General features: G+C 41.7%; 3 protein-coding genes across 9 annotated transcripts in view; 2 read left to right on the forward strand and 1 right to left on the reverse strand.

The window, feature by feature from the left end:
* LOC135517305 (rho GTPase-activating protein 18-like) overlaps positions 1 to 43,115 on the reverse strand; it is a 52,362-nt gene extending 9,247 nt beyond the window's left edge. Inside the window, exons 1-7 of one of the 3 annotated variants that reach the window (XM_064941486.1) lie at positions 42,855 to 43,115; positions 4,578 to 4,771; positions 4,230 to 4,450; positions 1,536 to 1,611; positions 1,075 to 1,262; positions 624 to 789; positions 304 to 395 (exon numbers count right to left, since the gene is read on the reverse strand). In XM_064941486.1, the coding sequence (XP_064797558.1) occupies positions 304 to 395; positions 624 to 789; positions 1,075 to 1,262; positions 1,536 to 1,611; positions 4,230 to 4,450; positions 4,578 to 4,771; positions 42,855 to 42,997 (1,080 nt within the window). In that variant the 5' untranslated portion in view covers positions 42,998 to 43,115. Of the gene's footprint in view, positions 1 to 303; positions 396 to 623; positions 790 to 1,074; positions 1,263 to 1,535; positions 1,612 to 4,229; positions 4,451 to 4,577; positions 4,772 to 9,761; positions 9,952 to 18,301; positions 18,616 to 42,854 lie in introns of those variants that run through there. The other 2 variants (XM_064941487.1, XM_064941488.1) reach the window with 2 other exon arrangements.
* Positions 43,116 to 67,853: 24,738 nt separating this feature from the next.
* Positions 67,854 to 212,493, forward strand: LOC135517307 (lethal(3)malignant brain tumor-like protein 4). Of its 5 annotated transcripts, XR_010452023.1 has the most exons (21): positions 67,854 to 67,943; positions 76,025 to 76,132; positions 92,673 to 92,758; positions 92,880 to 92,934; positions 93,209 to 93,297; positions 99,246 to 99,350; positions 99,866 to 100,001; positions 100,591 to 100,682; positions 107,647 to 107,798; positions 110,326 to 110,402; positions 117,580 to 117,665; positions 118,314 to 118,424; positions 121,104 to 121,218; positions 125,907 to 126,018; positions 139,936 to 140,115; positions 141,790 to 141,936; positions 150,892 to 150,965; positions 190,903 to 191,072; positions 206,486 to 206,548; positions 208,548 to 208,895; positions 209,095 to 212,493. XR_010452023.1 is itself a non-coding variant. In XM_064941489.1 (20 exons), exons 3-20 carry the CDS (start codon positions 92,690 to 92,692, stop codon positions 208,701 to 208,703), a joined length of 1,989 nt encoding a protein of 662 aa, XP_064797561.1. In that variant the 5' UTR covers positions 67,854 to 67,943; positions 76,025 to 76,132; positions 92,673 to 92,689; the 3' UTR covers positions 208,704 to 212,493. The 5 variants fall into 5 exon arrangements, 4 of the variants coding, with proteins under 4 accessions (XP_064797561.1, XP_064797563.1, XP_064797565.1 ...); XM_064941489.1 differs by having other exon boundaries at positions 208,548 to 212,493; XM_064941491.1 differs by having other exon boundaries at positions 93,212 to 93,297; positions 208,548 to 212,493.
* Positions 212,494 to 222,938: 10,445 nt separating this feature from the next.
* LOC135518540 (transmembrane protein 200C-like) lies at positions 222,939 to 233,582 on the forward strand. Its single transcript, XM_064943711.1, has 2 exons — positions 222,939 to 223,463; positions 230,907 to 233,582. Exon 2 carries the CDS (start codon positions 230,951 to 230,953, stop codon positions 232,577 to 232,579), a length of 1,629 nt encoding a protein of 542 aa, XP_064799783.1. The 5' UTR covers positions 222,939 to 223,463; positions 230,907 to 230,950; the 3' UTR covers positions 232,580 to 233,582.
* The last annotated feature ends 54,776 nt before the right edge of the window (positions 233,583 to 288,358 follow it).

A 288,358-nucleotide genomic window follows, 5' to 3' on the forward strand; every position in this document is an offset into this window, starting at 1 on the left:
AAGGTGTGAGTAGCACTGAGAGAAGGAGTTGGGGAGGAGAGAGACAGGGGTTGGGGGAAAAGAGAGAAAGGAAATGAGGGAGAGAGAGATTTAGGGAGAGTTTAACTGACCCATAGAAGTATAAGAGACCTGGCAACGCACAATAACCCCATATAATTTTCCATTGGGGAATAAGCAGGGATTTCCCCCCAGTATAATTTGTATAACTATATTCCTATAACCAGAGGGGAGAAACACTTGTGGTTTCAAAGTAGAAGTAAGGGGGGCTTTACCAATACAAATAGAACCAATCAGGTACATCACCTTTCTGAAGACGAGAGGAACCTTGGACCCGGGGAATTTCTTCTGGTCGTTCTCCAGTAGAGTGGTCAGGGGAACTCCAAATATACCACTTTCTGTGGAGGGGAGGGAAAAAAGAGAGAGTTCAAAACCCCAATGACGTGTCTATGTAAAAATAGGATGTGAAACACCAAGGTTGTGTTCATTAGGGCACGCAACTGAAAATGTCTTAAAACATCTTGCAACATAAAACAAAATGTTTTATATTCCAGGTAGTCCCGCCCTGTTTATGTGGGGTTTCTTTCGTTTGTTGTCTCATGAACATGACCCAGTTAAACACCCACCTCGGGCCTTGCTGCGTGCTGCTCGGTTGCGTTTGAGCTCAATGCCCAGGCAGTCGTAGAACGTGGTCAGTTCAATCAGAGAGATGTAGCCGATCTTCTTCATATCCGCACAAGACAGATCTTGGATATGGGTGAGGCCTAGTTTAGGCCTAGGCAGCTGAAATGTCTATACAAGACAGAAGACAAGACCATGGTCATTCATAAGAAACAGTCTCAATCATCAACACATTTGATATATTCAAACAGGTTGCCAGAGGTCGGCCATTGGTTAACATGGATGCCTCCAGACCAGTCAACACACAGCCACCTACAGCTGGGGTTCAAATCCCCGCTCTGCCACTTTTTGTCCTGTACAATCCCTTCCATATGTCTGTCGCTCTCTCATTTTCTACTGCATTAATTTGTTTTTAAACGCCTTTTGGAGTTCCAAAAGGTCAGAGGTGAGACTCACTGGCAGGTCGGGGTCATCTCTGCGGATGCGTTGGCAGTCCTGGCAGTCCCCCTGGCGGCCCCTGCGGTGGGCAGTGACGCCCTCGGAGTAAGGCACTTCGAAAGACAGGGTGTCCGAGGTATCCTGAGAGGGAGGGCACTCTGAAACACGTCTCTCCACCGGGGAGAAGCTGGGAAAAGCAGGCCGCACTGGAACATACACACAGTCAGAATGATGGGCACATCACCAGTATAGTCCCTTTTGCAAAGACATCAGTCCAACCAACCAGGTGGAAATTATCTATGTTGACAACTTGGTCACAGTCCAATGTGTTTTCCAATCACGTTGACAGAATTAGGTTGAAATAGCATGGAAACAACATTGATTCAACCCACACAGTCGGTTGCGTCAGCCAACCAAATCTAACCAAACTAATAGGGGACATTAAATGGTGGTAACATATTGAGAGACTATAAACTCACCTCTTGAAGACGTCCGGTGGATGCATCTGGAATCCATGTGTCCATTGGGTGACACAGGCGGTATGGGATCAACCAACTAAAAGGATAGGGGACATACATGATCATCATTTATGCTCATTTCGGTGTGTGTGGAGTTTGTTTCACAAAGTAAATATTATCAACAACTAAACATTAGCTTTTGAAGTGGGACGCATGAAAATATGAATCCTGCTTTTGACTATGGTGAAATGAGTAAAAAATGTTCTAAACGATACCAGGCGTTGCAGTGAACTGAATTAACACTATCATTGTGTTCAGCTGACCATCTCATCAGTCACAGTATCAGATGTGTGAACAGCATTGAGGGATATGGCTGTTTCGTTCCAATGCACTTACTACCATATGGCTCTGTAGTACATTTGCGGACATTGGGGAGAGAGGAGAGTGGGTATCAATGGAACGCTCAACAGAGACAGCTGTTTTGTTGTACACCTCCGAGTCAGCGAAAATAGCATGGACCAAACCCCAGTCAGCAGCACTAGGATATAGAAATGTTGCCTATATACTGTTTCATGTACATACAATTGCATTTCACAGGTCTGAGAAAGAGCTTGAGTTCATAGTCACCAAAATACTAACATTTGCCTAAATACATTACGTATGAATTCAAATGGTAAGCAATTAAAATAACTACATTAGCTGTAATATTACACTCCACCAACCAAACACAAAAAGAGACGCCACCATCTTCCACTATCAGATTTCGACAAAACTGGCCACGGTCTTTAATCCATCCTCATTTAGACTGAATGGCCTGTTAATGGATCCAGACTCCATGTCCTTGGGGCCTAAATCCATTTCCTTAATCATACAAAACAAAAAAATCAACTGTGGTCTGTGAAGCCTGCCAGTAAGACAGTATTCTAGCTGGAGTAGGGTGAAGGCTTTCTCTGTGCCCTGGAATCAGCTGTCATCCTAGCTGGACCTGAGGGGTGTGTATGACTCAGAATCCTGTGCCCCCTGCCAGATCTGTGACTCATCCTTGAGACTACTGCCACCGCCACACAGCAGTGCTGACAGGGGCACTTGTGGCACTCTTCGGCGTGGGCGCTTTACTAGTTACACCCCTCCCCATTCATTCATGCTGTACATATATTTTCATCTCGATCAAGACTTTATAGCCACACAACAGCCTTTAATAGCCATAGCAGCTAGCTACTCAGGGTGGAGTCTGGATATTTGTTCCAAGCCAACTCTGTGGGCTTGCTACCTGGTATACCACCAACCCTTCTACAGAACATATTACAATGCTGCTATGCTATTTGATGTCCTTGGATCTAAAGCAGTGCGTGCGGTACGCTGCTATCTGAAAACAGTATGGGACTTCCCCGTCACTCTTCTCTTGCCTGTTGCTCATCCAGATTGCAGCTAACAGTCAGTCAGGAGTCCAGTTCTATTTCCGAGAAAGAGGCAGCTATCTGCCGAGAGCTGCTTTATAGGGTTGGGCAAGCATGAGAACATTGTGTTTCCACTGTCCACCCCCTCTCATCTGATAATGGTTCTGGCCCATACCAACTGGGTTGGTGTTTAAATACGGGTTGGTAACACACCTGAGTGTCTGAAGCACGTCTACTGAAGCACGTCTACTGAAGCACGTCTTCTTACTCTAGCCAACTGGGTAACTGGTGGCCCCTTTTGAAGGGCCTTGGATCCATCCCCCCCAAATAAAATGATATACAGTACCAGTCAAAAGTTTGGACACACCTACTCATTCAGGGCTTTTTCTTTATTTTTACTATTTTCTACATTGTAGAATAATAGTGAAGACATAATAGTGAAGACATCAAAACTATGAAAAAACATATGGAATCAGTAACCAAAAAAGTATTTACAGTAGCCAGCCTTCGCCTTGACAGCTTTTCACAATCTTGGTATTCTCTCAACCAGCTTCACCTGGAATGCTTTTCCAACAGTCTTGAAGGAGTTCCCACATATGCTGAGCACTTGTTATCTGCTTTTTCTTCACTCTGCAGTCCAAATCATCCCAAACCATCTCAATTGGGTTAAGGTTGGGTGAATGTGGAGGCCAGTCAAGTTCTTCCACAATGACCTCGACAAACCATTTCAGTTTATGCTGTAGCGTTAAGATTTCCCTTCACTGGAACTAAGGGGCCTAGCCCAAACCATGAAGAACCGCCCCAGACCATTATTCCTCATCCAGTAAACTTTAAAGTTGGCACTATGCATTCGGGCAGGTAGCGTTCTCCTGGCATCCGCCAAACCCAGATTCGTCTGTCGGACTGCCAGATGGTGAAGTGTAATTCATCAAGCTCCCGACGAACAGTTATTGTGCTGACGTTGCTTCCAGAGACCGTTTGGAACTCGGTAGTGATTGTTGCAACCGAGGACAGGCGTTTTTTTACACGCTACGCGCTTCAGCACTTGGCGGTCCCGTTCTGTGAGCTTGTGTGGCCTAGCACTTCACGGCTGAGCTGATGTTGCTCTTAGTTTCCACTTCACAATAACAGATGGATACCTAGCTACTGATAGTCAATTAACCAAGTCAGCTAAAAAAAATTAGCCAGACATAAGACAGACGTCATGTCAACATGTTTCCTGTTAGGATTTCAAATCGGAAATATAGAGACCAACTCCATAAACACAACTACTGAGTGCTTAACTCAAAGCACCCTTGCCGTAACCCAAAGCACCCACCAATGTATCTGGCGTGGAGAAGACGTCTTGGACATGTCTGGCCGGTTGCTTGTTCCTCTTCCTCATGGTCAGGGTGTAGTTGTCCACACGCTTCTTCACCATGGCTGCCTGCGAGCGCGTCAGCGTGGAGAGCAGCGCCTCTGCAGGCCCCTCCCCCAACTCCCCCGACACCAATGTGGACAGACCCGCCTCCTGCAGCCACGCCTCCTCAAGCTCGGCCTCTGGAATGTGGAGGAAGAATAATTTAGACAAATCAGTATATAGTATCGATCAAAATCTACATTTGTAACCACCTCTATGGTTTTTCTGTTGCATGCCTGAATGAATACAACCCTGGTTGGTACAGACCATCCATGCTGCCCCTCTCCAGCAGGTCCTCGTGGCCCTGCTCGCCATCCTCCTCGATGTTCTTGACCTCGCTCCAGTAGTCCTCCATGGAGTCCTGTGACGCCGGGCGCTCCAGCGAGCTGGGGGGAGAAGAGGGCCTGGCACCCCTGGAACTCATCCTGCCCAGTAGGCCTATCTCCTGGTACTGCACCTTCCTGGGGTGGGGAGGGAGATGAGGGGGAGGTCAGTTAGTCAATAGGCTGGTATTGGTGACCCATTTATACGGAACAAAGATATAAAATGCAACAATTTCAACGATTTTACTCAGTTATAGTTCATATAAGGAAATCAGTCAATTAAAATAAATTCATTAGGCCCTAATCTATGGATTTCACATGACTGAGCAGGGGCGCAGCCATGGGTGGGCCTGGGAGGGCATAGGCCCACCCACTTAGGAGCCAGGCACACCCACTGGGGAGCCAGACACACCCACTCGGGAGCCTAGCCCGCCAATCAGAATTAGTTTTCCCCCACAAAAGGGCTTTATTACAGACAGAAATACTCCTCAGTTTCATCAGCTGTACGGGTGGCTGGTCTCAGATTATACCGCAGGTGAAGAACCTGGATGTGGAGGTTCTGGGCTGGCATGGTTACACGTGGTCTGCGGATGTGAGGCCGGTTGGACGTATTGCCAAATTTTCTGAAAGGATGGCTTATGGTAGAGAAATTAACATTCAATACCCTGGCAACAGCTCTGGTGGACATTCCTGCAGTCACCATGCCAATTGGACGCTCCCTCAAAACTTGAGACATCTGTGGCATTATGTGACAAAACTGCACATTTTAGAGTTGCCTTTTATTGCCCCCATCCTTGCCTTGTACAGCTGCTGCCTTGGCTAATGGGGATCCATAATAAATACAAATACAAACACAAGGTGCACCTGTGTAATGATCATGGTGTTTAAATCAGCTTCTTGATATGCCATACCTGCCAGGTGGATGGATTATCTTGGCAAAGGAGAAATGCTCACTAGAACGAATGTAAACAAATTAATAATTTTTTTTTTTATCCAGCGGTTTTTCACAGTTAAGCCAACTCTAAATAAAGGATGAATATGAATATGAACAAATAAATGTATGATTATGTCACACAGTTATGACATGTATGAATGCTTTATGAAGCCTTCCTAAGATGCACTTCAAACAAAGCGGTACCTACACCATCTAACAAGCACACTTGTCACAATGATCAATTATTATATACGTTTTTAATTGAACCTTTATTTAACTTGGAAAGTCAGTTAAGAACAAATTCTTTTTTACAATAACGACCGAGGAACAGTTGGTTAACTGCCTTGTTCAGGGGCAGAACGACAGATTTTTTAACATGTCAGCTCGGGGATTCGATCCACCAACCTTTCAGTTACTGGCCCAATGCTCTAACCACTAGGCTACCTGCCGTACAAGTCACTATAATGAATATCAAAATCAAAAGGAGAAATGCAAGTTGCGGATGCCGTTCCTATAGCCTGTGTATGAACACAAAAGAGGGTGCCTGCATGTACGAGCATGCAGACTGTGTGTGCACACGTGTGATCACTCCTTGACATAAACATCATATGGAATCCATTCACAGGTCTGTCTGCTTCTAGTCACAGTCTGGTTCTCATTACAACCCCCTAATTATAGTGGGGCATGGTCACATCACAGACCCTTTCATTTCAGAGGCAGAGTTATGAGTGGTCAGGAGAGCAGCACCTTGATGTGGCCTGTCGGCCCTGTTACCCGGAATAGCTGGCCCCCTGTCTGGTGGGGTCTGATCTGATGGGCCAGGACAATGCTGGGATAGGGGGTTCCTGGTCCAAAGAATAATAGGATGGGAAACGACTGTAGAAGAGTACTGAGGGCAGTGTCACATAGACATCCAGTCAAACACACACACACACACCCTTATCTCCACCTCCACAACTGGAGGAGGGACATGGAGGCGAGGAGGAGGTTCAAGGGGTCTTCCCCAGGGCTCTCAGTTGTTTCCTACTATCTAGTCAGCATATAAACCTTCCCAATTTCATTAAAATATGTAAATTGTATTTGTTACTTTGCTGCACAATGGACAACGTTGTTTGCAAGAACATAAGGGGCCACCAATACATCAGTGTTCAGGGAAAACTAGCCATGCTTGTTTTGTACTCAAATATTGCGCGTGTGCATGTGTTTGCGTGCGCCAGAAAGCTGGCCCTGGCCTCACTTAGGAAGATATTATTGATTAGAGTGGTGCATGCTGGGGGTCCGGATGGAGCTTTCAGAGAGGAACTTTGTTTTAATGGGCTTTTGTTCCCCTGGGTGCCCCTTTACCTAACACTCATGATGTTATCACATGAGATTTCAAGGAATAGCAAACACTGCTCGTTGAACATCTCATACTAAAATCATGGGCATTAATATGGAGTTGGTCCCCCCTTTGCTGTTATAACAGCCTCCCCTCTTCTGGGAAGGCTTTCCACTAGATGTTGGAATATTGCTTCGGGGACTTGCTTCCATTCAGCCACAACAGCTTTAGTGAAGTCGGGCCCTGATCTTGGACGATTAGGTTTGGCTCGTAGTCGGCGTTCCAATTCATTCCGAAAGTGTTCGATGGGGTTGAGGTCAAGGCTCTGTGCAGGCCAGTCAAGTTCTTCCACACTGATCTCGACAAACCATTTCTGTATGGACCTTCCTTTGTGCATGAGGGAATTGTCAAGCTGAAACAGGAAAAGGGTCTTCCCCAAACTGTTGCCACGAAGTTGGAAGCACGGAATCGTCTAGAACGTCATTGTATGCTGGAGCATTTAGACCAAACTATGAAAAACAGCCTCAGACCATTATTCGACCTCCATCAAACTTCACAGTTGGCACTATGCATTGGGACAGGTAGTATTTTCCTGGCATCTGCCAAATCCAGATTCGTCTGTCAGACTGCCAGTTGTTGAAGTATGATACATCACTCCAGCGAACGCATTGCCACTCTGCTCCAGAGTCCAATTGCGGCGAGCTTTACACCACTTCAGCTGACGCTTGACTTTGTGCACGGTGAACTTAGGCTTGTGTGCGGCTGCTCAGCCATGGAAACCCATTTCATGAAGCTCCCGATGAACAATTCTTGTGCTGACGTTGCGTCAAGAGGCAGTGAGTGTTTCAACCAAGGAAAGCACTCGGCGGTCCCGTTCTGTGAGCTTGTGTGGCCTACAACTTCGTAGCTGTACAAGCAGGGCAGAAATTTGACGGACTGACTTGATGGAAAGGTGGCATCCTATGACGTTGCCACGTTGAAAGTCACTGAACTCTTCAGTGGGCCATTCTACTGGCAATGTTTGTCTATGGAGATTGCATGGCTGTGTGCTCGATTTTATACGGCTGAAATAGCCGAATCCACTAATTTGAAGGGGTGTCCACATACACTGCATGGCCAAAAGTATAGGACTATGCTCTCCATTACAGGAAGAGTACTTAGTATGATGGTTGTAGAGCACACCAAGGCAAAGTATTAGCTAAGCAGCTAGAACACTGAGCCTCTAACTATCACTACTGATATATTGTAGGCCTAATGACAGAGGTGTCCTCACGCAGATATCATACACATTTTAATGAACACACACACAAACCATTTTGCTAGGATTCCATGTGAGCAGAATGAAATAAAAATGCATTGGGAGTGTCAGCTGGTCTATTGACATGTAGAAATATGCTGTAGAAATATGTAGAAATATGCTGTACTTGTTGAAGAGCAGGTTCAGATGCTATACCTCATCTGCACACTTTCACCCCAATCAATGGGACATGTGTGTCTGTGTGTGTGTGTATACATATATGTGTGACTGAGTGTTCCTTGTTCATTCCTCATTTCAAAACAAGATCTATTCTTGATAAGCATCTGACTTTATGGGGCACAGCTATACAGGCTGAAGGAAGGATTCAGATCTGTGATTGGCATCAACACAAGGCCTCTGTTCACCCTCCAATGCCTTCTGATGCGAGCCATTTACACCCATCAGTGGACGGCAGCACAACAGATCTTCACCCTACACTGCCTGTGAACAACAGGGTATTTTATCTAGCTAGATCACCTGCTATGATGCTGGCAAGTAAGGTAATATAAAAAGGTCAGGACCTGTATTTACACTGTCTCAGAGTAGCCGTGCTGATCTAGGATAAGGGCATCTGACTCTTCTCTGTCCATTAATCTTATGAGCTTAAAGATAAAATAAAATAAAAAACCTGATTCTAGATCAGCACTCATACTCTGAGACACCTTGTGAATATAGGGCCATGTTATTTTTCTAGAACAGAATGATTATTTGAGTACTCCATTTTCAACACTTATGCCTTGAGGGGGAAAATCCAAAGTCAATAGTAGACACACTACAAAGTCACATTGGTTGATCCACAGAGTGGTTCATCTCCAGTCTTCAAAACATCGATAAACACATCTGGTTAAAGCCCATAATTAAAGAAGCCTTATAATGCACAAATAGAGAAGTGTGAGATCAGTAAAGGTATGTATGACAGAGACACACAGTTCTTGGCAGCCATTTCCCTTTAGGTCATGTGAAGGAGGTTTTGTAAAGAAATTCAAGTTCAAGTAACCTAAAGAAATTCAAGTTCATGAGTAAGAGTTTTGGACAGAGATATTCCTAACTAAGGTGCAAGTAATGTACTGTAGGGAGAGGATGACTGGGTGGTAGCCTAGTAATTAAGAGATTGGGCCAGTAACCTAAAGGTTGCTGGTTTGAATCCCTGAGCTGACTAAGTGAAATATGTCCATGTGCCCTTGATTGAGCAAGGCACTTTACTCTAATTGCTCTGGATAAGAGCATCTGCTAAAATGACTGAACAATGTGGCTACAGTTCCACTACTGTCAACATTGAATTTAGTGCAACCCCTTCAGGAGGTAAGATATAATAAACTTATAAAAATTGCTCTGAAATATCTCTGCCTCCGATAAAAATCAAACATTCATACAAATACCAAAACGCAAGATAAGAAGGTGTAATCTAAGACCACTGGTTATAAACCAAAGTAACGAATGTTCAATGGAAATACCTTAGTGAATACAATAAGTAACCATTAACACCTCATACAGTCCATGTTAATGTTCCACTTCACGACAATTAATGGGAACACACACACACTACGAGTGTATTTCAGAGGAGGAAAGGGCAGATTACCTTTCAGTTCTTCATCCAGCTGAAGAGAAGATCGAGTGAACTCTAGAGATGTGAGAGAGTGGTGCCTGCATCTTGTATATAAACAAAGCTGTTTGAAGCCAGTCAGGGAGAGAGAGAGACACACACACAACTCAATCTCAGAATATCCTCCAATGGACTGAGAGTCTTTGCGGAACACAAGCTCATCTTTCACCCCCCCTCTCTTTCTCTCCCTCCAGCCGTCACACTCACCCTCTGCGGGAGGCACAAGTTTTCAGTGTCCAGCTTTCTCCCCCCCTCCTCCAGTCTCTTTCTCCCCTCCTCCTCCAGTCTCTTTCTCCCCTCCTCCTCCAGTCTCTTTCTCCCCTCCTCCTCCTCCAGTCTCTTTCTCCCCTCCTCCTCCAGTCTCTTTCTCCCCTCCTCCTCCAGTCTCTTTCTCCCCTCCTCCTCCTCCAGTCTCTTTCTCCCCTCCTCCTCCTCCAGTCTCTTTCTCCCCTCCTCCTCCTCTTGTTCACCCTTTCCCCTTCTCCCTTCCCCCCGTACTGCTCCCTCTCACACATTCACTGGCTACCATTCCTCTTCTCTGCTTTCATCTTTATAGGTCATTACATGTCCCCCGTGTTAACACCTCTCCCTCTCTTTTTGATGAGAGAGAGCGTGAGAGAAAATGGCAGTTGTGCTACATTTAAGAAAACCTAACCCAAAATGAGTCTAATTAGGAATAGCACTCACAATACTACTGTAATTTATTTATAAGATCCCTGTAAATACACTAATTAGTTTGTACAGTTGACTACTCATACTACAAATGCAGAGCACACTTAAATGAGAAAATCAGGGAATAGCAAAAACTTCAATTACATTAACATTGTTAGACTCAGATGTCTTTTCATAAGTAAATAGCTTGCAAAAAGCTCTGCTCTAAACAATAATTTCATTTAAATATCTTCAACATTTTTTGAAAAACATGGGATGAGTTTCTGTAGAGAAATGTGGCTCAGAAATACTGACGCTACAAAGTCATTCAAATCAGAGAGAAAATATCATATTTCTTTAACGACCAAAGCGGAAATTTCAGCTCCAGGAAATCAAATTGGAGCATATGCCCCCCAACATTATATGTAGGTCAACGGTGACGAAAAGACTAAACTGGAAACATGTGGAGCTGGTCTGGGCTTGACGGAGAGAAAGCAGAGAGTAGAGAGCAGACAGAAAGAGAGAGAGAGAGGGCACAAAGGTCTGTAATCGGAGTAGAAAGCTCAGGGACCCTCCAATCATCACCTAATTCCTCAAAGAATGTTAACACCAGGGCCAAAGAGCCAAGTCTGCAATCCAACAACAATACCCCCAAAAAGCAAAACCATTTACATGTGTTTGGCCTCACTCACTGCAGATTTAAACATGTCAGACCAACAACACTGCTCTCCTGTCTAGCCAATGTCCTTGTCCCACTGCTGAAAGGTGAAGTATTGGACGTGTGCCATCAAAATTTGCCAGAGCTACTTTGGAGTCTCCCTCTCTCTTCTTCCTAAGTTTATAATCAGCTAAAACCTTTTTCCATCTCTCTTATTGATTAAATTGTCCATACACTTTTAGGATAGATGAAATCAAAATCACGTGCATGCCAAATTGCTGACGTTAGGACATGTGTCTAAAATGTAGACTGATTGTTTATTTCCTCTTAACTTTAAAGCTGTGCATATAACATCAACACGTGTTGGTCTTAAATCAGTTTAGAGGTTGAAACTAAAAGCCTACTTTTCCTTAATTAGTCCTCTGGCTGCTAGGGGCTAAAACATCTGGCTTTCCAGAAATAAACTCAGAGGTCTGGTACATATGGTCCAACTCAGCTTATTCTACATCTACCAGTTTTGTAGGATAATGCTTAAACCCAACCAACAACAACTGCTATCAATAATTTACGCAACCAGCTATAGGCCTTCTCTGTCTATTTCTTCAACGTCCCTTTGGTGACAAAGACACAGGGACTGTCCATTTCCAACACACCTGGTCAGAGTGGGGCGCCCCCACCACAGCAGCAGATGCACACAAGAGGCCCTTGTTACTGGCTAGTGAAGAGCAAGAGCCTTAGGGCCAATTCTTCTACTGCCGGACACACAGCAAGTCTAGTCTAGCGCCGCAGGCCAGGAGCCACTCTATTTAGTCTGCAGACCCTCTCGAACCTCTCTCAGATCCCACAGATCTGCCTATGGACATTATGGTTGTAATGGCCTTAAAATAAGCAAGACACACACACACACACACACACACACACACACACACACACACACACACACACACACACACACACACACACACACACACACACACACACACACACACACACACACAAACAAACAAAAGATGGGCTGTGTCAGCACATAGAGCGCTCGTCTTCAGTAAAGGGCTGGTTTAAAAGCAGGGGCATTAACAGCATGCTACATCCTCAAACAACAGATCAATAGGAACAAGGCTGTAATGGCTGCTTCTCACTGATTAATACACTTGATTGGGAATGTATAGGCTCCTTGAGTGGTGTGTGTGTGTGTGTGTGGGCGGGCGGGGGCGGGTGGGAGTTTGTATGTGTGAGGAGCGGAAGATAACCAGTCACATCAGTAATGTTTTAGAAGTTATAGAGGAATGTTTTGGGTCTCTAATGGTCATTAGTTAGATAATGGATCTGAACTCAGGACCTGGTCAGTGCTCAAATGCTGGTCATGACATAAGCGATCGTCATCATAAGTCAGGCTGACTAACAGTGGCTGCCCATGACTAATGTCTACTCTATGGCTCTTCTTAATGGTAATTCATCATCTTGTGTTGTGTCCTCTTTTGTCCAAATCGTGTCGGGAAACGCACAGCCAAATATACTCATGTATTGCGGGATGAATTCACGTCCTCCTCCACCAACACAATCTCTATTGTTGAAGTCTAGCGCTACGTCACTGTCAAGTTTGTTTAAATTGAAAATGGTCGTTAATAATATTGTAAAATGGAGGCTCATCCTTCTTCATCAAAGTAGCAACGGTCGACTGAAATTGTTAAAAGGTTTAAAAAACAAGGGCCTCCCAGGTGGTGCAGTGGTTAAGGGCGCTGTACCAGAGACTCTGTCGTAACCAGCCGCGACCGGGAGGTCCGTGGGGCGATGCACAATTGGCCTAGCGTCGTCCGTGTTAGGGAGGGTTTGGCCGGTAGGGAAATCCTTGTCTCATCGCGCACCAGCGACTCCTGTGGCGGGCCGAGCACAGTGCGCGCTAACCAAGGTTGCCAGGTGCATGGTGTTTCCTCCGACACATTGGTGCGGCTGGCTTCCGGGTTGGATGGCGCTGTGTTAAGAAGCAGTAGGCCAGGAGCCTACTCTATTTAGTCTGCAGACCCTCTCAAACCTCTCTCAGATCTGCCTATGGTTATTACGGGAGTTGTAGCGATGAGACAAGATAGTAGCTACTAAAAAACAATTTGATACCACAAAATTGGGGAGAAAAAGGGGTAAAATTTAAAATAAATTTTAAAAAAGGTTTTAAAAAACAATTCTTTAATACTTTACTTGACACCCAGTGTCATAACAGCTGACAACCTGTCATAATATGGTTATAACCCATATATTTCCACCTGTTGTGACATTACATTGCGTTATTTTATATCTGGTTATGACACCTACACATTTATTCAAATTAAGTTGAAGGTTTGTTTCTGAAATTGTTGATGTAATGAATTCTTTACAGTCATTTTCTTTCATCATATATTTCAAATCAATTGTATAAAATACACTTTATGACACTCATGAAACATTATTATAATCCTGTGTCACTTCACTTGCACTAAGAAAAATACACTTTATGACACTGTCAAGAAGTATTATGACCATCGTGATCATATAAGCCACTTAGGCCTGTCACATACATGCCCTTATGTCAGTCATCAGTCACAAAGAGGGTGTCTTGTCCTGCTCCTGAAATATGCTCCTGCATTTATCCACAACAGAGTATTGGGTGGGTGCCCATGTCTGACATCAATTTGTGTGTAATTACACTGATAATTTGACATCGTCAATTTTTTTTAAAGAAATAATATTTAAAAAACACACACACATTACCTCAACTAACATGTACCCCCGCTCATTGACTTGATACCGGTACACCCTGTATATAGCCTCGTCATTTTATTGTGTTACTTTTCATTTTATTTTTTACTTTAGTTTATTAAGTAAATGTTTTTCTTAACTCTAATACTTGAAATGCATTGTTGGTTATGGGCTTGTAAGTAAGCATTTCACTGTCAGGTCTACACCTGTTGCATGTGACAAATACAATTTGATTTGATTTAAAAAGGGCTTCAACCACCAAAGACCTGCTCTGTCTCGAGGCCTACCTACGCTGTCACGTTCTCTTGAATAATTCAACAAGTGTGTCAAGAGAAGGACAACCATCCGACTAAAACATCAAAACGCTTGGCTCTAAATTAAACCTTAACAGTCAGACTTTATACTGTTTGTGAGATCAGACATAATATCACTATAATCAGAGTGTTCATTTTCGGTAGTTGCCTTCATTACAGCACATATAATTTATAAACATTTTAAATGTATTAAATCAAAATTGCACAAATATTAACACCCTTAAAAATAAAGTTCCTGGATCTTTCTTCTCTTTTTTTGTGATGTAACTGTCGAGATGGTGTGTTAAATCCCAGACGAAGCTTTAGGGTTCTTATAGATGCAACGGAAAGCCAATGTATTCCATTGAGTCCATTTCAGCCATTACCAGAGTGTGATTGACAAGTTCCGCGATCGTTACATTAACGGGAAAAAAACAAAAAACAAACAAGAATGGGAAAGAGCAAAATGAAAGCAATGAATCCATCGAGATTTAAGTAACAAGTGGATTTTGCTCCGGTCAAAACAGGAAATAGATGGCTGAAAAGGAGAGATCCTCAGGTGGGTGGGGAATGTGCGTTGCTAATCAAATGATCTTTTCCTCTATTGGCAAAGCTGCTAGTTACATTACAAACACAGCCGGTAACATCTCAAGATGAATTAATTTAATTGGAAGGGAAAGCAGCAAATTCTGTGTGTGTTATTATTCATGGAATTGAGGTCCATTGTGAGAAACAGGCTACTCTTGATAATGTTTCAGCAGCAGATACATCCTGTTTGGCCTGTAAAGCCGTAGTATGGTATGTGTAATCATTACCAAATGGTCTAAGTGTTACCTAATACCGCTTGTAGAAAACATATCTATCTAGACTAGAGATTTAGTGGTATTGGACTGTAAACTCCTGCCCTGTTGACAAAACCAAACAAAAATGGTGAATGAAAATAAAAAGGGAAGTCTATGAGAAACCACTGAAATGTGCCCATAATACAATGAATCATAGACTAAAAAACAAAGTAAACAACAACCTTAAGAGAACATTTCCCTAATGAAAATGTGACATTGTTAATGGGTTGAGAAGTAAAAATTCACTTCCCAGTTTCAAGCCAGGAGTGGCTGTGGACCATATTGAGTAAATTTGTTTCAATCAAGTTAGGCTACAGGAGCTATGTTAACCTAACCAAGTGCATTCAGTAGAACAAAACAGACTTTAGAGAGTTTAGAAATTGTGATAACATTTGAATCTAACACAATTTACATAATCAAGCCAACAGGTTAAATATACAGTGCCTTCAGAAAGTATTTATACCCATGACTTATCATATTCTGTTGTGTTACAGCCTGAATTCAAAATGTATCAAATATAATTGTTTGCCCCTCACCCATCTACACACCATACCCCGTTGGTTGTTGATCACTGCTAGACAGACATTTTTAAGTCTTGCCATAGTTTTATTTTTTTTAATAGTCTTGAAAATCTAACACGGTATACCATTCCATTCTTGTGGGCCAGCAAAGGAGTATTGGTGTCTCTGAGGGGTCTTTGGTCTGGTTTGCTAACTACCTGAAATAGTGCAGTGTATAAAGTCAGAAAATCTGCTGTCTCAGCCACTGCCAGTAACCAAGGGAGTACCCCAAGGCTCAACCCTAGGACCCACGCTCTTAATTTACATCAACAACATAGCTCAGGCAGTAGGAAGCTCTCTCATCCATGTACTGTATATGCAGATGATACAGTCTTATACTCAGCTGGCCCCTCCACGGATTTTGTGTTAAATGCTCTACAACAAAGCATTGTCCAACAAGCTTTCTCTACCCTTAACCTTGTTCTGAACACCTACAAAACAAAGGTCATGTGGTTTGGTAAGAATAATGCCCCTCTCCCCACAGGTGTGATTACTACCTCTGAGGGTTTAGAGCTTGAGGTAGTCACCTCATACAAGTATTTGGGAGTATGGCTAGACGGCCCACTGTCCTCCTCTCAGCGCATATAAAAGCTGCAGGCTAAAGTTAAATCTAGACTTGGTTTCCTCTATCGTAATCGCTCCTCTCTCACCCCAGCTGCCAAACTAACCCTGATTCAGATGACCATCCTATCCATGCTAGATTACGGAGACAGTATTTACAGATCGGCAGGTAAGTGTGCTCTTGAGCGGCTAGATGTTCTTTGCCATTCGGTCATCAGATTTGCCACCAATACTCCTTATAGGACACATCACTGCACTCTATACTCCTCTGTAAACTGGTCATCTCTGTATACCTGTCGCAAGACCCACTGGTTGATGCTTATTTATAAAACTCTTAGACCTCACACCCCCTTATCGAAGATATCTACTGCAGCCCACATCCTCCATATTCAACACCCGTTCTGCCAGTCACATTCTGTTAAAGGTCCCGAAAGCACACACCTCCCTGGGTCACTCCTCTTTTCAGTTCGCTGCAGCTAGCGACTGGAATGAGCTGCAACAAACACTCAAAACTGGACAGTTTTATCTCAATCTCTTCATTCAAAGACTCTTACTGACAGCTGTGGCTGCTTTGCTTGATGTATTGTTGTCTCTACTTTCTTGCCCTTTGTGCTGTTGTCTGAGCCTAATAATGTTTGTACCGTGTTTTGAGCTGCTAACATGTTGTGTTGCTGCCATTCTATGTTGTTGTCTTAGGTCTCTTTTTATGTAGTGTTGCGTTGTCTCTCTTGTCATGATGTCTGTTTTGTCACAAAAGGCCTCCTGTCCCCGCAGGAGACCTTTTGGTAGGACGTCATTTTAAAATACAATTTGTTCTTATCTGAATTTCCAAGTTAAAAGGTTAAATAAATAAATAAATAAATAAATGTATGTGTGGGGTACAGAGATGAGTTAGTCATAAAAAATGTTTCAACACTTCTATTGCACACAGAGTGAGTCCATGCAACTTATTAAGCACATGTTTTACTCCTGAACGTATTTAAGGTTTCCCCCAAAAAAAGGTGTTGAATACTTATTGACTCAAGACATTTAAGCTTTTCATTTCTAATTAATAAAAAAATAGAAAGTTAAAACATTACCACATAATGTCAAAGTGGAATTTTGTGTGCAGGCCAATGACACAAAATCTCAATTGAACCATTTCAAATTCAAGCTCGAACACAACAAAATTTGGAAAAAGTCAAGGGGTGTGAATACTTTCTGAAGGCACTGTAAGGGGTTAAATAACACCTGGAATGACATTGCACTCCAGTATTTTATGGTGATGCTTCTCGATTGTTACAACATTCCTAGTTTTAAGAAGATTCAGCTGTTTGCTGGGTGTCACAGGTGACAATCTGTAACCCAAAACAGATTCAGAACATCAAATTAGGCTTGAGAGGCACTTTTGTAGTCTCTTTAACATAAATACACTTTCACCATGAGAGCTGTCTGCTGTTTTGGTCAGCCTTGCATGTCCATCCCGATCTCTTACAGAGTGTACTGCACGACATAATGCTGACTAAATCTAGGCAACATGCAGTAACAGATTACAGTGTGTGTGTGTGAGAGAGAGTCTGCTATCATCAACTGCATAGTGATTATTTCCCTTCCAAATTCACACCTCCTGCCGTATAATGCAAAGCAGTTCTTGTGGGAAGAGGCAGTGCAACAAGGGCGAAACTGTCACACACACACACACACACACACACACACACACACACACACACACACACACACACACACACACACACACACACACACACACACACACACACACACACACACACACACACACACACACAGCAGTATCCTTTCCTACTTTAGAGAAATAATCAAATCAAGCGATATGATCCAAAGGACTCTTGTGATTGAAAGATCGTCTCCACATTGAGACTGTAGAGAAATCGTATGACTTCAGGGGCTGTTTACAGCCAAACAGGTCAGAGCTACAGTAAAAACACACAACTCTCCATTTAGAAATGAGTCTAGGTACAAAGTATCCTTTAATCTCAAAATCACAGTTGACTTATTCTCCTTTTTTAACATGTATAACAGCCATTCCTGTCATACTGTAACATAAGTCTTTTAACTCATCCTTTTAAAAACAAAATTTTTTCTGAATACAGACATGGGAGGAAGGATTGCGTAGTCTGTCATTTACGTGCTGCATATAAATTGTTAAACAATAAATCCACCTTAGCAAATAAACAATTCTCCACCGGATAAATCAACCACTCACCCTCAACTGTTTACAACAGAGTCGCTGTTAAGTGTCCAACTTCTTCCCCTTATCATAGACACTGTTGATATCATACAGTAGCCGTGTACGTTACAGGGGAACATGAGTGTGTGTTTACATGTTCAAAGTCCCTCTGGTGTAGAAATAAAGCAATTGAGAGGATCAGAATCTTTCTACAATCCAGTCTAAGACTGCTCAGGTACAGAAATAGTCTAAAGTCAGCTGTTACGATCTGGATAGCTCAGTCCACATGCTCCGGAAGCTGATGACTGCCTGAAACTCGGCCAGAACGCACAGGTATACTCTGTATATCGCTCAGTCCTACCTGAGAATAGACTAGTGGAATGTGGACAGGCAACATTGGCAAAAGTGCAACGGAGGAAGTCACTCTTCCTGTCAGTTGTCTTAGTCATTTCACTTTGGTGAAGTAATCGTTGTCCTATTTCATGTGTATTAAGGCTGCTATTTCGGTCCGACGTCTTCACCGTAGGTAGGTAGTTTCAATTCCACTATGTCAACACTGAGTGAGTCAGTTTGAGAAGTACTTGAATAGTGTACTTTGTTTCGGTCATCATAAGGGGTATAGTTCAGATACGCCAGGTTCAGTGTCCACACACAATTCAGTTCATTCACGCGTACCCACATTCTTGTTTCCGATAATCCCTTTGTGCACATGTTGAACTATAGACCCTTTTTTCCATGATTGTTTTCTTGAAACCCGTCATTGAAGGCTACATCCTGCAAGTTATGAGTGCCTTGAGGGGATGTGTTCACTCACTAGGTAATAAAGCACTGAGCGGAATGATGTCAGAAACAATGCGCCACGCTTGACTTTGCTATTCACAGACTTTAACCAGTCAAAGTGCATGTGCCTTTACCATGTATTTTTTTCATTTCTACAAAGCATGCACTTCTAATTCACTTCAATCACGGGGGCATGTGAGAAATTATGAAATGTGCAGATAGTAATAGCAATTGATAGAAACTCTCATTGGGTTTTGCTGATCCACTTAGTCAGGCAGAAGAACAACTTCCTCCGGCACCGACAGAGATGGCCGCCTCGCTTCGCATTCCTAGGCTTATCACTGTAGTTCCACGTCACGTTGCCTGAATTAAAAACACGCCGTAAAACACAACAGGTCATTTCCATGTTAAATGATCTATGAGCACCAACATGAAGTTTATAGGAGCATATCGAATGTCAAATGAAAACGAAGAGTCTATATTTTTGGGAAATGAAGGAACTCAGTATAGAATAAGAAGGCCCACATACTGCAGTGAATTGGGAGCTTTAACAGTGTGCAAGCCTTCTTTATTAGTCCAGCATCTATGTTTTTAAGGATGGGCGTATGACCAACCTTTTCTAGAAACGAAGGAACTCAACCATCCTAAAATGGGGCTAAGCAAAGGCTTAGATTTCTGGTCACATACATGGAAAAGGGGGCTTAAACATCTACTAGAAAAAATCTTATGGTATTAAAAATATTTGAAGACAATTATGTTGAAGGCACTTGACAAATAATATCAACATGTACAGTGCCTTGCGAAAGTATTCGGCCCCCTTGAACTTTGCGACCTTTTGCCACATTTCAGGCTTCAAACATAAAGATATAAAACTGTATTTTTTTGTGAAGAATCAACAACAAGTGGGACACAATCATGAAGTGGAATGACATTCATTGGATATTTCAAACTTTTTTAACAAATCAAAAACTGAAAAATTGGGCGTGCAAAATTATTCAGCCCCTTTACTTTCAGTGCAGCAAACTCTCTCCAGAAGTTCAGTGAGGATCTCTGAATGATCCAATGTTGACCAAAATGACTGTGATAGTCTCAGAGGTCCGTTAAAAGCGCAGAGAGCATCATGAAGAACAAGGAACACACCAGGCAGGTCCGAGATACTGTTGTGAAGAAGTTTAAAGCCGGATTTGGATACAAAAAGATTTCCCAAGCTTTAAACATCCCAAGGAGCACTGTGCAAGCGATAATATTGAAATGGAAGGAGTATCAGACCACTGCAAATCTACCAAGACCTGGCCGTCCCTCTAAACTTTCAGCTCATACAAGGAGAAGACTGATCAGAGATGCAGCCAAGAGGCCCATGATCACTCTGGATGAACTGCAGAGATCTACAGCTGAGGTGGGAGACTCTGTCCATAGGACAACAATCAGTCGTATATTGCACAAATCTGGCCTTTATGGAAGAGTGGCAAGAAGAAAGCCATTTCTTAAAGATATCCATAAAAAGTGTTGTTTAAAGTTTGCCACAAGCCACCTGGGAGACACACCAAACATGTGGAAGAAGGTGCTCTGGTCAGATGAAACCAAAATTTAACTTTTTGGCAACAATGCAACACATTATGTTTGGCGTAAAAGCAACACAGCTCATCACCCTGAACACACCATACCCACTGTCAAACATGGTGGTGGCAGTATCATGGTTTGGGCCTGCTTTTCTTCAGCAGGGACAGGGAAGATGGTTAAAATTGATGGGAAGATGGATGGAGCCAAATACAGGACCATTCTGGAAGAAAACCTGATGGAGTCTGCAAAAGACGTGAGACTGGGACGGAGATTTGTCTTCCAACAAGACAATGATCCAAAACATAAAGCAAAATCTACAATGGAATGGTTCAAAAATAAACATATCCAGGTGTTAGAATGGCCAAGTCAAAGTCCAGACCTGAATCCAATCGAGAATCTGGGGAAAAAACTGAAAACTGCTGTTCACAAATGCTCTCCATCCAACCTCACTGAGCTCGAGCTGTTTTGCAAGGAGGAATGGGAAAAAAATTCAGTCTCTCGATGTGCAAAACTGATAGAGACATACCCCAAGCGACTTACAGCTGTAATCGCAGCAAAAGGTGGCGCTACAAAGTATTAACTTAAGGGGGCTGAATAATTTTGCACGCACAATTTTTCAGTTTTGATTTGTTAAAAAAGTTTGAAATATCCAATAAATGTGGTTCCACTTCATGATTGTGTCCCACTTGTTGTTGATTCTTCACAAAAAAATACAGTTTTATATCTTTATGTTTGAAGCCTGAAATGTGGCAAAAGGTCGCAAAGTTCAAGAGGGCCGAATACTTTCACAAGGCACTGTATATTTAGTTTTGCAGAAATGATGTGCCTTCTGTAAGAAGTCTCGTCTTGTTATTCTACTACCAAAAACCCACATTTTTTAAAATATATTTTTTAAATTTCTCTCCCTAATGAGGGTCAGATTATGAAAGTTCACGTAATTAACAAGTAAATGTAAACCTACCAATTAGTTACTAGTTACTGATAACAATTTTGTTTATGTTGGCTTGGGAAAGAGGGAAGTAAGAATTTATATACTATGTAGTTTTATACATTGTTATGACTTGCAAACCTGCTGTAAAATGAATAAGAGTTCTGGCCAAATTAGGAGAGGAGGAGGTCATAATTATTTATTTTTTGCCAGTATATATGGGGATGATTTCTGTACTTTGAAAGTTACATATCTTAAAAACTTGGATTGTTGACAAGCAAAACATTTTCGGACCATGTCAACAATGGACTAATGAAATAAATACAAAAATATATAATTTTTGGGAGGAGTTTTCCTTTAAGATCTAATGGTGGTTATTGGAGATGGACTCTGAGGGATTGGGACAGGGGAGCTGGGAGGGCATCAGACAATTCCCTGAAGTACACTACATGACTGCTCGTCAAACAAAGCATGAGCTGGCGAACACCCAGAGAAAATTATTTAGTGTAGAGGTTCTGACTAACAGTGAATAAACTGTAAGCTATGAAAATACAGAGTCACACACCTGCTCGTCGAACACCTCATTCCAAAATCACGGGCATTATTATGCAGTTGGTCCCCCCTTTGCTGCTATAACAGCCTCCACTCTTCTGGGAAGGCTTTCCACTAGATGTTTGAACATTGATGCGGGTACTTGCTTCCATTCAGCCACAAGAGCATTGGTGAGGTCTGGACGCTGATGTTGTGCGATTTGGCCTGGCTTGTGGTCAGCGTTTCAATTCATCCTAAAGGTGAAACGGGTTGAGGCCAGGGCTATGTGCAGGCCAGTCAAGTTCTTCCACACCGACCACGACAAACCATTTCTGTATGAACCTTGCTTTGTGCATGGGGCATTGTCATGCAAGACAATCTGGGCTAGACATTCTGGACCCTCGCTTTCTAAAATTATCAGCCGAAATTGTTGCAACCCCTATTACTAGCCTGTTCAACGAGAGCATACACGTCGCTGTGGTGGGTGGTATATGGGGCTTTGGTGACAAAACGGATGGCACTGTGATAGACTGCATCCAATTTTCTGAGTAGAGTGTTGGAGGTAATTTTGTAAATGACATCGCCGAAGTTAAGGATCGGTAGGAAGTCAGTTGTACGAGGGTATGTTTGGCAGTGTGAGTGCAGGAGGCTTAGTTGCGAAAAAGGAAGCTTATTCCAGATTTAATTTTGGATTGGAGATGTTCAATGAGTCTGGTAGGAGAGTCCACAGTCTAGCCAGACACCTAGGTATTTGTAGTTGTCCACACATTCGAAGTCAGAATCGTCCAGAGCCACGATCGGTTGAAAAGCATGCATTAAGATTTACTAGTGTTTAAGAGCAGTTGGAGGCCACGGAAGGAGTGTTGTATGGCATTGAATCTCGTTTAGAGGTTTGTTAACACAGTGTCCAAAGAAGGACCAGATGCATACAGAATGGTGTTGTCTGCGTAGAGGTGGATCAGGGAATCACCCGCAGCAAGAGCGACTTTGTTGATATATACAGAGAAAAGAGTCGGCCCGAGAATTGAACCCTGTGTCACCCCCATAGCGACTGCCAGAGCTCCAGACAACAGGCCTTCCGATTTGACACACTGAACTCTGTCTGAGAAGTAGTTGGTGAACCAGGCGAGGCAGTCACCCGAGAAACCAAGGCTGTTGAGTGATCTGGTCAGTGATCTGTTTGTTAACTTGGCTTTCGAAGACCTTTCAAAAGGCAGGGCAGGATGGATATAGGTCTGTAACAGTTTGGGTCTAGAGTGTCACCCCCTTTGAAGAGGGGGATGACCGTGGCAGCTTTCCAATCTTTAGGGATCTCGGACGATACGAAAGAGAGGTTGAACAGACTGGTAATAGGGGTTGCAACAATTTCGGCGGATCATTTTAGAAAGAGAGGGTCCAGATTGTCTAGCCCAGCTGATTTGTATGGGTCCAGGGTTGGGGTAGCCAGGAGGAAAGCATGGCCAGCAGTAGAGAAATACTTTTTGAAACTCCCGATTATTGTGGATTTATTGGTGGTGACAGTGTTTCCTCGCCTCAGTGCAGTGGGCAGCTGGAAGGAGGTGCTCTTGTTCTCCGTGGACTTTAGTGTCCCAAATCGTTTTGGAATTAGTGCTACAGGATGCACATTTCTGTTTGAAAAAGCTAGCCTTTGCTTTCCTAACTGCCTGTGTATTTCTGTTCATATCTTCCCTGAAAAGTTGCATATTGCAGGGACAATTCGATGCTAGTGCAGTCCGCCACAGGATGTTTTTGTGCTGGTCAAGGGCAGTCAGGTCTGGAGTGGTCTGGACACTTCTTAGTTCTACGTTTTTTGAATAGGTCATCATTATTTAACCTCTCTAGAATATTCGGGACGGTAGCGTCCCACCCCGGCAACAGCCAGTGAAAGTGCAGGGCAACAAATACATTTAAAAACATTTTTTCTTAGAATTAAAATTCCTCAAGCATACAATTATTTTACACCATTTTAAAGATACAATTCTCATTAATCCAGCAACAGTGTCTGATTTCAAAAAGGCTTTACAGCAAAAGCACCACAAATGATTAAGTTAGGTCACCACCAAGTCACAGAAAAACCCAGCCATTTTTCCAGTCAAAGAGAGGAGTCACAAAAAGCAGAAATATAGATAAAATGAATCACTAACCTTTGATGATCTTCATCAGATGACACTCACAGGATTTCATGTTACATAATACATGTATGTTCGAAAAAGTGCATGTTTAAAACCAAAAATCTCATTGTACATTGGCGTGTTATTTTCAGTAGTTCCAAAACATGCGGTGATTTTGAAGAGCCACATCAATTTATAGAAATACTCATAATAAACATTGATAAAAGATACAACTATTATACATGGAACTTTAGAAAAACATCTATTTAATGCAACCGCTGTGTCAGATTTAAAAAAAACTTTATGGAAAAAGCATACCATGCAATAATCTGAGTACGGCGCTCAGAGACCAAACAAGCCAAAAAGATACCCGCCATATTGTCAGAAGTCAGAAATGAAATTATAAATATTCACTTACCTTTGATGATCTTCATCAGAATGCACTCCTAGGAATCCCAGTTTGACAATAATTGTTTGATTTGTTGGATAAAGTTCATAATTTATGTCCAAATACAGTGCCTTGCGAAAGTATTCGGCCCCCTTGAACTTTGCGACCTTTTGCCACATTTCAGGCTTCAAACATAAAGATATAAAACTGTATTTTTTTGTGAAGAATCAACAACAAGTGGGACACAATCATGAAGTGGAACGACATTTATTGGATATTTCAAACTTTTTTAACAAATCAAAAACTGAAAAATTGGGCGTGCAAAATTATTCAGCCCCCTTAAGTTAATAATTTGTAGCGCCACCTTTTGCTGCGATTACAGCTGTAAGTCGCTTGGGGTATGTCTATCAGTTCAAATATTCAATAATGTTCCAACCGGAGAATTCCATTGTCTGTAGAAAAGCAATGGAACGCAAGCTAACTTTCAGATGACGGCGCGTCACGAGCTCGTGGCAATCTGCCAGACAACCGGGCTCAAACAGCCCTTATGAGCCCCCACTTCACAGTAGAAGCATCAAACAAGGTTCTAAAGACTGTTGAGATCTAATGGAAGCCTTAGGAAGTGCAACATGACCAATATCCCACTGTATCTTCGATAGGCTAGGAGTTGAAAAATGCCTGCCATATGAGTTCTGTTATACTCACAGACATCATTCAAACAGTTGTAGAACTTCAGAGTGTTTTCTATCCAAATATACTAATTATATGCATATTCTAGCTTTTATGGCTGAGTAGCAGGCAGTTACTCTGGGCACCTTATTCATCCAAGCTACTCAATACTTCCCCCCCAGTCACCAAGAAGTTAACCTCCACATCACCCGAGGAACAGAGGAGGAGTAGGATGAGGGTACAGCTAGTGGCTATCAAAACTGGCAGTCTAGTGCGTTGGGGACAGAGAATAAATGGAGCAGGTATCTGGACGTGGTAGGATAGATTCAGGGGATAAATGTACAGAGAGGGGTATGGTAGGGTGTGGGTAAAGTGGAGGTAAACCTAGGTATTGAGTGACGATAAGAGATGTTGCAACTTTGGACACACTAGTTATTCTGGGTGAGGTCACCGCATGTGTGGGAGGTGGGACAAAAGAGGTATCTGAGGCATGTTGAGTGGCACTAGGGGCTCTGCAGTGAACTAAAACAATGATAACTATCCTAAACAACAGTATACAAGGCATATTGACATTAGAGAGAGACATAAATAAAGTGAGGCATAAAGCAATAACAGTTGTTGATTGGGAGAGCTAGCTAAGACAACAAGACAACAAAGGGTAAGACAACAACAGCTAATCAGACAACAACAACAGGTCTAATGGCGATGAATGGGCAGAGAGGGTCAGTTAACTACACACAGGGCCTGAGCTTGAGGCTGGGGCCGACAGATAAACAAAATAAACAAAATGGAATACCGTGATTAATTTACAGTCCAGCAGGCATCAGCTATGTAACCAAGTGATCATATGGTCCAATGAACAGGATGCTAGGTAGTTGTTACTATGCTTGCAAGCGGGAGACAAGGCATCAAAAAAAGTGAGCAGGCCGGGGCTAATAGAAGTGTCTGCTCCGACGTCCGGCAAAGGCCGGTTGAGGGCACAATGGATGGAATTGCATCGGCAGACCAGTCCTGATGGAATGGCGGGGCTCCGCGTCAAAGTGGCCAGGCCAGTTTGCAAAAGAGGTATTGTAGTTGGAGTAATTCCGTTTGCTAGCCGGTAGACGCGCCTGGCTCACGGCTAACTGGTGCTAGCTTCGGGACAGGAGCGTTAGCCACTATAGCCACTCAGTAGCAGCTAGCTAGCAGCAATGATCCGATGCAAATGTCCAGAGCTTACGGCAAGAATCCGGTGGTGTAGTGGATTCTGGTCATGTTAGTGAAGAGTCCGGGAGGCATGAGCTGTATAGCCGAGTGATCATAGGGTCCACTGAACAGGCCAGGAGATGGGCCTGGCTAAAGGTTAGCTTCAGGGCTGGGCCGCTAGCGGTGGCTAACAATGACTAAATAGTTAGTAGCTAATTAACTGGTTAGCTTCTGATGGAGGTTCTGGCTATAAGGTCTAAAAATAGCAGATCCGTATCACATTGAGTGAGGCGGGTTGCCGGTAGATTTATTGTAAAAATTGAAAAAGAGCTTGAAAATATATTGAAATGTATACAAAAAAGACGAAAAATACAAAATGTACACAGGAGAATGACCAACAACGTCTGCACTACTACGCCATCTTGGTGAGTCATATTAATGACCAATGGCTCGTATGTGTGTTTATTATATTATAATTCAGTCTATGATTTGACTGAGCGGTGGTAGGTGGCAGCAGGCTCGTAAGCATTCATTCAAACTTTACTGCATTTGCCAACAGATCTTAGCAATGCTTGCTTCACAGCGCTGTTTATGACTTCAAGCCTATCAACTCCTAAGATTAGGCTGGCAATACTATAGTGCCTAGTCGACGCGTCATAATTCCTATAATAACTACAACCTAAAACTTATTAACTGGGAATATTGAACAACCAGCTTTCATATGTTCTCTTGTTCTGAGCAAGGAACTTAAAGGTTAACTTTTTTACATGGCACATATTAAACTTACTTTCTTTCTTACTTTCTTCTCCAACACTATGTTTTTGCATTATTTAAACCAAATTGAGCATGTTTCATTATTTATTTCAGACTAAATAGATGTTATTTATGTATTAAATTAAGTTTTAAAAAAAGGGTTCATTGTTCATTCAGTATTATTGTAATTGTCATTATTACAAATATATCTAAAAAAAATAACTTGGCAGATTAATCGGTATCGGCTTTTTTGGTCCTCCAATAATCAGGATTTGTGTTAAATTCATCTAGTTGTCACCTACTCTTACCACCTGGAGGCGGCCCATCAGGAAGTCCAGGATCCAGTTGGAGAGGGATGCGTTTAGTCCCAGGGTCCTTAGCTTATTGATGAACTTTGAGGGCACTATGGTGTTAAATACTTGTATACAGATCAGCATTCAAGTGGCAGTCTTCCTCCAATGTATTTACAATGACATAATCCACAGATTCTTGGTACAGGAGGTTAAAAGCCCTAAAAAGGCATAATGCCTCAAAGTACAAAGAAGTACTTGCTTTATGTTATTTGTGTGTTTTCTGTTAAATGTTTGCTCAGGCTACATGTTCACACATTTTAAATACGTAATGTATACAACAACTAAGTATTTATACTATTTCTCTTCCATATCCATGGGGTGTCCGCCGCCCTCATATGGTATGTCTGCTAAAAAATAAATAAATGCAGATGGAACAGACAAGGTTAATTTTAACTGTATAGAATTGAAGGCCAACAAAATGTAACTTATTATATGGAATGTGCACGGGCTTCATGATGGAAAAAATAAGCATAAGGTTCTTGAACATTTCAAGATATTGTCAGCAGACGTTTTTTTCTGCAAGAGCTACATTTAAAACAATTAGAAATATTTAAAGAGGAGCTGGGTTGGAAGGCCTAAGCTGCAACTTGCTGTACAACAGCAGATGTGTAAGCATCCTGATAAATAAGAATACACCCTTTTCACTTATTCCCAGCATATGGACCAAGGAGGATGTTTTCTCATTTTGAATTGTACCTTACTCATTGATTTGGTGTTTTAAATTGAATTATATTCCATCAAACCCAGACAGGAACTATTATTATTATTATTCCTGGTAAAACTCAAATAAAGCATACTAATTAATGGCAAATAAACCTGGTAAACACCTCACAGCCCTCAGAAAACGAATACATGCCAACCAGTTATAATTTTAAAAAGATAGGGATATAAATGCTTTAACTAGAAACAACACTATTAATAACACATTTCAAAGCTTCTACAGAAATCTATATAAATCACAATTAAATAACAGTTGGACTGGTCCAGCAGCCTTCTTAGACTCAATAACACAAACAACTATCAGCAGATGAAAAATAAATCACAAAAAATGGAAATCGCCCAAAAAGAATAGACACTGTTAAAACATCCACATGGAGAAAAGCACCAGGGATGGACAGCTTTCCCATAGAATTTTATTTCATATTCTGGGACAACGTAGCACCCCTATTTACTCAAATGACAACACATCACTCAATTCAGTGCTTCAGAGTTCCATGTATCAAACAGTTATTTCAGTTATATTAAAATCAGGGAAAAATTCCACTGCAGATTACAGACCCATAAATGTAATAAATTGTGACAATAAAATAATAACAAAACTCATAAGCAACAGAATGGCAAAAGTACTTGATACATATTAATCAAAAGGTTTATTAAAAATAGGCACTTACAAACAAATACAAGAACATGTTTTGGTATAATATAACATGCTAAAAAACAATGTTGATTTATCAATAATGGCTGTTGATGCCAAAAAGGCATTTTCTATTCAAAACTTTGGAAGCATTCAACTTTACAGCTGAAATAATAAAAATGTCATAAAAATATTATTTAAAATATCCTAAAGCAAAAATATATCTGATTAATTTTCTTTAGAAAAGGACACGAGACAGGGATGTCCTCTCTCCCCACCTCCTGTTAGCACTGGCAATTGAACAGCTTGCAGAAACAATTAGACTGGACCCAAGCGTAACATGTATCAGTAAAGACGAATATAAACTAAACTTATTTTCAGACGATCTCCTGATATACCTGACCAATATTGAAAACTCAATGTCCCCTTTACTAAAAATATTTTCAGAATATTCAAAAATCTCAGGATATAAAGTTAACATTGAAAAAAAACAGAAATAATGGCAATAGGAAAACAAAAAATAATAATTAATGATCTACAGCAATCACTGCTGTTGAGACTATTTCGTTTTTTATATTACTACAAAGCTGCATTCTATAAAAGTGACAACAAACAACAAAAACATAAAGCAGTGGAGGCTGCTGAAGGGAGGACAGCTCACAATAATGGCTTGAACGGCGCAAATGGAAAAGCATCAAACACATAGAAACCATCCATTCCACTAATTCCGCTCCAGCCATTACCACAAGCCTGTCCTCCCCAATTAAGGTGCCACCAACCTCCTGTGATATAAAGATAACTTTATCCCATTAGTCAACATGAAAGCATTTCTAATTAAATGGAATAATCTTCCCATAAATCTTACAGGTAGAATAAACTTCTATAGAATGCTTGGCTCCCAAAGTTTTATATTTAATTTCGGTAATACAAATTACCCCACCGATTCCTTAGAAAAAGTATACTCGGCCATAACAGACTTCATCTGAGCAAATAAACTCATAAAATAAATAGTAAAGTGTCACAAAATGAGGGGGTTTTAACCTTCCAGATTTGGAATTGTGTCAACTTGCTACCCAAGGATTTTACTTGCGACATATTGTTAAACGCACTAAAGAGGAACAATGGGTACATATTGAAGATGTGCATGCTCATCCCCAGAATCTTAACGTATTTGATTTCAAAAGGATGGCGCTAAGAACATTAATATCTCATAGTTAAGAACACTAACATGGAAGAAAATTAAACAGATTTTATAAGAACAAATATCACTCCCTAAAAACACACCCCTATGGATCAATCCTTGGATAGCTTTTCAGAATTCACCAAATATTTCCATGAAAGAATTAAAAAGCAATTTTGGACGACCAATGTATACATTTTCAAATCTATGCAACTTAAATGGTTTATATCACAAAATGTCAACTTGAAAACCTTTGGATATCAGAGCAATGTTGAGGGAATTGAGTCAGAAAAAGATAGGTTAGATATACAAAGTCTTGCAGAGAGCTTGTCCAACTGACAAACTCTTAGAAAAAAATAAACTATTGGAACCAAGAGTAAAAATAACTGATATTGGCGCAACATGGAGGTAGTGTTGGAACATAACGAACAAAATTACAGTTAACAAAAATGTACGCTTAATCCAGTATAATGTATAGAATGTATTCTACAAGAGAAAAAAAATCACAAATTCTACAGGAGAGTCATGTCTTACAGTGGTTCCTCCTTTAAACGTTGCGTCATTCTGCAGCACACCTTAAGTGCGGCCGCAGCATTCTGTGGCACGTCATTTAATTCTCAGCCATTTTTTCTGTTACCTCAAGTTATTGCTAGTTTGACCACCAGAGGGCATCTTTGAAAAGCATTTAATAGTAGTCCGTATTGGAATTACCAGAGAAGTTAACCTCTAATGACTCCCCATCCCGCATGAGGGAGCGTAATCATCGACTGACACTAATTAGCATAACGAACGGACATAAATATTCCTAGAAAATATTCCTATTCATGAAAATCACAAGTGAAATATATTGAGACACAGCTTAGCCTTTTGTTAATCACCCTATCGTCTCAGATTTTCTAAATATGCTTTACAGCCAAAGCTAGACAAGCATTTGTGTAAGTTTATCAATAGCCTAGCATAGCATTTTGTCCAGCTAGCAGCAGGTAACTTGGTCACGGAAATCAGAAAAGCAAATCAAATTAAGTTCAAACACCCGAGCTGACAAGGTACAAATCTGTCGTTCTGCCCCTGAACAGGCAGTTAACCCACTGTTCCTAGGCCATCATTGAAAATAATAATTTGTTCTTAACTGACTTGCCTGGTTAAATAAAAGGTAAAATAAAATAAATAAAATCGTTTACCTTTGATGAGCTTCGGATGTTTTCACTCACGAGACTCCCAGTTAGATAGCCAATGTTCCTTTTTTCCCAAAATATTATTTTTGTTTGCGAAATAGCTCTGTTTGTTCTTCACGTTTGGCTGAGAAAACGCCCGGAATTTGCAGTCACGAAAATGCCAAAAAATATTCCAAATTAGCTCCATAATAACCGACAGAAACATGGCAAACGTTGTTTATAAGCAATCCTCAAGGTGTTTTTCAAATATCTATTCGATAATATATTCACCGGAACAACTGGTTTTTCAGTAGGACCAATTGGAATAATGGCTACCTCTGTATTTTACGCGAGAATCACTCTGGGAGCCATCAGGTGACCAGTTGCGCAATGTAGCCGCTTACGGGTATTCTTCAACATAAATGCGTAAGACTACGTCACAAAGCTCTAGACACCTTGGGGAATACGGAGAAAAAGTAATCTGGTTGATAGCCCATTCACTGCTCAATAGGGACGCATTGGAACGCAGCGCTTTCAAAACACGGCATTTCCGGATTGGATTTCTCTCTGGCCTTTGCCTGCAATATCAGTTCTGTTATACTCACAGACAATATTTTTACAGTTTTGGAAACTGTAGAGTGTTTTCTATCCTAAGCTGTCAATTATATGCATATTCTAGCATCTTGTCCTGACAAAATATCCTGTTTACTACGGGAACGTTATTTTTCCAAAAATGAAAATACTGCACCCTTGTCACAAAAGGTTCAAACCTTTTTTGTAATAACATAGTATTTGGGATTGACTTTAAAGAAATATATTAATTTGATTAATATTATGGTGTTTCTATTCAGAGAAAAACATTAGGATGGAATGGAAAATATGGCGATGTACAACATGACGGTTGGGAGTAGGCTACAGGACTAGAGGATTCTAAATTGTTGGCCTTCATTAGACAACTTTGTTCCAATATTTCTTTAAAATTTGTGATATTTATTTCCATAGAAATTCATTATGGATCCATAACAATCAACATCTGCATTTTGAAAGAGTCCCATGTTAACTACAGGATGTATTGTAGACTGCACGGTAGCCTAATAAACAAATAAACACATTTCGTTAATAAAATAATGATTAAAAAAAGTCTAATTCCTTACATAAGGGACAACTTTATTCCAATATTTATGTAAATCAGTGATATTTATTCCCATAGTAATTCGTTATAGATCCATAAGTAAATCAACATCTGCATTTTGAAAGAGTATTTTCTATCATTATTTTATTAGCGAAATGTGTTTATTAGGCTACTGTGCAGTCTACAATACATAATGTAGTTAACATGGGAAAGTGCCTAATTCCTTACATAAGGGAGAGCAGGCCATGTCTGTACTACAGAATGCGGGGCACAAGGGAGACCGTGGTTCAAATCCCCATTGGGGAGGAAGGAGTAGGCTGTAAATAGTAGGCTGTAAATAGGAATTTGTTGAACTGATTCCATATGTGTTATTTCATAGAGGTGAGGTCTTCACTATTAGAAAATAGTAATAAACAATTAATAATCCTCGAATGAGTAGGTGTGTCCAAACTTTTGACTGGTACTTGCTGGAACAGAAAATATCGGTCGGCAGTACAGTACTGGGCTATTTACGAGGAAGGAGTAGGCTGTCCTTGTAAATAAGAATTTGTTCATAACTGACTTGCCTAGTTAAATAACGGTTACACTAAGAGCATACATTTCTGCACCCTAATTTTCTTATTCTTGTCTAACCAATACCCAAATGGAGATTAAATGAAATTTAAACATCCACATTTGAATGTCCTTTTTCTTGTTATTTTATTAACGAAAGCATAAACATGTTGATGAATAATTACTGTACTGCTGTTTTGAGTTAGAAATGTAACACTTTAGAGTACTTTAGCATCGAATACATCACAAGTTGAGGAATTTTCACAACTGTAGCCTGGTTATAAAAAGCCTATTGTCCAGCTAATAGGAAACATTTGCATGATGGGCTACACCTGCTACAGTTGTAATGTCTCACTATTATTCTACAATGTAGAAAACAGTAAAAATATAGAAATATACTTGAATGAGTAGGTATGTCCAAACTTTTGACTGGTACTTGCTTAATTCATTTGATTAATATTATGGTGTACCTATTCCATGAAAAATGAAAAACCCTCTGGGTTTCTGTTAGGATGGAAAGGAAAATATGGCGCTGTACAACGTGATATCCGGCAGTACAGTACTGGGCTAATTAGCTAAAGAATCCCTGTGTCATAATAGTCTCAGAGCAGCATGAAACATTGCTAAAATAGTTGTAGGCTTTTGCTTTTAACTTCAGTATGCTCTTTAAATAAATAAGACCTACACCATTTTTAAATGATGTGACTCTCCGCCAATAATTACATTTAGAAGATTGGATGACTCTATATTAATATCTAAGGGGCATTTTCCATTGGGATCTGTGAGAATATCTAAGGGGCTTTTAGATAATTAATAATAAAATATATATAATTATAATAAATAACTTTGTTTAAAAGTAAGGATATTTTGGAGATTTAGTTTTCATTTAACCTAGAGTGAGCGACAAAAAGGCAATTTTTGAACATGGAGTGAGATATTCTCACTAATTTGTAAATAAAGCCAGTTATTAGAATAATTTATTTCTGGAGAAATCTAACTTGATTATTTAGCAGACATCACTTGCTTATATTCAGTCAACACATATCTTAAGAATATCATGGAATATTTGAACATGTATTCTGTGCCCACTCGTGGTATCTCTCTTCGGTTACACATCCTTGGAATAGCAAAACAGCATAACGGTCTGGGCGGCCCTTGCTGTGCCCTATGGGCGGCCCTTGCTGTGCCCACCACATACTATATGTTAACTCTGCTTGTCGGAGGTGGAGTTCCAGAGCTCAAAGGTGTGCCTGGCATGGATTGTGACGCCATCTCTTTACTTTTCAACGCGCGAGTGAGTCAATGACTATTCAAGCCATTGACTCACTGATGAATGAAGATGTCTAAAAGTCTATTGTCCTGCTCATAGGAATCATTTGCATGATGGGCTACGTTCATATTGTAACCACAATGTCATACATCATTTGTATCTACCTTTCCAATTACTTTTAGAGTTTGGGAATTACAAATGTGCGCTTTCTTTTTAATTACATTGTTTTAGTTCGAATGTGCAGACTTTTTTTCTTTAAATTATTGTTTTATGTAGGATGCTACATTTTTGACCAGTTGCAATTATAAGTAGGCCTAATAAAAAAAATCCTCCTTCTATTAGGCTGATAAGACTCATAACTGGCTGAGGTAGGCTATGTTATTTAAAAATAGGTCTAGGCTCCAAAGAAAGACTCCAATTAAGCCCTCGTTGTTTGCCAAATTCAAAGTCAAATTCAAAAGTCAAAAAGCACTCGCACATCTGAGCTATCTTTTTTGCAGGTGCATGGCAACAGCCGGATAAGATGAGGAAAAATAGGAAAAATAGGAAGGAACACTGCTCTTGATCGTATCACTGATCTTTAATAAGCTTTACGTATCGTCCTCACGGCCTTCGTCAGTGCCTTTGACAAACATCAGAGTAATCTGAAATAAGGGCATAATTCATTTTCAAATTTACAACATATTGAAAAACATTCTGTCTGTTTTTCTTTTATGGCTGGCAGTTGGCATGGACCAATTTATCTTGTAAATAAAAAATAATATCTTGTAAATAAAAAATGCCAGTATAAATAGTCTACTGTTCAGCTCATAGCCCAACTTGATATGCTTGTGAAAAACTAATAATATACATTTTTCCCCTTTCCACGTTAAAGATTCCAGCTTCATGAAATAGTACCCGCAAAACACCCGTCTCAATGTCAACAGTGAAGAGGCGACTCCGGGATGCTGACCTTGAAGGTAGAGTTGCAAAGAAAAAGCCATATCTCAGACTGGTCAATAAAAAGAAAGGATTAAGATGGGAAAAAGTACACAGACACAGGACAGATGAACCCTGTCTCGAAGTCCAGCATCCCGGAGTCACCTCTTCACTGTTGACGTTGAGACTGGTGTTTTGAAGGTATATTTAATGAAGCTGCCAGTTGAGGACTTGTGAGGCGTCTGTTTCTCAAACTAGACACTAATGTACTTGTCCTCTTGCTCAGTTGTGCACCGAGGACTCCCACTCCTTCTATTCTGGTTAGAGCCAGTTTGTGCTGTTCTGTTCACTTTCTCACATGGAATAGCCTTCATTTCGCAGAACAAGAGTAGATCAATGAGTCTCAGAAGAAAGTGCTTCGTTTCTGGACATTTTGAGCCTGAACCCACAAATGCTGATGCTCCAGATACTCAACTAGTCTAAAGCAGGCCAGTTTTATTGCTTCTTTAAATCAGCACAACAGTTTTCAGCTGTGCTAACATGATTGCAAAAGGGTTTTCTAATGATCAATTAGCCTTTTAAAATGTTAAACTGGATTAGCTAACACAATGTGCCATTGGAACACAGGAGTGATGGTTGCTGATAAATGGGCCTTTGTACGCCTTGTAGATATTCCATAAAAAATCTGCCGTTTCCAGCTACAATTGTTCATGTTGTAAATGACTTTGTCTACACTGTATTTCTGATCAATTTGATGTAATTTATATGGACAAAACATACTTCACTTACTGTATTAAGTAAAGAGAGATATAAGAGAGATATTTTTCATATCATAGCTGACACCACAATCTTTCGTCGAATCTTAATTCAGAATAGATATTTAACATTATTTTTGAAAACATGGTCACAAACTAAGGGAGATTTGACTGTCATTCTGTTACTAAACAGCATCTGCACTGTTCCTCAAGTGTGTTTTAGTCAAATTATGTAGCAATTGTTAAAAGTAGACTTCTGCATATGGATGTATGGTTTGTTAAACTTCAAAGATTTTGTTTGGCATACATTTTAAAGTGAGACAAGTTCATCTCAACATCACTCTGTCACTGTGGAATTTCCCTACATTGAAATGGGAAGTGTTTTACAGAAAAGCTACCATTGACAACTGACACGTTTGTTGAAGTATAGGACATACAGTTGAAGTTGGAAGTTTACATAAACTGAGTTTAAATGTATTTGGCTAAGGTGTTTCACAATTCCTGACATTTAATACTAGTAAAAAGTCCCTGTCTTAGGTCAGTTAGGATCACCACTTTATTTTAAGAATGTGAAAGGTCAGAATAATAGTAGAGAGCATGATTTGTTTCAGCTTTTATTTCTTTCATCACATTCCCAGTGGGTCAGAAGTTTACATATACTCAATTAGTATTTGGTAGCATTGCCTTTAAATTGTTTAACTTGGGTCAAACATTTTGGGTAGCCTTCCACAAGCTTCCCACAATAAATTGGGTTAATTTTGGCCCATTCCTCCTGACAGAGCTGGTGTAACTGAGGCAGGTTTGTAGGCCTCCTTGCTCGCACATGCTTTTTCAGTTCTGCCCACAAATGTTCAATAGGATTGAGGTCAGGGCGTTGTGATGGCCACTCCAATACCTTGACTCTGTTGTCCTTAAGCCATTTTGCCACAACTTTGGAAGTATGCTTGGGGTCATTATCCATTTGGAAGACCCATTTGCGACTAAGCTTTAACTTCCTGACTGATGTCTTGAGATGTTGCTTTAATATATCCACATAATTTTCCAGCCTCATGATAACATCTATTTTGTGAAGTGCACCAGTCCATCCTACAGCAAAGCACACCCACAACATGATGCTGCCACCCCCGTGCTTCACGGTTGGGATGGTGTTCTTCGGCAAGCATCCCCTTTTTTCCTCCAAACATAACGATGGTCATTATGGCCAAACAGTTCTATTTTTGTTTCATCAGACCAGAGGACATTGCTCCAAAAAGTACGATCTTTGTCCCCATGTGCAGTTGCAAATCGTAGTCTGGCTATTTTATGGCGGTTTTGGAGCAGTGGCTTCTTCTTTGCTGAGCTGGATATAGATACTTTTGTACCTGTTTCCTCTAGCATCTTCACAAGGTCCTTTGCTGTTGTTCTTGGATTGATTTGCACTTTTCGCACCAAAGTACGTTCATCTCTAAGAGACAGAATGCGTCTCCTTCTTGAGCGGTATGACGGCTGCGTGATCCCATGGTGTTTATACTTCTGTACTGTTGTTTGTACAGATGAAAGTGGTACCTTCAGGCGTTTGGAAATTGCTCCCATGGGGGTCTACAATTGTTTTCGGAGGTCTTGGCTGATTTCCCCATTTTGTCAAGCAAAGAGGCACTGAGTTTGAAGGTAGGCCTTGAAATACATCCACACCTCCAATTGACTCAAATGATGTCAATTAGCCTATCAGAAGCTTCTAAAGCCATGACACCATGTTCTGAAATTTTCCACGCTGTTTAAAGGCACAGTCAACTTAGTGTATGCAAACTTCTGACCCACAGGAATTTTGATACAGTGAATTAAGTGAAATAATCTGTCTGTAAACAATTGTTGGAAAAATTACTTGTGTCTTGCACAAAGTAGATGTCCTAACTGACTTGCCAAAACTATAGTTGGTTAACAAGAAATGTGTGGAGTGGTTGAAAAATAAGTTTTAATGAGTCCAACTTAAGTGTATGTAAACTTCCGACTTAAACTGTAAATAGATTGGCGCCAGGATGGCTTTTCGATTAAAGAGTTTATTGACAAAGTCAGTCATTGAATGTGCATAACCCAAAAATAGAAAAGTCATCCAAAAAGCTAAATACGGTCATCTAAATGTTATCCAAACCTAAACTAGTCATCCAAATACAGTCATCTAAAACCAGAACAAAGTCGTTCAAAAGGCCAAAACAGTCACCCCCCCCCCCCAAAGTAATCAAAAAACCAAAAATAGCCACCCAATATGGATGTCCACAGATGTCAGTAGTGTGTGTGTGTGTCTGTGTGAGAGAGAGAAAACAGCTCTGAAGTCCCAACAGCACACCCTGCAGCCATCAATACCACTAATTATCACAAAGGCGGTTGAGAGCGGAGAGCTTGTCTTTCACCGGCTACAATAGGCACATTCATAGGGAGACACCAGAGTACCAGAGGTTACCATTGTGTGTCACACACAACTCTATGGGAATAAGCTTTGAAAGTAATCCTGCCGGTGACCCAAATGCCCCTACCCACGTGCCGGTGCTGAAACGAACGTCAGCACACACATCAAAAAGGTACACAGACCCACACACACAAACATCTCCAGCCTTTAACATGTGGGAATTATGTTACCTGGAAGTGAGACACACACAATCTCAGTGTATAGCAACACACTCCTCTGTTTTATCTGATCCAATGAGTAAAAAAATTGTGCCACTTTAATATTTTATCACATCATCAGTCGTGGTGGTATGACCAGCTGTGTCCTTTACAATAAATAGCATTTGATTTACGTGGCCAACAGTCGTTACCTTCTGTGCCACTTCAGACAATGTTAGATAGGGAGATTAATTTGAGACTATAAATGAAATGGCTCATGAAGTGGGCTAATAAAGCAGTCAAGAGTGAAAGCTTAGCTCTCCTAAAAATAGACTAACCCCCTCCCAAAAGCACTGGCTTCAGTGGCCTGGATGAAATACAACTATAACAGCTAAAGCAGTGAGTGTCAATGATGTTTTGATGAATTGTCCTGGTGTAATATGGCAAACTTGATTCCAGACAGACTTCTGTTCTTAGACAGACTTTCCTTGCTTAAAAGTTATTTCTCAAATCTTGAGATGATAAGTAATCCAATTTTAATGGCATGACTATAATGGCATGATGGTAATGGCATAGGAGTGGTTGCATACAAAACCAGGACAATTATTTTTTATTATTCACTACATTTTATCCATAGAATGGTCCTTTGAAGGTTTATTGACATTTGCATCTAAAAGCCTAATTGAGAAATACTGAATCAAAGTTGGCATATTTATGACATTTTGGCCTTTCCCAGGCCTTTTTAAGACTCCACAATGTTTCATTTGTAGGTGCTACATCTCTAGCTCTCTCAGAAGTATGTGGACACCTGCTGGTCGAAAATCTCATACCAAGATCATTAATATGGAGTTGGTCCCCACTTTGCTGCTATAACAGCCTCCCCTCTTCTGCGAAGGCTTTCCACTAGATGTTGGAACATTGCTGCGGGGACTTGCTTCCAATCAGCCAAAAGATCATTAGTGAGGTTGGGCACAGATGTTGTGCGATTTGGACTGGCTCGCAGTCAGCGTTCCAATTAATCCCAAAGGTGTTCGATGGGGTTGAGGTCAGGGCTCTGTGCACACCAGTCAAGTTCTTCCACAAAGATCGACAAACCATTTCTGTATGGACCTCGCTTTGTGCACGGGGGTATTGTCATGCTGAAACAGGAAAGGGCCTTCCCTAAAATGTTGCCACAAAGTTGGAAGCACAGAATCGTCTAGAATGTGATTGTATGCTGGAACTAAGGGGCCGAGCCCGAACCATGAAAAACAGCCACACACCATTATTCCTCCTCCACCAAACTTTACAGTTGACACTTTGCATTAATTCTTGAAAAAAAAATTATATATATATTTTTTTTTAAAGAATTAATGAAAAAATATTTGATTAAAATTGTATGTATATATATATATATCATAATATACATAACATAATATACTCTACAGCCATGTAAAAGTTCCAGAGTGGGATATTATTATTATTATATTTGCTAGTTTTAAAAAGATGACCCATTTTATACAGAGAAATTGGCACAATAGGCTATGTCACCCATCACAGCCCACTTTTTACTTGTATCATGCCACATTTAGCAAATCACCAACAGAGGGTGAACATTTTGAATCCATTTTCCCATTCACTCTGTTGGTAATGTGTACAAATTGGATCAAAACTTTAAAAAGTAGCAGAGATACTTATTTTTTTTGTCCTGGTTTCTTGCGGAATCACTCATAATGACTAATGGTTGTCGTAAAAAATAATTCCTCTGATAGTTGCTTCAGTACATACAGTAGATACATACAAAATGAACATAAGAGATTGCCTACTGTCTGTTCTGATACAGTTGTATAAATAGCAGAGAGACAGAGAACCACCATGCCCTTAATATTTATCTAACCTTGTACTGGTAGCCAAAGCATAGTTCCATGTGAAAACAGGTAGCAGTTTTTGTCTTATCAACACACAACCGCCATCAGATATGGTCACCCCAAAATATTTTGACAATTTCCGCCATAATAGTCACAGAAAAACAGATCATCTTTTCACCAAAAAAGCATAAATTAATTCAAGAGCAAGACCGATTTGACATATCTAAGGACCTCAAAATATCTAAGGGTAAACACCAAATGTGTCTCGGATAATGTAAATATTTTCAGACCTAATGGATGTGGGTGCACCAACTTTTTGGCATGCCACACAAGATGAGGCTGGCTCCTTTATCGGTGCCTGACCCTGGGAAGCTCGGGGCTGACATCACTATCATCACCCCCCGATGACACACAGGCACACATGCGCACGCACACTGGGGACAAGGGGCCAAACAAAGCAAGCATCTGGGCAAACTGGCCATGCTGGGAGATTAGATGTTCTTGAATTGTTCAGGTGGGGCAGCAAATGGAACATACTGTCAGCACAGACATCATGTATTGTACCCACCACCGTACAAGTCAACAGCTCTCACACAGATCCTTGGAAATAGAGTGAATTCTAAAGAAAGTGTTCAAATAACAGAACATCTAGTCAATGATGTGCGCAAGTTCATTTTCCTGGCTCATGGTCTGATTTAGGTTCAATAAAATGTATATAAGTACAAGTAATATTTAATCTTCCGGTCTAATATTCACACACACACACACACACACACACACACACACACACACACACACACACACAATGTAATTAATTCATAGTTAGAATGGGGAAAGAGCCAGAGAGACCATGAAAGTTGTCTTAAGACTACATTTACAGTACAGTGGATACTTTCCAACTCCAAACACCATAACAGACACAGAGCAGTCCATCAATAAATATTCCAGTTCAATGCCAAAAGAATGTAGCTCTGCCAATTACATAAAATACAGCCAACTTTAACATACACACAGCTAGGTTCAGTCAGTTTGCAGTCCAAACAATCCACGGTCGTATTCATTAGGCAACAAACAGAAGAAAATGGATTGAAACAGGGAGGGACTCCTGAACTCGTTCATAAGAAACGCTGATTTGAGGGTTTTTTGCTACGGTGTGTCCTAATTAATAAGCTGCTCCACAGCAATCATAAAATATTGGCGTGTTAAATCCACCACTGAAACCTGAACAATTTGCTATTCCTTTTCTTTATGTGTGTCTATGAAAATGGCTAGTTGTAATGATTTAATACACATAATTACAGTTGTTATGTTCAATGGTCGTACTCAGACATAATGGTTTTTAAATGCCACCTTGTGCTCTGTGGGGCGACTGCCAAGTGACTGTCTGCAAAGTGAGTGTCTTGTTGGACTGACCTGAAAGTGAGGTATACTTCCCCTCCTTCCATCTAAACAATGTTGTCAGTCTCCTTTGATGAAATATTCAGGATACATAATTATACAGGGTTTTTAATGGTATGTTGTACAGCCTTCCTTTTTTGTAAAGTTATTGAATTGCAGACTATGTAGATGGAAGTTTCAACAATTAGTCAAGTCTCTAAATACCCCCAAGGCACCAAATCAAGGGAAGGACGGAACAGTTTGAGATATCCTGCTGTTCAAATTGTTGATTTGAGGTCAGGTAACCATACCCAAATCCTGGCCTATACCCTGCGATCAAGTAACATCATCCTGCATGTGTCCAATAGCGTGTCTTCTTATTGCATCCAATAGCGTGTCTTCTTATTGCATCCAATAGCGTGTCTTCTTATTGCATCCAATAGCGTGTCTTCTTATTGCATCCAATAGCGTGTCTTCTTATTGCATCCAATAGCGTGTCTTCTTATTGCATCCAATAGCGTGTCTTCTTATTGCATCCAATAGAGTGTATTCTTATTGCATCCAATAGTGTGTCTTCTTATTGCATCCAATAGTGTGTCTTCTTATTGCATCCAATAGTGTGTCTTCTTATTGCATCCAATAGTGTGTCTTCTTATTGCATCCAATAGTGTGTCTTCTTATTGCATCCAATAGTGTGTCTTCTTATTGCATCCAATAGTGTGTCTTCTTATTGCATCCAATAGTGTGTCTTCTTATTGCATCCAAGTGTGTCTTCTTATTGCATCCAATAGCGTGTCTTCTTATTAGCACATGGTTGTTTGATACGCTTGAAAAGCACTTCAGGGTGTCAGAACTATGCCCGAGATGTTACAATCCCATATATATGGTGGTTGTATACAGAAACCATCAAGACATTTCAGTAGAAACCAATGCAACAATTCCATAAATGCATTAACATCTTTAAAGATTTTTGGATAGATCTAGGCTAGGCTACTCATCATCACTGCAAGTAGAGAGGCAGTAAACTGACTGCAGAGACCCAATTTTTTTTTCCCACGCTCACAGAGCACCTTACCCAGTCCTATTTGTTTAAAAGAATCAAAGAATATGCATACTAACACCATGGTAGTTGTTAAACAGTTCATATACATCTTGTTAATTTCTCCTGTATTTTTTTTTTCAACAACAAAGATTAGTTGGCGTGTCAGTTACCTGCAAGGAGAGTGTCTTGGAGACAGCGGAGTCGCACAGCCCTCATCCACCAAATGTATCTTGGACGGTGCGTATGAATGGTAAGCTGTTAAAATCACACTGCCCGTGTCTATGATTTCCATCGCTGACCGCCAAAGTATCATACCAAAGTAGGCGCCTGGCTATTGTAACCGGCGGGGTTTAGTGTACTTCGCATTGGGCAGTCGCTACTCTTTACAGAAAATAAATAAAGCGATCCACCGCTGCCACTCTCTCGCCTGCTCACGGTGAAATCCGACACCACTGGGTCGAGCGTAAGGCGCTATCATGCCGCACGTCCAATCAGCTTATTTGCATAAAACGTTTCGCTTCCATATGTAAATGAGATAAGCCTATGGGCAAATGTCAACATTAGTACACGTGTTTATTTTAGCTCGTGCTTCAACCTCTTGTGTATTGTTCTAGATACTTTCCATATAGCTGAATAAATATATAATTCATTAAGTGACAGGATTTGAAAGGTCAGTGGAGATTTTGTATGCCCCCAGGTATCTTTCTGACCCCTTTTAATAAATGTTTTACATGTGCAGTTGCTTTGTTGACATTCAGTCAGTTGAGAGATTATAGAACCACCACCTCATCTGTCAATGTGCTGCTATGGTCTCCCCTGAGTTCACATAGTGGGAAAGGTATGTACCATCCCATACAAGTTGAATAATAAATGGTGTGATGACAGAAGAGAGGTCCAGGTGGGGTGTTTCCCCTTTATTCAGCAAGCTCTCACACAAGTTACCTGATAGGCAGTGACTCTCCTTATGCCAATGGTATTGAACCAATAGCCTAACAAATGAACAACTATTGAAGAAAAAAAATACAAAGAGTTTTGATTGGCTTTATTAAGACATCCTCTATATCAAATTTTAGCCAGATCGACCAGCCTGCCCAAGCCGCCTGCACTCTAGACCCCCACCAGACTAGTCAATAACTCAACTCTCTCCCAACACAATTTCCTTCGCAGTTCACACCTTTGATTTTGAAAATAAAATAAATTACAAAATACAAAAAAATAACCACATACATCTTAAATATACATTTACACACAGAAACAGCAAATCCTCCATATAATTAATCTCATAGGACTAATAGTACTTTAGAGCTATTTTTACTTGCACACGAAAGAGCTGTGCCGCCCCATCCTGTCCCTATGGGTCCACCACACTGCAGCGCCCCAAACCAACACACCGCACTCAGCTTTAGAATCCTATTGGTGTCGGGTGTGTTAGGTCAAGGCGAGAGAGACTCCCCACAGGACAGCAGACCCCCAGGGCCAGGACTGAGCAGCTCAGCAGCTAGTGATTGCCTAAATGGGTATCTCCCCTAACTTGGGCATGTTTTCAATACATACTCCTTTATTCGGACTGTATTCCATATTGTATAGCCTTAATCTTGTAATAAATCAAATCTAGTGATACATAACTTGACATCGGGGGAGGATAACAAAGCTTCAAATTAATGGTAATGCATTTATTAGCCGCCATGTATGCTTGGTTACACAGTTTCTTCAGATAACAGTCTCCAGTATCAACATTTCTAAGCAAACAAAAACAGAGAGAAGGGAGAATCTGTAGACATGCTGTGATAAAAGAACAAAATAACTCTTTGTCAGAATTCAGACAGCTTTCACAAGACCATAACATATGCAAATATGTCCCCTTTTGTGTTTTACACCTCCAGTGTAAACGATGTAAAATGGCTAGCTAGTTAGCGGTGGTGCACACTAATAGCATTTCAATCGGTGACGTCACTTGCTCTGAGACCTTGAAGTAGTGGTTCCCCTTGCTCTGCAGGGGCCATGGCTTTTGTGGAGCGATGGGTAACGATGCTTCGTGGGTGTCAGTTGTTGATGTGTGCAGAGAGTACCTGGTTCAAGCCCAGGTAGGGGCGGGGGAGGGACGGAAGCTATACTGTTACACCAGCAGAGGAAGGACATTTCTGAGTGCATGTAATTCAGTTTCACTGGCATATAGTAAGTTTTATGGATGGTCTTAAACTGCAGTAATTTATGTCTGAGATGATACGAACATGACTGGGCATTCAAACACATCTAAATCCATTCATTATCATCAATAGCTTCAACAGGTCTTCCTCACATTTTTGTTTTACATTTTTTGTGTCATCGGGGAAAGACTCTATCAACCCTTGATGCAGTTTGGAAATTAACTTTGGAGGTTTGTCAGACTGCAGTAAAATAGCATCTGGCTTGTCCAGTGTTTGCTAGACAGAGAGGATAAAGTGTTGTATCTGCAAGAATTCACATCACCTCCTCAAAGACTGGTCTTCTCTGGCTGCCTGACCCTGCTGAGACCCCTGTCACCATCTGATCCTCCTAAAATGAGGAATAATTACCTTGGTGTAATAATAATAGAATCATTGGTTCAATAAGTGTAATTACTGTTAGTCCATGAACCCAGATTGTAGCTTTAAGATTAAACTGCTGTCCTGTAGCTACTGAAGGTCTAGCCATCAATTCAAGATGGAACGTTTTGTATAATTCACTGATATTGTTAATATACGGCAGAATTCACCTGAGCTTCATAGACTGGTCATTCCTGGCTGTCTGACCCTGCTGGGACCCCTGTCACCTTCTGATCCTGCTAAGACCTGATGAGCATAAGATCCTGCTAAGATCCTGATGATCTGATGAGCATAGTGTTTTGTACTGACTGCACTAGAGGGCTGCATTCCTGCAGGATGCCTAAGGAGATCAGTGTGGTTGGAGGGAGTTGCCGGTCAGACAGATGACTTTGGGATGAATTTTTTTGTTTTGTTCCACAGATTATTTGGAAACATTCCTCTTTCTGCTTTGTATGCGTTAGCCTACCTATTATATTAAAATCACATATTTTTCACATTATTCACACACTCAGAATTCACTGCTAGTTCGGCGTGAGAGTTAATTCAGCCTGAAATAGAGTAGGCTGCCTACATGGGTGGAGAATCACGTGGCAGTTAACTTGAGCATGAAGTTAACTTAAGCATGATTAGACCGTAGTTTACTACAGTGTCTGTAAATAAATATTGATAATGGAAAGAAGTGGAGGGCGCTCAACCAACGTGAGTCGAAGTGCAAAAAAAAAGGTAATCAATGCTAATTGAAAAGGAAAAGGCACAACGTCTTTTCATTTTCAATGAGTTTTGAATACCCATTTATTTGTCTCTGCCTGCAAATAATCCTCCTTAAAAGTAGGCTATATCCTATAGGCCTATGCAAAATGTAGCAAGTGTCTCTGTCATCATTCTTTCTGCTTCCAGTTCAGTATCCTTACCTGCGAGATCAGGTGTGATTGTGGTCTCCATTAAATAGAGTAGGCTAATAGCCTATGCATGGGTAGAGAGGCATAGGGTAGTTATCTTTCCGGGGAATATACTTCCTAAATAAGTCTTTGATAAGGCTATAGTTTACTACATAGCCTAAATATTGATCACCCTTATTTCTCCGTCTGAAAATCTTCCTACTCCTAAAAGGTAGGCTATAAAATAGCTCAAGAGAAAGTGCAAGTCTCTCCAACTCTGCTCTCTTCAAACTACATCTAGCATATTGGCTGATATAGCCCTGTAATACAATGTAAGGGCCATGTGGGAATCTGTGTTAATTTAACCTATTTCTTGAGTTATTTTTGTGCATTTGTTATTGCCTATAGGGTGCAACATTGCTAACACCATGGCTGGCAAGTGAGCTGCATCACATACGCCTAAAATAACATTGCGTGACTGCCGGTGAGAGTTGCTGGGGGGGATCGGTCCCCCTAGACCTCTACTGTACACCATGACAGTGAAGCCTGTAATGTTAGAGATGCTTATTATTTTGTCAGTGTGAAAAGTAGGGAATTCGCTAGGGAAACAGACAGATCGCTAATGTTACATTGCCATCCTGTCACGTCTACTCCCGCTCATCCCCTCCGGTGTTTGACGTCACCGGTATACTAACCACCGGTCCTGGGATCTATCATTTCCGCACACCTGGCATCAATCATTACGCGCACCTGCACGTCATCATGAGGCACACTTGGATCCATTACCTCACTTATTACCTCCCCTATATCTAGCACTCCCTTAGGTTCTTTCCCCAGTCAGTATTGTTCCTGTGTTTATGCGTAGACGTTACTGTTAAGTTGTCTCGTTCCATGTTTGTTGTTTTATTAAACGTTGCACCTGCTTCTCAAATCTCAGCATATTCGTTACACATACTGACTAATGAACTCACATTGCACTGAAAATTTTTTCCAAATAAAATCAAAGTGTATTTGTCACGTGCGCCAAATACAACAGGTACAGTGAAATGCTTACTTACAGGCTCTAACCAATAGTGCGAAAAAGGTGTGTGTGTGTGTGTGTGTGTGTGCAGGTAAGTAAAGAAATAAAACAACAGTAAAAATACATTTTAAAATAAGAGTAGCAAGGCTATATACAGACACCGGTTAGTCAGACTTATTGAGGTTGTATGTACATGTAGGTATGGTTAAAGTGACTATGCATACATGATGAACAGAGAGTAGCAGCTGTGTAAAAGAGGGGTTGAGGGGGAGGCACACAATGCAAATAGTCCGGGTAACTATTGGTTACCTGTTCAGAAGTCTTATGGCTTGGGAGTAAAAACTGTTGAGAAGCCTTTTTTGTCCTAGACTTGGCACTCCGGTACCACTTGCCATGCGGTAGTAGAGAGAACAGTCTGTGGCTCGTGTACATTTTTAGGGCCTTCCTCTGACACTGCCTGGTGTAGAGGTCCTGGATGGCAGGCAGCTTTGCCCCAGTGATGTATTGAGCCGTACGCACTACCCTCTGAAGTGCCTTGCGGTCAGAGGCCGAGCAATTGCCGTACCAGGCAGTGATGCAACCGGTCAGGATGCTCTCGATGTTGCAGCTGTAGAACCTTTTGAGGATCTCAGGACCCATGCCAAATCTTTTTAGTTTTCTGAGGGGGAATAGGCTTTGTCGTGCCCTCTTCACGACTGTCTGGGTGTGTTTGGACCATTCTAGTTTGTTGTTGATGTGGACACCAAGGAATTTGAAGCTCTCAACCTGCTCCACTACAGCCCCGTCGATGAGAATGGGGACGTGCTCGGTGCTCGTTTTCCTGTAGTCCACAATCATCTCCTTAGTCTTAGTTATGTTGAGGGATAGGTAGTTATTCTGGCACCACCCGGCCAGGCCTCTGACCTCCTCTCTATAGGCTGCCTCATCGTTGTCGGTGATCAGGCCTACCACTGTTGTGTCATCTGCAAACTTAATGATGGTGTTGGACTTGTGCCTGTCCATGCAGTCGTTGGTAAACAGGGAGTACAGGAGGGGACTGAGCACGCACCCCTGGGGAGCTCTAGTGTTGAGGATCAGTGTGGCAGATGTGTTGCTACCTACCCTCACCACCTGGGGGCGACCCGTCGGGAAGTCCAGGATCCAGTTGCAGAGGGAGGTGTTTAGTCCCAGGTTCCTTAGCTTAGTGATGAGCTTTGAGGGTACTATGTTGTTGAACGCTGAGCTGTAGTCAATGAATAGCATTCTAACATAGGTGTTCCTTTTGTCCAAGGGGGGAAAGGACAGTGTGGAGTGCAATAGAGATTGCATCATCTGTGGATCTGTTTGGGCGGTATGCAAATTGGAGTGGGTCTAGGGTTTCTAGGATAATGGTGTTGATGTGAGCCATTACCAGCCTTTTGTCTGTAGTCATTTAAAATAAAATAAAAGTTTAGTTCTGACAATGCAGTAATAACCAACGAGTAATATAACCTGACAATTTCACAACAACTACCTTATACACACAAGTGTAAAGGGATGAAGAATATGTACATAAAGATATATGAATGAGTGATGGTACAGAACGGCATAGGCAAGATGCAGTAGATGGTATATACATGAGTACAGTATATACATATGAGATGAGTAATGTAGGGTATGTAAACATATAAAAGTGTCATTGTTTAATGTGGCTAGTGATACATGTATTACATAAAGATGGCAAGATGCAGTAGATGGTATAGAGTACAGTATATACATATGAGATGAGTAATGTAGGGTATGTAAACATATAAAAGTGTCATTGTTTAATGTGGCTAGTGATACATGTATTACATAAAGATGGCAAGATGCAGTAGATGGTATAGAGTACAGTATATACATATGAGATGAGGAATGTAGGGTATGTAAACATTATATTAAGTGGCATTGTTTCAAGTGGAGTGATACATTTTATACAGGATGCCTTTGTGTTCTTGGGCACAGGGGCTATGGTGGTCTGCTTGAAACATGTTGGTATTACAGACTCAATCAGGGACATTTTGAAAATGTCAGTGAAGACACCTGCCAGTTGGTCAGCACATGCACGGAGCACACGTCCTGATAATCCGTCTGGCCCCGCAGCCTTGTGTATGTTGACCTGTTTAAACGTCTTACTCATGTCGGCTACGGAGAGCGTGATCACAGTCATCCGGAACAGCTGATGCTCTCATGCATGCCTCAGTGTTGCTCTCCTCGAAGCGAGCATAGAAGTGATTTAGCTTGTCTGGTAGGCTTGTGCCACTGGGCAGCTCGCGGCTGTGCTTCCCTTTGTAGTCTGTAATAGTTTGCAAGCACTGCCACATCCGACGAGCATCGGAGCCGGTGTAGCATGATTCAATCTTAGGCCTGTATTGACGCTTTGCCTGTTTGATGGTTCGTCGAAGGGCATAGCAGGATTTCTTGTAAGCTTCCGGGTTAGAGTCCCACTTTTCTTTATTTTTTACTTTTTTCAACATTGTAGAATAATAGTAAAGACATCAACAGTATGAAATAACTCATACGGAATCATGTAGTAACCCAAAAAGTGTTAATCAAAATATATTTTAGATTCTTATAAGTAGCCACCCTTTGACCTTGACAGCTTTGCACACTCTTGGGATTCTCTCAATAAGCTTTATGAGGAATGCTTTTCCAACAGCCTTGAAAGAGTTCCCACATATGCTGAGCACTGGTTGGATGCTTTTCCTCAAATTTGGACTCATCAGACCAAAGGACAGATTTCCACCGGTCTAATGTCAATTGCTTCTGTTTCTTGGCCTAAGCAAGTCTCTTCTTCTTATTGGTGTCCTTTAGTAGTGTTTTTTGTTGTTGCAGCAATTCGACCATGAAGGCCTGATTCACGCAGTCTCCTCTGAAGTTGACGTTGAGATGTGTCTGTTACTTGAACTCTGAAGCATTTGGGCTGCAATTTCTGAGGCTGCTAACTCTAATGAACTTATCCTCTGCATCAGAGGTAACTCTGGGTCTTCCATTCCTGTGGTGGTCCTTATGAGAGCCAGTTTCATCATAGCAGTTGATGGTTTTTGCGACTGCACTTGAAGAAACTTTCAAGGTTCTTGAAATTTTCCGCATTGACTGACCTTCATGTCTTAAAGTAATGATGGACTGTCGTTTCTCTTTGCTTATTTGAGCTGTTCTTTCCATTATTTGGACTTGGTCTTTTACCAAATAGGGCTATATTCTGTATACCACCCCAATCTTGTCATAACACAACTCAAAAGCATTAAGAAGGAAAGAAATTCCACAAATTAACTTTTAACAAGGCACACCTGCTAATTTAAATGCATTCCAGGTGACTTCCTCATGAAACTGGTTGAGAGAATGCCAAGAGTGTGCAAAGCTGTCATCAAGGCAAAGAGTGGCTACTTTGAAGAGTCTGAAATATAAAATATATTTTGATTTGTTTAACACTTTTTGCGTTACTACATGATTCCATATGTGTTATTTCATAGTGTTGATGACTTCACTATTATTCTACAGTGTAGAAAATAGTAAAAAATAAATGAAAACCCTGGAATGAGTAGGTGTGTCCAAACGTTTGACTTGTACTATATGTTCATCCCAACTGAGTAATGCTGGAGCTTTGCCATGTTTTAAATACTCCACGTTCACTACAGTACATTCAACTCCCAATTAGGCCAGATCTTCTTCATTACCTAACAAGCAGTACAGCCAGGGGTTTGACTAACAAACACAAATCCTGTAGCCCGGTGACCTACATAACTAAGGCACTACACTCAGAGGAATTCTTGGAACTGGGAGTAATGTCCCACGAGGCACAGCTCGTAGGTACAGTTATTTATTCACCTAAATGCCCTCATCGTTGCTTTCTCTTTGTGAGGAAGACATTCACTGTAGTATATGAATGAATGTGCTATTTGCAGGCCTACGCAACTGGATATTGTTTTTCAGTCATTGGACTGCATGCCAATAACAAATGGAAGTTATAGTGTCTCGAGGGTCCATCATGTACAAAGGAATGCTGCTCCAAACGGCAATACCTTAAATGGATCAATAATGTTTTCTCTGACACTGTCGATTGAGATGCGTTGTAACTGTCAGCCACACTGACCTCCACAACAAACTATTGGAATCCCTGTTGAAATCTTAATGTAAACCCATTTAGGTGGAAAGAGTCCTTCTATCCGAGCACTTGGCAGGACTCCCAGTTGATGTAACTGGAAAATAAGTAGCCTTGGTGTTTGTTTCCCAGATCCCCTCATATTTCCTAAGACATTGTTCTCGTCTTCCTGTTGAAGTCATAGGTCGTGGGCATTAACCACTGCTGTCTATCTTGTTGACTTATTGGGGATAGTGATAAGATCAAGTGTAATATAATTTCAATGTTTCTCAGTGTATGTATGGCAGGGAGAGAGTCCTTTATATTCCAGGTATTTAATCGCTGCTATCCCATGAGTAACAGGATAGGACAACATTTGAAGGCACTGAAAGCCATACGACGACGCGGAACAGTCAGAAAATACATTTTCTGCAGAGTAAAGATGCTATCTGCCGTTTTGTGGTAAGTAACCGGTTCTAGTCTCAAGGTGTAACCTTAGCTTCCGGACCATTTTGTTTTCCTCAAATCCTCCAACTTTTTATCCCAGCAGGTGAAGAGGAGCCTCACTGATCTCCCCTTCATTAAATCAAAACATTTCCTTTCGGTGCTAAGAAACGCCTCACTAAAAACACCTCCATTGATGTGCGACCCGTCCGCCGCCCTGCTCTGTATGAGGCAGTGGTTTGTGGGTAATGATAGGGTGGCGCAAGTCGAGGACAGCTGGAGACAAACAATCTGCTAACTGTGTGAGAGGTACTTGTGTGTGTGTGTGTGGGGGGGGGTCTTCTGAAAACAGTACCACAGAGAAGGGGGTCATCTTTTACACAGCAGACCTTTGTCTGTCCTTAACAATTAGCCTCTTCAGTGTGCTGAAATGTCCAACGTGTGTGTGCGTAGATGTGTGTGTGTGTTTGTATGTGTGGAAGGGTGTGTGTATGGAAGGGTGTTGAGAGAACCAGGAGTATAGAAAAGCTAACATAAGCCCCAGACATGATAAATCGTTGAGACAGTAGTCCTTGGTCAGACTACTGTCTTCCGTCATAGACAAATAGGACCCCAGGGTAAAGTACCAACAAGTGACTTTTCAAATAAAGAGGGAGAAAACGTTACTTTACGACACATGAGGAAATGTACAACCCAAGTTATGTTTTTAAGCCAGCTTCATTCATTCCTTAGGTCTTGAGATTTATTCAATCAGGCAACTTAAAATGTGAAATGTTTAGAGTGGAGAGAATATTCATGTCTTTGTTGACAGGTAAAGCCAGCAGTGCCCGGCAAATAAATTATTCAGATGAATGGTTTTGATTGCAATTAATCCCCAGCCCATCTGACATACTCCGGCGGTGAGTCATCTAAATTTGTCCTTGTCAATAGGGTCCAGAGAGAACTCTGTTTTTTTCTTCACGAAAATGTATGTGTGATGAATGTAATGGGAAATACAGTTTGTCAAAATATTTAGTGTCCCAAAGCTGAGGGCGTATCCTGTTCTAAGTAGCATCTGTCTGCAAATTACACACATGCACGCGTGTGCACACACACACACACACAAACAGACACACACACACACACACACACACACACACTTGCCATCTTGTCAGCCCCACCCCGATCCATCTTTCATGTCCAACCTTGCCCCTTGCTAACTCAAAAATAGAAAAAGATTCCCGGTGTTATCATTCCATAGACATCCCCTCACACAGCACTGGTGTGTTGTATATACTGTATCTGTATCACACAACACCAGTGTGGTGTGTATATATCTGTATCACACAACACCTGTGTGGTGTATATATCTGTATCACACAACACCAGTATCTAATACATTCTATTAGAAGGAGCCATGGGTGAAACATGTAGCCATCTGCAGCAGCCACATCTAAGCAGACATCCCCTTCCATGCATATTACAAGTGAAAAATGGTTACGCTGGCTCATTAGTTGGTTTGGGACAATCCACTATCAGGGGGTGCAGTGGCATGATGACACAGCCATGAGATAGCACCGCATACCTTGTAACTCGTCGCTGGAAACTAGGCGAATGAAATGAGCTGGAAACTAGGCGAATGAAAGGAGCTGGAAACTCGAGCTGACCGTGCAAACCGGGCCGACCCAGAAGGTTTTCTGCTTAGCAGGGCAACCTTACAGGCACTGAGGCACTCAATCCAGTGTATCCACGGTCGACCATGGCAGGATCGCTATGCCTGCTTCCTTTATAGGTCGAGGGAACCAGACCTTTACTTTCCTTTCTGACAATCCTTCCACTCAGAAAACACAGTAGTGGCATAGCTAGACCACATAAACACGGAACAACTCAGAGTTGAAAGCTTGTTTCGATGGAAAGTTTGGGGTTCATTGGCCCTAAACAGAGCATGAATATAATGGGTTAGTTAACATATTCTTGTCCAGAGATGTTGATTATTATAATGAACTGATATGCTGTTTCTTGATTCTTGATTTTTAAGTGGGAAAACAGTCAAATGTCGAGACAAAAAAAATTTCAAGGCAATATTTTGTGTACATAAAAGGCAGTTCAGATGTTATCCTTTTCTAAATATTTAGAGTATGTCTTGCGTACGGTATCTATGAAAACAAAATAATTTCACAAAGATGCAGTGAATTTGATGGCCACATACAGTATGCAGTATAGATGTGAATTAATGTGTGGCTGTGCTGGCTGTGCTGTCTCTTGTCCCTAGTGACACACAGTGGCCGTTGTTGAAGAGGGGACAGCAGCTGGTGGCACAGTGGGATGGGGGAGGGGGTGTTAACGGGGGGAGGGAGGGGGTGGAGACTCCTTGATGTGAGACTCCCTTTTGTCCACTTGAATGTTCAGACTTTCCAACGCTCTCTATATGGACCACGGAGGTAAAATAAGAACCAATGAGGTAAAATAAGAACCAATGAAGTATAATAAGAACCAATGAGGTATAATAAGAACCAATGAGGTATAATAAGAAGCAATGAGGTATAATAAGAAGCAATGAGGTATAATAAGAAGCAATGAGGTATAATAAGAAGCAATGAGGTATAATAAGAAGCAATGAGGTATAATAAGAAGCAATGAGGTATAATAAGAACCAATGAGGTATAATAAGAAGCAATGAGGTATAATAAGAACCAATGAGGTATAATAAGAAGCAATGAGGTATAATAAGAACCACTGACGTATAGCTCTGGACTCTGACCCCTCATTCAATGGACAGACACTCCCAGATGAGGAGTTCCTTTTGTTTGCTAAAAAACTCTCAAGCTGGGCATAAACTGGTTGAATCAATGTTGTTTGAACATTATTTCAGACAAATTCAATCAATTCAATATGATGACGTTGAATCACCATGGAAACTGATTGGATTGAAGTCATCAATGTAAAGGAATGTAGTTTTTCTTTTCACAATTTTTTTCTCACCTAAATCCAATAACATCAACTCAATCAAATGAAAATCAAAACTAGACGCTGCAATGACGTCTGTGTCGAGTGGGTATGTTTGACAACATTTCTGAACTATATGCAAAAAAAGTGAATTCATTGAAAATGGTAACAACAGGGTTTGAAGACTTTTCAACACTATACAGAAGAAGCCTACTTGTACACTGACAAAACAATTAGCAATTACAGTACAATGTTTATTTAAAAGCAAAAAAATATGTAAATTGCAAACTAGCCGTTACTCTTCTCTCACCTTCACATTGTTTTATCTGAAGTACTTTTTTTTATAAACAAATGAAATTGGAGCCATATCTCAGGGCTGTTTGCTTGGACTTTCATCAGCTCCCTGTCAAGCCTCTGCATTGTGAACTACTGTTATTCTAACTGATTGATCTCTTGTTGGAGGGACCCTATCTTGTGATTTGTTAGGGTCCTAGTGAGTTCAAAGTTTCACCTGTCCTTACAAATCCCCAGACTTTAACCTCCAAGCTCAGGGATAGGAAAGTTACTCCTTGGTCCTTATGACTTTAATGTACTTGCCACCCACCAATCGCAGAGTTCCCGTTTCTAACAGACCAATGTAAACAAGCCAAGCAGGATTTCCATTGTCATAGGATGACATCTCTGATTGCACAGTGCTTTAAAAGAGTCTAGATTTCAGGGCTTGTTTTTCTTTTTAATGCTTTACTAGCTATACAATGCTCTACATGGTAACAACAAACACTGCAAGCAGAATCAGGTTTTACCTCACACATTTGTAGCCTACATTTTCCTGTCAAAGTTCATTCTGTCATCCAATGATTGACCAGCATGAGGTTCAATGAAAGAAAATATGTCAGGATTCAGGACCACAAAACCTGTACTTGGAATTTGGAATTTCTTATAATAAGCATGGTGTATTTTTTTAAATGCATTCTGCTATGTTTAATTTCCTGTTTGATTAACGAAACAGTTTGTTTGAGCGCGCTCAGTATCATATTTGCTTACGATCTGTCTTGTGTGTCTAAAGTGGAATTATTCACTGTTTCGGTAAACACGGTCATGCATTTATCAGAAATCTTCCACACACAAAATCAATAGCCAGAAGGTCAATGGAATATTTCTGTTTACAGCTATACTTAAGTACTCAACAACAATGTGACACATGTACAATTTCTTCCAATACTCTCATATGGTGGCCAATGCTGGCCATGTCTTTCAGATAATCAGTATCGGAAAATGCTATGTTTTTTCACTGACAGAAATATGTCCACATCGCAGAGTGATTTGCTTTCCCTAACCTGAGCAGTGGCAGCTCAGCTCATGTCTCAACAACCTACTATTTTCAGAGACGATGGCAGCTCTATTTATCACTGTCTACCTCTATCACTTCAGGCATGGTTCTCCTTGTTATGAAAGAAAACTCCTCTAATACGAATGCTGAGTGTTTACTTTGATGGGAGAGGGATTTTCCATGTCTGTGCTGTGGTCACAGTTGCGTCATCCGGGTTTGTGTTTGGATATTATTCTTATTCATCTGCCATTCTGTAATAGTTTCATCCCCATCCAACTTTTTTCTCAGTTTCTCAGAGTAGAAGTGATTATGAGCCACATTGTCAAGTACATCCTAAATTGGATGTGTCTGTTAAATAGGCTTATGTTTCTGTTTCTTGTCTAGCGAACACTGTCTTGTCTGAGCATGTCTTATCATGACCAGAGACACTCATTGCATGGATTATCTAAGATAATAAAAACAGGATTGTGTGATAGATCTTTTATTTCAAGAACTGACTACAAGGACAAATAAAATGTGTTAGCTCAGTTGGCTCAGTGCTGACACACATCCTGTGATCTGTCTGATGAACAATATATGATGGCGCTCTCTCTCCTGGTAACACTTCACTAGCCAGAAAGTATAACGCTTGTATGAGCCTATATAACATGTTATGATAAGGCCTCAAATAATGTTATGTATCTCTATAGCACATTTCAAATAATTCAAAATGGCTAGTCATTATGAGATGATAAGGGGATCATAAATGCTTATGGCATGGCATTATGGCATTATAATGTATTATAAGCACATCATAATACATAATATCTGGACAGATTTGAGTAAAGTGTTACAAAATATTATTTTTTTCAATTCTTTCTCTCAGATGAGTGAAAATGATTTACAGTGAAAAAAGTCACTTGACTTCTGGAGAGTTTCTGACAGCAACCAGGTCTCCTGTAACATTACTGTCAATCCACCCGACACATATCATCCTTACACCTACAATTACGGCTATACGCTAGGTAATACTAGGGCAGAAGTGGTACTGTGCCACAGTCTACAAGGTGGTGTATGAAAGAGCGAAACCCTTGAGTTTTTTTTTTACATGACACCCCTGTTATTGTGTGTGGGCTGAATCAGGGTCCTGTTCAATTAGGGAGAAAACGGTTTGAAAGGGTAAGACACTACCTGAACCTGACCAATAAGAACACCGTTTTTTGTTTTGTTGTAACATCTTTTGCCACAGCGTGACTTACTGAACACATGTGGGGGTGTAGATGATGTAGAGGTGTAGATTAGGGGGGAGTCATTTCCACCTTTTCTACCATGACTCATGCTGTGGTATCAAGAGATAGGGCAGTGTCCTCACATGTTAGGAAAGGAGCAGCTCCTTATAGTGTGGCATAGTCTGTTAAATGTTGTACATTGTGCTGAAAGACCATTATTTTACATTCCAAGATGGTTAGATTAAGATTGAAGAAGCTGAAGATTTCACTTGTTTACAGTGCAGTGGTCTTACAATTGGCAAAGCCTCCTGGAGAGGATTGTTTGGTATGCAGAGTTGCTTTTGGCATGGAAAGTGAGGAGCAACATCCTCTGTGGAGAGACAAGGATACTCTCCACAGTCCAACCAGCACAGAGAGGACCTTTAAACAATTATTTTCCACTGGTCTGCTTGCTCTTTGAACGATTTGAAGACAAGACAAAACAAATGAATTCTAAAAGTTAAACAAGCGCAGAGTATTTTGTTTAATTTGAAACAGCATTGTGAAAGTATAGTGTAGTTATGATCATGATATTCATCAAGTTTATTTTAATGTTAATTTATAGGCTTGTTCAATAAGTTAGTTGAGTGCTATTATCACGTCTATCCCCCAGTTCACCTCTGTAGAATACATTAGTAATTTAACATGGGCAGATATCTGATCAAGCTCTTAATTGGATAGACTGAGATCACTGGAACGGGTTTGAAAGGAGCACTGACACTAAAATGAGATTCACAATGTTTTTGTCCTGTAAAACGACAGAGAAAGGCCCCCATTGGTTTTGTTAGTCACACTCAGATATCATATTAACATGGCATAAGTAATGGCAAAATGTGTAGAATTACAGGAAATTATCTTTAAAACAGCAAAACTGTCTCTCTACTCCATGGAAAAATGGATATAACTGCAGGAAATTAGCATTAAAACTGCTCAAATATTCTCCATGCCCTGTGGCAAATTGCATTAAATTTGTTTAAAAAATGTAATTTTCTGTCCACCTTTTGGCAAAATCTGTAGAATTTTAAACTTTTACATTTTGTCTTAAAATTGAAACCCGTTTTAAAAGCGGAAGTGAAAATTCGAGAGTTCGGGACTATGAGGTTATTTTTTGTCAAAATGTAGTTGACATAGCCTTGTTTTCTTCAATGTTCTCTACCTATATGGTACTCTAAATACCCCAATTCATGTTGTTAAGTTTAAAAGAATACAAGATTAAAATTGATGTCACCATTCAAACCAATGAAGGTTCGGAAATTTAAAGCTAAATATCTCACAATCATCTTTTTGCAGATAGGACTATAAGGTTCTGTCACGATCGTCGTAGTGAGGAGACCAAAGCGCAGCATGGTGTGAATACATACTTTTAATGAATGACTAAAAAACACGAAGTACACTAAACAAACAAAACTAACGTGACCGCTATCAACACTGAGTGCAAACATGCAACATCACATAGACAATAACCCACCAACCACAATACAAAACAGGCTACCTAAATATGGTTCCCAATCAGAGACAACGACAAACACCTAAACCTATAGGGGAGGGTCTGGGTGGGCATCTGGCCGCGGTGGCGACTATAGCGCGGGACGTGGACCCCACCATAGTCATTTCCCTCTTCAAGGGCCACTTTAGAGTGGTGACCCTCGCCGCCGACCTTGGGTCTAAGACCCTAATTAAAGGCCCCACTGGACTGAGGGGTGGCTCCGGGCTGAGGGGCGGCTCCTGGCTGAGGGGCGGTTCCGGGGCGGCTGAGGGGCGGCTCCGGGCGGCTGAGGGGCGGCTCTGGGGCGGCTGAGGGGCGGCTGAGGGGCGGCTCTGGGGCGGCTGAGGGGCGGCTCCGGACTGAGGGGCGGCTCAGGACAGACGGGAGACTCTTGCGGAGACTCTTGCGGACCAGGACAGACGGGAGCACCTGTAGGGATGAGACGGAGAGACAGCCTGGTGCGGGGGGATGCCATCGGAGGGCTGGTGCGTGGAGGTGGCACCGGATAGACCGGACCGTGAAGGCGCACTGGAAATCTTGAGCACCGAGCCTGCCCAACCTTACCTGGTTGAATGCTCCCGGTCGCCCTGCCAGTGCCGTGAGGTGGAATAGCCCACACTGGGCTGTGTTGGCAAACCGGGGACACCATGCGTAAGGCTGGTGCCATGTATGCCGGCCCGAGGAGACGCACTGGAGACCAGATGCGTAGAGCCGGCTTCATCGCACCTGGCTCGATGCCCACTCTAGCCCGGCCGATACGAGGAGCTGGAATGTACCACACCGGGCTATGCACACGCACCGGGGACACAGTGCGCTCCACCGCATAACACGCTGCCTGCCCGGTTCCTCTCTCTCTCCGGTAAGCACAGGAAGTTGCCGCAGGTCTCCTACCTGGCTTCGCTACACTCCCTGTGTCCCTCCCCCCTCCCCCAAATACATTTTTGGGGCTGCCTCTTGGGCTTCCAGCCACACTGCCGTGCTGCCTCCTCATACCGGCGCCTCTCTGCTCTCGCTGCCTCCAGCTCTGCTTTGGGGCGGCGATATTCCCCTGGCTGTGCCCAGGGTCCTTCGCAGTCCAGAATCTCCTCCCAAGTCCACGAGTCCTGCGTTCTTTGCCGCTGCTGCTGGCCGTTACCACGCTGCTTGGTCCATTGTTGGTGGGTTATTCTGTCACGATTGTCGTAGTGAGGAGACCAAAGCGCAGTGTGGTGTGAATACATACTTTTAATGAATGACGAAAAAACACAACGTACACTAAACAAACAAAATAACAAAATGAACATGACCGCTATCAACACTGAGTCCAAACATGCAACATCACATAGACAATAACCCACAAACCACAATACAAAACAGGCTACCTAAATATGGTTCCCAATCAGAGACAACGACAAACTCCTGCCACTGGTTGAGAACCATATCAGGCCAAAACACATAGAAACAGACTAACTAGACATGCAACATAGAATGCCCACTCATATCACACCCTGACCAAACAACACATAGAAACAAACAACGCAAATAATGGTCAGAGTGTGACAAGTCCCAAGCTCTCAAACTGATACCTAGTCAGTTGTACAACTGAATGGATTCAACTGAAATGTGTCTTCCACATTTAACCCAACACCTCTGAATCAGAGAGGTGCGGGGGTCTGCCTTAATCGACTTCCACGTCATCGGCGCCCAGGGATCAGTTGGTTAACTGACTTGCTCAGGGGCAGAACGATAGATTTTTACCTTGTCAGATCTGGGATTCGATCCAGCAACCTTTCAGTTACTGGCCCAACGCTCTTACCAGCCAGAAATGGATTGTGTCAGTCAGAGGCTATTAAAGCTATGGCAGCATTGGCAGATGCCCAACAGCATAACTAGTCTGACCTACTTTTGTCACCTAGAAAATGTAAGGCAATTCTTGTCTCAAAGCAATAGCACGGTCATAAAGGCACCAGAAACACTCATGGACCATTTAACATCCTCACAGGCTAGGTTGTTTTTGCTGGCCCACTAAATCTTAGCGGCAAGGTAATATTTGGCTGTCAGTCTAATGTTTCAGGTTGAATGAATATGTTTCTGGGGAAATTGTTTTGAATGTTTGAGGAACAGTAGTTTTTGAGGAAAGAATTCCTGACAATCATATGAACAGCAAACAATGCATTGTTTTCTGTATTGTATTTTCTATCAATACTCAAATAAATAATTTATAGTTTACCTCATGATTTGATGGATAGATGTTTATAAACCCATGTTTTTCAAGGAAAAAGGCACCGACTTCATTCTCCACATATACTGTACAATCTGAAGAATTAATTTGTTAACGCATTTAAAAGTAATTTTAACAAGCACATACAAAGGAAAACAATTCCCTTTTTATTGAAATGCCATTTCAAATTGAGTCAATAACTCAACATATGGTGTAAAATGTCATTGTTCAGTGTTTATTTTTATTGTTTTGTGTTTGTCTCGTGTCTTCACGTTTGGTGTTTGCTTGGTTGATCACCAAAGACCCTTCATCTCTGATTGGACAGCCACACCAGTGGAGGCTGGTAGAGGGGAAATTAGGAGGATGGGATCATTTTAATGGGCCGATTGGAATAAAATGGAATTAAACAAACACATGCAAATAAAAGTTAATAAATTATCGTTGTGCTGCCTGTAACAATAAGGGCCTGTATTTGAATTGACGCAAACCACCTTCAGACGAGTATCATGGTGAATATTACCAGTGTACCAAGTGCCATCTGCTGGTGATCAGTCATCCTTAGTAGGCTTTCTAACACTGGGTTGTCCATCATTGGTTATCCATGATCTTGTCATAGTGAAATAGGTGTTACAGGTTTTGTGAAATAAAGGTTTTGTTTTTGCTTATTATATACAGTATTCATTATTTGACACTTTATTTTTCAGATTGTATATGAAGTAATCTTGTTGTCATGATCAGATCCTCTAATTATGCATCATCTGATGCAAAATTATTTGTTTAAATCCCAATATTCCATTGATATTAATTATTAAAACGAATTAATGACTTCCTGTGTTGTCATTTGCTTGCATTCATCAACCTTTTGTTGTCGAGTGGCACAGCGGTCTAAGGCACTGCATCTCAGTGCTAGAGGCGTCACTACAGACCCTCATTCAATTCCAGGCTGTATCACAACCAGCCGTGATTGGAAGTCCCATAGGGCGGCGCACAATTGGCTCAGCGTCGGGTTAGGGTTCAGCCGGGGTAGGCCGTCATTGTAAATAAGAATTTGTTCTTAAATGACTTGCTGAGTTAAATAAAGGTTAAATAAATAAATACTGTAAGCACATGATCTTTCTTCCGTCTGAGCAAGCTATCACCCAGAGCAGAGACATGCATCTTCATACAGCATAATTATTCTGCTAAGAGCGTTATTGGCGCACCAACAAGTGGTCAAAAGGGGTTCCAGCAGTGCTAGTCACTCACCAGGCCTCTAGGCCCTCCTGTATGTCATTTTACAAGATTCCCAGAGGACATATTTCACTTGATTTTTTTATAATCCCTAGACACAGGTCGGCTCGAGACATGTGCAGAAGGTCAAATGCATTTTGTCACTGTTGCTTTAGTATTGTTGGCTTTTCTGTTTGAAAAGAGTTGAAGTCATCGTGCTTGGAAGGACAGGGAAGGTGATCTCTGTAGCATAAGACCAGGAAGTATGTTTTGTGAGTATTAAGGATGCCAGACATACATTTCATAGGGGGTAATCATGCTGTTGGCGACATGCCTCGCCTTTTACTCAAGGTCAAGGAAAACATATTTGTCGAGGTACAGTCCCAGTCAACAGTTTGGACACAACCACTCATTCACATTTTTTCAGTATTTGACTATTTTCTGCATTGTAGAATAATAGTGAAGACATCAAAACTATGAAATAACACATATGGAATCATGTAGTCCAAAAACACGTCCAAAAACGTGTTAAACAATTTCTTCAAAGTAGCCACCCTTTGCCTTAATGACAGCTTGGCACACTCTTGAATGAGTAGGTGTATCCAAACTTTTGACTGGTGCTGTATATTACAAAAATATTTTTTACAATAACATTAATAAATGTTTACCCCATATACACATACATTATTTTCACGTGTTTTCCTATCTGCCATGATCACATACTTATATTTAAACCAAGGATCATTATTGCTAACTGCTGTGTATTGCTGAAGTGGCTTCACTATTTAGTACAATGTGTCCCTGTCACTATCACAGTTGTTTTGGTTGGTGTTTATATGTCTGTAGCCTACATGGAGCACAGTAGTGAATGCAACAGAATTAGCATGACAGATGAGTGAAGAAAAAACAAGTAGGTTTATTGTCACATCTCTATCTTTCTCTCTCTTTCTCGCGCTCTTTCTCTCTCTTTTTCTCTCTCTCTTTTCACACACACACACACACACACACACACACACACACACACACACACACACACACACACACACACACACACACACACACACACACACACACACACACACACACAATAAACACACACTCCATCTATTGTATATTGTCACCTAGTACAGAGAAGGCAAAATCACGTTTGACAGACCAAAGGGCGTCAATCTGCAATCTCTTGGCGGAGAACAAACAGTGTGTGTTTTGAGAACAAACAGAGTGTGTTTTGAGCTGACAGACAGTGACAGAGAACCCAACACTCTACCTTCATTGCATTGACACTTTAACAAAGGGACCCAGGTGTATAGTTGGCGGAGGCTTGTGCTTGAGGTAATTAAATTCAATGACCAAAAAGAAATTAGAGACACGACAGGTGATGAAAATACACTCCTATTTGACTGGTAAGGATCCACAGCAGGGGATGAAAGTACTGTTGTTACTATGCAATACAATACTATACAATACAATAACATACAGAGCCCTATGACAACATGTTACTCCAGGCAGTTCGCCTGAAAATGAGACATCTGAACAGGTAAAAAAAACATCTGAAAACTTCAGTAGGCCTACATGTTCTGTGTTTGTCTCCCCAGTCAAAAGCAATATCAGAAGTATGATGAAATCAATGCTGTTTATTTCAAACTAAATCAATCAGACAGGAATGGTGGCATTTTCAGTACCTTATCATAACATTAAAAAAACATACTTGTCACATTTAACTTACAATGTAGAACGTCCCAATAGCTTCCGTAACTAGTCACATTTGTTTATAAAGAATAATTTCAGGAACATTCATATTCACATTGCCTCTAGTAGCATAGGCCTACAGATATATTCAATAATTAATTTATGTAAATGGTTCAAATTTGAGTGGGCATTGGCACAAGGGCAGATGTTGTCGCTCAACTCTCCCCAATGACACGTCTTCATTGCTCTATTACAGGCGGCTGATGAACCATCAAAAGGACTTGAGGAACAGACGGCACCGATTCTAAGTGGGTGCGGGATATGTCATAGCCCGTCATTGATTGTGATGGATGAGGCCGGAGCATCATAATGTTATGTAACCGATATCTCTTGTTGCTCATTTAGATCTAAACGCCTGGTGCGGAGCCAGAGAGCATACAATCAAATTTTTCTAAAACATTTGAGAATGTTTCATGTGAAGTACATCACAGTCCACAGTCCATCGACCGAAAGAGAATCTGAAGGCTCAATTCAATCAGTTCATCATTGCAGTACATGAAAACATTTTTCTGTTTACTCTCTTCACAGACAGATACTTCCCTGTTTTCAATTTGTAAACATAAACATAATGCACAACCATTGCTATTGCAGGTACTAATGAATTCCATCCTTAGTCTCCGTGCAGTGTCTATGAAGTCATGGAAACAGGTAGACATCGCTGTAGCCAAGCATCCAACAGTCTTTCCCCTGAGAGGTTGGAGGTAGAAGAGCCTGGTGACAACTTAAGCCCTTCATAAGGGATATTGTGTACACGCTCTATGCCACCTGTCTATGGGATTGGGATGTTTGCCAGCACAGGGAAGTGCAGGTCCTGTATCCACAAAGCGTCTCAGAGGATCGCTGATCAAGCATCATTTTTCCTTTTAGATCATAATGAATAAGGCTGTATGGACAGATCCTAGATCAGCAGTCCTACTCTTAGATGCTTTGTGGATACAGGCCTAGGGCTCAGACCTAGAGTTCCAAGTAAATGTAACTGCACCAAACACAAAACCCTTCCTCAAATAAGCTAGGCCTAAGGCTGCCATAACCAAGCCAGTCTCTCCCTACGGACTGGACACTTCCTCTAACCGCCATCTGTCTCCTTCAAGCCTCCCTGAACATCTTTTAAGTTTCCATTTTGTTGCAGCCTGTCTGGGGGGAATCCTCGACATGTATCTATTCCTTTTATCCATTACTAGTGTGAACTGTACTGAGTTGGGCTGTGTCAAAACCCTTGGGAAAACAACATCCTTATGGAATGCTTGGTTCTTTGAGAGGAGTGGATCAAATGTTTGTTGTATGTAGATACTGCAATCGATGTGTATCGTTTAGGTCAGTCGTCCGATATTCTGACCTATACAAGATAAGAAGACTTGTTGATCTCCAAGCCTAATGTTGCTTGGCAGTAGTTGTTTGGTCTAGGGTTGAACACCACTATGTGTCTGTTCAATGATAAGCAAGGCCAAGTGGGCTGAGTGGGCTGCTTTTCTCCATAAACCCCAGAGGGAGCATGGCCTTACTCACCCCTGACATTGGAGACGATTTGCGATGAGTATGGTGCAAAATGTATGTTTAGTGGATTTCACTGGGCTTTGTACTCATCCCTCAAGTGAGCTCAAGAGAGGACAAACTGCCTTAAATCTATCCAACGGTGTTGACTAGGGAACTCCTATATATGATCTGGATTTCTCTCATTTGAAATATTCCTGGAACTATGGTTGAAGATGAGGCAATGATGTGATCAGCAGGGGGGTATGAAAGAGATGACAACATAAAACATATAATGAGCCTACGAGAATGGACATTGCTGTATCCTGTGGGTCTCTTCTAGTAATAATATTTGTATGGTTATATCAACCCCACTGGAAGGAAAGGAAAAGGCCTTACATAAGAGCTCCAGTGGCCTAAGATTGGACTTAATTGGAACAGTCAATCATTTGATAGATAATGATGATGTGTGTGTTGTTCAGATTGGCAGTGACGATGCAGAACCAGAAGCTGCAATAGAGAATTAAATAAGACACATGTCCAATTTCATTATTTATCTGATTTACTTGAATGTGATATTTTATTCAGGCTTCTACATTGCTGCAGCCAATATCATCAGGACAACACTTTCTTTAGGAACAGAACAACAATGAGACCGATATTAATTTCTTATACTACCTGGCAGAAATACATCAGGGAGGTTGTTTGGGTATTTGTAAAGGGCTAGAAAAAGCACACAAATATGATTCATACTGACTGCATTAGTCTTAGTATGCAGGTGAAAGATCTTATAATATATTTAGTTGACATTATGTTACATACTGTAACAGGGATCTGTCTACGCACAGGTCATCATGTGGAAATGTGTTGTTTTAACATGGAAATAAGGTTGATTCAATTCATTCCTTCACTTAGAAAAAAGTGGGGCTACCTAGTTCTTCGGCTGTCCCTTAGGGTTCTTTGAGGGTTTTTCATTTTATGAAAAAGTGGAACAATCAAAAATGTTTTACCTGGAAACATCAACAAAAAATGTTTCTGGGTATGAGCTCATTCTTTCTACATGTCTTCCTGTCTCCTTATATCTTAGTTTCCAGGAATAGATTCCATCTTCTAAATTTCAATTGGGAAAAAAAGAGGAAGCAAAAGAGAAAGCTGGATTTAAATTTGAGTCATATGAATTCCTCACCATTTTACTGGAAACATAGGGGAATTGAGTTCATTATAATTAACTTAATTCCCCTATGTTTCCAGTAAAATTGTGAAGAATTTCTATGACTCAAATTTAAATCCAGCTTTCTCTTTAGCTTCCTCTTTTTTTCCAATTCTAATTTGGAAGATGGAATGGGGCTGTCTGAAGAGGGTGTGAACAATGCTGAGTGGGTGTAGACAAAGGAGAGCTCTCCAGTAGGTACCAAAACATTCAAAGGCCCTTTTCTCAAAAGTGAGTTTACAAGTTTTTTAACTTTCAAAGCACAATTACTTTCCATTGTTCCTCGAAAATGCAGTGTATGATATATCATTTTGTAGCTCTGAGTGTCTACTTTTATCCAATGTAAAAAAAACAACTAAAAATGTTGCTGCATTAAAACCGATTTGAGTCATATATTCTAACTCTGGTGTCTAGTCTATTCTAACTCTAGTGTCTATTCTAACTCTGGTGTCTATTCTATTCTAACTCTGCTGTTTATTATATTCTAACTCTGGTGTCTATTCTAACTCTGGTGTCTATTCTATTATAACTCTGGTGTCTATTCTATTCTAACTCTGCTGTTTATTATATTCTAACTCTGGTGTCTATTCTAACTCTGCTATCTATTCTATTTGAACTCTGGTGTCTATTCTATTCTAACTCTGGTGTCTATTCTATTCTAACTCTGCTGTTTATTCTATTCTAACTCTAGTGTCTATTCTAACTCTGGTGTCTATTCTATTCTAACTCTGGTGTCTATTATATTTGAACCCTGGTGTCTATTATATTTGAACCCTGGTGTCTATTCTATTTTAACTCTGGTGTCTATTCTATTGTAACTCTGGTGTAAAGTGGGATATAGGCCACTCTAGTTATAGAGATGTGTGCCAAAATGTGTTAAATTTCTTGATTGCATGTAATTCAATTAGATTACATTGTCAATTGAATTGACCCCATAACACCGTTTTCATAGATTAGCACATACAGTATGCATCATATTGGCTATACAATCATATTATATGACATAGGCTACATTTCACTTAACTTTATATCAATAAAACTGTTATAAAATCAAACACAGCTGCATTAGATTATTTTAATAACAGCACAGTAAGTAGCCTACACAAACTTGAAAATAGGTCATTTGATGAAGGTGACTTGATAAGGAAAGGTCAACAGCTTAGTATTTTAATATTTTCTTGGATAATTATATTTACAGTAAGAAAGTATGTACATTTTATACAATCCCCTTTACTCTTTTTTTGCCTTGTACCTTTTAAAAATATATCCATATATCGTGTTCCCTGCTACGATATTTCACACCTGTTCGATCACAATCTAATATTTCGTTTTGACTCTTCCAGTAGAGGGCTGTTCGAGAGCATGCGCACAACCGCAGCAAGAGAACATTATTCCTCCTGTCACCAGTGCCTGTCACAACATTGAGGGGCAAAACGACAGCGGTGTGGGTAAGGACTTCAACATTTCATACAACTGCACTTTGTTTTTAAAAGATGATCAAGCACACACTATAGGGGTGCTCCAATATGTGGGACGAAAACAATTCGAATGGCGTGTCGGGTTTTGCCATCGTGTTCAGATGCGTTGATGACAATCCTTGCTCTAATCTCATGTTTTCTCCTGTTAAACTAGCGAACATATAAGATGCCCCTTCCCTCAACTACTGACCCACTAAATGAAGTAAAATAACTGTCTATGTATTCGTCAATTTGTTGCTGTAACGTTTTCCAAACATGTGACACGATAGTGTAGGCTAAACAATGCGCAGCAAGGCAGTCAAGCTAAGTGAAACTATAATTTTTCTCGGAAATGTTTCGTCTTAACCTTGCACGTTAGGATTTTTGGTAGGTAACAATGTGTCATCGTGAAGAGTTACAACTGTCTGTGTGCGAGGAGACTAGTTACAATTGTAACAAGTTATTAATGAAGCTTTGCTACGTTGTTTTTATGTCATTGACTTCAGGGCTATCTTCTCATCCAGGTTGTTTTCTAGTTGGGTGGAGTGTCAGTTTTATTTAGTTGTTTGGCCCTGATATTTAAATTACCTCTACATTTTGTTGAACAACATCTACATTTTCTGCTTATTTGAACCAACCAGGTTTAAGGTTTGTCATGTTTTGTTTGTAAAACCTTGGGCCTAAATGTCAACTTGTCAAGTGGTTTTTTTTTTTCAATTACACTGTGACATCAACCCATTGTTTGTTTAATTCCTGCCATTTATCCAGAAAGTGCATATAAAATAATAGCTCATTCCCGAGATTAAGGTTAGTTTCCTTATTCTAACAATAATGATTTTCATTCAACCCAACTAATAATTGTCAACCCCTTATCCTATTCAAATGAAATGTTTTGATGCACTCTTACAATTTTACCTGAAGAAAACTGAAGAAAAAATAGGTACATTAGGAATGATATACACCGGTTGAGTTAAGAATGATGTAAGCGCTTGTTTTTTTAAATGTTATGCATAAAAATGTTACCACAGGCAAGCAAACAGTCACTAGAGTATCAAAATGAGAATAGATAGGCCTAAAACATAGCAGTAGACACCCCGATTTATGTTTTGTTGCTTTTTCAAATATTGTTTTAACTTTAGCTCTCTAGTCATTCAATTATTATTACTCACTAAAACACTACTCATTAGTGTTTTAAGGAATAACCTCTGTTTGCTGTAATTTCTGAGAGAATAAACCCTTCCCACTGGGAACAGAAGTCAACTTCATTTCAATGAAATGACGTAGAAACAACTTTGATTCAACCAGTGTGTGCCCAGTGGGTTATGTCAAGTTTATACTATAACATCACAACGTCATTCCCATTCAATATTTCATCATTTACATTCACTTTGAAGGAGAGTGATTTTGTGTCTTGCTGAGTGATTTTCAGAAAGACACATCAAAGGATATATCGTTGTGGTGTTTATTTCGATGTCAGTGTCGGGAAGTTGTTCATAAGCTTCCTGCTTTCCACACTGCTCTATTGCTGCCACACAACACTTCCTGTTATAGCACACACAGATTAAACATGAATAAATAGTTTTGGCTTGAGAATCAACGATTCAGTTTATGTGTATCCATGGAAGAACTATTCAACAATAACAAATCACATAAACTGTGATTTTTGTCTCTGGTGTGTTAGTAATTGTAAATCTTATCTGACAACGTGTGGAACCGTATCCTAACTTACGTTGTGACTTCAAGATCTCTAGAGAATGTTGCACAGGCTTTGTGAAGTCATCCCTTAGTTTTTGCATTTTTCTTCTGCTGTCAAGCTAAGATGGTATGTCATATTACATTATTGATTATATTTATGTTGTAGAACTGAAATGAACTGAAAAATGATATTTTTCTAATCTGAACTTTCATGTGCACTTCATGTGATTTGAGTGAAGGGAACCTTTCTCCTTTCTGATGGACATGCTTCTTGCTGATGGATCAAGGGCTTTTTTGGAGGCTGAGAGTACATTCTATTTACTTACATGGACACTATATCATAAATCAAGTATTTTCCTCTTTAAAGTCGTCTTGCAGGTTGTGTAGCCTACTGCCTGGTTAAGAGACATTTCATACTGACTGTAAAGCATATAAAACAATGCTATAACACATTGTAAGACTTGTAATGCAAGCCTAGGTTTTTTTTTAGTCATCTAATGTTTCAGCTTGAATAATCTGTTAAGGAGCATCCAGCCATGTTTTTCTGCATTATTTGCTCTCATGGCACTGTACAGTACACACAGTTAAGTATTACAGAGGTTTCTGTCACGTAGACTATCCTGTTAACTTAAATACTTCAGTATTGCAGTATTGGCTTGGCTCTCTCCCTTCACAGAACGTGTCAGTGACCGCCTCTGTTTAGGTTTATTAGTTGTAGTTGTATTGTGTTTGTTAAAGACGATGTTGAATGGATGTAATTCTTTGTGTATGTCCATTTTTTGGGACATGGCACTAGTTGGCCAGTGTTTTAGATTTCAATAGGAGGAAAGCCAATCACAGATCTGGGGCACATAGCCATTTTTGAGCAACATGCTGGCAACCTCAATAGGGGAAAACACTGTTGATTTCAATTGTGCGTTTAGCCTCAATTATAGTACCCAGTCATTACTAGTAATGTGACTGAAGTGTATAATTTCAGTCAAATCCCTGCATTAAATATGTGATTATTTAATCTAATGCAACAGGTTGAGCAATATATGCTGTATGTCTCTGGAAATGTTATTCACAACTGAAATAGAGAAGGCATTGCCCTAAAATAGAAAAGGTCTCTCTAGTTTTGGATTACACTGTCTTATCTTTCTTTGACAGGATTACTGAAAGAGAATGCACTGACTTTCCAAAGCAGTTGTAAATGGGCTTTCTGGTTATCTACCACTATACAAAACAACAATAGATGTTGTTAAGTAATTTCAATTGATCAAGAACAGTTTTTCAACTTAATCTCACAACAGACATGCTGTAGACATGAAGTTTCTACTTTGCCATCCCATTCATCTCTTGCCTCAGGTCATGAAATCTTGATGATCGGAATTGTCATTAAAATCTGGTGATAAAATTATATGATGCATAGCTATTTAACGGATTCTTCATTCATGGATACTATGTGTATCAGATACTGGACCTATTCATTTTGATTTGAGATTGAATTGAGTAGCTTAGTCAGTGCCAAGGCTGGTCTGACATTCAACTAAGTAAATTATGTGGCCTTCATGTACAGAACAAAAGGGTGTCAGCATAATTATTTTGAACATACTTACGTATGTCACTGAGAGAGACAAATGTGTGTCTTGAGTGTAGTTCTGCATCTATAATATTTATTCTCCTCATATATGCACTCTGATGTAGTCTATATGATAACATGGTGACATTTGTTGCCATTGCGTGCCAAGGACATTTAAGCCTAACTGCTCAATTTCATACGGTGCTTAGTGTGCTATAAGCTTATATCTTCATGGCATTGACAAAGCAGATTGCCTTGAAACAGCAGGTTTCCCGTTTCAATAGAATGTAAATGTGTGCAAGTTACATTTTTCTCACCAGCCTCAGAGACCGACTATTGATCAAGCCTACGTTGACTTTGAATCAGGAGCCATTTTACTACACTTGAGGAGTATATTGAGAGTGCCACCAGCATGCAGTCTGGAGGCATTGTTTAGATTAAGAACAAATACATTTTTTCCCTTTGCAACAGAATAAAACAGGACGTACCCTGTAGTCATTTGTGTTGGAAATCCAATCATTGTGTTTGGCACGTTTTGTCACAACTTGTCGGTGTGCTATTCATCACTCGCCAGGCATTTTCCATAGGCATTTCCCAATCAAATCAAATCAAATTTGATCCCAGCTTGCTTGGTTTACTTGAGCCAGTTACTATGAAAAATGAAAACCCAGGGCACAATAACACTCCGTTGACCCGGTTTGTCTATGGCCTCCAGGCTCTCTCCTTTTGTTGTGTTGAAGCAAATGAGACCAGGAAAATGTGCGAATTTGTGTAGCCTCATGCTGTGTAGACTCAGGGGGGAGTGGGTGGTCCCTATTCCCTGAGCATACCGCATACTAAAGCTCCAAAAACCCTTAGCCAAAGTGCCCTCATGCATTAGTGTTTGTACACTGTTGTTGACAAAAACAACTGTGTTTACTGATAATCCTCAAAAAGAAACTAAGGATGAAGTGATTGGTGCCATAGGATAAATGTGTTTTAAGCCTATAAAGCTAGTCTTTAAATGTATCTTTTGGCCTTCTTCCACAGCTTTAGACATTTTCTCCTTGCATAGGATAAATCAGACTTTGCAAGTGTTAAAATCTCGGTGTTAAGGTTAAAAGTGCTGTGAGTGTTATATCTGAGTGTTGATTCTAGTGGGATTGAAATTGACCCCACTTCTGATGAATAAATGAAGTGTTATTTGAATCACAGTGGAATAAACACTGTGTGGTGTTGTTACTCCACTGTGTTTAGTTCATTTTCTTTAATTCTCTGAGTGAAAAAGTCCTAGAAGGGGCCTCTATCCTTTTTCCCAGAATGCTTTGTTGCAGGTAGATTTTTAGAATAGTTTGTTTTTATATCTATGTTTCTGCATGCATGTTGTTTGTTTAATTGATTTTATACAATTTCGAAACTGGACCTACTGCACCCGTTACTGAGATGGTGGTTCCAGTTTATATGGTTTAGGTAGTCTTGTTTGTCAAGTCCATCACCTTAGCAGTCATTCTGAATGCAGGTTGTGGGTGATATAATATTCCAATTATTTGCTGGATTCTGATAGGAATTACTAATCACTTCACAAACCAGTTTATTGTGATTTGCAGGTCTGATGTGGCCCATGAGCCAGGATTTTCAGACCACAATGTTGCTCAATTAAAGACCTTACCAAATTTGCAATATATGGTCATAAAGGGTTCACTTTAAATTGAAACATATTCTCTTTGGCAGTCACTTGGACAGCTTCAGGATAAAGAGTTATTGAATGCAACAGGCATGTCTCTGTCACTAACAAACACAGTCATGGGTTGGTATCTCTCAAATTTTAATTTTAATTTTTTAATTTTACCTTTATTTAACCAGGCAAGTCAGTTAAGAACAAATTCTTATTATTATTCTTATTCTTAATAATATTCAAATAAGGCTTTACAACCTGTGATGTTACAATACCCCACCAAAATACTGTAACACTAAATAAAATAAAATCTAAGTTTATTGGTCACTACACATTTTATGTTTTGCCTGTTCAATACAATCTGAATTTAAGTCTGAATTTGCCACGCCCATGGTGTTAAGGCCCAACACTCTAAGGGTGTTAGTTTGTGAACACTTTGAAACGTGTTAGTTTAAATCTGTTTCGGTGGGTGACATATCATTTCTAAGAAAGCGCTACATTTAACACTGTTTGCTAAAATTCTGATCTCAAATTTGTTGTGTAGTAATTGCATTTTCGAAAGGGAAAAGATGATTCCCCATCAGTAAATGTATGAAAAAGGGGATGACGCCTCCACATTCATTACATTTACATTACATTTAAGTCATTTGGCAGACGCTCTTATCCAGAGCGACTTACAAATTGGTGAATTCACCTTATGACATCCAGTGGAACAGCCACTTTACAATAGTGCATCTAAATCATTTAAGGGGGGGGGGTGAGAAGGATTACTTTATCCTATCCTAGGTATTCCTTAAAGAGGTGGGGTTTCAGGTGTCTCCGGAAGGTGGTGATTGACTCCGCTGTCATTGTGTCTAGTAGGATGATATGAATTCCCCTTTTTCTTTTCTATTTTCCAGAAAGTATGCATTTACCAGGCTATATTTGACACTTAACAGCATTGCTTAATAATACCTGTACATTTAATGCAGCCTGCATTCAAATGTGCCAGTGAACCGAGAATAAGCATTCCATAAGTGTCCTATAAGCGTTCTGTGAATCCCCAACTATCGGACGCAGGGTGTATTCTCAGATGACACAGGAGATAATTGGGGATCCACTTCCAGCAGGAGTCGCAACCCAAATAATTTAGGGAGACCAATTATAGATGTCTCAGAGATATTTCATCTGTATGGCAGCCTACGGCAGGGCCTCTGCCATCAATCAGATTAGGACAGATTACAATTTGTCTTTCTTTTGTCCCACGGGCAGTTGAATAGTGATTTTGTTTTGCTCCTCATTGTCAGCGCACATAGAGAGAGACTGAGCTAAGCTGCTCAACAGAAAAAAGGGAGAGTTTAACTCTAGGTTGAAAGGCTTGTACTGACTACAAACACCAAGCCTTAAAACTTTGAGAAAGGACCGATTCACTTCCCTCCTTTTGCCATGAATGTACTGAAAACATCAGATAACCATTAACATATTTTCCTCAATGTCCCTGCTGGTATCTTTCTCTTTTCCCTTTTCCATCCATTGAACACTTTTGTCGAGTCCCCATTATAATGTGAATGCTGTTTTTGTGCAGTGTTTATTGGATGCTCTTAGCGAGCTCTGTTAAAGTGAACAAAAATAGACCAGCCTCTGTGTGTCAGATATTTCGGTTTCTTGTTATTCAGAAGTGACATAAAGGAGCCGTGTTTATGATGGATCTGTCTTGGACTGATTCATTGTGGATGCATGAAAATGGCCACCACTTTCAGTTAGATTTGTCAATGTAACACGTAATGGGTCCCTTTACTGTAAATGCAGTGGGCAGAAAATACACCTATACATATCCTGCTGAGGTCTCTTTTTTCCTCACTCTTTAAAAAAAATCCCGCTCCCTCTTTTTTTTCTTTCTTTTTTCGCTCTATCTATATCTCTCTATTTTTCTCTCACACCTCTCTTTCTGTCTGGAGAATGATGTATGCTTGTAATGGCCGCTGGGCTGCCATTATCTTTATTCGACTTATGCATGTTTGTGTAACAGAGCTCATTTCTGACCAATGAACAATACCCAGGAGTAGTGCATCACACCATCAAGGTAAATGGAATCTATTTTAGGTAACCCCCCCCCCCGCTAGCATCAGGTCAAGGTGGCAACATCCATCCTATTATCTCTATGGAATTGGAGCCTGTTGATAACTTTATTAATTCCTGTCAGGTACACAGTTCATGCTGCATTACAAAGGCCTGTTGCTGTAGATGGTCTCCTGGGGCTGGGGTGTAATTGTCTCTTTGGATAACAGCAGTGGAGTTGGCTGGAAAATATAAATTGTGCTTAGCTTTTAGTGTTGTGGTGGGCTTAATAAGGCTATGTTGTTTACACGGTTGGTCTGTCGCCAACCACTTTACTGAAGGTCAAAGGACATGCTGTGGGCTGAAACCTCTGCTAAATGACTAAAATGTAAACTATGTGCAATGCAATATTTACATGAAGAGCTAGCCCTACTGTACTTAACATGCACACATGCAGTTTAGGATTCAGTTCTCTACTCCCACAAACCTGGTCTTCTCCGCTCTCTTCTGTACTGCACACACACATCATACACCTCCTGGTGGCTTTTTCACTGTCAACTGAAACAATTAGATCAACGTAGTCCCGCAAGGGAGGGTTACGCCACGCAGCGGCACCCCATGCCCAGAGCCTTGGCAGCCACCCTCTCCCAGTTAATCAGAGAGGCTGTAGTCAGATCATCCACACTCACCTTCAGGCCTCCTCAAGCACTAGCTCCCTTCCCCCTCTCTCTGTCACACCTCCTGGAGACCTTCCCATCACTCCACAAATTAATAATAGGCCCTCCCTATCTTATATGGAAGGTTCTATTGACTGCCTGGGAATGCAGTGGCATTTAGAGGGAGAATATGGGAGCCATTCAATCAAATCCTCATTGCAGTATTATTTAAGCTGTAGTTTATAAACAAACCTTATTGATAACAAAAAAAAAATGAAATCTCTAGGTCGTTTTGGGGACACTTAACGCTAGATAGCAGAGGACTTTGCCTCACAAGTAGTTGTTTCTACTTTTTAGAATATGATACGTTTACATGAATTGGAGTGTAAACAAAGTAAAATGCATTGCATTAATTGACTATTGCATGTTTGCCTATCATTCTGAACCAATGTGTTTTTGTTGTTTTCAGTCTCTGGCTTCTAATAGATCTGTGAAGACATAGAATGTGATTGGAATGGAAGCTCGGAGAAGGAGTCCCTGATTGGCCGAAAGACTGGGCGGGTGCACATACCAAACGGTGAGTCACTTTGGAGGTTCACAGAACCGCTAGAGAGTTCACTTAACATAAAGTGGTTACCAGTGGTCAATGGTCAGAATGATGATTTGAGTCCCTTTCAGGGTCATACACGATTATCTTGTGGTTACAGTGCCTTCAGAAAGTATTCATACCCCTTGACTTATTCCACATGTTGTGTTACAGCCTGAATTCAAAATTGATGAAATATTTAAAAAAATCTCACCCACTTACCTTACCGGAAAGTATTCAGACCCATTGACTTTTTCCACATTTTGTTACGTTACAGCCTTATTCTAAAATTAAGTTGTTTTTTTCCTCATCAAACTACACACAATACCCCATAATGACAAAGTGAAAACATGTATTTTTTTTAAATATTAAAACATTTATTGAAAATGAAATGCAGAAATAACAAATTTACGTAAGTATTCACATTCTTGAGTATTGGCTCAAGGGTGTGAATACTTATGTAAATTTGATATTTGTGAGCCTTTCTTGGTGAAAGGCTCTGCATGGTCGTTCCAATGCAGAAATCATGGCATTAATACTTCTTCGCTGAGCAGAGCTGTTATGAAGGAAGTTGTCAAGGAAATGAGGTTGTGTTTATACTGGCCCTACCGTCAACCAATCATGTCAATGCAGTGCTATACGACGCTCTCCGATGGAGGCTCCGCAATTGCGTCACACCCTCCATACGGCGCTTCTGACCACATTTTCGTCTCAAGCATAAATGGGCTTTTAGTCTCTAAGTGCTTTGCACACCTGGACTGTACAATGTGCACATTTATTCTTAAAAAAATTCAAGGAAGGTCAAGTTGGTTGTTGATCATTGGTAGACAGCCATTTTAAATTTTCCCTTATATTTTCAAGACGATTTGGGTCAAAACTGTAATTATGCCATTCGGGACCATTAAAAGTCATCTTGGTAAGCAACTCCAGTGTAGATTTGACCTTGTGTTTTATGTTATTATTCTGCTCAAAGGTGAATTTATCTCCCAGTGTCTTTGGGAAAGAAGACTGAACAACGTTTTCCTCTAGGATTTTGCCTGTGCTTAGGTCTATTCCATTTTGTTTTTATCCTAAAATACTCCCTAGTCCTTAGATTCAAGATGGCACCGATAAAGATGGCAGCTTCGCTTCAAGTTCTTAGGAAACTGTGCAGTTTTCTATTTTTTTATGTATTATTTATTAAATTGTTAGCCCAGAAAACCTTAAGTGTTATTGCATACAGCCAGGAAGAACTGTTGGATATCAGAGAGATATCAACTTACCAGCACAACCAGCACTACGACCAGGAATACGACTGTCCCAAAGCGAACCCTTTGCCTGCAACTCCCAGAGCATTTGAACTGATTCCAGAGGCAGACCACAAAACAATGCCGTCGGAGGAGAGGGTGCTGGCGCGGTCTTCTAGTGCAGCTTCGGATGCACGCACACCACCCACCGCTTCCGAGTATTTTACACGCTAATGTTCAATCCCTAGTTAACCTGTCTGGGAACGGGGTTCCGCTAGCCAACAGCCAATGAAATTGCAGGGCGCCAAATACAAATCAAGGAAAATCTCATAAATCTAATTTCTCAAACATACAAGTATTAGGCACCATTTTAAAGATACAATTCTCGTTAATCCAGCAACAGTGTCTGATTTCAAAAATGCTTTACAGCGAAAGCTCCACAAACGATTGTTAGGTCACCACCAAGTCACAGAAAAACCCAGCCATTTTTCTAGCCAAAGAGAGGAGTCACAAAAAGAGATAAAATGAATCACTAACCTTTGATGATCTACATCTGATGACAATCATAGGACTACATGTTACACAATACATGTATGTTTTGTTCGATAAAGTGCATATTTATATCCAAAAATCTCATTTTACATTGGCGTGTTATGTTTAGTAGTTCCAAAACATGCAGTGATTTTTCAGAGAGCCACATGAATTTACAGATATACTCATTATAAATGTTGATGAAAATAAATTTGTTATACATGGAAATATAGATAAATTTCTCCTTAATGCAACCGCTGTGTCAGATTTCAAAAAAACTTTACGGAAAAAGCATAATCTGTGTATGGCGCTCAGAGCCCAAAACAGCCAAAAGAAGTATCCGCCATGTTGTGCAGTCAACATTGGTCAGAAAGAGCATTATAAATATTCACTTACCTTTGATGATCTTCATCAGAATTCACTACCAGGAATCCCAGTTCGACAATAAATGTTTGATTTGTTCCATAAAGTCCATTAATTATGTCCAAATAGCTTCTTTTGTTTGGGCATTTGGTAAACCAATCGAAACACGCGTTCAGGTCCAACCGAACGTCGGACGAAAAGTTCAAAAAGTTATATTACAGGTCGTAGAAACTTGTCAAACTAAGTATAGAATCAATCTTTAGGATGTTTTATCATAAATGTTCTATAATGTTCCAATCTGAGAATTCCATTGTCTGTAGAAAAGCAATGTAACGAGAGCTACCTCTCATGTGAAATGCGCTTGACTGAGAATGAGGCTGCTGCCAGACCTCTTAGTCAAACAGCTCTCATCCGGCCCCCCTTCACAGTAGAAGCCTGAAACCACGTTCTAAAGACGGTTGACATCTAGTGGAAGCCTTAGGAAGTGCAAAATTACCCATATCCCACTGTGTATTCGATAGGAGCTGAGTTCAAAAACTACAAACCTCAGATTTTCCACTTCCTGTTTGGATTTTTTCTCAGGTTTTTGCCTGCCATATGAGTTCTGTTATACTCACAGACATCATTCAAACAGTTTTAGAAGCTTCAGTGTTTTCTATCCAATACTAATAATAATATGCATATATTAGCATCTGGGACTGAGTAGGAGGCAGTTATTCATTTAAACGTGAAAATGCTGCCACCTATCCCAAAGAAGTTAACAAAGTTGACGAAATTAGGGAAAGAGTTGCTTTCTTTACAAAGAGATATCCGGGATTGTAAAATACTCTGTTTCACGGAGACATGGCTAGCTGGGGACATGCTGTTGGAGTCTGTACAGCCAATGGGATTTTCAGTCCATCGCGCCGACAGGAACAAACATCTCTCTGGTAAGAAGAACGGCGGGAGTGTATGTTTCATGATTAACAACTCATGGTGTAATTGTAACAACATGCATGAACTCAAGTCCTTTTGTTCACCTGACCTAGAATTCCTCACAATCAAATGCCAACCGTATTATATCCCGCCTCGGTTATCGTCACAGCCGTGTATAGTCCCCCCGCAAGATGCCATCATGGAACTTCATTGGACTTTATGCAAACTGGGAACCATATATCCCGAGGCTGCATTTATTGTAGCTGGTAATTTTAACAATGCTAATCTGAGAACAAGGCTACCTAAATTCTGTCAGCATATCGATTGCAGTACATGAGCGATTAGCACACTCGACTACTCTAACTTCCGCGATGCATACAAGGCCCTCCCCCGCCCTCCTTTTGGCAAATCTGACCATGACTCCATCTTGTTGCTCCCCCCCTATAGGAAGAAACTAAAACAGGAAGCACCCATGCTTAGGTCTACCCAATGCTGGTCTGACCAATCGGATTCCACTCTTCAAGATTGCTTCGATCACGTGGACTGGCATATGTTTTGAAGATATAAGCCACCTGCATTTGTTTATTAGGCTACTGTGCAGTCTGATAAGTAAACATAGCCTAGAGTACATACTGTAGTAAACATGGGAAAGTGCCAAATTCCTTACATATGGGAGAGCAGGCCATGTCCAGACTTTCTCGTGACATCAAGTACTCATTAACTCTTTTTCGGGTTGCATCAGTCATGGACAGGAACTTCTGAGACATAGTGTTAATGATGAACACCCGGAGGTTTACTGGTAAGCCACATTTGCCTCGGGATCTATCCCAATTGGTATTCTGTGCCCACTTGTGGTATTTCTCTTCGGTTACACATCCTTGGAATAACGGAGCAGCATAACTGTCTGGACGGCCCTTGCTGTGCCTCGTGAGCAGTTGGTCAAGTTATTTTTGTCAGAAAAGGGAGGAATGGAAATATCAGGATGAACTGACAACCTGACGAACCCGGCAGGTATGTTGACTCTGCCTGTCGGAGGTGGAGTTCCAGAGCTCATAGGTGTGCCTGGTATGGATTGTGACTCCATCTCATTCCTCGCCCTCTTCAACGCGTCATTCTCCGCCTGACTCTTGTTGGGGAATAATCAGAATTAGTTGGTAACAGGTAAGATGTTTTATATTCATCATATGTTTGTAAGTTACTTCTCATCAGAATGTTGTTTTTGTATAATACTGTGGCGGGGTTGCAGTATCTGTTCTATGTCAAGACTAAGTTGCTTGGGCCAGAGAGAGGGGAGAGGTCAAGCGTGTATCTCTTGGCTCCACAATGTCTGTGTGCCAGTCAGTGTGTCTCTGTGATCTTGTCAAGATAGGATGGATTTGATATATGCCTGTTGATATGGATGGATTTGTTTATGGTTCTGAGTTTGAGAAGTGAGCGATAAATTATGCCTATGCTGTCTCATCATGTGTGTCTTTTGCTATTAAAGGATCTCAGTTGCAATGTAGAAGGAACTCTCAGAGAATTCATTGATAGACATTGAATTCATCTGAGAATCACAGGGTTGTGATAGAGCTCATATAATTAAAGATGGACTTTGATAACTAACTCTGACTTGTGTGTGGTTTGCTCTCATGATTTGGTAAATAGAGGAAAGTTCCACGACACTCTCCACCAATGCCGCCTGGCTCTGGACCAATGCATCAGCTGTCGCCCGTGTCTCTGCCTGGTTGCCAAGAAAGCTGTTTGTTTCTAGTTATTTTATTAACGAAGCATAAAGATGTTGAGGAAGAAATACTGTACTGCTGTTTTTAGTTAGAAATGTAAAACTTCAGAGTACTTAAGCATCGAATACATTGCAGGTAGGGGGATGTTCACACCTACAGTAGCTGGGCTATAAAGAGTCGTTTGTCCTGCTAATCGGGCGACAAGTGTTTGAAAACCTGCTTTCAAAATTCCACCAGCTGTCCATCACTACTGTAAATAAAAACACAGCATCTTGTTTACATTCTTTATTGTAACCACAATGTCACAAATCATTTGTATCTACCTTTCCAATTACTTTTAGAGTTTGAGATTAATTTAATTAATATTATGGTGTTTCTATTCTAAGAAAAAGTAAAAACCCTCTGGGTTTCCGTAAGGATGGAATGGAAAATATGGTGCTGTACAACGTGACAGTCAGGAGTACAGTACTGGACTATTTAGCTAATGAATCCCTGTTTCGTGCCGGCCGCAGGAGACTGGGGCTAAATTCCCCGACATGGAGGAAGGAATAGGCTGTCCTTGCAAATAAGCATTTGTTCTTACTTGACTTGCCTAGTTAAATAAAGGTTACACTAACTTCAATATGATCTTTAAGTAAGACCTAAACCACTTTTAACAGTACATTACTCAACACTAGTCAGACTCAGGTCGCCTACGGTAAGCCTACAGTATATTGGAAAATATGACGTGACTCTCCGCCAATAATTACATATACAGGATTGGAGGATATAATGTAATTTAGTAATATTTATTCCCATAGTAATTTGTTATGGATCCATACCTAAATAAATATGGGCATTTTGAAAGAGTATTTTGATCATTCATTTATTAACTTCTTATGTTGCTGGTGGGAGGCTACCGTCCCACCTGGCCAACATCCGGTGAAATTGCAGACCGCGAAATTCAAAAATACCAAATTCAAATATTAAACATTCTTGAAAATACATGTGTTATGCATCAAAATAAAGCTTAACTTCTTGTTAATCCAGCCGCTGTGTCAGATTTAAAAAAGGCTTTACGGCGAAAGCAAACCATGCGATTATCTGAAGACTGCGCCCTGCATACAAATACATGAAAATCATATTTCAACCAGGCAGGTGCGCCACAAAAGTCAGAAATAGTGATATAATTAATGCCTTACCTTTTGAAGATCTTCTTCTGTTGGCACTCCAAAATGTCCCAGAAACATCACAAATGGTCCTTTTGTTCGATAATGTCCTTTTATGTTCCAAAAATGTCAATTTATTTGGTGCGTTTGATTCAGAAATACACTGGTTTAAACTCGCCCAACATGCCTACAAAGTATCTAATAAGTTACCTGTAAACTTGGTCCAAACATTTCAAACAATGTTCCTAATCCAACCTCAGGTACCCTAAAACATAAATAATCGATCAAATTTAAAACGGAATAAACTGTTTCTAATTCCTGATTAAAAACAACATGAAGCGCGCTCCAGTTCACGCTCACCAAAACATTAGAGTCTACCTGGAGTGACATTTACAATGAATAGGACTACTTCTTCATTTCTCAAAATAAAAACATTGAATAACCTCTAAAGACTGTTGACATCTAGTGGAAGCCATAGGAACTGCGACCAGGTTCCTAATTATAAGGGTATCCCATAGAAAACAATTGGGAAATCCTATGACCTCAATTTCCCCCCCCCCCTGGATGGTTTGTCCTCGGGGTTTCGCCTGCCATATCAGTTCTGTTATACTCACAGACATTTTTTTAACAGTTTTAGAAACTTTAGAGTGTTTGCTATCCAAATCTACAAATCTAATTTTATGCATATCCTAACTTCTGGAGGTGAAAATACTGCCTTCTACCCAAGAGAGGTTAACGAAAGCATAAAGATGCCATTATTAGTTACATTGTTTTAGTTTGAATCTGCAGACTAGCACAAAGAACAGAACAAGCGGGAACCTAATCCCTAATCAGCGCCATTTATTAGTGCATTGCCCCTTAAAGTGTTGCCAGTGCAGCGAGGTGGGGGGTCCACCCCCCCCTTCCCTTCCCTTCCCCATGGGCTAGGTCGGTCTTCTGTGTGCGGCTCTGCGGCCCATCCTGTGTCCTCGTGCATTGAACCTTGTGCACTTTCAGTGAATACAGCTGGAGAACTGCAAGGCAATCCCATTGTGCGCCACTCAGGAGCCATGAACAATTTGACCAATATATATTGTCCTGCTAATAACAGGGTTAATAATATATCTGTGAGAATATGCAACGGGCTTTTATATAATTTTTAATTAATAATAACAATTGCTTTGTTTAAAAAAATAACAATACTTTGGATATTTTGTTTTCAAAGAATATAAAATGAGAGAGGAAAAAGGCCATTCTTGAACATGGGGTGAGACATTGTTACTAATTTGTAAATAAAGCCAGTTTGTTATTTAGAATGATTTATTTCTGTTTTTAGGGAGAAAAACCAAAAACCTACAATCATCCCATGGGTCTCCCCGTTGAGGGCGGCAGGTTATTGAACTTTTATTTTATTTTTAATTATTTTATTTTTTTGCTTTGCTATTATGGAGTATTGTGTGTAGATTGATGACGGGGGAAAAAACAATTTAATCTATTTTAGAATAAATCTGTAACTTAACAAAATGTGGAAAAAGTTGAGGGGTCTGATTATTTTCCGTATGCACTGTATGTACTGTACATATAGGTAGGGGTAAAATGACTAGCAGCAGTGCATGTGGTGAGTGTGAAGGTATGTGTGTCTGTTGGGTTGTCAGTGTAATGTAAGTGTAACCTGTTCTGTACCGGTACCTTTCTGCATTGTGTTCTGGTAAGGTGTAGATGGAAGATTAGGCTCTGGACACAATTCTGCCGGTTGTCTCTCTTTTAAGGACTGCATGGAATGTGTACAAATACAAGGCAAAAGTTAATGCTGCCGTCTGGGCTCCCATACAAGTATATTCTCCTTTCCTCATCACGCTCTGAGCACACCCAGGAGTAAAAGCATCAACAAGAAAATGCACATTTCAGTTTATAAATGTTGTACACTAATAATATGCTAATAAGTGCTCAATATTTCTTAGAGAGTATACTATTGTACCATTATACCTGAGGCATACTAATGAAGCAACAACGCCATTTTTGAAATGACCGGACAGGTAACAAAATGAACGAAAGGTAACTAGGCACATTAAACATGAAATACAAAATCGTCACATTTCACAACATACCTGCCTGGAATGGGAACAAATACAAGGCAAAAGTTAATGCTGCCGTCTGGACTCCCATACAAGTATATTTTATTTATTTATTTCACCTTTATTTAACCAGGTAGGCTAGTTGAGAACAAGTTCTCATTTGCAACTGCGACCTGGCCAAGATAAAGCATAGCAGTGTGAACAGACGACAACACAGAGTTACACAGGGAATAAACAATAAACAAAACAATAAACAAAAAAACAAGTCAATAACATAGAAAAAAATTATCTATATACATTGTGTGCAAAAGGTATGAGGAGGTAGGCAATAAATAGGCCATAGGAGTGAATAATTACAATTTAGCAGACTAACACTGGAGTGATAAATGATCAGATGGTCATGTGCAGGTAGAGATGCTGGTGTGCAAAAGAGCAGAAAAGTAAATAAATAAAAACAGTATGGAGATGAGGTAGGTGAATTGGGTGGGCTATACACCGATGGACTATGTACAGCTGCAGCGATCTGTTAGCTGCTCAGATAGCAGATGTTTAAAGTTGGTGAGGGAAATAAAAGTCTCCAATTTCAGCAATTTTTGCAATTTGTTCCAGTCGCAGGCAGCAGAGAACTGGAAGGAGAGGTGGCCAAATGAGGTTTTGGCCTTAGGGATGATCAGTGAGATACACCTGCTGAAGCGCGTGCCATGGGTGGGTGTTGCCATTGTGACCAGTGAACTAAGGCGGAGCTTTACCTAGCATAGACTTGTAGATGACCTGGAGCCAGTGGGTCTGGCGACGAACATGTAGCGAGGGCCAGCCGACAAGAGCATACAGGTCGCCGTGGTGGGTGGTATAAGGTGCTTTAGTAACAAAACGGATGGCACTGTGATAAACTGCATCCAGTTTTCTGAGTAGAGTATTGGAAGCTATTTTGTAGATGACATCGCCGAAGTCGAGGATCGGTAGGATAGTCAGTTTTGCGGCGTGAGTGAAGGAGGCTTTGTTGCGAAATAGAGAGCCGACTCTAGATTTGATTTTGGATTGGAGATGTTTGATATCTGGAAGGAGAGTTTGCAGTCTAGCCAGACACCTAGGTACTTATAGATGTCCACATATTCTAGGTCGGAACCATCCAGGGTGGTGATGCTAGTCGGCGTGCAGGTTCAGGCAGCGAACAGTTGAAAAGCACGCATTTGGTTTTACTAGCGTTTAAGAGCAGTTGGAGGCCACGGAAGGAGTGTTGTATGGCATTGAAGCTCGTTTGGAGGTTAGATAGCACAGTGTCCAAGGAAGGACCAGAAGTATACAGAATGGTGTCGTCTGCGTAGAGGTGGATCAGGGAATCGCCCGCAGCAAGAGCAACATCATTGATATATACAGAGAAAAGAGTCGACCCGAGAATTGAACCCTGTGGTACCCCCATAGAGACTGCCAGAGGACTGGACAACGCCCTCCGATTTGACACTGAACTCTGTCTGCAAAGTAGTTGGTGAACCAGGCAAGGCAGTCATTAGAAAAACCGAGGCTACTGAGTCTGCCGATAAGAATATGGTGATTGACAGAGTCGAATACCCTGGCATGGTCAACGAAGACGGCTGCACAGTACTGTCTTTTATCGATGGTGGTTATGATATCGTTTAGTACCTTGAGCGTGGCTGATGTGCACCCGTGACCGGCTCGGAAACCAGATTGCACAGCTGAGAAGGTACGGTGGGATTCGAGATGGTCAGTGATCTGTTTGTTGACTTGGCTTTCGAAAACCTTAGATAGGCAGGGCAGGATGGATATAGGTCTGTAACAGTTTGGGTCTAGGGTGCCTCCCACTTTGAAGAGGGGGATGACCGCGGCAGCTTTCCAATCCTTGGGGATCTCAGATGATACGAAGGAGAGGTTGAACAGGCTGGTAATAGGGGTTGCGACAATGACGGAAGACAGTTTCAGAAATAGAGGGTCCAGATTGTCAAGCCAGCTGATTTGTATGGGTCCAGGTTTTGCAGCTCTTTCAGAACATCTGCTATCTGGATTTGGGTAAAGGAGAAGCTGGGGAGGAGTGGGCGAGTCGCTGCGGGGGGAGCATCTGTTGGCCGAGGTTGGGATAGCCAGGAGGAAGGCATGGCCAGCCGTTGAGAAATGCTTGTTGAAGTTTTCGATTATCATGGATTTATCGGTGGTGACCGTGTTACCTTGCCTCAGTGCAGTGGGCAGCTGGGAGGAGGTGCTCTTGTTCTCCATGGACTTTACAGTGTCCCAGAACGTTTTGGAGTTAGAGCTACAGGATGCAAATTTCTGCTTGAAAAAGCTGGCCTTTGCTTTCCTGACTGACTGCGTGTATTGGTTCCTGACTTCCCTGAAGAGTTGCATATCGCGGGGACAATTCGATTCTATTGCAGTCCGCCACAGGATATTTTTGTGCTGGTCGAGGGCAGTCTGGTCTGGAGTGAACCCATCTGTTCTAAGTTCTGCATTTTTTTGAACGGAGCATGCTTGTCTAAGCTGGTGAGGAAGTTACTTTTAAAGAATGACCAGGCATCCTCAACTGACGGGATGAGGTCAATATCCTTCCAGGATACCCGGGCCAGGTCGATTAGAAAGGCCTGCTCGCAGAAGTGTTTTAGGGAGCGTTTGACAGTGATGAGGGGTGGTCGTTTGACCGCGGACCCGTAGCGGATACAGGCAATGAGGCAGTGATCGCTGAGATCCTGATTGAAAACAGCAGAGGTGTATTTGGAGAGCAAGTTGGTCAGGATAATGTCAATTAGGGTGCCCATGTTTATGGATTTAGGGTTGTACCTGGTGGGTTCCTTGATGATTTGTGTGAGATTGAGGGCATCTAGCTTAGATTGTAGGACTGCCGGGGTGTTAAGCATATCCCAGTTTAGGTCACCTAACAGAACAAACTCTGAAGCTAGATGGGGGGCGATCAATTCACAAATGGTGTCCAGGGCACACCTGGGAGCTGAGGGGGGTCGGTAGCAAGCGGCAACAGTGAGAGACTTATTTCTGGAGAGATTCATTTTTAAAATTAGAAGTTCGAAATGTTTGGGCATAGACCTGGAAAGTATGACAGAACTTTGCAGGCTATCTCTGCAGTAGATTGCAACTCCTCCCCCTTTGGCAGTTCTATCTTGATGGAAAGTGTTAATGTTGGGTATGGAAATCTCAGAATTTTTGGTGGCCTTCCTAAGCCAGGATTCAGACACGGCAAAGACATCAGGGTTGTCAGAGTGTGCTAAAGCAGTGAGTAAAACAAACTTAGGGAGGAGGCTTCTGATGTTGACATGCATGAAACCAAGGCTTTTTCAATCACAGAAGTCAACAAATGAGGGAGCCTGGGGACATGCAGGGCCTTGGTTTACCTCCACATCACCCGAGGAACAGAGGAGGAGTAGGATGAGGGTGCGGCTTAAGGATATCAAAACTGGTCGCCTAGAGCGTTGGGGACAAGGAATAAAAGGAGCAGATTTCTGGGCATGGTAGAATATATTCAGGGCATAATGTGCAGACAGGGGTATGGTGGGGTGTGGAGGAGGTAAGCCCAGGCACTGGGTGATGATAAGAGAGGTTGTATCTCTGGACTTGCTGGTTATAATGGGTGAGGTCACCACATGTGTGGGAGGTGGGACAAAGGAGGTATCAGAGGTGTGAGGAGTGGAACTAGGGGCTCCATTGTAAACTAAAACAACGATAACTAACCTGAACAACAGTATTCAAGGCATATTGGTATTTGAGAGAGACATACAGCAAGGCATAAAGTAATCGCAGGTCTTGATTGGGAGAGCTTGCTATAACAACAGGTGAGACAACAGCAGCTAGTCAGCTAACACAACAACAGCAGGTAAAATGGCGATGACTAGGCAGAGAGGGTCCGATTAACTACACACAGAGCCTGAGTTCGTGGTTGGGGCCGACAGATAAAACATAAATAAACATAATGGAGTATCGTGATTAATGGACTGTCCAGCAGGCATCAGCTATGTAGCCAAATGATCATAGTGTCCAGTGGGCAGCAGTAGATGGAACAGGGAAGCTGCCACTGCTAGCACACGGGCGACACAGCGTTTCAAATTAGTAGCCCAAATTAGTAGCCCGGGGGTTGGTAGGGGGGGGTCTGCTCAGACGGAGCAGACAGCAAGGATCCGGTGGAGTATTGGGCTCTAGCCGTGTATGAGTGGGGTTCGGGTGAACAGTTGAGTAGGCCGGGACGTGGGCCTCAGGGATAGCTTCGGTACTGGGTGCAAGCTAGCTGTGAAGATCAGAAGTAGTGGTGCAGGAATCCGGCGTTGTTGTGGAGAGACAGTTCGATACTGGTAGACTGGAGAGTATTATCCAGGCTAAAAAGAGGGCTGGCTGTGCAGAAGGTAAAAGCCGCTAGCAGTGGCTAACAATGACTTAACAGCTTGTAGCTAATTAGCTGGTTAGCTTCTGGAGGTTCTTGAATGTATTCTAAAATTAAAAATAATAGCGATTCCGTATCACGTTGGGGGAGGCAGGTTACCGGAAGGTATAATCAAATTAAAAATCGAAAATTGATTGAAAATAAATATGGGTCCAGTGAGTGGTTGGGCTGGCTGGGGACACGGCGATTCAGACAGTTAGCAGGCCTGTGCTAACAAGCTAACAGTTAGCAGGCCGGGGCAGGCTAGCAGTTAGCAAGCAAGCAGATAGCAGGGGCTAGAAAGTTAGCCTTTGGGGGACGTCACGATGGGGTTAAGTCTGTTTTTGGCTCTTCATGCGGTGACGTCGATAGACCGGTCGTAGGGTTCCAAGTGGCTCTAGGTAGCTAGCAGGCCTAGCTGGTTAGCAAAATAGGCCTTCAGCGGGCGTCACGCCTGAGGGGCCTGTTGGAGTCCTCGGGCAGATTGTCGGTATTCCAGTCGTAGGGGATCTGCGGGGTTCCATGCCCCGTACCGGCTGTAGAAGGGGTCCGGATATTGTAGCCCAGGATTATTCTTCGGTGGTAGCACAGGAGCTCTGGCCACGCTAGCTTCAAGCTAAGTGGATGGAAACGATACCAAGGAGTAGTCATCCGGGGTTGCGGTTCGCTAGTTGTGAAGATCCAGATGAAAATGTTCAGTTTGTGGTGGGAATCCGGGGATAAAAATAATAGGTCCGTTATGCTCTGGTTAGAGTCACGTTGTTCGAACTGGTGAGAGCTATTCGAGCTGAAGGTTAGCTGATGACCGCTGGCAATGGTTTGCTGACTGATAGCTGGTAGTTAGCTGGCTAGCTTCAGTTGAGGGATTCCAGATCCGAAGTAAATATAGATACTTTAGAAGAAAAAAAAGCAGATCCACGCTACATTGAGAGAGGCAGGTTGCAGCAGAGTATTTAGATATTGAGGTTGAGCAAAATATTTTAAAAGATATGCGAAGAAAAATATGTAAAAAAGATATATATAAGGGACACGACAGGACAAAGACATCTGACTGCTACGCCATCTTGGAGTCAAAAAGACAAACGATAGTGCAGAATACCCGTTAGAAAATCATCAGAGAACCCATGCTGTCTGCACCTGAAAGAGACCCTCCCCCACAACAAAGCTAACAGTAGCTGGGCTAGCCTTGCAAAGTTGCACTCCAACATTATTCCCATTCACCTTTAATATATTTTCCTATAAACAGTAATGCAACACTAAATCAGTGACGATATAACTTTTGCTTGTCATTTCTTGTGCATTTGTGAACATTTGCGAACATGTACATACCTCTCCTGTTCACGTTCTGAGCAAACTGAGGAGAAAAAGCATGGCTCCTGTTGATGACATCACAGCATTAACACAATTTAGAATAAATACAATCAAATAATTCACTCTTGAAAGTAGTGTAATCCATCTCAAAATAACTTTGAAAATAAAAAAAAAAATAAATGAGGGATTATCGGTGAAATACATAAAGTATATTTTACACCTGTTACATAAGTGTGTGGGTACAGTCCAGTGTGTGTGCATAGTCCGTGCGCATAGTCCGTGCAAGAGGGTTAGTGAAACAAAGAGTCTATGCGGGTAGTCCGGGTAGCCATTTGATTAGCTATTTAGCAGTCTTGTGGCTTGGGGGTAAAAGCTGCGTTTCTAATCAAATTCTAATAAAAAATGAAACAATGACTTGTTTTTAAATATGCTGTCTACAGTTACAGGCACCATAATTGCTTCCCATGGGCGTATATTACAGAAAAGGTAACTTAGTCTATGGATGGTTTTACGCACATCCAAACCTTTCACAGGAGCTTGATAAAGATCCAATATAAAGACAAAGGGGAATTCCAACTCACCCTTATACTGCTCAGAAATGTAATGCTCTATAAACATCATGGAACCATCTTATAAGATCATACTGGCACTTCTCCAGAAACAACAGACGAAATTCCATTGCATTCAGCCATGCACTTTCTCAGCATAAACCAATGGATGGTGAATCTTTCTAATAAGTTTGGTTTTTAATCAAATCAAATCAAAACCAACAACAATATTTCTAAATAGGATTGGATCAGAAGCATGTTATCATACATCTCTTCTCTAATTACATGGCACTGTGTGCACAGGCCTAAAATGCCTTTACACATAACATTCACACGTCTATACAAACTACTAGGCTCTTGTCAATTGTATCGTTGCCTGTGCGAAGCAGATTCATAAAAACAATTGCGGTTAATATAGCATTATAGAAGAACTGCGTAGTTTGGTGGAGCGTGTTTTTGGTAATCGGACGAGGGGTGCTCCTTGAAAATGGGTACGCATAGCCTACTTGCACAAGCAAAATGCAGGTATGTGAATAGTGAAAAAGTGTGAGGGCAAAACCTAAAATATTACAAAGCACTCACCGTAGATAATTTAAAACCCCTTTATTTAAGGCTTCTTTTGGCTAATGGCCAGGAAAAAAAGACACCTATGTAATGTTGCTAAACCAGCCTTGATTAATGTGGTGGGTAGGTTATGCTTGATTATTAATTCAATTAAATGGGGGGAACCCCCCCCCCCCCAAAAAAAATGATGTTTCTTAATACGAGATTTACCAGCAGAAAATGTATTTCTCTCCCCATTGTCACTGTCTGTCATGGCTGAATAGGCTGTGCTTCCGCTCTCAAAATTCATTCGATTATAAACTGCGTTACCTTTTAAGACCTGCTTTTTGTTGGTGTTAAACTGTCTCATGCTCTCTAATGTTAGACAGGTAAATTGCAGAACCTGGTGTAAGGGCTGGAAAATGCCCTAACAATTTTAACGAAATTGAAAACGAACATGTGTCTGGCATTTGCGCCTCCTTAGCGCCAGACGAAAATGGACACCCATGACACATTGCAAAAAGGCCAGAAAGCAACAATTATTTTGTCAGAGCAACTGCAAACCATATACACTGAGTGCACAAAACATTAACAGCACTTTCCTAATATTGAGTTGACCCCCTTTTGCTCTCAGAACAGCCTCAATTCGTCAGGATATGAACTCTACTAGGTGTCGAAAGCGTTTCACAGGGATGCTGACCCATGTTGACTCCAATGCTTCCCACAGTTGTGTCAAGTTGGCTGGATGTCCTTTAGGTGGTGGACCATTCTTGATACACATGGGAAACTGTTGAGCGTGAAAAACCCAGCAGTGTTGCAGTTCTTGACACAGTTAAACTGGTGCACCTGGTAGCTAATACCATACCGTGTTCAAAGGCACTTAAATCCTGTGTCTTGCCCATTCCCCCTCTGAATGGCACACATATACAAACCATGTCTCAAGTGTCTCAAGACTAAAAAAAAATCCTTCTTTTACCTGTCTCCTCCCCTTCATCTACACTGATTTGAAGTGGATTTAACAAGTGATATCAATTAGGGATCATATCTTTCACCGGGATTTAACTGGTCAGTCTGTCATGGAAAGAGCAGGTGTCCTTAATGTTTCTACACTCACTGTAAATCCATTCAAAACCCTATTTGAGAGTGTACTATTGTATACAGTAATTAATATACAGGAGTCGGAGTGCAGTGAATCCATTTTTGTTTCCGGCCAGCTACAGTACAATCGATTAATCTGCATTGGAAGGCAAACAGTTGCTGCTTCCCACTGCCTTCTGGGAAATCCGGGCCCCTCCAGCTGCGGCCGCCCCCCCCGCCACAGACCCAACTCTTACTTAATTTGACTTTCATGGGAAGCAGTCCTTATCTCTTACCAGGAACTCAATTCAATTTACATCATATACTGCAGAAAGAGATGAGAGATGCATTAATTTCCTCTTTATACAGTAATCATGGGGTTGTTACTGTACTAGGACTTGAGAAAAAACATGTCACTTGTCTCTTACAACAGGCAATAAGACAGCCAAGCTGCGTATGCGCTCAGTGAACAATTCAAGTAAAATGTAATTTGCTTTGCATTATATGGGTAAACTTCAGAGGACTTTTATGTTTTTATAAAAGGAATGGTGGTGGCTTTCATTGAGTCTGTTCAGAGTGAAAATAGAAAGCAAGAGATGTTCTTACAAATAGGAGTAAATTGCGATGTCTCAACTTAAAGCGACTCACACCGTGGAACTTAAATAGTAATTGATTTGTTTTTGCATTCAAATGGCCTGTGTTTGTATATCATGTTGTAGAATCGATCCTGTCTCAAATGATGCAGGCAGAGGATAGGAAGAAAAGGAGTTTCAGCAAGGGCGTGGCGGAGGAATATTGTCTAAGAGTGAGTAGGCCTGGACCTGACCACACCTGAGCTCATTATCATGACAACATTATACCTGTTGGCTGAAAAGTTAAGTGTTGCCCAAGTTTCTGTCAGCAAACTAACAACTGTGTCATTTCAGGAGCGACCAAACGAGGACACCGTAAAAATGAAGAACAAAGTGACAAGCACACAAGGTAAACTCTTGAAATTTAAACACCACTAACAAAACAATTAGAGCATTACTTAATGCTACAGTATTAGTGCTTATTGATATGAATGCACAGACCATTTTGTCAAATTCATATAAAATTATTTATCGCTGTCAAATGCTATTTAGAATGCATACATGAATTTACACACAGGAATTCTCCATTGAGAATGCTTTTTAGACTAGGACTAGACCTAATCTGGGTCCTGGAACCATGATGTTATAAGGAAAGGTGTAATTCAGATCAATGTGGTGTGCAGCAGTGAGGGGTAAGAAGAAGGCATGGTCGTGGGATCAATACCTGGGAGAGAAGAAGGTCATAGCAGCTCCCCTAAGACTCTTCACTGAGGTAAGCATCACCTTCATCAACCAGTAGGTATATAGTGCATTCAGAAAGTATTCAGACCCCTTGACTTTTTCCACATTTTGTTATGTTACAAGTCTTATTCTAAAATTGATTCAATTGTTGTTTTTTTCCCATCAATCTACACACAATACCTCATAATGACAAAGCAAAAATCTAGTAAAAATAAATAAATATCACATTTTACATAAGAATTCAGATCCTTTGCTCAGTACTTTGTTGAAGCACCTTTGGCAACTTGAGGCTGTTATCATTTTCTTGGGTATCAAGCTATAAGCTTGGCACACTTGTATTTGGGGAGTTTCTACCATTCTTCTCTGCAGATCCTCTCAAGCTCTGTCAGGTTGGATGGGGAGTGTCGCTGCACTGCTATTTTCAGGTCTTTCCAGATATGTTTGATCGGGTTCCAGTCCGGGCTCTGGCTTGGTCACTCAAAGACATTCAGAGACTTGCCCCGAAGCCACTCCCGCATTGTCTTGACTGTGTGCTTCAGGTCGTTGTCCTGTTGGAAGGTCCGGAGCGCTCTGAAGCAGGTTTTCATCAATGATCTCTCTGTACATTCCTCTGTTCATCTTTCCCTCGATCCTGACTAGTCTCCCAGTCCCTGCCGCTGAAAAACATCCCCACAGCATGATGCTGCCACCACCATGCCTCACCGTAGGGATTGTGTCAGGTTTCCTCCAGACGTGACACTTGGCATTCAGGCTAAAGTGTTCAATCTTGGTTTCATCAGACCAGAGAATCTTGTTTCTCATGATCCGAGAGACGTTTAAGTGCCTTTTGGCAATCCCCAAGCGGGCTGTCATGTGCCTTTTACTGAGGAGTTTATTTATTTATTTTTTATTTTATTTCACCTGTATTTAACCAGGTAGGCTAGTTGAGAACAGGTTCTCATTTACAACTGCAACCTGGCCAAGATAAAGCATAGCAGTGTGAACAAACAACAACACAGAGTTACACATGGAGTAAACAATAAACAAGTCAATAACAGAGTAGGAAAAAAATTGTCTATATACATTGTGTGCAAAAGGCATGAGGAGGTAGGCAATAAATAAGCCATAGGAGCGAATAATTAGAATTTAGCAGATTAACACTGGAGTGATAAATGATCAGATGGTCATGTGCAAGTAGAGATACTGGTGTGCAAAAGAGCAGAAAGTAAATCAATAAAAACAGTATGGGGATGAGGTAGGTAAATTGAGTGGGCTATTTACAGATGGACTATGTACAGCTGCAGCGATCGGTTAGCTGCTCAGATAGCAGATGTTTAAAGTTGGTGAGGGAAATAAAAGTCTCCAACTTAAGCAATTTTTGCAATTCGTTCCAGTCACAGGCAGCAGATAACTGGAAGGAAAGGTGGCCAAAAGAGGTGTTGGCTTTAGGGATGATCAGTGAGATACACCTGCTGGAGCGCGGGGTGTGGGTGTTGCCATCGTGACCAGTGAACTGAGATAAGGCGGAGCTTTACCTAGCATGGACTTGTAGATGATCTGGAGCCAGTGGGTCTGGCGACGAATATGTAGCGAGGGCCAGCCGACAAGAGCATACAGGTCGTAATGGTGGGTGGTATAAGGTGCTTTAGTAACAAAACAAATGGCACTGTGATAAACTGCATCTAGTTTGCTGAGTAGAGTATTGGAAGCTATTTTGTAGATGACATCGTCGAAGATCGGTAGGATAGTCGGTTTTACTAGGGTAAGTTTGGCAGCGTGAGTGAAGGAGGCTTTGTTGCGAAATAGAAAGCCAACTCTAGATTTGATTTTGGATTGGAGATGTTTGATATGAGTCTGGAAGGAGAGTTTACAGTCTAGCTAGACACCTAGGTACTTATAGATGTCCACATATTCTAGGTCGGAACCATCCAGGGTGGTGATGGTAGTCGGGCGTGCGGGTGCAGGCAGCGAACGGTTGAAAAGCATGCATTTGGTATTACTAGCGTTTAAGAGCAGTTGGAGGCCACGGAAGGAGTGTTGTATGGCAATGAAGCTCGTTTGGAGGTTGGATGGCACAGTGTCCAAGGAAGGGCCAGAAGTATACAGAATGGTGTCGTCTGCGTAGAGGTGGATCAGGGAATCGGCCGCAGCAAGAGCAACATCATTGTTGGCCGAGGTTGGGGTAGCCAGGAGGAAGGCATGGCCAGCCGTCGAGAAATGCTTGTTGAAGTTTTCGATTATCATGGATTTATCGGTGGTGACCGGGTTACCTAGCCTCAGTGCAGTGGGCAGCTGGGAGGAGGTGCCCTTGTTCTCCATGGACTTTACAGTGTCCCAGAACTTTTTAGAGTTTGAAATTCTGCTTGAAAAAGCTAGCCTTTGCTTTCCTGACTGACTGTGTGTATTGATTCCTGACTTCCCTGAACAGTTGCATATCGCGGGGACTATCCAGTCCGCCACAGGATGTTTTTGTGCTGGTCAAGGGCAGTCAGGTCTGGAGTGAACCAAGGGCTATATCTGTTCTTAGTTCTGCATTTTTTGAACGGAGCATGCTTATCTAAGATGGTGAGGAAGTTACTTTTAAAGAATGACTGGGCATCCTCAACTGACGGGATTAGGTCAATATCCTTCCAGTATACCCGTACCAGGTCGATTAGAAAGGCCTGCTCAGGACTCCCGGGTGGCTCAGTGGTTAAGGGCGCTTTACTGCAGTGCCAGCTGTGTCACCAGAGACTCTGGGTTCGCGCCCAGGCTCTGTCGTAACCGGCCGCGACCGGGAGGTCCGTGGGGCGATGCACAATTGGCATAGCGTCGTCCGGGTTAGGGAGGGTTGGGCATATAGGGATATCCTTGTCTCATCGCGCACCAGCGACTCCTGTGGCGGGCCGGGCGCTGTGCACTCTAACCCAGGTTGCCAGGTGCACGGTGTTTCCTCCGACACATTGGCGTGGCTGGCTTCCTGGTTGGATGCGCGCTGTGTTAAGAAGCAGTGCGGCTTGGTTGGGTTGTGTATCGGAGGACGCATGACTTTCAACCTTCGTCTCTCCCGAGACCGTACGGGAGTTGTAGCGATGAGACAAGATAGTAGCTACTAACAATTGGATACCACGAAATTGGGGAGAAAAAGGGGGTAAAATAAAATAAATACAAAAAGAAAAGTGTTTTAGGGAGCGTTTGACAGTGATGAGGGGTGACCGCGGACCCGTAGCAGATACAGGCAATGAGGCAGTGATCGCTGAGATCCTGATTGAAGACAGCAGAGGTGTATTTGGAGGGCAAGTTGGCCAGGATAATGTCTATGAGGGTGCCCCTGTTTACAGATTTAGGGTTGTACCTGGTGGGTTCCTTGATGATTTGTGTGAGATTGAGGGCATCTAGCTTAGATTGTAGGACTGCCGGGGTGTTAAGCATATCCCAGTTTAGTTCACCTAACAGAACAAACTATGAAGCAAGATGGGGGGCGATGTGCAGACAGGGGTATGGTGGGGTGCGGAGGTAAGCCAAGGCACTAGGTGATGATAAGAGAGGTTGTATCTCTGAACATGCTGGTTATAATGGGTGAGGTCACCGCATATGTGGGAGGTGGGACAAAGGAGGTATCAGAGGTATGAAGAGTGGAACTAGGGGCTCCATTCTAAACTAAAACAATGATAACTAACCTGAACAACAGTATACAAGGCCTATTGACATTTGAGAGAGGAGTGGTTTCCGTCCGGCCACTCTACCATAAAGGCCTGATTGGTGGAGTACTGCAGAGATGGTTGTCCTTCTGGAAGGTTCTCCCATCTCCTCCACAGAGGAACCCTGGAGCTCCGTTAGTGAACATCAGGTTCTTGGCCACAAGGCTCTTCTCCCCCAATTGCTCAGTTCGCCTGGGCGGTCAGCTCTTGGAAGAGTCTTGGTGGTTCCAAACTTCTTCCATTTAAGAATGATGGAGGCCACTGTTTTCTTGGGGACCTTCAATGCTGTAGAACGGTTTAGGTACTGACACAATCTTGTCTTTGAGCTCTACGGGTAATTCCTTCGACCTCAAGGCTTGGATTTTGCTCTGACATGCACGGTCAGCTGTGGGATCTTATATAGATAGGTGTGTGCCTTTCCAAATCATGTCCATTGAATTGAATTCACCACAGGTGGACTCCAATCAAGTTGATCACTCATTTCTATGGCAACCGTGCTGTTGAGACACTTGAGTGTGGCGGTCCAACCGCCATGACTTATATGTATGGCTTTTCTGGAGAGGATATTTCATTCATCAATATTTGGTTTATTCTCCTGCTTTCCTGTAATTTATTTTTGTGGTCTCCTTTTTTGCTTTCTCTGCTCTTTCCTTCCCTCTCTGTCTTTTGTTGTCTGTGTGCCTTTCCAAATCATGTCCATTGAATTGAATTCACCACAGGTGGAGTCCAATCAAGTTGATCATCACAAGGATGATCAATGGAAACAGAATGCACCTGAGCTCAATTTCAAGTCTCATAGCAAAGGGTCTGAATACTTATGTAAATAAGGTATTTCTTTTTTTTGTAATAAATGTGCAAACATTTCTAAAAACCTGTTTTTGTTTTGTCATTACGTGACATTGTGTGTAGATTGATGAAGATTTGTAATTTTATTTAATCCATTTTACAATAAGGCTGTAACATAACAAAATGTGGAAAAAGGGAAGGGGTCTGAATACTTTCCGAATGCACTGTATCTACTTCTATAGCCTGACTCCAGTCCACATCGTAGCAAGTTCAAGTAGTCCCTCTGTTTTCAGTCCGATATGTCATTTACTGAACTATACAGGCAATAAAGTTATGATTTGCATTTTAAGGCCATAAGCCAGCTGCATGATGTTAAAAACATGGTCTGTTGATTTAAAAAGAAGGATGTTGGGGACCTTAAACTGCAGGACAGTACATGGTTTACTTTAAACTGCAATGCAATCTTCTCCACGTGATTAATGTCAATGTATCTGTTTTGTTTTGAGCAAAACAAATCTAATTGCAAGCCGTTGTCCTTCATTAAAGACTTTCCCTATCTCAGTAGCTGGAGTTGTAGGCCACGCAGGCATATTTCAGATGAGAGAGGGAGGAGAATGTGCTAAAACTGCAGAAAAATCCCACACCCAGCCTCGCCTTTCCTGCTGCATTTCTACAGCACTTATTTCTAATGGGCTGACAGGGGCCTGTAAAATAGAAGAAAATCCCAGTATGTGTGTGTGTGTGTGGTGGATACCAGGGTGTCTATTGTTTCTAATAACTGCCTTTGAGGACAGTCAGACTTCTTTGTCGCAGCACACCTATCAGACCGCAGGGAAGATTAAGCAAGGATTTGACAATTGGCACTAAAATAGTTAAAGTATCAAGGTGTGCCACTGCCCCAGAGCCTGTATAGTCTGAAGGGGAGAAGCTTCACCTGCCAGGCTTCAAGCTTCTCCTAGAGAACAAGGATACAGAGGGAATGCAAGGATATGTGATCTGGCTATGCAAGACTTGTAGGGCAGTTTTTCCTATGCCATTGTAGGACTTATCCAGCCTTTGGACCAGCACTGCGTTTGTTGTGTGTTCCTTACAGGAGAGTTGCTGCCTGGTGCAATGCTCCACTGTTTATCAGCCCCCCCCCTCTCTCCCTGACAATGAATCATGCTGAACTAATTCCTCCGCTACAAACACGCGGTGTGGTGGAAGAAATTTTCTATGAAGGGATTTGACGGGACATCTGTTCCGTCGGAGGCACAAACACTCATTTCTATGGCAACCGTGCTGTTGAGACACTTGAGTGTGGCGGTCCAACCGCCATGACTTATATGTATGGCTTTTCTGGAGAGGATATTTTATTCATCAATATTTGGTTTATTCTCCTGCTTTCCTGTAATTTATTTTTGTCATCTCCTTTTTCGCTTTCTCTGCTCTTTTCTTCCCTCTCTGTCCTTTGTTGTCTCCATCACATTCGCTCTCTTTTCTCCTCTCCCACACTCTCTCACTTTGTCTTCATCCCTTTCTCCCTCCATCCCAGGCCCAGTCGTTCCCCCTTAGCAGAAATGGTTTCAAGGCGGGGATGAGGCTGGAGGGGATCGACCCTCTGCACCCCTCTATGTTCTGCATCCTGTCCGTGGCAGAGGTGAGCTGCAGCCGTCAGCGAGCTGGCCCAGCTCCAGACCAAGGCCTCAACCAAGGGTTCTCCCAGCACACTGGGCAGGTCACACTGTAATTGGATCTGTGATTGCAGTCCAGGCGCCACTGTATTGGGTGGAGGAAATGATCGCCCTTAACTGTCACTAACAAAGCCCTTGGTAGTTTTGTTTTGTCGATCTGTTTTTGATGTCATCCCTTTTGTGTTTAAATGTACAAGACGTTAGCACCTGGCAATTACGTATGACATCGACCACTTTACAAATGTACAAGATTGACATTAGCTGTTTGTTGTTGTATTTCCATTAGCAGACATTATTTTGCGTCATTGTCTCATAAAATTTGCAGTGGGAAAAATGATTGCTGTTAAGGGCAAGGCCCTTCAAGTAGCCTGCTCTATTGGTCATGGGAATACAAAGCAGAATTACATCATGCCATGGATTGATGTTTGGGATAGTGACTGAATGTCCATCCATACATAATACTGTGTTTTGTTTTTCAAAGGTGATTGGTTACCGACTACGTCTCCACATCGACAGCTACTCAGAATGCTATGACTTCTGGGTAAACGCAGACTCTCCGGATATCAGGCCAGCCGGATGGTGCGAGTCGACAGGACACCAGCTCCACCCACCAAAAGGTGAGCTACAGCAGATCAGCACACTGTTACCCTTTTGTCTTTACCCATTTCACTGTGACTCGTGACTATCGTGCTGACCCAAACCAAGCTGTGCTGGCTCTGATATATTATTTTCACATGGTCCTTGTTGTCTGAGACCAGCCACCGGGACAGCTGATAAAACTGAGGAATATTTATATTTGTCCTTTGTGGGGAAAAACTCATTCTGATTGGCTGGGCCTGGTTCCCCAGTGGATCAGGCCCTCCCATGGTTGTGGCCCTGCCCAGTAATGTGAAATCCATAGATTAGGGCCAAATTCATTCATTTATTTCAATTTTCTGATTTCCTTATATGAACTGAAACTCAGTAAAAATATTAGAAATCAGTATTTTTAAAAATATATAAAAATGAATATACAATAAATACAAGTAAATAATGATATTTCCTGGAGTGGTGAATTACCAGCGGCGGGGCGCCTGACACAACAATATTTGTCACCACCCTAATCCCCATTTATTTTTTTTGTTCTCTTTCTCCACCCTTCTCTCTCTCCATTTTTTTTCTCCCCGTCTTTTTCTCACCCTCTCTCTCTGCACCATTTATTTTCAGGCTACAATGAAAGCGAGTTTAACTGGGAGAAATACCAAGAGGCTTGCAATGCTGAAGCTGCACCAAAGAATCTGTTTAAATCCCAAAATGGTGTAAGTGCTTGGTTGGGGTGCGAGAGTCAATGGAGACTTAGTTCTACTTTCACCTGTAAAGACAGCTGGGCCCAAATGCTGACTTTCATTCACACAGCAGAACAGAACAATATGTCCCAGTGGCTGTTGTAAAGCTCCCTCCACACTGCGGCAGAGATGCACCACTTTACTTCCTGTAGTTTTTTTACAGTTACAAAAGCTGAAATTTATATTGACTTGTCATAGTAGTAGATGATTTTCAAATCATGCCACAATATTTCCACTATATTGTCATATATACGTATGTACAAAGTAGTATTACCCTGAGGGTTGAAGACATGTGAGATACTGCTTGATTTTAATGAAAGGAAATTGATGAAGGGAAATTATATGGGCATACCTCGTGTTAAAACTCAACGTTTGTGCATTCAAGCCTTTCCCTTATGGAAATGAAATCTCACATCTGGAATCATGTGAAAATGTGTTTTTGGAACACTTTACATGTAACATTTAACTTCAAGTGTGACATTTCACATTTCACTTCACATGTGAAAATGTGTTTTTGTAAAAATGTGTCATTATGATACACACATGACTTTTAACAGTGTTTTCAAATTACATATTTGACACACTTTGACATACATGACTACATTGTGTATGTTTTATTGATACAGTAATTATTATTCAAAGTGGGATTTAAACACACAACCTCTTGTAAATGACTGATTTCACCTGTATTCCCGACACTTTAGATTTCAAAGTAAATCTCAGCTTCCTTAAAAATACACTCAAGAAAAACTGTTATATATATCATAAGGATTCAGAAGTAACATTGAAACAGAATACTATGCCCCACCAACATTAGACAACTATACAGAAAACCTTCATATTGCTGAAATAAGTACATCAATGATGAGAGAGACAATAGTGAGATTAACTGGCACTAAGTGCAGAGCTGTATAATAGTTAATGAATGTGTAGGGGAATGTTAGACACTGTGGTGCAGCAGAAAGATCAGTGCACCTCAAATCCATAGATTCTGAGTTCAAGTCCCAGGTGGGGTCATATTTTATCTGAACAGCATACCACTTACTTTAAAACCCCTATACCATTACTTTACTTATGATTGTTTGGGACATCTGGGACCATCGCGTGACATTCTGACGACTGGTAAAATAAATGTTTTGAGAACATCCTCACCCTTAAGGAAAAAACACATGAATTTCATGTGATGATGTGATCTTATGTAAAGCAACGTGATAAGATGAAATGAAACGTGACAATTTGATGAAATGAAACGTGACAACGTGAGCATATGTTCAAATAAATGTGACATGGGTATACACATTTTCTCATGTGATAACATGAAATTACACGTGACAACATGTAAAAACATATTCTCATGTGAAGTTTTCCAAAAAGCACATGATTTCACATGTGACATTTCACATGAATTGTTCCAGAAACACAATTCCACATGTGAATCATGTGATTTTTCACATAAGGGGATGCCAGCAACCTGAATTTTTTGCTATGTCACCAGAACATTGTATGGCTCTTTTGTGTTATTTGCATAGACTAGAGAACTGACAATGTACAAGCTTAGTGTTTATGAACAGAATACAACAGCACACATTAACTGGGATGACATTCCCTCTCATGGGAGACCAGAAAGTACTAGCGGAAAGACACACCTCCAATAAACCACGCCTGCAATATTCTGATAGGCTGCCACTGCGACACTATGCTGCCAATCAGCAATTGATGTTGCATGTTGCAACAGAAGAGTCAGTGAAGGTAAAGTAGGTCGCCTGTAGGTTACTGGCAACATTTTGAAAGTAAGTTATTGTAAATTATACATCAACTTACTGACAAATGGTTTCCAGTTCAACTAGTTTCCATTAAGTTGCTGGAAAAAGCACAATAACCTATTTACAGTGCTGTTCATAAGAGACAACTGCTCTTGCAAAAGTTGCAGAACAGACAATGTCAAAGAAGGTGCTCAAATTTGCATCGGCATAAGCATCAAACACATACACTGCCGGTTGACACACATACATACATTGCCTGCCTGTCACAACACCTACTCAATCAAGGGTTTTTCTTTATCTTTACTATTTTCTACATAATAGTGTAGAATAATAGTGAAGACATCAAAACTATGAAATAACACATATGGAATCATGTAGTAACCAAAAAAGTGTTCAAAAAAATCTCAAATACAAAATATATTTTGATTTGTTTAAGTAGCCAGCCTTTGCCTTGATGACAGCTTTGCACACTCTTGGCATTCTCTCAACCAGCTTCATGAGGTAGTCATCAAGGCAAAGGCTGGCTACTATAAACACTTTTTTGGTTACTACATGATTCCATATGTGTTATTTCACAGTTTTGATGTCTTCACTATTATTCTACAATGTAGAAAATAGTTCAAATAAAGAAAAACCCTTAAATGAGTAGGTGTGTCCAAACTTTTGACTGGTATTGGTATGTATTTGACCATGCCACAAAATATGCTAATGAGCCCCACCAGTACATTGCCCTCACTTATCAAAGCGCAGTGATGATCGTACCTTTTTACATTAGAAATATTGGGTAGAAAAATGTCACATTATACATATAAGGTACCGAACTATACCAATTGAGTTCATATGTGTGCCTGTGAAGTGTACCTTAGACTTTTTTGTACCCCAGAGAACAACACTGTAACCCAATCATAACCTTATAGTGTGTTAATACATGTTCCAAGCAATAACTATGAACATGGTGGCACTGCAGAAACATTGATGCACTGAAACAAGAGGTTGCAAGTTCAAGTTACCAAAGCATCCATGTATACTCTGTCAAGTGTCCTTGAGCACTGCTAGTTTTACGTTGATGTTACATTTGTGGTGATAAATGGACAATTATTTATTTGATTCTGGGAAGTTTTTAGCAAAGGGCATGAATGTATTATTGCCAATATGTCTGTGGCCAGATCTCTTTTATGTTCACAGACCTGGTGTCATAGCAGGACGTACTGTAGTGGGACATTTCAGGTTATTTCCGACCATTAAAATCCCAGTTAAAGGAATACTTCGGGATTTTGGCACTTTATTTACTTCCCCAGAGTCAGATGAACTCGTGGTTACAATTTTATGGCTCTGTGTGCAGTTTGAAGGAAGTTACTAACTAGCGTTAGCACAATTGTTGACTTGCATTAACACAATGACTGGAATTCTATGGTTATATGCTAGCATGCTAGCAGATAACCATAGACTTCCAGTCATTACACTAACGCTAGCTAGCATTGGATCGTGATACTACCTCTAACTTCCTTGGTACTGGACACCGAGCCATAAAATTGCAATCATTGCCAAAATCCCGAAGTGTGGTCCGAGTGTGGTCACAGTACAAAATTATCCTATATGTTTTACACTATTTGAAATCAGAATACAGCAGCACACTGTCATAGTAATGAAATAACACCTTCAAGTTGTTGTATATAATTTAAGCAAAGTGCAAAATGTATTCTTACAACTAGTGCCCTATTCATATCTAGTGCCGTATTCAACTAGTGCCGTATTCATATCCCTTGACTTATTCCATGTTTTGTTGTTACAGCCTGAATTTAAAATTGATTAAATGTTTTTTTTCTCACCCATCTACACGCTATACCCCATAATGACAAAGTGAAAACATGTTTTTAGAAATATTTGCAAAATTATTGAAAATTAAATACGGAAATATCTCATTTAGATGTGAGTCAATAGTTTGTAGAAGGACCTTTGGCGGCGATAACAGCTTGTACAAGCAGACTGAACCAGGTTTTCCTCTTGAATTTTGCTTAGCTCCATTCAGTTTATTTTTTTTCATCCTGAAAAACTCCCCAGGCCTTAAAGATTACAAGCATAACCATAACATGATGCTGCCACCACCATGCTTATATGAAGAGTGGTACTCAGTGATGTGTTGTGTTGGATTTGCCCTAAACATAACGCTTTGTATTCAGGACAGAAAGTTCATTTCTTAGAATTTTTTGTTTAGTGTTAATGAAGTGCCTTGTTGCAAACAGGATGCATGTTTTGGAATATTTTTATTCTGTACATCCTTCTTTTCACTCTGTCAGTTAGGTTAGTTTTGTGGGGTAACTACAATGTTGTTGATCCATCCTCAGTTTTCTCCTATCACAGCCATTAAACTCTAACTGTTTTAAAGTCACCATTGGCTTCATGGTGAAATCCCTGAGCGGTTCCTTCCTCTCTGGCAACTGAGTTAGGAAGGATGCCTTTATCCAAAGCCAAATTAATAACTTCTCCATGCTCAAAGGCATATTTTTAACATTGTTTTTTTTTTGTCCATCTACCAATTTGTGCCATTCTTTGTGAGGCATTGAAAAACGTCCATGGTCTTTGTGGTTGAATCTGTGCTTGAAATGCACTACTCGATTGAGGGTCCTTACAGATAGTTGTATGTGTGGGGTACAGAGATGGGGTAGTTATTAAAAAATCATTTTAATCACTATTATTGGACAAGAAATGATCCATTCAACTTATATGATTTGTCAAGCACATTTTTAAACTTATTTAAGCTTGCTGTAACAAAGTGGTTGAGTACTTATTGACTGAAGACATTTCAACTTTACATTATTTATTAATTTCAAAAATGTTCTACAAACAAAATTCCACTTTGACATTATGGGGTTTTGGGTGTAGATCACTTACAGTTGAAGTCGGAAGTTTACATATGCTCAGGTTGGAGTCATTAAAACAAATTTTCCAACCACTCTACAGATTTCTTGTTAACAGACTATAGTTTTGACAAGTCGTTTAGGAAATCTACTTTGTGCATGACACAAGTAATATTTCCAACAATTGTTTACAGACATATTATTTCATTTATTATTCACTGTATCACAAATCCAGTGGGTCAGAGGTTTACATAAACTAAGTTGACTGTGCCTTTAAACAGCTTGGAAAGTGATGTCATTGCTTTAGAAGCTCCTGGCAGGCTAATTGACATCATATGAGTCAATTGGAGATGTACCTGTGGATGTATTTCAAGGCCTACCTTCAAACTCAGTGCCTCTTCTCTTGACATCATGGGAAAATCAAAAGAAATCAGCCAAGACCTCAGAAAAAAATTGTAGATCTCCACAAGTCTGGTTCATCCTTGGAAGCAATTTCCAAATGCCTGAAGGTACCACGTTCATCTGTACAAACAATAGTACGCAAGTATAAACACCATGGGACCACGCAGCCGTCATACCGCTCAGGATGGAGACGTGTTCTGTCTCCTAGAGATGAACATACTTTGGTGCGAATAGTGCAAATCAATCCCAGAACAACAGCAAAGGACCTTGGGAAGATGCTGGATGAAACAGGAACAAAAGTATCTATATCCACAGTAAAACGAGTCCTATATCGACATAACCTGAAAGGCTGCTCAGCAAAGAAGAAGCCACTACTCCAAAACCGCCATAAAAAAGCCAGACTACAGTCTGAAACTGACAAATATCGTAGTTTTTGGAGAAATGTCCTTTGGTCGGATGAAACAAAAACAGAACTGTTTGGCCATAATGACCATCGTTATGTTTGAAGGTAAAGGGGGAGGCTTGCAAGCCGAAGAACACCATCCCAACCGTGAAGCAAGGTGGTGGCAGCATCATGTTGTGGGGGTTCTTTGCTACAGGAGGGACTGGTGCACTTCACAAAATAGATGGCTTCATGAGGAAGGAAAATTGTAGATCTATTCAAGCAACATCTCAAGACATCAGTCAGGAAGTTAAAGCTTGGTCGCAAATGTCTTCCAAATGGACAATGACGCCAAGCATACTTCCAAAGTTGTGGCAAAATGGCCTAAGTACAACAAAGTCAAGGTATTGCAGCAGCCATCACAATGCCCCAACCTCAATCCTATAGAAAATGTGCGGGCAGAACTGAAAAAGCATGAGCGAGCAAGGAGGCCTTCAAACCTGACTCAGTTACACCAGCTCTGTCACGAGGAATGGGCCAAAATTCACCCAACTTGTTGTGGGGAGCTTGTGGAAGGCTATCCAAAACGTTTGACCCAAGTTTAACAATTTAAAGGCAATGCTACCAAATACTAATTGAGTGTATGTTAACCTCTGACCCACTGGGAATGTGATGAAAGAAATAAGCTGAAATAAATAATTCTCTCTACTATTATTATGACATTTCACATTCTTAAAATAAAGTGGTGATCCTAACTGACCTAAAACAGGGAATTATTACTTGGATTTATTGTCAGTAATTGTGAAAAACTGAGTTTAAATGTATTTGGCTAAGGTGTATGTAAACTTCTGACTTCAACTGTACAGAAAATCAAATTTGTATAAATATTCAATTCAAGCTGTAACACAACAAAATGTGGAAAAATTAAAGGGGTGTGAATTCTTTCTGAGGGAATTGTATAGACAATCCATTATACCCTTTAGACGTGGTGGCACATCAGGAACTTGAGGAAGCTACAGTAGCAACCAAGACGTTGTGAGTTCAAATCCCAAGTGAGGTTTTACTCTCTTACTGTCCTTTTAACAATAACACCTTAATTTAGCTGTACAAATACAGTAACTTATTGTAGATTTGCTGTATTTTCACTAACTACACAAAAACCTACAGGGGAGCATGACACAGTGTTCTAAGAATGTTTCTGTAAAAACCGGGAACTATACAAACCTACAGTTAAAGTGAAATATTCTCAATTACATTTGACACCTGGATTTTCACGTGCTTACATTTTTTTCATGTTAAGTGCTCAAATATTGTCACGTGTAGTTTAAAGTTATCAAATGTTGCTTTAAATTAAACCATGTTATCACGTGTGAAATTCATGTGTTTTTTCTTAAGGGTTAAGGGTAGAATCTGTGTATGGTATGTCAATATTTACTTAAATCCTCCATTGACATGAATGCATGATTTCTTCTTTTAAGTTTAAAGTCAGAAAGTATGAAGCCCTTTTGTGATTTGTCTCTCTGTGTCAACAGACTACGAGCACCTCTAAGTTTCAGGTGGGCATGAAACTGGAGGCAGTGGACAGAAAGAATCCATGCCTGGTGTGTGTGGCCTCGGTGGCCGACATCGTGGACAATCACTTCCTGGTTCACTTTGACAACTGGGACGACACCTACGACTACTGGTGAGACACCTACAATTTAGTTAACCCTTTACACTTGTGGGAATTGGCCTATAAGGATAGGGCTACATTTAAATGTTTCTTACAGAATAAATAATAAATGCATATGCATAAACATGGTAGCATTTAAAAGGGAACAGTTTGGAGATTAGGGGGACACAACAGTTCTCCTGACACAAGACTGAATCCAAACATGACACTGTTGATTTTATGTTCATTTGACATTTTCTGTACAATTTGCCGCATTTGTTGATAACGAAATCTGAAAATACTCTGGATACATTCAGTAACATAAGAATATTCCTGGAAAATGTTGGGGTAGGTGCAACATAAGACTTAAAAATGACAAAGGTTTGAGTGAGAAGACTAACTGGTATCTTCAAGTGGCCACACACCTCTCCAGTGTGTGCAGTTCCTAAGTTATTTCAAGGAATTTCTTATGACTCAAAAAAAAGTATTCAACTATAAGGACCTAAAAATGTTTATAACCTCTACTACAGTAGAAGTACTAGAGTTGAACACAACCCTCCGTCCCTGCCATCACCCAATTACTATTGTTTACGCAATCCAAAAACGGCCCATTTTAAAAGCTTGTTCTGTTACCTACATCACTAACAAAATTATAAAATAGGATCTTACAGTGCTAGGCTTTCACAAGGCAATTCAGAGTAATGGATCGTAATTTTGGTGCGCATAGAAAGGAGTCATGGTTGCATTTTCCGCAGTTCATCTTCTTCACAATAGACAAACAGGCTCATTCTGTTCAGAACAACCCAGGGTATGTGGCCATCATAAACTTTGCCGCTGTATATGACGTGAGTTTTATGATATGGAAATGTGAAGGGCACATTTGGCTTGCTTGTATGACATCAAAGCAGCATTTACTAAAATCCTCCACGTCTCAGCTTTCATAATTAATCGAGTCCTCTTAGTTTATAGCATTTCCCAGAGCTTTGACGTCATTGGTAGCATGTTACTGTTCAGTCACTGTGTCCCAATTTAGGCGCTTATTAAATGCCCAAATCTGCCATTTTCAACACGTGCACGAGTGTAAAGGGTTAAAACAGTTTTTATTCAGCTTTTTGTGAGTTAGAAGTTGATGAGAATATGGAAAAGTGTGCGTGTGTGTGTGTGAAATTGGTCATCATTTCAGTTTAACTTCTCAGACTATGTTATGATATAATATTTTTGATATAACTGAAGTAAACTTCAGCGGAACTGGTTCTGTCTTCTCAAAGTTTAAAAGGAAGTGTCTGTCTAGCGTTACATTTTGGGTGTCTTGTTGCTACTTTGAATGTTAAATGAAGGAATTTGTCAAAATCAGACCAGAGGTTAAGGTGTTCGAGCCAGAGGAGATGTGATCAACATTTGTTTACTGATGTTTGCTGTCAGTAACTGATAGGTTACACTTTAATGTTGTTTTGTAGCTGTAGTGCATGTGTCATTCAACTTTATATTACATTGTGTATAATTAGCTTTGTTACCTTATAGAGTGTGTGGGTGTGGGTGGCTGGGTGCGCACGTATGTGCACCTGTGTGTACATAATCTTTGTGTGTGTACATGTATCATCTTCAATGTAAGATCTCTCTGAAGTTCTGTCATCAGTGAATCAGTGACAGTTTACCAGCTAATTGCTAAGAGGAGATTGATTGATTACATAGCATGTGACATGGCCCAATTCATCTGATGTGGGAGAAAAATAGAAGCTGTGTAATTAGATATAATGTAATGGTTGAAGAGGAGAACTGACAGTTGTCTCTGGGAAAAGACAAATGTTTGTTCTCGAGTTGCCTGGCTGAGATATTTTCAGGGTATTTTATTTTTCATTTTTTCCTGTATTTTTCCTCTTTCCCTGTGTCATACCGAGACATTCCAGTAGGAGAAGCTCCTAGCTTCCTAGCCTCCTAACTGCCTACAAAGACATGCAGAAATCATGGTTCCCCGCAGCTCATTACATTCACACACACATTCACACACACATGCACACACTCAACATGTACACCCACACTCACAGTGTCTCTTACACACAGGCTCAAACACACTTGCATGCTCACACGTTCACAAACTCACGCACATCTTGCACACAATTGCATTCTCTCAGATACTCCACTGGCTCACCAAGGAGCATGTGTGGAATTGTTGGTCATATACCATGGCCGTCGGGACATGGCAAGCCCCATGATTGGCTATTCTGCAAAATTACACAGCTGCTCTGTCATTTCAAAGCACACAGAAGATGAATGGAATTCCTATTGTATTGTCTGATTGATTGTGTTTGTAGGTACATGTTAATCTAGCCAGCCTGTACAATAAGTGAAATTGCAATATTCTCCCGGTCACACACCGGGTATTGTACATGTAAATTGCATTTAGAGGTTGTTGTAATATCTTACCTCAGGACGATTGAAATCAAATTGTACGTGTGCGTGTAGATGAAGAAGTGGGTGTGTAGATGAGGAAGTGTATGTGTGTAGGAAGATAATGTAAAGTATGCTATGGTAAAGTGTAGCGTGGGTCTGTATGTTTTAGGTGTGACGCCAGCAGCCCTCACATCCACCCAGTGGGCTGGTGCCAGGACCACGGAAGACCTCTCACTGCACCTCAGGGTGGGTAGCTAGTCTAGCACACGCAGTATACTGTCATTGAGGATGCTGTTTGAATAGTGTCTGCTAAAATGACCTTGGCTCCTCCCCACTTCAGCCATGTTTTGCTATTCTTCACTTTAGTCCCCATATTAGTACAAAGATATGAACCTTTATCTTAAATCCCACTTCATCTTCCATGTAAAATCATGAGTTATTCATTTAATTTCCCCTCTAACTTGCTGGTAAATTGCCCCCTTCCACCACACACTTTTTAAAGACCTTGAAAGAACTCATATTGTATGGAGATAGGACATCAAAAACCTTGAAAGAATCATAACTCATATTGTATGGAGATAGGACATCAGTAGGACATTCATTTCTATGTACAATATGACACGTGCATCATCCTGAATGAGACTTCATCACAGCTGTTCTTTAGTAATGCATGCCCTTCAATGCATAACAAAAATCTAAACATTAACTATTTACTTGACAATTGTTTTTGTTTATATACAGTTGAAGTTGGAAGTTTACATACACCTTAGTCAAATACATTTTAACTCAGTTTTTCACAATTCCTGACATTTCATCCTCGTAAAAATTCCCCGTCTTGGGGTCAGTTAGGATCACCACTTTATTTTAAGAATGTGAAATGTCAGAATAATAGAAGAGAGTGATTTATTTCAGCTTTTATTTCTTTCATCACATTCCCATTGGGTCAGAAGTTTACATACTCTCAATTAGTATTTGGTAGCATTGCTTTTAAATTGTTTAACTTGGGTTAATCATTTCGGGTAGCTTTCCGCAAGCTTCCCATAATAAGTTGGGTGAATTTGGCCCATTCCTCCTGACAGAGCTGGTTTAACTGCGTCAGGTTTGTAGGCGTCCTTGCTCGCACATGCTTTTTCAGGTCTGCCCACACATCTTCTATAGGATTGAGGTCAGGGCGTTGTGATGGCCACTCCAATATCTTGACTTTGTTGTCCTTTAGCCACAACTTTGGAAGTATGCTTGGGGTCATTGTCCATTTGGAAGACCCATTTGCGACTAAGCTTTAACTTCCTGACTGATGTCTTGAGATGTTGCTTCAATATAGCCACATCATTTCCTTTTGTATCGATATAGGACTCGTTTTACGGTGCATATAGATACTTTTGTACCCGTTTCCTCCAGCATCTTCACAAGGTCCTTTGCTGTTGTTCTGGGATTGATTTGCACTTTTTGCACCAAAGTACTTTCATCTCTCGGAGACAGAATGCGTCTCCTTCATGAGCAGTATGACGGCTGCGTGGTCCCATGGTGTTTATACTTGCATACATTTGGAAATTGCTCCCAAAGATGTACCAGACTTGTGAGGATCCACCATTTTTTTTCTGAGGTCTTGGCTGATTTCTTTTGATTTTCCTATGATGTCAAGCAAAAGACACTGAGTTTGAAGGTAGTCCTTGAAATACATCCACAGGTATACCTCCAATTGACTCAAATGATGTCAATCAGCCTAACAGAAGCTTCTAAAGCCATGACATAATTTTCTGGAATTTTCCAAGCTGTTTAAAGGCACAGTCAACTTAGTGTATATAAATGTCTGACTCACTGGAATTGTGATTAAGTGAAATAATCTGTCTGTAAACAATTGTTGGAAAACTTACTTGTGTCATGCACAAAGTAGATGTCCTAACCGACTTGCTAAAACTATAGATTGTTAACAAGGAATTTGTGGAGTGATTGAAAAACAAGTTTTAATTACTCCAATGTATGTAAACTTCCGACTTCAACTGTACCATGACATCGCAGAAGAAAGTGGTAATAAGATGGTACATATCAGATCATGTAAAATGTTATCACAATGACTTAGTTGCCAATAGCATTTCCATTCAAAGTGTAGCTTGTGTTTTAATCCAAACATCAGCAAATGTAATGTTTACCACACTTGTCAGCATTCACCTCCACCTCCTCCTCCGCAGTAGATGTTACTGTAGGCTACATCATGCCCCATAGCTCTGCTTTAATATCATCATATGGAACGGTTGATCCTTTGACAGCCCAGCTCTAAGATTTCTCTCGTCACTTACATAAAACCAAGGATCTCATATCAGCACCCCATCAGTCCTGATTCTGTCAATCATTTAAAAGTCTCTGATCTGCAGTCAGTAGCTACGATGATAAAGTAAAGTTGGTGGGTTTGTTGGTGTAACGTTCAATGGGACTAGGCAACAGGAGGTGTCTAGAATTTCACCTTGTGTTTCCGACAAACATTACATACAGTGGGGCAAAAAAGTATTTAGTCAGCCACCAATTGTGCAAGTTCTCCCACTTAAAAAGATGAGAGAGGCCTGTAATTTTAATCATAGGTACACTTCAACTATGACAGACAAAATGAGAGAAAAAAATAAGTATTTGGTCAATAACCAAAGTTTATCTCAATACTTTGTTATATACCCTTTGTTGGCAATGACAGCGGTCAAACGTTTTCTGTAAGTCTTCACAAGGTTTGCACACACTGTTTCTGTTATTTTGGCCAATTCCTCCATGCAGATCTCCTCTAGAGCAGTGATGTTTTGGGGCTGTTGCTGGGCAACACGGACTTTCAACTCCCTCCAAAGATTTTCTATGGGGTTGAGATCTGGAGACTGGCTAGGCCACTCCAGGACCTTGAAATGCTTCTTACGAAGCCACCCCTTCGTTGCCCGGGCGGTGTGTTTGGGATCATTGTCATGCTGAAAGACCCAGCCACGTTTCATCTTCAATGCCCTTGCTGATGGAAGGAGGTTTTCACTCACAATCTCACGATACATGGCCCCATTCATTCTTTCCTTTACATGGATCAGTCGTCCTGGTCTCTTTGCAGAAAAACAGCCCCAAAGCATGATGTTTCCACCCCCATGCTTCACAGTAGGTATGGTGTTCTTTGGATGCAACTCATCATTCTTTGTCCTCCAAAAACGCAGAGTTGAGTTTTTACCAAAAAGTTATACTTTGGTTTCATCATATGACATTCTCCCAATCTTCTTCTGGATCATCCAAATGCTCTCTAGCAAACTTCAGACGGGCCTGGACATGTACTGGCTTAAGCAGGGGGACACGTCTGGCACTGCAGGATTTGAGTCCCTGGCGGCGTAGTGTGTTACTGATTGTAGGCTTTGTTACTTTGGTCCCAGCTCTCTGCAGTTCATTCCCTAGGTCCCCCCGTGTGGTTCTGGAATTTTTAGTCACCGTTCTTTTGATCATTTTGACAACACGTGGTGAGATCTTGCGTGGAGCCCCAGATCGAGGGAGATTATCAGTGTTCTTGTATGTCTTCCATTTCCTAATAATTGCTCTCACAGTTGATTTCTTCAAACCAAGCTGCTTACCTATTGCAGTTTCTGTCTTCCCAGCCTGGTGCAGGTCTACAATTTTGTTTCTGGTGTCCTTTGACAGCTCTTTGGTCTTGGCCATAGTGGAGTTTGGAGTGTGACTGTTTGAGGTTGTGGACAGGTGTCTTTTATACTGATAACAAGTTCAAACAGGTGCCATTAATACAGGTAACGAGTGGAGGACAGAAGAGCCTCTTACAGAAGAAGTTACAGGTCTGTGAGAGCCAGAAATCTTGCTTGTTTGTAGATTACCAAATACTTATTTTCCACCATAATTTGCAAATAAATTCATTAAAAATCCTACAATGTGATTTTCTGGATTTTTTTCTTCTCATTTTGCCTGTCATAGTTGAAGTGTACCCACCCTCTCATCTTTTTAAGTGGGAGAACTTACACAATTGGTGGTTGACTAAATACTTTCTTGCCCCACTGTATATATTATTGCCGTAGTGGGCCACTCCTGAGCCCCTCCACCCAGTCGTAATTGTGTTGTCTGACAACATTAAGTACGGCTCAGGTCATGGTAATGGGGTAGGAATTACATACAGGGAGCTGTATATTGAAACTCGCCCAATGGTGAGGAATCCAGGTCAGAAGCTTTTGAGAATTTCAAAACCCTCTAGGCTCTCTCCCGGTCCCTCGCTCATTCTCCTGTTCTCCAATCAGAGACTTTGAAAACATTTTAAACTGCAAAACCCTTACGCACCACTGCACTTTGTATACCAGAGTTGGCTGATCTTCTCTAGTCACTCGTAGGCTCAGTCACTGGTATACTTTTATTTACAAAGCCATTTTGGGTTTACTACCTTTTAATTTGTGTATTTTTATTGTTCAGAAATGTGTTGGGTACTCTCTTCATTCGCTGGACTTTATCCCGCTAACTGTTCCAAATGTCCGAACTGAAATTGGTAAAAGGGCTTTTATGTACTCTGCGCCATCGTCATGGAACACCTTACAAAATACCTTTTAAACTGGAAGAACTTGTCCTGATTGGTGTTTTTAAATCACTCATGAAGGATTTTGAGGCTGATTCCCTGACCTGTCAATGTTTTTAATTTGCTGTTTTATACTCTTTTGAATTCAATGGTTTTTACTAGATTACTTGTAGTTTTTCATGTTGTCTGTCTGTCTAATTTTTTTGTAATGACTTGGTGCTGCCTATCTTGGCCAGTGCACTCTTGAAAAAGAGATTTTAATCTCAATGAGCCCATCCTGGTTAAATAAAGGTTAAATAAATAATTAAAATATGCAAAGGTGCTCAGTTGTGCAATTTGGCTAACGTTCTCCCCGTGAACTGTATGTCATAAAACTGAAATGTTCATCATTTTTGTGCTTTAAAGCGAGTGTGACGCAGAGCTGTTAACTTCTTGACGCTACCAATCCCTGTAGCGGGATAATTTAGGTCTGCAACCGCTAAATAGCATAGCGCAACAGTCAAATAATATTACTAGAAAATATTCATGAAAAGTGCAATATTTTGAAACACAGCTTAGCATTTTGTTAATCACCCTGTCGTCTCAGATTTTGAAATTATGCTTTACAGCGAAAGCAATCCAAGCATTTGTGTAAGTTTATCGATAGCCTAACATAGCATTATGTACACTTAACATCAGGAAGCTTGGTCACGAAAATCAGAAAAGCAATCAAATTAATCGTTTACCTTTGATGGTCTTTGGATGTTTTCACTCACAAGACTCCCAGTTACACAGCAAATGTTCCGTTTGTTCCATAAAGATTATTTTCACCCCCCAAAATACCGACGTTTGTTTGTCGCGTTATGTTCAGAAATCCACAGGAAAGAGCGGTCACGACAATGCAAACGGAAATTCCAAATAGTCTTCATAATGTCCACAGAAACATGTCAAACGTTTTTTATTATCATTCCTCCGGTAGTTTTTAAAATATATATTCGATAATGTATCAACCGAGTGTGTAGCCCCCACCTCTCCACTTACGCAATGTGATCCTTCACGCTCATTTTTCAAAATAAAAGCCTGAAACTATGTCTAAAGACTGTTGACACCTTAGGGAAGCCAGAGAAAAAGGAATCTGGTTGATATCCCTTTAAATGGAGGACAGGCACGCATAGGAACACATAGGTTTCAAAATAAGAGGCTCTTCCTGATTGGATTTTGCCTGCAATATCAGTTCTGTTATACCCACAGACAATATTTTTACAGTTTTGGAAACTTTAGAATGTTTTCTATCTTAACCTGTTATATGCATATTCTAGCATCTGGTCATGAGAGAGAGAGAGAGCATTTAATTGACCATTTGGAATAGGTTTACACTCTCGCTGTCTCTCTCTCGCCAGACTCCTATCAGACCAGATAGACCTTAGCTCAACTAAAGCCGTTACAGTGGTGCTGGCTTTAGTGAACACCAACATGATGGTATCTGTCTGTTTGGACCGAATGTTTTTTTTCTTGTAAAATATATGTTGTACATAAACTGATTGCATCAAACATCAATATGAAGTGAATGTGTTGAAACCACATCCCTTGCTTTAACTTAATATGGACTCATCATTTCTGCCATGTGCAGTATGATGTCACATCCTTTTCCTCAAGTAATTTGAGATCAAGTGAACAACTGCTGCTCTGGTGTACTTATATTATGTTATACACTGAGTATACCAAACATTAGGAACACCTTCCAAATATTGAGTTGTACGCCCTTTTGCCCTCAGAACAGACGCAATTCGTCGAGGCATGGACTCTACAAGGTGTCGAAAGCGTTCCACAGGGATGCTGACCCATGTTGAGACCCACAGTTGTGTCAAGATGGCTGGATGTCCTTTGGGTGGTGGACCATTCTTGATACACACAGGAAACTGTTGAGTGTGAAAAACCCAGCAGCATTGCATTCTTGACACAGACCGATGCGCTTGACACCTACTACCATGGCCCTTTCAAAGGCATTTTCATCTTTTGTCTTGCCCATTCACCGACAATGGCACACATACACAATCCATGTCTCAATCATCTAGAGGCTTAAAAATCCTTCTTTAACCTGTCTCCTCCCCTTCATCTACACTGATTTTGAAGTGGTTTTAACAATAAGGGATCATAGCTTTCACCTAGCTTTGTTTCCCTGAGAATCTGGGAAGGTGAAAGTTCTCATTACTTTGAAATAGATGCATCTATAGGCACTTTACCAACATATTTACTACCACTACTTCCAGCTGCCTCTATGCACAGAACATATTTTGTCTAACATGCATTTAATGTTTTATACATTTCTTGTGGCTGAAGCATTTCCCAAATTGTGAGAAGGAGAAACTTTAGCCTATTGAGATGCACAAATGTGTTTTCTCTTGGATGTTTTACTGGAATGAAATCGAGTTTCAAAGTTGAGTTTCAGACACAATATATGAACAGTTCCCAAGTAGCCATTCAAGTTTATTATTGAACCATTTGCGATTGGCTCAAATGCCCAAGGCCTCTAACTTCCTGTTACTCCTCTCTGGCTTGGGACTGGAGTGCGTTATTTCTGTACAGTCATTTTCCTCTCTGCTATATTAGTTCAACAAAAACTACTGAGGCAGTGTCCTGTAGAGCCAATCACTTACTAATTGGAGCCTCCACAACTCAATCTCCAATAGCTAACCATAATTATCTCCACAACCAGGCGATATGTGTACATTTGGTTCCCCTACATATGTTGCACCCATCTGTGTGTGTGTCGCATTCAAGTTTTCAAGCACATTTTTCTTTTGATGAAATTGTCACAGCCGTTAACAGTCACAGTTTGAAGTTGTTGCATGTGTTTGTGTGTGCATGTGCGTGCGCGAGCTTGCAAGTGTGTGATTAATTTGATTTGTGTTTTGGATTGTGTTCAAGGACACCCCAATCCAGAACATTTCCTGTGGGAGGAGTACTTACAAGACAACGGTTCCACGGCGGTTCCAAGCCAGGCTTTCTGTATGGTAAGCAATAGGCATGGAACAGCAGGCTAGCCTAGTATCAGCCAACTGTGTGTGTGTTGCACAGCACCATTGTTATTCCCAGCCTCTGCTGCAATCTAACGGCTGATTTAGTGTTTCATAATGATTCCTTTTATTGTCTAAAAATAACTACGAACAATTGTAATTGAAGGCAGTTTAGTAACTGTTGTGGTTCAGTTCCTTTTCACAATAATGACACAAGTCATGTTCGACATTAGTTTGTCTCTTTCCCAGACCTGTCTTTCTCATTCAGAAACTTCTGTTTCAAAATGTTTTTTTCTCATAAAGAATTCCACTGTCAGCCTCCTCTCCCCCTGTGACATCTGCACAGCACAATTTCACACCCTCAAATCCTTACCTCTGGCTGACGGGGCCTGTCCTCTCCTCTCCTCTCCTCCACTCTGCATGTTCTGCTCTTCTCTGTCAGAGATGTGTACAGTGTCCTGTCTTCTGCCTCCTCCCTTCCTCTTTCTCTCTCTCTTTTTCGCATGTCCTCTCCTGTCTTCTTCCTCTCTCCCTCTCTTTTGGCTGGGAAGTGCATGGGCCTTTTTGGGAGTCTCGATAGGCTTGACTGCCATCTCTAACGCCCTTTCTCTCCGCCCCCTCTCTTCCTCCTCTCTCTCGTCACAGAGAGCGCCTCACAGTTTCCAGGTGAACATGAAGCTGGAGGCGGTGGACAGGAGGAACCCCATGCTGGTCCGCGTGGCCACCGTCTCAGACACTGAGGACTACAGGATCAAGGTGAGTGGAAAGGAAAGGGAGATACCTAGTCAGTTGTACAACTGAATTCATTCAATTGAAATGTGTCTTCCACATTTAACCCAACCCCTCTGAATCAGAGAAGTGTGGGGGAATGCCTTAATTGACTTCCACGTCATCGGTGCCCGGGGAACAGTGGGTTAACTGCCTTACTCAGGTGCAGCATGACAGATTTGACCTTGTCAGCACAGGATTCGATCCAGCAACCTTTCGGTGACTGACCCAACGCTCCAAGCCGGTGAAGGGTTGGGATTAGAGAGAGAACAATGGAGTGAGAGAGCGAGAGAAGTGAGGAAATGAGTAATAGATGAAATGAGAGGAAGAGCTTTTTAGAGTGAAAAAAGTAAAGAGTGTGGCAGGGGATGCGAGGAGGTTGTGCATGTGGGAAGAAGTGAGGGGGGTGGTAGTCAGGGTGAGGAGGCCTGCTGGAGTGACATGGCAGATGGAGGTTTTGGGGTTTGGTACGTCTCTGTGAAATGAGCAGGCTGGCAGTCTGCAGAAACCACTTGGTGGTGCTGCTCTTGTTAAACCACTAACAAGCTTAGCAAGCCTTGTACTGAGACTTGATAGGTTGTAGTGTGTGTGTGTGTACTGCATGCCTATATGTTTGCGCATGCATGATGTGTATATGCATGTGTGCATGCAGGTCATAATTGACAGAGCAGAGTGCCTTGTATCTCACCATTTTTGTCCTATGACATCACACTGCTCAATCAGTAGAGGAGGAATCCACTGATTAATTCATGATTACGTGATCAGGCAGGCGCCATTAACCAACCATGGCTTTAGCATGGGTCAAAGCAAGTTATACAGTGGCTTCAGAAAGTATTCACACCCCTTGACCTTTTCCACATTTTGTTGTGTTACAAACTGGGATTCAAATGTATTTAATTGTTATTTTTGTCAACGATCTACACCTAATACTCTAACATTTGTAAGTAAATAATTAATGAAAAACAACACTAATATATCTTGATTAGATAAGTATTCAACCCCCGAAGTCGATACATGTTAGAATCACCTTTGGCAGTGATTACAGCTGTGGGTCTTTCAGGATAAGTCTCTAAGAGCTTTCCACACCTGGATTGTACAACATTTGGCCATTTATTCTTTAATTAAGCACTGTCAAATTTGGATGTTGGTCATTGAAAGACAACCATTTTCACGTATTGCCATAGATTTTCCAGCAGATTTAAGTCAAAACTTAACTAGGCCACTCAGGAACATTCACTGTCTTCTTGGTAAGCAGTGTAGATTTGGCTTTGGGTTTTAGGTTATTGTCCGGCTGAAAGGTGAATTCATTTCCCAGTGTCTGGTGTAAATTAGACTGAACCAGGTTTCCTCTGGGAACTTGCCTGTGCTTAGCTCCATTCCGTTTCTTTTTTATCCTGAAAAACTCCCCAGTCCTTAACGATTACAAACATAACTATAACATGATGCAGCCACCATTATGCTTGACAAAATGGAGTCATACTCAGCAATGTGTTGTATTGGATTTGCCCCAAACATAACTTTTTCTATTCAGGACAAAAAGTGAATTGCTTTGCCACATTTTTTGCAGTATTACTTTAGTGCCTTGTTGCAAACAGGATGTATGTTTTTGGAATATTTTTTATTCTGAACAGGCTTCCTTCTTTTGACTCTGTCAATTAAGTTAATATTGTGGAGTAACTATAATGTTGTTGGTCCACCCTCAGATTTTCTCATACCACAGCCATTTAACTCTGTAAATGTTTTAAAGTCATCATTGGCCTCATTATGAACTCCATGAGCGGTTTCCTTCCTCTCCTGCAACTGAAGCTGGAGACCCATATGTCCCTCTCTAACTTTTAGCGTCAGCTGTCAGAGCAGCTTACCGATCACTGCAGCTGTACACAGCCCATCTGTTAATAGCCCATCCAACCAACTACTTACCTCATCCCCTTATTTGTTTTTGTTTTTCTGCTCTTTTGCACACCAGTATTTCTACTTGCACATCCTCATCTGCACATCTATCACTCCATTGCTAATAGGCCACTATTGGCCTATTTATTGCCTTACATCCTTACTTTATTTGCACACACTGTATACAGATTTTTCTGTTGTGTTATTGACTGTATGTTTGTTTATCCCATGTGTAACTCTGTGTTGTTGTTTTTGTCGCACTGCTTTGCTTTATCTTGACCAGGTCGCAGTTGTAAATGAGAACTTGTTCTCAACTGGCCTTCCTGGTTAAATAAAGGTGAAATAAATCAAAAATAATAAAGTTTCAAACAGTGCTCAACTAGGAGCAGAAACAACTGTGGATTTAGAACTAAGTCTATTATCGTTAATCCTGGTGTCTCAAAACTTTATTTTTTGTTACTGTCTCTTTATATGATTGAAAGAGCATTTTAAACATGATTTCAGCGCTCTGTCTTTAGGAAGGCTTTCTGTTGATAGCTGAGCTCTTTGGTGTCCTTGTCTCCTGTAGCGTCAGCTGTGTTCTTTGTGTATGTTGGCCTGTTTAATTGTCCAATATAATACATGTTTTCTATTTGGTTTAAATGTTTTATTTTCTGTACAGTACTTTGAGATTATTCTGTATAGTGAAAAGCCCTTTATGAATGTCAGATATTATTTTTAGTACTAATGTTGCTGTCTCTCCCTTTTGCTCTCTCTCGCTCTCTCTGTATTACTCAGATCCATTTTGACGGCTGGCATGAGAAGTTTGACTTCTGGGTGGACTCTGACCTGCCGGACCTTCACCCTGTGGGCTGGTGTGCCCGGACAGGTCATCCCCTGGAACCCCCCCTCTGTGAGTTCACCACCCCTGTGTGTGTGTGTGTGTGCTTTTCACTAACCATTCCAACTCAACGCTCACATGTACACACAAATCAATGCACTCGTCCATGCTTCTCAAGGACCTCTCCATCCATTAAATCCCCACTATTGATTTTGTCCCTTTCAGAGGTGAATCTCACTGACATTAGAGCACAGCTATCTGATGTATGGGTGCAAAGTATTTTCTATGGCACAAGGCTTTGAACTGCGCTCTAAATCCTAACCACAACTCCACAGCCAATAGCACAGTATCCCTGCCCTAAAAACAACTTTAAAGTAACTGTCCAGTGGAAATCTCACTTTTAAATGTTCATATTCTGTTACCACTTATCCAAATAATGTAGTGGACTCGTCTTATAGTCATATTTCTGGCCAAAGCATAAATTGGAGATAAAAACACACCTCAAAACGTTTATCTCAAAACATTATAAAGAAAAACACTTGAAATTTGCTTGGATAATGACATCATTATCTTTGGTGGAGACAGGCCTGTGTGTCACTAATCCAGTAACCTTTTCATTTTTTTCAAATTCTCCGGTGGGGAGAAGGATCTTTCTCGAGACTAGGTGAGACATGTGCTCACTGCACACAGGCAAGGTAGTTAGCTAGCAAGCAGGCCAAGAAATCCACAGCTGGTCTTGGCAGAAAGGACAAAGCCTATGCAACAACTATCTCGACAGTCACTTTTATTTCAAGTTATGTGGTTTGTAAAAGTTGGCCTGCTGGCAGTTATCTAAGGTTAGCATGCTAATGGTAGCAATAATTAGCTAAGAAAGCAAGTCAAAGCAGATCTTTCACATAACAACCATCTTGCCATTCCATTTTATTTTAAATCCTGTGGTTTGTAGCTAAAAGTGTTATGTCAAGAGAACTTCGCTGTTGTGTTAGCTGTTGTTGACTGATATAGATAGCAGTAGTAGCTAGCTAGCTTCATGACTAACGTGGGGAAGCAAAACTAATGCGAGTGTGGGAAAATTTCTTTTTTTCACTCAATCTGTCCAACTTATCACCCTATCGCCTCTAAAATGTAAATAAAACACTATAAATAGTTTATATAATGTGTCATTAGATACCTATTTGAAGGTTTGTGTCGAATTTGAATCAGGTTTTTATGGCGGTGCTAAAATGATCTAAGAAGTAAACAGCGGCTTTGAGAATGATGATCGCATGCAATGATGACGCAAAAAATGACTAGGTATCACCCCTTACCCCATCCACTGTCCATTTCTTGTTTTTAAAGGATGAGAGAAGTGCTACACCTGGTGGAGAGAGATAGTAAGACAGAAATAGTTGCTTTATATGCGTGCTGTACTTTACGACATGACACGTCTAGATGTAATGGAGGGTCCGTTTTTTAAATTTTTCTCCAATACTATAGAGCCGTTACCATGTCAATCAATGCTTGAATAGAAACCTAGTTCACACACCCGATTTTGAAGTCAACACAGTCACTACAGTCCCATTTAGTTTTCTTTGTAGCCTCGTTTGAATGTTGCGGTTGGGGTGAGTTTACGTTAGTTACTTAGCTAACAACAAAAATATCAGCAATATAGTGACAGTGAAGTAAAGAACAGAAATGACTCACACTTGTGAAATAATCAGCCTGCATTTATTGCTGTTATAGTGACGTGCCCTAGTAGTTCCATTGTGCATTTCCATATTCTGAATCCATCCATACTATTTGACTTGGTGCAGACAGGTGCCCCCATGTGGGAGCTAATGTGAATATCAAAGTGTATACATGTCTCATTGGCTGAGCAGTCAAATCAGTAAAAAAATAAATGTACCAGTATACACCCAAACCACTCAGGGCACAGGGAAATATACTTTTTATAACACCCAAAATGATAATTTTTTGGAAGGACATCTATTTAATTCATATTGTATTTCATTTTAAAATCTGGAACACTGGACAGATACTTAAATTTATAGCAAAGTAGTCATTGTGATTGACAAGTTTGCACAGTGCGATAAATCAACAAAAGTATTTTTGTCTGCATAGACTAATCACTTGACCTTTGAAGAATGCCTTTAATTTTTCTTCATTTTCGATGATGGCTGTGATTGTTTTTCTTGATGTATTACCATTGACAGTTCCATAGTGATTTAGGGATACAATATAAATGGCTGCAACAGAAATCATATTAGAAATAAAAAACACAACTCTAATCTTATTCCAAGTGGAGGACTTGTCTCCTTCAGAGACTAGTGGAATAAATCTTTTCAATTTCCCCTTTTGGTAAACACATTTGGGGCGGTGTGTGTGTGTGTGTGTGTGTGTGTGTGAGTGAGTTTTGTCTTGGCACCGGCAATACAGGCCATAAACCTGACTTGAATTCTATGTCTTATTTGATTCAGAAGCTTGGTGCTTGATATATTATGGCAAGAGAGATGTTTGATGTTGCTCAAGATGTCTTAATCTAACACATAAGCAGAACCATGAGGGCTATTTGTCTACCCTGACACTCAATAGACTTATTGGTCTACCCCAGCTAATCCTCTGTAAGGTCTCATTCATTGTAACTTCATTTCAAATGGATACTCATAACGCATGGGTTTGCACAGTTGGATAACTAAAACCCATGTTATAGGCGATGATGATATATAGGCTAAAACATGGGTTTAAGTTATCCAACAGTGAAAACCATTGCATGATGAGTATCCATCTGAAATTAAGTTACAATGAATGACAATTTAGGGAATTCAAGTTAAGTTTATGGCCTGCACAGTGCCTTCGGAAAGTATTCAGACCCTTTGACTTGTTCCACATTTTGTAACATTACAACCTTATTATAAAATAGATTAAATAATCAGCCATCTACACACACTAACCCATAATGACAAAGTGAAAACAGGTGCATCCTGTTTCCATTGATCATCCTTTAAATGTTTCTACAACTTGATTTGTGTCCACCTGTGGTAAATTCAATTGATTGGACATGATTTGAAAAAGCACACACCTGTCTATATAAGGTCCCACAGTTGACAGTGCATGTCAGAGCAAAAACCAAGCCATGAGGTCGAAGGAATTGTCCGTAGAGCTCAGAGACAGAATTGTTTCGAGGCACAGAACTGGGGACGAGTAACAAAACATTTCTTCTGCAGCATTAAAGGTCCCCAAGAACACATTGGCCTTCATCATTCTTAAATGGGAGAAGTTTGGAACCACCAAGACTCTTCCAAGAGCTGGCCGCCCAGCGAAACTGAGCACTCGGAGGAAAAGGGCCTTGGTTCTTGGTCAAACTTCCAGAAGGACAACCATCTCTGCAGCACTCCACCAATTAGGCCTTTATGGTAGATTGGCCAGACGGAAGCCACTCTTCAGTAAAAGGCACATGACGGCCAGCTTGGAGTTTGCCAAAAGGCTACTTAAGACTGTCAGACCATGAGAAACAAGATTCTCTGGTCTGATGAAACCAATAACTCTTTGGCCTGAATGCCAAGTGTCACATCTGGAGGAAACCAGATGTATGGTGGTGGCAGCATCATGCTGTCGGGATGTTTTTCAGCAGCAGGGGCTGGGAGATTAGCCAGGATCGAGTCAAAGATGAACTGTCACCAAGAAGTTAAACGTCTCTCAGATCATGAGAAACAAGATTCGCTGGTCTGATGAAATCTAGATTGAACTCTTTGGCCTGAATGCCAAGCGTCACGTCTGGAGGAAACCTGGCACCATCCCTACTGTGAAGAAAGGTGGTGGCAGCATTATGCTGTGGGGATGTTTTTCAGTACCAGGGACTGGGAGATTAGCCAGGATCGAGGCAAAGATGAACGGAGAAAAGTACAGTGAGATCCCTGATGAAAACCTGTTCCAGACCGCTCAGGACCTCAGACTGGGGCGAAGGTTCACCTTCCAACAGGACAATGACCCGAAGCACACAGCCAAGACAATGCAGGAGTGGCTTCGGGACAGGTCTCTGAATGTCCTTGAGTGGCTCAGCAAGAGCCCGGACTTGAACCCGATCGAACATCTCTGGAGAGACCTAGACCTGAAAATAGCTGTGCAGCAACACCCCCTCTAGGTTAGATTACTCGTTGGATATTACTGCATTGTCGGAACTAGAAGCACAAGCATTTCGCTACACTCGCATTAACATCTGCTAACCATGTGTATGTGACAAATACATTTGATTTGACTCCCCATCCAACCTGACAGAGCTTGAGAGGATCTGCAGAGAAGAATGGGAGAAACTCCCTAAATACAGGTGTGCCAAGCTTGTAGCATCATACCCAATAAGACTCGATACTGCAATCGCTGCCAAAGGTGCTACAACAAAGTACTTAGTAAAAGGTCTGGATACTTGTGTAAACGTGATATATCAACAGAAAAAATATATTAATTTGCTAACACTTCTAAAAACTTGTTTTTGCTTTGTCAGTATGGGGTATTGTGTGTAGACTGATGAGGAGAAAAAATACTATTTCATTCATTTTAGAATAAGGCTGTAACATAACAGAATTTTGAATAAGTTAAGTGGTCTGAATACTTTCCAAAGGCACTGAATGTAGTTAATATACCACTGAATACATATGCTGTCCCAATTTTAACTACTTGCCCGTTAACTCTTGCTATTCATTGATTGATTTAGTCATCTTCAAACTCTTTCTTGCCAGCCTCAAGCAAGCCTTGTGATTGGTTTGTTGGTTGTCATCCCCATCCAGCACACGCAGGACCTTCTGACCTTAAGAGCTCCGTGACCCAGGGAGTGTGCCCCACTCCGGGCTGCAGGGGTGTGGGCCACATCAAAGGAGCCAAATACACAGGACACCACAGGTAAGACACCTGTTGATGACTACATTGTCTGACAATATCTGCCGGTCCAGAAAAATTGCCAAGCCCCTAAACCCTGTAGATCTGAAGGGATTAGAAAGGTATCATCAATATGATAGTAGTTCCACCTTGCTCTCTGATAGGCTTGGTAGCATGTTCACCATGTTGCTTATACCCATCAAATCAAACACGTCCTTTCCAATCCCTACAAGTGCATAGAGGGTAACGGCTAAAAATAGTTTCTGGGCCATACCTATCCCCAGGTTGGCTTTTCTGATTGCATGTCACCATTGTTTAGAGGCATATTTTGTTGCTCAATTTGCTTCTTGTGTGCCCATTGACACCCAGATCAGGAAGGACTGTCACGATTGTCGTAATGAGCGGACCAAGGCTCAGCATGATTGAAGTTCCACATCTTTATTACGGTGAAACTTTAAACAAAAACAATAAACCAACAACGAAACGTGAAAGTAGTGGTGCACAAACACAAAACAATATCCCACAAACACAGGTGGGAAAAATGGCTACCTAAATATGATCTCCAATTAGAGGCAACGAATACCAGCTGCCTCTAATTGGGAACCAGACAAAACACCCACATAGAAATATTGAGCTAGAACACCCCCTAGTCACGCCCTGACCTACTACACCATAGAGAATCAAGGGCTCTATATGGTCAGGGCGTGACAAGGACTAATAACACAAATTAAGGTATTATCCACCAACAGCTGGCTTTGGAAAGGTGAGATGTGGATGCCATTGTCTGTGGGTAATATATATGCTGCTGTAACTGCAGCATTGCATGGCCTGTTGGTTGGCTCCATGCAACAATAGTGAGAGTATGTTGCTAGAATTAACATCCATTGATAGCTCGTTGGAGCACAAATCCTTGCTGGATTTAGCATCTAGCTGACCTGGGCTTCTCTGTGGGGGAGATAGGGCTGCAGTCAGCCGGGTTCTAAGGTTTTTACCTAGGGGAGCCAGAGGTGCCTCCACAAAGGAGAGGAGAAAAAGGGATGATGGAAGAGAGGCACTCCTGGATCATTTTCACTCACGGAGCTCACATACAAGTAGCCTAGAGAAGTTAACCCTGCAGCTTGCAGGCCTGCTCCATGCTCTTCTCCCTGCCAAGACTCTGCCTGACTAACTGCCAGAGCAGCAGCGCACAGTCTATCACCGGCTGTCATACCACTGAGGTTATGGCCCTCTCTAACCCATTTGTTTTACAAAACACACCGCTTTGCAGAGTGCTTGGTGGAAATTCTTAGTTTTTGATTATGGAAGAGGATGTGTCTTTGAATATATGGCACTTTAGGTGAGAAAATTTGGAATCTTTCTGACTAATATTAATTTTAGTTGCGGTATATTTTGACAATGCCAGGTGTCAAAGTTGACTTAAACAAACTGTAGATCTCTCTCTGTTTTTATAATGTAGTTATCAATACTATATGACAATGATAGTTGTAGTCCTTACATTCACCCCTCTGCTCCTCCCTCTCTCCGTCTGTCTGAGCGTCTGTCTGAGGATTCAACTCGCCCTCTGCTATTTTTGTGCCTCACCTTTTCCAAGGATATAATCAACTCTGAATGGAATGAGGGTGGAGTGTGCATATTCCCCCCCCCCAGCACACCCCTCTCCACAGCCCACTGGTGGATCCTTCTGATCAAGAAACAGAAAGACATTCAGTGACAAGAGTCCTCCACAACCACAGTACCATTCTTTAAGCCCTGTTACTGCAGCAAAATAAAAACTCTCTAGAAACGTGGCTCTAACCCAACTTCATTAGCAACTAATTTGAATTTCATTTGCATCAATAATCATAAACTCAGAACTTCAGTTTTATGTGGATATAACATATGTGACCGACTAGCTCGATTCAGTCTTATGTAGCAAAATTTCAAATTGTGTATTTTACATTGGATAAAAGTAGAGACTCCGAGCTAGAAAATGTTGATAAACTTGTAACGTCACTTTTTGAGAAAATGGACCTTGAATATTTTGGTATACCTACTGGAGAGCTCTTTTTTGTCTACACCCATCCAGCATAATTCACACCCTCTTAAGCCTTAGCCCCACCCATCTCTTCAAGGATTCACAAGTGAGGCCATGTACAAAACAACCAAAGATTTCAAGACTAAAGACTGGTTTATACTACGGGTGTGTTCGTAAATTCAATCTGAAGTGCCAGAGTGCCCAATCTGAAGTGCCCAGGTCAAATATTAAGGCACATGAAAGTTTACATATTCCAGAAGGCATTTCTGCCCCCCAAAAAACATCTTTATAAAAACAAGTTTCAGTTCAAATGGCTCTTCTATGAAGTAGTGATGCGCGACATACGCATAGTTTCCTGAAACGAGTCACATATCATCACTTCTTTTATGTTATTGTGGCATGTTTTCATTCTTTAATGGCCCCCGTCATCTGAGTAAACGGTTGTGACTGCTCAGAGGCTGTTGGGAGCAGAGACACTGAGGCTCACATTATTACGACTCACACACAAACACACAGGAACACAAATACACACAGCTGTATTCAGTCATCTGTGCAGTGCACGGTAATAAAAATATCATTCGACATCCATATTAAAATAACTAATAAGGAAGCTGAGAGCTATTTCATACCCCCACACGACATTATGCTCCGGCACCCTCAATGATTTTGATGAATGTATTATTTTTAATTCCAGAGGCGTTATTGGCGAAGAGGTAATATTATCCAAGTTTGAATTTTGGCATTAGCCTGAAGGTTTGGGAGTGTGGGAGCTCATCTACTGCTCGAGTCGCGCGTTATGCAATCTCATTATAATAATCTCATTAATATTTATAAAACGGTGACTTACTTTACTTTGAAGAAAAATAAATGTACATTTGTATGTGTTGAGGGACCTTCAGGGTGTTATACAATTCACCTTTCAATGATTATGGGTTTAACTTTTGACCTCAAAGGGTCAACTCATTTACAGAATACGACGCCGCACAAAGACAGAGCATGTTCATTTCCATTGAGATAACATTTGAATGGAAAGTGCCCACTTTAGCGCCCTGCCTGGGCGATAGAAGAGCGCAGCACGGCTCTTTCCTGCAGTACAAATTGATCTTATCTCTCTAAACCATCTGCAGTGGAGGAAAGGGCACAGAGTGAGGCGACCAACCCCTCTCTGAACAGCGTAATTTTAGTTTCTCAACACTCAGACTACTGCTGCAATCTATTTTTGAGCTACTAAAACCCTCCCGCTTCAGTCGCCTGTAGTTCCATCATGCAGCATTTTGTTTTAATGAACGCAAGCATGGTCGATTTCCACAGCTGGCGTCAACATAAATTGTCTCATCCCGACTTAAAGTCTCCGGTCTGCTGAGAGCGCAGTTTCATCCCCTTATCAAAATGCACAGATGTATGTGTTTTTCCTTGGCCTGTGCTACGGTTTAGTTGGTTCCAAGGTAGAAGTGTGTCTGTGTCTGTATGTGTGTCGGCTCAATTTATGGCAACAGATGCAGGCCTACAGTGCATTCGGAAAGTATTCAGACCCCTTGACATTTTACACATTTTGTTATGCTACAGCCTTATTCTAAAATGTATTACATTTTTTCTCATCAATCTACACACAAAACCACATAATGACAAAGCAAAAACAGGTTTTTAGACATATTTGCAATTTTATAAAGAAAGTATTCATACCCTTTACTCAGTACTTTGTTGAAGCACCTTTGGCAGCGAATACAGCCTCAAGTCTTCTTGGATATGATGCTACAAGCTTGTAGCCCTGTATTTGAGAGGTTTCTCCCATTCTTCTCTGCAGATCCTCTCAAGCTCTGTCAGGTTGGATGGGGAGTGTTGATGCACAGCTATTTTCAGGTCTCTCCTGAGACGCTCGATCGATCGGGTTCAAGTCCGGGCTCTTACTGAGCCACTCAAGGACATTCAGAGACTTGTCCTGAAGCCACTCCTGCGTTGTCTTGGCTGTGTGCTTAGGGTCGTTGTCCTGTTGGAAGGAGAACCTTCGCCCTAGTCTGAGGTCCTGAGCGGTCTGGAACAGGTTTTCATCAGGGATCTCACTGTACTTTTCTCCGTTCATCTTTGCCTCGATCCTGGCTAATCTCCCAGCCCCTGCCACTGAAAAACATCCCCACAGCATGATGCTGCCACCACCACACTTCACCTTAGGGATGGTGCCAGGTTTCCTCCAGACGTGACGCTTGGCATTCAGGCCAAAGTGTTCAATCTAGATTTCATCAGACCAGCGAATCTTGTTTCTCATGATCTGAGAGACGTTTAACTTCTTGGTGACAGGGAGGCAGTATTGAGTAGCTTGGATGAATAAGGTGCCCAGAATAAACTGCCTGCTATTCTGTCACAGATGCTAATATATGCATATTATTAGTACTATTGGATAGAAAACACCCTGAAGTTTCTAAAACTGTTTGAATGATGTCTGTGAGTATAAAAGTACTCATATGGCAGGCGAAAACCTGAGACAAATCCAACCAGGAAGTGGGAAATCTGAGGTTTGTAGTTTCATTTAAGTGATTCACTATCCAATATGCTGTGTCTATGTTGCCAGATTGTACTTCCCAAGGCTTCCTGCAGATGTTAACAGTCTTTAGAAAGTTGTTTGAGGCTTCTATTGTGGAAGGGTGTCGAATAAGAGCTGTTTCATCAAGTGGACTAGGCTGAGGCCAATCAGTTGTTTACTGCGCGGTGACACGGGCGTGCCATTCCTTATTTTTTTCTCTGTGATGAATATGCTATTGTCTGGTTGGAATATTATTGAAGATTTATTATGAAAAGACCCTAAGGATTGATTGTAAATATCATTTGACATGTTTCTACAAACTGTAATGGAACTCTTTTGACTTTTCGTCTGGATTTTGCCCTCGCGCATTGGGCCTTTGGAAGAGTGAACTAAAAGCGCAAACAAATCGGTAACAAATCGTTAAAGAGGTATTTGGACATAAATATGGACGTAATTGAACAAAACAAACATTTCTTGTGGAAGTGCGAGTCCTGGTAGTGCATTCCGATGAAGATCAGCAAAGGTAAGTGAAGATTTATAATGCTATTTATGACTTTTGTTGACTCTGCAACTTGCCGGGTAACTGTATTACTTACGTTTGTGGCATCAGATTATTGAATATTGTGCTTTTGCTGTAAAGCTTTTTAAAAATCTGACACAGTGGTTGCATTAAGAACAAGTTTATCTTTAACTCTATGTAAAACATGTATCTTTCATCAAAGTTTATGATGAGTATTTCTGTTATTTGATGTGGCTCTCTGCAATTTCTCCGGATGTTTTGGAGGGATTTCTGAACATGGCGCCAATGTAAACTGAGGTTTTTGGATATAAATATGAACTTGATCGAGCAAAACATACATGTATTGTGTAACATTGAGTCCTGGGAGTGTCATCTGATGAAGATCGTCAAAGGTTAGTGATTAATTTGATCTATATTTCTGCTTTTTGTGACACCTCTCTTTGGTTAGAAAATGGCTGAATGCTTTCTGTGACTAGTTGCTAACCTAACATAATGATATGTTCTGCTTTTGCCGAAAAGCCTTTTTAAAATCACTGTGGTTGGATTAAAGAGAAGTGTATCTTTAAAAAGATGTAAAATACTTGTATGGTTGAGGAATTTTAATTATGAGATTTCCGTTGTTTTGAATTTGGCGCCCTGCAATTTCACTGGCTGTTGGCGAGGTGGGACGCTAGCGTCCCGAACGATCCCAGAAAGGTTAAGTGCCTTTTGGCAAACTCCAAGCGGGCTGTCATGCTACTCTTCAGTAAAAGGCACTTCTGCCTGGCCAATCTACCATAAAGGCCTTATTGGTGGAGTGCTGCAGAGATGGTTGTAATTCTGGAGGTTTGACCAAGAACCATTGGGTTCTTGGTCAACTCCCTGACCAAGGCCCTTCTCCTTCGAGTGTTCAGTTGGGCCGGGCGGCCAGTCTAAGAAGAGTCTTGGTGGTTCCAAACTAATTTTATTTAAGAATGCTGCAGAAATACTTTGGAACGCTTCCACAGATCTGTTCCTCAACACAATCCTGTCTCGGAGCTCTACGGACAATTCCTTTGACCTTATGGCTTGGTTTTGCTCTGTCATGCACTCTTAACTGTGGGACCTTAAATAGATAGGTGTGTGCCTTTCAAAATCATGTCCAATCAATTGTCTCCTTATCTATGCCTGTTGATACTGTTTCCAGTGGACATTTTGTCTTAGTCAAATTCATTGCCGGACTTGAGATGCATCAAGCTTATGGACTGTAATGGAGCGTGAAGAAGTGGGCTTTTGTGATGTGTCAGAGGAACCTTTTCTTGTTCTCTGATCTCCCACTCCAAACCAGCTGTAAGTTCCAGTGTTTCCTTTTAGCATTGTATAGGCGGATGTGGCCCCCAGCTAAGAGCGTTTGGCCTCTTGGTTGACAGTTGTCGTGTCAGAGCATGGATGTTGCTTTGGGGGACTTGAAAGGTGCCCAGCCTTGAAAGTAATCTTGGTGGGGGAAACATGTACAACAAATGAGACTAGTTGGCCCTCACCACCCCAGTGACTTTCTTGCTGTTACACTTATAGTGACCCCTCATTTACTCGTTGCTGTATATTTCTTTGCAGCCAAAAGAATGTAAGAGTTGTCAACTATTGTTGCCTATCAACAATGACAAGCCACCAGGTTCTGACAACTTGGATGTCAGAAATCATTCACTAAACCCTAAACCTCAACTAAAACTTATATTACATAATGTGGAAATTGAGCAAGTTGAGGTGACTAAACTGCTTGAAGTAACCCTGGATTGTAAACTGTCATGGTCAAAACATGTTGATACAACAGTAGCTAAGATGGGGAGAAGTCTGTCCATAATAAAGCGCTACTCTGGCTCCTTAACTTCTCTAGGGTAGGGTGCACTATTTTCACCTCCGGATGAAAAGCGTGCCCAAAGTACACTGCATGCTACTCAGGCCCAGAAGCTAGGATATGCATGTAATTGGTAGATTTGGATAGAAAACACTTACAAAACTGTTAAAATAATGTCTGAGTATAACAGAACTGATTTGGTAGGCGAAAACCTGAGAAAAATCCATCCAGGAAGTAGGATTTTGTTTATTTTTGTAGTTTTCTATTCAATGCCATCACAGTATGCATTGACTTAGGACTCAAATTGCATTTCCTATGCATTCCACTAGATGTCAACAGTTTTTAGAAATTGTTTCAGGCTTGTATTCTGAAAAATTAGGAAGTAAGACCAGTCTGAATGACTGGATCCTAAAGTGTCAGAGTTTTTTTCATGCGCAATCCTGAGAGTGCGCCTTTCTGGTTTACCTTTTGTATTGACAACGTTATTGTCCGGATGAAATATGATTGATTATTTAGGCTAAAAACAACCTGAGGATTGGATATAAACATCGTTTGACATGTTTCTTTGAACTTTACGGATACAATTAGGATTTTTTTTGTCTGCCTGTTGTGACTGCATTTGAGCCTGTCAATTACTGAAGAAAACACACAAACAAAACAGGTTTTTTGGATATAAAGAGACTTTATTGAAGAAAACAAACATTTATTGAGTAAATTAATGTCTTCTGAGTGCAACCATATAAAGATCATTAAAGGTAAGTGATTCATTTGATCTCTGTTTCTGACTTGTGTAACTCTTCTACTTGGCTGGTTACTGTTTGTAATGATTTGTCTGCATGGCGATGTTCTCAAATAATCGCATGATATGCTTTCGCTGTAAAGCCATTTTGAAATCTGACACCGTGGTTGGATTCACAAGAGTTAATCTTTAAACCTATGTGTAACACTTACTTGAAGGGCCTCCCGGGTGGCGCAGTGGTTAAGGGCTGTGCCACCAGAGACTCTGGGTTCGTGCCCAGGCTCTGTCGTAACCGGCCGCGACCGGGAGGTCCGTGGGGCGATGCACAATTGGCATAGCGTCGTCCGGGTTAGGGAGGGATTGGCCGGTAGGGATATCCTTGTCTCATCACGCACCAGCAACTCCTGTGGAGGGCCGGGCGCAGTGCACGCTAACGAAGGTTGCCAGGTGCACGGTGTTTCCTCAGACACATTGGTGCGGCAGGCTTCCGGTTTCGATGCGCGCTGTGTTAAGAAGCCGTGCGGCTTGGTTGAGTTGTGTATCGGAGGACGCATGACTTTCAACCTTTGTCTCTCCCGAGCCCGTAAGGGAGTTGTAGCGATGAGACAAGATAGTAGCTGCTAACAATTGGATACCACGAAATTGGGGAGAAAAAAGGGGGTAAAATAAAATAAAAAACACAAAAAAACCACTTACTTGTATGTTTTCTGAATTTTTATAATCAGTATTTCTGTTTTTGAATTTGGCGCTCTGCAATGTGACTGGATGTAGGTCAAGTGGGACGCTACCATCCCACGTACCCTAGGGAGGTTTTAACAAGGCAGGTCCTACAGGCTCTAGTTTTGTTGCACCTGGACTACTGTTCAGTCGTGTGGTCAGGTGCCACAAAGAGGGACCTCTGAAAATTACAGGGCTGCACTTCTGGCCCTTAAATGGACACAGAGAGCTAATATGCATGTATATTTCTCATGGCTCAAAGTGGAGGAGAGACTGACTTCATCACTACTTGTTTCTGTAAGAAGTTTTGAAATGCTCCTACAGGCTCTAGTTTTGTTGCACCTGGACTACTGTTCAGTCGTGTGGTCAGGTGCCACAAAGAGGGACCTCTGAAAATTACAGGGCTGCACTGCTGGCCCTTAAATGGACACAGCGAGCTAATATGCATGTATATTTCTCATGGCTCAAAGTGGAGGAGAGACTGACTTCATCACTACTTGTTTCTGTAAGAAGTTTTGAAATGCTGAATGCACCCAGGTGTCTGTTTAAATTACTAGCACACAGCTCGGACACACATGCATACCCCACAATACATGCCACCAAAGGTCTCTTCACAATCCCCAAGTCAAGATCAGACAATGGGAGGCGCACAGTACTACATAGAGCCATGACTACATGGAGCATTCTTCCACATCAGGTAACTGATGCAAGCAGTAGAATCAGATTTTAAAAAACAGATAAAGATACACCTTATGGAACAGCAAGGACTGTGAAGAGACACACACACATAGGCACAGACACACATACACATGATTAGACACACACTCTACACACATACACATGGATTTTGTATTGTAGATAAGTGGTGGTAGTAGAGTGATGGCCTGAGCGAACACACAATGTTTTGTGAAAAATGTTATTTTAAATTGTATATAACTACCTTAATGTTGCTGGCTACCAGGAAGAGTAGCTCCTGCCTTGGCAGCAGCTAATGGGGATCCTTAATAAATACAAAACTGTATCTGTAAATATATACACTTACTCTGTTAGCCAAGGCCGTAAAAGATAACTATAGCCTCAAGAAATAGAGCCAGCTAATTCTGCAGATTAGAGTCCATTTATCAAAGGAAATTGAAGGACTAACAGAACAGACAGATAGCAATAAAAACTGTACCATAAAGGCTCAGAGTAAGTTGGGGAAAAATGAAACGAAATGGAGGAACTTATACAAGAAAGATCCAGTGTAATATATTATAAAAAAAAATAAAGCAAACTGGATGGAATATGGGGAAAATGCACCAAATTCTTTTTCAATTTTCAACATAGAAATGCTACCAATTATTTTATTTTTTTACTAAAACTTGTTACAAATGATGGAGTCACTCATGATTCACTGAACGATATTTTGAAAGAGGAGGTAAAGTACTTTAAGAATATGTTTTCATTTCAGTCTCCTCCATCTCCACTAACCTCAGCTAATTGTATGGACTTTTACCCTATTAATAATGTAAAATTAACATCTGTACAGATATACTCATATAAAGGCCAAATTACAGAGGAGGAACTTCTTGATGGAATTAAAGCCTTTAAGTATGGGAAATCACCAGGGCTGGATGGCATACCAGTGGAAGTATACCAGTGGAAGTATACCAGAGGACCATTATAAGCATGTTTTAGCCACTCTTATATAAATGCTAGATTATCGGACACGCAACAAGGTCTGATTTCATTATTACTGAAACAAGATCCAAGTAGTGTATATATAAAGATCCAGTCCATTGAAAAAATGAGAGGCCTCTTACACTTCAGTGTTGTGATGCAAAAATTCTAGCTAAATGCTTGGTGCATAGAATTAAAACGTTATTATTCATCCTAATCAGACAGTTTTCTTTTTACATGGACGATACATTGGAGATAATATAAGACAAGTACTGGAAACAATAGAATACTATGAAATATCGGGGAAACCAGGCCTGGTTTTCATAGCTGACTTTGAAAAGACTTTTGATAAAGTACGACTGGAGTTTATATATAAATGCCTGGAATATTTCAATTTTGGAGAATCTCTTATAAAATGGGTTAAAGTTATGTATAGTAACCCTAGGTGTAAAATATTAAATAATGGCTACATCTCAAAGTTTTAAACTGTCAACAACGTTTCTATTTATTATTGCCATCGGAATGTTAGCTGTTAAAATTAGATCCAAAAATAATATTCAAAGTCCATGGATTAAAAACTAAGGTGTCATTGTACGCTGATGATTCATGTTTTCTTTTAAAGAAATGTTAATTATTATACAAAATTCTTTCTACCAATAGATTGTTATATGTGGGGATACAATCTTCCCAGCTCTGCAGATTTTGCTGCGAGGAGGCAGAGTCAATAGATCATTTATTTTGTTACTGTCCATATGTAGCTTGTTTTTGGTTAGAGGTTCAGGAATGGCTGAAGAATTGCAACATTTACCTAGAACTAACGCTGCAGATAGCACTACTGAGTGATTTGAAAAGTCATAGTCAATCGATCAATAATATAATAATTATTTTAGCAAACATGTTTATCTTTAATTTACAATCTTTAGAAACTATGAGAATAGATAGATTCAGTACTTTTGTGAAGCATCACAGCGCAGTTGAAAAATATATGGGGAATAGAAATCCAAAATGGATGGTGTTAAGAGATAGATGGGAGGGGTTTAATGGAGCTGAAAGGTGGGACTAATAACAACAAGGTAACAAATGTAAAACATACGAGGTCTGTGAAATGTATATAGGTTCAGAACTTTTGTGAAATAGCACAGTTACAAATAGAAATCAGATGGACATCAGAAATAGAGGAAGGACAGGACTAAAAATAAACAAAATATAACTATTGTAAAATAGATTGTCTGTAAAATGTGTATAGTTTGTATAAACTGAAGGTAGAAGCCTAAGTGTTATTGTTTATTAGTTTACTCCAATTGGGGGAGGGGTGGTAGGGTTTACAGGGAATAATAAAGGTATATTTAAAAAAAAAAAGAAGAAAAAGAATTGTGTGTACAGTTGAAGTTGGAAGTTTACATTCCAACCTAATTGTGTCATTAACTCATTTTTTATCCACTCCACAAATGTCTTGTTAACAAACTAAAGTTTTGGCAAGTCTGTTAGGATATCTACTTTGTGCATGACACAAGTCATTTTTCCAACAATTGTTTGCAGACAGATTATTTCAGACTGTATCACAATTCCAGTGGGTCAGAAGTTTACATACACTAAGTTGACTGTGCCTTTAAACAGCTTGGAAAATTCCAGAAAATGATGTCATGGCTTTAGAAGCTTCTGATAGGCTAATTGACATAATTTGAGTCAATTGGAGGTGTTTCTGTGGATGTATTTCAAGGCCAACCTTCAAACTCAGTGCCTCTTTGCTTGACATCATGAGAAAATCAAAAGAAATCGGTCAAGACTGAAGCTCAGGAAGGAGACGCGTTCTGTCTCCTAGAGATTAATGTATTTTGGGTGCGAAAGGTGCAAATCAATCCCAGAACAACAGCAAAGGACCTTGTGAAGGTGCTGGAGGAAACGGGTACAAAAGTATCAATATCCACAGTAAAACGAGTCCTATATCGACATAACCTGAAAGGTTGCTCAGCAAGAAAGAAGCCACTGCTCCAAAACCGCCATAAAAAAGCTTGACTATGGTTTGCAACTGTTCATGGGGACAAAGATCGTACTTTTTGGAGAAATGTCCTCTCGTCTGATGAAACAAAAATAGAACTGTTTGGCCAAAATGACCATTGTTATGTTTGGAGGAAAAAGGTGGAGGCTTGCAAGCCGAAGAACACCATCCCAACCGTGAAGCACAGGGGTGGCAGCATCATGTTGTGGTTGTGCTTTGCTGCAGGAGGGACTGGTGCATTTCACAAAATAGATGGCATCATGAGGCAGGAACATTATGTGGATATATACAGAAGCAACATCTCAAGGCATCAGTCAGGAAGTTAAAGCTTGGTCACAAATGGGTCTTCCAAATGGACAATGACCCCAAGCATACTTCCAAAGTTGTGGCAAAATGGCTTAAGGACAAAGTCAAGGTATTGGAGTGGCCGTCACAAAGCCCTGACCTCAATCCTATAGAAAATGTATGGGCAGAACTGAAAATGCGTGTGCGAGCAAGGAGACCTACAAACCTGACTCAGATGCACCAGATCTGTCAGGAGGAATGGGCCAAATTTCACGCAACTTATTGTGGGAAGCTTGTGGAAGGCTAATCGAAACGTTTGACCCAAGTCAAACAATTTAATTGCAATACTACCAAATAAAATTGAGTGTATGTGAACATCTGACCCACTGGGAATGTGATGAAATAAATAAAAGCTGAAATATATTATTCTCTCTACTATTATTCTGACATTTCACATTCTGAAAATAAAGTGGTGATCCTAACTGACTTGCAACAGAGAATTTTTACTAGGATTAAATGTCAGGAATTGTGAAAAACAGAGTTTAAATGTATTTGGCTAAGGTGTATGTAAACTTCTGACTTCAAATGTATTTTTATGTATTTATGTATTTATGTTTATGTGGGTTTGTATGTGTGTGTAGATATATACCCCAAAAATATATGGGGGATTGGAAATTATGCAGATAATTACGTTGATGGAAGCAACAATCAATCCACAATATTAAAGCTGATCCAACCCTTAAAAAATAAAAAAAATAAAATTCTGCGGATGGGGGTGCGTGTCCCCTCAGGCCTGTGTGGATAGGTAACAGTGTCCTGCATGCCTCTGTGTTTATAAGGGCAGTATTTTTGAGGTATTACTCATGCAATCTATCATCTGTGTGTTTTTGTGTGTGAGACAAGAAAAGCACCACCAAGCATTTCTCTCTTGCTCTCTCTTTTTCTCTTTCACTCCATTTCACACTTCATTTGCCTAATCTTCTCATTCCTTCATGTTTTTTTTGGGCCTCTTCATTGAAGTTTGTAATGAATATTTCTTGTTTATTTCAAGGTTTGTCACATTGTTTTGTGGAATATTGTTGTCGTCTCATCCGTGTGAGTCATGATCCAAAGTAGAATTCGCTGAACTGAACCAAAATAAGCATGAGAAGAGATAGAGAGAGGGGGGGAGGGGGAGTGAGACAATAGAGAAAGGGAGAGAGAATTTCTAAAACAGTGGTTTGCTGCAGGAAAAGTGCTCTGGCTCAGCAAAGCCTAGAGATGTATATAATTAATTGCTTTGAGCACAATAGCAATGTGTCTCTACTCTTTACTGTTTCTGGTTGACCGGACCTCAGCACCACATTGTGGCCAGATTCACACTGTGACTTTCTCCACATGGTAATTTTGAAGGGATGGTTTGACTGATGCGCTGTGACATGCCGGGCCAAATGAACTCTCACACACACAAACATGTCCTGCTGCTGCTGCATGGACTGGCCGGATGAGAAGTGCATGTTTTAACAGCCAGGTCTAACACCATTTATTTTCTCTGTCTTTCTCTTTCTTTCTCAATCATGCTTTTTCTTCTCTTACTGGCTCAATCTTTCAATCTGTCTACTTCTTTCTTTGGTCTGTCTATCTATCTATCTATCTATCAATCATCTCAGCCCCTCCTTTTCTTTCATTTCTCCACAGTGCCTTCGGCTGTCCCTACTCCGACATCAACACGAAGAAGGAGGCCGTGCTGCCTGACCGGCTGGGCGGCGAAAAGCAGATCACTTTTGTCCCTGTGCACTTTGTCCAGAAGACCAAGAGGCTGTGCACTGCCGACGAACAGAAGGAAGCCACGCCCCAGGACACTCCCATGGAAACCAGGTGGGGGGAAGTGATGTCATTGTGATGATGTGTCAAGATGGCCAGCTGGCTCTGTTTCCATCCTCACTGATCTAAAATGATTGGATAGGTAAGAGCAAAGGTTCAACTTCATAGCTTTTACCCATCCAGACATGTCAGATCAGGGAGTGAAGAAAGGAATAATGCAATTTCCAATTATTTAAACATTGACAGTGTCGCCACCCAACAGATATTTCTAATTGGACCTGCAGCCTTGGATGGAGAGGAGGCTTGGCTAAATGCAATCCCAATGTCATTGAACCTCTGTTTCACTTTCAGCTGAGAGGCCCTGACACTGTTCCAAACTAGAACAATTACAGCTGTCATAACAGAGGACTGCACACTACTCTCTGCAAATTTCAATTTTTCCAAGGTTACAGTGTTGGAGTCTGAGACGAGGCGGATGACGTGCCGTTGGCTCCTCGGCAGAGAAGTTTAAGGGTGGCGAATTGTATTTTTTCACAATGTTCACAGCAGAAGCGTTGGGTTAAACGCCGACTCAGCACTGCCGATCGGCTTAACTTACGCACTGCTCAGAAGGATTTTCTACTATTGCAGTGGGCTTGCTCTATTTGTCTAGGCCTGGCTGGGCTGTGGATGGCTGGCTGCCAGAGTTTACAGTCGGAAGCTTGTCAAGTGTAATAGCGGAGCGGGAGCTGAGCTGTGATGAACGGTTTTAATATAAAACTAACTTGATTATCAACTTTTTAAATTCCCGCCAGAGGAGTCTTTAATGTGTCGGATGTAATCGTACATTGTTCTATTAATACATCTTTGCCGTGCCATTGCCGAAGGTTGATTTCAGAAGCCTGCCAAGAAGTCTGCTAGAGTAGGCCCTACTCTACTCATAAATAAATACTGAAAAGGTTTTGTTCGAGGTCAGCATTTGTGTAAGGGACTATTGATCACTTACAGTACATGAAAATGTTTCTTTCAAGATATATCTTTGGTCTGGGCAGGTAGTAACAAAGCACACGCAAATGCATGTATTACAATGGACTATGGCCGTCATTGTAAATAATAATTTGTTCTTAACTGACTTGCCTAGTTAAATAAAGGTTAAATAAAATAAAAAATTACCTTCTACCTGTCAGGGGTGTCTAGATAGTTTTCTTACAGCATCTAAAACAGTATTTTTTTGGACTGTACTGCTGATAAAGTATGTTTACCACCGTACATCCCACTACTGGCTTGCCATTGAAGCTAAGCAGTGTCGGTCCTGGTCGGTCCCTGGATGGGTGACCACATGTTGCTGGAATTGATGTTGGAGGGCGAGTAGGAGGCACTCTTTCCCCTGATGAAGAAAAACATCTCAATTTCCCAGGGCAGTGATTGGGGACTTTGCCCTGTGTAGGATACCCTCTTTTGGATGGGATATTAAATGGGTGTCCTGATTCTCTGTGGTAACCATCTCTGTTCAATGCCTTTTCTCTCTCACTCTTAACCTCTCCCTTTTATCCTCTCTCCCCTGCCCCTCACCCTATCTTTCTCTCTGTTTCTACCTTTTGCTCTCTCTATATTTCTTTCTCTCTAATTTTTATCCTCCCTCACTCACTCTCTCCCTTTACTCAATCTCTCCTTCCCCTCTTTCTCGGACTCCCTCCCCTCGCTCCCTCTCTTTCTCTCCCTCCCTCTCTCTCTCCCCGTCGCTCTCAGGGCTATGTTGTCAGGGTATGAGGAGGCTGGTCGTCTGAGAGGTCGACCCCCAGCCAACCCCCTGGTGAAGAGAGAGCCAAGGGAGGAACCAGCCACAGCTCAGGGACAGAAGCTCCTCACTCTGGGGAAAAGAGGCCTACCCAGCAGGTAAGATAAGATGACTTTATTTGTAAATTGTACACAAGGTCCAACCGAAATGTGACTTCCACTTTTAACCCAACCCCTCTGAAAGACAGACACACACTACCGGTCCAAAGTTTTAGAACGCCTACTCATTCAAGAGTTTTTCTTTACTTTTACTATTTTCAACATTGTAGAATAATAGTGAAGCCATAAACTCTGAAATAACACATATGGAATCATGTAGTAACCAAAAAAGTGTTAAACAAATCTAAATATATTTGAGATTTTTCAAAGTAGCCAGCCTTTGCCTTGATGACAGCTTTTGCACACTCTTGGCATTCTCTCAACCAGCTGCATCTGGAATGCTTTTCCAACAGACTTGAAGGAGTTTCCACATATGCTGAGCTTGTTGGCTGCTTTTACTTCACTCTGCGGTTGGAGTCATCCCAAACCATCTTAATTTGGTTGAGGTCAGGTGTTATCGAGGCCAGGTCATTTGATGCAGCACTCCATCACTCTCCTTCTTGGTAAAATAGCCCTTACACAGCCTGGAGGTGTGTTGGGTCATTGTCCTGTTGAAAAACAAATGATAGTCCCACTAAGCCCAAAACAGATGGGATTGCATATTTCTGCAGAATGCTGTGGTAGCCATGCTGGTTAAGTGTGCCTTGAATTCTAAAGAAATCACTGACCGTGTCACCAGCAAAGTACTCCCACACCATAACACCACCACCTCCATGCTTTACGGTGGAAAAATACGCATGCAGAGATCATCCGTTCACCCACACCGCGTTTCATAAAGACATGTGGTTGGAACCAAAAATCTCCAGACCAAAGGACAAATTTCCACCTGTCTAATGTCCATTGCTCGTGTTTTTTGGCCCAAGCAAGTCTCTTATTGGTGTCATTTAGGGAAAGGGGGATACCTAGTCAGTTGCACAACTGAATGCATTCAACTGAAATGTGTCTTCCGCATTTAACCCAAACCCTCTGAATCAGAGAGGTGCGGGAGGCTGCCGTAATCGACATCCACGTCTTCAGTAGTGGTTTCTTTGCAACAATTCAACCATGAAGGCCTGATTCACACAGTCTCCTCTGAACAGTTGATGTTGAGATGTGTCTGTTACTTGAACTCTGAAGCGTTTATTTGGGCTGCAATTTCTGAAGCTGGTAACTCTAATGATCTTATCCTCTGCAGCATAGGTAACTCTGGGTCTTCCATTTCTGTGGCGGTCCTCATGACAGCCAGTTTCATCATAGCGCTTGATGGTTTTTGCGACTGCTACCTTCAAAGTTCTTGACATGTCTTAAAGTAATGATGGACTGTCGTTTCTCTTTGATTATTTGAGCTGTTCATGCCGTAATATGGACTTGGTCTTTTACCAAATAGGGCTATCTTCTGTATACCACCCCTACCTTGTCACAACACTGATTGGCTCAAACGCATTAAGAAGGAAAGAAATGTAACTTTTAACAAGGCATACCTGTTAGTTGAAATGAATTCCAGGTGACTACCTCATGAAGCTGGTTGAGAGAATGCCAAGAGTGTGCAAAGCTGTCATCAAGGCAAAGGGTGGCTATTTGAAGAATCTCAAATAAAAAATATATTTTGATTTGTTTAACACTTTTTTGGTTACTACATGATTGCATATGTGATTTCATAGTTGTGATGTCTTCACTATTATACTACAATGTAGAAAATAGTAAAAATAAAGAAAAATCCTTGATTGAGTAGGTGTTGTGACTGGTAGTGTTCATATACAGGTTTTGGGGAGGTGCAAGGGCTGCCACACTGGGTGCCCTAAGAGCTCGTGTTGTGGGGGGGGTTAAGTGCCTTGCTAAAGGGCACAATGGCATCTCATATTTGATACCAACAACCCTCTGGTTGCCAGTTCACGTCCTGGTAACTCCGGTGGCTGGCATGCCCCTCTAACTGCTAGGCTACCTGCCGCCCCAGTACATTATACACTATATACCTCCGGCCATAAGGACTTCTTAATCGTTTTACACTACTGATCCGTCCGAGCTGTACTGAGCTGACCTGGTAAGGCATTCACCATAGTTGCTGAAACCATTCTGCAAAGGACAATGTGAAAGGAATATTACAAGTCAGCACTCTTTGGTTCGGGCCAACAAAATAAGTGAAAATGTTTTTACTTTATTGCCATACTCAAAGCATGTCATGGCTGTGAGGCCTTCCTATCTCCCTACTTACTATCACCACCATGCTGGGAGAATAGAAAAAATATGTTTTATTGTCCCTTACACCGGATAGGTGCAGTGAAAAGTGTTGTTTTACAGGGTCAGCCATAGTAGTACAGTGCTCCTGGAGCAAATTAGGGATAAATACCTTGCTCAAAGGCACATCAATACATTTTTCACCTTGTCGGCTTGTGCATTCGAACCAGCGATCTTTCGGTTACTGGCCGAACACTCTAAGTACTAGCTACCTGCTGCCATAATATGACCTGTAATTGTGTGGATGTGGGTAACGCAAATCTTTGGTTAGTGTTTCACCACTCTGCATCTTCAGATTAAACCGGTTTCTCTGGTGAACCATACAATAGCATTTGTTGACCATGCTGTTAGGATACGTGTGGCAGGTGATGTGTTTTTGAGTGAGAGAAGCTCATTGCTGATCTCAATTTCTTTAAATGAAATCAGCATGCTTTCTTTTTGTTTTAAAATAGTTAGCAGTAGTTCAGAAGGTCAGGGCCTGGTTTCCCAGAAGCATCTTAAGGCTCAATGGTTTTAAAAATAAACTTTAACCTTTAGATGTTTTTGGGAAACCAGGTCCTGGTCATTTGTACTGTACATCTTCCAAACGGCAGCCATCTTGTCATAGAAATTTCTGAGAGAGAGATTTCCGAATCTTACTTTTTGTGAATTGGTTTCACCTCCAAATCCAATTTCCTGTTCTGTCAATAATTTATAAAAGTGTTAGTCATCTCTTCATATAGCACCACCTGCATTTCCTCTCTCAGCGTCTCAGAGCTCTGTGTCACCGTCACAACTCTCTGTACTCTCTAACAGGGCGTTTTGAGACAGGCGCTTGCTCTGCCACCCGGCTCTTAGCGAGGCCCCCCTGGGGTTCCTCTCGGTCGGGTTGACATGGTGTTAATGCAAGGGCACTGATCCAGAACCGTCCATGGGCCACGCTCGCTCTGTCTGTCTCTGTGGTTACTGTGTTTAGAGCACTGAGATGCAGTGCAGATCACAGAGACACGAGGCAGGAGTTTACACACACACACACTCTCACCCATAACGCTGGATTGTTTCAATTGAACCCCCAATCTCCCTACGCCCACAAAACCTATTTAAAAAAGAACAGATCTCTACTGTATCGATTCAAGTCAAACCAAATACTGCCACAAAATATTTATAGCCACAGTCTGATTTATCACTACTTCAGCCATAAAATGGCTACAGATCCCTTCAAATTGTGTTTTAACCCATATCATAACTCAGCCACTGTGATTTTACTTCCCTGTCACCATACTGATGTCAACGACCCACACACCCACCCGTCCAAAGCTCATGGAAATACAAATGCTCTGTCATTAAAGAGCCATACTGTCGCAGATGGCTCCTGAGAAAGAGAGGGAGAGGAAGAGACGGTTGAGAGGGGAAGAGACGGTTGAGAGGGGAAGAGACGGTTGAGAGGGGAAGAGACGGTTGAGAGGGGAAGAGACGGTTGAGAGGGGAAGAGACGGTTGAGAGGGGAAGAGACGGTTGAGAGGGGAAGAGACGGTTGAGAGGGGAAGAGACGGTTGAGAGGGGAAGAGACGGTTGAGAGGGGAAGAGACGGTTGAGAGGGGAAGAGACGGTTGAGAGGGGAAGAGACGGTTGAGAGGGGAAGAGACGGTTGAGAGAGAAGGAGACGGTTGAGAGGGGAAGAGACGGTTGAGAGGGGAAGAGACGGTTGAGAGGGGAAGAGACGGTTGAGAGGGGAAGAGACGGTTGAGAGGGGAAGAGGCGGTTGAGAGAGAAGGAGACGGTTGAGAGAGAAGGAGAGATGGGGAGAGAGAGACGGAGAGAGAGACAGTGTGTGTGTGTACAGTAATGCGTATAGAGCGAGCAGATTAGAAAACCCTACATCCCAGTGTGATTGAATTTGTTTTCCCTCATACGGCCCGCTCTAGCCAGGTTCTCCTGTGTGTACGTTTACGACGAGGAGCTGATTATTAAACCCTGTGAAAGATTTACCGCATGCCTTGAACATTATGTAAGGCTGCTGTTATATAACAAAATGAAAATAAAAAGTGTCACACAAGCCTAAAATTAGGAACAGTTACCTGACATAACTATCGTGGTTGATCCGGCTATATTTTACCGAAATACATTGGAGCTTGTTATATAAGATATTTGTATCAATATTTCCTGATCTGGCATGCCTCCCTCGATGCAGTGAAAATAAAACCCAGTATTGCGTTATTCTCTAGTCCATTGTTTGAGTGCAGCAATGCAGCAGAGATGTACACTACCTTTCAAAAGTTTGGGGTCACTTAAAAATTTCCTTGTTTTTGAAAGAAAAGCAACAAAAAAAGTCCATTATAATAAAATCAAATTGGTCAGAAATACAGTGTGGACATTGTTATCATTGTAAATGACTATTGTTGCTGGAAATTATTTTTTTATGGAATATCTACATAAGTGTACAGAGGCCCATTATCAGCAACCATCACTCCTGTGTTCCAGTGTTAGCTAATCCAAGTGTATAATTTTAAAAGGCTAATTGATCATAAGAAAACCCTTTTGCAATTATGTTAGCACAGCTGAAAACTGTTGTGCTGATTTAAAGAAGCAATAAAACTGGCCTTCTTTAGACTAGTTGAGTATGTGGAGCATCAGCATTTGTGGGTTCAGGCTCAAAATGTCCAGAAACAAAGCACTTTCTTCTGAGACTCGTCAATCTACTCTTGTTCTGCGAAATGAAGGCTATTCCATGTGAGAAATTGAACAGAACAGCGCAAACGGGCTCTAACCAGAATAGAATGAGTGGGAGTCCTCGGTGCACAACTGAGCAAGAGGACAAGTACATTAGTGTCTAGTTTGAGAAACAGGCACCTCACAAGTCCTCAACTGGCAGCTTCATTATATATACCTGCAAAACACCAGTCTCAACGTCAACAGTGAAGAGGCGACTCCGGGATGCTGGCCTTCTAGGCAGAGTTCATCTGTCCAGTGTCTGTGTTCTTTTGTCCATCTTAATCTTTTCTTTTTATTGGCCATTCTAAGATATGGCTTTTTCTTTGCAACTCTGCCTAGAAGGCCAGCATCCCGGAGTCGCCTCTTCACTGTTGACGTTGAGAAGTTGAGACTCATTAATCATTCAATGTTTGTCGGCTCGACTTTCAACCGGGGAGACAAGACCCCTTGAGAAGTTTTGAAATAATGAACTTGATACTCTGAGCTGGATTGTGTATTATGAAACATCAACAACGTAGTCCTCTGAGAGCTTTGGCTTCAACTTGGCTGATCCTCAAGGTTATTTCTGTCTGTGGCCAGTCTTGGAAATACTGTCAGGACTTTTCCATGGGAACTTCCTTTAGTGCCTCAATTTATTTATCTCCTATTCACTGTCACAATCAATTCAAAAGCATGGCTTTCACTTTACACAATGTATGTAGTGTCATGGTCTGAAGTAGACCTGTACTGTAGCTGTAGACTCTAAAAGACTATTATAACATAATAAATATGGCCTTTTGTTTTTTTTCATTTTCACTATATCACTGGATTATTGAAGCTGTAAATCCCGTACTTCCCATTGACAATGATAGAAGAGTTAGCTATAGCTAATGCAGGATGGGAAGTTACTGTAGTCTGAATTAAAAGTGTATATTTTCACTGGTTCTTAATAGTTTGTGCTGGAAATGTTTGACTGGACATTTTTTTATTTAAATTTTTATGTTTTTATTGATATAATTTATTTAAGCGTCATACACCTACCGGTGCCCAGTCCACATGGGCTTACAAGACACTAGTAAACACAGTTCCGTTTTCCTTGTACTCAACAAAATAACATTTAACAAATGATATCCAGTTGAAGTAGGAAGTTTACATACACTTAGGTTGGAGTTGTTAACTTGTTTTTCAACCACTCCATAAATGTCTTCTAAACAAACTATAGTTTTGGCAAGTCGGATAGGACATCTACTTTGTGCTTGACACAAGTCATTTTTCCAACAATTGTTTACAGACAGACTTTTTCACTTATAATTCACTGTATCACAATTCCAGTGGGTCAGAAGTTTACATACACTAAGTTGACTGTGCCTTTAAACATCTTGGAAAATTCCAGAACATGATGTCATGGCTTTAGATAGGCTGATAGGCTAATTGATATCATTTGAGTCAATTGGAGGTGTACCTGTGGATGCATTTCAAGGCCTGCCTTCAAACTCAGGGCTTCTTTGCTTGACATCATGGGAAAATTAAAAAAATCAGAAAAATTGTAGACCTCCACAAGTCTGGTTCATCCTTGGGAGCAATTTCCAAATGCCTGAAGGTAACATGTTCATCTGTACAAACAATAGTACGCAAGTATAAACACCATGGAACCATGTAGCCGTCATACCTCTCATTAAGGAGACGCGTTCTGTCTCCTAGAGATGAATGTACTTTGGTGCGAAAAGTGCAAATCAATCCCAGAACAACAGCAAAGAACCTTGTGAAGATGCTGGAGTAAACGGGTACAAAAGTATAGCACTGGTCACCATAGCAGCACCACACGTAGCACACACTCTAACAGGTATATTTCACTGGTCACCTCCAAAGCCAATTCCTGCTTTGGCCGCCTTTCCTTCCAGATGTCTGCTGCCAATGACTGGAACAAACTCCAAAAATCTCTGAAGCTGGAGACTCATATCTCCCTCACTAACTTTAATCACCAGCTGTCAGACCAGCTCACAGATCATTGCACATGTACATAGCCCATCTGTAAATAGCCCATCCAACTACACCATCCCCATACTGTTATTTATTTATTTTGCTCCTTTGCACCCCAGTATCTCTACTTGCACATTCATCTTCTGCACATCTATCACTCCAGTGTTTTAATTGCTATATTGTAATTATTTCATCACTATGGCCTATTTATTGCCTTACCTCCCTTATCCTACCTCATTTGCAAACACTGTATATAGACTTTTTATATTGTATTATTGACTGTATGTTTGTTTATTCCACGTGTATCTCCGTGTTGCACTGCTTTGCTTTATCTTGGCCAGGTCGCAGTTGTAAATGAGAACTTCTCAACTAGCCTACCTGGTTAAATAAAATCTATATCCACAGTAAAATGAGTCCTATATCGACCTGAAATAACCTGAAAGGCCGCTCAGCAATAAAGAAGCCACTGCTCCAAACCTGCCATAAAAAAGCCAGACTACGGTTTGGAACTGTAAATGGGGACAAAGATTGTGCCTTTTGGAGAAATGTCCTCTTGTCTGATGAAACAAAAATAGAACGGTTTGGCCAAAATGACCATCGTTATGTTTGGAGGAAAAAGGGGGAGGCTTGCAAGCTGAAGAACACCATCCTAACTGTGAAGCACAGGGGTGGCAGCATCATGTTGTTGGGGTACTTTGCTGCAGGGGGGACTGGTGCACTTCACAAAATAGATGGCATCATGAGGCAGGAACATTATGTGGATATATATGTATATTGAAGCAACATCTCATGACATCAATCAGGAAGTTAAAACTGGGTCACAAATGGGTCTTCCAAATGGACAATGACCCCAAGCATACTTCCAAAGTTGTGGCAAAATGGCTTAAGGACAACAGAGTCAAGGTATTGGAGTGGCCATCACAAAGCCCTGACCTCAATCCTATTGAACATACATTCCCATTTAAGTCAATTTTAATTTATGTATATAGCCATGTCCCTCCAGTTATGCTACTCTAATGCGCCCTCCTGAGCTCAATTGTTCCCCCAGGCATATTCGGGACATGCATTCATTTCATTGCCTCTTAAGCACGTACTAGAAGATGTCTCGCAGTTATTACAAGAAAAATTCTGTAGCCATCCATATTACCATAGCCATAACTTTTTCAAATCTGCATTGCCAAAGTATTGTGCACTGCTGTAGTTTGTCCCCATAGACACCTGGTCCAGGCCATTTAGAGTATGTTTTGGGGTTTTATATTTCTCACCGTTTTATTATCTTATTTGTTAAGCACTTTGAAATGCATCCCCTGTCAGAGATGTTGCTCTACAAATAATGTTTGATTGATTGATTTCTCATAGAGATCACAGTCCCACTTTAAATGAGGTGCAACTTATAAAGGCTTCATAAGCCCTACATAAATGCTTCACAAATCATCTATAATCGTATGTCATACGAATGGTGTACAAGAATACATAGTATTTTATGTCACGTTTGGCAAATCACCCTACAGTGGTAATGGATGCCATCCTTTATATACCATTTAGAAAGTATTGGATACACTTATAGATGGTTTATGAAGCCTTTATGTAGTGTTTATGAAGCCTTTAGTGCTTAGGGAGTGTTTTATGTATGCTATATAAAGCCTTTATAAGTTGTCAAATCTGTTGTTTTACCTTCATAGGAAAGACCTGCATCAGGTGTGGCTCTATGGTGTTTCTCCTACAGTTTCTTTACTGTCAAGAGAGACTGCCCTGCCAAACTGCATCACAGTCCCCATAGAGCTATCATTACTGTATCCTCAGCACTGGTGTTTTTCGCTGCCAAGAGCACATCGATGTACAGCACTTTGTAAGATGGTGCGAATGCTATAAAGTAGATACGTATGTGTGCTTTATAATAGGATATATTTTTATACCATGACCATATATAGATTTTATGTAAGCCATCTCAGGTTTATATTCGCTCTGTTGTTCGGACTTAAAAGCAGTTCCACCTCAATGCTTGTTTGCTTGGTAATCTTCTAGCCCCAATAGTGAATCGCTTTCTCGCTGTAAGATCATCTCTCTCTCTCTCTTTCTTTATCTCCTCAGGCTCTCCCAGTCAACAAAATATCTGCGAGTCAAAGAGGAGGAGGAAGAGATTGACTTGAATAGCATGATCACAGGTAATGGAAACAGCTGGGGTAGATGGTTCAAAGGTTGTCGTTAATGGTATTATTGACAACCTGGATGCTTTCCCTCGCTCTGCTTGCTCTTTGGAGTGTCGTATGGGCTGGAGATACTACATTACCTCCAGTCATATCCCCCCGTACCTTCTGGCAGCCGGCACCCCAAGTGACTCAAGGCAACAAGAGCATAGACCTATCTATGTTCCTGTGGCACCTTTTTAGTTGTTTTTCCATAGTGTGGAGGGAGAGAGAGAGAGAGAGAGAGAGAGACTCATTGCTGCCTGGCCACTAAACACTCACTAATGATGACACTGTAATGCCCTTTTATAGTCGAATCTCCTCACCCAAAGCTATTCAGCTAGTGACAGGTTTTTATTTTTAAATTGTGTATGTGGCTTGCCTGCTGCTTAGCATCTGACAGGTAGTTACTCTCCACGAAGATGGCTGGTTGTGTGAGCGAGCAATTACTGGAGAGTTGGATACCCAACTTCACCTGAGGTAATTGATGTCAATCACAGTTGCTACTGGGGTGATTTCTCTGTGAAATTGGGCGTTTTCAAGTAGCAAGGAAGTATTAGTCCTAAGTCACTGGCTCACCTGGCCTCGCAGTCACTCATTTTGATTTCAGTGAGCACAGGTGTAATGGAGTTTTGAGACTCGTTCAAAACCTAGTGGGGAAAAACACATCTTTTAATTTAGTTTTTCTTTTTACTACATTGGCGAGGCCCAATAACATCTAGATTCCCCTATCTATTCGGATAGCTGCATTGATTGCTATGATTTGGTGGGTGGTTTCCACGGCAACCTAGCCCAGTCAGCAGGAGAGAGGTGGGGGGGCACAGGGTGGGGAGGCACAGGGTGGGTGCGTGTGCGCGCGTATTTTTTCCGTTAAGCTGTCAGTTTCTCCCAAGGAAAAAGAGACGACGTAGTCTGGAAGGACCCCTGTTTCGTATCCTTTCAGGCCGAATGCATTTCACCGGCTGTGTATCGGAGTGAATAACTAATTTTAGCCCCACTACCCGCGACGACAGCTCTTCCAACTCCGTGAGGACGATAAGAGGAGGTGAAGAGCTCTAGTTGTGACGACAGAACGCATTACTGCTACAGCCGGAGTAGCCAGCCAGCCAGTCAGGCAGGCCACACACACACACACGCACACACACACACACACGCACACACACACACACACCACATACACATACCCAAACACATACTTGTGCACACAAACCATACCACACTCGCCTTACCTCCAGACCACAAAATGACCCAATTGCTTCTGCCATGAGTTTGTTTTTTGCTGCCTCAACAAACTAACCAAACTGATCCGTACTCTACTGCGAAGGATGTTTCTGGGACCTGGATTTCATTCAGTACATTCTGTACCGGCAATGTGATAAGATAGTTAGAGAACACCACACAATGAGAAATTAAACTGAAGAACACTCAAGAATCTCATTCTTCTCACTCCATGCAGGAATGTCCATTCTTGTCATTCTTTCCTCCTTTGTTTTGTGGGACTTTTTCGGTAACTGTGGGATGGCAAGTGATCAGAAGAGACTTGTCGGGTCACCCCACCCTTGGACTCCTTTACAGCTGAAATCCCTTCTGAAAGGGACAGATGAGAGAGAGATTCACCTCTTTTCTATCCCTTCTCTCCTCCAGCCTGTCCTCTCCTCTCTCCTTTTTCCTTACCTCTCTCTTCTTCTTTCCTGTCCTCCATCCTGTCCTCTATCTTCCTGGTACAGGAAGAGACAGTCCACCCATGGCCTTGGCTACAGCATACTTTTAAAACTGGACTTTTTGTAGTTATAACAAATATTGTTGCTATAGCATATAGTTATTACTCACTATGAGTTTATATGGTAGTTATACTATAGTTAAAGCATTTGTGTAAGTGGTACTGCAATGTTCATTACTGAGCTGTAGTTTACATTTCTTGTACCACACTAGCAGATAATCATATTCTGGTCTTGATTCATTCATAACTGTCGTAGGTTTGAATACACTTCTGAGTGTCATGACAATCCATCTCTATGAACAATGTTAATTGTGTTAATGTACTGAATGGTTGTGTTAGTGAGAATGATCTGATTGCAATATCATCCATTGAAAATCTTGACTCATGACTTGGGTTCATATGTGGGGCAAAAAAGTATTTAGTCAGCCACCAATTGCGCAAGTTCTCCCACTTAAAAAGATGAGAGGCCTGTAATTTTCATCATAGGTACACTTCAACTATGACAGACAAAATGAGAAAAAAATCCAGAAAATCACATTGTAGGATTTTTAATTAATTTATTTGCAAATTTTCTGGATTTTCTTTCTTCTCATTTTGTCTGTCATAGTTGAAGTGTACCTATGATTAAAATTACAGGCCTCTCTCATCTTTTTAAGTGGGAGAACTTGCACAATTGGTGGCTGACTAAATACTTTTTTGCCCCACTGTATATATCCTCAAATTTCTTGTTAACAAAGTATAGTTTTGGCAAGTCGGTTAGACTTGTTATCTACTTTGTGCATGACACAAGTCATTTTTCCAACAATTGTTTACAGCCAGATTATTTCACTTATAATTCACTGTATCACAATTCCAGTGGGTCAGAAGTTTACATACACTAAGTTGACTGTGCCGATAAACAGCTTGGAAAATTCCAGAACATGATGTCATGGCTTTAGAAGCTTCTGATAGGCTGATTGAAATCATTTCAGTCAATTGGTGGTGTACCTGTGAATGTATTTCAAGGCCTACCTTCAAACTCAGTGCCTCTTCTCTTGACATCATGGGAAAATTAAAAGAAAACAGCCAAGACCTCAGAAAAAGTCTTGTTCATCCTTGGGAGCAATTTCCAAAAGAAGAAAAAGGTTCCACGTTCATCTGTACAAACAATAGTATGCAAGCATAAACACCATAGGACCACGCAGCCGTTATACCGCTCAGGCAGGAGATGTGTTCTGTCTCTTAGAGATGAACGTACTTTGGTGTGAAAAGTGCAAATCAATCCCAGAACAACAGCAAGGCCCTTGTGAAGATGCTGGAGGAAACAGGTACAAAGTATCCATATCCACAGTAAACGAGTCCTATATCGACATAACCTGAAAGGCTGCTCAGCAAGGAAGGGAACCCGATGGTCACTCTGACAGCATTCTAGAGTTCCTCTGTGGAGATGGGATAACCTTCCAGAAGGACAACCATCTCGGCAGTACGCCACCAATCAGCCTTTATGGTAGAGTGGCCAACCGGAAGCCACTCCTCAGGGAAAGGCACATGACAGCCTGCTTGGAGTTTGCCTAAAGACTCTCAGACCATGAGAAACAAGATTATCTGGCCTGATGAAACCAAGATTGAACTCTTAGTCTGGATCGAGGGAAAGATGAACAGAGCGAAGTACAGAGACATCCTTGATGTGAAAGCCTGCTCCAGAACCTCCAACTAGAGTGAAGGTTCACCTTCCAACAGGACAACAACCCTAAGCACACAGCCAAGACAATGCAGGAGTGACTTCAGGACAAGTCTCTGAATGTCCTTGAGTGGCCCAGCCAGAGCCCATACTTGAACCCGGTCGAACATCTCTGGAGAGACCTGAAAATAGCTGTGCAGCGATGCTCCCCATCCAACCTGACAGAGCTTGAGAGGATCTGCAGAGAAGAATGGGAGAAACTCCCCAAATACAAGTGTGCCAAGCTTGTAGCGTCATACCCAAGAAGAGTCCTTATTTATATATTTTTTTTATATAACCTTTTATTTAACTAGGCAAGTCAGTTGAGAACAAATTCTTATTTACAATGACGGCCTCGGAACATTGAGTTAACTGCCTTGTTCAGGGGCAGAACGACAGATTTTTCCCTCAGGGATTCGGTCTAGCAACAAACTCTCTAACCACTAGGCTACCTGCCGCCCTGAGTCGAGGCTGTAATCACTGCCAAAGGTGCTTCAACAATGTGCTGAGTAAAGGGTCTGAATACTTCAGTTTTTTATTTTGTATACATTTGCAAACATTTTTAAAATCTAGGTTTTGCTTTGTCATTTTGTGGTATTATGTATAGATTGATGAGAAGAAAAAAATGTTTTAATCCATTTCAGAATAAGGCTGTAACGTAACAAAATGTGGGAAAAGTCAAGGGGTCTGAATACTTTCTGAATGCACTGTTTATACACATCTTTTAAAAATATTTATTCCTTTATTATTTTTCACTAACCCTCCCCTAATTGGAGTAAACTAATGAACAAGAACACTTCTACTTACAGCTCAAACATACTATATCAATTTTACAGACACAATCTATTTTACATTGGGTAACTTTTGTTTGTTTTTAGTTCTATCCTTCCTTTACCCTCAACTCCTCCCATCTATTTCTGAAGACCATCCAGTTTGATTTCTATTTGCCATATATTTTTAACAGTGCTGTTTCACAAAAGTTCAGAACATATTAAAAAAGAATGTCTTTCATGTGTCTGATTGGGCCTTCCACGCATGCAGAATGACACTGCAATCTATCACGCTCACTACTCTACACCATTTTGAAGATTCACTAAGTGATGTGCTGCTCCTTTCTTTCTTTCTCTCTCTCTTTCTCTTTCCCTCGCTTTCTCTTTCTCCATCCAATCGTGAAGAGCAAGTGGTCTCGCAGTCTCATAATTGTGCAGGGAAACAGATGGTCCCTATCTGACACTCGCTGGGGAGAGAGCCACCCCATACACAATGATTTTCTAGCACGCCAGTGGCCCCCACCTACTGTGGCCTGCTCACATTTCCCTGCTGCTGTTCAATATGGGCTAATGCTGCTGGGATCCTCAATGTTTAGTCTCACATGAAAAGTATCTGGGACTCTTTGTTTACATACCAAGCTGATTTGGAACAGTGGAGGCCTTTGCTATTGTTGAGCTTCTGAGGGAGTTGGAATTTCAGGGTTGAGGTGAAATCCATGTCTGAAGGGATGTTTTGGTTGGCATAGTGCTAGTTAGGACTGTCCCCGACAAAAAAAAAAAAGGTGGTCGACCAAGATTTGTCCTGTTCAATCGATCGAAATGTTTAAACATATTTTTCCATATATAGACAGACATACTCTGTTTGAATAAAATAAACTACATATGCACTGAGCTTGTCTGATGCTTTAAGCACACTGTTTGATTAAATAATTAAGACACACAAATAACTCAAGAGCCCGATGGTCACACTGTGTTGAAAAAAATGACAGTGAGTACCTGTGTAACTGGCGCACGTTGTCTCGCTGTCCTCCCTACTGCAGTGAAAATGCACCACAGCACAGCAAGTGTTTATTGTGCTGTCAGTGCTGAAGCTGCAAAATCATTTCAGCCATTTGGTTTCTTACTTGTTGTTGTCTGAAAAGTTATGTTACCGAAATCCATCATTTGTTTCGGAAAAACCTTCCCTATTCCTTTCATCCTTGTTCTCTTTACGTGAAACATCTCATGCATGTGACCAATAGGGCCTGACCTACAGCCTATCATAATCACATAAAAACTCAAAACACAGAACACGTCACAGCAAAATGCATGCGGAGGACATGAAAAAGAAACTCGGAATGGGTGAATGTTTAGGGAAAGCGGAAGTCATATCTGTGGAAGACATTTGAGAAATGAGGGTATAAGAGCAAGCTTTGTATGAGTATTATGTGTGCCAAACAGTTGCTGTTAGATTACAATATTTATATTTTCTCCGACCATTTGGAACAGTGTAAACAACACTAAATAAGTGTACCATAGAGCCTGTTCTTATAAAAAATATATATAAAGCCTTTATTACAGCAAACTAAAAACAGTTGCATGCATTTGTGAATTGCGGTTTATTTATTATTTAGGCTAATTATTCAAAGCTCCCTTTGTTATTTAATTTTCAAACTTAAATGCTTGTTTGTATTTCAAAGCATGAATGTCTTGTATGCTGTGTGATGGCATGAGTGAATGATTGATTGATACAGTAGCCTATATATTGAAATATAGGCCTAAGTAAGTAAGTTACGGTATTAAGACTAAACAGGATGTGCTCTTAGGCCTATAGCTCGATGGTGGTTATACAAGACTATTATACAAAGCCTAATAATGACAACTACATTACTTATTATTTTAATGATGATCATAATAATAATTGTAATAATAACTATAAGAAGATAAAGAAAAAGTAGGGTATACGAGCGAGAGCTGTGTACGTATTATGTGTGACAAAGAGGTGCTGTTAGATTAAAGTATTATTTTTCTGTCTGTTTGGAACAGTGTAAACAACACTAAATCAATTATACGTAATACCAGTCTGTTCTAACCCAAAAAATTGTAAAGCCTTTATTATAGCATAGCAAAGATTAAAAACAGACAAATCTGTGAAATTGCTTTATCCAACATTTTGCTGTTGCATGAGGCTTGATGCTCATGGAATCAGTAGACTAAACACTCAAACAGGCAACAGAAGCAAGATCTGTCTTATTTTTGTTGATATATATATATGGATGATTTATAAAGCCAGGCACATCTTAACAGTTAGGCTATTGATTATAGACCTAATTAAGTCGAGGGTTTCCTCTCTCCTCAATATTCTTAGACAATAAGGCTAACATGCTGACCACACTTGTCGCGCGTGCGCCCACCATTGCGCACGTGTTGATTTTGTCCACCCACACCAGACGTGATCAGGACATGCAGGTTGAAATATCAAAACAAACTATTAATTTGGGGACAGATCGAAAAGCATTAAAAATTATGGCAATTTATCCAGCTGGCTTGCTGTTGCTAGCTAATTTGTCCTGTGATATAAACATTGGGTTGTTATTTTACCTGAAATGCACGAGGTCATCTACTCCGACAATGAATCCACAGATAAATAGTTAAACCGAGTTTGTTTCTAGTAATCTCTCCTCCTTCAGCCTTCTTCTTTAGATTTTATATAGCAGTTGGGAACCAACTTTAAGGTGCATTACCAATACCAACTGGAATGGAGTTAATCTTTCAATCATCCACATGGGTATATGCTCCTAAAAAACAATGAGGAGATGGCACGTGGGTATATGCTCCTAAAAACCAATGAGGAGATGGGAGAGGCAGGACTTGCAGCGTGTCATGTGTCACAAATAGAACCAAGTTCTATTTTAGCGCCTGGCTACGTAGACGCTTGTTGGCACGCGCAATGATTGAATAACATGTATGTGTACATTTATTTTGTATCGCACGTGATGCGAGTGGTGTGGGCAGCATGTAAGGCAAGGACTGTTTCCTCGTCTGCTGCTACTGCCTCCGCCGGATTGGTCTCATTCCCAATATGTTGGTTAACTTTGCTATTAAGGACACATCAACCTATGCGGCAATTCTACGGCGCACTGAAGATTGTTTCAGAACCGCAGACAGCGACTGTATCCAATGCGGGAAGAAGTGCATTTGTTAGAATATTAGATGTATTATTTTTACATAATATAACCATATACAATGTCAGTATCACATGTCTTACAGTAATGGACTATGCCATTCCCGTGGCCTCCGCAATAGATTAGTCCACAGAGACAGGCGCAAATCAGACAGGTGTCTTGTACACCATGAAGAAAAAAATGTATATTTGACTGCTCGACTAAATAAATCTTGGTCAACCAACAGCCTATCGACCAAACAATCGACCAGTCGGCTAAATGGGGTCAGCCCTAGTGCTATGCCATCTACGAAAATCCTAGTTTTGATACCAAGTTGGTATAGACAGCATTGCCAGTCACTGTTGTGAGGACAGGGGGATAAGCAATGCCATTTTTAATTACCATTATTTTGGCTTTAGGTGGCAGTAGGCAGCCCTAGCGGCGTGTAATCTGTCTGTTACCATAGCAGCAGAGGGGGAATTGTATGGCCAACTCGACCAATAACTAGGGCGAGACCACCGCCACCCAGTCACCACCTAAACAGGGTCTGGTAAACAGGGTCTGCATGTCTTACCAGCTGCTACTTTTGGGTTGAAGAGGGGAGAAGGAGGGAGGCGGTCATGAACTGGTTATGCTTAGTAATGACTAGTCTCTTTGCTGGGCTGTCTGTGTCAATGCAGTAGTGCTGCGGCTGTGTGCCTGCGTGCCATGCATTAATGATTGCTCAAGCACTTTGTGTCTGCGTGGGGAGTTAGTGTGCATGAGCAGGGTTCAGAACAGTTGTTTATTTTGACTTAGTGAATAAAAAAAACTGTAATTGCAATGCAGTTTGTAGACTCTGCCTGTCACGGATTCCCCTGGTACTGCTGCTCTTTCTGTGCACCAGTTCCAGAGGTCTACATCACCGGACTCTAGGCTTCACTGAAGTTTCTAATTACGCACTTGATGGTTCCCATATCCCCTGATTAGTAATTGTATATATGTGCCCTCTGTTCCCCATTGTCTTGTCGGTTATTGTTCCCATGTCCGTTGGTCTTGTGAGTACCTGTGCTTTGTTGTTTCAGCTTTCGTGCTGCCTGTATTGTGTTCTCGTTATTATGTGTCTCGTCCCGTGTATTGTTGTGTACTTGTTATTACGGTCTCGTCCCGTGTATTTGTTAGGGGTTTAACCTCGCTCTTTTGTTTGGGTTACATTGCTGTGTTTTTCTAATACGTGTTTGTTTTGGGCTTCGTCCCCGTGCCTTTTCATGGCTGGTTGTATTTTGGGGTTGAGTATTAAAACTCCCCATTACGTATTCCTGCACCTGTCTCCAATCATTTATACAACGTGACACTGCCGACTTGATTTGAGTGCTTTATATGTGTGTAGCTAGTCTTATGTACCCAGTAGTCTTTGTCATATCTTGAGTCTGGTAGAGGGTGGTTGTTGTTATGGTACACATATGGTAATTCTTGCCATTTTTTTATGCTAAACCAATTTCAAAAACTCCCTAACCTCATTGAGACGCACCTACCCTGGTGGGCCAATAACCGAAAGGTAGCAGGATCAAATCCCCGAGCTGACAAGGCAAAAAATCTGTCGTTCTGCCCCTGAAAGACAGTTAACCCGGGTGCTGATGACGTGGATGTGGATTAAGGCAGCCCCCCCACACATCTTTGATTCAGAGGTTAGGTTGGGTTAAATGCGGAAGTTGTACAACTGACTAGGTATCCCCTTTTCCCATTACCTATCTCACCATCTCGCCCAGTGCCATCTCTGAAGGAACATGTTCATCATTTATTTTCTTCGATTTTTATCTCCCCCCACCCCCTCTTTCTCACACTGCAGAGGGTGAGAGGGCTGTTGTGTAAACCAATCAGATTAGCTCCCCTCTCGTTTGTAGTGGCACGCTAGAGGTGATTGAATGATTGTCCATGGGCCTCTGGTGGAGCAGAGGGCCCCTATCAGGGGTCCGCTAATCTGACTTCTGTCTGACATGACTGATGGCTCTTATAAAGAGTGTCTGAGGAGAGGTTTCACTTAGTGTTGTGTGGGTAAAATCACTGAGGAAGCCAAGCCAGTAAAAAAGCCATATTACAACCTGTTGTGATGAGTGTTGTTTGCTCTATAACCCATTTGTTCATACGCCACCATGATATACAATAAGGCAGTGACAACAAAAAGACAACAGTCACACAGTGGCGGAATAAATTCAACTACACATACGTTTGTTTCATTACAAAACCGAAGAGTAACATCTGTTCAGTGAAGTCCACAAAGCAAATATTGCATATAACAAAGTTATATTTTTTCACCTTTATTTAACCAGGTAGGCCAGTTGAGAACAAGTTCTCATTTACAACTGTGACCTGGCCAAGATAAAGCAAAGCAGTGCAACACAAACAACATAGTTACACATAGATGTACAGTCAATAACACAAAAGAAAAGAAAAAGAGAAATGTATGTACAGTGTGTGCAAATGTAGGAGAGCAGGGAGGTAGGCAATAAATAGGCCCTAGGGGCAAAAATAATTACAATTTAGCATTAACACTGGAGTGACACATGTGTAGATGATTATGTGCAAGTAGAGATACTGGGGTGCAAAAGAGCAAGAGGGTAAGTAATAATATGGGGATGAGGTAGTCGGGTGTGCTAATTACAGATTGGCTGTGTACAGGTACAGTGATCGGTAAGCTGCTCTGACAGCTGATGCTTAAAGTTAGAGAGGGAGATATAAGACTCAAGCTTCAGAGATTTTTGCAATTCATTCCAGTCATTGGCAGCAGAGAACTGGAAGGAAAGGCGGCCAAAGGAAGTGTTGGCTTTTGGGATGACCAGTGCAATATACCTGCTGGAGCGCGTGCTACGGGTGGGTGTTGCTATGGTGACCAGTGAGCTGAGATAAGGCGGAGCTTTACCTAGCAAGGACTTATAGATGACCCGGAGCCAGTGGGTTTGGTGACAAATATGAAGCGCAGGTCGCAGTGGTAGGTAGTATATGGGGCTTTGGTGATAAAACAGATGGCACTGTGATAGACTACATCCAATTTGCTGAGTAGATTGTTGGGGGCTATTTTGTAAATTACATTGCCGAAGTCAAGGATAGTCAGTTTTACGAGGGTATGTTTGGCGTCATGAGTGAAGGAGGCTTTGTTGCGAAATAGGATGCCGATTCTAGATTTACTTTTGGATTGGAGATGCTTAATGTGAGTCTGGAAGGAGAGTTTACAGTCTAACCAGACACCTAGGTATTTGTAGTTGTCCACATATTCTAAGTCAGAACCGTCCAGGGTAGTGATGCTAGTTGGGCGTGGGGGTGCAGGCAGCAATTGGTTGAAGATCATGCACTTAGTTTTACTAGCATTTAAAAGCAGTTAGAGGCCACGGAGGCCGAGTAAAGCTCATTTGGATGGTTTGTTAGCACAGTGTCCAAAGAAGTGCCGGATGTATACAGAATGGTGTTGTCTGCGTAGAGGTCGATCAAAGAATCACCAGCAGCAAGAGTGACATCATTGATGTACCCAGAGAAAATAGTCGGCCCGAGAATTGAACCCTGTGGTACCCCCATAGAGACTGCCAGAGGTCTGGACAACAGGCCCTCCGATTTGACACACTGAACTCTATCTGAGAATTAGTTGGTGAACCATGAGAGGCAGTCATTTGAGATGCCAAGGCTGTTGAGTCTGCCGATAAGAATGCAGTGATTGACAGTCGAAAGCCTTGGCCAGGTCGATGATGGTTACGATATTATTTAGGACCTTGAGTGTGACTGAGGTGCACCCATGACCAGCTCGGAAACCTGATTGCATAGTGGAGAAGTACCGTGGGAATTGAAATGTTCGGTGATCTGTTGGTTCACTTGGCTTTCAAAGATTTTAGGAAGGCAGGACAGGATGGATGTAGGTCTGTAACAGGTTGGGTCTAGAGTGTCTCCTCCTTTGAAGAGGGGGATGACCGTGGCAGCTTTCCAATCTTTGGGCATCTCAGACGGTATGAAAGAGAGGTCGAATAGGCTAGTAAAGGGGTTGCAACAATTTCTGCAGATAATTTTAGAAAGGGAGGGTCCAGATTGTCTAGCCCAGCTGATTTGTAGGGATCCAGATTTTGCAGTTCTTTCAAAACATCAGCTGTCTTGATTTGGGTGAAGGAGAAGTGGGTGGGTGGGATGGGGCGCAAGTGTCTGCAGGGGGTGCTGAGCTGTTGACCGGGTTAGGGGTAGCCAGGTGGAACGCATGGTCAGCCGTGGAAAAATGCTTATTGAATTTATCGATTATCGTAGATTTATCAGTGTTGACAGTGTTTCCTAGCCTCAGTGCAGTGGGCAGCTGGGAGGAGGTGCTCTTATTCTCCATGGACTTTAGTGTCCCAAAACGTTTTGGAATTAGAGCTACAGGATGCATATTTCTGTTTGAACAAGCTAGCCTTAGCTTTCCTAACTGACTGAGTATATTGGTTCCTGTCTTCCCTGAAAAGTTGCATATCGTTGGGGCTATTGGATGTTAATGCAGAACGCATTATGTTTTTGTGCTGGTCAAGGGCAGTCAAATCTGTTCTTAGTTCTACATTTTTTGAATGGGGCATGGTTATTTAAGATGGAGAGGAAAGCACTTTTGAAGAGCAACCAGGCATCCTCTACTGACGGGCTGAGGTCAATATCCTTTCAGGATGCCCGGACCAGGTCGATTAGAAAGGCCTGTTCCCTGCCTTTCTAAACTCTCCCTAAAGTGTTTTAGGGAGAGTTTGACCAGTGATGAGGGACGGTTTGACCTCGGACCCATTACGCACGCAGGCAATGAGTCAGTGATTGCTGAGATCCTGGTTGAAGACAGCAGAAGTGTATTTAGAGAGCTAGTTGGTCAGGATGATATATAAGAGGATGCCCATAGTTACGGATTTAGGGTTTTACCTGGTAAGTTCCTTGATAATTTGTGTGAGATTGAGGGCATCTAGCTTAGCTTGTAGGGCGGCCAGGGTGTTGAGCATGTCCCAGTTTAGGTCACCTAACAGTACGAACTCTGAAGATAGATGGTGGACGATCAATTCACATATGGTGTCCAGGGCACAGCTGGGGGCTGACGGGGGTCTATAACAAGCAGCAACGGTGAGAGACTTATTTCTGGAAAGTTGGATTTTTTTAAAGTAGAAGCTCAAATTGTTTGGCACAGACCTGGATAGTGTGACAGAACTCTGCAGGCTATCTCTATAGTAGATTACAACCCCCCCCTCCTCCTTTGGCAGTTCTATTTTGGCAGAAAATGTTATAGGTAGCGATGGAAATTTCAGGAGTTTTGGTCGCTTCCTAAGCCAGAATTCAGACACGGCTACGACATCTGGGTTGGCAGAGTGTGCTAAAGCAGTGAATTATACAAACTTCTAATGCTTCTAATGTTAACATGCATGAAACCAATGCTTTTATGGTTCCAGAAGTCAACAAATGAGAGCGCCTGGGGAATGGGAGAGATGCTTGGTGCTGCAGGGCCTGGGTTAACCTCTACATCATCAATCAATCGAGTGATACTCTTTTGGTCCAGACAGCATCAGATACATGGGCTACACATACTGAGACAGAGCTGTTTCCCTTGCTCAAATTATTTATCCCGTGCGAATTGACTGAAAATAGTGAAAACAGGGAGAGAGAGATGAAAGATAAATTATTTTATCATTTGTATTTTTGTACAATTCCAAGTTAAACTTTGTGGGTAGCACTTAGTTTTACAAGTACTGTTTCCACTGGTATTTCCCTGGTATTGTCTAGGAAATTATGTGGTAACAATGGCTACTTTTTGGTTTTTACATAATTGGTCCTCCGTTTTCTCTGTGCGAAAGGCTGTCAGTTGGAGAGAACATTTGACAATTATTAAATGGATGTAGTCTTTGTTTGTATTAGGATAGTGTCTTAGGGGCTGAGAAAATATTTCAAACTTCTCCAAAGTTGCTATTTGTTTTCAAGTGGCAAAAAGTAGACTGGGCGTATTTTGTTGGCACAAGCAGAAATGTACGGTCTTCTTTGTCACTGAACAAATGCAACACGCTGATTTGTGTTTTTGGTACTGTTTTATACTTTTCTCTTCAGCCCCAAAGACAAATATCTGACATATTTTGTGTTGGCATTTACAGCACATCTAATTTGTACACTGAGGCTTCCATGAAGAACTGTAGCCTAGGGCGACAGGTAGCCTAGTGGTTAGAGCGTTGGGTTAGTAACCGAAAGGTTGCTCGATCGAATCCCCGAGCTGACAAGGTAAAAATCTGTCGTTCTGCCCCTGAACAAGGCAGTAAACCTACCGTTCCTAGGCCATCATTGTAAATAAGATTTTTTCTTAACTGACTTGCCTAGAGGTTTAAAACACCCTCTATACCCTTTCACCCTGCATTTGCTAACTTGGGTGACAGTATTGTTGTTCTCAATAATTATAAATCTAGACATCTCGCTTATCTCACCTCTTTGAAGCGGCTGTATCCTCCATTCTTCTCTATTCTCCTGTTTAGCCTGCGTTTAGCCTGCGTTTAGCCTAGATAAAAGGTGGAGACGGCGATCCTATCTATCTCCTGCATCAAAGCCCGGAGCTGAGCCCTCATGTAGAAACCACAGGAATACATTATGCTAATCTACAACACCAGAGCCTCAGAGCTGCCTCAGTAATAAAGCCACCTTGATGTCTACGGGGGCACGTTTTTATGAAACACATCATTATCATTGTCGTCATCGTCTCCATGGGTCGAGAGGCTGTCTTTAATTTAATCTTGTTTTTGAAGTGCTCTGAGCTGAGGGAGGAGGAACCTGGGTTGCTTTTGAAAGAAATGCGACAGGAAATGGAGTGAATGTGTAGATTGGAACGGAGTGTCTCATACTGTTCTCATCTGACTCCATCTAGGCACAATTACACTCTGAGATGGCGAGGTAACACATGCAACAGAAGTCTGCAACTGTCAGTCTCATAGCAAAAACAACCAAACACCTGATGATAAACACCTTTAAAAAATACATGGCATGATGATGATAACTGTTGAATCCGGTTAATTGATGAGGAACTATCAGCAGAAAGGGGAATGTGTTTGAAATCTGATACCACTATGGGACAATAATGAGACCTCTTTAAGATGAATTGTGTCTGGCCCCTCTTCAAAGTACAGTTCTCCAAGGTTTAGCTCTGTGGGGGGGGGGGGAGAAAGCTTGGCCAAATTAAGCCTTATAAGCCCTTTGATCTAGATAGACAGAAGGATTTTACTTGAAAGTGATGACACTCACGACAACTCATATCAGGTGTTCGAGGACTCTAGGGTTGAAAGGAATATCAAAACCATTGTCATTGACAAAGATAAAAGTTAGTCTTAAGTGAATGTAATTTGATAAAACACCCAACAGATGGTTTTAGTTCATGAGCTGGTTCCATTAATCAGTGTGTCGTCCGTCAATATTAATCAGTGTGTCGTCCGTCAATATTAATCAGTGTGCACTCCGTCAATATTAATCAGTGTGCCCTCCGTCAATATTAATCAGTGTGCCCTCCGTCAATATTAATCAGTGTGCCCTCCGTCAATATTAATCTGTGTGCCCTCCGTCAACATTAATCTGTGTGCCCTCCGTCAATATTAATCTGTGTGCCCTCCGTCAATATTAATCTGTGTGCCCTCCGTCAATATTAATCTGTTTGCCCTCCGTCAATATTAATCCGTGTGCCCTCCGTCAATATTAATCCGTGTGCCCTCCGTCAATATTAATCTGTGTGCCCTCCGTCAATATTAATCTGTGTGCCCTCCGTCAATATTAATCAGTGTGCCCTCCGTCAATATTAATCAGTGTGCCCTCCGTCAATATTAATCTGTGTGCCCTCCGTCAACATTAATCTGTGTGCCCTCCGTCAATATTAATCTGTGTGCCCTCCGTCAATATTAATCTGTGTGCCCTCCGTCAATATTAATCTGTTTGCCCTCCGTCAATATTAATCCGTGTGCCCTCCGTCAATATTAATCCGTGTGCCCTCCGTCAATATTAATCCGTGTGCCCTCCGTCAATATTAATCTGTGTGCCCTCCGTCAATATTAATCTGTGTGCCCTCCGTCAATATTAATCCGTGTGTCGTCCGTCAATATGAATCAGTGTGACGTCCCTCTATTTTTTCTATATATAAAAAAAACAATATTTCAACCTTATTTAACCAGGTTGGCAAGTTGAGAACAAGTTCTCATTTACAACTACAACCTGGCCAAGATAAAGCAAAGCAGTGCGACAACACAGAGTTACACATAATAAACAAAAGTACAGTCAATAACACAATTGAAAAATATATGTACAGTGTGTGTAAATGGAGGTAAGGCAATAAATAGGCCATAGTAGCAAAGTAATTACAATTTAGCAAATTAACACTGAAGTGATAGATGTGCAGATCATGATGTGCAAGTAGAAATACTGGTGTGCAAAAAAAGTAAATAAATCCAATATGGGGATGATGTAAGTAAATTGGGTGGGCTATTTACAGATGGGCTATGTACAGCTGCAGCGATCGGTAAGCTGCTCAGATACCTGATGCTTAAAGTTAGTGAGGGAGATATAATTCTCTAACTTCAGTGATTTTTACAATTTGTTTCAGTCATTGGCAGCAGAGAACTGGAAGGAAAGGCAGCCAAAGGAGGTGTTGGCTTTGGGGATGACCAGTGAGATATAGAGTTGAAGTCGGAAGTTTACATACACTTAGGTTGGAGTCATTAAAACTTGTTTTTCAACCACTCCACAAATTTCTTGTTAACACACTATTGTTTTGGCAAGTCTGTTTGGACATCTACCTTGTGCATGACACAAGTATTTTTTTCCAAAAATTGTTTACAGACAGATTATTTCACTTATAATTCACTGTGTCACAATTCCAGAGGCTCAGAAGTTGGCTGTACCTTTAAACAGCTTGGAAAATTCCAGAAAATAATATCATGGCTTTAGAAGCTTCTGAGAGGCGAATTGACATTATTTGAGACAATTGGAGGTGTACCTGTGGATGTATTTCAAAGCCTACCTTCAAACTCAGGGCCTCTTTGCTTGACGTCATTGGAAAATCAAAAGAAATCAGCCAAGACCTCAGAAAAAAATTGTAGGACCTCCACAAGTCTGGTTCATCCTTGGGAGCAATTTCCAAATGCCTGAAGGTACCACGTTTATCTGTACAAACAATAGTACGCAAGTATAAACACCATGGGACCACGCAGCCATCATACCGCTCAGGAAAGAGACGCGTTCTGTCTCCTAGATATGAACCTACTATGATGCGAAAAGTGCAAATCAACCCAAAACAACAGCAAAGGACCTTGTGAAGATGCTGGAGGATAGGCTAATTGACATCATTTGAGTCAATTGGAGGTGTACCTGTGGATGTATTTTAAGGCCTATTTTCAATCTCAGTGCCTCTTTGGAGGAAAAAAGGGGAGGCTTGCAAGCCGAACACCATCCCAACCGTGAAGCACCGGGGTGGCAGCATCATGTTGTGGGGGTGCTTTGCTGCAGGAGGGACTGGTGCACTTCACACAATAGATGGCATGATGAGGAGGGGAAATTTATGTGGATTTATTGAAGCAACATCAATCAGTAAGTTTAAGCTTGGTCGCAAATGGGTCTTCCAAATGGACAATGACCCCTAGCATACTTCCAAAGTTGTCGAAAAATGGCTTAAGGACAAGAAAGACAAGTATTGGAGTGGCCGTCACAAAGCCCTGACCTCAATCAATCAACAACTAACGACACCTGCCTCTGATTGAGAACCGTACTAGGCCGAAACAGAAACCAAACATAGAAACACAAAACATAGACTGCCCACCCCAACTCACGCCCTGACCATACTAAATAAAGACAAAACAAAGGAAATAAAGGTAAGAACGTGACAGACCCAAGTTAAACAATTTAAAGAACTGGTTTAGATGATTAAATAGGCCTACAGTAATAATCATGATTTACAATAATAATAACGACTAAACAACTGATAATAAATACAAAAATAAATTAGGGAAAGGTCGAAAATTACATAGAACCTGAAAAGCGAGTTGCACAGAGTCCATTTGGCCGCGCCAACATTCTTCTCATCTTGTCAACTACAATATTTAAACTAGTCCCTGAGGACATTCCCCTTGTCGGCTTCTTTTCACTATACTCTTTCTCCTTGAACTTTCGTTTTACTTCAATAAAAAAGAACTCCATCTTTGCAATCTAAAGTAGGCTCGCCTAGACCAAGGCTCCTTTTACTCACTCACTTGCAACTGGTCCTCAGCAGCAGATGCATGTGAGGTGAGCAACCAGTTGCAATTGGCTGACACATAACAAGCTTGTGCAGTTTTCGTCCCACAAACACTAAATTAACAGAGGACAAGTCCAATCGGGTCCGGTCGATAAATACATTTTAATTGCACTAAGGGCTGACTGGATTTACTTGGCTGTTGGATTGTTTGGTCGATGGGCTGTTGGTCAACAAAGATTTATTTTAGTCCATCATTGGAAAATATTGACATTTTTTTTTATGGCACACGAGACACCTGTCTGATTCACTGCTGTCTGAGTGGACTAATCCATTGCGGAGGCCGCGTGGATGGCACACCAGTATCCCCAGTAATCCACCATCATTTCTAATCTATAATGTTTGTTGATCACGTCATTTCTGTTCATCTACTCAATATATTATTATTACAGTTACCGTTGTCATTTTCGGAGTAGACATGTTGTTTACAGAGCGCACAACCTAGGCTACATTTGTGAGAAAAACGCTTTGGTTTATTTCATACCATGTATGAGTTGTCAATTCATGCATTGACTTTTGTTTGGAGCGCTTCTGTCAATCATGAGTAAGGACTCAAACCAGATTATACATAGAAGTACAGGTAGGCCTAGAGCTGTGTTCGAATACTCATACTAACCACACTATTTGTGATGTAAATTGAGTATGTAGTATGCTTATGGGTTATCCCCTTGGGTCCCGGGTCAGATCTCGAATTTCGAGTCTTTTGGACCCATTAAGACCTCTAGTTTATAGTCAACGTTTTCACTGACTTTTCCCCCCAAGCAAATACTTTGACTCAAAACGTTGGGCTATTTGAAGTTGCATCTGGCTTTACAGAGACGATTTGTACAGAAAGTTAGCTACGCTAGTCTGACTGAATGAGGCTGTCGGCTGACTGACTATACAACAATGCTGACTAAAGTGAGTTTATGTACACTCAACAAGCCATACCAAGTCTGTATCTGAGTCGGAGAAATGAGACATTTGTGTACCAGGCTCAGATCCATTTAAATAGCCTACAAAATAAAACTTAGATCAGCTTGGGAAACAGACGTCTACATAAAACAAAAAGACAATAGACAAAATGTCTAAGTTGCAGCCATACTGATGTTACTCATCCAATTAGCCACTTGCTTTTTGGAAATTCTCTGTAGTCATGGTGTTGGGTTAGTGAGACTCTTAGTGAGTCGTGACACATATGCATTCCCCTTAGCACAGCATGTCCCCAGGAATCTCATGCTACATAAATGCCCTTTAAAGCACTCACACTTTGGAGTCAACAAATATCAAGGGAGCATTGAATATTTCAGGATTGCGTCACTACACATTTTCTCTGAAAAGCTTTGTCATGTCCCCTTGTCTCAATCGATCTTTCGTGTCAGTTCTTTGTCACTGTCTTCGACCTGTCACTGTCAGTCTTTGTCATCTTATTCATCATGAAAAACCTAAAGTAGGGGATTAAAGGCTTTCTCCACATTCCTTTTCATTGCTGTCCATATACATGTTAAATGAATAAACCCTTGATTTAAAATCAAAGTACTAAGGATGACATAAAAAATGAAATAAAAGTTATTCTAGGTCCCGAGAATCATTATAGAAATACTTGCCTGAGGGCCTGAAGGCTTCCAAAATGCATGAGCAGTTCTGAGAAAAGACTATTAATCATTCGGCTCAACAAACAGAGAGACTGTCGGCAGGCAGAAGATAAATATCTCTGTTTGACAAGATAAGTTGGCTTTTCAAACCCACAGCCTGCATTGTATTCACCAGCATGGGGGTTTATATGCTCCCAAGTGGCGCAGCGGTCTAAGGCACTGCATTTCAGTGCAAGGGGCGTCACTATAGTCCCTGGTTCGATTCCAGGCTGTATAACACCCAGCCGTGATTGGGCGTCCCATACAGTGGGGAGAACAAGTATTTGATACACTGCCGATTTTTCAGATTTTCCTATTTACAAAGCATGTAGAGGTCTGTAATTTTTATCATAGGTACACTTCAACTGTGAGAGACGGAATCTAAAACAAAAATCCAGAAAATCACAATGTATGATTTTTAAGTAATTCATTTGTATCTTATTGCATGACATAAGTATTTGATACATCAGAAAAGCAGAACCCAATATTTGGTACAGAAACCTTTGTTTGCAATTACAGAGATCATAGCTTTCCTGTAGTTCTTGGCCAGGTTTGCACACACTGCAGCAGGGATTTTGGCCCACTCATCCATACAGACCTTCTCCAGATCCTTCACGTTTCGGGGCTGTTGCTGGGCAATACGGACTTTCAGCTCCCTCTAAAGTTTTTCTATTGGGTTCAGGTCTGGAGAGTGGCTAGGCCACTCCAGGACCTTGAGATGCTTCTTACGGAGCCACTCCTTAGTAGCCCTGGCTGTGTGTTTCGGGTCGTTGTCATGCTGGAAGACCCATCTTCAATGCTCTTACTGAGGGAAAGAGGTTGTTGGCCAAGATCTCGCGATACATGGCCCCATCCATCCTCCCCTCAATACGGTGCAGTCGTCCTCTTCCCTTTGCAGAAAAGCATCCCCAAAGAATGATGTTTCCACCTCCATGCTTCACGGTTGGGATGGTGTTCTTGGGGTTGGACTCGTTCTTCTTCCTCCAAACACGGCGAGTGGAGTTTAGAGCAAAAAGCTCTATTTTTGTCTCATCAGACCACATGACCTTCTCCCATTCCTCATCTGGATCATCCAGATGGTCATTGGCAAACTTCAGATGGGCCTGGACATGCGCTGGCTTGAGCAGGAGGACCTTGCTTGCGCTGCAGGATTTTAATCCATGACGACGGAGTGTGTTACTAATGGTTTTCTTTGAGACTGTGGTCCCAGCTCTCTTCAGGTCATAGCCCAGGTCCTGCCGTGTAGTTCTGGGCTGATCCCTCACCTTCCTCTGATCATTGCTGTGCCACAAGGTGAGATCTTGCATGGAGCCCCAGACCGAGAGTGATTGAACTTCTTCCATTTTCTAATAATTGCGCCAACAGTTGTTGCCTTCTCACCAAGCTGCTTGCCTATTGTCCTGTAGCCCATCCCAGCTTTGTGCAGATCTACAATTTTATTCCTGATGTCCTTACACAGCTCTCTAGTCTTGGCCATTGTGCAGAGGTTGGAGTCTGTTTGATTGATTGAGTGTGTGGACAGTTGTCTTTTATACAGGTAACGAGTTCAAACAGGTGCAGTTAATACAGGTAATGAGTGGAGAACAGGAGGGCTCCTTAAAGAAAAACTAACAGATCTGTGAGAGCTGGAATTCTTACTGGATGGTAGGGGATCAAATACTTATGTCATGCAAAAAATGCAATTAAATTACTTAAAATCATACAATGTGATTTTTCTGGATTTTTGATTCCGTCTCTCACAGTTGAAGTGTACCTATGATAAAAATTACAGACCTCTACATGCTTTGTAAGTAGGGAAACCTGCAAAATCGGCAGTGTATCAAATACTTGTTCTCCCTACTGTAATTGACCCAGCGTCGTCCGGGTTTGGCCGTGGTAGGCCGTCATGGGGGTACCGTACCACAGGGTTCAATTCTCGGGCCAACTCTTTTCTCTGTATATATCAATGATGTCGCTCTTGCTGCGAGTGATTCCTTGATCCACCTCCACGCAGACGACACCATTCTGTATACATCTGGCCCTTCTTTGGACACCTCTTGAAACTCTGGGGGCGCAATTTCATTTTTGGATGAAAAACGTTCCCGTTTTAAACAAGATATTTTGTCACAAAAAGATGCTCGACTATGCATATAATTGATAGCTTTCGAAAGAAAACACTCTGAATTTTCCAGAACTGCAAAGATATTGTCTGTGGGTGCCCTAGAACGGGAGCTACAGGCAAAACCAAGATGAAACGGCAACCAGGAAACCAGCAGGATTTTTGAGGCTCCATTTTCCATTGTCTCCTTATATGGCTGTGAATGCGAGAGGAATGAGCCTGCCCTTTCTGTTGTTTCCCCAAGGTGTCTGCAGCATTGTGACGTATTTGTAGGCATATCATTGGAAGATTGACCATAAGAGACTACATTTTCCAGGTGTCCGCCCGGTGTCCTCCGTCGAAATTGGTGCGTCTTTTTCAGCTGCTGGTATTTTTCCATGCGATTCTGAGGGGAAAGCAGGCTTCCACGAACTGCATATCAATGAAGAGATATGTGAAAAAACACCTTGAGGATTGATTCTAAACAACGTTTGCCATGTTTCGGTCGATATTATGGAGTTCATTCGGAAAAAGTTTGACGTTTTGGTGACTGAATTTTCGGTTCGTTTCGGTAGCCAAATGTGATGTACAAAACGGAGCGATTTCTCCTACACAAAGATTCTTTCAGGAAAAACTGAACATTTGCTATGTAACTGAGAGTCTCCTCATTGAAAACATCCGAAGCTCTTCAAAGGTAAATTATTTTATTTATTTGGTTATCTGGTTTTTGTGAAAATGTTGCGTGCTAAATGCTACTCAAAATGCTAAGCTAGCTTAGCATACTCTTACACAAATTAGTGAATTGCTATGGTTCAAAAGCATATTTTGAAAATCTGAGATGACAGTGTTGTTAAGAAAAGGCTAAGCTTGAGAGCAGGCACATTATTTTCATTTTATTTGCAATTTTCAGAAATCGTTAACGTTGCGTTATGCTAATGAGCCTGAGGCTTTATTCACGATCCCGGATCCGGGATGGGGAGTATCAAGAGGTTATAACAAACCTCCAAACGAGCTTCAGTGCCATCCAACTCTCCTCCGTGGCCTCCAACTGCTCTTAAATGCGAGTAAAACTAAATGCCGATCGCTGCCCGCACCCGCCCACCCGACAAGCATCACTACTCTGGACGGTTCTGACTTAGAATATGTGGACAACTACAAATACCTAGGAGTCTGGCTAGACTGTGGGCTCTCCTTCCAGACTTATATTAAGCATCTCCAATTCAAAATTAAATCTAGAATCAGCTTCCAATTTCGCAACAAAGCCTCCTTCACTCACACTGCCAAACATACCCTCGTAAAACTGACTATCCTACCGATCCTCTACTTCGGCGATGACATTTACAAAATAGCCTCCAACACTCTACTCAGCAAACTGGATGCAGTCTATCACAGTGCCATCCATTTTGTCACCAAAGCCCCATATACCACCCACCACTGCAACCTGTATGCCCTCGTCGGCTGGCCCTCGCTACATATTCGTCGCAAGACCCACTGACTCCAGGTCATCTATAAGTCTTTGCTAGGTAAAGCTCCACCTTATCTCAGCTCACTGGTCCCCATAACAACACCCACCCATGGCACGCTCTCCAGCAGGTACAGTTGAAGTCGGAAGTTGACATACACCTTAGCCAAATACATTTATACTCAGTTTTTCACTATTCCTGACATTTAATCCTAGTAAGAATTCCCTGTTTTAGGTCAGTTAGGATCACCATTTTATTTTAAGAATGTGAAATGTCAGAATAATATTAGAGAATTATTTATTTAAACTTGTATTTCTTTCATCACATTCCCAGTGGGTCAGAAGATTACATACACTCAAATTAGTATTTGGTGGCATTGCCTTTAACTTCTCTAGGGTAGGGGGCAGCATTCGGAATTTTGGATTAAAAGCGTGCCCAAATTAAACTGCCTGCTACTCGGGCCCAGAAGATATTAAAATCATATCATTGGTAGATATGGATAGAAAGCACTCTAAAGTTTCCAAAACTGTTAAAATAGTGTCTGTGAGTATAACAGAACTGATTTGGCAGGCGAAAACCTGAGAAACATCCATCCAGGAAGTAGGATTATTTTTGGTTTTGTACTTTTCTGTTCAATGCCATTACAGTATCCATTGAATTAGGACTCAAATTGCAGTTCCTATGCCTTCCACTAGATGTCAACTGTCTTTAGAAATTGTTTCAGGCTTGTATTCTGAAAAATGAGGGAGTAAGACCAGTCTGAATGAGTGGACCTATATTTGCATAGCAGTAGCAGCTGCTACCTGACAACTATGAAGAAATCCATGTGGATATCGGGAACATGGTGCCGGCATATCTCCATCTTTGTCTCTGTCTCTCTAGGGTTTGGCCTAAGCTTGTCTCCCTTAATATTTTATTTAAGAAATATGAATATCATGCAGTGGATGCCTAGGCCTGTAGGTCCATATGCTTGCAATGCCCTGATACATTTAGCTCTCAAATCTCTGACGGCTGAACCGTGAGTTAGACAATTATTGTTTTAGGAAGTAAAAACCAATACAACGATAGACTATGAAGTTTTGAATATGCTACACATCCAACTTTGGCAATCATGTATTTGGGAGTAATTCTAATGAACTAGGTTCTCTCTGGGAAAACTGAATTTAGGTTTTTCGCAGGGGTGTGCTCCTTTTATTAGTCTTCCACCCAAAGGGTCAGATCTGCAGGACTCTTGCCAGTCTCCTCTGGGAGAGAGATTCAACCTTCATTTTCCCTACCTTAAATGTATTCAGACCTGGACAGAGGCCCTGGGTCCAATTCATCAAGTCATTCCCCTTTTTAAGCAGAGGCCACTTCTAAAGATGGCACTTGGCTGATTGCGTTAAAAGTCCCCCATCCTTGAGGACAGCGTTTTGAGGTTACACAGCAGTTGGTTGGAAAGCTGGGGTGTTTCTTCTTTTTACATTATACATTGTTGATGCTGTAGCAGAAATGTCCATTGATGCTTTTATTCTTGAAGAGAAGCTCAAGAAAAATAGTTTGTCAGTCACACAGTTCTTCAGTCAACATTACATTGGTTTTAAAGTGCTGCTTTGTGTGTACAATCAGAATGATGATTATTGATGTGCTATGACCAACGTCATCTGTTTGTGTGTGATTTACCATGATAATACATAGCCATTCATCTTTGTTATAGCCACTCAGGCAACAGCGTGACGCATTCCCATTACCTGGGGAGGTACAGATCTATGCACCAAAAAAAACAGCCATGACAAGCCGCCAGCCTCCTGTAGTCGCCCAAGTAATACATTGTGACCGTTGCCATGGCAATCATATCCAGGGCCTTTCTGTGCGTGCCTGCTAGCAGTGCAGTGGTAGCTTACCTGGGATACCACTGTCACTGGCACTGTCTGGCAGGCTGACATGTACGACTCTCTTCTCGTGTCTACTCTCTCTCCTCCCAGGCACAAGCAGCGAGAGTTTAGCTGGAGGCTGAAGGCCTCAGCCAGTGCCAGAGAGTGTGTAGAGTGTGTAATATGTGACATGTTCGTCCCAAGGTACCCCAGTGCTCAGCTGAGAGGACCCAGGGCGTCTTCATGTAACATACACGTCTGAGCTGCTACCACAGATGAGTATCCTGGGGTCACACAATCCCAGCTGGCACCACAGTGAACACACACGCACATACAGACTGGCTCAGCACGATGCGCAGATCTTTTATTTTCAGATGTGGCTATTATCTCATTGCCCTGTGAATATTCTGGACGACGATTGAAATATGTTTTTTGTTTGTTTGTAGTGTGCTCGTGTTCAGGTGAAGAGAAGTAACTTAACTAGATGTAGAATAGCTCCTTAAGATTCACAGTACAGTCCACTTTGTTGTCTTTTATAATATTTTCTAAGAAAAGCGAACTACCAATGATTAATCTCCTGTAACAGCCAATAACTGTTTCGCTAGCACAGACAAGAAGATATTCTGGGATGCGCATCGACGATGTCCGTACGTACATACTGTATCCCAAACAGAAGCCATGGATTACAGGAAACATCCACACTGAGCTGACACTTTCAAAGAGCAGAACACTAATCCAGATGTTTATAAGAAATCCTGTTTCGGGGCTATCCCGCTACGGTTCGATCCCAGGCTGTATCACAACTGGCCGTGATCGGGAGTCCCGTAAGGCAACGGACAAGTCGCCCAGTGCCATCCGGGCAAGGAGTGTGGCTCATCGCACTCTAGCGACTCCTTGTGGCAGGCTGGGCGCTTGCAGGCTGACCTCGGTCATCAGTTGAAAGGCGTTTCCTTCGACACATTGGTGCAGCTGGCTTCCGGGATAAGCGGACGGGTGTTAAGGATTGCGGTTTGGTGGGTCATGTTTCAGAGGGCGCATGACTCGACCTTTGCCTCTCCCGAGCCCGTTGGGGAGTTGCAGCAAGATCGTAATAAAACATTTAAATATAATCTATTACGCCAGCTCTGACGCTTGTCAGATGTGGCAGGTCTTGCAAGCTATCAATGATTACAAAGGGAAATCCAGCCATGAGCTGCCCATTGATGCAAGCTTATCAGACAAGCAATTCTGAACAAAAATATAAATGCAAAATGTAAAGTGTTGGTTCCATGTTTCATGAGCTGAAATAAAAGATCCCAGAAATGTTCCATATGCACAAAAAGCTTATTTAGCTCAAATGTTTTGCACACATTTGTTTACATCCCTGTTAGTGAGCATTTCTCTTTTCCCAAGATAATCAATCCACCTGACAGGTGTGGCATATCATGAAGCTGATTAAACAGCATGATCATTACACTGGTGCACCTTGTGCTAGGGACAGTAAAAGGCCACTCTAAAATGTGCAGTTTTGTCACACAACACAATACCGCAGATGTCTCAAGTATTGAGGCTGCTAACTGCAGAAATGTCCACCAGAGCTGTTGGCAAATAATTGTATGTTGATTTCTCTAGCATAAGCCGCCTCCAATGTCGTTTTAGAGATTTTGGCAGTACGTCTAACCAGCCTCACAACCGCAGACCATGTGTAGCCACGCCAGCCCAGGACCTCCACATCCGGCTTCTTCACCTGCAGGATCGTCTGAGACCAGCCACGCAGACAGCTGATGAAACTGTAGGTTTTCACAACCAAATAATTTCTGCACCAACGGTCAGAAACCATCTCAGGGAAGCTCATCTGAGTGCACATTGTCCTCACCAGGGTCTTGAGCTGACTGCAGTTCAGCATCGTAATTGACTTCAGTGGGCAAATACTCACCTTCGATGGCCACTGGCACGCTGGAGAAGTGTGCTCTTTTTGGGTGTATCCTGGTTTCAACCGTACCGGGCAGATGGCAGACAGTGTGTATGGCTTTGTGTGGGTGAATGGTTTGCTGATGTCAATGTTGTGAACAGAGTGCCCCATGGTGGCGGTGGGGTTATGGTATGTGCAGGTATAAACTACAAACAACGAACACAATTGCATTTTATTGATGGTAATATTAATGCATATAGATAACGTGACGAGGTCCTGAGGACCATTTTCATGCCATTCATCAGCCGCCATCACCTCATGTTTCAGCATGGTAATAGCCACAATCAACAGCCTGATGAAGTCTGTGAAGATGTGTCGTGCTACAATGAGGAAAATGGTGGGCACACCAGATAGTGGCTGTTTTTCTGATCCACTTCCCTTATTTTTTGGGAAGGTGTCTGTGACCAACAGATGCATATCTGAATTCCCGTGATGATTCCTTAGTTGTTAATTTTCTTGATATCTAAAAACACAGCCTACATTTGAGCCAATGTCTTAAGTAGTCAAACACGTTATTACTCCAACCTCGTGAAAGTAACAAACTGACACGTTTTTCATTTTCGTCAAAAACATAAATCGAAGGAGTGCCTTTGATTTGACGGCTTGCACATGCGCGAGACGACCGTTGGACCCGATGACGTTTGTCTGCACATGAGCGTAGCTAGCCAGCGATGCTATGACATCGCCTACAAGTGTGATTGTGGATTTCTATTGGAGAAATTGGTTCTATCTTTATACTGTACTGTCTTTGTTGTTTCTTTGTAGACAATAATAAAGATCGGTGCTAAACAGTTGATGCAGATCCCTTGAAGCGTACATACTGTGAAAAAAAACAAGAACAGGTTATCTTTTGTAAAACAAAAAAAGATGGCCATGGCCATGATATGTGAAAATATGTAATTTTTGGTTCCAACATAGTGGTAAAGTATTCATTGTGCTTTAAATCATGTGCATTGTCTCTCTATATATGAGAGAAAATAATACCTATCCTCCAGAAAAGGCATTGACAAGTATAATTTTAAATTGCCTCCTCTACACGAAAGGCGTATCATGCCTCAGCAGAGATTGAGCTTCAAAGTGATTTTCTGGCTGCTCCCATCATTTCTTATTTATTGTTGCATCATTAGATTCATATTTCAAGGAGACAACACGAGTAAGGCTGTGGTTTGGAGGTCTTCCCTTTGTGCCACGTCAAGACCGTTCCAAACCTTAATTCAAATTGAATTCACCCTTATTCTGTTATATTGCCTTCACATAATTAATTTACGTCAGCACATTTGACTTTGGTGATGCAGCCTTTCCGAACTGGGATTGAGGTTCCGTTGAATTTGGAGTGACTATTTAAAGCCACGGATTCTGCAGTAAATCATCTGAAGCACTGGATTCTTCTTCCCTCTCTTTTCCCTCTTCTCTTGTAATAGCAGATCAGGCCTGTTTTGTGATCGAGAGGGAGGAGGAGCGGAGATGGCTACCAGTCAGCTCTGTTAAATCTATCTCCACAGCGGGAGTGTAATTTAATTACTGTGCCTCGCTTTGCAGGACGTGCTGCTGTACATCAAAAAATGATCCTTAAAGCTGAGAACCACGATAGGCCAAACGGCATCACTACCCGCCCCAGACGTATGTGTTTTTGTTTGAGGAAATGAGCATCCAGCGCCGTGGTTAATAAAACATAGTACATACCAGTGGTGGTCACTGCCGTTTAACATGAGGGAGGATGATTCTTTTTTTTTAATGAGCATGGCCTTATTTCTATTACAGCAAGTTTGATGACTGTCATTTATATTTCATTCCCCCAGCTCAATGTAACATCGATAGGTTTAGGCTACCACATGATACTCAAATTCTCCCTGCACCCAACATGAGGTTGCTACAACCTAGCCTATGAATGAAAGTTTACAACGTAGGTAGAGACGGGTTGAGAGAATTTTGAGTAATCAAGGTGACAAGCAGTGACACATTTAGTACTGCCTTGCACACTCTTACCTGAATCTAACTGATCGAGGGTGTAATCATTAGTCCAACAGTTGCAAATGAGAGTCTCTATTGGACAAATTCAGGTATGTTTATCCCTGTTTCCAACAGAATCGGCGGAATGAATACACCTCTGATCACACGCAAACAGTTCACTTTCATAGCAGCCACATAAAAACAGCATGCTCACTTTTCTGGTTGTACATATAATTCCTTCTCGCTACTATCTACAGCCTCTCCTCTTACCTTTTCCCTTCGCTTCTGAACATCAGTGCACAACACATCAGCTGTCTGTGACCAGACGAAAAAACCTTTCCAAGCCAAACCTTTATATCATGACCGCTAACCAATACATACAGGGTACATTGTTGTCTCATCATAGTCAACTAGAACTACTACAACTAACACATTAGTAAACCCGCTACAATAATGCAGTACAGTGTACAATCAGAAACCAGTTTAGCAGTTACACTGGTGCCAATAAATTAATAAAAACCAAAAGGTGCATGGCAACTGCCGGCTAAGATGAGGAAAAAGAAGGAACCCGCACACTGCTCTTGATCGTATTACTGATCTTTAATAAGCTTTACGTATCGTCCTTACGACCTTCGTCAGAGCTTTTGTGAGTTTTTTAAAATAAATTAGCAGCCTTATGTAGATCTAGCCCCACCCACACCCGTTCCACGCATCTAAAGGGGTTGGAGGTGAAGGGGGAAAAAATAAGTGCTACCAAATATAACAATGTGCATTTCATAAATATTCAAATAAAGTGTGTACATAAAATGTATTAAACACGTCTGTAAAACCACAATGAGTACAATGACCTACCAAGCAAGTTTTCAGAAATCATTGTGTACAGTGTAAGAAAAACATCAGAGTAATCTGAAATAGGGGCATAATTCATGATCAAATTTACAACATAACATACATAGGCATTTCATCATTAAGACCTTTAGGAAATAATGTCTGGAAGGTGAAAATCCCAAAACATTCTAGCTGATTTTCTTTTGTGGCTGACAGACCAATTTATCGCGTAAATAAAACATGCCAGTGTTTCCTGACTGCATCTCCCACTTTTTGCGAGTTCAAAGTATATGTAGTTGTGAACATTACAGAGTGTTCTTTAGCTTTAGTGAGTCTTTTTTGTAGCTGTTCATCTCGTGTTTTTCCCAATGCCAAATTAAGAGCTTCATCCACACATTGTGGAGAATAGCCTCTTCTTAGAAACCTATTGCGCATCTCTGCTGCTTTCTCTAGAAAGTCCTGACAATGATTTGTTGCAAGTAGGGCAGGAGGGGGGTTTCACACCAAACTCAAGTTGGGGAGGGGTTCCTAGATAACCCCACTTGGGGAGACTTTCCTAGATAACCCCACTTTACCACAATCCCAATACAATCCCAATACCTACAAAAATACCTACAAAAACACCACATAATTAACCCATGTCACACCCTGGCCTAACCAAAATAATAAAGAAAACACAAAATACTAAGACCAGGGCGTGACAGGGATGATTAAACAAAAGAGCATTTGCGAAAAAAGCACAATCGTTGCATGACTGTGCCTAAACATAAATACCAATTCATTTCTTAAAATCAATACACAGAAGTATATATTTTAAACCTGCATATTTTGCTAAAAGAAATCCAGGTTAGCATGCAATTTTAACCAGGTGAAATTGTGTCAATTCTCTTGCGTTCATTGCACGCAAAGTCAGGGTATTTGCAACAGTTTGGGCCGCCTGGCTCGATACGAACTAATTTGCCAGAATTTTACGTAATTATGACATAACATTGAAGGTTGTACAATGTAACAGCAATATTTAGACTTAGGGATGCCACCCGTTAGATAAAATACCAAACGGTTCCGTATTTCACTGAAATAATAAACGTTTTGTTTTCGAAATGATAGTTTCCGGATTCGACCATATTAATGACCAAATGACCATATTTCTGTGTGTTATTATGTTATAATTAAGTCTATGATTTGATATTTGATAGAGCAGTCTGACTGAGCGGTTGTAGGCAGCAGCAGGCTCGTAAGCATTTATTCAAACAGCACTTTAGTGCGTTTTGACAGCAGCTCTTCCCTGTGCTTCAAGCATTGAGCTGTAGATGACTTCAAGCCTATCAACTCCCGAAATTAGGCTGGTGTAACCGATGTGAAATGGCTAGCTAGTTAGTGGGGTGCGCGCTAATAGCGTTTCAAATGTCACTCACTCTGAGACTTGGAGTAGTTGTTCCCCTTGCTCTGCAAGGGCCGCGGATTTTGTGGACGATGGGTAACGATGCTTTGAGGATGGCTGTTGTTGATGTGTTCCTGGTTCAAGCCCAGGTAGGGGCGAGGAGAGGGAAGGAAGCTATACTGTTACTCTGGCAATACTAAAGTGCCTATAAGAAGGTATAGGTATATGAAATACAAATGGTATAGAGAGAAATAGTCCTATAAATACTATATTAACTACAACCTAAAACCCATTACCTTGGAATATTGTAGTCTCATGTTAAAAGGAACCACCAGCTTTCATATGTTCTCATGTTCTGAGCAAGGAACTTAAACGTCAGCTTTCTTACATGGCACATATTGCATTTTTACTTTCTTCTCCAACACTGTTTTTGCATTATTTAAACCAAATGGAACATGTTTCATTATTTATTTGAGGCTAAATAGATTTTTATTGATGTATTATATTAAGTTAAAATAAGTGTTCATTCAGTATTTTTGTAATTGTCATTATTTCAAATTAATTCTTTTAAATCGTCCGATTAATTGGTATCGGATTTTTTGGTCCTCCAATAATCGGAATCGGTATCGGCGTTGAAAAATCATAATTGGTCGATCTCTAATAAAAACTTTGGGACCTAAAATGCATAATGAGTGCTCTAACTCCCCCTTGTGGTGTTCTGGAGCAATGAAGCCGTGATGCTGGGTACCTCTAAGTCCCGCGGTGTAAGCTCACAGCTTTTAAAGGAGGAATCACTGTAAGTGTGTCCAAACCTTTGACTGGTACTGTATATAAATATTAGGATGAGCAATGTTGAATGGCATTGACTATAATACAATAGAATAGAATACAGTATATACATTTGAGATGAGTAAATCAGTATGTAAACATTATTATAGTGATAGTGTTCCATTATTAAAGTGGCCAGTGATTCCATGTCTATGTATGTAGGGCAGCAGCCTCTAAGGTGCCAGGCCACATCTGGTTTTCATTCTCACCACAGGTACTGATTCAGACCTTGGACACCAGGTGAGTGCAATTAACTACCAGACAGAAGCAAAAGCCATGTTTCAGCCCTCCATGCAGGACTTTAATTGGATATCCATACAACATATTGCGGCATTGTATATTTTTGTGGAATTGCACCCGTATGTCCATACCTTTTATATAACTAGTGTATGTAATTTTGAAGCTGTTGAATGTTAATTAACCTTTTAGAGGTTATTTCTCTCTGAGACCATGGATGGGCCTTTCTGCTGTCCTGGCTCTCTCACTATCTCCTGTCTCTCTCTCACTCTCTCCTGGCTCTCACTCACTCTCTCCTGGCACTCTCTTACTATCTCCTGGCTCTCTCTCACTCTCTCCTGGCTCTCTCTCACTCTCTCCTGGCTCTCTCTCACTCTCTCCTGGCTCTCTCTCACTCTCTCCTGGCTCTCTCACTCCCTCCTGGCTCTCTCTCACTCTCTCCTGGCTCTCTCACTCCCTCCTGGCTCTCTCTCACTCTCTCCTGGCTCTCACTCTCTCTCTCCTGGCTCTCTCTCCTGGCTCTCTCTCCTGGCTCTCACTCACTCTCTCCTGGCTCTCACTCACTCTCTCCTGGCTCTCTCTCACTCTCTCCTGGCTCTCACTCCCTCTCTTCTGGCTCTCACTCACTCTCTCCTGGCTCTCTCTCACTCTCCTCTGGCTCTCTCTCACTCTCCTGGCTCTCACTCACTCTCTCCTGGCTCTCACTCACTCTCTCCTGGCTCTCTCTCACTCTCTCCTGGCTCCCCCTCACTCTCTCCTGGATCTCACTCACTCTCTCCTGGCTCTCTCTCACTCGCTCTTATCTCGAGTACATGTGGCCGTTAGGGGGATACTTAAGGCAGTCACTTGATACGCATTTCAACCCCTCTGTTCACATCTCTCTGTGAATATTTTGAAACGGTGTGAGCTGCACTGTGTTAGTTGAGGATGCAAAGCCTCTTTAAGCTTCTCCACTTAGATAAACCTCTCCTCAAGCAGTCTGATGATTTAATGCATTTTATTATTAACTTCATCACGATTGATTAGGCTTACTAATAACCATAGGCATCTATCTCATTTAGCGTAAGTAACCTCAAAGCATTTTTAAAACAAATATCTTGTTTCACTAATCACGATTAATAGTTACACTCAAATACGCAGCGTGAGGTTGGCGCTATCGTGTAATTAACACTACGAAACACATTGTTCTGGTGTCTGCCTGGCGGTGCTGCTATCAATACATCAGTCCAGTGACAACAAAGACTGCTTGCATCACCGGGGGAATGATAATGGGTGGAGGTTGAGTTGTGGGCTCCAATTTGAAACCAGGGGTCAGTGGATTATAGATTTTTCCACATTCACGAGTGAGCGAAGCGTCACAAGATTAGCTTTCATTAGCTCTAGCACTAGCCTGGCAGTAAGTAATTGTTTTCTCGGTGGTGGTGCAGGTAGTCAGTATACGGTTCAAGCTCATGCGGAGGCTTTGGTAGCAGCAGTCTGTTTTGGATTGAGAGAAGTTTCACGCTCACTGGGGGATGAAAAATACATGTTTCACCACCACAGGGGATTCTTTGAATGAAGACGTGTTTGCCAGGAATAAATGTTTAGCGCTTTTCTTTTGTGTTCGTGAAGTGTTTGAAGTCTGCGGGGCTCGCAGCATTAAACAAACAAACTGTCCTGACTTCACAGGACTCCATCATTTTCACATTTACAGTTGAAGTGGGAAGTTTACATACACTTAGGTTGGAGGCATTGGAACTCGTTTTCAACCACTCCACACATTTCTTGTTCACAAACTATAGTTATGGCAAGTCAGTTAGGACATCTACTTTGTGCTTGACACAAGTAATTTTTCCAACAATTGTTTACAGACAGATTATTTCACTTATAATTCACTGTATCACAATTCCAGTGGGTAAGAAGTTTACATACACTAAGTTGACTGTGCCTTTAAACAGCTTGGAAAATTCCAGAAAATTATGTCATTACTTTAGAAGCTTCTGATAGGCTAATTGACATCATTTGAGTCAATTGGAGGTGTACCTGTGGATGTATTTCAAAGCCTACCTTCAAACTCAGTGCCTCTTTGCTTGACATCATGGGAAAATCAAATGAAATCAGCCAAGACCTGGTTCATTCTTGGGAGCAATTTCGAAATGCCTGAAGGTACCACGTTCATCTGTACAAACAACAGTACGCAAGTATAAACACCATGGGAATACGCAGCCATCATACCGCTCAGGAAGGAGACGCGTTCTTTGGTGCGAAAAGTGCAAATCAATTCCAGAACAACAGCAAAGGACCTTGTGAAGATGCTGGAGGAAACGGGTAAAAAAGTATCTATATCCACAGTAAAACGAGTCCTATATCGACATAACATGAAAGGCCGCTCAGCAAGGGAGAAGACTACGGTTTTCAACTGCACATGGGGACAGAAATGATACTTTTTGGAGAAATGTCCTCTGGTCTGATGAAACAAAAATAGAACTATTTGGCCAAAATGACCATTGTTTTGTTTGGAGGAAAAATGAGGATGCTAGCAAGCCAAAGAACACCATCCCAACCCATGTTGTCGGGGTGCTGTGCTGCAAGAGGGATTGGTGCACTCCACAAAATAGATGGCATCATGAGGAGGGGAAATTATGTGGATATATTGAAGCAACATCTCAAGACATTAGTCAGGAAGTTAAAGTTTGGTCTCAAATATGTCTTTCAAATGGACAATGACCCCAAGCATACTTCCAAAGTTGTGGCAAAATGACTTATGGACAACAAAGTCAAGGTATTGGTGTGGCCATCACAAAGCCCTGACCTCAATCCTATAGAAAATGTGTGGGCAGAACTGAAAAAGCATGTGCGAGCAAGGAGGCCTACAAACCTGACACAGTTACACCAGCTCTGTCAGGAGGAATGGGCCAAAATTCACCCAATTTATTTGGGAAGCTTTTGGAAGGCTACCTGAAACGTTTGACCCAAGTTAAACAATTTAAAGGCAATGCTACCAAATACTAATTGAGTGTATGGAAACTTCTGACCCACTGGGAATGTGATGAAAGAAATAAAAGTTGAAACAAATCATTCTCTCTACTATTATTCTGACATTTCACATTCTGAAAATACAGTGGTGATCCTAACTGACCTAAGACACAGGGAATTTGTACTAGGATTAAATGTCAGGAATGTGAAAAACTGAGTTTAAATGTATTTGGCTAAGGTGTATGTAAACTTCCGACTTCAACTGTAGGTTAATGGAAATTGGTCTGGAATATTCAATCAATTTAAAGACGTCACTGAAGTGACAAATGTGTGTTTAACGAGGCTTCATGGTCGAACCATTATGTCATACTGCACGGGACACCAGCAGAGTTTGAGTCTCCTGACAAAACTGTCTGGTATTTCTTACATAGTCACTCACAGACAAACGGACACACACACAAGTCGAGATGTTTAGTCTTGAGGGAAAAGCCTTCCCTGGAGCCAGGCTGTCTCTCTAGTGTGACACACCATGTCCCCCCTGCAGCTCACTGACTGACTCCTATACTGCCCCAGAAAATGGCAGCCAACACATCCCCAGTCCCACTGTCTCTTGGTTCTCCACACTTTTGAAATTCAGCTCTGCTCGCCAGTAACATTTTAGCGAGATGCTTCCCGGGCTATGCCCAAATACTGTGAAAGGCCATTTCTGTTTTCCCCAGCTCTCCCTGTTTCTCTCTCTCTCTTTCTCCATCTCTCACTCTCTCCACCTCTCTCTCTTTTTCTCTCCCCATCGCTCCACCTCTCTCTCTTTCTCTTGCGCTCTCTCTATCTCTGCCTCTAGAGCCTACAAGCTGGGAAATCGCCGTTTCACTCAGAGTGGTGTGTGTGTGTACTTTAGTCATTGAGGCACAGCAGACAGATCCGCAACACAGCAAAGTCGCTGCTTTTGAAGGAAATATTGCCATGGTAACAACAGTATTGTATGTCGTCTTTTTTTCTCCCGAGCTTGTTTTTTTTTTTGATGGAGCAAAATAGGTCCGGTTAATTGAATTTGTTTGTCTAAATATACAGATGCCAGATGTTCCCATTTATTGATAGTGTATTTTTCATAGCTTAATACCTTTTCCATTTGATCAATCTCTTTTGTTGTCAAATCAAATAGCAAAGTGACGGTACACCTTGTGACTATTCTATTAATAGAAAACACAGGAGGAGGATGTTGGTTCAAGAACAGGAGGGTAAAATGCTAGAGGGATCCAATCCGTGATCCCTGTCTAGTTTTTTGGCCCTATATGTTTTTGTGGTGTAATTGTGCGCTACACATTATGGAGCTGTGCTGTGTACTTCCTGTCTCTGGGGGTGCTGTGCCACGGCCCCATCATCAAAGTTTTATGATCAAAGTGGGCCTGTGTTCGTGTAGTGACATTGAAGCTTTTTGTGTTGTGCCCTTTTTCTACAAACAGGAAGGAGGTGACTGGGTTTTCCCATGTCACATTGAGGCTGTGGTGGGGTTTGTGGCTGTGGCTGCTGTTAGCAGGAAGTCAGCTAAATGGAGGGAGCCCTAAAGTTGATTTGACAATACTTTTTTAGCTTTTTTTGTTGTTGATGTTTTGTATTGTACTAGGTCTTAGCATCTCAAAATCCACATTCATGTTGGTGACATTATACTGTCATGTAGCCCTTATTTAACCAGGATCAAATCCCTTGAGGTTATTTTTCGCAGGTTGACCTTAATTGTTATGAATCTTGTGCTGAAGGCGGAACTGAGTGATTTCCCCTTAGAAAGTCAAAATTGATTATATTGTCAAAATTCATAAATACAAGCATTTGCTTTTTGGTCTTAATTTCAAGTTAAGGTTAGGCATTAGGGTTTGTCATGTGACAAAGGTTAGAGTGCACTCAAGGGCAGAATAGTTAGGATTAAGGTTAGGATTAGGTTTAAAATATGATTTTGTGACTTTGTGGCTGTGCCAGCTAGTGATTACACTGCAGAGCTGCCTCCAGAAGAAGATACATGATGAAAAACGCTTACCTGCTTCTTTTTTGAGGGAGACCTGAAAGATGTTGAAGAATTATGGCGTTCCAAAAGAAAGTGCTTTCTTAAGAAAAGTCTGCTCGATTTTGCTGCGTTTTCTTTGCTCACACTGTACTCATAATCCTTTTAACGTCTTGCTAAGAATGCTCTGATACGATGGACCAACAAAGAGATAAAGATCTACCATGCAGATGTCAGACATCATATGCTGCTTCTTTTATTTAGCAAAAAAAACAATAAAAAAATAATCTTAATTAGGCCGCACTTCAAAGCTACTGAGTTGTCTCTGCAAGTTATTTGATTGTTCTTAATAATAATAGAGTGCACCACAAAATGTAATAGGATCAATGCTTCAAAGGTGAGAGTAGAAAGGCAATATCAAACAAGGCACTCGAAAGGGTAGTATATCTGTATGTTTTAAGTTCTCACAAATCCACTTGCATTATACAGTATGATTGTGTGTAATATAACACTGATTTGAATCCTATTAATCATAATCCTCTCAATAACTACTAAAAACCCTTTGGGGACTCGTCGTAGCGTTGCTTGGGTTACAGATGTTAGCCATGTTTGGCCATCGGAGCAGCAAACGTAGACAAATGTCACGGTTAACAAGCATGTCAAACCCAGCTCTACTCCTTTGAGACATAGCTGGGAGACAACTGGAAGAAAAACCACATGTCCTGTAGCTGACCCTGTTCCTGCTGTCTGTGTACACACACACACACACACACACACACACACACCACCCCCTCAAAGCTTGCTTTGCTGCCTGCCAAGACAGAGGGTGCATCTGGGGTATAGTAGGGCATCAGTCATTACATAACCATTTGGTATCTCCCCTAGTCCATCAGCCTACTAAGAGCTCAGGAACACTTGATTCTTCTTATCTACTGCTGCGGTTAAGGGAGAGATGCATCTACATTGTGCTGTCAAGAGGGACTAGGTAGTGGATCCTTCCATTAGAAAATGAAGGATTAGAAAAGAAAGACAATAATGAAAGGAAGGATAGGAACCTGGCGAAGCTGAAAGCAAAACGGTTTGTTTGTTGATGCACAGTAAAATCAAAAAAAGGAAGAAGAAATGGAACAAAAGTCAAGGTCGGTCGCCTGTCATTTTTTGGTGAATTCTGTGGACAAAGCCTGTACCATTGCTTATCTACCTTCAGCCCTACCCCCTGCAGCCCTACCCCCTGCAGCCCTACCCCCTGCAGTGATCCCACTCTACTATGCAGGTCATTGTAACTTTTGCTTAGCAGACTATTTTAATTTTCCCAGCAGGCCTTTGCTGTACTGTACATTACCTCTACCGTGCCTTCAGAAACAATTCATACCCCTTGACGTATTTCCCATTTTGTTCTTACAGCCTTAATTAAAATAAAATGCATGTTTTTTCTCACCCATCTACACACAATAACACCATAATGACATGTTGTTTTTACATTTTTGCTAATTTTAAATGAAATATAGAAATATCTCATTTGCATAATTATTCACACCCCTTAGTCAATACATGTTATAATCACCTTTAGCAGTAATTACAGTTTATTTCTGGGTATGTCTCTTAAGAGCTTTGCATACCTGGATTGTACAATATTTGCACATATATATTTTTTTTAAATTCTTCAAGCTTTGCCAAGTTGGTGGTTGGTCATTGCTAGACAGCCATTTTCAAGTTTTACCCAAGATTTTAAAGCTGATCTAAGTCAAAACCGTAACTAGGCCACTCAGGAACATTCAATATTGTCTTGGTAAGCAATTCCAGTATATATTTGGCATTGTGTTTTTAGGTTATTTTCCTGCTGAAAGGTGAATTTGTCTCCCAGTGTCTGTTGGAAAGTAGACTGAAGCAGGTTTTTCTCTAGGATTTTGCCTGTGCTTAGCTCTATTCCATTTTTTTTTACTCCCTCGTACTTGCTGATGGCAAGCATACCCATAACAGGGTGCAGCCACCACCATGGGTGGCCTAGTGGTTAGAGCGTTGGGCTATTAACCGGAAGGTTGCAAGTTCAAATCCCCGAGCTGACAAGGTACAAATCTGTCGTTCTGCCCCTGAACAGGCAGTTAACCCACTGTTCCTAGGCCGTCATTGAAAATAAGAATTTGTTCTTAACTGACTTGCCTAGTTAAATAAAGGTAAAATAAAAAAATAAAATGCTTGAAAATATGATGAGTGGTACTCAGTGATGTGTTGTTGGATTTGCTCCAAACATAACGCTTTGTATTCAGGACATAACATTTATTTCTATGCTGCATTTTTGCAGTATTACTTTAGTGCCTTGTGGCAAACAGAATGAATGATTTGGAATATTTGTATTCTGTACAGGCTTCCTTCTTTTCATTTAGGTTAGTATTGTGGAGTAACTACAAAGTTGTTTATCCATCCTCAGTTTTCTCCTTTCACAGCCATTAAACTCTTTAACAGTTTTAAAGTCACCATTGGCCTCAAAGTGAAATCCCTGAGTGGTGTTCTTCCTCTTTGGTAACTGAGTTAGTAAGGACGTCTGTATGTTTGTAGTGACTGGGTGTATTGATACACCATCCAAAGTGTAATTAGTAACTTCACCATGCTCAAAGGGATATTCAATGTTTTTACCCATCGACCATCGTTGTGAGGCATTGGGAAAATTTGCTGGTCTTTGTGGTTGAATCTGTGTTTGAAATTCACTGCTCAAACGAGGGACCTTACAGATAATTGTATGTATGGTATACAGAGAGGAGGTAGTCATTCTAAAATCATGTTCAACACTATTATTGCCCATGCAACTTATTATGTGACTTGTTAAGCAAATCTTTACTCTTGAAGTTATTTAGGCTGACAATAACAAGGGGTTGAATACTTATTTACTCAAAAGATTTCAGATTTACATTATTAATTTGTAAACATTTCTAAAAACATAATTTCACTGGCATTATGGGGTATTGTGTGTAGGCCAGTGACACAAAAGCTCAATTTAATCAATTTAATTTCAGGCTGTAACACAACAAAATGTGGGAAAAGTCAAGGGGTGTGAATACTTTCTGAAGGCACTCTCTCCTCACTCGCTCACTTTCTCTTCCTCTCCCCACCCTCTTTTTCCCTTTCTCTCTCACTTTCTCACTCATTAACAAATTCACATTGGCAACCCACTAATGACATGTACACCCTTCCCCCTCCAGAGCACAGCGTGGACAGCCTGCAGCAGGCCCTCCACCAGTCGGTGTTCCTGTCGGCAATGTCGGCCCACCCTGGCCGGGACCTGCCCCTATGCTGGGAGCAGCACTGCAAGCTGCTGCCTGGAGTGGCCGGAGTACAGGCCAGCCGTGTGGCCCACTGGACCGTGGACGAGGTGAGAGCACACACACATCCACGTGTACTTGCGTACATATACACATGGATCTGTGAATTGATGGTTCAAATTATGTAGAGACAAGCAGTGGCACATTTAAGTGATAATGCCCTCTAAGCCAGTGTTTGGAGGATATATTGGCACGGGTGTTGTTAGTCCCAAGACATGGCAATATATCCTCCAAACACCAGCTTCGAGGGCATTATTGCTATATTATTGACATATTTTCATAAATAAAACTTTTATTTTGATTCATTTATTCATACTATTTCATCCTTCCACAAGATATAGTCCTGACACAATTCTAGGGTTGCTACCCAAACTGGCTGTCATTGATCGGTTCGGTTGCCAGAGACGCGACCAAGTCGTTCAGTCTTTTTGTTCTGTATCTATGGACGTGACCCAGTCATCCGTTCCAAATATTCCATTGCCATACTGGCTGACAATGTTTTTATCCCTTGCTTGCTAGCTAGCCAACTACGGGCTAACTTACAGTCACATCAAAAAGTGCAGGCAGAATAACAGCAAAGTAGCTGCATTTGCATTTGTTGAAGCTGTTTCCAAGTGACATTTATTTGGGTACATCCATAACTTTGAGCTAATGAGGCGCAATTTCACCTGGCAAAGAAAATGGGCTCACTTGTCAGTACACTGTTGTTCAAAGGAGCTAGCCAACAACACAGCTAACACATTCACTTCAAACTGAAGCTGGAAAGACACTGCAAACTAACTGCACTTTGTTTCATTTGACCTTTTTTCAATTGACATTTCTTTGTATATATCCATACAATGATGCCAGCTGACTCATGATTTTGACTGGCTGAGAAACGCTGCCTGCCTATTTGTCTCGTCCCGACTCCCAACACGTTCATTACAATGGGACAGCTGGAGATCGAATTTGAATATTGAAAGAATGTTGAAAATGTCAGAGAGACAGACGGCAAGGTTTATAAAAATCTCTGCTTTTGAAAACTAAATGTTAGTCTAAAAGAAACGTGAGATAATGTCTATATGCTTTTTATAATGGAGATCATGTTTGGGCTTGATGAGACTGGCTGGGCTGATGAAACAGTGGATTGCGCAGTCAGATGGAACAGAGTAAATAGGCATTTTAACGTCAGATTTAGCCGGTGGTAACTTGTGGAATAGACACCAGCTGAAATGCGGTTTCAACCAATCAGCATTCAGGATTAGACCCACCTGTTGTATAAACTCATACAGTTCACACGCATAGACACACACATGCACACACACACACAGACACACACACACACACATACACAGAGACAAACTTTGTTTGTTTCACCTTAGTTTATTTCATCATCTGGTATAGATCCCTGTATTGTTGAGATTGCTCTACATATGGCTTTGCAATGTGCTGGGATTCTATTGCCTCTGACTTCACTTATAGAAAACCTTAACCCAGTCGTCTGTCAGTTGGGTTTATAGTGAACCAGAGTCTCCTCACATACAGTACTGTCCTGTCTGTTTCCACTTTGTCATTTCTCTTCTACTGCTGATGTCAGTCTTCATGCTCCAGAGAGAGCTTGACACCATAGCAACCAGGTGTGACAATAAACTTTGACCCTTGCAGCCAGAGAGCCTAGTTGTAAATAGACTCTGTGTGTGTGTGTGTGTGTGTGTGTGTGTGTGTGTGTGTGTGTGTGTGTGTGTGTGTGTGTGTGTGTGTGTGTGTGTGTGTGTGTGTGTGTGTGTGTGTGTGTGTGTGTGTGTGTGGACACAATAAATAAGCAATCTTGGGGTCGCTGTATCTAATCATACCAGATATGATCAACTGTTTATTTACAGTTGATGAATTATGAACATAAGGAGTAATGCAATGACGCTAATGTGTAGGTCTATGAATCATAATGTTTTTAACCATTTTATTTATGTGGTTCAATGCATTGTGCTTCATAATTTATCGTATGTCTACTCCATTGATAGTCTGTCAGTCCTCTCGTATTGTTTCAAACCTCCTCTGTCAAGCCAAATTGATATCAGTCCAAATCAATTGAAATGTCAGCTGTCACTCGAGAGAGGAAAAAAAACAACCTTGGAAGTTTCCCTCTCTGGTTAGAATACGAGACACAAATTAAATGTCAGGATCCCTCAGCGGGCACCGCTCCACTCTGAGAATGAATTTACATGCAAAACGTCCCGGTCTAAATGGCATGTGCGGTGTGGCCAATGCCAAGGTCTGCCGTGCCCCATGCCATGATCCTCCTGTGGTTGCTAAGCACTCTCTCCATCTACGGGTGACTTTGATTGATGAGACGAGGACGGCTACCGGACCCAAAGTGATTTTTCAGCTTTCGCTACATACACACCACACCTTCTCCATTCCTCGCTGCTATTGAGCATCTCCAATAGGCTTGGACAGCATAAAGTATACAGTGGGGAAAAAAAGTATTTAGTCAGCCACCAATTGTGCAAGTTCTCCCACTTAAAAAGATGAGAGGCCTGTAATTTTCATCATAGGTACACTTCAACTATGACAGACAAAATGAGAAGAAAAAAAATCCAGAAAATCACATTGTAGGATTTTTAATGAATTTATTTGCAAATAATGGTGGAAAATAAGTATTTGGTCACCTACAAACAAGCAAGATTTCTGGCTCTCACAGACCTGTAACTTCTTCTTTAAGAGGCTCCTCTGTCCTCTACTCGTTACCTGTATTAATGGCACCTGTTTGAACTTGTTATCAGTATAAAAGACACCTGTCCACAACCTCAAACAGCCACACTCCAAACTCCACTATGGCCAAGACCAAAGAGCTGTCAAAGGACACCAGAAACTAAATTGTAGACCTGCACCAGGCTGGGAAGACTGAATCTGCAATAGGTAAGCAGCTTGGTTTGAAGAAATCAACTGTGGGGGCAATTATTAGGAAATGGAAGACATACAAGATCACTGATAATCTCCCTCGATCTGGGCCTCCACGCAAGATCTCACCCCGTGGGGTCAAAATGAACACAAGAACGGTGAGCAAAAATCCCAGAACCACACGGGGGGCCCTAGTGAATGACCTGCAGAGAGCTGGGACCAAAGTAACAAAGCCTACCATCAGTAACATACTACGCCGCCAGGGACTCAAATCCTGCAGTGCCAGACGTGTCCCCCTGCTTAAGCCAGTACATGTCCAGGCCCGTCTGAAGTTTGCTAGAGAGCATTTGGATGATCCAGAAGAAGATTGGGTGAATGTCATATGGTCAGATGAAACCAAAATATAACTGGTAGAAACTCAACTATTCGTGTTTGGAGGACAAAGAATGCTGAGTTGCATCCAAAGAACACCATACCTACTGTGAAACATGGGGGTGGAAACATCATGCTTTGGGGCTGTTTTTCTGCAAAGGGACCAGAACGACTGATCCGTGTAAAGGAAAGAATGAATGGGGCCATGTATCGTGAGATTTTGAGTGAAAACCTCCTTCCATCAGCAAGGGCATTGAAGATGAAACGTGGCTGGGTCTTTCAGCATGACAATGATCCCAAACACACCGCCCGGGCAACTAAGGTCCTGGAGTGGCCTAGCCAGTCTCCAGATCTCAACCCCATAGAAAATCTGTGGAGGGAGTTGAAAGTCCGTGTTGCCCAGCAACAGCCCCAAAACATCACTGCTCTAGAGGAGATCTGCATGGAGGAATGGGCCAAAATACCAGCAACAGTGTGTGTAAACCTTGTGAAGACTTGCAGAAAACGTTTGACCTCTGTCATTGCCAACAAAGGGTATATAACAAAGAATTGAGATAAACTTTTGTTATTGACCAAATACTTATTTTCCACCATAATTTGCAAATAAATTCATGAAAAATCCGACAATGTGATTTTCTGGATTTTTTTAGTTGAAGTGTACCTATGATGAAAATTAAAGGCCTCTCTCATCTTTTTAAGTGGGAGAACTTGCACAATTGGTGGCTGACTAAATACTTTTTTGCCCCACTGTATACCGTATACCGGGATATTTGAAAATAGCCATAGGATGGTTTTTCAATACCGTCAATACCGTTGAAACTACACTGAACAAAAAATATAAATGCAACATGTAAAGTGTTTAGTCACATGTTTCATGAGCTGAAATAAAAGCTGACAGAAATGTTCAGTATGCATAAAATTGTATTTCTCAAAAATGTGTCTACATCGCTGTTAGTGAGCATTTCTCCTTTGCCAAGATAATCCATCCACCTGACAGGTGTGGCATATCAATAAGCTGATTAAACACCATGATCATTACACAGGTGCACCTTGTGCTGGGGACAGTAAAAGGCCAACAACACATTGCCACAGATGTCTCAAGTTTTGAGGGAGTGTGCAATTGGCATGCTGACTGCAGGAAAGTCCACCAGAGCTGTTGCCATAGAATTTAATGTTAATTTCTCTAGGTTAAGCCGCCTCCAATGTCGTTTTAGAGAACAGTAATTCCAACCGGCCTCACAACCGCAGACCACGTCTATGGCATCATGTGGGCGAGTGGTTTGCTGATGTCATCATTGTGAACAGAGTGCCCCATGTTGGCAGTGGGGTTATGGTATGGCAGGCATAAGCTACAACGAATACAATTGCATTTTATCTATGGCAATTTGAATGCACAGAAATACCGTGATGAAATCCTGAGGCCCATTTCTTTTATTCCCAGTCATGTGAATTCCGTAGATTAGGGCCTAATTTATTTATTTAAATTGACTGATTTCCTCATTTGAACTGTAACTCAGTAAAACCTTTGAAATTGTTGCATGTTGTGTTTGTCTTTGTTCAGTATATTTCTTTCAAGTTTTTCAATACATTTTAATATTTGTAGCAATTTTTTAAGTAAATACTTGCAGTCAACTTGTGCAATGCGTTACAAGATAAAGCAGATTGCGTTCTTCATTTCACCTGTCACATTATTTGACATTATGAAACTTAGTTCCCCAGAACTTTTCAGCCAGTCATGTGTTTGTTTGTAAATAACACAACTGGAGAAAGCTGAAGCAGGTGAGTTCAGCTGTGTATTGACTGTGGTCTTGTTTTATAATTAAAGTCAATTGTTTTTTAGCTTCAATAGAGTGATCAGGGACATGCAACTATAGTTTTCCTTCACAGAAAATACATTTGTGCAACACATTCGGCAGAAAATAGCTTCATTTTCATCAGATGACAACAAAATTGAACTCTATTTGGCAATATTTTGTTTAAAGTTCATCTTGGGGCCTCCCAAGTGGTGCAGTGGTCTAAGGCACTGCATCAAAATCCCTCCGTTTTGTTCACGTTTGGCTATGAAAAAAACCTGTATCCAGTTATAGCCTCAAGCTCATTAGCATAACGTAACGTTAACTATTTATGAAAATCGCAAATGAAATTAAATGAATGTGCTATCTCTCAAGCTTAGCCTTTTCTTAACAACACTGTCATCTCAGATTTTCAAAATATGCTTTTGAACCATAGCAAAACAAGCATTTGTGTAAGAGTATTGATAGCTAGCGTAGCATTTAGCGGGCAACATTTGCACAAAAACCAGAAAAGGATTCAAATAAAATCATTTACCTTTGAAGAACTTCGGATGTTTTCAATGAGGAGACTCTCAGTTACATAGCAAATGTTCAGTTTTTCCTGAAAGATTCTTTGTGTAGGAGAAATCGCTCCGTTTTGTACATCACGTTTGGGTACCAAAAAAAAATGAAAATTCAGTCATCAAAACGGCGAACTGTTTTCCAAATTAACTCCATAATATCGACTGAAACAAGGCAAACGCTGTTTAGAATCAATCCTCAATGTGTTTTTCACATATCTCTTCATTGATATATCGTTCGTGGTAGTCTACTTTCTCCGGTGAATCGCTTGGAAAAAGACGTGCAGTTGAAGATGACGCACCAATTTCGACGGAGGACACCGGGCGGACACCTGGCAAATGTAGTCTCTTATGGTCAATCTTCAAATGATATGCCTACAAATACGTCACAATGCTGCAGACACCTTGGGGAAACGATAGATCGGGCAGGCTCATTCCTTGCGCATTCACAGCCATATAAGGAGACAATGAAAAACAGAGCCTCAAAAATCCTGCTCATTTCCTGGTTGAAGTTTCATCTTGGTTTTGCCTGTAGCATCAGTTCTGGGGCACTCACAGACAATATCTTTGCAGTTTTGGAAACGTCAGTGTCCTCTTTCCAAAGCTGTCAATTATATGCGTAGTCGAGCATCTTTTTGTGACAAAATATTGCGCTTAAAACGGGCACGTTTTTTTATCCAATAATGAAATAGCGCCCCCATAGACGTAACAGGTTAAGAAGTGCGGTTTGGTGGGTCATGTTTCAGAGGATGCATGACTCGACCTTCGCATCTCCCCAGCCCTTTGGGGAGTTGCAGAAATTAGACAAAATTGCAATTGGATATCATGAATTGGGCAGAAAAAGGGGGTAAAATATAAATATTAAAGTTTATCTTGCATTGACCGGAGAAAATAGCCTGGCTACAGGAGAGAAGTACAGAGAAAAGTAGCAACACATCAGTCAGAGCACTGTCTGCTGATAGAATACCCTTTTGTGAATTCTTATCCGAGTTTGGAAGTACAACTGAAGCACAAAATTAGTCTGATGCAGAGCAACAATTACAATAAGAAGCATTTTAGATCTGCGTTTACGAAAAGCAGCAAGATAGTTCTCATGCGTTTTTATATTTTTTCCTGCGTGAAAATGCAGAATTCTGCATTAACACAACCCCTAAGTTTAACTTGCTATCTAAGTAAGTGGCTGAATTAATAAGGTGACGGGGCATCATATTGTGTTAGCTTTTTGCCGTGTTTGAGAAGTCAAAGCCCTTTTGGATGAGTTATTTGTACAGCTGCCACTGATATCTTGATTTCCTGCGTTTTCTTCTCCTCTCTGTTCTCGGCCGATCTGCTCCTCCCCTATCTTCTCTGAGCAGAGCAGGCAGGCCCATTGCCCTAGCGACTCCAGACTCCACACAGAGACGGTGTGTAGACATGCTGTTAGAGATCCAGTACTGCTCTTCCTTCAGACAAGCATGCGTCAAAACTTTGTTCATTTGTACAATGTCTCGTTCACATTCACTTGGAAATGTCTAAACTCACCAGAAATGACATTTGGTAGCTCCTACCTATATATGTATAACTTTAGGAGCTGGATTCCCTGACTTGGCAATTGTTAGCATATTTAGCTAGCAGCCTCCATGGAAATGATCAATTTCTTGTGCTAATTTTGTTAGCATTCTAGTAATAGACGTTCAAAGGACTTTTTTGCGTTTTTGGAGCTCCCTTGTGTACTACGCCGGTAATACCGTAAATCCCAGGGTGAGAGAAGGATGGTATGATGATATGAAAGTCTGGATACCGCCCAATCCTAATCTCCAATGGTAACGACAAATAGGTCACCCACCATTTGTAACGGGTTGGAGTTATTTCCAAACACCACAGCAGTGTTGAGAAAAGGGGGGGCAACAAGGTACCCCTAGGGAAAGAAAGCGAGCGAGAGAAGGGATGGGGAATGTTAAGATGTTATGAGTTAAGACTGAATAGTAGTGCTGAGCGATTAGTGCCTTTTGAGGTCGGTTCGATCATAAAAAATGTATCACAGTTTTCAAATACAGTTTCGATTATATTTTTAGACATTAAATGCACTATGCATTTGGTGTGTATATAACATTTGTTTTATTTGATTGTTATTATTTAATTCCAAGTCATCATCTCTGTTGTCTGACCAATTCACTATTTTAGTAGTTCTTCAAAGTAAATAAGGCATACTTTAATGACAGCTGAATACTAACTATCAATCACTTAGATCATGTATTTTCAGGTAGAGATACCTCTCAAAGAATCTGCTTAGCATGTGCTGTCTCCTTTCTTGATCGCGCGCTCTTCTGTCCGTCTCTCAATGGCCGGCGCTCAATGGATTATGGTCATTGTAGTTAGTAGCACAGAAAACGTGGCAATTATGTTGGCCTGTTGGAACTACAACTCCCTACTACATCGCACAGTTCAGGCTTGGTTCCGATTTATCTCTAGAGAAACTGAATCGAGCTCACAGACAAAAAAATAATAATAATGGAATCAAATAATGGAACCACCGGCGAAATTTCAGTAACCGTCATTTCAGTTCATCACTCAGGTGCACTGAACAGAGACACAGGCAACTGTGGCTTTAGTTAGCCCATTCGTTCACCATGTTAAGAAACGGGTTAACCGTGCTTTATTACAGTAACCAAGCACCGTAGTACACGTATGAATGTGCACCATTACAGGGAAGATAGTTAGGAGAGCAATAGGAGAGAGAGGAAGATTGAGGGATTGGGCCCCCTCAGAGCACAGACAGATGAGAGATGGTCCAATAGAGGTAACCAAGACTCACAAAAGCAATGCACAGTGTTGTGGCACGTTCAGATAGAACTATATGATGTACTGTAAAACAAACCCCTCTGACATGTAGAAAAGGGCATCTTGTCAGTTCTATCTGCAACAGTGTTGTGCCTACCGAATGTGGCCCAGGCTTGTCTTGTGACTGCAACCTGCAGAGAGGGGGCAGCACAGAATGTCATTGAGTTGTACCAGAAGATGTTTTATCTTGGCGGTTGTGGGGATTTGGCAGAGTGGAAGGAGAGAGATTGCAGTAGAGAGAAAGGGGGAGGGAGAGAGCAGAACTGTAAAGGGATCGACTAGAGGGAGAGGAGCAGTGCTTATATAGGCTTTTATAACACCCACTAACCCCTCCTAAGACTACAGATGTATCCATACTTCACCACCCACGTCCCTTAAATCAAGTCCTTAGCCGAGGTTCTATAAAGTGAGCCTATAGCTTAATAGCCTTGAGCAGTGCTGAATGGGCACATTTCACTATCTCCATAAGCCATCACTTCTCCAACCTAACCACTAGCTAATTGGGTGGGGTTAGCATTGCAAAAGCTTGAGCATACATTTTTAGTTTGTCTATGTGATCCCTGTGGGAATTTAACTCATGGCCTTGGCGTTGCTAACATCACACTGGTTTGCTAGCAATGCCATTTCCTTTCAACATTAAGCTTGACGTACTCTAATTAAGATACAAGAACCCTAGGAGCTATTTCCTTGGGAGTTAGTTTATCTGCAAGGCTTAGACTTTAGTTCATTGGGTTCATAATCCTGCCAGCCCTTGATCCCCGTCATACAGATGTACATTTCCTGTTGCTGTAAGATTTAATATGTATTATGCGGATTATAATTAATGGACATTTTGTAGGGTTTGATGAATGTTTCGTTAGGGCCAATCAAAACTGAAATGTCAAACTGGAAATTACAAACGTTAGAAGTCTTTTTAAACCTCAAATACACCGTTTTCTTTTCCTGCCGCACAGGACAATTCTCAGCAATAAAATAGTGATCAAATTATTTTTATTTTATTTAACCTTTATTTAACTAGGCAAGTCACATAAGAAAAAAATATTATTTACAATGACGACCTAGGAACAGTGGGTTAACTGCCTTTTTCAGGGGCAGAACAACAGATTTGTACCTTGTCAGCTCGGGGGTTTGAACTTGCAACCTCGCTCTAACCACTAGGCTACCCTGCCGACCCAAAATTGAGCTCAGGTGCATCCTGTTTCCATTGCGATGTTTCTACAAGTTGATTGGAGTCCACCTGTGGTAAATTCAATTGATTGGACATGATTTAGAAAGGCACACACCTGTCTATATAAACTTCCACAGGTGAAAGTGCATGCCAGAGCAAAAATCAAGCCATGAGGTCGAAGGAATTGGCCATAGAGCTCATAAACAAGATTGTGTCGAGGCACAGATCTGGGTAAGGGTACCAAAAAATGTCTGCAGCATTGAAGGTCCCCAAGAACACAGTGGCCTCCATCATTATTAAATGAAAGAAGTTTGGAACCAGCAAGACTCTTCCTAGAGCTGTCCGCCTTGCCAAACGGAGCAATCAGGGGAGAAGGGCCTTGGTCACTCTAACAGAGCTCCAGAGCTTCTCTGTGTAGATGGGAGAACCTTCCAGAAGGACAACCATCCCTGCAGCACTCCACCAATCAGGCCTATATGGTAGAGTGGCCAGACGGAAGCCACTCCTCAGTAAAAGGCACATGACAGCCCGCTTGGAGTTTGCCAAAAGGCACCTAAAGACTCTCAGACCATGAGAAACAAGATTCTCTGGTCTGATGAAACCAAGATTGAAGTCTTTGGTCTGAATGCCAAGCGTCACATCTGTAGGAAACCTGGCACCATCCCTAAGGTGAAGTGTGGTGGTGGTAGCATCATGCTGTGGGGATGTTTTTCAGCAGTAGGGACTGTGAGACTAGTCAGGTTCGAGGCAAAGATGAATGGAGAAAAGTACAGAAAGATCCTTGATGAAAACCTGCTTCAGAGCGCTCAGGACCTCAGACTGGGGTTAAGTTTCACCTTCCAACAGGACAATAACCCTAAGCACACAGCCAAGACAACGCAGGTGTGGCTTTGGGAAAAATCTCTGAATGTCCTTGTATGGCCGAGCTAGAGTCAGGGCTTGTACTCAATCAAACATCTTTGAAGAGACCTGAAAATAGCTGTGCAGTAATGCTCCCCATCCAACCTGACAGAACTTGAGAGGATCTGCAGAGGAATGGGAGAAACTCACCAAATACAGGTGTGCCAAGTTTGTAGCGTCATACCCAAGAAGACTCGAGGTTGTAATCGCTGCCAAAGGTGCTTCAACAAAGTCCTGAGTAAAGGGTCTGAATACTTAGACTTTTTTGCAAACATTTCAAAAACCTGTTTTTGCTTTGTCATTATTGTAGTATTGTGTGTAGATTTTTGATGGGGGGAAAAGAACTTAATCCATTTTAGAATAAGGCTGTAACGTAACGAAATGTGGAAAAAGTCAAGGGGTGCACTGTATATGATTGTTTGGGATTTTTTTTCAAAGCTACAAATTGATGTTGTTGGTAGTAAGTGGGTGATTTGTGTATGCAAAGTATTCTCATTGTTAATAACATCCTCATAGGAACTGGAGAACTGTTTCCACTCATGAATAATTCTGACACAAATTAAGATTTCTGATTGAATTCCAACCCACTCTAGAAATATGTAATGGAATGTTTTGAACTTCCATAAATGGCACTTAGCTAATAGAGAATTTTACTAATCCTGTCCTGGAGACTACAGTGTTTCAGTTCAGATGCCTCTCCTCACTATAATGTGCTGAATACAGACTGATATTTATGCTCTCTAATGTTGAGGCCAGGCATTTGACATGACACTCAGGTAGCAGGCAGTCCTGCTAGCTATTGCTAGCAGAATAATTCAGCCTGAATAGACCTACCACTGCAGACCTGGGTTCAAATAGTCATTCGGATTCTGAATGCAATAGAATTAAAGGTGCAAACACCACCCATCTGGCACTCTAGGCAGGCTCAATCAAACACTCAAAATATTTAAAGGAAGCCAAATATTACTTGAGCTAAGGTCTGCCTCAGTACAGACTACTGGACAGTTGCTTCAAGGTGGCAGCTTTGGGCGCTGCATTATAATGATTCTGCATTGCAGATATACAGTGCTTTCAGAAATTACCTACACCACTTTTTCTACATTTTCTTGTTACAGCCTGAATTTAAAACTAATACAATTTAGATTTGTTTGTCACTGGCCTAGAGACAATACCCCATAATATCAAAGTAGTATGATGTTTTTCTAAATTTTTACAAATTAATTAAAATCTGAAATGTCTTGAGTCAATAAGTATTCAACCCCTTTGTTATGCCAAGCCTAAATAAGTTCAGGAGTAAAAATGTGCTTAACAAGTCACATAAGTTTAATGGACTCACTCTGTGCAATAATAGTGTTTAACATCATTTTTTAATTACTACCTCATCTCTGTACCCCACACATACAATTTATCTGTAAGGTCCCTCAGTTGAGTTGTACATTTCAAACATAAATGCAACCACAAAGACCAGGGAGGTTTTCCAATGCCTCACAAAGAAGGGCCTGTTGGTAGATGGGTAACAAATAAAAAGAAGCAGACATTGAATATCCCTTTAAGCATAGTGAAGGTACTAATTACACTTTGGATGGTATATCAATACACCCAGTCCATCACTTAGTCAGTCTGTGTCATGGAAAGAGCAGGTGTTCCAAATGTTTTGTACACTCAGTGTATACAGAGAGTACCAGTATCAGATCAATATGCAGGTGTATGAGGTGCTCTATATATACTGAAGTATGTGGCCACCCCTTAAAATTAGTGGATTCGGCAATTTAAGCCACACACGTTGCTGACAGGTATATAAAATCGAGCAAACAGTCATGCAATCTCCATAGACAAACATTTGCAGTAGAATGGCCTTATTAAAGAGCTCAGTGACTTTCAACGTGGCAGTGTCATAGGATGCCACCTTTCCAACAAGACAGTTTGTCAAACTTCTGCCCTGCTAGAGCTGCCCCAGTCAACTGTAAGTGCTGTTATTGTGAAGTGGGAAACGTCTAGGAGCAACAACGGCTCAGCCGCGAAGTGGTAGTCCACACAAGCTCACAGAACGGGAGTGCTGAAGCGCGTAACGCGTAAAAACGTGTCTGATCTCGGTTGCAACACTCACTTCCGAGTTCCAAACTGCCTCTGGAAGCAGCGTCAGCACAATAACTGTTCCTTTGGAGCTTCATGGAATGGGTTTCCATGGTCGAGCAGCCGCATCACCATGCACAATGTCAAGGGCTGGCTGGAGTGGTGTAAAGCTTGCCACCATTGGACTCAGTTGCAGTGGAAATGCATTCTCTGAAGTGGTGAATCACTCTTCACCATCTGGCAGTCCAACGGACAAATGTGGATTTGGCGGATGCCAGGAGAACGGTACCTGCCTGAATGCATAGTGCCAACTGTAAAGTTTGGTGGAGGAGGAATCCTGGTCTGGGGCTGTTTTTCATGGTTCGGGCTAGGTCCCTTAATTCGAGTTAAGGGAAATTAACGCTACAGCATACAATGACATTCTAGACAATTCTGTGCTTCCAACTTTGTGGCAACAGTTTGGGGAAGGCCCTTTCCTGTTTCATCATGACAATGCCCCTGTGCAGAAAGTGAGGTACATACAGAAATGGTTTGTCGAAATCAGTGTGGAAGAACTTGACTGGCCTGCACAGAGCCCTGACTTCAACCCTATCGAACACCTTTGCGATGAATTGGAACACCGACTGCGAGCCAGGCCTAATCGCCCAAAGTCAGTGCCCAACATCACCAATGCTCTTGTGGCTGAATGGAAGCAAGTCCCCACAGCAATATTCCAACATCTAGTGGAAAGCCTTCCTAGAAGAGTGGAGGTTGTTATAGCAGCAAAGGGGGGGGGGACAACTCCATATTATTGCCTGTGATTTTAGAATGAGATATTCAACGAGCAGGTTTCCACATACTTTTGGTCATGTAGTGTATTTGAGGTAGTTATGTAAATGATTTCAGGTTAGAATGACTAGGCATTCAGGCTACATAATAATGAGAAGTACAATAAATAACAGCAGCAGCATATGATGAGTGTAAATGTGTGTGTGTGTGTGTGTGTGTGTGTGTGTGTGTGTGTGTGTGTGTGTGTGTGTGTGTGTGTGTGTGTGTGTGTGTGTGTGTGTGTGTGTTTGTGTTGTGCTTATACATTTGCATGTGCATATACAGTGTATGTGGATGTGTGTTAGTTTTGTGTGAATATGTGTGAGATTTCATGTCAGATCGGCGATAACGACAAGGAAGGAAGGCAGGAAGGATCCATTTTAAGAGTACTCAAACAGGGCCTGTGCTTAACACAGGGTGAAAAGGGACATTTGTGTTTATTTTGTACTGGCCAGTGATGCACAGTGAGGTAATAGATTTTGGGAGATGTTAGCTGGGTGAGATGAGGACCTAAGGGTCTTGGACTGGAACAAACAGCTGTTTCATAATGTACTATATTGAATAGCTGTTTATCACAGCCTCATGTAACACGGATGCAGCCGGGGTTCTCTTCACGTGTGGCTTTAGTTTTAGGTGTTGGGGCTATGCTCAATACAATACATATTTTTTTACCCATTTGCACAAAATTGATACATTTTCAGTCAGCAACCCTCCAGTTACTGGCCTCGTTTCTCTAACCTCGAGGCTACAGCCAACTGTACTGAGATGGTTCAATATGACTCTAAACTGGTTGTTAGAACTGGTTGTTCTGTTGGTGTCCGGTAATTTAGCTTTATGACTAATTTCCATGTTTTCATTACGTTAAGAATGTCCTGACAGAGGAGGAAGAGTTACCTTGTTGTTTTTTGGGGTACTTAATTGAAGTCATTTTCACTAGCAAGTCCTGTGGAACTTTACGCCTCGCCATCTCTTTCATTCGATTTTTTAAAAGCCTCATTTGACAATGTTTTGGCAGGATACAGGCTTTCTAAAGGCTATTGTCTTACGTCAGTGGCTTCCAGCAGATTGTCTTCTGTTGTAAAGCAGTCGATATCCATCATACAGGAGCTTCTTACGCTCTCTGACCCCCCTTTATAACCCTTGGCTGTTATCCCAGTAACTGCTGCAGTCAGGCCCACTAGAACCCCAGCTACCCTGGGCTATTATTGGAAGTTTCCAAACCCCTCTTCAGAAAGTTTTCTCACTCTTTCCAACTCCTGTAGCTTAAATGGTTCAATAGAAGCCCAAGGAGGCACTGGATATGTGCAGCTTTGTATTGAACACTATCCCTTCACTTTTTTTTTCTTTTTGTATTGATGGAATGGCATCGCTAGCTTCTTTAGAGCATCAGGAAATGTCAGTGCCCACAGGCAAACACGTTCTCAATATCAACATGATTTGTTCTTCTGAGTGGTAATAATTAAGCTATAGCTTCACACATTACTCACTGATCCCCTTATGTCTGTTGATTTTCCATCAACAGTTACAACCCCTCATCATAAGGCCTACATAACATTGTCATAACAACGACATAACGGATGTCATAACCAGTCGTGACTTGTGGTGTTGGCCTTATGACTGGGAAGGTTCAAGCAAAGTGTTACTATGGTAACTCCACCAGATGCTCTCCATTGAGATGGTCTCCCACAGATGCTCTCCATTGAGATGGTCTCCCAAACTGTAACGTCCGTCGTTAAATGAAGACCAAGGTGCAGCGTGGTAGGCGTACATTTTCTTTAATTTTAAATGTTCCACCAAAAACAATAAACTCAACGAACGTAAAGCTAGGAGTGCAAAACATGCAACACACAAAGACAAGATCCCACAACAGAAGGTGGGAAAAAGGGCTGCCTAAGTATGATCCCCAATCAGAGACAACGATAGACAGCTGCCTCTGATTGGGAACCATACTCGGCCAACAAAGATATAAAAACATAGATTTCACACCCTAATCACACCCTGACCTACCAAATAGAGAATTTAAAGGATCTCTAAGGTCAGGGCGTGACACAAACACTAACCAGTGTGTCTGTCTTCTACATGTCTTTGTCCAGGTGGCTGACTTTATCCACTCTCTTCACGGCTGTGATGAACAAGCCAAGCAGTTCAAAGAGGAGGTAAGAGATGACACACCCTCTATCCACCCTCTGGTCCCCCTCCTCTAGTCCCTCTTTAGTTGCCCTCTAGACCCCTCTGGCCCCTCTCTAATCTCCCTCTAGTCCCCTTCTAATCCCTTCAGGTCCCCTTCTAATCCCCTTCTGGTCCCCCTCTAGTCCCCCCTGGCCCCCTCTAATCCCCTCTGGTACCCCTCTAGTCCCCTCTGGTCCCCCTCCTCTAGTCCCCTCTGGTCCCCCTCCTCTAGTCCCCTCTGGCCCTCCTCCTCTAGTCCCCTCTGGTCCCCCTCCTCTAGTCCCCTCTGGCCCTCCTCCTCTAGTCCCTTCTGGCCCCCCTTTAGTCCCCCTCTGGCCCCCTCTAGTCTCCTCTGGCCCCCCTCTAGTCTCCTCTGGCCCCCTCTGGCCTGCCTCTAATCCCCTTTAATCCCTTCGGGCCCCCCTCTAATCCCCTCTGGTCTGTATCTGGCCCCCTCTAATCCCCTCTGGTCTGTATCTGGCCCCCTTTAGTCCCCTCTGTCCCCCCTCTAGTCCCCTCTGTCCCCCCTTTAGTCCCCTCTGGCCTGCCTCTAGTCCCCTCTGTCCCCCTTTAGTCCCCTCTGGCCTGCCTCTAGTCCCCTTTAATCCTCTCTGGCCCCCTCTAATCCCCTCTGGTCTGTATCTGGCCCCCTCTAGTCCCCTCTGTCCCCCCTTTAGTCCCCTCTGGCCCCCCCCCCTCTGGCCCCCTCTAGTCCCCTCTGTCCCCCTTTAGTCCCCTCTGGCCCCCCTCTAGTCCCCTTTGTCCCCACTTTAGTCCCTTCTGGCCTGCCTCTAGTCCCCTTTAATCCCCTCTGGCCCCCTCTAATCCCCTCTGGTCTGTATCTGGCCCCCTCTAGTCCCATCTGGCCCCCCTTTAGTCCCCTCTGGCCCCCCTTTAGTCCCCTTTGGCCCCCCTGTCCCCCCTGTCCCCCTCTGTCCCCCTTTAGTCCCCTCTGTCCCCCCTCTAGTCCCCTCTGTCCCCTCTCTAGTCCCCTCTGCCCCCCCTCTGTCCCCTCTGTCCCCCCTTTAGTCCCCTCTGTCCCCCCTTTAGTCCCCTCTGGCCCCCTTTAGTCCCCTCTGGCCCCCTTTAGTCCCCTCTGGCCCCCTTTAGTCCCCTCTGTCCCCCCTCTAATCCCCTCTGTCCCCCTTAGTCCCCTCTGCCCCCTTTATTCCCTCTGGCCCCCTTTAGTCCCCTCTGGCCCACTTCTAGTCTCCTCTGGCCCCCTCTAGTCCTCTTTAATCCCCTCTGGCCCCCTGTAATCCCCTCTGGTATCTCTCTGGTCCCCCTCTAGTCCTGTCTGGTCCCCCTCTAGTCCCGTCTGGCCCCCCTCTAGTCCTTCTCTAGTCCCCCCTGTCCGAAGTAATCTAAATAGTTTTAATGCTGGCCCTCCTCCATACGGCTAAACTAATGTGGCGAAACAGGTGTGGAGTAGCCTTTGCCCGTATAGTTGTTAGGCTGCCGTCTGCAACAAAACACTCAGAGAAATGGATTCTCTTCCTTCGTCTCCACTATGTTTGGTCCACTATGTGTTTGGTTTGTTTGAGTTGATAATTATACCGAGGTAAGGAGACATGACTGGAATCCAAAGCAATTCATGAAATGCTAGTAGCAGTAGCGATTAGCATTCCGAGCACAGCCATCTTTCCCTCAGCTAATCTGACTCTAGTATTTGCCATTGCTCTCTTGGTTATTGAAATCCCTTTTTCACCAATCCCAGTTAACACTCCACAGTTGTGCTTTTTACATACACAAAATGTGAGTTGCACGTTTAGTCGTTGAACAAGCATTCACCATCCGATCCAACTGATAAATACATGATTACTGTTTCATAAATGATCAAATGGCTCATACTCTCTGTATAGTGGCAGATATGATCTGTAGCCCTTAGAGAGTGAGAGGGATTTTTTTTCTAAATCTCACTGGGTTCAATTGACTGCATATCAGCTGTTGACCCATGCTGTAATCTGATTGGTTGTCGTCCAACAGCAAATTGACGGGAAAGCCTTCTTGCTGCTGACCCAGCGCGACATCGTCAAGATCATGAGCGTGAAACTCGGTCCTGCCCTCAAGATATACAACTCCATCCTGATGTTCAAGCACGCTGAGGACAACCAATCGGCAGCTGGCAACGCCAACACATGAAGCATCGGAAGCCACACCCACCAGGCCCACCCTATGTGTCTGTCAAACACATAGATTTACTGTATGGATTCATTCCAAAATCCCTGACCCCTGACTCCTGCTCCTTCACCTTGGCCTACAGGCACTTTAGTTAAAGGACTTGAACTTCAACTAAAGCCGCTACATGATCTGTCCAGACCGATGGACTTTCAGGTTTGTGTGTGTGCATGTGCGTGCGTGTGTGTGCGTGTGTGTGTCTTCTTCCTTGGACACAGCCTCTAATTCTGCCTTTAATACTCAAATGTAGGTGTCATGAAGGTCAACTCAACAAAACCCGCATTTACAGCTACACAGCACAGTTTTCTATGTCTTTTACGCTGTAGCTTCTCCATGCTCTACTTTTCTCCTTCAGGATCAAAGAAGTGACAATCACCATCAACAGTACAAAGCCGTGTACTACATCATGACAAACTGTGCTTTTCTGGGTCATCACGGTGCTATGTGTATTCCGATTACAGTCTACATCACAGTACGGGGGTTGACCTCTGGTACTACCAGCTTACGATCTCTGTCTATCGACTCAAACAGGGATACATATTCCAAACGTCTCTGCCATTTTGATTTGTTTTGATTCTATTTTGTATAAATGTTATGTCACTACCTATATCAACTCGCCTATATTTATTGTGAAAAATATCTTGGTGTTTGCATAGTTGAAGGAAATTAATATATTATATATGAGGAAATTGTTTTAAATTTAATTTGATAATATATTGCACATTAGAAGAACGAAAAATAACTTTACTTACGTTTTGGAAAATGTAAAACCATGGGATAACTTTGAGCTGAAGATAGTCTAAATAAGTGTCATTTATGTTATAATGTTAAGGTAGTTAAGATATCTTAAGTTGTCTTACTTTCTGTGGTACTGCAGCTCGAGACAATAGCCATGTACGTTTATCATTATTTACCTTTTGATCCATACTCGTTGAAAAGGACCAATATTGTATTTTCTGTTCTAATTAATTTTCATTTTTGCTCTCCTTTTTACCATTGGGGTAAGTTTTCTCACAGTCCTGATAGGTTGAAGTTGTTTTCTTATTATCAAAGAACAGCATACTTGATCTTCTGCACAATTAAGAGTTTAATGGTATATTTTGCTATAACTTGGAACTCAAGCTATATGTTGAAACAACTGTGCTATATCATTTGTTCTCTAGTCTTAATATGAATGTTGCTACTAAATTTCAACAGAACTCCATGAAACTTCAGGAATATGAAGAAACCGTTTACTGTACTTTCTGCTTTTTTCCTATAGGGACTTTCTCTATCCCAAATGTCAAGCATCCGGAAACGTATATTTTATTCTGATGCTGCTTGTCTTTCTCAATGCTGTAACGCGCAAGACTGCTGTTTAGTGCATGGACAATAGTGCTACATCTTGGTACAACCTCCAATATGGAGTTAGATATCTGCCCTTAACATATTCTACACGTATTTAGGTGACTCACAATCTATTTTGGCGGATATCTACCTCCATATATCGACCACTTATCTATGAAAATGACAACTAATTGAACCATAAAGATGTGTTGTACATATTTGTAAACCCTGTTTCTTACACTGAATTTACACTTTGTGCACACTTAATGGATTCAGATCACATGACTTCACAATCCAAATAAACAGTGCAAAGTCCCTGCCGTCTCCACACTCCGTTTTAGTTCTCCTCAAGACAGTTTTGCATTATTTATTGTTTATTTGACTACTACAGTGCGAAGGCTGCACACCCATTTCCAACTTCCAAGGTCCCCCTTGACATTATGTACAAAAATGGAAATTAATGGACTGTGGCTGGGATTTATTCAACTGCAGATAGTGGTCTTCCGGATGGCACTTTCTATTTGATTTGCACAGCAGCGTGTTTCAGATGGTTAATTTAGATACTGGCAGTCCTGTGGTGTGACACATTCAGTTCTGACTGCAAACCAGTCATCCACTGCTGCAAAACCAGACTGACAATTTCAGGGACACACTGCTTTGAAAATCAAACACACTTTGCAGTCCCATTTCTCTCCGTGACCACCCTGGAAGGGACAGAAGGTCAACACGACATTGACCCTGCATACTCTACTCTACTCATAACCAGGATCACTGAAATACATCTCAGTCCTGTACTATACATGGAAGCAGCAGAACTGATGATGCGAGACCAAGATACTTCATACATTATTCAAACTAAATTTTAAGAAAACAATATGCTTGTTCAGTATCCCAGAACTATGCCTCCAGGACATATGAATACCTATTATGAATATATTGAATTGAATAAAATAGATTGGATATTTCTATACTTACATGAAAACACACTGACTGAAAAAAATAGAAAGCACATGAACATGGCTGGTATAGAGTGTTTTGATGTAACCCCAAGGGCATTTGACCCCAGGAGAGTATGGTGGCTCATCCCACGTCATATGCAGGCTTTATCCTCTGTAGCCCTAAAATTCAACTTGGGACCTTGAAGCCAGTTCCACTGCATTTTTTTCATTGTTGCCCTCTAATCAGGGACTGATTTTGACCTGGGACACCAGGTGTGTGCAATTAATGATCAGGTAGAACAGAACCAGCAGGCTCCGCACCTCAGAAGGTAAGAGTTGAATACCTGATACTCTATAGTAGCAGTCTTATTTAATGTTCTTTCTCTTGGTGTAGTGTGTGCAGTAAGCCTATGTATCAAAGCTATATTCATGTTATCCTCTTATAGAAATTGTAGGTGGTTGTCTCCTGGAGCCCTTGGACCCAAGCTCGTTTATATAAAAATAGATATACAACAACAACAAAATATATACACAGTGCCTTGTAAAAGTATTCAGACCCCTTGAAAAGGTTCACATTTTGTGTTACAAAGTAGGATTAAAATAGATTGAGTTGTCTTTTTTCTATCGACAATCTACACATAATATTCTGTCATGTCAAAGTGGAAGACAAATTCAAAAAATGAAATAACTAAAATACAGTCGTTGCATAAGTATTCAACTCCCTCAGTCAATGCATGTTAAAAACACCTTTCCCATTGATTACAGCTGTGAGTCTTCTTGGGTAAGTCTACTGTTTAAGAGATTTCACAACTGTATTATGCAATATTTGCTCATTATTATTTTTTAAATTCTTTAAGCTCTATCAAGATGTTGGGGATCTGAGCTAAACAACAACTCATGTCTTGCCATAGATTTTCATGCAGATTTAATTCAAAACTGTAACTTGGCCACTCAGGGACATTCTTCTTGGTAAGCATCTCCAGTGTGGATTTGGCCTTGTCTTGTAGATTATTGTTCTGCTGAAAGGTGAATTACTCTTACAGTCTCTGGTGTAAAGCAGACTGAAACAAGTTTTCCTCTAGGATTTTGCCTGTGCTTAGCTCCATCCCGTTTCTTTTTATCCTGAAAAAAAAACAGTATTTGCCAATGTCAAGCATACCCATACCATGATGCAGCCACCACCATGCTTGAAAATAAGGAAGCAGTTACTCAGTGTTGTTGTGTTGGATTTGCCCCGAACATAGGCTTTGCATTTAGGTCACAAAGTGTATTCCTTTGCTGTGTTTTTTTTCTTCTTCAGTATTACATTAGTGCCTTGTTGCAAACAAGATGCATGTTTTGGAATATTTTCTATTCTGTATACATGTATTTTTCTTTTCTGTCTGTAATTTAGGTCATTATTGTGGCGTCACGACAATGTTGATCCATCCTCCGTTTTCTGCCATCACAGCCATTGAACTCTGTAGATGTATTAAAATCATGGTAACATCCCTGAGCCGTTTCATTCCTGTCTTGCAGCTCAGTTCAGAAAGATGACTATCTTTAATGTGTCTGGTTTAATTCATAATCCACAGCATAGTTATTAACATGACCAAAGAGATATGTTCAATGTCTGATATGTTGTTGTTACCCATCTACCAATCACTGCCCTTCTTTATGAGGCTTTCAAAAAGCTCCCTGGTCTTTGTAGTTGAATCTGTGCTTGAAATTCAATATTTGACTGAGGACCTTACAGATGTACAGTGCCTTGCGAAAGTATTCGGCCCACTTGAACTTTGCGACCTTTTGCCACATTTCAGGCTTCAAACATAAAGATATAAAACTGTATTTTTATGTGAAGAATCAACAACAAGTGGGACACAATCATGAAGTGGAACGACATTTATTGGATATTTCAAACTTTTTTAACAAATCAAAAACTGAAAAATTGGGCGTGCAAAATTATTCAGCCCCTTTACTTTCAGTGCAGCAAACTCTCTCCATAAGTTCAGTGAGGATCTCTGAATGATCCAATGTTGACCTAAATGACTAATGATGATAAATACAATCCACCTGTGTGTAATCAAGTCTCTGTATAAACGCACCTGCACTGTGATAGTCTCAGAGGTCCGTTAAAAGCGCAGAGAGCATCATGAAGAACAAGGAACACACCAGACAGGTCCGAGATACTGTTGTGAAGAAGTTTAAAGCCGGATTTGTATCCACTTTAATCAGTGTAGATGATTGGTTAAAGAATGATTTATAAGCCTAGAGAAAATGTGGATTGTGTTTGCGTGCCATTCAGAGGGTGAATTCAGATGGTGAATGGGCAAGACAAAATATTTAAGAGCCTTTGAAGGGGTATGGTAGTAGGTGCCAGGCGCACCAGTTTGAGATCAACGTCAAACGACAACGCTGCTGGGTTTTTCATGCTCAACATTTTCCCATGTGTGTCAAGAATGATCCATCACCCAAAGGACATCCAGCCAACCTGGCGCAACTGTGAGAAGCATTGCAGTCAACATGAGCCAGCATCCCTGTGAAACGATTTCGACACCTATGTCCAGACGAATTGAGGCTGTTCGAGGGCAAAAGGGGGTGCATCTCAAAATTAAAAAGGTGTAAGGTGTTCCTAATGTTTTGTACAGTCAGTGTGTGTGTATATGTATGTGTATATATACAGTTGAAGTCGGAAGTTTACATACACTTAGGTTGGAGTCATTAAAACAAATTTTTCAACCACTCCACAAATTTCTTGTTAACAAACTATAGTTTTGGTAAGTCGGTTAGGACATCTACTGTGTGCATGACTCAAGTAATTTTTCCAACAATTGTTTACAGACAGATTATTTCACTTATAATTCACTGTATCACAATTCCAGTGGGTCAGAAGTTTACATACACTAAGTTGACTGTGCCTTTAAACAGCTTAGAAAATTCCAGAAAATGATGTCATGGCTTTAGAAGCATCTGTTAGCCTAATTGACATCATTTGAGTCAATTGGAGGTGTACCTGTGGATGTATTTCAAGGCCTACCTTCAAACTCAGTGCCTCTTTGCTTGACGTGAAAATCAAAAGAAATTAGCCAAGACCTCAGAAAAAAAATTGTAGACCTACACAAGTCTGGTTCATCCTTGAGAGCAATTTCCAAACGCCTGAAGGTACTACGTTCATCTGTACAAACAATAGTACGCAAGTATAAACACCATGGGACCACGAAGCCGTCATACCGCTCAGGAAGGAAACATGTTCTGTTTCCTAGAAATTAATGTACTTTGGTGCAAAAAGTGCAAATCAATCCCAGAACAAAAGCAAAGGATCTTGTGAAGATGCTGGAGGAAACGGGTACAAAAGTATCTATATCCACAGTAAAACGAGTCCTATTTCGACATAACCTGAAAGGCCACTCAGCAAGGAAGAAGCCACTGCTCCAAAACCACCATTAAAAAGCCAGACTACGGTTTCCAACTGCACATGGGGACAAAGATTGTACTTTTTGGAGAAATATCCTCTGGGTCTGATGAAAAGAAAAGATAACATTTGTAGGTACCTGTTTCCTCCAGCATCTTCACAAGGTCCTTTGCTGTTGTTCTGGGATTGATTTGCACTTTTTGTCTACAGTGCGCATTCACAGCCCGGTGCGTTCTGTACCAACTCCTCGCACTTGTTGTGCTAAAGTGGTTATCTGTCCAGGACGGGTTGTGTCAGCTCAGCGTGCCTTGTCTCCTGTGCGCCTTCACGGTCCAGGATATCCTGCACCGGCTCTACGTGCTGTATCCCCAATGCGCCTTCACAGCCCAGTGTGTCCTGTGCCAGCTTCCCGCACTTGCTGTGCAAAGGTGGTAATTTGTCCAGGACGCGTTGTGCCAGCTCTACGCTCCAGACCTCCAGTGCGCCTCCACAGTCCAGTACGTCCTGCGCCTCCTCCCCGTACTCGCCCTGAGGTGCATGTCACCAGCCCAGTGCCACCTGTACCGGCCCCACGCATCAGCCCTACAGTGCGCCTCCACAGTCCAGAGCTTCTGGCGACAGTTCCCAGTCCAGAGCTTCTGGCGACAGTTCCCAGTCCAGAGCTTCCGGCGACAGTTCCCAGCCCAGAGCTTCCGGTGACAGTTCCCAGTCCAGAGCTTCTGGCGACAGTTCCCAGTCCAGAGCTTCCGGTGACAGTTCCCAGTCCAGAGCTTCCAGTGACAGTTCCTGGTCTGGAGCCTCCGGCTACGTTTCACAGTCCGGAACCTCCAACGACGGTCCACGGTCCGGAACCTCCAACGACGATCTGGAACCTCCAACGACGGTCCACGGTCCGGAACCTCCAAAATAAAGACCCTTGAGTGAGTAGTTGTGTCCAAACCTTTGACTGGTAATGTATATATAAAACAATATTTTATTTTATTCAACCACACGTACACATGGATTTTGTATTGTAAATGTGTGTAGATTGTAATGTCATGTAATATTTTGAATTGTATATAACTGCCTTAATGTTGCTGGACCCCAGGAAGAGTAGCTGCTGCCTTTGCAGCAGCTAATGAGGATCCTTAATAAAGACAAATGCATACCACAGGAATACAAAATATCCCATAATTTAGCGCCAGAGGATCAATATTTTAAAAATAGTTTTATTGTGGATTAGGTTTTATCACAAGCGCGTACAGGTAACTGCCAAAATAAAGGAAACACCAACATGAAAGGGAAAGGGGGATACCTTGTCAGAAGCGTCTTAATAGGGTGTTGTTGGGCCACCACGAGCTGCCAGAACAGATTCAACGCACCTTGGCATAGATTCTACAATGTGCACCTAAACCATGCCAGGAAAATGCACCCAACCCATAATATACTTTGAATTCCCTAATTTATTCAAGTGTTTCCATTATTTTGTTAGTTACCGGTGTGCCTACAGTCGGGAAGGCCGCATATAATCCATAGAAGGGTTTTGGAACCTCTTCCTGTAGAAATTGAAGTGTTAAACTCATTGGTACACTAGCAATGGCTCCCAGTCCTGACTTGAATGGGAACTGTCATCTATGGATTGTAGAAAACCTAGCACTGGGGCCTATGACTTCTTAATACGGCCCTGATTGTCTCTGTGTGTGTTTGGATGCAATTATGTTCTGCACAGAACTGTATGTGGTGGCTCGAGAAACAATGCCTCTGTGTGACTTACTATCTTCCCACTGACTTTGTAATTTAGAAGATAGTCTTTAACTCCGTGCTATTCAAGTAATGCTAGCAGGAGGTAGTCTTAGGCTTAAACAAGTCTACCACAGTGTTCATTTGATTTATAGCGCTACTGAGAATGAAGATATAGAGTCCCTTTGGAAAGTTTTAGACCACTAGACTTTTTCCACATTTTGTTACATTACAACCTAAAATTAAATAAATAATAATACTCAGCAATCTACAGAAATACCTTATTTACATAAGTATTCAGACCCTTTGCTATGAGAATTGAAATTGAGCTCTGGTGCATCCTGTTTCCATTGATCATCCTTGAGACATTTCTACAACTTGATTGGAGTCCACCTTGGGTAAATTCAGTTGATTGGACATGATTTGGAAAGGCACACACCTGTCTATTTAAGGTCCCACAGTTGACAGTGCATGTCAAAGCACAAACCAAGCCATGAGGTCGAAGGAATTGTCCGTAGAGCTTCGAGGCACAGATCTGGGAAAGGGTTCCAAAAACGTTTTGCAGCATTGAAGGTCCCCAAGAACACAGTGGCCTCCATTATTCTTAAATGGAAGAAGTTTGGAACCACCAAGACTCTAGAGCTGGACTCCTGGGCCAAACTGAGCAATCGGGGGAGAAGAGAGGTGCCCAAGAATCCAATACTCACTCTGACAGAGCTCTAGGGTTCCTCTGTGGAGATGGGAGAAACTTCCAGAAGGACAACAATCTCCGCAGCACTCCACCAATCAGGCCGTTATGGTGGAGTGGCCAAACGGAAGCCACTCCTCAGTAAAAGGCACATGACAGCCCGCTTGGAGTTTGCCAAAAGGCACCTAAAGATTCTCAGACCATGAGAAACAAGATTCTCTGGTCTGATGAAATTAATATTAAACTTCTTGGCCTGAATGCCAAGCGTCACGTCTGTAGGAAACCTAGCACGATCACTACGGTGAAGCATGGTGGTGGCAGCATTATGCTGTGGGGATGTTTTTCAGCGGCAGGGACTGGGAGACTAGTCCGGATCAAGGGAAAGATGAAAGGAGAAAAGTACAGAGAGATCCTTTATGAAAACCTGCTCCAGAGCGCTCAGGACCTTAGACTGGAGCTAAGGTTCACTTTCCAACAGAACAACGACCCTAAGCACACAGCCAAGACAATGCAGGTGTGGCTTCGGGAAAAGTCTCTGAACCCAGCCAGGGCCCGGACTTGAACCCGATCTAACAACTCTGGAGAGACCTGAAAATAGCTGTGCAGCAACCTGACAGAGCTTGAATGGATCTGCAGCTAAGAATGGGAGAAACTCCCCAAATACAGGTGTGCCAAGCTTGTAGCGGCATATCCAATTAGACTCGAGGCTGTAATCGCTGCTAAAGGTGCTTCAACAAAGTACTGAGTAAATGGTCTGAATACTTATGTAAATGTAATATTTCCTTTATTTTATTAGCAAAAATGTCTAAAAACCTGGTTTTGCTTTGTCGTTATGGGTTATTGTATATAGATTGGTGAGGAGAACAAATTATTTAATCAATTTGAGAAAAAGTCTGTAACCTGATAAAATGTACAGGGGTAAAGGTTTACCCCCAATGTACTGGGGTAACCTTTACCCCAATGTACAGGGGTAAAGGTTTACCCCCAATGTACATGGGTAAAGGTTTACCCCCAATGTACACGGGTAAAGGTTTACCCCCAATGTACAGGGGTAACCTTTACCCCCAATGTACAGGGGTAAAGGTTTTCCCCCAATGTACAGGGGTAAAGGTTTACCCCCAATGTACAGGGGTAAAGGTTTACCCCCAATGTACAGGGGTAAAGGTTTTCCCCCAATGTACAGGGGTAAAGGTTTACCCCCAATGTACAGGGGTAAAGGTTTACCCCCAATGTACAGGGGTAAAGGTTTACCCCCAATGTAAAGGGGTAAAGGTTTACCCCCAATGTAAAGGGGTAAAGGTTTACCCCCAATGTAAAGGGGTAAAGGTTTACCCCCAATGTACAGGGGTAAATGTTTTATAGTTAAGCTCTAGTGACCATGAATGTTATATCTTTTTTCAACTGTTGGTTAATGGGGGAGGTAGACAACAGATAATGGAAATAAATGACTCCGGGTGTAAAGTGGGGAAATTGGTGGTGTAATTTCGCTCAATGCAATGTTCCCTGTTGTTGTGTCTCTCTCTCTCCCCTCACATTCTCTTAATCTCTCTCTCTTTCTTCCTCCCTCACTCTCACTCTACCCCTCTAATGGTCTCCTTCTCTGACACACACACATTCACACTTACATTAACAACTTATTAATGGAATTCGAATTTGACGAGTGCCCTGCCAACATCCCCTAGGTTGCAGAACATGAATAACCTACCTACTGTATGTGCAACCAAACCTCCCGAATGCTTCAGCCCTGGTCAATAGCAGAGAGTTTGCTGATCTAGGTCTTTCTATGAGTGCTATGGGAATATTCTGGCCGCAGGGCATTTTAATTCTCATATCTCCCATGGTTGTGTGGAAGTGGCGGAAAGAGCCAAGGATTTGGGTATAGCAGTGAAACAGTAGTACAATGCATCAGACCAAGCACATTTTAGCTTGGACTGGATCCAGGCTCCCAGGTGCTTTAGTGGAAAGAATTGCAAGGCAGACATGACTCCTCGGGGAGAGCGAGGAACCCCCTGAGATATGTGTGTGTGTCTGTGTGTGTGCGTGCATTCTCAATGCCGTGTGTACGTGCATGTTCTTGGAGGTATTGAGGGCACCTGCGAGCAGGAGAATGAATGATTGTTGGTACTGTATGTTCTGACAAACAGAGGCTATAAGCTGCAGCATAAGCTGCTCACATCAAAGGCTGAGGAGGTTTGGCTTTATTAAGGCTCTTTCTAGGCACATAGGTGGCTTCCACAGCACCAGTGGCTGGTTCAACAACCTGGACCTTGTTACCAGCAAGCTTCTTCATCTTTGAATCCAAGCCTATCTGGGTAAATTGCTGGCTTGGTGTTATGTGGAGTTGAATTTCAAAGGGCTTCATTGTAGATGCTGTATGTTTTAGCATATGGTGGATGGGAAAGTGCAGTGGTATGAGTATCAATATGGTTTTTCAACGTATAGTTAATCTATTTGAAAGACCCACTGCAAATGAAAGCCGATGCCAATACAGGGATACCCATTTCCATCCTACCCTATTCGGTTTTAAGTATGGATATTTTAAAGCATTCAATAATACTTTGATGACACACCAAATGTTTGATGGATTGAGGGAAATGAGCACAAATAGTCTTTTTTTAGGCTACAGCCCAAGCTATGTCTTCCAATGGTGTGACTGCTGTCGGCATCCAAAGGTTATCCAACTTGAATAAATGCTTGGAGGTAAAGATGACGGCAGTGATGTAGTCTATGGCGACACGGATATCACTCATTATTGATATCTACATAGCACATTGACGTGAATCCCACTACTGCTCTCTCATTTAGCTATTTGAGCCTTACGGATTGTGGTTGTGGATGGCTGTTCACAAATCTAAATGTGTATTTGAATCCAATAATCGTTGAATTCAAGAACTTTAAGCTGTCTTTAATCATTGTTTTTTAAACCAGTGGACAGCCAGTGAAATATTCCCTCTTGCAACGGCTGCATAGTGCGGATCCCAGCATATGGAATAAAAGTGGGGCTTTTAATGCTCAATTCCCCCTAAATGTTTTTGTTTAACTAGGCAAGTCCGTTAAGAACAAATTCTTATTTTCAATGACGGCCTAACAGTGGGTAAACTGCTTAGTTCAGGGTCAGCTCGGGGATTCAATCTAGTAACGTTTCGGTAACTGTCCCAACGTTCTAACCACTAGGTGTCACGATTTCCACCGAAGTTGTTCCCTCTCCTTGTTCGGGCGGCAGTCGACGTCACCGGCTTCCTAGCCGCCACGGATCCATGTTTCATTTTTCCTTTTGTTTTGTCTGTTTACACACCTGGTTCCCATCTCATAATTATGTTCCTTATTTAACCCTCTGGTTTCCCTTTCTGTTTTGTGCATGATTGTCTTTCGTTTATTCCAGTGTGTTGGATTTTGTGTCCTGTTTAGTCCTGGTTTGAAAAGGGATTTTTGTTACATGTTTGGATTGAATAAATCAGTGTTTTTTTACTCTTTCCCTGTGTCCTGCGCCTGACTCCTTCGCTATCTTCTAGATAGACTCTGACACTAGTCTACCTGCCACCTAATTCATGCTGATAAAAATATCCATAGGCCTAATGGACACATGCTCAAACTCGCACACTTTTGATATACTTAACCCTTGTGTTGTCTTAAGGGTCAAAAATGACCCGCCACTATTTTTAACAGCAGAGAAAACCCCCTAAATTATATTTTTTCAACTTTAAATTCTATGGCTTTTCCTAGAGTGACCCCAAATTAGAAAAAGTGAAACATCGCCTTTGTTCATATTTCCATGAAAGTTGTACAGCACCAGGGCACAAAGATTGTCTTAGGGTCATTTTTGACCCGGCAGTTAAAAAATAATTTACACACGACAAAAACCACACACACACACACAATGAAAATTGAGATTGTGTGTTACTGATTGAACAGTAACAAAACTAAAACTTGCTTGTGCATGTACAGCATCTCCCCTCAATGACCTCACACATGACTCAAGTTCACAGACAAAATAAAAACAATTTCAGACAAAATAAACAAAATTTCAGACAAAATAAACATTTCTGGAAAACATTGTTTACTAATGGGGAATGCAGTCAGAGGCTATAAAGGTGCTGCAGATGACAGTCCCCCAGTTCTCTCTTTGCTGAAGCCATGAGTGCACGTTTCAGTTCCCAACAGGTTGTAGATCTGATTTTATCAGATGTCCAGGAGGAACAAGAGAACAATGATTTAGAAGAGGAGGAGGTATCTGAAGAAGAAGGGGAAGAATATAGCATGATGGATCATCTTCAGATGAAGAAGGAATCCCCCAAGCTGAAAGAGAGACATTTGTGTCAAAGAACAGCTAAATAACATGGTCCTTGTCACCATATGACAACCAGGACAGGGTGGCAGGACAATATGTCATAAGGATGACCCCAGGGCCCACAAGACATGCAGTTGTCCAGGACATCGCCTCAACATTCTACATGTTCATCACACCAGCCATCGAAAAAATCATCCTGGAGTTGACAAATTTGGAGGGTTTCTGTAAATATGGAGACAACTTCAAAAGGATGGAGGAGATTGACCTGCGTGCCTACATAGGGCTGCTAATCTTAGCAGGTGTGTATAGGTCCCGAGGTGAGGCTACATGTAGTCTCTGGGATGCAGGGAGTGGAAGGGTGATTTTCCGTGCCACGATGCCACTGTCAGTCTTTCTCAAGAATGCTACGATTTGATAAACGTGAGTCAAGACCTGCAAGATGTGTGTGAGACAAACTGGCGGCCATCTCCACCATCACCCAACCTCAACCCAATTGAGATGGTTTGGGATGAGTCTGATCGCAGAGTGAAGGAAAACAGCCAACAAGTGCTCAGCACTTAGTTTTGAGGTTATGCTCAGGTAAAACAATTTGGCTAATCTATACTTCCAAGTCCAATTCTTGAAGATCAAGAGGTATAACATTTATTGGAATGACTGGAATTCTGATAGACTTTGTTACACAGCCATCACTACCATAGAGAGGCTGCTGCCAACATACAGACTCAAATCTCTGGCCACTTTAATAAATGGACCTTATAAAAGGTATCACAAGTCACTTTAAATAACGCCACTTTAATAATGTTTACATATCCTACATTACTCATCTCATATGTATGTACTGTCTATACCATCTACTGCATCTTGCTTATGCCGCACAGCCATCACTCATCCATATATTTATATGTACATATTCTTATTCATCCCTTACATTTGTGTGTATAAGGTAGTTGTTGTGAATTTGTTAGATTACTTGTTAGATATTACTGCATTGTCGGAACTAGAAGCACAAGCATTTCGCTACACTCGCATTAACATCTGCTAACCATTAGTATGTGACCAATAAAATTTGATTCGATTTTTTAATGTAACAATATAACTGAATTGTATTATTATATGTAGTAGAAAGCGATGGCTTAGAAGAAGCCTACATATCCAACCCATAAAGTAAAATTGAACATCCATATGGCCAGCTATGTAAACTTTAACATTGATTTATCCTGCAATAGATGGCTTTGAATTGGTAACATGCATTTTTTTTTCTTTCTAATGCCTAATAAGGATAAAGTAATCTAAAAAGTAACTGAATGTAATCGGATTACGTTACTGACTTTGGGGGTAATCCAAAATATACTTTACTGATTACAATTTTGAACTGGTAATTAGTAACTGTAACGGATTACATTTAGAAAGTAACCTACACAACCCTGCTGGTACAGCAGTAGCTAATAGCTGTAGGTAAACTTGTTACTGATACGCCTAACATCTCCGGCGCAATTGATGGGTTGGATGTACTTGCTCCACCTGCAGAAATAATATATTATCAAAATGCGTACTCATCTTCCCCAGAATCAGTTTGAGAATTAAAAGAAAATTGTGCAATGCATATTTCGATTTGGCCTCTGTTATTGGTAAACCACTAGCCATTATTCCCATATATAATTAGATTCCGCAACCCCCCGCAATTTTGGAACCTAGGTGATGCGGTTCCATGTGGTGAAGATGCAGATAGAAAGCTCTGTAAAGATGTTTCTGAGTGCGCCAGGTGCCTTGCGCAGGTCATTTGCGGACTCTAACACAAGTCCATCGTTCCTACTTCTAGGCAAAAACGTTGGAGAGGTCTCACCACACGCGTTCTGGACGTTAGCAGCAGCACAACGCTTCAGATCCAAACATGGATGGGGAGTGTTCGTTACCGAGAGGATAGTTAAGAAGGCAATTATTCAAATCCTGCAGCAATTTCAGTCGATGGCTGCTGTGGTGGTATCATAGCAACAACACCCAAGAATTAGAAAAATATTAACAATAGCCCCGTATCACCCGCTGCCTGCCAGCACAAAACTCTCCATTACAAACTCGGCGCGCTGCTCTCTGACAAGACACTCCCTGGAGAGGAGCGCGGGTGAGCCGGATGAAAAGGGTAGTATTTTTCTCCCAGACGCAGATTGACTTGGAAAGGCTTAAGCCTCGATGAAAACTACATCGCCGAGTGACTGTGACTGGATCCTCTTGCTAAAGAAGATCGCCAGATCCTTTGCCAGAATGGAATTACATGGAATAAACGAAGTTTCCTTTTACGACATGAGATATCCGCGCCCGGGAATCGAAACTTTCTTTCAGGGTTTTTAATATGTGGTTGCATTGCCTGTCTTCTATGGTAAGCTTACCATTATATAGGCGTTTGAATATGATACTGAAGTAGCCTACTATAGTGCTAGAATAAGCGGCTCATCTGAATTTCATGCATTTTTACTGTGCTTGTTCATTATGTGTTATAGATAGCTCCTGTCACGACCGCAGGACGCCTATTGAACATTATTTCTTTGCTCCTGCTCAATTGAGAACAAACCCGTATTTCCTTCCAATTGAAGACATTCTGTTTATGTTTTATCTATCTATGTAGATTATGTCGTGGGCCTAATGCACTATATCAATATAGCCATATCTGACCATTTATATAGGCCTGTCAATAGAGCCTAAAATGTAATGTTATCATAACCATGAATAGCCTACTAAATATACACCAACTGCACTTATGAATCCTCAGTTTCTTGTCCTAGGACTGGATGACTGAATAATTGACAGACATCATGCATTTGGATGTGGAGTGCTGGTAAAATCACAATGCGCATCTGTTATCATGACATGAGCTTGCCTTCCATACTTGGAAATCCACAAGCCTTACTGACTGTCCTCATAATGTGTTATATACTGAATAGTTGTTATACTCGGCTACAGTAGGCATACTATTCTTTGTTTAGTTCAAAGTTAAACTCATTTGTAGCGTCAAGTGAACATTGTTTAATGGCACTGTAGGTGCGTTTCACATCAAAGTCTGTGGCATGGTCATAGATATTCTCACATGACTGGCTGCTTTGTCTGGTTGCCTCGCCATTGGCACCCCAGTGTTCCTCTTCACTCAAATTGTTATTATCATCATCATCTGTGTGTATGTATGTGTGTGTGTGTTGCCGTGCATCTGCAAGTGTATATGTCTTAGCATGCCTCTCTCTCTCTCTGTCTGTCTCTGTGTGTGTGTGTGTGTGTGTGTGTGTGTGTGTGTGTGTGTGTGTGTGTGTGTGTGTGTGTGTGTGTGTGTGTGTGTGTGTGTGTGTGTGTGTGTGTGTGTGTGTGTGTGTGTGTGAGCGCTTGACAGGGTTCGGTGGTTCACTATACATTGTGACTGAGTGTGATTGAAAGAGGGAATATTCACGTGATCAGAACCCCACTTTTGTTACCAGCAATTTGGAGATCAGTTACCAAGTGAGCAAACTAAACCCGTGTCATTATTAGGCTAATTATGTAATCAATTATTAAAATGTGAAGATGTACTCAGGTTCTTTGTAAAGTGCATCAATTATGTTTGGAAATGGTCTCTTGAACATAAACAATAGGATTAAGATTGTTTGGGGAAAACAGCTGACATTGAAATCCTATAATCCTAAAACCTGCAACATAACTCCCTGCAATGTAAATAAATGGTGATGTTCTCCTAATCATATAGCAAATAGAATTCTGATGAAGTAGACAATTGTGTTTGGCCATTGCCTTAGGGAACATAGGCAAACATGATGAAAATCCCTCAGATAAACAGACACAGACTCCTCAGAAACAACATTCCTGCTATTCCCCAACACAGTTTGAGATACACCTTCCCAGCACAACATGTCCCACCACCCGGGTAAACGGACCTGGCCATAGGACTCCTGTACAACCCCAGGGCATGTTTAGCACCATGACCTCATGCATGTACAATAGAGGTGGTTTGGTGACCTTAGTAAGCTTGCCTTAGACAAGTTGCTCTGGGTCAGAGAGGATCTCCCTGCGGAGAGACAATGGCTAGGCTTCGGCTCAGCAGGCTAATGTGCTTTTCTGGCAAGCAAGACACCTGGGTTCAAACCCTGTCATTCACACAAGCATTAGAGCCCAGTAGAGTCCAGGTATAGCAATGGAGAGTGTTTCGAGGCTCTGTGAGGTTGGACAGAGCTATGGACCTGGTGAATTTACTGCAAAGAACTAAATGGTGATGAATGTGGATGTTTATAGGATACAGGTACAGTAGTCAAGTCTCTGTGTTTGACAGAGGGGGATGAGACCACAGAGATAAATACAGTATAGTGTATCAAACTCTATTGGTGAGACATGGTGAAAAGACCGATGCAGTGCAGTAGAAAAGCTGAGGACTGTTGAGGTATGTTTCAAGTTATGCTGCTATTTATGGAGAGATGGACGATAAGATGAGCGTTGGTGGCGGGTATATCTATCTATGAAGAGGAGAGTTTGGAGGTGTGGGAGTAGTAGATATTAATAGCGGAACTTAAATAACCAATATACTGTATATAACCAACATGATGAAGGCTCCCAAGGAGCGCTGGAGGGACTGGTAGAGAATAGTGCCTCACAGGAGGTCGGCAGAATCACAGGACCAACTCAATTGTACGAAGGTACCCCTTTGCTATTTCCTCAACACCAAAATGTCACCTGACTTTTATTTTTAGCCTGTTAAGTTTCCCTGTGTCATTGGAATTTCAACACATCAGGTACCCATTTCTGAGATCATAATGTACGTCATGTATTTACTATTCACCCTTGTTTATATACCAGCTCTGGGAGAATGGAGGAGAGATCAACCGTGTTATGATGCAGGTTTTATAGTTTTGGTCAAAGATTATGATGGATAGATGTAATAAAAGATGACTACAGTCTCTGTTTGCCTTTACAGCACTGACATGCTTGGGATTTCAGTATTTTACTTCTCATTAAGCATAGAATAAATCCCTCATCCGTGTGTGTGCATGAGTGCTTTTGTGGTTGTGTGTGTACAGTGTGTGTGTGTGTGTGCATGACCTTGTACTTGTGTGTGTGTGTTTGCGTGCCAGCGCTCATGTGTTTAATGATCTCAGACATCATTTGACACAGGAGTTAAGGAGATCAATAGAATAGCGGGCGAAAACATCAGCACATCAACGTTTCAATGCCAGCAGCCTTCGATCCAATCCTGCATCCTTATGATGCATAGCTTTGAGGGAAATTGCACAGTGTGCTTGTTTGAGATTAGATTTACGAACTCTATTTGATCTCACATGTCATTCCTATATGACAGTTTAAATGTATCTCATTCTCCCACTGCGACGCTGAGGTTACAGATCAGTTTGCAGTTCAAAGGTTCATTCAACGATCCTTATTGACTTCACAGAAGGTTGACAATACAACCCTGTCATGCTTCAGTTCCTCAAGAAATGTATTTACTGTCCAGAGTGCATGTCATATTATTTATCGATTTGGTACATCTCTTGTAATTTACAATTCATTTAATCAGGAATTTCAGGAATCGATTTGTCTCTGCCTGACTCATTGGCTATTGATGGATTGCCGTGCTATATGTATAGTGCAGTTTTATTCCTGCCAATATATTTATTCCCTGGTATTCAACTGAATTGCTGTCTTCACAGAAAAATGACTGGTATGCCTTTTGTCGGAGGATGGCGAGATGATGTAAAGAACATGGGTTCTCTGTCAGGGTGGAGAAGAATGTTCTGAGACCAGTGCCAGTAGCGGTTTGTTTTTACATATGCTTAGAGGCCCATTATCAGCAACCACCACTCCTGTGTTCCAATGGCACGTTGTGTAAGCTAATCTGTGTAAGCTAATCATTTTAAAATGCTAATTGATCATTATAAAACCCTTTTGCAATTATTTTAGCACAGCTGAAAACTGCTGTTCTGATTAACAAAGCAATAAAACTGGCCTTCTTTAGACTAGTTGAGTATCTAGAGCATCAGCATTTGTGGGTTCGATTACAGGCTCAAAATAGCCAGAAACAAAGACCTTTCTTCTGAAACTCGTCAGTCTATTCTTGTTCTGAGAAATTAAGGCTATTCCATGCAAGAAATTGCCAAGAAACTGAAGACAGATTAGTGATGACAGGTTACATCACCTCTGTCTACAGATCGACACAGTCCCCAACTTGAACACATTGCTTTAGCTACATCCATAGGTGCCAGGCAATAGTTGCTGACCCACGTACCCCCTACAAAGCGTGCCTTCAAGCTTATATTTCTCTATGGGAGAGATGTACACTTGCACTCTCATAAAAAATGGTTCCAAAAGGGTTCTTCATCTGTCCCCATAGGACACCCCTTTTGGGTTCCAGGTAGAAATGTTTTGGGTTCCATATAGAACCCTCTGTGGAAAGGGTTCTTCATCTGTCCCCATAGGACACCCCTTTTGGGTTCCATGTAGAAACGTTTTGGGTTCCATATAGAACTCTCTGTGGAAAGGGTTCTACATGGAACCCAAAACAGTTCTATTTGAAACCAAAAGTGTTCTACCTGGAACCAACAAGGATTCTTCAAAGGGTTATCCTATGGGGACAGCCAAAGAACCCTTTTAGTTTCTAGCATATTTTTCTCTAAGAGTGTTTATGCAGCTCAGGCAACAATGGTTTAATGAGACCTGTAACTGGACACATTTGTCATCACAAATGAAGAATTATAGTTGCAATATACAACTAGGAGGCTATTCCCACCAAATGTCAGCACTGTGTGTTCTCTCGCTCCCTGCTGATTTACAACTGGGAGATATATAATTTTATGGCTACTCCAGTCTCCCTTTCAGCTCATTTATCACCTGATTTACTTAACAAAAGGCACATCTCAATAAGTGGTCCAAGTATCCTCATGACATGGCACAAGTGTGGGGGTGGGCCTTTCCTCTTTCGTTCTCTATTGTTCCTCAAGCAAGGGGGGAGACAGATGACATCACAAATTCCCATAAGAACAACTCCTTGAAGTTTGATAATATACAGTAATAATATACAGTAATTCACTGTTAATAGCACCAATCTGATCAAATTCACAGGAGAGTTCCTTGTCCTCATAATTTGTGAGCTGACAAAAATGTCTGATAGTGAAGTGAGAAAAAAAAACAGATGAGTTTTTTTCAATGCTAATATTGAAGTGATCACATTAAGCTAAATGAGCTAGCCTACAGACAGCTAGCCATTTTAATTGGACTGGCCTTCTGTGACCAAGGGTTAATACAAAAAGGCCAACACAAACACAAACACTCCCGAGCCTCCCTGAAGGCGTTAGCTACTAGCTAGCTGCTTCACTCCTCCATTTTGTTAGTCGCTTCTCGCTGTGTTGATAAGCCTCAGCTGGGTCTAGGATGCCGCGTGCAGGGGTATAGCCCTGAAAGCGCTCCTGTGGGCCCAGCAGCCATTTGATTTGTCCCTTTGAATTAGCTCCGACACCAGGTGCTTCTTTCTGCTCCATCTGTTTGCCAGCAAGGGGAGAATTAAAAGAGGCTTATTTTTCATCCAGGAGCATGTTTCTTTTATTCGCGAGCTAAAGGGCTGTGTCCACTAATTTAATTTCTGTTGAGCGTGTGAGTTTTTTGGGGGGGATAAAAGTGTCAGTCTTTTTGATTGAATTACACTTTCAAAATGGTCATATTTCAGGGATGTGTTGTGTTCTTTCTCTCACTACTTTGATAAGAGGGTTCATTTATAATAAAGTATGTGCAATCAACATCGTTTGTTTTGCACACAGGGGTGTAATGCATAATTGAATAATTGATTTATTTGTGATTGATTTATTGGACGTGGTATTCACCCTTACATCGTGGTTTGTTTTAGGGGGACTATTGGAACTAATTACCATTAGACTGAAGCCATTATACCCATGTGTTGATTGGTAACTATCAATAATCAGCTGTGTCTGTGAGCTAATGAAACACCTTCAGGCAGAGCGAGGTGTGAGTTCCTCTGGATCACACTGTTATCGTCTCCTTCTCTCATTAGCATTATTCATCCTCTGGTTGCTGACTGTTTCACGCAACCAGAGAGTCACTCGCTCCAGCTGGGAACTGCAGTGTGCACCAATCTCCATGCATCTACATTAACCTTTGTATGATTAGAACTCCTGTGGACAAGATTTAGGTCTTGGATTATATACTTGAATATGCCCTCCTGAGGTGGTCGATGTGCCTATGTTATGGAGAATCATATTTTTACTGGCTCTTCACAGTAGTCAGTGGAGTAGTCAGAGAAAGGAGAGCATTTCCATGGCAAATCTCCACAGATGGCGAAGATCTTTGTATCAAAGCATAAGTGTGACGTGTCCAGGTAGACTAGGTCAGCTGAGACAGCAGCAGTCTTGTGAGAGTGTTACTCCTCTCTGGTTGAGGTGAGGAGGCCTGTATGGGGAGCTTCAATTTCTTTGGCTCTGCTTGGCTTCTTCAAGGTGGTGCATTTAGCTCGCTGTATGTGCATCATCACCAGTTGCACAATAACATCAAAAGAAGCTTGGGCAAGGAATTGGGCCAGAATACCGTCATGTCTGGTAACACTGACTGCTCACATCAACACACTTTTTAGACCACATTTTCAGGCACATTGACTTTCACTGGATGCTTTTTAACATCTCCTTTTAGTTTCGTTATCTGACTTTAGCTCAAGGGGATAGCTCAGTGGTATATTTCTCCACTCATTGTATAGGTATTGGCATTGCTGTTGGTTTCGCTATTGATAGTGACGGTGTACCTAATTCAAAGTTTTAGAGCTTTTCCGGCCCAATGATTTATCATCCAACTGCAGGCATCCCCCAAGGTTTAGTCTCAAAACCGTTCCAGATGTGCCGGGCATAGCAAGAGCCAGTAAGCACACTACACACACAGTGTAGGCTTTTAAGAGACAGCCTTCTTCCTGTATTCAGTGTTTTCTATAGGGTTCATTTTCACAATGTGCACAATGTAGTAGAGTTTCTTGATGCATTACTCTATGCAGCTGTCAACCGTAGTATTTGGTAAAGGTGGTACCTGGCGTGTAGAAATGAAAGTGGCGTGGCAGTGGACGACCAGCTGTTTTCTTTCTTCACACTCCACTTAGACTTTATAGCCGGTGAGCAAGCAGTCGGTGAGATATGTGTTTTGCTCTATATTTCCCTGTTGTTCTTGCAACACTGTATTGTGAAGCCACAGAATGTCTGCTTATCCCACTCTGCTATGCCGCTCTGTCATTTTGGTGCATTCATCCCAGAGCGCATGTGTGTGTGTGTGTGTGTGTGTGTGTGGTGTGTGTGTGTGTGTGTGTGTGTGTGTGTGTGTGCGCACATGCATGTGTCTCACTCCGCTCCCTGTGCTGTGGCGGAAGTCTCATCACTCCCACACGTCTGGAGCTGTCACCCAGTGAGCAAGTGCCTCCGGAAAACAGGCTTCACTTTGTATTGATTCTCATTGTTTTGCTCCTCCTTCATCCTGAAAGAGCTTCGTTTGGCATGCATATTTCACTGGGATGATCTAAATTAGTCAGAGCATAGAGGAAGTGTTGCGCTATTGCACTGAATAGGAATGTAGTAGTTTGTGTTGGCGTTTGTTCAAGTGTCTCTTCTCTAAATGTATCACAAACTTAGGACCATATCAAATTCAGCAGTGGAATAACTATTATGGGCCGCTTGAGTATCATCATCAGTATTGCACATCTAGGTCTATTATCTAACCCTGTCTCTTCCTCTCCCTTTTCTCTTTGTCTCTATTTCTCCCCTTTCTCTGACCTTCTCTCCCTGCCTACCTCTCACTCACTTTCCCCCTCTCTCTCTAGCCTCAGGATGAGTGAGTGAGCAGTCAGTCTGCCGAGTCCCAACCATGATCGCCACCGGAGGCCTGCTGCGGATCAACAGGAGGCAGGACTCGCTGCGCTCTAAGAGCCGTGCCGAGAACAAGCGTAAGAGAAAAGCCAAGAAGAAGCGGAAAAATGAGGTGGTGGTGGTCAAGGGCAAGCTGAATCTCTGCTCCATCTCGGGGGTGGTGGCGGCTATTGGGATTCTAATCCTACTGGTGGGCATTGCCATGGCCATACTGGGTTACTGGCCGAGGGAGAGCCCACTGTACCCAGATCCGCCCAAAATCCAGATAATTTACAACAAAAAGGAGGAGTCAGGGCTGACAGGCAACTGGACGAACAACGCGAAGGACGGATTTCACTTGGATGGGGATTTGGTCAGTAACAATCGATCCAACGGCACTGGTTTAGAGCAGCCGTCTATGGGCTTCCTGGCTGAGTTCTTGGATAAGTACCTGTACTCGGACAAGTTGAAGGTGTTCGGTCCCCTCATCATGGGCATTGGCATCTTCCTGTTCATCTGCGCCAATGCGGTACTGCATGAGAACCGCGATAAGAAGACCAAAATCATCAACCTGAGGGACATCTACTCCACTGTCATTGACATCCACAGCTTGCGGACTAAGGAGAACATGCCGCTGAATGGCTTTGTGAACTACATGCAGTCCAAAGGGGTGGAGGGCAAACCTAGTGCTGCATATACCGCCGCCCTACTAGCCAAAGGCACCTGGCCCTCGGGAGGTTCGCCGGACGAGGGCAGCCTGGGCCCCTCCAGATGCCACTCCCTGACTAGGTCAAGGGTGTCATCTCTAGAGAGGCAGACGTTCACCGACACAGTCTACACCATCTCCAGACACAGCGGGGCCGGCCAGCAGAGCAGCCCGATTTCCATCCCCAAACGGTGGGAGACCCGAACAATAGTGGCCTCCTCGGTCAACGCCTTCACTCTCCCCATGACCAAACCCAACTATCGGGCCAACCAGCATCAGCGCAGGCCTTCAGCCAAAGCAGAGGCAGGGAGGAGCAGGGCTGCCCTGTGTGACTCTGGCGAAGAAGACGAAGCCTGGGTTGGGTACGGTGTTCCAGAAACCACCACCCAGGCAAATGTGGAGACTTTGCAGATGGCTATGCTCCTGCCTCAGGACTCTGTGGAGGTGTACAAGAGCAGTGGTAGCCTCCAGGGGGCGCTTCAGGGCTCCCAGATCCAGCTGCTCCCCTCGTCCCCCACTGGCCCCAGGGTGATGGGTTCCCACTTGTCCCTCAGTGCCCTGACGGACTACTCCAGGTCCATCGACCTGGGCATCACTCCATCCACCCCCACCGAATGGAAGGTGGAACGGTCCCGGAGACTCAGCTGCCCTCGTTTAGAGGTACCGGGAGGCGGTGGATATATCAAACTGGGCGACCTGGGGGGGGAGTCCTTTGAGTCAAGGGAGTCATGTGAGGTGACCGCCTTCAGCCGAGTGACCTCAGAGGAGGGTCTGGCTAAGAGTCAGAGGGAAGGAGGAGTAGCCAATGACCAGGAGGAGAGCAGCCCCGGGGAACGACAGGACAGGTGCTCAAGGCGATACTCCAACAAAGAGAAACTTCTCATGATCTCTCAGTCAGACTCCGTTTTGGATGATGAGGAAGTGGATAGCACAGAGATATGATTGGACAATTACTGATCGGTGGATTGAGTTTATTTGGGGAAAAAATGGACACATGATATTTCGCAGTTGGTTGAAGACACTTGACAGCAGTTTCATGGAATTATGACAACGACAATACTGCATAGGATCTGAGATCTAGAGGATCTTGTGGTTCGTTGCAAATGCAATTATCGATATGTGACCAAAAACTGAACATGGTCTTTGGAGGCTATGAAAACAGGAGACTGTGTGTATAGTATTTTGTCAAGGGTTTGTTTGTGTAGGTTGGAAGCATCGTACCCAACTGAAAGAGTTTCAAAGCAAAAAGATAACATTAACCAAAAAAGGGCCCGTTTTAAAATGGTGATTGAACCGTTAGTCACTGTACCATCCACTTGATGTAATAGTTTCTCTAATTTTTAGAAATATAGTGTGTCTGTTCCACCTACTGTCACAACTGATACTGTAGTAGTATATTGATTGAGAGTTGCTGTCTCAACAGCATGTATTTTGTACTTTAATGTCCTTGCCGTTTTTATCAGTTTGAATTCAAACTTTAATAGCAATACATCATTGACCATCTCTGTTTGCTTGTGGGGGAAACAATGTTGGCATATTTGCCTGTGTGTCTTTTAAATTTTCTGAGTAACGCTTGTATGTTATTGTTTAGAACTGTCTTGACTTGCTTGTTAAGGAATCTCCTGTATAACTTTGCTTTCGCTTTTGCCTGAGCGAAATTAAAAACAACTCTCTAACTAGCACAATTCACAGCTGAACACTTGTATCTCTGTACAAGTAGCCTAAGTACCTTAGCACAAGTAACCATCTGTGGAAAAAAATACTTATCAAATCAATGTTATCCTGTGCAAAAGCAGCTGGATTGTTTTTGTAGATGGTTCTTGTTCAATAACACACCTGCAGTAAATAATTGTATTACAATTGTTCCTGGTGCCCATGGTCAATTCAACCATCCCATGGTCGTCCTATGGCTCAATCAGTCTTCAAATAAACTTATGAAGCTGTCTCATTATCTGTACCATCTGTTATTCCGACATGTCAATCAAGTTATCAACCCAAAGGTGTGGGAACACTCTCAAAATTGAGTACTCAGCCTAGCCAAGCAGATCTTGATGTGCCAGTGTGTTAAAAAATATTAGTTCAGCAATGTATAGCTGACATAGAGAGAGAGATGGAGAGAAATAATGGAGAGAGAGATAGTGTGAGAGAGAAAGAGAGGTAGCAAGAGAGAGATATAGAGAGTGTGAGGGAGAAATAGAGGGAAAGAGAGAGATATAGAGTGAAATAGGGAGAGAGAGAAAGAAAGGGAGAGAGAGAGAGTGAAAGAAAGGGAGAGAGAGTGAAAGAAAGGGAGAGAGAGAGAGTGAAAGAAAGGGAGAGAGAGAGTGAAAGAAAGGGAGAGAGAGAGAGAGAGAGAGAGAGAAAGAAAGGGAGAGAGAGAGAGAGAGTGAAAGAAAGGGAGAGAGAGAGAGAGAAAGAAAGGGAGAGAGAGAGAGAGAGAAAGAAAGGGAGAGAGAGAGAGTGAAAGAAAGGGAGAGAGAGAGAGAGAAAGAAAGGGAGAGAGAGAGAGAGAGAAAGAAAGGGAGAGAGAGAGAGAGAGAAAGAAAGGGAGAGAGAGAGAGTGAAAGAAAGGGAGAGAGAGAGAGAGAGAGAGTGAAAGAAAGGGAGAGAGAGAGAGTGAAAGAAAGGGAGAGAGAGAGAGAGGGTGAAAGAAAGGGGGAGAGAGAGAGAAAGAAAGGGAGAGAGAGAGAGAGAGTGAAAGAAAGGGAGAGAGAGAGAGAAAGAGCAGAAGAGAGAAAAAGAGGGGATGGAAAGCATGAGAGAGAAAGCTGGAAAGAGAGGGAGAGAGATGGAGCATGAAAGAGAGCTGGGTGTAAGTGTAAGAACAAGTGTTTTCCTGTCAATGGGAGTAACAGAGTCCCACATTTGGTACGGAATCCTGGTTTCCATCTGTTCATGGGGAGAAGGAGCTTTATATAAAATAAAATACAATTTTATTGGTCACATACACATGGTTAGTAGATGTTATTGCAGGTGTAGCGAAATGCTTATGCTTCTAGATCCGACAGTGCAGCAGTATCTAACAGGTTATATCTAATAATTCCACAACAAAACCTAATACACACAATCTAGTAAAGGAATGGGATGAGAATATATAAGTATAAAATATATGGATGAGCAGTGACAGAGAGACTAAGATACAATAGATAGTAAATAATAGATAGTGAAGGATACAGTATATACATATGAGTTGAGTAATGCAAAATACGTAAACATTCTTAAAGTGGAATTATTAAAGTGACTAGTGTTCCATATATTAAAGTGGCCAATAATATCAAGTCTGTAGGTAGGCAGTCGCCTCTCTGTGCTACTGGTGGCTGTTTAACAATCTGATGAGATCGAAGCTGTTTTTCAATCTCTCTGTCCCAGCTTTGATGCACATGTACTGACCTCGCCTTCTGGAAGGAAGCGGGGTGAACAGGTAGTGGCTCGGGTGGTTATTGTCCTTGATGATATTTTTTACCTTCCTGTGACATCAGGTGTTGTAGGTGTCCTGGAGGGCAGGTAGTTAGGCCCCGGTGATGCGTTGTGAAGACTGGAGAGCCCTTCGGTTGTGGGTGGTGCAGTTGCCGTACCAGGCGGTGATACAGACCGACAGGATGCTCTCAATTGTGCACCTGTAAAAGTTAGTGAGGGTTTTCGGTGGCAAGTCAAATGTTTTCAGCCTCCTGAGATTTAGGAGGCTTTGTTACACCTTCTTCACCACACTGTCTGTGTGCTTGGACCATTTCAGTTTGTCAGTGATATGTACACCGAGGAACTTAATACTTTCCACCTTCTCCACTGCTGTCCCATCGATGTGGATAGGGGGGTGCTCCCTTTGCTGTTTCCTGAAGTCCACAATCATCTCTTTTGTTTTGCTGACATTAAGTGAGAGGTTATTTTCCTGACACCACACTCCCAGGGCCCTCACCTCCTCCCTGTAGGCGGTCTCGTCATTGTTGGTTATCAAGTCTACAACTGTAGTGTCGTCTACAAACTTGATGATTGAGTTGCAGGCATGCATGGCCATGTAGTCATGGGTGAACAGGTAGTACAGGAGAGGGCTGAGAACGCACCCTTGTGGGGCCCCAGTGTTGAGGATCAGCGGAGTGGAGATGTTGTTTCCTCCCTTCACTACCTGGGGCAGCCAGTCAGGATGTCCAGGATCCAGTTGTACAGGGCGGGGTCGAGACCCATGGTCTCAAGCATCAATGAATGAGTTTGGAGGGTACTATGGTGTTGAATGCTGAGCTGTAGTCGATGAACGGCATTCTTACATAGGTATTCCTCTTGTCCAGATGGGATAGGTCAGTGTGCAGTATGATGGCGGTTGCATCGTCTGTGGACCTATTGGGGCGGTAAGCAAATTGGAGTGGTTCTAGGGTAGGGTAGGGTGGAGGTGATATAATCCTTGACCAGTCTCTCAAAGCACTTCATGACGACAGAAGTCAGTGCTAGTCAGTTACCTTAGATTTCTTTGGAACAGGAACAATGGTGGCCATCTTGAAGCATGTGGGGACAGCAGACTGGGATAGTGATTGATCAAATCTGTCCGTAAACACACCAGCCAGCTGGTCTGCACATGTTCTGAGGACACGGCTAGGGAAGCCATCTGGGCCAGCAACCTTGCGAGGGTTAACGTTTAAATATTTTACTCACGTCTACCAAGGAGAAGGAGAGCCCGCATTCTTTGGTAGGCACAGTATCGTTCTCAAAGCGCACAAATAAGTTGTTTAGTTTATCTTGGAGCAAGACGTCGATGTCAGAGACGGGGCTGGTTTTCTTTTTGTAATCCATGATTGTCTGAGGGCCTGCCACATACGTCTCGTGTTTGAGCCGTTGAATTGCGACTCCACTTTGTCTCTATACTGATGCTTTGCTCGTTTGATTGCCTTATGGAGGGAATAACTACACTGTTTGTATTCGGTCATGTTTCCAGTTGCCTTGCCATGATTAAATGCGAGGGTAAGTGCTTTCAGTTTTGCGCAAATGCTGCCATCAATCCACAGTTTCTGGTTAGGGAAGGTTTTAATAGCCACAGTGGGTACAACATCTCCTATATACTTCCTTATAAATCTGCTCACCGAGTCAGCGTATACGTCAATGTTATTGTCTGTGGCTACCCGGAACATATCCCAGTTCATGTGATCGAAGCAATCTTGAAGCGTGGAATCCGATTGGTCAGACCAGCGTTGGATAGACCTAAGGAGGGGAGCAACAAGATGGAGTCATGGTCAGATTTGCCAAAAGGAGGGAGGGCCTTGCAGTGTGTTACATGCTTCTGTACTGCAATTGATATGCTGATAGAATTTAGGTAGCCTTGTTCTCAGATTAGCTTTGTTAAAATCCTCAGCTACAATAATTGCAGCCTCAGGATAGATGGTTTCCAGTTTGCATAAAGTCCAGTGAAGTTCCTTGATTGCTGTCTTGGTATCTGCTTGCGGGGGGATATACATGGCTGTGACGATAACCGAGGACTGTTATCTGAGGAGATAATACGGTCGGCATTTGATAGTGAGGAATTCTCGGTCAGGTGAACAAAAGGACTTGAGTTCTTATTTGTTGTTACAATTACACCATGAGTCGTTAATCATGAAACATACCCCCCCGCCCTTCTTCTTACCAGAGAGATGTTTGTTCCTGTCGGCGCGATGCACTGAAAATGCCGTTGGCTATTACGGATTTCGACAGGATGTCCCCAGCTAGCCATGTCTCTGTGAAACAGAGTATGTTACAATCCCGGATATCTTTTTGGAATGCAACTCTTGCCCTAATTTCGTCGACTTTGTTAACTAGGGACTGGACATTAGCGAGTAATATACTCGGAAGCGATGGGTGGCATGCGCGCATCCGAAGCCTCACTAGAAGACCGCTCCAGCACCCTCTCCCCCGACGGCGTTGTTTTGGGTAGCCTCTGGAATCAGTTCAAATTACCCAAATCCGCTTTGGGAAAGTCGTATTCCTGGTCGTAGTGCTGGTTGTGCTCGTAAGTTGACGTCTCTCTGGTATCCAAAAGTTCTTCCTGGCTGTATGTAATAACACTTAAGGTTTTCTGGGCTAACAATGTAAAATACAAAATACTGCAGTTTCCTAAGAACTCAAAGCGAAGCTGCCATCTCTCGGTGTCAGCGTGCATACAATTACAAGCAAAACAATTCCCCACATTTTAGTGCCAATCCCCAAGCAGTCGGACGTCTTATGTAAATGTGACTGGCCGCTCTGATTGATTATTATGGATTTAATCTAACCTTTCTGTGGATAGGACACCGCGTGTTTCTCCGCTGTATTCGTTTGAGGGCCTTTGAAGTGTGTGTGTGTGCTCTTTGAACATGTATTCATTTATTTTAGTTCTGCAGCAATCCAAGAGCAACATAAATTCAACCCTAAAACAGATTATGCACATTTATTCAGCTTCGTCCTTCCTCTCCCCTCCACTGCACTGCATTCAAACTTGACCTCTGCAGTAATTTTTCCCCCCACCTGTCTGACCTTTCTCTCAGCCAGCCAAAGCAGATGTGCGAAAGATATATGGTCTCTCTCTCTCTCTCTCTCTCTCTCTCTCCCTCTCTATCTCTCTCACTTCCCTCTTCCCTCTTGGTGCATCCTGAGCCCTTTCTTATAATTCAAATTACAATGTTTTCTCATCAATGTCTAACTACTACTTCAATCAAATCAATCAGCAGATGTCACAAAGTGCTACACAGAAATCCAGCCTGAAACCCCAAACAACAAGCAATGCAAAAGCAAAGTGGCTAGGAAAAACTCCCTGGAAATAATCACAGTGTTTATAGAGGGTGCAACAGGTCAACACCTCAGGAGTAAATGTCAGTTTGCTTTTCATAGCCGAACATTCAGAGATTGTGACAGCAGGTGTGGTAGAGAGAACGGGAGAGGGAGAGGGAGGGAGAGAGAGGGAGAGGAGGAGGAGGGAGGCGGTGGGAGAGAGAGAGAGAGAGAGAGAGAGGGAGGGAGGGAGGGAGGGAGGGAGGGTCGAAACAGCAGGGTAGCATGCCCGGAGAACAGTTCAGGTTTCCATTGTATAGTCATAGGCAAACATCAGAAACTAGATCAGCAGCACGACCAGGTGGACTGGGGACGGGGACAGCCAGGAGTTGTCAAGACAGGTAGTCCTGAGGCATGGTCCTAGGGCACAGGAGGCTGCTGAGGGAAGGACGGCTCAAAATAATGGCTAGAACGGAGCGAATAAAATGGCATCAAACAGATGGAAATCATGTGTTTATATATTTGATACTATTCCACTAATTCTGCTCTAGCTATTACCACAAGCCTGTCCTCCCCAATTAAGGAGCTACCAACCTCCTGTGTCCTAGGGCTCAGGATGCACCAAGAGGAGAGAGAGAGAGAGAGAGAGGGAGAGGGAGCATACTTTAAACGATCACACAGGACACCAGATAACAGGATAATTACACCAGATAAGACAGGATAATTACACCAGATAAGACAGGAGAATTACACCAGATAAGACAGGAGAATTACACCAGATAAGACAGGAGAATTACACCAGATAAGACAGGAGAATTACACCAGATAAGACAGGAGAATTACACCAGATAAGACAGGAGAATTACACCAGATAAGACAGGATAATTACACCAGATAAGACAGGAGAAATACACCAGATAAGACAGGAGAAATACACCAGATAAGACAGGAGAATTACACCAGATAAGACAGGAGAATTACACCAGATAAGACAGGAGAATTACACCAGATAAGACAGGAGAATTACACCAGATAAGACAGGAGAATTACACCAGATAAGACAGGAGAATTACACCAGATAAGACAGGAGAAATACACCAGATAAGACAGGAGAATTACACCAGATAAGACAGGAGAATTACACCAGGTAAGACAGGAGAATTACACCAGATAGGACAGACTGATCCTAGCCCCCCCCCTCTCCCCCGACACATAGACAATTGCAGCATAGATACTGGAGACTGAGACAGGGGCCCCGGGGGACACGGTGGCCCCGTTCGACGATATTCCCGGACAGGGTAAACCAGGCAAGATATAACCCCACTCACTTTGCCAAAGCACAGCCCCCACACCACCAGGAATTTAGTACCCTAAAACAAGGCGGAGTATAGGCCACCAAGATTTCCTCCACCGCACGAGCTTGGGGGGGGGGGGGTGACTCAGCCCCCGTAATAAGGTCAGAGGCAGAGCATCCCAGTGGGGAGACAGAGAGGAGCCTGCCATGCAGAGACAGCAAGGGTGGTCCGTCACTCCAGTGCCTTGCCGTTCTCCTTCGCACCCCGGGGCAGACTACACTCAATCACAGGATCTACTGAAGAGAAAAGACTTAAAGGTCGAGACAGAGTCTGCATCTCTCACATGGATCGGCAGACCATTCTATCAAAATTGAGCTCTATAGGAGAAAGCCCTGCCTCCAGCTGTTTGCTTAGAAATTCTAGGGACAATAAGGAGGCCTGCATCTTGTGACCGTAGCGTACATCTAGGTATGTGCAGCAGGACCAAATTGGAGAGATAGGTAGGAGAAAGTCCATGTAATGCTCTGTTGGTTAGTCGTAAAACCTTGACATCAGCCCTTGCCTTAACAGGAAGCCAATGTAGAGAGGCTAGTACTGGAGTAATATGTTTTTTAAACCTCTAATTAACAGTGTTATTGCTCAGTTGTCTTTAACGGCAGGCGGTTATATAATTGGTAAAGCCTACCATATGCAGACTACCCCACTATTCCTGCAAATTCACTTATCAAGTCTCCTGGGCACTGTTTCTCACTTGAGGTGAGTGGTTTTCCTCTATTCTTTAAGACTTTTTCAACTGACATGATGATTCGTTGCTCATTAAGATAATGAGCTGTAAGTCCTCTTGATGATTGTCATTAAAGTGAGATTAATTACAACAACCAGAATTAAACATCACATCTCAGTGGATAGGATTAATTTTGAAGGCCAAATCCAATGCCATATATGGTATAGATCGCTGGCCATATAGGCTACTTCACAATGAAGAGAAATACATTCCTCATGCTTTCCCTTGCCCTGTCTACATTCAGATAAGGTACACAAACAGCTTAATGTAGGCCACACAAAGGCTAATGCTACAGGGCCAGCACTCAAGTAATCCCTACTATATTTTATTCATTAGACCTACTTTGTAATGCATTTTCCTGTCGTGAATCTCTTCGCCTGGATCTATTTGACACTGATAAAAGCGGACACATCTATCCCATGTTCAACTCGTCTCAGTAAATTTGACGGGACGGAATGAGAGTATCCACAGTCACATCGTTTGTAACATCTGATCTGAATGACATCCTCATAGAGCTCCTGACATCCCACTGACAGAAGGAATCAAGCTCCCTGCACTTGTTGTAAACAACATCAAAACTCAGTTTGGCCCATCAATACGTAGTACACGTTTATCATCGTAACAGCCGAGCTGCAAAATAAGCCTGTGTTTAATGTTGACAGCTTGGTAAACATTTGCATCAAACTATTTAGTGTCAGTGACTCACAGAGGAAATCAAGTCACAATATACGAAGTGTGAATATACAGTGCCTTCAGAAATTATTCACACTTCTTGACTTTTTCCACATTTTGTTGTGTTACAGCCTGAATTGAAAATAGATTCAATTGAGATTTTGAGTCAGTGATCTACACACAATACCCCATAATGTCAAAGTAGATTTTTGAAATTCATAAAAAATGTACAGCTGAAATGTCTAGAGTCAATAAGTATTCAACCCCTTCGTTATAGAAAGCCTAATGTAAATAAGTTCATTAGTAAAAATGTGCTTAACAAATCGCATAATAAGTTGCAATGACTCATTCCGGTTAGTGGTTAACATGATTTTCAAATGAATACCCCATCTCTACCCCATACATACAATTATCTCTAAGGTCCCTCAATCGAGTAGTGAATTTCAAAACAGATTCCACCACAAAGACCAGGGGGGTTTTCCAATGCTTTGCAAAGAAGGGCACCTATTGGTAGAATAGAGCTGACAATGAACATCCCTTTGAGCACGGTGAGTTATTGATTACACTTTGGATGGTGTACCAATACAGTTACCAGAGAAGAAGGAAATGATCAGGGATTTCAGCATAAGGACGATGGTGATTTTAAAATGGTTACAGAGTTTAATGGTTGTGATATGAGAAAACTGAAAATGGATAAACATTGTAGTTACTCCACAGTACTAACCCAAAGCCCCATATACCACCCACCACTGCAACCTGTATGCTCTCGTCGGCTGGCCCTCGCCACATATTCGTCGCCAGACCACTGGCTCCAGGTCATCTATAACTCTTTGCTAGGCAAAGCTACGCCTTCTCTCAGCTCACTGGTCACCATAACAACACCCACCCGTAGCACGCACTCCAGCAGGTATATCTCACTGGTCATCCCCAAAGCCAACATCACCTTTGGACACCTTTCCTTCCCGTTCTCTGTTGCCAATGACTGGAACGAATTGCAAAAATCGCTGAAGTTAGAGACTTATATCTCCCTCACTAACTTTAAGCATCAGCTATCTGAGCAGCTTACCGATCGCTGCAGCTGTACACAGCCCATCTGTAAATAGCCCATCCAATCTACCTACCTCATCCCCATATTGTTTTTATTTACTTTTTGCTCTTTTGCACACCAGTATTTTTACTTGCACATCATCACTCGTATTATTTTGCTGAATTGTAATTACTTCGCCACTATGGCCTATTTATTGCCTTACCTCCTTACTCCATTTGCACACACTGTATATTGATTGTTCTATTGTGTTATTGACTGTACTTTTGTTTATCCCGTGTGTAACTCCGTGTTGTTGTCGCACCGCTTTGCTTTATCTTGGCCAGGTCGCAGTTGTAAATGAGAACTTGTTCTCAACTGGCCTACCTGGTTAAATAATGGAGAAATTAAAAAATAAATAATAAATAAATGACAGAGTGAAAAGTATGAAAACAAGCCACATATGTAATAGTGCAAAGAAATGTGGCAAAGAAAATGTCCTGAATACAAAGTGTTATGTTTGGGACAAATCCAACACAACAACACATCACTGTGAACCACTCTTCATATTTTTACAGCAGGGTGGTGGCTGCACCGTGGATTTTACCATAAAAAGAAACAGAATACAGCTATAAGCACAGGCAGAATCCAAGAGGAAACCCTGGTTCAGTCTGCTTTCCAACAGACACTGGGAGACAAATTCACCTTTCAGCAGGACAATAACCTAAGACACAAGGCCAAATCTACACTGGAGTTGCTTACCAAGATGACATTGAACGTTCTTGAGTGGCATAGTTACAGTTTTGACTTAAACCGTCTCGAAAATCTATGGCAAAATTTGATAATGGCTGTCTAGCAACTTAACAGAGCTTGAATATTTTTTTATGAATAATTGGTAAATATTGTACAATCAAGATGTGCAAAGCTCTTAGAGACTTACCCAGAAAGATTCACAGCTGTAATCACCGCCAAAGGTGCTTCTAAAAAATATTGACTCAGGGGTGGGAATACCTATGTAAATGAGACATATTTGTATTTATTTTTCAATAAATGTGCGAATATTTCCAAAAAACGGTTTTCACGTTGTCATTATGGGGTATTGTGTGTAGATGGGTGAGAAAAAAAATTATATTTAATGCATTTTGAATTCAGACTGTAACACAACAAAATGTGGGATAGATCTAGAGGTATAAATGATTTCTGAAGGCACTGTATTACAGTGTGATCCAGGGTTGGGGAGTAACTGATTACATGTAATCAGTTACATGTAATCTGAAAAGAATAGGAAAACTGTAATCAGTTACGTTACCAGGAAAAATATTGTAATCAGATTACAAATACTTTTGAAAAACTAGATGATTACTTCTTCAATTACTTTAAATTAAGAAAGAATGTTGGAAAACAATACATTATGACACCTTTCAGATTTCTGAATGACATTCAAATTAGCTTGTTCCACCTGAGCGAGTCTGACCACAAGTCAGAGACTACTATGATGACACACCAAATGTATTTTGTATTTTTCTTATGCCTCTTTAGGGGAAAGTAAACCAAAAATAATGGGAAGTAATTACTGATTACAATTTTGGACAGGTTACTAGTAACTGTAATGGATTACAATTAGAAAGTAACCTACCAAACCCTGGACTGTGATCAAATTACTTTCTATAAGGTATGCTTAGGGCCATATATCAAATCAAATGTTATTTGTCACGTGCCGAATACAAGAGGTGTAGATCTTACTTTGAAATGCGTACTTACAAGCCCTTAACCAACAATGCAGATTGTTTTTTAAGTGAGAAAATATACAGTACCAGTCAGAAGTTTGGACACTCCTACTCATTCAAGGGATTTTCGTTATTGTTACTATGCTCTACATTGTAGAATAATAGTGAAGACATCAAAACTATGAAATAATACATATGGAATCATGATGTAACAAAAAAAGTGTTAGCCATCCTTTGCCTTGATGACAGCTTTGCACACTCTTGGCATTCTCTCAACCAGCTTCACCTGGAATGTGTTTCTAACAGTCTTGAAGGAGTTCCCACATATGCTGAGCACTTGTTGGCTCGTTTTCCTTCACTCTCCTTCTTGGTCAAATAGCCCTTACACAGCCTGGAGGTGTGTTGGGTCATTGTCTTGTTGAAAAACAAATGAGTACCATTAAGCGCAAACCAGATGGGATGGTGTATCGCTCCAGAATGCTGTGGTAGCCATGCTAGTTAAGTGTGCCTTGAATTGTAAATAAATCATAGACAGTTTCACCAGCAAAGCACCCCACAACCATTACACCTCCTCCTCCATGCGTCACGGTGGGAACCACACATGCGGAGTTCATCCGTTCACCTACTCTGCGTCTCACAAAGACGTGGCGGTTGGAACCAAAAATCTCAAATTTGGACTCATCAGACCAAAGGACAGATTTCCACCGGTCTAATTTCCATTGCTCATGTTTCTTGGCCCAAGCACAGCTCTTCTTATTATTGGTGTCCTTTAGTAATGGTCTCCTTGGAACAGTTGATGTTGAGATGTGTCTGTTATTTGAACTCTGTGGAGCATTTATTTGGGCTGCAATTTCTGAGGCTGGTAACTCTAATGAACTTATCCTCTGCAGCAGAGGTAACTTTGGATCTTCCTTTCCTGTGGCGGTTCTCATGAGAGTCAGTTTCATCATAGCGCTTGATGGGTTTTGCGGCTGCACTTGAAGAAACTTTCAAAGGTCTTGAAATTTTCCCGATTGACTGACCTTAAAGTAATGATGAAAATATTTTTTTCTTTGTGTGTTATTTCATAGTCATGCCTTTTCCAGCATGACGGAGCACCTTGCCATAAGGCAAAAGTGATAACTAAGTGGCTCAGGGAACAAAACATCGATATTTTGGGTCCATGGCTAGGAACCTCCCCAGACCTTAATCCCATTGAGAACTTGTGGTCAGTCCTCAAGAGGTGGGTGGACAAACAAAAACCCACAAATTCTGGCAAACTCCATGCATTGATTATGCAAGAATGGGCTGCCATCAGTCAGGATGTGGCCCAGAAGTTAATTGACAGCATGCCAAGGCGGATTACAGAGGTCTTGAAAAAGAAGGGTCAACACTGCAAATATTGACTCTTTGCATCAAATTCATGTAATTGTCAATGAAAGCCTTTGACACTTATGAAATTCTTGTAATTATACTTCAGTATTCTATAGTAACATCTGACAAAAATATCTAAAGACACTGAAGCAGCAAATTTTGTGGAAATTAATATTTGTGTCATTCTCAAAACTTTTGGCCACGACTGTACACTTAGAAATAAGGGGTCTAAAAGGATTTTTCAGCTATCCCCATAGGGGATCCCTTTTTGGTTCCAGGTAAAATCCCTTTTGGGTTCCATGTAAAAACTCTCTGTGGAAAGGTTCTACATCATGTAAATGAAAAGGGTTCTACCTGTAACCAAAAAGGTTCTACAAGGAACCATGTCGGCGGGAAGATGTTTTGGGGTGGGGGGTGCTGTCGACCGTGAGTAATAAACCACTACCTCCCGAGGCTATGCCTGGAACCTAAAAGGCTTCTTCAAAGGCTTCACCTATGGGGTCAGCTGAAGAACCCTTTAAGGTTGTAGATAGCATATGTTTTTCTAAGAGTGTATGTCAGATATTTCCATAGACCTAGACAACGACCTCAACAATAGCAGGAGGTCTTTGACATAAGAAGTAGGAATGGGGGCGGGGGGGGGGGGAGAATCCATACATCCAAAAGATGTACAGTGGGTTTCTGCTATAACCTGAGTTGGATTATGTAACGACAGCTATTTATGAAGCCCAAACATCTAGCAGCATCTCCCCTAACTCTCTCTCACCATCACTTGCACGTTATCGCGGCACAGCGCAATAGCTCGTATCCAAGCACTGTGCACATTACAACTTATATTATCCCCTAAAAAACAGCCGTTCACCATCCCACACATTCACTTGAAAAACAACCAGTGGGCCTGGACGCCCTCCAGGTCCACAAATAGCTCCTTTGATGTATGACTCCTCGTGTTCGTCATACCCAGATTAATTTCTATACATACCGCATATCAATATGACAGTGTGTGCACGCGAAACACATGTGGACATCTAATAATGTGAGTCACATTTAGCCTAGTAATTGTGAGGAAAAGCACGATATCTTGTAATTACCTCCTGGATGGCCATGCATTGGCTGCTGTCTTAAAAGGCTGCGTTGGCTTCGATAAATAAACGCTGCTGCCTTTTTGCACCATCTAGTGGTCATTTTTGATTATAATTTTTTTTTTTCATGCAGCCCCTCAGGTGGGACGATACAGTACTATATACCAAAGCTGCTTTTATGTTTTCATCTTTACCTATGTTTAAAAAAATGTTTTCATCTTAATCATTTTTACTAAAATACCATTATGTTTTACTCAAATTTTATAGTTTGAATAATGATTTAACCTAGGTATTGTCAAAATGACGAAAACAGTGGCCATTTTATGAAACTAAATGCCCTTAAATTTTAGTCACATTTTAGTCACATCACATTTATATTGCCTCATTAACCTATAGAAACATAAATCACTGACTTCCATGTGCACAAACATACAGCCTTGTCCTACCAAAATACTTTTCTGCATATAACCGTATTCTCTTTCCAACAGCATACATATGACAAACATATAGATGAAGAATATCATATAATATAAGAATTAACTGGCCATGTAAATTCCCAATTCAGCCTACATATTACACACACGAGAGAGAGAGAGAGAGAGAGAGAGAGAGAGACACCAGATTGTGCCTCAAAGTGCTGGCAAAGTAGTATGGGTTGCACCTCCATCACATAATTGCCATTGTTATCAATGTTCCACAGACACCGCAGCCTCATTGATATCCAGAAGTAGAACGGGGTCTAATGACTGTTTCACCCAGTGATGGAGTCGAGTCATTCAACCTCCAGTCCGTATCAAGTCCCAAGTCCCCTCTGCCTGAGTCCAAGTCAGAGTCACGAGTCCCTATGGCTAAAGTCCGAGTCCCAGTGCTTGAGTCTTGGGTCTTGGTCCAGATGCTCTTATCTGGGTCCACATTCACTCAAAATAAAGTTATTTAGCCAGTCAGATAGCCTATAGGATAGTGGCAAGAGTTAAATAAAAGTTAAATAAAAATAAAAGAGGAATTTAGTCAATACATTGTTTGCTATCCTTTTTTCTTTCTTTCTGTCCCACCAAATGTTTGCATATACAGTTGAAGTCAGAAGTTTACATACATTTTAGTCAAATAAATTTAAACTCAGTTTTTCACAATTCCTGACATTTAATCCTAGTAAACATTCCCCGTCTTAGGTCAGTTAGGATCACCACTTTATTTTAAGAATGTGAAATGTCAGAATAATAGTAGAGAGAATGATTTATTTCAGCTTTTATTTTTTTCATCACATTCCAAGTGGGTCAGAAGTTTACATACACTCAATTAGTATTTGGTAGCATTGCTTTTAAATTGTTTAACGAGGGTCAAACGTTTTGAGTAGCCTTCCACAAGCTTTCCACAATAAGTTGCGTGAATTTTGGCCCATTCCTCCTGACAGAGCTGGTGTAACGGGGTCAGGTTTGTAGGCCTTCTTGCTTGCACACGCTTTTTCAGTTCTGCCCACAAACTTTCTATAGGATTGAGGTCAGGATTTTGTGATGGCCACTCCAATACCTTAACTTTGGTGTCCTTAAGCCATTTTGCCACAACTTTGGAAGTATGCTTGGGGTCATTGTCCATTTGGAAAACCCATTTGTGACCAAGCTTTAACAGTAACCGGAAGGTTGCAAGTTCAAACCCCCGAGCTGACAAGGTACAAATCTGTTGTTCTGCCCCTGAACAGGCAGTTAAACCACTGTTCCTAGGCCGTTATTGAACATAAGAATTTGTTCTTAACTGACTTGCCTGGTTAAGTAAAAATAAAAAAGTCTGATCTTTATCCCCATGTGCAGTTGCAAACCGTAGTCTGTCTTTTTTATGGTGGTTTTGGAGCAGTGGCTTCTTCCTTGCTGAGTGGCTTTTCAGGTTATGTCAATATAGGACTCATTTGACTGTGGGTATAGATACCTTTGTACCTGTTTCAGCCAGCGTCTTCACAGGGTCCTTTGCTGTTGTTCTGGGATTGATTTGCACTTTTTGCACCAAATTACCTTCATCTCTAGGAGACAGAACTCGTCTCCATCATGAGGGGTATGACGGCTGTGTGGTCCCATGGTGTTTATACTTGCGTACTATTGTCTGTACAGAGTAACGTGGTACCTTCAGGCGTTTGGAAATTGCTCCCAAAGATGAACCAGACTTGTGGCGCTCTACAATTTTTTTCCGAGGTCTTGGCCAATATCTTTTGATTTTCCCATGATGTCAAGCAAAGAGGCACTGAGTTTGAAGGTAGGCCTTGAAATACATCCACAGGTACACCTCCAATTGACTCAAATTATGTCAATTAGCCTATCAGAAGCTTCTAAAGCCATGACATAATTTTCTGGAATTTTCCAAGCTGTTTAAAGGCACAGTCAACTTAGTGTATGCAAACTTCTGACCCACTGGAATTTTTATACAGTGAATTATAAGTGAAATAATCTGTCTGTAAACAATTGTTGGAAAAATTACTTGAGTCATGCACAAGTAGATGTCCTAACCGACTTGACAAAACCATAGTTTGTTAACAAGATATTTGTGGAGTGGTTGAAAAATTAGTTTTAATGACTCCGACTTCCGACATCCGACTTCAAATGTAGGCTGCTGGTAATGTTACCAGGGCCACATTCAGTTGAAAAACATTCTCCAAAGTTGCTCATAGAAATTCCATGAATAGAGCCAATGTTTTTCCTTATTCAACATGCCAGAGAAGCATTCAACATGCCAGAGAAGCATGTTTGTTCTACGTAGCATGTGCTAAAAGCGTCGTTTTAGGACGGCCTGTGATATGCTTTATGAATGGGAAAATGCGGCCCACCAATGTACAATAGAAAGAAAAAACATTGCGCCATTATGGGTAATATCTTTTGATTTAGAATCAAGCCATTATCTCTTAGGAAATGAGAGAGACTCGGCTACATCGGCCGCAGAACCTGGATATTAAATGCAGTGGGAAAAGTGAGAGGGTTGAGCGAGAATACAAATTCTACAAATTCAAAGACAATGTCTTGTCTGCCCACATAAACCACATAGAATTTCAGGAATTTTGCTTTAAAACTGAAAAATGTTCTGTCTTCCACATTGCAAAATGAGTAGAATTGCATTGCATTTGTCATAAAATTGCTAAAATTGTTTTGCCCACTACAAAATGTGTAGAATTGCAGGAAATTCACTTTAAAACGTACATTTTTATCTCTGCCTTCAACAGTTTTTCCCAAAACCGAACTCGCTTAGGGCCCCCAAAAGGCTAGCCCTGCCCACACTCCCAGGCAGCTCACCAGCTGATATAGGCTGTTTGCTGGGTGTGAGATGTCCTTCCCACTGCAGAACAGAACTGCCCTGCGCATCTGTTCTGCTAATATTAATTGTGCTCTCCAAAAACTCCAGTCCATCAGATTTTAGTCACATAGAAAATTTTGTCTCATCTCGTTATAGTCAACTGAAATTAAAAATAATTTTAGTTAGTAATAGTTTTTTCTGGGTCTATTCAGTTGATGAAATTAACACTGCTGTGTGTGTGTGTGTGTGTGCGATGATAATTTATGAACTCACACAACTTTCTGGACATCACTGGTCTAACATTCACCGGTCCTGGCAACCCACATTATGCACACCTTGCAACCATCATTCTGCACACCTGCTCCCCATCGTTATGCACACCTGGACTTCATCATGACCTTTATTACTTCCCCTTGATTTAGCCTTCAGTAGCCTCAGTTTTCAGGCAGTATTGGTTTTGTTCATGCTCAGTGTGACTCTCCTGGTTTGTATATCTGCTTATTCTCATTATTAAACTCCCCTTCTTCACCTGCTTCCTGACTCCTAGCATATACGTTCCAGTCCTATATTTAGGTGACATAAAATATATATATATATTTTTTCACATATATATATAAACCCTTTTTCCCAGTAGGCACTAAACTACCTTCATACTTCCGGTTACATTCAGACTCATTTGTAGCCCAATACTTCCAGTTATTTTCACATTAGTTTGTATCCCAAATGGTTCGGACGCTACAAACAGAAGTTGGCACATCGACGGTATCGACGGTACCCACACTTGTGGGGTTTGTAGAGCAAAACATGAAATACTAGCAGCACTCTGTCCTAACACATAAAATACTAGTGGCACCCTGTCCTAACACATAGTCCTAAATCATGGATCGGATTCATTTGATTGATTATTTTAGTTTAATGATTGCACCTTATCTTCTATAACTCCTATCAAATGCACCATGGTTGACAGCATGACTAATAAAAAACCTATTCTACTGGCCTCGCCTGTTCCAGCTATAGTGATCATGACAAGAAATGTGCATTGCAGCCATCACCCCTCTGTTAGTTGTAAGACACATCTAGAGGCCATATTAGTCTGTGTGTTGACCATAAGGTGGCAGGAGAACCACATTTTCCTCCATATTTAATTATTTTACCAGCCACCATATCTACAGTATGTACCATTTCCTGTAGTTGGCCCATTATATCTGAGATCTGAAGATCTGCCACTTTTGCACTCCTCTGGTATAGTAAACCAGCTCACCCTAGCTCCTTTAATGGTGAGTCAGGACAAGGTACCAGGTTCTCCCTTTAGTTGACTGAAAAAAACTGACTGTGTCCTCTCTGTATTAACATACCTGACGGTCTTGTGAGCTACAGCTCTTCTTGGTGAGTCTTTTAGGAATACCTAAGATAGGATAAAGTAATCCTTCTCACCCCCCCCCCCTTAAATGATTTAGATGCACTATTGTAAAGTGGCTGTTCCACTGGATGTCAGAAGGTGAATTCACCAATTTGTAAGTCGCTCTGGATAAGAGCGTCTGCCAAATGACTTAAATGTAAATGTAAATGTTTTATTGTCGTTTATTGACATTTTGCTGAAATGTCAGCTGCCACAATCTGCCCGTCTTGAGCCTGGGATCTGTTGGTGCTCTGGTTGAGGAAAATAGCAGTCATGAAAGAGCTGTAAACGTATTCCCCCTGTTGCCTGTCCTTATCTATTCCCCCTCACAAACCCAATCAGGGTCAGTATTCAGAAAGCTTCATAGAGTAGGAGTGCTGGTCCATGATCATTTTTTGAATGAGCTTATATGGACAAGGGGAACCTGATCCTAGATCAGCACTCCTACTCAGAGACAATTTGTCAATACGAGCCCGGAGTAGTTATGGCACACAAGCCATAAAGTACAGAGGGGCTGGCCTCTTCACAGCAGAGTAAAACCTTTCAGTCCTCTGCTTAGCCCAATTCCCCTTATTTTGACATATCCTCACCATTATGATATTATGGTTACATGTTGAGAATAGTTGACTTATCATTTTTTGTCATGTTATCTGTACTTTTTGGGGTGATGTTTGTGTATTGTGCTTGCCAGTGGCGGCTCTAGCTTGTATGGCTCCCTGGGCCGGTAGTGTGTAAAAAAATATATATAGTCCAAAAATATAGTCCATAAAGTCCAAAATTGATGTAGCAACTACAGATTGCCCCTTTAAGTCTATCAAACGTGTACAAGTTTGAGCACGTGTCCAATAGGCCTATGGAGAAAGAAATTATCAGCATGAATTAGGAAGAGAAATAAAAGCCCCACTTTTATTCCATAGGCTTGGCTCCACACAATGCAGCTGTTGCTAGAGTGCATTTTTCACTCGTTGTCAACTGGTTTCAAAAACAATGATTGATAGGCAGCTTAAACTTCTTAAATTCAACCAATATTGCCTTCAAATATATATTTAGATTTGTGAACAGTCATCCACAACCACCACAATCCGTAGGGTGCAAATAGGTAAATGAGAGAGCAGCAGTGTGATTCACATCAATGCGCTATGTAGATATCAATAATAAGTTATTGTGATATTGGTATCATCGTAGTCTACATCACTGCTGTCATCCTTACCTCCAAGAGTTTATTCAAGTTGGATAATGTTTGGATGCCGACAGCAGTCGCACCACTGGAAGACATAGCTTGGACTGTAGCCTACAAAAGCCTATTCCTGCTCATTTCCCTCGATCCACATTTGGTGTATCATCATAGTGGTCTCTGATTTGTGATCAGACTCGCTTAGGTGGAACAAATTTAAACTTCAGCGTACTTTCAATGCTGATTTGAATGACATTGAGAAAAGTGTCAAAGATTTTTTTCTCGCAAACATCCTTTCTGAATTTAAAAGTAATCTTTGAAGTAATCGTGTAGTTTTTCAAAATGATCTAATTTGATTACAATCTTTCTTACTGGTAACGTAACGGATTACAGGTATCATTTTTTTGTAATCCCATACATGTAAAGGATTACATGTCACCCGTTACTCCCCAACCCTGCATATTCAGACAAACCCTGCCTTTTCAGACAAACCCTGCCTATTCAGACAAACCCTGCCTATTCAGACAAACCCTGCCTATTCAGACAAACCCTGCCTATTCAGACAAACCCTGCCTTTTCAGACAAACCCTGCCTATTCAGACAAACCCTGCCTATTCAGACAAACCCTGCATATTCAAACAAACCCTGCCTATTCAGACAAACCCTGCCGATTCAGACAAACCCTGCATATTCAGACAAACCCTGCCTATTCAGAAAAACCCTGCCTATTCAGACAAACCCTGCATATTCAAACAAACCCTGCCTATTCAGACAAACCCTGCCTATTCAGACAAACCCTGCCTATTCAGACAAACCCTGACTATTCAGACAAACCCTGCCTATTCAGACAAACCCTGCCGATTCAGACAAACCCTGCCTATTCAGACAAACCCTGCCTATTCAGACAAACCCTGCCTATTCAGACAAACCCTGCCGATTCAGACAAACCCTGCCTATTCAGACAAACCCTGCCTATTCAGACAAACCCTGCCTATTCAGACAAACCCTGCCTATTCAGACAAACCCTGCCTTTTCAGACAAACCCTGCCTATTCAGACAAACCCTGCCTATTCAGACAAACCCTGCCTATTCAGACAAACCCTGCCTATTCAGACAAACCCTGCCTATTCAGACAAACCCTGCCTATTCAGACAAACCCTGCCTATTCAGACAAACCCTGCCTATTCAGACAAACCCTGCCTATTCAGACAAACCCTGCCTATTCAGACAAACCCTGCCTATTCAGACAAACCCTGCCGATTCAGACAAACCCTGCCTATTCAGACACACCCTGCCTATTCAGACAAACCCTGCCTATTCAGACAAACACTGCCTATTCAGACAAACCCTGCCTATTCAGACAAACCCTGCCTATTCAGACAAACCCTGCATATTCAAACAAACCCTGCCTATTCAGACAAACCCTGCCTATTCAGACAAACCCTGCCGATTCAGACAAACCCTGCATATTAAGACAAACCCTGCTTATTCAGACAAACCCTGCCTATTCAGACAAACCCTGCCTATTCAGACAAACCCTGCCTATTCAGACAAACCCTGCCGATTCAGACAAACCCTGCATATTCAGACAAACCCTGCCTATTCAGAAAAACCCTGCCTATTCAGACAAACCCTGCCGATTCAGACAAACCCTGCATATTAAGACAAACCCTGCTTATTCAGACAAACCCTGCCTATTCAGACAAACCCTGCCTATTCAGACAAACCCTGCCTATTCAGACAAACCCTGCCGATTCAGACAAACCCTGCATATTCAGACAAACCCTGCCTATTCAGAAAAACCCTGCCTATTCAGACAAACCCTGCATATTCAGAATTGAAACAAGTGAAAAGGTACATCATGGTGGCTGTTTTCTTTAATCAGAGGATAGCTTTGCATTCTAATGTGTATAACACCTCACTTTGATCAAGCCAGACAACATGGCAGCTCCATGTATGGCTGCCTCACTCTCTGTGGGACCTGATTGATGATACTGAACTGGGAATGAAAGCCTGTGAAGAGACATACAATGATTTATATTTGAAGGGGAAATGCAGGGAGATGGGGAAGATTATATCAGATATGCTTCTAGAAAAATAGCACTGGGAGAAAGTCTTTAATATCCCTTGACTTTTTCTCTGCATCTTGACTTACAGTGCCTTCAGAAAGTATTCAGACCCCTTGACATTGTCTCTGCATCATGACTTACAATGCCTTCAGAAAGTATTCAGACCCCTTGACCTTGTCTCTGCATCATGACTTACAGTGCCTTCAGAAAGTATTCAGACCCCTTGACATTGTCTCTGCATCTTGACTTACAGTGCCTTCAGAAAGTATTCAGACCCCTTGACATTGTCTCTGCATAATGACTTACAATGCCTTCAGAAATTATTCAGACCCCTTGACCTTGTCTCTGCATCATGACTTACAGTGCCTTCAGAAAGTATTCAGACCCCTTGACATTGTCTCTGCATCTTGACTTACAGTGCCTTCAGAAAGTATTCAGACCCCTTGACATTGTCTCTGCATCATGACTTACAATGCCTTCAGAAAGAATTCAGACCCCTTGACATTGTCTCTGCCTATTGACTTACAGTGCCTTCAGAAAGTATTCAGACCCCTTGACATTGTCTCTGCATCATGACTTACAATGCCTTCAGAAAGTATTCAGACCCCTTGACATTGTCTCTGCATCATGACTTACAATGCCTTCAGAAAGTATTCAGACCCCTTGACATTGTCTCTGCCTATTGACGTACAGTGCCTTCAGAAAGAATTCAGACCCCTTGACATTGTCTCTGCATCTTGACTTACAGTGCCTTAAGAAAGTATTCAGACCCCTTGACATTGTCTCTGCCTATTGACTTACAGTGCCTTCAGAAAGTATTCAGACCCCTTGACATTGTCTCTGCCTATTGACTTACAATGCCTTCAGAAAGAATTCAGACCCCTTGACATTGTCTCTGCCTATTGACTTACAATGCCTTCAGAAAGAATTCAGACCCCTTGACATTGTCTCTGCATCATGACTTACAGTGCCATCAGAAAGTATTCAGACCCCTTGACATTGTTGCTGCATCATGACTTACAGTGCCTTCAGAAAGAATTCAGACCCCTTGACATTTTCTCTGCATCATGACTTACAGTGCCTTCAGAAAGTATTCAGACCCCTTGACATTGTCTCTGCATCATGACTTACAGTGCCTTCAGAAAGTATTCAGACCCCTTGACATTTTCTCTGCATCATGACTTACAGTGCCTTCAGAAAGTATTAAGACCCCTTGACATTGTCTCTGCATCATGACTTACAGTGCCTTCAGAAAGTATTAAGACCCCTTGACATTTTCTCTGCATCATGACTTACAGTGCCTTCAGAAAGAATTCAGACTCCTTGACATTTTCTCTGCATCATGACTTACAGTGCCTTCAGAAAGTATTCAGACCCCTTGACATTGTCTCTGCATCATGACTTACAATGCCTTCAGAAAGTATTCAGACCCCTTGACATTGTCTCTGCATCATGACTTACAATGCCTTCAGAAAGTATTCAGACCCCTTGACATTGTCTCTGCATCATGACTTACAATGCCTTCAGAAAGTATTCAGACCCCTTGACATTGTCTCTGCATCATGACTTACAATGCCTTCAGAAAGTATTCAGACCCCTTGACATTGTCTCTGCATCATGACTTACAATGCCTTCAGAAAGTATTCAGACCCCTTGACATTGTCTCTGCATCATGACTTACAATGCCTTCAGAAAGTATTCAGACCCCTTGACATTGTCTCTGCATCATGACTTACAATGCCTTCAGAAAGTATTCAGACCCCTTGACATTGTCTCTGCATCATGACTTACAATGCCTTCAGAAAGTATTCAGACCCCTTGACATTGTCTCTGCATCATGACTTACAATGCCTTCAGAAAGTATTCAGACCCCTTGACATTGTCTCTGCATCATGACTTACAATGCCTTCAGAAAGAATTCAGACTCCTTGACATTGTCTCTGCATCATGACTTACAATGCCTTCAGAAAGTATTCAGACCCCTTGACATTGTCTCTGCATCATGACTTACAGTGCCTTCAGAAAGTATTCAGACCCCTTGACATTTTCTCTGCATCATGACTTACAGTGCCTTCAGAACGTATTCAGACCCCTTGACATTGTCTCTGCATCATGACTTACAGTGCCTTCAGAACGTATTCAGACCCCTTGACATTGTCTCTGCATCATGACTTACAGTGCCTTCAGAAAGTATTCAGACCCCTTGACATTGTCTCTGCATCATGACTTACAGTGCCTTCAGAACGTATTCAGACCCCTTGACATTGTCTCTGCATCATGACTTACAGTGCCTTCAGAAAGTATTCAGACCCCTTGACATTGTCTCTGCATCATGACTTACAATGCCTTCAGAAAGTATTCAGACCCCTTGACATTGTCTCTGCATCATGACTTACAGTGCCTTCAGAAGGTATTCAGATCCCTTGACATTGTCTCTGCATCATGACTTACAATGCCTTCAGAAAGTGTTAAGACCCCTTGACATTGTCTCTGCATCTTGACTTACAATGCCTTCAGAAAGTATTCAGACCCCTTGACATTGTCTCTGCATCATGACTTACAATGCCTTCAGAAAGTGTTAAGACCCCTTGACATTGTCTCTGCATCATGACTTACAATGCCTTCAGAAAGTGTTAAGACCCCTTGACATTGTCTCTGCATCTTGACTTACAATGCCTTCAGAAAGTGTTAAGACCCCTTGACATTGTCTCTGCATCATGACTTACAATGCCTTCAGAAAGTGTTAAGACCCCTTGACATTGTCTCTGCATCTTGACTTACAATGCCTTCAGAAAGTGTTAAGACCCCTTGACATTGTCTCTGCATCTTGACTTACAGTGCCATCAGAAAGTATTAAGACCCCTTGACATTGTCTCTGCATCATGACTTACAGTGCCATCAGAAAGTATTCAGACCCCTTGACATTGTCTCTGCATCATGACTTACAATGCCTTCAGAAAGTATTAAGACCCCTTGACATTGTCTCTGCATCATGACTTACAGTGCCTTCAGAACGTATTCAGACCCCTTGACATTGTCTCTGCATCATGACTTACAATGCCTTCAGAAAGTATTAAGACCCCTTGACATTGTCTCTGCATCATGACTTACAATGCCTTCAGAAAGTATTAAGACCCCTTGACATTGTCTCTGCATCATGACTTACAGTGCCTTCAGAAAGTATTAAGACCCCTTGACATTGTCTCTGCATCATGACTTACAGTGCCTTCAGAAAGTATTAAGACCCCTTGACATTGTCTCTGCATCATGACTTACAGTGCCTTCAGAACGTATTCAGACCCCTTGACATTGTCTCTGCATCATGACTTACAGTGCCTTCAGAAAGTATTAAGACCCCTTGACATTGTCTCTGCATCATGACTTACAGTGCCTTCAGAAAGTATTCAGACCCCTTGACATTGTCTCTGCATCATGACTTACAGTGCCTTCAGAAAGTATTCAGACCCCTTGACATTGTCTCTGCATCATGACTTACAGTGCCTTCAGAAAGTATTCAGACCCCTTGACATTGTCTCTGCATCATGACTTACAGTGCCTTCAGAAAGTATTCAGACCCCTTGACATTGTCTCTGCATCATGACTTACAGTGCCATCAGAAAGTATTAAGACCCCTTGACATTGTCTCTGCATCATGACTTACAATGCCTTCAGAAAGTATTCAGACCCCTTGACATTGTCTCTGCATCATGACTTACAGTGCCATCAGAAAGTATTAAGACCCCTTGACATTGTCTCTGCATCATGACTTACAGTGCCATCAGAAATTATTCAGACCCCTTGACATTGTCTCTGCATCATGACTTACAGTGCCATCAGAAAGTATTAAGACCCCTTGACATTGTCTCTGCATCATGACTTACAGTGCCTTCAGAAAGTATTAAGATCCCTTGACATTGTCTCTGCATCATGACTTACAGTGCCTTCAGAAAGTATTCAGACCCCTTGACATTGTCTCTGCATCATGACTTACAGTGCCATCAGAAAGTATTAAGACCCCTTGACATTGTCTCTGCATCATGACTTACAATGCCTTCAGAAAGTATTCAGACCCCTTGACATTGTCTCTGCATCATGACTTACAGTGCCATCAGAAAGTATTAAGACCCCTTGACATTGTCTCTGCAGCATGACTTACAGTGCCATCAGAAATTATTCAGACCCCTTGACATTGTCTCTGCATCATGACTTACAGTGCCTTCAGAAAGTATTAAGACCCCTTGACATTGTCTCTGCATCATGACTTACAGTGCCTTCAGAAAGTATTAAGACCCCTTGACATTGTCTCTGCATCATGACTTACAGTGCCTTCAGAAAGTATTAAGACTCCTTGACATTGTCTCTGCCTATTGACTTACAATGCCTTCAGAAAGTATTCAGACCCCTTGACATTGTCTCTGCCTATTGACTTACAATGCCTTCAGAAAGTATTAAGACCCCTTGACATTGTCTCTGCATCATGACTTACAATGCCTTCGGAAAGTATTCAGACCCCTTGACATTGTCTCTGCATCATGACTTACAGTGCCATCAGAAAGTATTCAGACCCCTTGACTTTGTCTCTGCATCATGACTTACAGTGCCTTCAGAAAGTATTCAGACCCCTTGACATTGTCTCTGCATCATGACTTACAGTGCCTTCAGAAAGTATTCAGACCCCTTGACATTGTCTCTGCATCATGACTTACAGTGCCTTCAGAAAGTATTAAGACCCCTTGACATTGTCTCTGCATCATGACTTACAGTGCCTTCGGAAAGTATTCAGACCCCTTGACATTGTCTCTGCATCATGACTTACAGTGCCTTCAGAAAGTATTAAGACCCCTTGACATTGTCTCTGCATCATGACTTACAGTGCCTTCAGAAAGTATTCAGACCCCTTGACTTTTTCAAAATGTTGTTAGGTTACAGCCTCATTATGAAATATATATATTTTTTAATTACTCAATCTACACACAATACCCAGTAATGACAAAGCACAAACAGGTTTTTAGAAGTTGTTGATAATTTATTAAAAATATAAAACTGAAATATCACATTTACATACAGTTGAAGTCAGAAGTTTACATACACTTAGGTTGGATTAAAACTCATTTTCAACCACTTGTTAATTAACAAACAATGGTTTTGGCAAGTCGGTTAGGGGAAATCAAAAGAAATCAGCCAAGACCTCAGAAAAGAATTGTAGACCTCCACAAGTCTGGTCCATCCTTGGGAGCAACTTCCAAAAGCCTGAAGGTACCACTTTCATCTGTACAAACAATAGTACGCAAATATAAACACCATGGGATCACGCAGCCGTCATACCCCTCAGGAAGGATGCAAGTTCTGTCTTACTTTTTTAATTGTTAATTTTACCCCCTTTTCTCCCCAATTTCGTGGTATCCAATTGTTAGAAGTTACTATCTTGTCTCATCGCTACAACTCCCGTACGGGCTCGGGAGAGACGAAGGTCGAAAGCCATGCGTCCTCCGAAACACAACCCAACCAAGCCACTGCTACTTTAACACAGCGCACATCCAACCCGGAAGCCAGCCGCGCCAATGTGTCAGAGAAAACACCGTGCACCTGGAAACCTGGTTAGCGAGCACTGCGCCCGGCCCGCCACAGGAGTCGCTAGAGCGCGATGAGACAAGGATATCCCTACCAGCCAAACCCTTCCTAACCCAGACGACGCTAGGCCAATTGTGCGTCGCCCCACGGACCTCCCGGTCGCGGCCAGCTGTGACAGAGCCTGGGCGCGAACCCAGAGTCTTTGGTGGCACAATAAACCACTGCACCACTCGGGAGGCCCCGAGATGGACGTACTTTGGTGCGAAAAGTGCAAATCCGTCCCAGAACAGCAAAGGAAGATGCTGGATAAAACAGGTACAAAAGTATCTATATCCAAAGTAAAATGAGTCCTATGTAGACATAACCTGAATGGCCACTCAGCAAGGAAGATGCCACTGCTCCAAAACCACCCTAAAAAAGCCAGACTGCGGTTTGCAACTGCACATGGGGACAAAGACTGTACGTTTTGGAGAAATGTCATCTGGTCTGATCAAACAAAAATAGAATTGTTTGGCCATAATGACCATCGTTATGTTTGGAGGAAAAGTGGGAGGCTTGCAAACTGAAGAACACCATCCCAACCGCGAAGCACGGTGGCGGCAGAACCATGTTGTAGGGGTTCTTTGCTGCAGGAGGGACTGGTGCTCTTCACAAAATAGATGGCATCATGAGGTAGGAAAATTATGGGGATATATTGAAGCAACATCTCAAGACATCAGTCAGGATGTTAAAGCTTGGTCACAAATGGGTCTTCCAAATGGACAATGACCCCAATAGATAGTTCCAAAGTTGTGGCAAAATGACTAGAGGACAACAAAGTCAAGGTATTGGAGTGGCCATCACAATGCCCTGACCTCAATCCTATAGAACATTTTTGGGCAGAACTGAAAAAGCATGTGTGAGCAAGGAGGCATACAAACCTGATTCAGTTACACCAGCTCTGTCAGGAGGAATGGGCCAAAATTCACCCAACTTATTGTGGGAAGGCTACCCAAAACATTTGACCCAAGTTAAAGTTAAAGGCAATGCTACCAAATACTAATTGAGTGTATGTAAACATCTGACCTACTGGGAATGTGATGAAATAAATAAAAGCTGTAATAAATCACACTAACAGTATTCTGACTTTTCACATTATTAAAATGAAGTGGTGATCCTAACTGACCTAAGACGGGGAATTTTTACTAGGATTAAATGTCAGGAATTGTGAAAAACTGAGTTTAAATGTATTTGGCTAAGGTGTATGTAAACTTCTGACTTCAACTGTAAGTATTCAGACCCATTACTCTGTACTTTGTTGAAGCACATTTGGCAGAGATTACAACCTCAAGTCTTCTTGATGCTACAAGCTTGGCACACCTGTATTTGGGGAGTTTCCCCCATTCTTCTCTGCAGATCCTCTCAAGCTCTGTCAGGTTGGATGGGGAGCTTTGCGTCACAGCTTTTTTCAGGTCTCTCTAAAGATGTTAGATTGGGTTCAAGTCTGGGCTCTGGCTGGGCCACTCAAGGACATTCAGAGACTGGTCCCGAGGCCACTCCTGCATTGTCTTGGCTGTGTGCTTAGGGTCGTTATCCTGTTGGAAGGTGAAACTTCACCCCAGTCTGAGGTCCTAAGTACTCTGGAGCAGGTTTTCATCAAGGATCTCTCTGTAATTTGCTCCGTTCATCTTTCCCTCGATCCTTACTAGTCTCCCAGTCCCTGCCGCTGAAAAACATCCCCATAACATGATGCTGCCTCCACCATGCTTCACCGTAGCGATGGTGCCAGGTTTACTCCAGACATGACGCTTGGCATTCAGGCCAAAGATTTCAATCTTGGTTTCATCAGACCAGAGAATCTTGTTTTTCAAATCAAATTATATTTGTCCCATGCGCAGAATACCTTACAGTGAAATTGTTACTTACAAGCAACAATGCTTTAAGAAGGTTTAAGAAAAAAGTGTTAAGTAAAAAATAGATCAGTAAACATTTTAAAATAAAGGTGACAAATAATTAAACCGCAACAGTAAAGTAACAATAGCAAGGCTATATATAGGGGGTACGAGTACAGAGTCAACGTGCTGGGGCACAGGTCAGTTGAGGTAATATGTACATGTAGGCAGGGGTGCGCCAGGGATTTTGGGCCCCATGAAAGATATCACATTGCTACCCACCACCACAGGCCACATCAACCCTGCGCAATTGCTGTAACCACACACCTCCAGAAGCCAATCGACCCATTCAAGGCTTTAAATAACTCTACCTTTGCAGGCTTGCAACTCTCTTATAGTCCAATATTTACTGTACTATATTTACTGAGAGTGAGCTGTGAAAATATAATACTGCAGACATGCATGCAACATTCTGCATACAGTGGAATTCACTATTTGATGCAAGACTGATACCCTCTATAAGAAATGTGCTAAAAGCCAACATTTACAGTCTAAATGTAATTTTAATGGCAAAGTTCTTGAACGGAAAATTCTCTTAACATTAATGAATTACTTAAAATAAATACAACTTAAATATACATTAACCTCTTCAATTAAAATAAATTAACATTATCATCTATAGAATGATATAACAAACAGAATAAAATCAGAAGCAGATTTTTGAACTAAGTATACAGACCAACTAAAAAAATAAGCAGCTGTAAAGTGGAAATGGAAAACAAAATAGAAATGAAAAGGCCTGATGGTGGCGCTAGAGGAAAGGTCAAGTGGTCACCAAATCAATAGGTTTCTTCCACTTGGGGTCTTGATTGTGCACAACACATTTTATGACAATCCAGCCATTACTTTGAGATATGTCTTGTTCTCAGTCTGTTCTCAGCCTGTTCTCAGCCTGTGGGCATCATGTGTGTAGTGATCCAATATCCATATCCATTCCATTTAACAGTTATCACTGGCCCTTGCTCTGCTTTACTCACCAAGAGCCCAGCACCCAGCCTTCTTGATAGCAAAGTCACTGATTAAGGCTTTGAAGTTCAGCTTTCTAGCTATCTGACTTTCAATAGAAAGCATGGCAAGACTGCAAAGTCTGTCCCGGGACAGATAGTGGACCTGAAATAGTTTTTTTAATCAGTTTTAGCTTACTGAAAGCTCTCTCGCTACCAGCAACAGTCACAGGCAGTGTGCAAAATATACGGAAAGCAATGCACACATCTCCAAAATGCTTTGCAGCTACATCTTACAAACTCCATTCAGAAGACCAAGAGGGGACAAGTTAGGGGGGAAAATGGCAGCATATACAGTGTTCAGGTGTCTTACTCTATTTTGAAACTCAAGTGTAAGATCTCTGGAATACTTCATGACCAGTGGTTGGCACACAGAAGAGACTTTATCCTCACTAATCTGCCCAACTTTCAGAACAGCAGAAAAGGATTCTACCATTTTCCCAGTGGCATGGAACCTAGTGTCCTAATCACTTATCATGTTGTCCATAGCAGTAAAAAACACTGTGTTCCAAAACACCATTGCATCACTGTCCTGAGCTGTCTCCTCTTAAGAGGTCTAATGGAATCTCTTTCCTTTCCTCTGGTGGCTGTGTTCCTTGCTAAATTGAGGTGCAACACCATTTGCATAGCAATCAGTGTTGCCTCAGACAGGAGAGACCCCCATCCATCTCTAAGAGCCTGCATCTCTTCCTTTAAGGCTCTGGTTCAGGGGTATGGAGATGGGGAGACAGGGCTGCTGAGTCTGAAGCTGCATCTGTTGGGCCTGGCACCAGGCAGGGGCAGAGGCTCTCTGGATGTTTACTTTTGCCAAAAAGAAAAAAAGAAACGATTATTTGTATTAGTACATTGTAAATAAAATATTATATTAATGATGAAATGTACTATTTAATTTTTTAACCTAATGTTCTAATAATTGTTTAGGGCCCCTGTCAGTCACAGGCCCTTAGAATCCCCCTCACTCACCCCACTATGCATAGATAATAAAAAGAGAGTAGCAGCAGCGTAAAAGACGGGTCTGGGTAGCCCTTTAATTAGCTGTTCAGTAGTCTTATGGCTTGGGGATAGAAGCTGTTAGGAAGCCTTTTGTACCTAGACTTGGCGCTCCGGTACCGCTTGTCGTGCGGTAGCAGAGAGAACAGTCCATGACTAGGGTGGCTGTCTTTGACTCATGGTCTGAGAGTCTTTAGGTGTCTTTTGGCAAACTACAAGCAGGCTGTCATGTGCCTTTTACTGAGGAGTGGCTTCCCGTCTGGCCACTCTACCATAAAGGCTTGATTGGTGCTGCCAGGATGGTTGTACTTCTGGAAGGTTCTCCCATCTCCACAGAGGAACTCTAGAGCTCTTTCAGAGTGACCATTGGGTTCTTGGTCACCTCCCTGACCAAGGCCCTTCTCCCCCGATTCCTCAGTTTGGCCAAGCGGCCAGCTCCAGAAAGAGTCTTGATGGTTCCAAACTTCTTCTATTTAAGAATGATGGAGGCCACTGTGTTCTTGGGGACCTTCAATGCTGCAGATATTTTTTGCTTACCCTTCCCCAGATCTGTGCCGTGACATAATCCTATCTCGGAGCACTACAGACAATTCCTTTCACCTCATTTACATTTACATTTACATTTAAGTCATTTAGCAGACGCTCTTATCCAGAGCGACTTACAAATTGGTGAATTCACCTTCTGACATCCAGTGGAACAGCCACTTTACAATAGTGCATCTAAATCATTAAGGGGGGGGTGGTGAGAAGGATTACTTATCCTATCCTAGGTATTCCTTGAAGAGGTGGGGTTTCAGGTGTCTCCGGAAGGTGGTGATTGACTCCGCTGTCCTGGCGTCGTGAGGGAGTTTGTTCCACCATTGGGGGGCCAGAGCAGCGAACAGTTTTGACTGGGCTGAGCGGGAACTGTACTTCCTCAGTGGTAGGGAGGCGAGCAGGCCAGAGGTGGATGAACGCAGTGCCCTTGTTTGGGTGTAGGGCCTGATCAGAGCCTGGAGGTACTGCGGTGCCGTTCCCCTCACAGCTCCTCACAGCTTTCACCTCATGGCTTGGTTTTTGCTTTGTCATGCACTGTCAACTGTGGGACCTTATGTAGACAGGTGTGTGCCTTTCCAAATTATGTCCAATCAATATAATTTACCACAGGTGGACTCCAATCAAGTTGTAGAAACATCTCAAGGATGATCAATGGAAACAGGATGCACCTGACCTCAATTTCGAGTCTCATAGCAAAGGGTCTGAATACTTGTGTAAATAAGGTATTTCTGTTTTAGATTTTTTTTTTTTACCAAAAAAATATAGAATCTGTTTTCGCCTTGTCATTCCGGGGTATTGTGTGTAGATTGCTGAGGATTTTTTTTTATTCAATCCATTTTAGAATACGGCTGTAACATAACAAAATGTGGAAAAGGTAAAGTGGTCTGAGTACTTTCCGAAGGCACTGTATCTTATGGCTGACTTGACTGGTAGGCCTGTACTCTCTTGTGATATACTTTTATTCTACATGCAAACGATGTGAAAGACTTACCACATCAGGCCTTCAATGTCAGGCAGTGGTGGAAAAAGTATCAAATTGTCATACTTGAGTAAAAGTAAAGATACCTTATAGAAAATGACTCAAGTAAAAGTGAGTCACCCAGTAGTAAAAGTTTAAATGTATTTGTTTTTAAATATACTTAGGTATCAAAATTAAATGTAATTGCTAAAATATACTTAAGTATCAAAAGTAGAAGTAAAAGTGTAAATCACAATATTTTTTAAGGATAGCCAGGGGCATACTCCAACATTCAGACATAATTTACAAGCGAATGATTTGTGTTTAGTGAGTCTGTCAGATCAGACTGTCACGGCTGATTTCCTCCTCTTCGTATGAAGACGAAGATGGCCCCACTGAATGGCCCCACTGGACTGAGGGGCAACTCCGGACTGAGGGGCAGCTCGGGACTGAGGGGCAGTTCGGGACTGAGGGGCAGTTCGGGACAGAGGGGCAGCTCGGGACAGAGGGGCAGCTCGGGACAGAGGGGCAGCTCCGGACTGGCTGACGACTCTGGCGGATCCTGGCTGACTGACGGCTCTGGCGGATCCTGGCGGCTCTGGCGGATCCTGGCTGACTGGCGGCTTTGGCGGATCCTGACTGATTGGTGGCTCCTTGCAGACTGGCGGCTCCTAGCAGACTGGCGGCTCTGGTGGCTCTAGCAGCTCTGGACAGGCGGGAGACTCCAGAAGCTCTGGACAGGCGGGAGACTCCAGAAGCTCTGGCCAGGCGGGAGACTCCAGCAGCTCTGGACTGGCGGGAGACTAGCAGCTCTGGAAAGGCGGGAGACTCTAGCAGCTCTGGACAGGTGGGAGACTCTAGCAGCTCTGGACGGGCGGGAGACTCTAGCAGCTCTGGAGAGATGGGAGAATCTGATGGCGCTGGTGGTAATGGGCCGAGGACACGCACCTCAGGGCGAGTGTGGGGAGAAGGAACAGGAAGTACTGGGCTCTGGACACGCACCGCCGCCTCTCTGCTTTGGCTGCCTCCAGCTCTGCCTTGGGGCGGCGATATTCCCCCGGTTGCGTCCAGGGTCCATCTCCATCCAGTATCTCCTCCCGAATCCAATAGTCCTGATTGCGCTGCTCCTCCTGCCGCTGCCTGTCACCACGCTGCTTGGTCCTGGGTTGGTGGGCGATTCTGTCATGACTGATTTCCTCCTCTTCGTCTGAAGAGGAGGTGTAGCAGGGATCGGACCAAAATGCAGCGTGGTAAGTGTCCATGGTAGATTTTAATGAATAAACCGAAACAGTACAAAACAATAAACGAAACATGAAAAAACGAAACAGTACCTTGTGGTGAAACAAACACAGACACAGAAACAATCACCCACAAAGTACCCACAGAATATGGCTGCCTAAATATGGTTCCCAATCAGAGACAACGATAGACAGCTGCCTCTAATTGAGAACCACTCTTGGCAACCATAGACATACAATATATCTAGAAAGGAAACAGCCCCATAAACATACAAAACTCCTAGACAAGACAAAAAACACATAATCACCCATGTCCCACCTTGACCTAACCCAAATAACAAGGAAAACAAAGAATACTAAGGTCAGGGTGTGACACAGACGCTGCAGGGATGACCAGGGATGTTCTCTTGAGAAGAGTGTGAATTGGACCACTTTCCTGTCCTGCCAAGGATTCGAAATGTAACAAGTAATTTTCGGTGTCAGGGAAATTGTATGGAGTAAAAAGTACATTATTTTCTTTAGGAATCTAGTAAAGTAAAAGCAAAAGTGTAAATGGTCAAGTAAAGTACAGATACTAAAAAAAATACTTAAGTAGTACTATAAAGTATTTTTACTTCAATACTTTACACCACTGATATCAGGTATCTTTATTTATTAGCTAATGTTGTAAATCCATTTTAATGAAATGTTGTGTGTCATTGTGTTCTATATCATTCTGAAACATAAATCAGAATTGTCTGTGTGAAAGCTGTTTTCAGCTGCACTTCCACTGATAGCCACATGAAGCCAGTATTCCACTTCACAACAAAGTGCCAGTCTAAGAAGCAATGGCAATGAAGAGCAATGTTTTCCAATGATTATGCTACTGCAATCTCACCACACACTAGCTGACTCTACCTTCTGTTACAATACCACAGCCATTTACATATCATAACTCCCTGTGGATATGCCCTAATAAAATAGTGCACACACCAACGCTCCAGATCAAGTTAGATGTAGTTATCCATAATATAAATAATTACTTTCCACAGATTATATCTCTGTGTGTGGGAGAGGGTGGGTGACAGGTTTACATTCAGTAATTCATAAGACAGTTGGAACACACTGAATGAAGGCATAAGGATCGGGTAAAGATACATGTGGTCTGGGGTGTATTAAGAAGATATAGCCTACTGACATGTCGCTGTGACATTCTTTGTAACTCCTATTACACTCTAAAGGGAATACTTGTCATACCCAAAGCCAGTTTGCCTGTTAATAATAGCCTAAAATTATATTGATCAACTCCAGTGTTTTGACTCTGAATTTCCCTCAAAATCATATGCATAGAGACTGATACAGGGATTTGCCCTGAAATAACCAGCAAGCTGAGTTATTCAGTAGTGCACGCACCTCCATTTCAATAGCTATAACAGATACTACTCTCCCTGCCGTTGCATTAGGCAGCAGGAGTGACATTTGTCTGAATGCTGTAGTCCAGAGGGACAGTAACTGCATTTATCTCACTCAATAAAGCCACTGGAATTAAGCTCCAACAGCCAGCCCACATCTGTTTAACTGACAGTAACCTTGGCCTATGAGGGTTGACCTAAAGCGTTTCCTTAATTGCGCAATAGGGGGCGTGAATGTGTGGAACGCTTGGTTCTATTGTGGAGAGCGAGGGGACGGTTTTGCAGGTGAGGCACTCTGCTGAACTGCATTTAGGCTACGGCAACCCGCCAACGAGACATTTCAGAAATAACGGTATTGGTTGAGCGGATTGTATCAGTTGGCTGTGAGCACAAACATATCTACAGGAATCAGGTAAACACGTTTTCAAGTGAAATACCCTATATAGTTCATTCGGGACGGACTTTAGCGCGTTAATGGTAATGAGAGTAGCCTAATGTCTGTTCGTTTTGTTTTGGGGTCACTGAGTAATGTTAGTGTGTTTACTGTGAAGCTCCATCGATGGGTGTTTTGAAAGTTTACCTTGTTGCAGGTATACATATTTTCTATTCGAAGTTGTCTAAACATTTTTGAGCGAACTGTATTGCCTTATGCGCATTTCATTATTTGCGAAAATGACTTGTTTTTACAACAATATCCCACATCCGTGCGAGGGAGATATTACATATATTCCCTTGAATTATGACCATTTCTCCTTTCAGGCTACTGTATTTTACTGTATCAGGTCTCCATGCGTTCAACAGCTGTTATCCTGTGCGTAAAGCTTCGAGGATAGACATATGGCTACTGTATTCTACATCTGGAATTCATTCTCCAGTCGCTGAAAGCTACTCTGTAGAATGGTTTCATTTCGAAACAGCGAATACTTATATTCCTGCATACTGTAATAGTGAATATATCCATATCTGCAGCAGTACACCGGTCTTTGGCAGTAGGCTGTAGGGGAATATTCGATGTCAGTCTCTGCAGTCAAGAATGTTGATGTGCGGTGATTGTCGTGTGTACAGATGGCTGACTTCACTGCAGGCGCGTGCCACTGGCAAAAACATTGGCGCCTGTTCTGATTGCAGTTTGGAATGAAAACTGCTGTAGGCCTACAAATATTGATGTAGCCTAAATTATTACTGTTTTACAAAATGTATACTGGTGTAGCCTGTTTGATCTCAAGGTTATGTTGGTTATGTTTTGCACTTTGAGTGTTGGACATCTTATCTTTTATTACATTTTCCCCCCACATCACTCTGGATCAACTTGAATGCAATTCCGGATGGAACCTGGATGTGCTGTATGAATTATCATGGTGAGTACAAATAAATACTTCCTACATTTACACACAAAAGGAATATAACCTTTTGGAGGGGTCTGCACTTGTCACCTATCAACAAATTGTGGGACATTTAAGTCTACTGTAGGCTACAACTGTTAGGCTCCTTTGAGATTGCCAAATGCCTTGGAGGCTATAAATGCATAGCCTAGCCTAGCCTACCACAGCAAATGGCATTGCAGGTATGACACAGAGAGAGTTGAATTGGGGTGAATTGACTACAGCCAGAATGCCTTTTGCTGTGACAAGGAAGTGAATAAACTCAAGAAACACAGTTCAAAAATGTTATTTTTAGGACAGCCTGTTCTGTTTGGGTTTTAACCTACCGGTATTTGTCTCGTATTTAATCTTCCGAACCCCCCAAAGCTGTGGATTAACCACAGCAAATGTCAGTCAGCACAGCACTAGAAACACTAAGCTATTAAAATACTACAGAAATGTCTGTCAGTCTTCGGTCTGGCGTGCTGTTATTGTAATTTTTGTGCAGCTGATACTTCCTATTTATAATGTTGGACTTCTTCTGTCCATTCCCGAGGGGAAAAGTTCAGTTACTGCCAGGCAGATGTGCCTCTGGTTCTCTCCTCTCTCTCTATCTTTCTCTCTCTCTCAATTCAATTTAAGGGCTTTTTTGGCATGGGAAACATATGTTTACATTGCCAAAGCAAGTGACAAAGATAATTAACAAAAGTGAAATAAACAAAAAACATTTTTACAGTAAACATTACACTCACAAAAGTTCCAGAAGAATAAAGACATGTCAAATATCGTATTATGTGCAAATAGTTAAAGTACAAAAGGGAAAATAAATAAACATAAATATGGGTTGTATTTATAATGGTGTTTCTTCTTCACTGGTTGCCCTTGTGGCAACAGGTCACAAATCGTGCTGCTGTAATGGTACACTATGGTATTTCACCCAATAGATATGGGACTTTATCAAAATTGGGTTTGTTTTCAAATTCTTTGTAGGTCTGTGTACTTTTGGGGAACCATTTGTCTCTAATATGGTCATACATTTTGCAGGAGGTTAGGAAGTGCAGATCAGTTTCCACCTCATTTTGTGGGCAGTGTGCACATAGCTTGTCTTCTCTTGAGTGCCAGGTCTGCCTACAGCAGCCTTTCTCAATAGCAAGGCAATGCTCACTGAGTCTGTCAGGTATTCTGCCACTGTGTACTCTCTGTTTAGGGCCAAAATATGTTTTAGTTTGCTCTGTTTCTCCTCTCTCTCGCTCTCTCTGTCTCTTTCTCTCGGGGAAATGTTTTCCTGCAATACGATACAAAAAAAAAAAATAATCGTTATTGATCTGCAGGTATAACTCAGACTCAGTCTCCTTTCCCAGCAGCAGTCATAAAGTGCTCCATTACCAGAATGACTCATGCCTACTGATCAGACGTTTTTCATGTAGCCAAACTTATGGGATGACTATGAATGCTTAAGTGCTATGAAAGTCAAAGTATCAACTCAGCATGGTAAATATTTGATTGCAATACCCTGGCTATGCCTGCTCCAGTGTTGCTGCCCCCTGCCTTGTAGTTTGGGAGAAAACGACCATTGTTTCAGGTTGTCAGGGCTTTAGTGCATATAGTCTTTTTAATTCAACTTGGGTGCAAAGACCTCTGTATTCACATTACAGTTTCCTGGTTATATTTTGTAAAGCAATATATATGTTCGTCTCTGACTGCAAGATTGTTATGCACTGATTAAATAGTTATATTTACTCTTCGAGATTGTAAGATAGAATCTCAGATTGCACTGCACTCTCCCTCTAATATAGAAGCTCATGAAAGAAGGTTTGAAGAACCCTATAGGCTATGCATAATGCATTCCGTAAGCCAGTGGTTCCCAAACTTTTTATAGTTCCGTACCCCTTCAAACATTCAACTTCTAGCTGCGTACCCCCTCTAGCACCAGGGTCAGCGCACTCTCAAATGTTGTTTTTTGCCATCATTGTAGGCCTGCCACACACACACTATACGATACATTTATTAAACATAAGAATGAGTGTGAGTTTGTCACAACCCGACTCGTGGGAAGTGACAATGAGCTCTTATAGGACCAGGGCACAAATAATGATATGATAATAATCAATAATTTTGCTCTTTATTTAGCCATCGTACATATAAAACCTTATTTGTTCATCAAAAATTGTGAATAATTCACCACAGGTTAATGAGAAGGGTGTGCTTGAAAGGATGCACATAACTCTGCAATGTTGGGTTGTATTGGAGAGAGTCTCAGTCTTTTTCCACACACAGTCTGTGCCTGTATTTTGTGTTCATGCTAGTGAGGGCCAAGAATCCACTCTCACATAGGTACGTGGTTATGAAGGGCATCAGTGTCTTAACAGCGCGATTTGCCAAAGCAGGATACTCTGGCAGTATCCTAAATCTGGCAGTGGCTTCTGATTAAATTACATTTTCACAGAACTACTTGTTGCAATTTCGATGAGGCTCTCTTGTTTAGATATCGGTAAGTGGTCTGGAGGCAGGGCATGAAAGGGATAACAAATCCAGTTGTTTGGGTCATCTGTTTCGGGAAAGTACCTGCGTAATTGTGCACCCAACTCACTCAGGTGCTTCGCTATATCACATTTGACATTGTCCGTAAGCTTGAGTTAATTTGCACACAAAAAAATCATCCAACGATGGAAAGACCTGTGTCTTGAAGAGTTCCAACATCTTAATCATAGCCTGAAGTTTGTCCCGCACATTGAATATAGTTGCGGAGAGTCCCTGTAATCCTGGATTTAGATCATTCAGGCGAGAAAAAACATCACCCAGATAGGCCAGTCATGTGAGAAACCCGTCATCATGCAAGCGGTCAGACAAGTGAAAATTATGGTCAGAAAATAAAACTTTAAGCTGGTCTATCAAATTTTTTTTTTTAAACGTGTCAATACTTTGCCCCTTGACAACCAGCACACTTCTGTATGTCGTAAAAGCGTTACATGGTCGCTGCTCATATCATTGCATAGTGCAGAATATACACAAGAGTTCAGGGGCCTTGCTTTAACAAAGTTAACCATTTTCACTGTAGTGTTCAAAACGTCTTACAAGCTGTCAGACATTGCCTTGGCAGAAGTATCCTCTCGGTGGATGCTGCAGTGTACACAAGTGGCGTCGGGAGCAACTGCTTGCACACGTATTACCACTCCACTATGTCTCCCTGTCATGGCTTTAGCACCATCAGTACAGGTACCAACACATCTTGACCACCAAAGTCCTTTTTATGTCACAAAGCTGTCCAGTATTTAAAAAATATCCTCTCCTGTTGTCCTGGTTTCCAGTGGTTTGCAGAAGAGGATGTCTTCCTTAATTGATCCCCCATAAACATAACGGACATATACCAGGAGCTGTGCTAGGCTCGCCACGTCTGTTGACTCATCCAGCTGTTATGCATAGAATTCACTGGCTTGTATGCAAAGCAGTAATTGTTTCAAAACATCTCCTACCATATCACTGATGCTTCGTGAAATGACAAATGTTTGATGAAGGCATTGTCTGTATAATTTTATGGCCTTTTCCCCAAGCCACATCTGCGGCAGCAGGAATAATTAAGTCCTCCACAATAGTATGGGGCTTGCCTGTCCTAGCCACTAAGACGCTTCTAGACCCTTGTTATTAATGGTATATGTTGCTTTTATACATGTCTTACTACTTGAAAGTCGTCTTAATTCTCTCTCAAAAAACTCCCGTGACTTATTTTTCCAATTGGCATGTTTTGTTGCTAAATGTCTGTGCAAGAGTGAAGGTTTTATTGAGTTGTGAGATTGTACTTTAGCATATATAACACACTGTGTCTCAGGAAAGGCATTACTCCCAATATAAGTGAACCCCAAATCAATGTAGTTCTCATCATATTTGCGCCTCTTCGATGGTCCAACGTCCCTGTCTGTTGTCCCGGGTCAGGGGGCAGTGGCTCTTCGGCTGCATCAGATTCACAACTGTCAGAGTCCACACTAGCTGGGCTAACAACAATTGTAGAATTACTGATGTTAGCATTGGATGTGCTTGTGGAAGCAGAACAACTTGTGTCGTCGACAGGTGCAGGTGTAGTACTGCTGGTAGTAGCAGTACTACCAGTAGAGGTGGTATGTGTCTCTATGGATGCGGGCCTTACTTTTTTTAACCATTTATCAATTTTCGAGCAAACGGAATGAGCAGCAGCTATATTTGGCTTTATACGGAACGTTAGTGAAATTCCTGTGAGAGAGTAATGATTAATGTGATTGGATGTTCATTATTTGACTAGGCTACCTATATTTAACGTTGTGCTGTTATTTCGCTGAATACTAGATATTTGGCAGTGAAACGAGGTTACTCTCAACATATGTATAAGAGGCGAAGTCAGGTGCAGGAGAGTAGAGTGATGTAAACAGGCACACTTTTATTTTAGTTCCAAAACGAGAGCACTACATAAATCAAATGCGTTCAAAACACGGAACATAACAAAAGTAAAGCGCGTAATAAAACACCACAATAACATGAAACAATATCACACAAAACATGATGGGAAACAGAAGGTTAGATACAAGTAGATTTGTTGGGAAAATGAAAACCAGGTGTGTATGAAAACAAGACAAGACAAATGGATATATGAAAAATGGCTAGAAAACCGGTGACGTCGATTGCCGAATGTCGCCCGAACAAGGAGAGGAGCCGACTTTGGCGGAAGTCACGACATACTCATGTGAGAGAAAAAACCTCACCCAAATGTATAGCCCCATTGGAAAATATAAATGCACTGTTTGAAAATGAGAAGATTTTTTTTTATATAAATAAATTGGCCCCGGCACAAATGCTACACACAGACATTAACACTCAAAACTATGCCAGTCTGCACCAGCAGTACCCAGGGGAGCAGGCCTCCACATCTTGTTTGATATTTTTCCATTGATACTCTCACTGTAATTACAAATCTGCTACATCTCACACTGGCCAAGATCAAAAGTTGATTCCATACGCAATACACTGGTCTACTCAATGATTCAAAGAAACACTTTTTTTTTTTTACCTTTTGCTTGTGGCGATGTTAAACTAAAGGTTGACTTACTGAAGCATCCCTCACCCTGGACTCTGGGCAATGTTTTATTGACGAGGGGCTTTAAACGTGATGAATGAAACTGCAATGGATAGATGCCCTTATTCACGAAGCGTCTCAGAGTAAGATTGCTGATTTAGGATCAGTTTAGCCTTTTAGAACATATTGAATAAGATTACATGGGCAGGGGGGACCTGATCCTAGATCATCACTCCTACTGTGAGACAGTGGGAATACAGACCTAGTTGTATGTCAATTGCATTGTAAATCAGGCTCAGAAAACAGATGTAGTCTGCCCATTGCCCACTGTGCTCAAACAGGTCGATTCAGTGTTGTTTTCACAAAGTTATTTTAATCGTGTTACATTGTTATTACAGTGTTTTTACAGTTCTACCAACATGGGAAAAAAAATAGTAATCAATAGACATTTTTTGCCTTTTGTACCCAACTAAAAACCAAAGCGCTATAGCTGGCCTCAATATTTGAACAGATTCAGTTATTTGTTGACAAGTCTTATCAAATCTCTATCAAAAGTGAACATTGAACTGACATCCGTGCTCAATGAGTAGGTCTCAGTTAACTCAGTGCTGCTAGGTCCTTATCATACACTGTGATGAGTGTTGCGCGTTGACTGTAACAGAAATAATGGTCATCGATGATTCGTTTGTTCATTGACCGTTGTCTGAAATCTTTGGCCTCAAAAGCACTTCTCTTTTATTGATGTAATGGGCCATAAACAAAAGCTAATCTCCTGAGTCAATATTCTTCCTTCCTCTATCTCCGGCCTTTTATATCAGGGATTGAAAGATCATTGTTCCAAGTCATGCAGCCGCAATGATAATCACTTTGACAGGGTAGCCTATCTTCCGCATGATATTTTCTTATAAAATCCTAGTTTTGGATGATTTGTCAAGTCTTCCCCTGAGTGCATTTACACTGGATTTCTGATATCACGGCCAAAGGTTTCACTAGTAGACGGGAGTGCTGTGTAAAACAGGAAGTGGGCGTGGGTAACAGAAAAGTACAAGGCAGCACTAATGACATAACCTCACTGACAATGTACCACTGTCTGTGGAATGATGCCTGTTATGTATTTAGTGGTGAATGGGTAAACCATTGTATCCTTAGCTTGGGACTTTTAAATGTATCTATACACTCAAATGCCATGCAAAAAGCTTTTCAGTGTCTACACAGCTGCATCAACAGTTTACATAATGAATGCAAATGGATATTAGATGGCTGTTCATGACAAAAACATGCTTTTCTCCCGCCTTTTATGAGTGCCAGGTCTGTGGCGTTTCCCTGTGTTTTATATATATTTCCACACTGGAGGTTGGAATAATACTGTGTAATTGTGAAAATGATGATAATGCTTTTTTTGTGTAAGGGCTGTTTGAAAAGACTGCCTGAAGTTTCAGCCTGTTTTGGTGGGATGGAGTTTTGGACTGCCTGGTGACATCACTCCCAGACAGTCAGAGCAAAATTCTTGCTTGAGAAATTGCTCTTTGCTAAGAAGCTATTTTTGTTTATTTTTGACCACTTTAACTGAGTAAGGTACTTAATTGTTACCCACTAAGATGATAGGGTTGCCTACTATGCCGAGACACCTGAGTAGAGGCATTTTGAGTGTCTGCTGTAGGTTCGACTCTGCCTTAGTGCTGCTCATTTGGCTGGCTGTGCTGTGATGGCTTTCTCTCCAGCAAAGTGTGCCTATTCTTCACATTGAGTCCACTGTAAACGTCTGATTGAGGTTTCAGACATCATTAAAGATGATTTTCCTAAAAGTATGTGTTGAGGGACTGCCAGAGCTAGAGCCCACTTGCTCAGCAAAGCAATTATAGTCTCTGTCATATTAGATAGTGTACAGGGAATGGCTGAAAAACAGCCCAATAGACAAGGAATGAAGTCTGGAGCTTTGAAGTCAATGAAGGCAATGTAGCACAGCTTTGGATGTAGCATGCCCAGATCTAGGCTATATTAGCTACTGTAGATCATGTTGTCTATCAGTATACTGTGGATCAGTACCACTCTTTTCATGCTGTTCTTATCTGAGGCATGCCTAACTAAATGTGTGTGCATGTTGTATTGGCCCAGTTCCAGAGACAGAACATCTAGTATAGAAGTCTGTCTCTTGAGTAGGCCTATTTCACAGTCACCGCCCTCCATACAGGACTGTAGGATTCCATGCAATTGTCTGTCTAGCTTTCAGCGTGCAGATGCATTCTATAGGGCTGGCACAATTACCGTATAACGATGTATTTGACAGTTATGGATGAAGACAGTCGTGAAGATAAAATAACTGTCATAACCTTTTAAACTTTGTTATTTATTTTTACAAACAGCTGACTGAAGAGGGGGTGGCCGGGAATTTGTGTCCGTTTCTACGGTAACATGGTCTCTTAAAAACGTGATGAAGCGTTGTTGCTCCTTGCTGAAACAAACCGGGTGTTGTAGCAAACAAGCACACAGAGAAAGGTGCCAGCGAGGTGCAGCATCAGAACACAGAGAAAGGTGCCAGCGAGGTGCAGCAGCAGAACACAGAGAAAGGTGCCAGCGAGGTGCAGCATCAGAACACAGAGAAAGGTGCCAGCGAGGTGCAGCAGCAGAACACAGAGAACGGTGCCAGCGAGGTGCAGCAGCAGAACACAGAGAAAGGTGCCAGCGAGGTGCAGCAGCAGAACTCAGAGAAAGGTGCCAGCGAGGTGCAGCAGCAGAACACAGAGAAAGGTGCCAGCGAGGTGCAGCAGCAGAACACAGAGAAAGGTGCCAGCGAGGTGCAGCATCAGAACACAGAGAAAGGTGCCAGCGAGGTGCAGCAGCAGAACACAGAGAAAGGTGCCAGCGAGGTGCAGCAGCAGAACACAGAGAAAGGTGCCAGCGAGGTGCAGCAGCAGAACACAGAGAAAGGTGCCAGCGAGGTGCAGCAGCAGAACACAGAGAAAGGTGCCAGCGAGGTGCAGCATCAGAACACAGAGAAAGGTGCCAGCGAGGTGCAGCATCAGAACACAGAGAAAGGTGCCAGCGAGGTGCAGCATCAGAACACAGAGAAAGGTGCCAGCGAGGTGCAGCATCAGAACACAGAGAAAGGTGCCAGCGAGGTGCAGCATCAGAACACAGAGAAAGGTGCCAGCGAGGTGCAGCATCAGAACACAGAGAAAGGTGCCAGCGAGGTGCAGCATCAGAACACAGAGAAATCAGAACACAGTGCCAGCGAGGTGCAGCAGCAGAACACAGAGAAAGGTGCCAGCGAGGTGCAGCATCAGAACACAGAGAAAGGTGCCAGCGAGGTGCAGCAGCAGAACACAGAGAAAGGTGCCAGCAAGGTGCAGCAGCAGAACACAGAGAACGGTGCCAGCGAGGTGCAGCAGCAGAACACAGAAATATAATCTATGGCAGCACATGCAGTCAGGAGTGGAGGAGAGAAAATTATTATTGTTTTTTTTGTCGGTTAGTCAAACCATTATTACGTAGACCACGGTCATCTAAAATTCCATTAGTCTAAAAAAGCCGCAGTTAAGACCTTTTTTAATTACGGATCCCGCATGGCTGCACATAGAGGCAATGTTTTTGCTATTGCCTCACAAAAAAAACAGCCACTACTTTTTACTCTGTGAGATATTCTATTGCAGTAATTGTCCCTGGTGCTTTCTTCAGCTCGTAGAAATACCTTGTGATTCACCCCCCCTGCTGAGTGAATTCCCTTTGTAGATGTGTCAGTGATGGATTCTGGAAGGGCTTCGCTGAATAGATTTGGGTGTTTTTTCTTAACTTTTTTTTTAGCTTTCCCTTGTTAGAATGTTATTAGCATGGATCTGACAAACATTATATAGCTTAAAACCTATCACAAGCAAAGAAGATGTGTGTGGGGGGTGTTGTGTGTGTGTGTATGCTTGTGTGCGCACTAGAGCTGGGCGATATGGGCAAAAATCCATATCATGATAAATTGACTGAATTATCACGATAATGATACATTTAACAATATGTTTGTATAACATTAATGTGCAACAGTTATTTTTTACATTCCCTTTAAAACTACTACTACTGGGCTCCCGAGTGGCACCGCGGTCTAAGGCACTGCATCGCAGTGCTCGAGGTGTCACTACAGATCCTGGTTCGATCCTGAGCTGTGTTGCAGCTGGACGCGAACGGGAGACCCATGAGGCGGCGCACAATTGACCCAGCATCGTCCGGGTTAGGGGATGGTTTGTCCGGCTGGGATGTCCTTGTCCCATCATGCTCTAGTGACTCCTGGTGGCGGCCGGGCACATCTACACTGAATTTGGTCGCCAGCTACGACACATTGGTGCGGCTGGCTTCCGGGTTAAGAGAGCAGGGTGTCGAGAAGCAGTGCAGCTTGGCAGGATCGTGTTTCGGAGGAGACATGGCTCTTGACCTTTGCCTCTCCCGAGTCCGTATGGGAGTTGCAGCGATGGGACAAGACTGTAACTACCAATTGGATATCACGAAAGTTGTGAGAGAAAAAAGTAAGTACAAATACAAATAATAATACTGCTACTACTTTGAATGTTGTAGCTTTCAATTGTCCCGTTAACACTCACACATTAGCAAACATATTTTATTTCAAACTTCACATATCTCTAGTAAAGGCTACTTATCGTGGTGAATGATATCTGGTAAATGTCCACGAAAGTGGTAGGTTCAGTCAGTGTCTAACTTTCGGTTTAACCTACCAGCTTAAGTGCATGCTTGCATGTTTCTGTGTGAATTTACCTGTGAGTTTGTGCATGCATGTGTGTGACTTCACAAGTGTGTGTGTGCGTGTGCGTGTGTGTGTGCTCCAGACCTGGGTTCAAATATTTATATATTTATTTGTATTACTTTAACTTACATTTCAAAGTATTTTCAAATACAAATATTGAAATATGTGAATACTCGCAGGCAATTCAGCTCAGTTCTGTTTGGTTTTAGGATTACTGTTTGGTCCTGTAATGTATTTGGAAGCACACATTTGAAAAAAGTTTCAAATTGTTGGCTGTTTATTGGAAATTATTTGAAAATACTTTCAAATAACTAATAGAAGTAGATGATTCTACACCACATTATTTGAAAATACTCAAATACAAATATTTCAATGACAAATACTTAAATACACATGTATTTGAAGCCAGCTCTGGTGTGCACTTGTCTATATGTGTTTGTATGACTAAGCTTGTGTGTGTACCCGTCGCTAGACTGTGACGCTAAGCTACTTCTCTCCTCGCCATGGGCCTTGTCTGCTCTGTGACTGACTCATCAGCAATATCTCCATATATACGCACGCACATGCACACACACACTACCACCCCGCTGTTTCCCGTTTAGATTACCGATTACCGTACACCACATTAGCCAGTAGATATCAGTTAGGACATCTCTCTCTTTGTTGTATGGCTTTGCATGAATACACGTGTCTGCTTTGTGGGGGCGGCTAGCCTGAGGCATCTGGACTCCCCCCTGGTTGTGAATAATTGAGGATCTATTTAACCAGTGTGGGGCAGACTCAGGTGCGAGGACAGATAAAGCATCCCACCTACTGCTGCTCCGGTCTATATCTGTTTCCTAGGGTGCATCTCAATAGTGTGAAGTGACGTCCTCCATCATCCCCTTGTCTCCTTTCCTCCATATACAGTGACATTCAAGAACTAGACAGGTGAAAGTAAATCGGTGTGCATCCCCCATATTGATTTGATTTAGCCTGTGTTTTCAGTAAAGATGAAGGAGAGGAGACAAGGAGAAGAAGCCTCGCTGCAGTGGTGCTTTACCAGCCTAGCAGAATGACAGATTTGTACCTTGTCAGCTCGGGGATATGAACTTGCAACCTTTCGGTAGCTAGTCCAACGCTAGGCTACCCCACCGCCCCAAACTGTTAACAAAAACAGTGATACATTAACTACGTGTGGTCCATGCGGGAATCAAACCCACAGCCCTGGCGTTGCTATCACCACGCTCTAACCCACGGAGTCATTGAAATCATAACTATTAAAAAATATAGAGAACAGGGGAGAAAGTGTAACATATCTGTGAGCTTTGCATTTCTAATGGTAGGTCAAGTCCTATAGGCTTCAGGGACTGCAGTGTAGCGGAACATGCATGTCACTTAATGGTGGTGTGATGGTTGTATGGAGCCCAGTCTTGTGAAGGCAGGAGAAAGGGTATCTGAGGAGAATTCTAACATACTAGTTCAGCTGCAGGGCCCATACAAAGGATGGGTGGGGAAAGCAGCCAGTCATTGGGACTGCCCTCTGTCTCTCTGTCTGTCTGCCATGTTGTTTTATAGCTCTGTTGCTTTCCCTTCTCACCGTCTAGCGAAGAAATCTGTCCCTCAGATGTTACACTTTCTCCCCTGTTCTCTATATTTTTTAATAGTTATGATTTCAATGAATCCGTGGGTTAGAGCGTGGTGATAGGAACGCCAGGGCTGTGGGTTTGATTCCCGCATGGGCCACACGTAGTTAATGTATCACTGTTTTTGTCAACAGTTTGTAGTCAACAACATTGATCCTAACCCTCCTGGTTTATCAGATATATATTGGTGTCACTGATGTACTAATGTGTTTTTCATTTCATGCTTGTGTCCATCCTTGACAACGGGGCACAGTAATGTAGGTGACTGTGTTAATTTGAAATCGAACTCTAAGCCGTTGTCTGCGAGGGATTGGGGGTTTACTACAGATTAGCTGTAATCCATTGGCTAAATCACAGTTTTGGACAATGTGTGGCAGATTGGTCATAGGCTGGACTGATCCTGCAGGGTGTGAATGAACAGCATAATCATTAAGAGCAGCCTGGAGGTGTTGAATGTTGATTGAATGTTGTTAAATGTTGATGACAGTGAGATAGTGCATCTAAACTTGGACCATGCTAACACATCAGATGGTCTGTGTACAGAGGGCTTATTTTTGAATAGACTAAGTGATGATATAGGCTTGTAGCTAATAGGTTGACCCTGGAGAGTGGCCCACCAAGCCATGGGCACCCCTACAGCACCATCACTTAAAAAATAATACATGAGAGGCCATGTGTTATGACATTTTTGTCATGGTTGTGACGTGGTCATAGCCACGAGGCGAAGCTGAGTAGACCACCACAGCCATGATAAAAATGTCATAACACATGGACTCTAACATATTATTTGTTTTATACAATGAGTTACCAGCATTAAAAAGCAACATTCTTTCCCTAACCATAACATTTTCAACAAAACGTGATGCTACATTCACTAACACTGATTGTCAAGTGCAATTTTAGGTGTTCTCTGGTCGTTAGTTCTATTTGTATTGCCTGCCATGTAAATCAAAACTACTCAAGTGCTAGTTGATAGTTCCAGAACTTTGCAGGTTGCTAGGGCAAACAAAAATGGTTGCTATGGAGGCTCTTCCCCCTTTTTAGCTTGCCAACTACACAGGTAACACAATCACTTCAGACTGAAAGGCAGCAAACTAGCTGCATTTCGTTTTGTTTTACCTGTTTTTCCATCGATTTTTTTGTTGTTGTTGGTATATATCCATGAAAATTATGCTGATTCATTTTGACTGAAGAAACGCTGCCTGTCTGTCTCATCCCGACTCCCAACACATTCATTATTATGGGACACAGTGGAGATCGAATTTCAATATTGCAACAAAAACATCAGACATCATTTATAATTGCTTTTCATAGTTGATATCAAGTTCATAAATTGCATGGCTGGGCAGTGGATCTGTAAAAATAGTAGTGCATTGCTAGGTAACATCATAAACAATGGCATAAACAAATACCATTTTGTATGTTGTCTATTATATCAGGGGCAGGATCTAACAATGGGAATTCCAAACCACCCATTGTATAAATTGATTTAGATCTCTCCTACAACCTCTTCACATTAGCACATGGCTATGCAAATAACCTGCTGGCAGCAGATGGATGTACCGGTCCGATCAGCAACACATCAATAACGCGACATGTAATGCTTACGAAACTAAACGAACATAGTGTTGTGCGGACATATTCTCAAGAAACAGTCCTTCAATTTGCCCCACACAGCCGTTATCATGTCTTCTCCTGTGCGTTGGTTAAGTTGCCTGTCAGAACAGCCAGTGATAATATGATTCAGGGCTCCCTTCATCTTCTCTCTTCCGTTATTTCACTCACTCGTTTCTCACACACACACACACACACACACACACACACACACACACACAAACACATCTGAAGTGTGATTGGCGATGTGATGGGTTTCTAAATATTTTACTGATTGGTGGGATACTGTCTGTCTAGAATGATTGTGATCTTCAGTGGAACATTGAAATCTTTTGGAGACTAAATATTTGACTTTGTCTCATTGGATAATAGGAGGAATAAACACTGTTTTTACAGAATTTAAGAGATTTGATGTAGTTTTGTATCCCTTTTTGTATCCTTACGCTGTGAAATTAAGCATAGTTTTCCAATTCCATATGAAAGCTTAATTGCCCCAATAACTTTCTGTCAACATCACAGTGTAGCCTAATTTTACTCGTTCCCCTCCTTTTACCCTTTTGTAAACACTGTTAGGAGAGATTCACAAGGAGCTCGCCATTGTTGAAATATGAATTCATTATGAGACGCGCTGTTACATTGTCTTTGATTGCAAAATAATTAGGTCTTTGTGGAGTTTTCACTAATTCAATGGATATTTCTCTTGCTGTTGTGGGCCGACTGTGTTCGGCTGAGCATCGTTTCCATTTTGGATCTTGTGAAGACTTACTTTGGATTTGAAACAGAATTGTTGATTAGATGTTATTGGTGTAGAATGTGGTGCAGATCTCTGTTTTCACTGAAGATTGCCTCATATGTTTGGTTAAACATTGCTGTGTAGGCCTACAGTACCAAACCCATGTTACATATATCCCTTTCACACTAAGACGTTTTGATGGCAATTTTGACATATCGGCAACTGTTTTTCGCCTTTTCCTTATATCTGAAAGGTATTGCCGGTATTATTTCCGCCTAGCAACCTAGTAATCATTTAGGTCAACTTCTGCCTACGGCTTAGTATGAAACGTAGCCGTAATGCTGAGGTGGCATTGGCAGGCACTCCGCCGTTAAACTCATGTATGGTTGCTAGGCAGCGCCCGTTAACCATCCTCCTGCCAGTTCTAAACTTTGCCTGGCATGTCACATCTCTTTGCATAGCCCACCACTAAGCATGCACTGTTATCTTAACCACAACTGGATGGTCCATAAAGAATTATTGTAGAAATAAATATCACTGAATGAGAAAAATATTGGAATAAAGCATCTTAATGCAATTGTAGGCATGTTTCAAATTGTTGCTTACTGAAACTCCCAAAGTCATCTAACCATTGTAATACATTTGAAGCAATAACCTACCCGCGTGTGGTCAACTAGATTATAACTTCAGCACCGTTTTGATTGGGACACCACCTTCGCCCTACTTTGAGATAAGCGTGGGGACTCGTCTTGATAAATCAATGTCAGATTTTACTTTTCACTGTATCTCCGTTTAGATATTGGTTAGGCTATAGTTAGTTGGGGAAATGTTAGCTAAGTTGAGGTGAGTGCTGCTCATGATCAACTTTTCTAGTTTGCTCATTTGTTAGAACATTTTGCCAGCATGTTATGTAGTTTAACAAGTGGATTATTTTGCTCTTCACTCGCAGTCGCTTAGTAGCCTAGGCCTACTCCTGACCAAAAGCCTGTGACCACTGACTTGTCTCAGTGTGTCTTGACTTGTCTCAATCAATGTGATTTTGTTTCACTGAATCTCTATCTTTAGGCTATTTGGTTAATTGGTTTCTGGCTGGGCAAATAAGTGGAGGTGGTATAGCTCATCTATTCATTTGCTCATCTATCACTGATCAGTAACATTTAGCATGCAATAATGTAGCCTAAATCAAGTGTAGGCTTATTATTTTGCTGGGTCGCGTATAGACAACTCCAAAAGCCCACAAAGGTTGTGAAATATGGACACGAGACTCACATACTTTTGAAAATATAATTGCTATTATTTTCTATCGGTATCATGAAGATACTATATGACTGCGGCGTCACACTTCCGTGACACAAGTTGTGTGGGAAAAATATTATTTGTATTTTATTCTGTTATATTCTTACTACAAAATATGTGTGTTTGACTGTGATTGGGGTAGGTGTGTCTTGTCTGTTTAATGAACAAAATAGTTAACTATTGATTTAATTTGGTCATAACATAATTAAACAAAAAGTGTGTCATTTCTTTTTGATGGTGTATATTCTTAATTTATTAAAATAGATGCCCACCCACATCTTCACATCACTAATACCACTCATCTCCAGCATGCCGGCATGCGCACCGTAGGTATAAAAGGCATATGCAGTCAAAAATGGGGTAAAAATGGGCCTGTTTGTAAGAGGATAATATAAACATTACCCCTTTTCTTTTTGCATTCAAAATCTGTAAATCCAATGTGAAAGCAGCAAGAGTAACAACTAGGTTTCATAGGCCTAGTCTCTCCAAAATGAAGGGAAAATTGTATAGCATCACCCTCATTCATGACAACTCTACTATATTTGTTCTGAAAGACTTGCAGTTGAAACATGTTGTCATGGAAGCTTTTAATCTGAATTAAGAAATCTTGAAATATGCCTTGATTGCTGCTGTGCTGAATAGCCCCACATGAGAAACAGTCACATTTTCCTTCCAGTTGTGGAGAGAAAGCTACCTCCATGGATTAAGCACCTATGGCAGAAAAAAGGCTTATCCAGAGTAACACTAACACAACAAAGGGTTTTGCATGGTCGGCCTGAGCTCAGACTAAACACGTTTCAGAAGACAGTTTGTTGTCTGGCTTTGAAAACAATTAAAAAAGCAAATGCAATGTTCTTATCTCTGCCATGGCTGCTCCTCCTCCTTGCCTTTTAATTTTTACCTTTACCATCTTTGTTTTGACAGTTGGTTCTTGAAGCATACTTAAAGTCATTAAAATTCAGTTCCTGATTAAACAGTGATTGACTTGCCCCTCACGTCAGAAGCAGTCGAGTGTTTAATGAATCTTCATCGGCTTGTCTATTTTTCATCCGATAATTAGGAGTCTGTGGTAATGAGTCATACCTCGGAGTTGACTGGCGTCTCATTGGTGGCCAGGGTCGTGTACGTTAGACTCTAAACGTAACAAAACAGACTGAAACGTGGAGGGCCTACCTGGACTTGTACAATAACAAACTCTCTTTTTAGTTTTCCTTGGCAAAACGTTTTAAAACATTTTCCGTTAGTGTGCCGAATGGACAACGCCAGGGTTTTTGTTGCGTATCTGTGAAGCTCCAGCTCCTCGGTGTCCTTGCCCAGGTTCTCACCCAGCGATGACAAACAACAATATCCTTGAGAGTCTGCAGGCGTGGAGCCGAAGCCTCTGGGACTAAGGCTTCCCATCAGCATGCAGAGAGCATTACTGTTTTAATATGAAGGGGCCATATGGAGCGCAGAGGTACTGTATAGTGGTGCAATAACTTTTTGCTTGTAAGGGACATTTTGTTTTATAGAGCCACGTGTTACTGATTGAGTTGAGGAATTCTGTTCATCAGAATGTAAGGCATTCACTTTTTGTTGTTGTAATCCATTCACAATGTAGTTGCTTCCCAAGTGTTTTTAGAGTTGAATACTTTGACCTGATGATGATAGCATGCATTAAATAAAAATGTGATTTAAAAGAGTACGGCTACAGGGTGCAATTCCACAAGCCGCCATATACTCTCTGCTGTGGAATAGTTCCATGTGAATAATATTATGAGTATCATTACACATAACAAGACATGATCCTAAAACAGCTATAACTCGCTCTTGAGTGCTACTTAATGTCGTTAGTCCCACTTGCAGGATGCTGGCTCACTGTTCGAAAACAGGTTGCCAGTTGGAGTGAGATTGGCCTACACAGAAATGCATCAAACAGTAAATGAGACTTGGAGTCGGCGCCGCTCAGGCAACACTTCCAATTTGCTGAAGGCTCTGAGTCAGAGTGCTCAGTGTCTGGAAACCTTCCAAACCATTTCCTTTTCATCCCCCTACTAATCTGTTATGTGGATTATTAGTTCCCCCAAGGGGGGTTGGGAGGAGGGCTATGACGAAACAGCCAACCATCTACCCACTCACTTTGAAGTTTCAAGTTTTATTTGTCACATGCACAAGTACAGTGAAATGCTTAACTTACATACCCTACCCAACAATGCAGTATTCAATATCAAATAGGATAATTAATGAAAACATATATAAAAACATGAGAAATAAAAATTGAGATGAAGCTATACTGAACAAAAATGGAAACGCAACATGCAACAATTTCAAGACTTACACTTACAAGTAAAATACATTTATTAGGCCCTAATCTATGGATTTAACATGACTTGGAATACAGATATGCATCTGTTGGTTACAGATACCTTGAAAATAAAAGGTAGGGTGTGGATCAGAAAACCAGTCAGTATAAGGTGTGACCACCATTTGCTTAATGCAGCGCAACACATCTCCTTCACATAGAGTTGATCAGACTGTTGATTGTGGCCTGTGGAATGTTGCCCCACTCCTCTTCAATGGCTGTGCAAAGTTGCTGGATATTGTCAGGAACTGGAACACGCTGTCTTACACGTTGATCCAGAGCATCCCAAACATGCTCAATGGGTGACATGTCTGGTGAGTATGCAGGCCTTGGAAGAACTGAGACATTTTCAGCTTCCAGGAATTGTGTACAGATCCTTGCGACATGGGGCCATGCATTATAATGCTGAAACATGAGGTGATGGGGGCAGATGAATGCCACGACAATGGGCCTCAGGATCTTGTCAGGGTATCGCTGTGCATTCAAATTGCCATCAATGAAATGCAATTATGTTCATTGTCCGTAGCTTATGCCTGCCCATACCATAACCCCACCTCCACCATGGGGCACTCTGTTCACAACGTTGACATTACCTTATGGTAGAGAAATGAACATTCAATTATCTGGCAACAGCTCTGGTGGACATTCCTGCAGTCAGCATTCCAATTGCACGATCCCTAAAAACTTGAGACATCTGTGGCATTGTGTTGTGTGACAAAACTGTAAAAGAATTCTGCAGCTTTGAAAGTCAATCAATCAAATGTATTTATAAAGCCATTTTTACATCAGCAGATGTCACACAATGCTATACAGAAACCCAGCCTAAAACCCAAAACCGCAAGCAATGCAGGTCCCCAAGAACACAGTGGCCTCCATCATTCTTAAATGGAAGAAGTTTGGAACAACCAAGACTCTTCCTAGAGCTGGCCACACAGCAAAACTGAGCAATCGGGGGAGAAGGGCCTTGGTCAGGGAGGTGACAAAGAACCCGATGGTCACTCTGACAGAGCTCTGTGGAGATGGGAGAACCTTTCAGAAGGACAACCATCTCTGCAGCACTCCACCAATCAGGCCTTTATGGTAGAATGGCCAGACTGAAGCCACTCCTCAGTAAAAGGCACATGACAGCCTGCTTGGAGGTTGCCAATAGGCCCCTTAAGGACTCTCAGACCATGAGAAACAAGATTCTCTGGTCTGATGAAACCAAGATTGAACTCTTTGGCCTGAATGCCAAGTGCCATGTCTGGAAGAAACCTGGCAACATCCCTATGGTGAAGCATGGTGGTGGCAGCCTCATGCTTTGGGGATGTTTTTCAGTGGTAGGGACTGGGAGACTAGTCAGGATCAAGGGAAAGATGAACAGAGCAAAGTACAGAGAGATCCTTGATGAAAACCTGCTCCAGAGTGCTCAGGACCTCAGACTGCCTCAAAGGTTCGCCTTCCAACAGGACAACAACCCGAAGCACACAGCCAAGACAACACAGACGTGGCTTCGTGACAAGTCTCTGAATGTCCTTGAGTGGCCCAGCCAGAGCTCGGACTTGAAGCCGATCGAACATCTCTGGAGAGATCTGAAAAAAGCTGTGCAGTGACGATCCCCATCCATCCTGACATAGCTTGAGAGGATCTGCAGAGAAGAATGGGAGAAACCCCCAAAACAGATGTGCCAAGCTTTTAGCATCATACCGAAGAAGACTCGATGCTGTAATCTCTGTCAAAGGTGCTTCAACAAACTACTGAGTAAAGGGTCTGAATACTTATGTAAATGTGATTTCCTTCTAATTTTTTTTACATA

Source organism: Oncorhynchus masou, chromosome 28 (genome assembly GCF_036934945.1).
Source record: "Oncorhynchus masou masou isolate Uvic2021 chromosome 28, UVic_Omas_1.1, whole genome shotgun sequence".
Classification (NCBI taxonomy): Eukaryota; Metazoa; Chordata; class Actinopteri; order Salmoniformes; family Salmonidae; genus Oncorhynchus; species Oncorhynchus masou.

Bases quoted from the DNA above. Each gene is read 5' to 3' on its own strand.
- LOC135517307 (XM_064941489.1), top strand. From the start codon at position 92,690: ATGATGCAGGCAGAGGATAGGAAGAAAAGGAGTTTCAGCAAGGGCGTG. The intron at 99,351-99,865 runs GTGAGCTGCAGC...TGTTTTTCAAAG, and splicing joins GCATCCTGTCCGTGGCAGAG to GTGATTGGTTACCGACTACG. The intron at 140,116-141,789 runs GTGGGGGGAAGT...CGTCGCTCTCAG, and splicing joins GACACTCCCATGGAAACCAG to GGCTATGTTGTCAGGGTATG.
- LOC135518540 (XM_064943711.1), top strand. From the start codon at position 230,951: ATGATCGCCACCGGAGGCCTGCTGCGGATCAACAGGAGGCAGGACTCG.